Source organism: Pyrus communis, chromosome 9 (assembly GCF_041283825.1).
Source record: "Pyrus communis isolate YQ-2024b chromosome 9, ASM4128382v1, whole genome shotgun sequence".
Lineage (NCBI taxonomy): Eukaryota > Viridiplantae > Streptophyta > Magnoliopsida > Rosales > Rosaceae > Pyrus > Pyrus communis.
Window position 1 is genome coordinate 5,666,607 of NC_142573.1, and position 275,410 is coordinate 5,942,016.

Here is a 275,410-nt window from a genome sequence, read left to right on the forward strand (position 1 = left end):
CAATGAACAAAATATGTCCTAAATAGTGAATCCATGGACAATGGATCGATGGAAGAAGTAACCTAATGATGTTAGATTACAGAGACCTTCTTCTCATAACCATCATGTCCAAAAAGGTTCCTGGTCATAGGATTGTCGGAGGGATACTGACAATCCATAGACCGGTACATACTATGTCCGCTTCAATTGGAAGGATGGAAAGTCTCATCCCATTCGTGTAGTGACACTAAGACAAGTATGTAGGTGCTCATTAAGGGAATGAGTTCACTAAACACAATCGAACGAGAGTACTTGCATGGAGGTCTACTCACATGTCAAGCAAGTAACTCTAATGGTTGGAATAATGTAAGTAATCCTTTGACCTGAGGCATCGTCGTTGTCTTGTGGTTAAGTACTTAATCTTTGATTATGTTAAAGTCATTCCGTTCGCGAGTGTCCAAGGCATCGTTGGGGTTAAGCCACTTAGCCATGAAGGCAAGTGAATGCGCAACAAGGAATCTCTAATCCTCGATAAGAGAGGATGAATACTCTAAGATATGATTCGGGAATCTTCGGCCGAAGTATCGAGCGTAATAAAGGAAAGCGTTCCTATACGTCTCAAATGAATCATATAAGAAGGAATAATCACATTAGGGGTTTGACATTATAAATCCATACCCTAGTAATGTGATTAAGAGTATTGTTTTAGAGAAGGATCGAATTACATTGTAATTCCAACTGAATAGGTTCTCCGAATAACTTCTACATTAGCTTGGGTAGCCATGATATATGGTTAGATGTCACTCATGGCTTGTGAGTTCTTCTAGATGATTAAATGTAGTCATCAAAAGGAAGGTGAATTAAAAGTAAGTTTTAATTCACTAAGTGATTGGATAATCAATTGGATTGGTGCCAATCACCTCACTGCCTTGCTAATTAGAACCTAAAAGATTGTTCACCAATACACTCTTGTAGTGAGTAACTAATGGATGAAGGAAATAATTAATTGGATTAATTAAGTGTTTTGATTAATTTAGAAAGTCTAAAGAAATCATAAAAGCGATAAAGATCGTTTTGGGCTTAAAGAAACGTTCGGGTTTAATTAGGCCCATTGGGCCAAAACCCATTGGGCTTTTATTCAAGCATTGGATGACTTGAAATAATTAAAAGCCCAAAGCCCAAACCAAACACATATGGCCGGCCACCAAGGGAGAGATAGGTTAAAATGTTGACTTGTTTCTTTTGTCTATAAAAGGAACTTTATAACACAAAGTTCATAAGGGTTTTATGTGTTCTAAAAAACAACAAAAGAGAAAAGAAAAGCTCTCTCTCTTGAACACAAAGGGCCGGCCACCAAGGGGGTGATTTAACTAATCATCTATACACCCTTTTGGTTATTCATTCATCTTTCTCATTACAAAGTGGGTGAGGATCTTTAGAGGTTTTCATATCTTTGGAAACTTGAAGAGAACCTAGGAGCACTTACTTTACAAAGTGGAGGAAGCAAGGAGGGAGGCTAGGCTCAAGGAGTTTGAGGAGCAAAGATCTTGAAGGTGGTCCATCCTTGGTCTAAGATCTAGATCAAGAGGTATAAAACTAAACCTCTAGTTTGTTCTTCTTATAAATTTTGTTTTGATGCATCTTATATAAACCTATGCATCTTGAAGGGGATTTGCATGACTATAGCTTTGATAAAATGTATGACATGCTTCCGTTGCTTTCGTATATAAATTTTGAATTGTATATGCATGCTAGTCACTAGAAATCCCACATGAATCTCATAGATTTCCCTTCAGGCCCGACGTCCTCGTTGGCACACACGCGACCAGGGTTAGGCTCTGATACCAAATTGTCACATCCCGGCCCAGGCGGGACCATTTCCCGGGCCCACTCCACCGCCGTAGCACGATATTGTCCGCTTTGGGCTTACCATTCCCTCACGGTTTTGTTTTTGGGAACTCATGAGCAACTTCCCAGTGGGTCACCCATCATGAGATTGCTCTAGCCCCCTTCTCGCTTAACTTCAGAGTTCCTACGGAACCCGAAGCCAGTGAGCTCCCAAAAGGCCTCGTGCTAGGTAGGGATGGGAATATACATTTAAGGATCACTCCCCTGGGCGATGTGGGATGTTACAATGGTTACACGCGCGCACACATATATGTTATATATAACCTAACAGCATGCATAACAGTGCTACTCATTCTCCAAACAACTGCATAACTATTTGTTATTTAAGTCATACACATGCTCTAGAAGTTGGAACTGTTAGACGAAGTCAACAATCAGTTACTATCCATGTAACTTGAGGAGTTTTAATGTGTTTGGAAATCTTATTCCGTTGGTCTTCCATGTTTGTAGGACTTATTTTAAAATGTCTTTTGTAGTCAAACTGTTTGTAATCTGTTTGTAATCTTTTCATCTTTCTATTTGTAATTTTCAAATTCAAAATTCCATGTAATTTGGCTTTTCAAACCCACAATGTAATCTTGAAGTTATTATAAATACATGCAACCCATAGTTGTTTGGGTATGCAACTGAAGTGAAAAACCTGAGTTCCTAAGTTTTACATGGTTTCTAGAGCATTTTTTGTCTAACGACAATGATCCTAGACCTGTTCTTTTTCCATCACTGCTTCTATGGCTCAAAACAACGATACTGCTTCCCAAACTACCAACCCCACCCCCCACCCCCGCTCCCCAAAAAAACCCTTTCCATCATTAAGCTTGATAGGACCAACTACCCACTGTAGTGCACATTAAGCTTGATAGGACCAACTACCCACTGTGGTTGGCCCAGATTCTTCCCATCCTAAAGAGTAGGGATTTAATGGGATATGTTGATGATTCTCTGGTGTGTCCTCCTAAGCACCTACCTAGAGTTACGACTGTGAATTCTGCGTACACTTCTTGGGTGCAACAGGACCAAATGATCCTTAGTTGGATCAATGGATCTTTGACTGCTTCTATTTTGTTTGTGGTGGCAGGCAAACAGAATGTTCAAGCTATCGGGGAAGCTCTTGAGCAAAGGTATGCATCTTCTTCACAGAATCGCATTTTGTTTTTAAGAAATGAAAACATGCTGGTTTGAGGAGATGCTTACTTCAGCAGCTGCATTAGTTAAAATTAACATCCAAGCTAGGCAGCGAATTTGACATAATCTTCTCAAAGGAAGTGAACAAGCAACAAAGAAAAACGGTGAACTAACCTGAAGACAGCCGAAGAACCGAAGATGAAGGATTCAAGCTTGGGATGATGCTGAGAGAAGAGTGACCACATTATGAATAATCACATTGCTAGCTAACATTCTATATATACTAAAAGCCGGTGGATTGGCACTGTTCATTAACAGTGCCCATCCGGTTTTAACCCTCATTTTATTCATGGTTTTTGTACTTTGGTGGGATTGTGCAGTAAATGGTCTATTTTGCCCCTCTTTCATTTTTGTTTGCAGCTGTTGCTCCCGTTTGAAAGGTGCTTTTTGGGTTTTTGGTTGAGCTTTGGCCACGTTGCGTTTTATAGGAAAGATGCCAGAAGCATCTTCTACTTTTTCTTTTCCTCTTCGTTTTTCTCTCAGTCGTTCCGTTTCTCTTTAGTTTTCCCGTCTGTCTTTTGATTTCGGTTCCGATCGGATCTTCTCGAAGGTGTTTGCCGTTTTTTCCCCTGTTTTGCACAAACGAATTGCTCCCGTTCAGGTATGTTGATTCATGTGTTGGTTTATTTTTTGTTTGGTTAGGAAGAAAATTTTATGATTGATTGTTGTGAATATGGGCTATTCGGCTTTTTAGCCCAGCGTTTTCTTTGTTTTTTCGTGCTCTACGTCTGGTTGTTATCTCTGATTTTGCATTTCGGTTGCAGGAAACATTTTTCTTCAAGTTTTAGGGTTTTATTCTTCCTAGCTTTTTCTGGGTCAGGTATATAATTTATCTCTTTGGTGTTATTTTTTTTTGTTTGTGCTTTGATTTTTCCCTCAAACTTAAAAAAAAAAAAAAAAAAAAAAAAAAGAGGAATACTGATGATTAATTTTTGGGTTTTGCTTTGTATGTTTCGGTTTTGTACTGTGAGTGAGGAATTTTTTATTTTGGTGTTTTAATTAAGGGCTAAACATTTCCAGCTATACAAATGGATGATCATGATTAATTTTTGGGTTTAATTTAGCTGTTGATTATTGTGGATGAGTTGCGAAACTTCTTTTCGATTATGTGATCTGTGCCTGTTATGTTTTTTTTTAATTATTTTTGCGTTTTAACTAAAATTGAAAGATTGCCGACGAATGGATATGGCTACGGTTATATAATTTATGTTTAACCTTTTTTTCATTTTTTTTGTGTTTTAATTAAAATTTAAAAATTGTTGAGGAAGGATATGGCTGCGGTTTAAGGTTTAGACTAATTAATTTTATTGTTGTTCAGGTTTTTTTTGGGGAAATTTTTGGGTTTGGTTGTTCTAATTATCTGTGGTTTGATTTTTGTCCGGAATTTAAAAGAAGAAAAATGGCCATGATTAACTTTTGGGTTTTCTTTGTCTGTTCTGCATTTTAAAGTTTGAATTATGGATTTTTTTTGTATGTCAATCTTTAAATGATCACTGTATGGATTTTTTTTGTGTTTCGGCATATGCCCTTATTGGAATTTTGTGATTTGAGAATTGTAGAAGTTAGTAGCAATTCAAAACCCGTTAAATGGCATGAGAATTAGAGTGATTTGAAATCGGCAAGCAAGTATATACTAAAGCTCAGCGGATTGGCACTGTTCGTTAACAGTGCCAATCCGGTTTTGCTCCTGATCTAACGCACAGTTTTCAGCCCTTTAAAAGATGCTACATGAATTGGCGATTTTGCCCCTTGGTAGAGTGAGTCTACATATGGGAAGGTGTTCGAACCCTCTCTCATTTTCTTCCGTTGCTTTTGGCTTTCGCCTACTCTCTGTTTCTCTGCTTTTTTCCATGTTCGATCTTCGTGTTTCCTTGCTTCTCTGTTCATGTTGATCGTCTGCCGTCTGAAGAGGTGGGTTTTCTGGCTGATTGCGGTGTTTTAGGTGGTTTGTCTATTTTATTCTTTTTCTTTTTTCTTTGATTAGGAAGAAAATTTGTAGATCGATTGGTTGGTTGGTGTAATATTGAAGTTTTTTCATATTGCATTGACTGTTTCGTTGATTTTTTACTGTATTCAATGCCGTTGTCTAATGTGAATCGGTTTTTTCTTGCAGGAAATATTGGTGTTTGAAGAAATTAAGGCTTAGCAAAGTGTGACTACCTATGCTTGAATTAATGTTGAAGTTTTGAGCTCAATTAGATTAACGTGCATAGAACATCCATAGAAGTGGTAAAAGTTCTTCCCTCAATCAGCTTAATAGTAGTTAACATGTATGCTTACTTTTCAATTATTAAGAAACTGTACCTTCCAGTTGTATGAATCTCTAATGCATCAACATCATTTCTTCTGAGAAGTTCAGAGGTTGCATAAGCATCTCTTATGTACGAGCACACTCTGCTATTATGAATTGGAGTGGTTCTTATTGTCTTTAAGTGATTCTTATCACAACAATTAGGGAAGAAATCCCTTTCTTTTAAATTGGATTATCCCAACCTGCATAAAATTGAAAGTCATGTTGATAAAATCTTTATCTTTATTATGCTGTTATTAAAAGTAGCCTTGAAATATTTTAAATTCGTTTTATATTTATTTGAGAAGTAATTATTTCTTTGTTTGCAATCATCTGCAGATTAATTTTGGTTGAAAAAAAAAAAAAAAAAATCTTTGCTGCATCTCAGTTCCTATTCTAATTTTAACTGCCAAGTTAGCTTTCAGCTGTCAAGTTTACAGACAATTGATTGTGTTTGTAAGTGCTTTTCACTTTGTTAATATTGTGTTCAAGATTATATTTCTTCCTTTTGTTTGACAATTGTCTGATTGTAGTTAATACTGTGGCTCTAAATTGTATATCAAATCATTCTTTTCAAATATTTCTTTACTTAAGTTATAATGTTGAGCTACTTTATGTTATAATTTTATAACTAGATAGTACATTATCATAAAAATAGAATGTTTTGTTTTTTTTATCAATGTTATCTATGCAGTATAGTCTTTTTGTTTTTTTTTTTCCTTTACTCTGTATATTACCTTTTTATCTGAGAAGTTACTTTTAATTTTAGCTTATACATTTTAAACCCATCGGTTCCACGTTGTGTTAATCATGATTCTTGGAACCATAGATAGTTTTTATTTTTGTAGTTAACTGTGTTATCGTTTTTAGTAAAACTGTGAATATCATAGATAAATTATATGTAAAATGCTTTTTTATAGTCATATACTGTGTTATTAAAAAAGTTAGATGTTTGCAACAAACAATTTTCTATTGTGATAACAATTTTTGTTTTAGTTAACATATACATTTCTTTGAACATGTGTATTTGTTAATTCTGTGTCACCCATTGTTTAAAAAAGTTTTAGGGCTCCTATTTTCTGACGATATATTTGATAATCTAGCCATCAATTTATATAATTCATGTATTAGTAAAAATCAATTGGCTTTTTTTATTTTTTGTAATTTGTGTTTCATTGAGAATAAACATTGTTAATACTGTTGATCTTTGCAGTTTCCACTCAGCGTGGATAAGACAAGTAAGAAGTGATACTCCCATTGAAAACTTATCTGCAAAATAAATTTTGCTCTGTGGTTACATGGTGCATTAGTGCATAGTTTCACAACTGAACTATAAGAAGTAAGAATGTAGTTATCTTATTACTTTGTTAATTTTTAAATTTTTTTAAGTTCTATTTATTATTTGTTTTATATTTTGTGTCTTGCCATTTGTTGCTGAACTAAATTCTATTGTCCATTGTAATAATTGTTTGTTGTTTGCCTTTTTGAACAGATTGGCTATCGTATTTTCTAAAATTTCAATTGTTAAAGGTAAGCAATTTTAAATTTTAAATTATTTAGTTTTAAACTTTACTTTTTTTAATCTTCTTTTTTTTTTATAACTTTTTTTTTCCAGTCGCATTTTTAAATTTGGGTGATCTATTCTTTTTAATCATTATAGTATATATTTGTTTAATCTTTACATTATGTGTTTGTTGATACTTCTTTTTTTCATTTTTTTGTCTTTTTTTCAGCGTGGTTTGCACTAATTTGTTTTCAAATTTGTATTACAATTTGATTCCATCATGTCAAAAAGACTTGCAAATGCTTTAACAATTAATGATACAGAACACGAGAAAAAGTTTGTCAATAATCAATCCTATGCTTTATCTGACTATGACAGACAATTTAAAAGAGTGTGTAGAATAAGTTGTATACAAAACCATGTCGATGTTTTCTTATCTAAGAGTAGTCCAATTATTCAGGAAAACTCAGCCATTGACTACCAAGATGGTACTAGCACATCTTCTGTTCAACAAGATGTTGAAAACATAAGTTCTTCCAATATCAATGAATCACATTGCATGACTGTTGTTGAAAAAAATGTTCTCTTAAGAGATAAAAAGGGAAAAAAGGTTGTCAATGTATTAGACCAATCTACAAAAAATACTCAACAAACCCTTGATGATCAGAATAATAATCTTATGAACAAGGGTCAAGCATTTTTTCAAAAGAATAGAAAAGGTTAGTTCTTAATTTATGCATCTATTAATTTGATATATCATGAATTTCAATTTTCTAATTGCCTAAATAATATTACGCTCATTTTGTTTTGTTTTTGTATCTTTTTTTGTAGGAGTTGTTAAAGAATATGCGGACTTAGGAGATAAAAGTTATAAGTGTGTTCATTGTGGTGCTTATTTTTGGCTAAAAGAGTCTCTTAAACCGAAGTGTAAAAACGATCTACCTGTTTTCACTCTTTGTTGCCAACAAGGAAAAATTAAGTTTCCAAATCCAAAACCAGCACCACCATTTTTAGATTACTTGCTTGATCCAACTAAAGGGCAAAAAAATTTATCATTTCGACAAAATATTAGAACTTATAACTCAATGTTTGCATTCACTTCAATGGGAGCCAAAGTTGATAACTCAATTAACAATGGATCAAGCCCTTATATTTTCAAAATCAGTGGTCAAGTTTGTCATTTAATGGGATCTCTTTTGCCTGTTGATAATGAGTCTCCAAAATTTGCTCAACTGTATGTCTATGATACATATAATGAGGTGGAAAATCGACTTAAAGTTTTTAATTCCAATGGAAACAATCAAAGCCTAGATCCAACAATTGTAGAAGGGTTAATCAAAATGTTTGATGCATCAAATGAATTGGTTAAACTTTTTCGAATGGCAAGAGATAAATTTGAAAACGATGCTCTTTCTTCATTAAAAATGACTTTGCTAGGCAGGCAATTAAATGATAGCAAACAATATGAGCAACCTACAACTGATGAAATAGGTGGTTTGATAGTTGGAGATATAGGATTGTATGATTCCAATCGAGATATTATTATAGAGTCTAAAAGTCACGAATTAAAACGTGTAACAAAGTTGAATCCTAAATTTATGTCTCTGCAATATCCAATTCTTTTTCCATATGGTGAAGATGGTTATAGACCAGATTTAAAATGGAATGAAAATTATAAAGGTAAAAAAACTAAAAGACAAAGAATACCCATGAGAGCTTTCATTGCTTATCAAATTCAAGAACGAGAACCACCATTAAGTACATTGTTAAGAGGAGGAAGACTTTTTCAACAATATTTGGTCGATTCTTTTGCAACACTTGAAGAAGATAGATTAGATTATATTAGACAAAATCAAAAAAATTTGAGAAGTGAAGTTTATAAAGGAATATATGATGCATTCTCAAAAGGTGATAGTGATGCAAATAATTTGGGACAAAAAATTGTATTACCTGCTTCATATACTGGAAGTCCTAGATATGTGATAAATAATTATCAAGATGCTATGGCTATTTGTAGAGAATACGGACATCCTGATTTGTTTATAACATTTACATGTAATGTTAAATGGCCAGAAATCACAAGAGAGTTTGAGAATAAGCCAGGATTCAAACCTGAAGATAGACCTGATATAATTTCTAGAATCTTCAAAATGAAGCTTGATCATATGATTGATTTCATCAAGTCCGGGAAGCCTTTTGGAGAAATTCAAGCAAGTAAGTTACTAAAACTCATTCTAGCACTTATTTCAAGCTTTTTAGTTTTCTTATTTATTATAAAATTTACTTTTATTCTTTTCTTTGTTTTCATTTTTTCCTCATGAACAGATGTTTGCACAGTTGAGTTTCAAAAAAGAGGTTTACCTCATTCTCATATGTTAATATGGCTGAAACCAAATGTGAAATGTTTTTGCGCATCAGATATAGACTCAATTATTTCTGCTGAATTACCTGATAAAAATTTGCATCCACAACTTTATGAAACTGTTAATCAGTTTATGATTCATGGTCCATGTGGTTGTATTAATCCAAAATCACCTTGCATGCGAGAAAATAAATGTTCTAAAAACTTTCCTAAGCCATATAAAAGCGAAACAATTTTTGACACAAATGGTTTTGCTGTTTATAAACGTCGTGAAGATGAAGAAAAATTTGTGATTAAAAATGGCATAAAAGCTGATAATAGATTTGTTGTTCCTTACAATGCAGAGTTATTACTAAAATATAATGCACATATAAATGTTGAATCCTGTTGTCAATCAATGCTTATAAAATATTTATTCAAATATGTAAATAAATGTTCAGATAGAGCACGTTTAGTTTTTCAAGAAAATTTGAATGATGAGATTTTAGCATACCTCAATTGTAGATATATATCACCTTATGAGGCTGTTTGGAGACTATTTCAATATTTCATACATCATAGAGAGCCTTCTGTAGAGCGATTACCAGTTCATTTACCATTAGAACAAAATGTTGTTTTTACAGCTGATCAATCACTACAGTCAATCATTAATCAAAAAGCTTTTGAAAACACAATGTTAACAAGTTGGTTTGAATTGAACAAAAATTTTCCTAACGCACGTGAACTAACTTATGCACAAATTCCCACAAAATTTTTGTATGATGTAAAGAAAAAAACTTGGAAGCCAAGAAAATATAAAGCATCAATTGGCAGAATAGCATATGTACATCCTGCATCTGGCGAATTATATTATTTGAGAATGCTTTTGAATTTAAAAAAAGGCGCCATTAGTTTTGAGGATTTAAAAACAATTAATGGTGTTGTACATTCTTCCTACCATTCTGCATGCAAATCATTAGGACTATTAGGTGATGATAAAGAATGGATTGAGGCTTTATCAAGTGCTGCACATATTGCATCATCTGCTCAATTGAGACAATTGTTTGTCACAATAATTTTATTTTGTGATGTAGCAAATCCTCAAAATCTTTTTGATAGTCATTGGCAAAACATGTATGATGACATTTTATATAAATTGCGAAAAACTTTTGCAATTCCAGATATGATTGTGCCAGAACATGAATTAAAAAATTCAGTGCTATTTGAATTAGAATTACTTTTTAATAATGCATCTACCTCTTTGAAAAAATATCATCTTCCCATGCCTAATGCAGAAAAAATGTTAGAAATTCAAAATAGGCTTTTGAGAGAAGAATTAAATTATGATTGTGAAGAACTTTATAAGAAACATGCACTTTTGAAATCACAGCTTAACCAAGGTCAAAAACATGTTTATGATTGTGTTTTAAATGCTGTGAATGCAAAAAAAGGAGGTCTATTCTTTGTTTATGGTCATGGAGGCACTGGAAAAACATTTTTATGGGATACAATTACAAGTAAGCTTAGATCAGACGGTAAAATTGTTCTAGCTGTTGCATCATCAGGAATAGCATCATTATTATTACCAGGTGGTAGAACAGCCCATTCTAGATTTAAAATCCCTTTGATTATTACTGATTCTTCAATTTGTTCAATAAAGAAAAAAACTCATCTTGCAGGATTAATTGAAAAAACGGATTTAATTATATGGGATGAAGCACCTATGAATCATAAATATTGTTTTGAAGCATTGGATAAATCATTTTCGGATATTTTGTCAAATTCACAAGCTTTCGATAAAAATGTTCCATTTGGTGGAAAAACTCTTTTATTGGGTGGTGATTTTCGACAAATATTGCCTGTTATTCCTCAAGGAACTAAAGAGGATATAATAAATGCTTCATTGAATAGTTCTTATTTATGGCCATATTTTAAAATTTTTCATTTGAAAGAAAATATGAGATTGTCAAAAAATGGATTGAGTATTGAAGAAAAAAATAAAATTAGTTCTTTTGCAAATTGGATTCTACAAATTGGTGATGGACAAATTAATGATGCAAACAATGTGAATAATTCAATTGATAGGGATTCATCTTTGATTCAAATACCACAAGATTTGATAATTGATTGTTCTACAAATGCTATCCATTCAATTTTTTCTGCAACATACCCGAGTTTTGAAACTTTTTTTGACAATTTTGCTTATTTAAAGGAAAGAGCTATTATAACACCTCGAAATACAACTGTTACAGATGTGAATAATTATATAATTAATTTATTACCTGGACAACAACAAACATTTTTGAGTTATGATTCTTTATGTTCTTCAAATGCAAATGTTGAAAATCTTGAAATAATGTACCCCACAGAATTTTTAAACAAGCTTGAATTCAATGGTTTACCTGCACATAATTTGGTATTAAAAATAGGAATGCCTATTATGCTACTACGAAACTTAAATCAGTCTTCAGGTTTGTGTAATGGAACTAGATTAATTGTTACTCAATTATTTGATAGAATTATTGAAGCTAAAATTCTTACTGGTACTAATATTGGTCATAAAGTTTTTATACCAAGAATCACTCTTACAGCTACAGAAAATAAGTGGCCTTTCATCTTCAAAAGACGTCAATTTCCAATTAGAGCATGTTATGCAATGACAATCAATAAAAGTCAAGGACAATCTCTTAAACAAGTTGGTTTATATCTTCCAGAACCTGTTTTTACACATGGCCAATTATATGTAGCATTATCAAGAGTGACATCAAGAGAAGGTTTAAAAATTTTAATAGAAAATGTAGAGAGTAGTGTTAAAAACTGTACTTTGAATATTGTTTTTAAAGATGTGTTACAAAATTTACAAGAAAATTAACTCAGTTCAGAGACTCTGCATCTCTCACTTTCTCATCTCACAAATCACTTCTCTCTCTTCCATCTCTCCCAATGTCTTCGTCTCTCGGCTTTCTTGCTCAATCTCTGTCGACTGAAATTTCGAGGTGATTTTCCAACCCTAAATTAATATATTCCATACCTTGATTTCATCTTAATTTATTGGGAGTTGATCTACATATGTGTAGTATAGATAAATTTTTTCTTTAACTAATGTTATAGAATCCATGTCCTATTTAGAAATACTGAGATGGAAAAGGTTAAGGAAAAATTGCGAGGTAGAAATTCCATTATGAGTTCTCCGGCCGATTTGAGGTGAGTAGTACAAACTTTTATGTTAAATTGATTTGTTTTGGTTTTTCGGGATGCTTAATTTCATCTGCAAACAAGGTTGACCATCCAAAAGTTTCAGTTTTGTACCCATTATTCAATACTAGCTCAATAATCATAATGTTTCCTCTGACTTTGTTTATAAATTCTGATATATAATCATATTTTAGAGTTAGAGTTTTCTATTGGGGAAACTTTAGGAACCGATTGTCCTACATCGAAAAAATAGCAGCAGCTGATCCTATTTAAAATGAATCTAATTGAAGACATTAAGGATTGGGCACCTTCTACAAACTACAATAGTATTACTCTTGATGAGGTCTATTTCATTTCCTCTATGCTGTCTCAATCTTCATAACTCACGTTTATGTGCATTTTTTGTCTGGTTCTTATTTAAAATGTATCTAATTGAATATTTATAACCAAAAGAATTAATTTTTCTAATTGCCCAACTTTACAGGTTTTGCATCATTGGAACATCAGGCCTATGTCATTGCTTTACCTAAGGTAGTTGAAATGTACTTACAATATCTTAGCTTTTAGTTTTTTTCTTCTTTGGCTGCTTAGAGATTATGTGTCATGAGCCTGACCTTTAATAGTTTAGGAAAAATTTTGCATCTCTTTGAAAGCTACGAATTCAACTTTTGGGTTCCTTCAACTCAGAATTTATAGATGTAACATTTCAAGGCTCATGTTGGTATGAAATTGTAATTCCTCATCCGTCATTACATTCTTTTGACAGGGATTTCAGTTCATAAAACAATAAACTACATAAATTTGTAAAAGTCTACTTTTTTTAGATGGTAAAATCTTAGATTGCCAATTGAGGATATAATTGCAATTTGAATTCAATCTGCTTTCCGTGCACATGTGATATGTATGTGTGCACTAAAATCTCCAAAATATAAAATTCCAATTTCATTCTCTCCCTTAACAACGTTATTACTGAAGAAATTAAAGAATATTTTCAGTTCAGAGTATGAGTGCTATATGTGTTTGTTTCATTCCTAAAAATTATGGGACATAATTATGCAAAACTTAATTGATGATCATATGAAAGCTATAAAACATCTCTCTGTACAATTCTTTAAATCTGGTTCAGTTTTGTCTTAGGTATCCATACAATCATTATTTGTGAGATAATTAGTTCCATGGTTCGATTATGTTTTTTCCATGAGAATATTTCCATGTTGTAATAGAAGAATTGTCTAAAGTTCCTTAAACCTTTCATCTTTTATGTTTACCATAAAACAGATAACAATGCATGATAATGAATTACAAATTGTTTTTTATTTCTTACATTCAAATTTGGTTTTTATACTTTCTTCCTACGTATGACACCATTTTTCCATCGATGTCAACTAATTATTATATATTATAATTAATTGCCATAAAACTTTTTTTTTAACACTTTATTTTACAATTTTAGGAAGGAAAAAAAAATTGCTAATTCAGCAACGAGCTTACAGTGCTGACAAATACATTTTCAAACAATGAAGAGGCAAACATTCAAAGGTATGTAAAATTAATTAATACTTTATTAATTTTGTTTTGTTAATGCTTTACGTTTAATTACAATTTTTACTAAGCTTTCTCTTCAGAGGAATTAGCTATTACTAATATATATACAAACCATCTTCTTTTCACATGATCTAAATACATGACAAATTACTTGCTTGCATATTGAAGGGCTAAATTGAACATCCAAAAGTATAAAAGTAGACATTTTCACTAGAGATATACCATGTCCACATATTTTAATCTAATATGTTCTTTCACAGATTTACAAAATATGGACAGGATTTATCTTTAATGGAAGGATGTCTGTTTATACTTCCAAATGTTAGCCTTAAACCTTTTGCTAGACAAACAAATAATTAACCATGTATTCACAATAAGTTAGAAGAAGAAAGTATCTATATAAATTGGTAATAGTTAATTCCTCTGAAGAGAAAAGACGGAAATGATGATTCTTACTCCATATAATTAAACCTAAGTTTACCAATTTACGTAAATCTGATCCGTCTTAGATCGCCAACATTTAACTTTGTTTTAAAAATTATAATATTGCCAAATAAACTACTATTTAATCATAGCATGATTTGCAATACTTTTCTAAGTCTTATATAACACTATCACTAAATATATTTTATTGCAAAAGACATCAATTTTCATTTTTGTTGTACTAAATTGCAACAAACTTATATTTTCTGAAACATTATTCAAATTCTCATCCCAGGTATGCATCCAATTTCACTTACTCTTTATTTGTATAAATTAAAAAATTACCAAATGCAATGGATAGTCGGGGGGCTAAGAATTCACAGTGTTAGTCTTTTTTTTTTCATCTAAGGTTGTCTTTCAATTTTTATTTTAGATTTTTCCTAATTTGGATAAAACCCTAATGATTTCGTTTTGCTGTCAGTATATACATGCTTATTTAGAATCAAATGACACAACTTTATATTTACAATTATATTTTGTTTCTAATAGCTTATATAAGTTTTTCTTCGTTTTCCTATAACATCGTATCGTAACATGGTCTAATCATATTCAATATAATTGAACAAACTGTTATCGACCGGTTAATGCCAATTTAAACACTTCTAATAAGTTACAGCTACATTTATTATCTCGAATTTCAACATCAAATGTAAATTTTTTTACTTCAAATATTTCGTTAATTATTAATAATCGTTTTGACGTGTTATATACTCACACTCATAAAAGCAGTTATCCTCTTATACATAATTCTTCACCACAAATTTATATCACTATTAAAACACTTCTAACCTTAATTTATAGTTACTGCAGTATGTTCTATGTGCACATCATTTTCTTCTTCAGTTTCTGCTGTTTTTTGTTCTCTGAGTTGTACATGTTACCGGTGTTCACAACTAAAATCAATTACACAGACTTGACTACAGGTATGCCGCAACTTACATCACTTTCTGCCAACACTCTACTTCTTTTTCTTATTATATTTTCTGTGTTTAAATAGATGAACATACTAAAAACCTGTTAATTACAAACTATCCATTACAAGTTTGCATTGACTGTTTTCTTCTTTTATGTCCAATAGTTTTAAGACCCGCAGCAACGCGCGGGCACTATTACTAGTCTACTTCTAAATATATGTTACATGCTCTCAGTTTTGGGAAGCTCTGGATTGAGCACCCAAAGGATGTTAGATTGGGGGCGAAGATGTTGACCCCAACTTTTGTCGTCGTTGTGCTTTTCAAAACAATATTTGACTAGCAAATTCTCAAGTGTCGTTCCAGAGATGTACAAGTTAGTCCCATTCCAGAGATGTCCAAGTTATGTAAATCATAGTAATAACTTGTACATCTTTGGGTTTAGAACAACTAATTTTAAGATCCGTCATTCCTTTGCAAGTATTGATAGCCAAATTTTCGAGGAAGGGGAATGACGAATCTGAAAATAAATCCACAGCCCAATCACTATCCAAGTCTCCAAGATATCCACTTAAGTTAGAGACAAAGTGTGAAGCAAACGAAGACCAGTGGCCTTAACAAGAGAAGATGAAAAACAAAACCTAGATTTTGTATCTTCTGCTGGCTGAGGAGAAATTGGAATGTAACTGGCTTTACTTAATGTGAGAGTCCTCGAGGAATCACACTTAAATACACAATTAGGCAAATCAAACCTGTCACACTTCAACTCTATACTCCACCACTCGACAAATGCAATCATCTAAACAAGAAAAGCACAATGGACCCGAAATCAAAAAGCCTTTATGATAGAGTTTTCAGGGCGGCTAAACAATACTCGTTGAATGGATTCCAAAGATTTCATTAGCCGATCAAATACTTTCTTGATTTCATTTTCATCGACGTTCCACGGAATTGGAGAACGAACCCGGTTGAAGTCGAGAACATGAAATGTAGTTCATAAAGAACTTCATTTGAAGAACAAAGCACTTGTTTGTTCAATATATTTGGGGGTAGGAAGGAGAGTATATGGTGCAATATTTCATCTGGAAGATTGTTGATTGTCCTTTGCCTCATTAATTCTTTGCTTTTGGTCTTTATCCCGATCTATGAAGCTACAGCTCTCGGGATTAACCTCTACGGCAGCCAATTTTCTGAAATCTAGGGTTTCGGGTGATGGGCTAATTTACCTTGAACACGAACAAAGAGACGTGTGCAAATAGAAACTATATTTTGTGTGCCCTTTCCTTTAGTGGAAACTTCTATTTAATTTTTATTAATATTTTGTTTCTCACCAAACTGATGAAAAGAAAGAAAAATATCATTAGAAGAAATTAATTAAGAGAAATGATAACAAGACTCTCTTAAAAAGTAAGATTTTTCATGAACTTTCCGCCATCTCATTTTTGGCAGAATTTTCATGTCAACATTATAAAACAAAACTTATGAGGTGACGGAGAGTCTATTGAAAGTCTCACTTTGAGAGTCTCATTAATTAAACGGTAGCGTCTCGCCACTTAATACTATGGTCTGGACCATACTATTGTCAACTCATTATAAGACTAAGCCCACCCCTTCTACAGTGTTTGTTTGGATTTTTTTTTTTTTTTTTTTTTTTTTTGAACAAAAGATATTTTCTATACTAAAGAGAGGGAGTGAGTTTGGTCTCACAACAGGCTAGTAATTAATCTAGTAAAAACAAAGTAAATTGTTCTTCAGTGCAGTGGGGCAGGGTCATTTTGTTTTTCCATTTCAGAAATTAAATTTTACAAAATATGTGTAACTCAGACATACAATAAAAATCTATGAATTTTAGTTTATAGACATATATAAACACGTAATGAGATTCAAATACGGAATTTAAAGTTTTATGTGTACTGAAGGCATTTGTAAATGAGTGGCAGCCATGGGTTATGGTTGGGTGTGATGTAGGATAGAATTGGGCATCGGAATATAAAGTAGTTTAACGGAAGCAATAATACTGAAAATTAAACAAAAGAATATAATTGAGATCTCTCTATATAAACTCATATTGCACGAAATTTAACTCAGAATTGAAATAATCTGGTCCGGCCTCTATGAAATTAACTTAGAATTTAACTCATGGAATAGAGAGGTGCGTGCAGGGTAAAAAGAAATGTGTGGATAACACTACCATATTTTTATATTTTATTGAAATGTTAATATATAAGCCACCATCAATCAAAGTGACCGGAGGTAAAAAAAATTTGGCAAGGTGGTTGGATTCCGGCGAAAATTTCGGGCCTAAAAAAATTCCGGGGAATGGAAACATGTTCCGGCAATGTTCTGGCGACCAAAAAATTTCGGCAAACTTCCAGTGACCTTTCCGGCAAACGAGTCAGGTAGGCTTAGGCCTTGTGCAATAAGGCAAATGTGTAAATAAATGTACAATCCTTGTACTTGTATCGACCCACAAATTGTAGCTTAGTCCAAAGAAAACGGGTTGGGCTTGGTACTTTTTCTTAAGTACCTATTTTTCCTTAAAACCTGTATACAACTAGATTTCTTGTTGAGTATCAAACGGGTCGGGTTTGAAATAATGGATTGTCCTAGTGGATAGGACATTCCTCTTTAACTCGCTGGATTCAAAGTTCATAGTCTCCCCCTGCACATGTTTAGATGATTTTTTTTTTAAAAGATTGATGAATTCGTATAGATTATCCCATTGTATGTCGTAAAAAAATGACAATGTAAACAATACCAATTCTTGTGGAATCAAAAAATGAAAGAGGGAACATGATGGAAACGTTTTGCAACCCTAGCTACTATCTCCAATAAAAACATGCCATTTCTATGACGAAACAAAACGGAAGATAATCGTAATCAAACCCCAGATAAAATTTGATCTATGCAATTATCATCTAATCTAAGAAATAACACGGAAACTGGCTGAGCCGATGGATTCCCAATTTAAAGCTCAGAGTATATCTGGCGTTGCGGAGGAGAGAGTACTTCCAACTTTGTGAATCCTTTTTATACAGAACGATTGGGGGAACCTGCATCAGAACTATTCCGTTCTCGCCAACTTGGCCAGGAACAAGTACAATCTTTTCTAGGACAACTCCTTGCTCAGTCAAGATTTTCACAAAATTACCTTCATCTTCTGTTCCTGTATACGGTTTGATTGTAACTTGCTTGAGACTTGGGATGCTAAACTCAACTGATTTATCCGACAACTCTTCTGGTAAACTCTCCTGGAAATTAGAACATCAAGTTTTAATGTGCAGCAAGGAACATAAAAAAGAATGATAAGCAATAGTAACACTGAAACATCAAGCATTGCTATAGTTATGTTTGTAAAAATACTCACATCTTCCCCGGACTTGAAAGGGTATTCTAGAATCATTGTCTCCAGATTGGGACAATGTTTAAGCAGTGCAGCCATGCCAATGAGATCATGCTTGGTAAATCCTGTTTGTAGCTCTAAGAACTTCAGATTGTGGAGCATAAAACTTTCGGGGAAGGAGTCCGTTGATGTCAGAAACTGAGGGCATATGCAAAGAAAACGATTAGGAATATAAGAAGATGTTCAACAACATAGCCCATTACAAACCAGTTATCGTATGTAGGAGAAAAAAGGCAAAAGAGGCTAAGCAGTAAAAAATGAAACTTGAAAAATCCCCTGTTCATGGAGGTTAAAGCAAAGAGATTGACCATCTGAAAATTATCTAAGAATGTAATGTTGCACACAAGTGAGGTGGACAAAGTTAGAAAGTGACTAAAGATACATTCCGAATGAGAACTTCATACCCAAAGTGAAGAGAGGTTTAAATTATCTTAACAAAGTCGCATATCATGTAACTATCTCACACTCACACCGTTCTTAATGAGTGCTCCATACCTGTTATGAGTTTAAAAACCTATTGCACTACAGGTAATGAGGAACAATAAGCCGAGTGAAGTTTTACGTTTCTTAACAGACTCACCTATGGTGTCACAATGGCAGCAGCAGAAACCTAATGACCAATTGGTATCCACTTCCCTCAGTCTAGACCAAATGCTTACAAAACTAAGGAGAGTTTCAACAACTACTTACCTTTTCCATCTTTCAGTCGACTCTTAGATTCAGTGACAAGCTAAAGAGCCTCACTATCTATCATGTTGTTGTCTCTATCAATCTCATTCGAAAATACACGGCTAATTCACCAAATGCGAAAACACAAGAATTTAGCCTATCTATGACTATAAGAAGCTTTCTACATGATCAGAACACCAACCATACTGCTACATATTACTCAAATCTTTGACACAATTACCACAAAGAAAGAAAAAAACATGATCGAGATCGAAAGGCTTTGTTTGATCAGCACAGAGATGATAAATAAATAAAAGTTACCTTAAACCACCAATTTAGTGCATCGAGATGCTTAAGATTAGGCGCTTGCTCAATTAGCTTAACCGTCCTGCTCCACAAGTCATAGTAACGTTCCATTATGTTCACAATCTGGACACGAAAATAAACCAGGGACGCAGCATTCTTCAGGGAAAACCTGTAAAAGCTACAGCAATCAAAGCTAATCGAACAAAGATTTGGGCAATCAATCGAAACAGTCTCTCTGATTTCGGAATCATAGAAGAACCCAAATGCCAGCCTCTTGAGCCTTTTGCTACATATCTTCAAGTGATGATGTCCCCAACAGTTTTGAAGCTCCAAATCTTCCAAATTAGGGCAACCCAATATCAAATCATTCATCATCTGGTCCTCCAAACAAACCATATCGAGAAGCAAGGACCGAATCGTCCAAAATCGCATGGTGGACAATTTCGCCGGCAGAGTGAGAAAACACCGCGTGAGGCTCAATTTCTCAACACACCCATTTCTCAGAAAAGAGAAAGGGAAATCGTAATGGTAATTATGGGTTTCGTCGTTATGAAAATCTCTGTGGATGAAGAAGTCGAGGTGGAGCTCCCGGGCGCGGAGGTGGGTGACGGCGGATCGCACCCAGGAGTCGACGTGGGAGTGGTAGTGATCGTGGAAGATGAAAGTGAGGCAGAAAGTGTGGACGGGAGAATTGGGGCGGGAAATTAGAACGCGGTCGACGAACTCGGCGTAGAACTGGCAAGTGTCCAACGGCAGCTCGCGCGGCGGGAAGAGTTCGAATCTGAAATCGAGGGAGGGGACGAGGGACCAGAGAGGGCGCCATTTTTGGGAGATGATGGAGGTTTGGACGGATGCTAATGTGGGGAGGAAGGTGAGGATGCGGAGGAGGAGGTCCTCCGGCAGATCGTTTAGGCTTCGGTTTTGATCGTTTGCCTCTTCTTCTTCCATCTCCTCTCTCGTGTAAAATGTTTCTGCAATCGGAAAAGCATTTTTAATTGGTAATTTGCATTTTACTGTGACCCAAAAAAAATATTTTTTTTTTTTTAACAAACGATATTATCTATAATAAAAAAAATGATAAAGTGGGTTAAGCCTCATAATGAGCTAGTAATAGTGTGGTTCAAATTCGCCTTTGGCGAGAATCGAACCTAAAACCTCTCACTTACAAGTGAAGAAGAATATCACTAGATTGTAATACTAAATGGCTTTATTTTTCCTCTTTTAAAAGGAAGACAACTAGTGGCAAGCCACACTTATCCATCATTCCAGGCCCAGAGAGGCTATGGATAATTTCACCCTACCCATGATCACAATCACACAAACTCACCATTTTCAAACACCACGCGCCATATACTATGTGTTATAATATAGGTGTCATAATATAAATAGAGCAACACTAAAACTATATATTTTTCTCTATTTATATTATAACACGTTATGTATTAACTTGTGTTATGAGCATATGAAAATATATCTCCGTTGGCATGGCATAAACAAGTTGTGTGACAACCCGTCCCGTAATTTACGGAACGGAAGGGTATTTCTGTACTTTCACTTTGGTTAGGGTTTATTTGTTTAAAATATTGCTTTTTGGTGTTAAATGGTGTGCCCAAGGGGTCCCCTTTGCTTTGGTCCCCTAGTTCCCCTCTCTTCCTTGGCTGCCATGTGGCAAACCCTCGCTTACTTCTCCCTCCTTCCTCCCCTTGTCAACTTTCACTCTTTCACTCTCGGATCTCTCTTAACTCACTCTCCCTTTCCCCTTTCCAATCGACTTACACCCACACACTCAACGAAGCACCCCAGCGATGACAGCACCCCCCAACTCCGTCAACTGGACCCTCATTTCCTCTCATTCGTCTTTGTAAAGCTTGGCGAGACCAAGAACTCAGGCTCGACGAGCCCGTGACATTCATGCCCAAGTCCAAGTCCGTCCACCTCCAGCCGTTTCACGGCGAATCTTAGGTAACAAACACTCCCTCTCATCTCTACCTTTATTTTGGGTGTTAGATCGTAAGTTAGTTTGGCCGATCGTTGTTAATCGGAGCTCAGGAGGCTCTAGCCTTCGTTCCCGACGAGAAACGGGTCGTTCGACCAATACCTGGAGCCCAAGCCCTTTAGCCCAGAGCTTTGGCCCGGGCCTTCAAGCCCAACCTATGTTTAAACCCTTAACCTACCAAACCCTTACGAAACCAGACCCTTAGGGCCATACAGAATTGGGGCTTCGAGCAGTTGCATCCGAGCCCAAACCCAAACTAAGCCTTTGGGCTGTGTGAAACAGGCCTTCAGCCCAGTGAATCTTGTGGCCCAGTTCCTTGGAACCAAGGCCTTTAGGCCTTGGAACCCGGCCCGGTTGCGAAGCCCAAAACCCTTTGGACCCAAGCCCAAAGCTCAGACCCAACCCGGATCCAAACCCTAAGCTCAATCGCGCATCGCGTGTGCGGCGCATGGGTGCCTGTTGATGCCCACGCGTGGAGCATATGTGCCATCATCCACGGTGGTGCTAGTGAATTTTCCAACGACCCATGGCGGCGCATAGCGGAGGGTGCGACGGGTAAGGGTACCCGAGGCCCCCCCTTATGTTTTTCGACGTCCTGAATATGTTTATGACATCCGTTTTCCGAAATTCAATCGTTTGAGTGGAGTTTTACTAATTGGACCCTTTATGTGCTTAGGGACAATTATTTGTGGCACTTTCATCTTCGCTAGTTTGCATGGCTCTTCGGTGGCAAAGTATCTGTGAGTGGACTCCTTTCTAAAATGCATGTTTTAATAGTAGAAATGCATACATGAAAAGCATGATTTAATGGTTACGTTTTATGAGTAAATTAGTTTTACACTTTACGATTATCATGTTTTACTGAAAATATTTTGGATTACCATACTTTATTGAAATTATATTCTTTGTAGTATAGATGATGGATGACTATATACTATCTATGAACATGTTTTTACACTTCTTTGTAGTATATATGATAGATGACTATCTACTATGAAGATGTTTTGAGATATATACCTATGTTTGGAAAGACTATGTTCAATGATTTTGTGCATATCTAGTGGTCATTGTTCTGCCTACAGGCAAAGATATATGTAGATGGCTTTGGGCTGAGGGAGATATATGTAGATGGCTTCGGGGCGAGGGAGATATATGTACTAGCTTCGGGCCAAGATATATAGTGCCTACGGGCGATATGATACCACTTTTTAGCACACTTTATATGTTATATGTTTTGAAGGTTATATGGCAATGCTAGGGTTTTCGGAAAACCTATTACATATTATGCTATTAAGTTTTCATAAAACTTTGGGGGTTAGTATGTTGATAACTATTTTAGTATTATATATATACATCAACTTGGTCCACTCATGTTTGTTTTGCGCCCCCTCAGGATTTAGAATCGAGGCGTACAATCCCGGTGTCAGAGCACTTCCACATCGGCATCTACGAGTCCTCTTGGTGTAAGACCCATCCTCTTATTCATTCAATTTTATATTAATTTTTTTTAGTATTTTAGATTAGACAAGTTCCTAAGTTGCATATTCATTGTATTTTAATTCATAACTTTTATTTATATTCGTTGTTCTCATGCATCCTAATATGGCTTCGTCACCTTCAGGTGTCGGCCAGAACGTGCCTACCCTGATGTTCGAGGAATTTCAGGATCGGGCGTGTCAAGTTGTGTTAAATGATGGCATGACAGGTGAGTCAAAACTATGTCACATCGTTAGTTAACAAAGTACTTGAGAGAAAAACTAACATAAATCTAAAAATGGCATAAAATTTAAAATTAAAGTATGAAGGCGACGTTGAGAAGGAAAAAAATAAGGGTATTAAATTTAGAATTTTGAGAAACTTGAAGGTAGTTGAGTGAAATTTATCCTTAATTTATAAAGCATTTTTAGGTTTAGGCTTTTTTTTTCTTTTTTTTTCTTTTTTTTTTTTCTTCAAGCTTAGAAAATTTGTTAGAATGATCTTAATTTCTTTTTTATTGTTAAATGATGTAATCAAATTGCAAGTGATGGATTCTCATAGTGGCTGATGATTAGAATTTTTTTTTTTTAACCTACTACATTCCGAGTTCAAATCCTCCCCTTCGTCTTAGTGCACTTATAAGAATGATAGTACTATTCATAAACTCATTTTTACTTTCTACACACCATTAATTTTTTGTCATTGATCTTCTTCAATTCATTTGATCTGACGGTCGAAAATTCAGAGGGATGTGTACTAAATAAAAATAAGTGTATAGATAACACTATCCTATAAGAATATCGCTTATATTTTAAAACAAAATTAATCAAATTTGATTGAAATTCTTTGTTAGTTGAAATGTAATAGATAAGCATCGTGAGAGATTTTGTTGAGATTCTATGCATTGTGAGAGATTGCAGCTCAAGACTTCGACTTCCAGCGTTGCTTCCTGTAGCCCCTTCTTTGGGAGTTTACCACATGCCCAATCGATTCCATGTAAATTGCTTCGGCGATCATACTTGTAAACTCTGAGTAGACAAATGAATCGATCGAAGACTGCCATTCCATTTCCACCCTCAACTAAGAACTGGATTCGGGTTTAGATGGACGGTGAACTAGCTTTTATCCTTGTGTGAAGCTGTAACTGAACCCGAAAAGAGATTCACTGCAGGCCTTCCCCTTCACCAGTAATCTCCACAGGAACAACATCCATCCTTGAAATGATGAAAACGCTTTGCATCCCTAACAACTATCTCCCTGTTGACAAGCTTCGATATTAGCTTGGTTGCTGAATGACAATTCACACATGCTCGAAGATTTTTGGTTATCCGAAGTGTAGTTCCTGGAGCAGTGCTGATGAGGCCATAAGCAATTGCCAGCCTCTCGCTGTGATTACAAAGTGTCTCTTCTGTCTCTTCATGATTCAAATCATGCAGAACAGAATCTGTATGCGGGATGAATCCTGCCTCCTTCAACCTCCTCTCCAGACTTTCGAGCTCTTCATAAATTTCCTTAGACCTTGGATGAGACTTGTCTCCCACATGAAATGCCTGAAGCTTCCCATTGACCTCAATCAAACTATGTCCAAGGTCCTTGATCAGTCCTTTTTCCCTCATCAATACTCGTACCTTTGCAACATGATCCCATAAACGGGCTGAAGCATAAAGATTTGAGAGTTGAACATAATGCCCTGTATTATATGGATCTATAGAGAAAAGCTGTTCTGCAGCGTATTCTCCCAAAGTTACATGACGATAAATCTTGCATGAACTCAGAAGTGCTCCCCATACACTTATACCAGGTTCAATTGGCATCTTTCTGATAAAATCGTAAGCTTGATCCAAGCGGCCTGCACGTCCAAGAAGATCAACCACACAAGAATAATGTTGGTTTCCAGGCTCAATCCCGCAGTTTACCATGCGGTGGAACAGCTCCCATCCTTCCTCAACAAGGCCTGAATGGTTGCATGCAGTGAGGAGCCCTAGGAAGGTGACATCATTGGGCGGCACTCCTGCCTGCTGCATAGAATGGAAAAGATCGATGGCTTCTTGTGCTCGACCATGTAATCCGTAGCCCACGATCATTGCACTCCACACTACAACATCTTTATTAGGCGTTCTATCAAAAACCATTCGAGCAAAATTGGTACTTCCACATTTTGCATACATATCAATTAGGGCTGTGTTAACAAAGACATTATTTCTATACTCACTTTTATTGATATAATCGTCCATCCATTTTGCTAGGTCAAGGGAACCCACCTGGGCGCATGCAGAAATAGCAGACCTCATTGTTATTGAATCTGTTCTACAATTTTTTGTGATCATCTCCCGGAATAGCTCTACAGCCTCGTTAGCATAACCATTCTTCGCATAACCAGATATCATAGCATTCCACAGTATTACGTTCGGCGTTTGCATCTGATCAAAAAACGATCTGGCAGCCATCACCTGCCCACTTTTTGCATACATTGCCGTGAGTGCAATGAGCAAGTCAGGTTCAAATTCAAGACCCATTTTAATCAAACAACCATGAACAGATGTCCCCTGTCCCAAGTCTTCTACATCAGTATAAGCTTTTAGAACACTAACAAGAACGATCCAATCAGGTTTCACATTCAATTTTCTCATCAGACCAAAAATTCTCAAAGCTTCCAAAGGCTGGCCATTCTGGGCATGCCCCGAAATCATCGAAGTCCAGGAAACAACCGTCCTCTCAGCTAAACCATCAAACACAGCCCTAGCACGATCTATTCGACCACATTTAGCATACAACGCCACGAGACCATTCTGCACAAACACATCTGATTCAAACCCATGTCTAAACACCTGTCCATGAACCCGTCGACCCATTTCGAGGTCCGGCATGCCACTGCAAGCTTTAAGCACATGAGGAAAAGTAAACCCATCTGGACTGACACCCATTACTTGCATCCTAGAATACATTTCTATAGCCTGAGAAAACACATTGTGCCTAGAATAACACCTAATGATCGCGTTCCACTGAAACACATCTGGGTCAGTAAATTCATCAAACACTTGGCGGGCGTACCAAATATACCCGAGATTCGAGCTTGCATTGACCAATTTGGTGATCAAAAAGCCACTGTCTATCAAACCTAATACAACTAACTGGGCATGGATTTGACCCAACTGGCTCTTTCGGGTCGAACTATCGATCAGAGACGCGAAGAAGGAGTCCGGGTCGTGGCCGTGACGGAGGTGTTGGTCGTCGTAGCAGTATGGGTCTAGACGGAGAGGAGACGAACAGTAGTGACGGAGGAAGGTGAATGAAAACGACGCCGGAGTTTCAAAATCATGAGACGTCGCCGTTTTGGGAGCCAACGTCAGGAATTTGGCGGGAAGTGGAAAGAGAGAGACTCTCCTCGCGAGAGCCATCTCAGGGACGACGCTGATGTTAAGCTTAAAGGCGCAAAACGACATGGCCGCGTTTTTCCACTGGTATTATGAATTTAGGACCACTGTATGTTGGATCCATTGCAATTCTGGTCACTATAGTTCTATTTTTTTCCAATTTGGCCACCGTATTTAGTCTTGTTTGTGAATCAAGTCCAATTGATAACTTCTGTCAACTTTACAAGTAAAAATTACTTACATGATACAGGTTCACTTCCATCTAGCGTTCTAGTCCAATTTTGCTATATGAAGAGAAATTTACACATGGCATGACGTCATTCGAGTGCAACTCCACCAGTGGCGAAGTCAGGAATTTAAGACAATGAGGTCAAAAAATGGCTTTCAAAAATCTATCATACTTTCATTTATAAATGTCCACGACGTATTCTCATATTTTGGAAACGTCATATTACAACATCATTATCAATAGAGTCAAATACATTTTTCTCAATGTACACAACCAAACTATCATTCAACCATTGATCACCCACCCTATAACGATGTGGATTCTTCACAATTTTCATCACCAAAAAAGCTCTTTCAACTGAAATATGCACAACACGTAAAATCATACTAATTTCACTAGTAAGTACACCAACTTGGGTCACTGGGCTCACATGTTCCATGTTGGGTGACCTAACTTGGATCAATATTTGTTGGCCATTGTGGCCCACGCAACCAAGATTGCAATAGCAACTTTATGTTGCTGGTGATGTTGCAGTGCTGCTGCTGCAGTGCTATTATAATGGTAAAAAAAAAAAATTATATATATATATAAAGGGAAAAGTTCACAAAGTTATTGGGGTCAAGGGAGCCCAATGCCCCCGCATTGGCTCCGCTAGTGGACGCCACGGTTATAGAAAACTTTGTTCTATGTATAACCACTTTAGTCTCTTCCCACCGCATCAACATCTCACGAACCCCAACTGCTCTTAGCCATAACCCACCTCTAGGTATAACACTCAATCCACTCTCGCCACAACCCTAGAACTCACGCCTTCTTCAATTTTACCCTCTATTAGAGCGATGAGTACAAATAGATGATAAAAATAACATTTTTGTTTTTTAAAATGTAAATTAACTTATATGATTAAATAGCTATCGAACTTCAATAGCATTGCATGAATGCTCCACGTTTGTGAAAATAGTCAAAATTTAGCAATTCCACTTGAGAGAATTCCACTAGGTTCTAAAATACAATATGGATCGAAATAATGGAAGGCTGAATATGCGATAAAAAAATTCAATTTATACTATACATCAGTGTAAAGTAGAAAATACCTTGAGCATAATTCCAAAGGAATCAAAATACCGCAGCCACATTAACAAAAAATAAAATTGCAGTGACTAAATTAAAAATCAAGGCAAAAAGAACTGGCCAGAATTGCAATTTTATCAAAAACCGAGGTATTTTCTAAAAATTCAACTGTCGGAAATTACGACAAGTGTGGCGACTTCCAGCAACGAAGATCCGGTTTTCTACTCAGACCTCCATCGATACAAAGCTTTCTTCCGGTCTCCTCCGTTATGGAGAGGCACATCGAGATTTTCCTGAAGAGGCTCTCCTACGTCTCCATACTCATCGGCACCGTCGCCTTCGTTTTCCTCCTCCTCAAAACCCCCGACACCTGCGTCGCGCCGGACTCTCCGCCGAAGCCCCACCTCCGCTTCCCCAAATCCTCCTGCGACGCCTCGCCGCGCGTGGTCCTCACTCTCCACAAGAAGAACAAGCGCCTCTGGTCCACCAAGACCTGGCAGAACAAGGTCCACTCCTTCTCCAACTTCTTTCGCGCATTTTATCAAATGGGTCTCCTGCACAACGAGTCCAAGGTCCTCTGCGTCTCCGCCGGCGCCGGCCACGAGGTCATGGCACTGACCCAGTTGGGCGTCGCCGACGTCACCGGAATTGAGCTCCTCGAGTCGCCTCCGCTGGTGAGCCGGGCGGATCCCCATAACTTGCCTTACTTCGATAATGTGTTTAATTTGGGATTCAGTGCGCATTTCGCGGAGGCGTTGTTTCCGAACCGGTTCGCAGCGGAGATGGAGAGGACGGTGAAGGCCGGCGGGGTGTGTGTGGTGGTTGTGGACGAATGTGGGGATGAGGAGGTTAGGGAGATTGTGGATTTGTTCACGAATTCAAGGTTTGTTGGTGCTCTTAATGTTACATTGACTGGATTGAGAATGACAAGGATTATTATGAAAGTTAAGCATTCACCTTAATTTCCTTGTGGTAATTCTCTCTTTGCTTTACATGTTTATGTCATATGTTTCGAATTCGATTTCTTGTTTGTGTGTGAATTGGTATTTCTCTTTTAGGATTAGTGAGCTACTTATACTGTGAATTTGTGATTTGAAAGCGGATTAAGCAACCGCGTAAGAACTCGAACGGATCTAGGTTAAGTTTATAACCCTTGTGGAGAAGCATGGCATTGAGAGCGAATGGTTTCGCTGCGATGTACGCTTTGCTTTCCTCTCAAGTCTCGTCATTTCGGGCAAGTTTCTCTGCTTTAGTTGTGTTCGTTTGATCTCTTTCTTTGTCTGCTTGAGATCACAAATGCTAGGCACTCTTCGATTGTAAGGATCTTAATGATATATGCAATTTAGGATGTTCTTCTTGTTGGAAACAAGCATGTGTGCTGAATGTGAGTTGGCCTGAGAACATGTATGATAACATCTTCTTTGAGAATCTATGTCAACACCTGAATGTGAATTGACTCAAGAACATAGACGATAACATCTTCATTGGCGGGTTGGTGATAATTGATGCCCGAGGTTATCGTTCATATCGGCATCTGGTTTTCTTGAGTCCGACCTAGTTACAGATTCTTAGGTTCTGTCAGTCTTGAAGCACTGGCTTTGAGAATTTGGACACGAACATAGTTTCACAATTTGTCACAAATTAGAGTTGAAGTCGATGGTTCACAAAATGCTTCTTGAGTTGGTTTCTTTGATTCTTTCCCTGCCGATGATTTTCACCATAAGTTTTGAATGACAAGCCAAGGAATTTGGAAGCGAGCAAAACGCGAGTGGGTTGATTAATAAGTCCGGGAATGGATGTTAAAACAGAAACACACGAACTTCGTAACTTTTCCATGCGGATTCGTCGATTGTCAAGGACAATACCAGATTTTACATCCTAAACCTCGTGTTGATTCACCAAGAATGCCAAGAAGTTTACCACACGAACGTTGTTGATTCTATGAGCTATAACGAATCAACACAAGAATGCCAAGAAGTTTACCACACAAAAATTGTTGATTCTCTGAGCTATAACGGCCAATGATCGTCGGGATGTCTATACCTCATTAATTCCATGGAATATCGGAGTTAATAGAACAAGAACAAGAGTGAGAAAACTCTCTCAAACTGCACTCGGTTTTCAGTTCAGTTCATTATAATCTTCATCCTCATCTAGAATACAAAATACTTTTATTTAAAAATTTAATCTCCCTAACATTATTCAATTTGAAAAGCCAAATGCATGTTCTCGGAAATATTGTCCTACGTGCTTCACAACATGTGTATGCTTCTGCATCATTAACATTGTCACCAGTTCACATTGATGAATTAGTACTACTCGGCCTCACCACTTAAAAACATAAATTCGTTATTATTTGAAACCTAAACTTTGAAGTTATCATTTATATCACTTTAATGTGACACGTCTAGTTACTTTTATAGGTTTAATTGTATGTAAAGGGACTCTCAAAAGTGGGACTCTTCATGGACTTCTTGCCACCTTAATGTTGTGGCGTAATTATCGTACTAACGTTATAAAATAATGTGTTAAAAAAATAAAGTGGCTGAGAGTCCAAAAATAACCTCATTTTGAAAGTTTCCTTAGCATTTCTTTTCAAGTTTATTAAAAATTACAAAATACATATCATCGGTGAGTTAAAGTGCCATTGACGTTAAATCTTGGATATCATAGAATGTCTGAAATCTATTTGGTTATAGGTCTTTTCTGAGCTAACACTTTATGCAAGCTTGGTCTTACCTAAACCTCAATTTGGTAAAAGTTTCCCCTTTTAAATTAAATATTGGAGATGAATAATTGTAATTGTCAATAAATTAGTGACAAAGACAGACCTCCAAGCATTTTGAAGACACATGATTATTTCTTAACAACCACAAATACAGGATTAGTGGATATTAATGCCAATATTCAAAGGTTGTGTCCCTAGTTTCTTCACTAAATTAGCTGGACTTGGACTTGATTGCAAACCTGTATCTATTAGATTGTGGTCCAAATTCAATTCGTCACGCGTAAGGAGGCATGTAAATATCTCTCCAAAATCCGGTGAGGGGCCAAACCGTGCATTTTCCCATTAAAATCAACTTAGAAATCTAACACAAAACTCCAATCCAACTACTAAGTAACATGATTCGTCCAAAGTTTCAATCTCAAACTAATTAGAACAACTTTTTAACTCTTTAATAAGATATTTTCAGACGAATTTCAAACACTACAATCAGTTCTAACTCGCATTATCATACTCACATTACTATAACTCCTTAATAATATACTTTAAGAAGTATCATAAAATGTTGCTTAGCACAAGAACATCCGATTAAGCTACTATGACTACGTTAAGCAAACTAATAAAGTGAAAGAAATTAAAGCAGTGACTGAGAGAAAAAGTAGCAGGAAAGAGGAATATATGTAGTTCTACTTCCAAAACAAAGATTTTGGTCTTCTGCTTCACGTGTGAACACCTGGAGTATTTGTCTACTTCTTCTTTGACTTCCAACTTTTTTCAAAAGATTCAGTCTCCGTTAGGTTACCATCTCCAATCTCCATAGATTATTCTCATATATTTATTTATCTACCTGACTGGTTCCGCCTTCATTTCTGATACAACCTCCACAGGAAGAACAACTTCATGCACATAAAATATCATAAAAAATGTTTAACAAATTTAATATTTTCTCCCTTATTTTCTGGAACATAAACTAAATGCAGCACCGTCATCTTCACAAAACGCAGAGTTTTGAGTTTCGAACTTTGGCAAAGTGGAAAAACTTCCCGAAAATCTCGAACTGAACCGAAAAACTCCTAATCCTAAACCAAAAATTTCCCAAACCGAAATTCCCGAAATTTTCGAGATGCTATCCCAAACCGATCCCGAAATTTTGGTACGGGGTTCGGGATTGACTTTTTGATATTTCCGGAATCCCATACCGAACCGAATATATATATTATTAATTATTATATATATATAATTGATGCTAGTAGTTTCTAATTCATGCTCTGCAACCTGAAATGCCCTACACCTTGCATATTTTTCATGTTCTGTTTGATATTCATTTGGATCTTATTATCGCTACTGTCATGACTATGATGATTTCAGAAGGTTTGATTCTTTTATCTCTCAACAAATTGCCAACAAGGTTTAATTAATTTGAATTTTGACTCTGATAAAAACAGTCAGGCATGTTAGTGTTCGATTAAATGGTAGTGTGAATGAAATGGCATTCCAAGTTCTTGAATTATATATTTGAAGAATAATTCATAATTTCATATTTTAATTTGGGATTTCCGATTTGTCCCAAAATCTCAAAAATATTTTGGGATTCCCAAAATTTAGGATTTCCAAAAATTTGGTTTAAGATTGATCTTCAAATTTCTATCCTGAAAAATTTTGATTTTCGATTCAGGATACTAATTTTCGATTCGGTATCTCATACTGAACCACCCCAAGCATAACAAAGGCACCGACCCGACGACTCTTTAATTTTATATGCGAAATCATGTGGTTTGGCAAATATCCCACTGTCTTGGAGGACTCGAGTTTTTCGTGTCCGCGACGCAATGCAGACACTATAATTTTGCTCTTTGTTTTGGAACCCCATGAGCCATGACACAATCAGCTTTTGGCTCCTTTTTTCTGCGGACAGACCAAGTGAATTAAAAATTAAAATAATAGCTTTATATTTTGGGTGAAGATTTCCGAGCAGATTTCTGGGAATCTTTTTTTCTTTGCTTAGAGGGGAAGAAAACAAGTCCACCCTTCATACTTACACCGCACAAGTTCACTGCAACAGTGATATTATAAATACAAAGGCACGTGTAAGACATTTTTATATTAGAGATTAAAGATATTACGGTGGCAGTTAATTCATTTCATAAAAACTGGAGATACATTTCCCTCTCTATTTACGATTTCATATAAAAATTTAGCAATATTTTGATAAAATGGATTCTGTGACGAGAGAAATATAGAGAAACAAAAAATAGAGAAGGAAAATAAAAGAGAAAAGGGACAAGAAAACAATTAGAGAATTCAAATGCAGAAGCTAAAGAATACCGATATTTTCATAGAAATCACATTTGATAATATTCACATTCATAATTAAACCCACAAAATAAATTTAAACTAAACTAGATCACTAATTCTGATTATCATCATGTATTTGTGCGGATCAAAATCACCTCTTCACTGCTTTACACTAATCCTCATATAATCTCATCTAATCCATCAGGAAACCTTAATTAATCACACCCCTTTTTCTGGTGACCCTGATGTAGCAGAACACAGCTGCAAAAATGGTAGTGACAAGCCCGCCAATGATAATCCCTCCACCAGCCACCGACTTATCAGCTTTCTTTTCAGCAGGCCCCAAACGCCGAAAAGTAGGAGCTTCCGCCACCTCGCCTTCTTCCATGCTCTCAGTATCGGACGGCTCTGCCGCAATGGAAGTAGAGTGCTCTGTTTCTCTGCCCAAGTCATCAGATTTGTCGGCAGCCATTGCAGAAACCAGAAGGAACCCAGTAAGGAGGAGGCAAATCAGACCAAGTTTCGCCATTTGGGTTGAAATTTTGGGTATTGTTGGTTTTGGAATTTGATGATGTTGGGCGGTAAAAGATTGAATCTTTGGTTGGGGTTTGGGGAGTTTATATAGCGGAGAATGAATGTGTAGTCTTTGTTGTTAGGAAGTGGGTCCGATGTGTGATGTGCGAAGGTAACTATTTTGGGGTAGGGATCTGGGAAAGATTTGATACGCGGAAGAAATAAAATAGGAATAAAGTGGTTCTCTGTGTGCATGAAAAGTTTGGAAATGGATCTTTCCAAATCTCTTCCTCCTAATTTATAAAATCAGCACATTCGAACCATTAAAATTTAATTAAAATGTTACAAATAGTGGCTCATTTTAAAAGTTATAATAATTTTAGCTGTTTAATCAAATTTCAACTATCTGAATCTTCTGATTTTGTGAAATAAGAGGAATATGAATCTTGGGTAGGTGAAAGCTTTTTTTAGAGAGAGAGAGAGAGAGAGAGAGAGAGAGAGAGAGAGTAGTGAAGTGCAAAACGACATGCAACTACAGCTGGGTACACACTGTGAACTCGAGATTTGTAGTAGACTAGTAGTAGGAGTGCTTTGGTCTTTGGGAGGATAAAAGCTGGAAAGCAAAGAAATTAAAGAAAGTAAATTGCTGTGGCTGTGGATCGTGGGAAGGATTCGCTTTGGGAAAGAAAGAAAGTAAAATGTAGGAGGGTTGTTACATGTATCCAATCCGAATACACTATGTATCATAATTCATATAGTGTATGATTTCTCTTAAATTATAATATGTATGTATTCAATACGATATACAATTTACAATGATTCATGCAGTGTACAAATACATACATTCAAATTATAATGCGTATTCAATTACTTTTACAGTTTCCTTTAATTGGTTTTAGAAAACTGTACTCAGACTCATTCATGCAAATCTTACTAAACAGAAGTTTAGATAGACATTTAGGCTTGCAATTTTTGGTGTAGCCTCCTGAAAGTTATGACAGTAGCTTTCAATCGATAAAAAAAAAAAACTATAGTATTTTGCAACCGTTAATTCTTAGTTTTTGTGTTTTAGACTAAAAATCGATAAAACTTTGGAGTATCCTATAATCTAGAGTACTATAGAAAATCTCTTTATTGGATTGGTGCTCAGTTGCCTTAGGCTTTTTTTTTCACACTTTTGGCTTCATTTTCTCTTCTCTTTTTATTAATTCTTGTAAAAAAAGTAACCCTAGGTCTTATATTTGAGTTTGATTATTGTCTCCACCAACATCTCAACTATTTAAAAGGAAAGTATAATTTTACTTTTCTTACTTTTGTAATACCATAAGTATTAACCATAACCACAACTCATTAAGTCCAAAGCTCCAAAGTTTAATACTGGCCGAATCGAGAAATATTATTGGAAGGGTCAATGAGAATCGAGCGTGCAACGCACAAAATTTTTTGGTCAAAAGCATACAAATTGGCATTTCATTAAATTTTGGTAGGCCCAAGGTATTTTTCAAGTCATATTGCATGTTTGTCGATAGATGTTAACAACTTTCAAGCGAGCATATTGATTGATGATCGTAATTTTTGAGCGAACATGCCGATAAATGCTAACATATACGAAGCGAGTTTATCAAAAAATGTTCATAGTACCTCGTACAAAAGTATGAAGCTAACAGCTAACATGCTCTATGGCTATGCTTTGTGCCAGCTCTCCTGGAATGCTGAATTTGAATATAATTTGGAGTAGTTATATTATTTTCCCCTTTTAGTGTTGGATTAATTGCACACAGCTGGCCTCCCAGCTGGAAATATAGCAACCGCAAATTGGTCTCACATAACATTTTCCAGTTGGCCAGGGGTCTTTGGTCTCGAACACTTCACCAACTTACTTGGCAAACACTACGATATAGTATACACCACCGTCTTGTTTGGATATTAAGGACATGTTTTTTTTTAGTACATTGAATGGATATTAAGGACATGTTTTTTTTTAGTACATTGAATCGAATCGATATTTTTACATTAATGTGGTGAGAAGTCTAGCTAAGTTACATAATGGGCAGTCTAATTTGATATCGAATTCAACATCCATGAGATTCGAACCTAAGACCTCTCACTTCCAAATGAAAAGAAATACCACTAGATCATAATATTAAGTGTTATATATTAAGGGCATATTTACTTAACAAAAATGAATAAATAAAGAAAAAGGAGAACTTAAAATTAGGGTAAGGAAAATGAATCCGATCAAACAAAATTCTTGATTTTAAATATTTGATTGCGAATTTCAAGAGAAATATTACACCTTAATTTCATATATGTAACGCAGACGAGTAAGAGAAATTTAATGATACTCATACCCATGTCATATTAAACACAAGAAACTCAAGAATCAAAATGATTTCAATTCCTAATTCTTCTAAGAAAACTTACCTTAATTTCTTGATATGTACATTTTTTTTTGGCCATTCATCTAACTCTCTATTCATTCAATGCATGCCAACATACTACTATATAAAATTCTCAAAAATGCTATATGAAGTTATGAAGGCATACCCATTTTTTACCGCACATTCATCTATTCATTCAGTATATATTATACACTTAAATACAGTGGAATTCTAAAAAATATAACTATATTAAGTTATGAACGCAACGACTCTTTTCATTCGCATGCTTCATTTTCCTCAACATTCATGATTCATGTGAGTTTGGTTTAATTAGGTGAACTCACTGGCCAATGCTCCCTGTGATCAACCACTGTAATTAATTAAAGAACAAGGACAAATTAACATAAATTAGTGTTTCATAATTAAGCTTTAGATTTTAACTTTATGAAGGAATTGGTATTCACCAAGGGGATCCCATCATGGTAAATGATGCCAACTGTGAAGTGTGAACTTCGCACTCAAGACTGACCCCGAATCCTAAGAGTCTCAACTGCCTAAAGATACCTCACTGGCTTTGCCACATTTCTCGAATCCCATCATGACGATGTGGGTCAACCAGACTAGTCGACTGTGTCAAAGCCTCTCATATTAAACAGGCCGACTACTGGGACCATGCCACTTATCCGGCACACATATAAAAGAGCAAGAGCAATTGTAATTTGGATCATCTCTAGACTTTAGTATTCGGAGCTTCAGATTTAAGGAATCCGAGCTCTTGATTTGTTTGAAAGAGAAATTGGAGTCCTTAGTTTGTGTGAGGTGGGTCAATAGAATAAGTTAATGTGAATCGTCATATTCAATTTGAGCGGTCCGAATTGTTTGGTACTTGTCTTCCGGACGGTGAGATCCAGAGTGGATCTCTGTTCAGAACAATTGTATTTGGTCTTATTCAATTCCATGTTAGTTTTATACGTTTGAGTCATGATACCCTAAACAAATGAGTTGTCACCCGTACGTAACCTCTTCAACATATATCCACTAAAATTTTCAATGTGTGATCAAGATATATCTCGTTCAGGTACAGCTCTCTCACGACCACTCATTGCTTTTTGAAAACTTAAGAAGGATTACTTATTTGGATTTATTATCTTGAACTAGAGCGATACACGAGAACAATAATAGTGATATACGTATTATTTGATTGTAATGTCTATTGGGAGTTTGTGGTCCTATAGTGTTAGTGGCCATATATCGGACTAGTCAGTTGCAAGTCGTAGTTCCTTCTTCAGGCCAAGACTTAAGTGCTTAATTAGGTTGGTTGGGGATTTGTGGCCTTTGTTTTTCAGTTGAGGTATGCTATCGTGCCCTTAAATTCGAATCCCATGTTTGCCTGGCTTGATAGATGCAGCAGATTTGTCGGCATGTTTGTGTCCATAATATCAATAGAAAACCTTGTTTTTTTTTTTTCACAAAAAAAAGAAAAAAAGAAAAACCCTAAACCGTAAACCTTGTCTTTGGCTTAGTAGCATTGGCAACGACTATCTTATCCAAACTCTGAGAGCTTAAGATCTGTTCAAAAAGGGTTGGCGTTTGGGCAGCTTAATTATTCATCATTTCGGGCTATCCCAAACTTCAATTGCCATTTCAAGCTCAAGTAAGAACAACTTATATGACAAAAGAGTATACCGTCACCATAACGTCCTATGTCATGTAAGTCATTCCCTGAGTACAAGGTAGGTTTTGTTTTTAGATTGATCATGGAGTCCGACTTCAACTTCCGTTTCAACTTTCTAAAGTAGAATGGTTGTTCCTAAGCATGATCTTCCCAAACTCTATGAAACGAAATTGAAGTCCTTTCATGTTTTAAACTAAAGCTAAGAACTTTCAGAGACTGCAAAAGTAAAATATTGATAGAACGAAAACTCGGTTGGTAGAAAACGAAAGCCTGAATCATGAAGCAAAATCATATCACCGGGAAAAGTTATCCAGCATATCGCTACTTTCTCTACAATGTAGAGACGTTTAGAGAATCGAGCCTGTTTGGTATCCTATTTGAAATTTTTTATCATTTTTCAAAACATTTCTTGAAAATAATTTTCTTTAAAACTCAAAAACTTAATTGGTTTGCGATTTAAATTTTTAAATCTTACGATTTAAACTAAATAAAAAGATCTAAAAAGAGGGGGTCACAAGAGAGGAAGAAAGAAAGTAAGAGATGATTGAAGGAAAGAGAAAGAAGAGAGAGGATCGGACGACATAAAGAGGAAGAGGAGTGAGAGAAAGAACCGAGAGAATGAAGAGAGCGGATTGGAGGAGAGACAAAAAAGGTAAAAAAAAAAAGAAAAGGAGAGAGAGATAGATTTGGAGTGAGAATGGAGGAGGAAGGGAAAAGAAATGAGTGAGTTTAAGTTTAAAAACTCACTTTTTATGTTTTTAGAGAATAGACTGTATTATTGAGTTAGTCTTGAGTCCGGTTTTTTAAAATAGTTCTACCAAACAAGTTTTTAAGGCCCAAAACTTGAAAATTGTTTTTGAGTTTAAAAAGTTAGATTCAAGTAGAGTATCAAACGGCCCTAATCTCTCTAATTCATGTTGGAAAACCACAAAAGAATGGAGAAGGATTTACTCGAAGTGATCATCACAACCTCCCCCTACTGCGTCACCTTCCTCCATGTTGCAGAACTCCAGGAAATGGATCGGGCGGTGGTCCTGGTGATAGTACTCCCTCGGCATCCCAAGCTAGATGTCATACTTCATTCTCGCGGTATGCTTCACTCCCATGAAGTTGTAGTTCCAGGGATCATTATCAGGAATCATGAAGAAGCCAAGAAACTGGTCGCTGAGAATCATCTGAGCTTTCTCATAATGGATTGGAAGGTATCCATGCGGATTAACATTGCTTCCGCTGTCTCCTGTATTAACACGATGTCCCCACTCATAACCAGCTGGAGTAAGCTTATACGCAGCCAACGAGCATGAACCTGGAGTGAAGCTGCAGGTTAAAATGATGCACTTCTCCCCATTCCATTGCTCGGTGTTCTCCAGCATCTTAGCGTGAGATGCGACATCCTGGGGAGAGAGCTGAGGAAGCTCATTTGGCTGCATGTGCATCCATCCCCAATGGCTCCAAATCATTGAGGAAGTCATTCTCAGGACGAGCAGATGGGAGATGAACTTGCTGGTGAGTCCCCCATTGTGGTGGCATGACAATGCATCAAATTTCCTTAACCTGAGGGTTGTTGGGCGGGCTTATATCGTAAAGTAACCAGCAATTTGCGTCCTCAGATCGGCAATGGTGATAAACTTTTTCAAAATGTTCTTCGGAATAATATACGTGTATCCCGTTTCCTATCTATCTTCTGAATTCACAAATATATGATTGGCCCGAAAGTATAGATTTGCAGCAAAGATTGCTCTCCCACGCCAATCAGATTTGGACCAACGAACTTCTTGCTCATAACGACTCGTAGTGGTAACAATAAGTTGATCACCATGCGCATTTGTAGTCCTTGTCGTGACGGCAGTCAGCTGACTTGCTTCTTTAGCCTGCTTTTCAATCTCTGCAATCTGTTGCCTCTGTTGAGAAGGTGGGGTAATCTCCGCTCCAATTATGATATCACGAATCTCAGAGTGCGTAAGGGCCAATATATTCACATTATTCTTTTTTGCATAATCTGACAGTATGAGATCTTTCAGAGCAAACTCAACCGTCATCCACTGATCGTCAGAAAGAGAAGGCCAGACGTGGTGTGCCTCAGTAATTACCATTCTGTCGGGCTTCAATAACATATTTGCCTTTTCCTTGTTCACATGCAGTGCACGAAGAATCAGAATGAGTCTGCAGAATGCAGTGTATGATCGTATACTCTTCAACCAATCATCGTAAATGTTGAAAAGAAGCATCTGCAGCTCAGTCGCGTTTAATATAGGATCACCAAATTTCTCAACCTTCAAGCAAGCCTGGAAAGGAAGCTGCAGTACACTTCCTATTATGACTATGTTAGGGAAATCCAGCAAGTGAACCTCCAATGGGTCCAGCATTCCTTTACGAGTCACAATAATTTGCTTTGGCTGTTCTTCAATGGGTAGAGATCTCACAAGTGCAGCAACTTCTTCTGCGGTTTTCCACTTGGCCAACTGACCAAATCGTTTCTGCCCTGCCCACACACTTGTGTGAATGACCTTCAAGAATAGCTGCCCAGTCCTTCGATTGAGTATGAAAATAGCACCATTGATGGATTTTGTAACAAGATTCCCTTCATGTGTATTATGGACTGTAACACGATACACATTTGTGTCATCAACAAACCAAATAAGTTGATTGCCGAACAGCTCCCCATAGTTTTGGGAAGACAAATAAGGTTCGTTAGGCTCGGATGAATACAACTGCAACCCTTTCCTTATCCGCTCCCTCAAGACATACAGAGCTGGATTTGACTTCATGATCTTGTTCATTGCCCGTTGAAGTAGTGGCTTCGACCCAGGAAACCAGTTACCAAATGCAGAATATAAGTTATAAGCCAAATGAATCAATACCAATTACCACCCCTGTGGGAGAAGGATAGAGGGACATGTTGTCAGTTGTATAATCCATAAGCTTGGCTCTGGTGTATCGTTCAATATCATGAGAATCGTAGTCTCCCCAACGGAGTTGTACATCTATCCACTACTTATTGCTTGCTTTCTGATCAAACACATCCTTTGGCTCAGCCACAAGACTTGGTTTCGTCATTGGCCATTTATGGGCCGCAAAGAGAAGAATGGCAGCACAGGAGCTGTTCATTTTGTAACTCTTCCTTGGATGTATAGTTTCCTTCTGCACCGTTTCGATTTCCAAAGCATCCAAGTCCTGGTCTAGGACTTGACAGAGATCCATGACAACACTTCCATGAATCTTCCGCCACAAGTGTGCACGAAATATCTGAATCAATGATATCTTCAAGGTCGGTATCTTCCCATGCATAAGGATTCCTGTCAGATCCAACTTCACCTGGAAACGAGCGCTTGGTAGCAAAAGAGTGTTTTATAGGCAGCTTTCAAACGAGCGCTCGGTCATACATTCTTTACCATCATAAACCCTAAACCCTAAACCATTCACGCCCATGTACTTTGCACACCGCATGCATGGCCCTTGCCGCTTCATCATAAGCAAGAGCAGCTTCAATTAGGGGTGGGCAAACGGGTCCTGGACCCGGAGGTTGGGGCGGATCCTTGCGGTTCAGGGCGGGTACGGGACGGGTCCAAAAATTATAAATACAAAACAGGGTGGGCCGGGCTGGTTCCTGGTAAATAATGGGGCGGGGCGATTCTAAAAGTTAGAGAAAACGAGCCCCCTGCTGGACCGTTCATTCCTACTGACTATTGTTTATTACCCTTCTCAAACCTAATTTCACTCAAGCCTCACCCTCACCCTCTCTCTCGCTCCCGAGTCTTCTCCCTCATCTCTCGATCTCTCTCAATCTCCTCCAGATATCCTTCCTCTTGATCTCCTCTCTCTCGATCTCCTCCCTCTCGATCTCCTCCCTCTCTCTCTCTCTCTCTCTCTCTCTCTCTCTCCCCCCCCCCATCCTAAACCCAGCTCAACCCATTTCTTCCTCTCGTCTTCTCCAACCTTCACAAAGCATAACCAGGCATATATCCAGGAACTGGCTCAAGATCCATGACATTGAGATCCGCCTCCCGTGTCGTCCTCCATAGGTACAGTAAAATTACACACACACACACACGTATATGTGTATCTAAATATTTTAATTTAAAATGTTAGCTTTGAATTTATGAAATGATTGTTAGGTTTTATGCGACGGATGTGAGGGCGGAGAGCTTCGAGGTGCTCGACAAGTGCAAGAGGAAGGTTGTGGTGACGGCAAATCCGACGGTGATGGTGGAGCAGGTCTGGGTCTGGGCCGAGTTGGGCTTGGCTGAGACAATGAGAGAGTTGAAGATCGGGATGATGAGCAAGTCTGGGAGGTGATCAAAACCGGAAGAAATTAAAAAAAAAAAAGTAAAGAAGACCCGTGGCCCTGTCTTGAACCAGCCCGTTTCAAACAGGCCAGGTTAGGTCCGGTTCCAATGATCAGATTTGTACTACCCAGCTTGGCCTGGCCCGTTTCCTTTTTAAGCGGGTCCTGTCCGGTCCCTCTAAATTTGGGCCCAACCTGGCCCGTGCCCACCCCTGGCTTCAATGGCGGTTGGAAAAGTGTCAAGCTAGTGTAGGCCTAAGGGGCGGATGCCCCCACTCATTTTAAAAAAAATGTATGATTGCGTTCCAATTCTCAATAACCAGCCTTAATTAAACTACAGTTAAAAAATTTGGTAGGCAACTAAACTAGTCTACTGTTTTGGATCCCAAATGCCCTACATGATGACAATTTAATTAACAATTAATTTAATTGTGCCTTCCCATTTTTCTAACCCTAGGTCGTTAATCCACACAAAACTCATCCCACCACGTACGGCAAAACAATTCCAGTCCTCAACTTCTCCAGATTTTCCCTCCCCTTTCGTTCAACCAAAACACAATTGAATTTGGAGTGTTATAGACAGTTGGAGTTCAAGTAATAATTATCAAAATTCAACACAAGAATTTTACTCTGCAAGGTATTTTATACAAAGAGATATTTAATGGTATTGGTAATGATATTGTCATGCAACGCTTTCAAAATATAAAAACAATTTGAGGAATAATGTAATATGTTGAATGAAAAACTTTATGGATTAATATATTAGTGTTTTATTCAATAAATTCTTGAGATTTTTAATTGTGATTTTATTGTTTGAGGATGTCTCCGCTCATACAAATCTCTGGCTTCTTCCCTGCAGCCAGAGCCTACTTCCCCTGTTTGGTGTCCTGATCTCTGCAAGCCACTTGCTCCATATTCTCTGCCTAAGAGCATCTCCAGTGACACAGAGAAAGAATTCAGGGATGACGAGAAGAAGGCGAGGTGTCGACAGTGACAACTGAAACAGCGGAAAATTACAAGGGAAAAACCATAAGAGCCCGAACCGCCTCAATTCAATTTTGCCGCCAAATGGATTGTAAATTTTGGAACTTGGTGTTATCTTTCTTTTGAGGGATTTTTCTCATTATTTGAAATTTGAATATTGGACTCTAGTCCGGCCCAAATATTCTGAATATATGGGGATGAAGGAGAGCCCATAAACCTACCAAGACTTGGGTTGAAAAACCCAAGTTGTTCCGGAAATTTTTTTTTCTAGTACAAATAACTATCCAATTTTTATACGTGATTCTAAATTAATAAAAATCTTTTAAAACATTCCAAATAATTATTTAAAGCTAAAAAAAAGAAGACATTAGTTAGCTCATGAGTGTTAAGTGTTGGTGTCGCTGCTGTTAATTGATAATGTTGTTAATGTTTAAGTGATGATGAGGTCAAATACTGAAGTTGATATTCACTAACACCTCATTAGAGCTTTGTAGGTAACGTAGTGAAAACCCGCTTCAATACTTGTACATATATCATTTAACGCTACTGATTTTTCAGATGTCCAATCTATAAGATTTGAATCTAATGTCTCTCATTTACAAATTAAAAGAAATATCACTACACCGAAGTATTAAGTGATTCTAAATATTTTGATTTTGTCAATTAAGAAACTAAACTGTAAATATAAAAGCCACTAGGATAACCAGTACAGGGATAATTGAATTGCAATGCGTTCCTCGCAGTCAATGGAACTCAATGACTCATTATTAAAACCAAATACAATTTTTACATTTTAGGATAGTGGTTATTAACCTTTTTTACACTCTTTATTTTCTTTTACACTTGTCTTTTATTTATATCCTGTAATTCTTTCTCTCGATTTATTAAATTTAAAAATAAGAAAGAAAGAAGAAAGTGTAAAGTCACTTTCGTTGTGTAACTTTATACTTCAGCTTAAAATTTTCATCATGACTTTGACTCTCTGTATTTTCAAGACCTTCATTAGGTTTCAAGAATTTCAATTTTTTCAATATTTTGTATCATTTTTACCGATCATGGTTCTTTTAGTGGGAGGAGAATTCTCTACCCACCTAATCTCTCCAACCTTCTATTTTCTCCTATTTGAACGGTCATGGTTAAGCCACGTTAACATCTTATATTGATTTTTTTATAAAGATAATAAGATAAAAAATAATGTGTGAGAAGAAAAGATGGAAAGGGATGAGAATAGGAGGGTAGAGAATCCTCCTCCCTCTTAGTGCTGCATCTTTATTCCTTCTAGGGTGTGCATACGAACGTACAAATGACTCATCAAATAATGTATTTAGACCAATCTGGTCGTGAAGCAAATCTTTAAGTAGTGTTACACAATTCAATCAGCAAACATATCATTGTACGGCTTATTGAGTGACACATTTTAAAAATCAAGCGGTACATTTGGCATATAGATTGGTATAAATCACATGTAGCGTTACTAAGGGCTCGTTTAGAAGAACTTTTAAAATGATTGAAAGTGCTTTTAGAGAGTATTTTTGGATTCCAAAACCACTTGAAGTGCTTCATACAAGAAACACCAGTTATATATTTATTGCAGAAAGTCTCTTAAATGATTTTTCAGGATTTACTTACATTTTAACTAATTATTGGTTTCAAATACATTTTCACCAAAGTCCGTTCAGCTATTTTTAAAAAACTTTCAAACGAGTCTTAATTTTGTGTTTACAGCAGACTTTTTCTTATTTGCACTCTGTTGAAGCGTTGTAATTATAACTAGAATATATGTATTAAAGCATCTAATATGCTCCTTTACATATAATTTACAGTTCATTTTTCTGTTCAACAAGTGCATAAAATCGCTTTTGGCTTATTTTACATTTATCTTTGTCTCCCACTTTGATCACTTCACGTAGACTGAGCTTCAAATTCGATGCCATCATTGTCTTTCTGTGGATGTTTTTGATGCTTTCACTTGTATTTCTACTCAATGATCGATCAAACCTTTTTCCCAGCCTTTAAAAATCGGTGGGATGGGACCTTGCGTGTTTACCCGCACAATTAATTATTGCCTTTACTATTGATCATCCACCTCTTATACTCCTTAAATGAGTGGTAGCTCCATCTCTTTCATAGCACTGGGGCATTCTTTGTCACGAGCTTGTAATTCTTGGTGTATGACGTTCGTTCTTTGTAGAAAATAAATTTTGTTCGATAATGTGTTGAGAGCATTTTGATATATTATCTATGAACTTCATTGACGCCTTAAAGATAATTTGTCATTTTCGATCGTGTTCAGAGCTCTAATTTTAAATGATCTTGAGCATTACTTTATGTTGAAGAGGGACTTTAAGTGAGCCATTTGATTTATTATAGTAAAATGGCTTCATTTAGCTTTGAGCTTTTATTTTTGCAAAATAATGGCATTTTAGCAAAATGGTCTCTAAAGTTAGCATAATTTTTCATTTTGATATCTGAGATTTGAAATCGATAAAAGTTCCTGAGTTTGTCCACCGTCAATATTTTTGATCATTTTGTGCAAAATCTCGGTTAAATAAGGAATAAAATAACCAAAATACACTCAATTTAGTAAACTATGGTCCAAAATGACTTGACAAAAATTGAGAGTATTTTTGTTTTGGTCCTTATTTAACGAAGATTTTTCACAGAACGATCAAAATGATTGACGGTGGACAAACTCAGAGACTACTTCTATCGATTTTAATTCCGGTGCCCCAAAGTGAAGAGTTATGTCAATCTCCAGAATCATTTTGGCTAAAAACCCACAAGATAAAGAATCTCATTTCATTATATGAACTGGTTCATTGTTTATTGAATTGAATTTTTGGTGCCAAAGCTCGTGAAGAGCCGGTAAACCATCTAATTTATGAACACTAGTTTTCTTTTTCTGCACATTTATATTCATTTTTATCTTTTAATAAACCAAGACCAAGTGTGCATGAATACAAAAGATGCATAGTAACTTTCTCTTCCATTATTTAGATTAATTCAATGTGAGTGGGTAACCATCACCTCCTTCCACAACCATCCTCTTATCCTTTCTTATGCATGGGACCTCAGTCCTTTGGATTATGTCAAGGATTACCAAAAACCATTAGCACAGAAGCAGTATGGTTATCCCTAATTACACTACGTTTTGGACTGTAGCGAAACCTTGATGTTCCAAAAACATATGAAATTAACTAAACATTGTTGCTATTTAATTAACTCAATCATGCATCCTAGCCTTGGCCCAGCAGTATTAGCAAGAAGACGAAAGAACTGTTTATTTACAAGCGATAATCTACGTTAAATTAAAACGAGACCCCCGACGAAACTTCGAGAAAAGCTGAAGGAGAAGCTTTTAAGTTGTATTATTGTGATATTTCTTTGATTTCTTCCTCTTAAAGACTCAAAAACTGTTGTGTTGTCTTAAGACAATGTCGAGTAGCGTCATGTCAGGGTGATAAATCCAAGGTAACAACTACCAACAATGACTTTAGCTCCCACATTCCTCTTTTACAAGGAATGTGATGTGAAGTCCGTGACACAGAAATTTGAATCACACAAACACATATGGCCTATGACTTTTGGCTTCTTTTTAACTTCTCTTTAATCATAGACTCCAATTATTTATTACCAAATGGTCCAATTCTCCTTTATACTTGATGGAATATACAGATGAATTATAATTTGACATGTGCCTAACAATTTTATCGAACTTAATATTATTATTGTAAAAATGATGATTAAAAGATGGAGAATTAATTTTAGGATTTTTAAGTAAGAGTGAATGTTCTTAACAAACTGAATTATTCCATTACTTTTGTTTACACATTTAGTAAGTTATTTTTACTTAGTTCAACAACTCAAAATTCGAGTTTAAAGATTGAATCACTTCTCACTTACCCTAGAGATCTCATTGTCAAGGAGCAGGTAATCTAGACCACTCAAATTAAATCATGCAGTTCCTATTAACTCATTCCGCTAATTTACCTCATGCAACTCGGCTGCAGGTCTTGTGTCTCTAAATTTTGTGTCTCCTCAATGTCTCTTCTTTAATTGCATAACACGTATCTTTCAACTTAACAATGTTAACTTTATTATTTCTTTCATTAAAAGGAGAATTTCCAAAAATCCTCCAGGCACACCCACCGCAACCCCGCCGAGAAAACATCCCCTTCCTCCAATGTCACGGTCGGAAAAACATCCTATTCCTCCAATTTCATGACAGGGAAAACATCCTCCCCCTCCAGTCTCTCTGAGCACACGAATCGACTCGATTTCAACCATCATCCGCAGATCCGTCGGGGAAACATCCACTCGAATCCTCCGACTCTGAGCATCTGGCCTGATTAGAAACCAGACTATCCACCCCACAACAGCGGCTAGCTAGGCCACCACCAAGTCCCTCATTAGAATCCAACATCCTCCTCCTCCAGTCTCTCTCACTATCATTATCATGCAAAATCCCAGCCAAAACATCCTCCTCCTTTGATGGTTGAATCCATATGAAATCCTGGGGGTGAGAGAGAGAGAGAGAGAGAGAGAGAGAGAGAGACTTGGTCGGCGTCTATGAATATACGGAGTTGTCGTTGACGAGGAGGGCTGGTCGTGGGTTTGGGTGATTTGACGGCTATCGATAGAACTAAAGAATTTGGTGTTTACTCTACCTTGGTATTTTTGGGTTTTTGGTTTTAATTTCCAAATGCAAAATAATCAAAATAATGAAGTTAACGGTGTTAACATTTTAGTAAGTTGGAAGACACGTATCAAGTGATTAGAGAAGACACACTAAAAAGACACAAAATTTAGAGACACCGGACTTGTGACCATAGAACTCAAGAGTGTCAAGTGATTAGAGAAGACACACTAAAAAGACACAAAATTTAGAGATACCGGACCTGTGACCATACAACTCAAGAGTCCGGATCTCTTTTTCTCTCTTTTAAACAGTTCAAACTCCCGACTAGTTAAGACTTCAAACTGCAAGGTCCGAAAAAGATCCAAATTCATTTATCCCCACGCAAAAAGTCAAAATTCTGGGGTCCACTCTTTATTTCTTTCATTTTCCACCCCGACCTACCATTGAACACATGATTATTTTTCCCGTGACCTACATGTAACTATAGCCACAGTGAAAAGCATGCAACCTGGCACAATTGTACAAAATGTTTTGGTCGTAGTAGCGTGGCATGCAACCTAGCACAATTGCACAAAATGTATTGATGTTTTGGTCGTAGTAGCGTGGCATGCAACTTAGCACAATTGTACACAATGTTTTGGTCGTAGTAGTGTGGCATGCAATCTAGCACAACTGTACAAAATGCTTTGGTCGTAATAGCGTGGCATGCAAATTAGCACAATTGTCCAAAATGTTTTGGTCGTAGTAGCGTGGCATGCAACCTAGCACAACTGTACAAAACGTTACGATTGTACAAAATGCTTTGGTCGTAGTAGCGTGGCATGCAACTCAGCACAATTGTACAAAATGTTTTGGTCGTAGTAGTGGACAAAATCCCCCAAAGTGTTTGCTAAAAAGAACTTCATATTTCACATTAAAATTACCATGCCCTATCATACAAAGACCAACAGACACAACAACAAATAAATTGAACAAAACATGAAGCACATGTTTATTTAGTTTTTAAACCCCCGCCCCCACTCCTGGATTTCTTTTATACAATGTTTCTTTCTTCCCCCTCTCGTTCCCGACTGTTTTTGCACCCGACTGTTATTGCTCGCACCATCAACTAGTGGCGGTGATGCACGCACTCGAGTGGAGTCACCGGAAACCTAGCGGAATCGGTGCAGTAGTCGTAGACCATGTGGTGAGCCTTCACCCAAACGAGCTGGTGGTTCTGGTGGACACTTAGCTCTGACAAAGTAGGCTCATCCCACCAGTACTTCTGGCCACCATTGCTGATGCACTTCTTTGCCTTATCTGCAGCTGCAATGGAAACTGGGTACTCACAGGCATTGATTTCAAAGCCCTTGTAGGTTGCAATGAAGGGTGCATGGGACCAATCTGTCTTGACCCTGCCACCCTGTGTGGCCCAGTCATCTGCATTCCAAATTGAACTGTACACACCCATGGCTTGGTCCTTGGGAAAGGGCACCCCTTTGTTTTCCATGTTGGTGTGGACTCTAATGGGCGTCTCATCCACTAGGAACCTGACCAAAACAAGAACAAAAACGTCAACAATTTGTAAAGAAATATACAAGGCAATGTCTGATGTCAAAGAAGAGAACTTCGAGAAGAATATCATACTTCCCTTCTTATTTATATTGGGGTTAGCTAGAAACTTGATTTCACTGTGACAATATTCTAAACTAATAAAACGAGCAACGATGCCTGATTGAATATTGATATCTCAAACCGATCAAATATTATTGTCCGAAAACATTAAATCAGACAACAATATTTGACTGAATTGAAATCTCGTCTTACTTGACGTCCCGACTGGATGTAAATTCTGTCATGCACTACAGTCTAGAAGTATTGGCTAATGTCAACCACTCATGCATACCCCACTTACAATTTTAATTTAAAGAATCCACCAAACACACATTAAAGGGTTTTCTTTTGGGAACATCTAATTTCACTGTGACGATATACTAAACTAACAATGCTCGATTGAATACTAGTATCTCAAACCGATCAAATATTGTTATCTAAAACAATTAAAACAGACGACAATGCTTGATTAGTTTAGAATAGCGTCCTACTTACCATTCCGAATGTAAGTAAGTTCTGTCACGTACCTAGAGTGCTCTCTCTATTAACACGTGAGACATGATGCGGTAGGGCATAGCAAAATGCCAATGGCCCAAAAGCACAGCAGAAGAACACTTCTGTCCCTACATCCATCATGCAAGATTCTTTTCCTTTTTTCATGGGTTGCCTTATGTTTTTCTTTCCAACTTTTATATATTTATGCAGAGAGTGGCCCAATGTTTCGGATTAATGTCGCGTTTACTAATTTGTAGTTAAAATAATATCGTGTTTACTAATCCGTAGCTAAAATAATATTGCGTTTATTAATCCGTAATCGAAAATGCGAGAGTGCTTACACTACTTGGCGCTGATTCCAGAAGATGGAGTAGGAATGGAATTCCGTGGTGGGATCGAACCAAAGGTTCAATCTTTGTTCTCTGTTTCCCACGCCATTCACGTATAAATTGGTCTGCACCGAATAAGGTTCCCCTGTCGTGTTCCCCAGAAACTCAAAGTCGAACTCATTGTGTTGTGGACCGTCCGATGACATCTACAAGGATAAAAAAAAAATTAAACAAAAAAAAAAGATTATATTGTTTACCGGAAGTAATTAAATTTAGTTAAATCAATAGATGGAAACAAAATCATATTAAATATTTTACTTTAAATTAAATTAAGAATGAAGGGAAAGTGTTTACTTACATAGAAAGCAGTGACGGTTCCAGCAGAGTCGCCCTCGATGAGCTTAATCTGAAGGCTCACTTTTCCAAACAGGTACTTGTTCTTGGATTGAAACCCAGCTCCTGAAATTTCATACCCAGCAATATATTAGACCTAGCAAAGAACTAAGAAACACTGCATTTTTTTGGGTAAATAAATCAAAACACCCAAAAAGTTTTTAAATTGAAAACCCAGCACCTAAAATTTCAAGCCCGTCATTTAATTAGTTAAAAAAAAAAGACGGATTACATACATCCTAGTGACGGATGGTGTCTCGGACTAATAATACAATACTACGCGAGAAAATTAAAGCACTAAATATTGTATTATTGACACGAAATACCGCAGTCACGTTAGTCTTTCCGCAGCAAAGAGGCATAGAAACCATTTTAACAAGAAAATAACCAAAAAAAGGTGTGAGAAAAAATCAGAGCTTAATTGGTTGAAAACTGAAAAGAAAACATTTTATGGTATCGATTGGTATTTTTTTTGTGTGGGAGATTTTAATATACCGGAAAAGTTGTCGAGTTTCATGTGAATTTGCTCTCCCTCGTAGGTGAAATGATCGAAAGCCCAGGTTGGCTGGAAAAGCTCATCAAATTTTGCTGAGCTGACCAAACCCAGCAATGCAAGACTCAGAAAAGCACTCAGAGAAAAAGCCATTATTCCAAAAGCTGAACCAGCCATGGAAGCAGAAGAAGAGAGTTGAGTTGAGCAGAAGAAAGGTGAAGAGAAAGTGTGGAGCTTCTTCACTGAACTGCTCTGAGTCTGTGGAAACACAAACCAAAAACACTGGCTTTTATAGCCCAATTTTCATTCGGCTTTTCTCAGAAGCCACTTCTCACAACAGCCACTCACTGTCCACGTCATCAGGTCCATCACCACATCAGCCACCACGTAGGATTTCAAATTTCGATAATTGCGTGGACTGAACAGAGCCAAAAGGATTTAAAATGTAGCCGTTTGCTCCGCTCTGAGTGGGCTCCCCACTTAAGGTATAGGACATGTCCCTACCCAAAAGCAGGGTACAGACCTAACCCAATGAGCAGGCCAGCTGGTTCACTGAGCAGGCCAGCTGGTTCACTGTCCAGGCCAGCTGTGAGTGAAGCATCTATTTGGTGGTATTGGAAGAAAAGCAGGGGAATAGGGAATTGGGAAAATGGCTTTTACTTCTTTTTCTTTTAAAAGGAATGATCGATGTCGAACTAGATTACCTATTCCTTTCAGATTTACAGAAGATTAGTTAGGAATTACATCCTCTAAGTAGTCATATTAAGTAAATTCATAATTTATAAAATATCGAATTCAAAACCTTCCGCTATTTTCTTTAGCGAGCTGCAGTCAGTAGTTTTTTTTACTAGGGCACTTATCGTGGTTAGAAATTGGTTTTTCCTTCACTTTTATCTTGAATAATACTAGGAAGATCAAATTTTAAATTAAATAATATGTCATCAATAAAAAAATAAACACGTTAATTATATTTAAATAATAATATAATTATTTACAATCACATAATTTGATTCGGAAGTTTTGCTTAAAAAATATGATATTTCTATCATTACTTTGTATCTTTAATTTTTGTTTATGCTTTGTGTAATGACAGTGCCAGCTGCCAACTGCCAGCTCAGTACAATCGCACTATATTTTGCCATAATGGCAATAAAACCTTTGTTTTCTGAGTTATTGAGATGCGTCCCCTTTGTTTAAGAAATTTTCTTGCATTTTTTTTTTTAAATTTAGTAGGGAATTAGTGTGTACGGAATTTTTTAAGAATGCTACGGGACGATAATTTTATATGTAGCATGATCACATGGATCGAATTTGGTATGGACCGAGTTCGTTTAGATTGAACAAGATTAGATTGATCGATATTTGACTCAAATGTAAATGTAATACAAATTCTTTCAAATTTATGTGCATCAACGATTCAGTCTCGTACAAATTTATACATAAACTACTCAAGTTAGATACATAAGTAATGAGTTGAAATTGATTGCTACCTGAAAATTATATTGTGGATTAATTTTTTTAAGACTCATTTTGACGAAAGTTTGGCTTTAGAAGATTTGGGAATCCATAAAGAAATGCTGCAAGAAGGATTGTGACAATGATAGCCTTTGATATTTTTATAAAGCTTTGCCATCCCTCGTTGTTTTATTCTACAAAGAGATCAATATGATTTGGGGGAGCTGAGACTCCAGTCTAAACTGCTTTATTTTAAAACAAAAACAAAAGAAAACATGTGCAAGCAATGAAAAATTGGAAATAAAATCAGTATTTAAATTCCATATCATGAAAGAGCAATGTCCCATTTCATAATATTGGTAGTAGTTGACTCATTCAAAAACATTGCTGTACAAATTTTGCAAAGGTAAAAGCAAGGTTTTAAAATACGTTAGATGTTAGTCAGGCAGAGAGTTGGGACATAGCGCCTAAGTGGCTAAGCGGACTAAGTGAATTTAAGTAAATTTATTGTATTTAGTGTAAATAAATGTTTGTTTATACTTTAAATATATATAATTTTATCATAAGCTAAAAAATAGAATGACATATATATTATGAATTATTGAAACATAATGAAAACAAGGGGAATAAGGATATAATGTCTGTTCATTTAAGTATGCAACAAGTGTTTTACAATTTATGGAAAAAAATCAAATGCAAAATGAAAGTTATCTATTTTTTGTATAAATGAGTCGCAACTTAGGCAGGTGCTTAGACAAGTTTGGGTGGGCTAGGCAAGTTCCTAGGCGGTCTAGGTGGACGCCTTCGCAGGTTTAGGCGTCATTTCTTAATTTTCAAACAACTAGACATTAATTGGGACGGTGATCAACCGCCTAACGCCTAGGCGAGGGCTAAGTGGTGCTAGACGAGAATTTTTAGAATAATGGGTAAAAGTGTTTGTATCGTTCATTCATATTAGTAATACTACATAAACATTTAACAATTGCAATGAAAAACTTCTCCTTAGTCGAGGGAAGAAGTTGTCCACCACTTACGCATATAGAGAGGTGATTTGCACACTACTCTTTATTCTATTAATCGAATTGAATAAATTAATCGAAATCAACAGACTGGATTAAACATGAGTGTTTATAATGCTAAAAAATTCATTTATTATTGATGTGGAGTGATTTATGCTCTATAATTTTTTCTTAATTTATCTGATTGGATTGTTAAAAATAAAAAATTATCTATGAAACGTAAAAATGAATGGCATCATCCTAAATAGTTGTAGAAAAAGTAGAAGACAAGTAGCAATAAGTATACATGTGAGTGAGTATTAAATTATACAAAAATATCTTGTGTGAGTAAGTGAAATGGCATTGATGGTTTCTTGCATAGTAGGGGCATCCCTTCCAGGCTGATGAGGCCTATAACACATCATATCTGTAGGGTTATAGGCTGGTGAGGTAATAGGACTTATTATTTAACAAGATTTCGTTGCTGAAAAATCAACAGCTACTATCGAACAAGATTTTATCGCTAAAAGATTAGCAGTTGTTGCTAGTAGCAAATCACGCACGAACATGTGTTCAAATTTTAATTTTTTTAATCAAAACTTGTGTCCGCGTGTGATAGACCATCAGCAGCGAAGTTGTTTCCCTGATTATTGGCAAAACAGTTCTACGTACAATTTCACTTGCAACTTGAAAAACTTACCAATTTTAGTACACTTCAGCATTTATGCCCCCATTGAATCGCATCAGAGTTTCTTCAGATTGAAATGCTGATTCAAGATTCTATCCATGTATGGATTATGGTGTAGCTTTCCAGGCAAACTCTTGCTGGAACCCATTTGAAATTTATCACGAGGGGAATCCAAAGCAATTTCGAGGAATCAGTTGGTTTAGCAATATTCGATCTTTAATTGTACTTAAGGGTACGATTGAGATTTCATATGGAATTACTAAAATGTTTTATAACTACTAGAAACGTTTATGATTGTTTGGAAAAATAAGGTTAAAACACTTCTTACGTTTTTATATGAAAGCACTTAGAATTTTGAGGTATTTGCCGATTTTTTTCACCTTAAATTTGTGGAATTTGGCCAATTTTTCCGTTTAACTTTAATTTTAGCTAATTTTTCTCATGTACTCTTACAGATTGTATAGATATATAGATAGATATTTTTCTTTTCTAAAATCTAAATTTAGTCTCTCGCACACGGCTAGCCAATCAGCCATGAAGGATCCGGATTCCCAACAAACGACGAGGTCGGTGAAACCGGACCCCAGTGTCTGTGGCGGTGGGAGAAACGGTGACCAAGCTTGGGAAATGTGCTGCCATGGATTGAAGGCGAGTGGAGTAGGAGCCTTTGCTGACCAAACAGGTAGAGTAAAACAGCATGACAATAAATCTTTATTCTCCCATTATGTTCCATTATGTTAAGTGAGGTGTGGAAATATCGTAGTGTGATTTTCTTTTATTTTGTTAAACAAAAAATTTTGTTAGATTAAATGTTAAATTAGTAATCGATAATGTTTGAGCTTTTATTATTTTACAATGACTCAACTCGTTGAATAAAGTAGTGTGTTGGCCTCCGAGTACTCAAGTTCGAATCAGAAGAGGATTCTCTTCCTTCTTAATTTCTTTTCATTTTCTTTTCCTTCTACTTGAACGATCACGGTTAAACAACGTTAATATTTTATATTAATTTTTTATAAAAACAATAAGAGACAAATCGAAATGTGAGAGAAAAAAAGTGAAAAGAATGAGAATAAAATAAGAGAGAATTCCACTTCGTTCGAATCAGACGTGCTTGAATTAAAATAATTTAGGAAAGAGAATATGAAATATAAAAATCACGTGTCAGATTAAAAATAGAAATGAATTATGGGGAGGCAGAGGCAATAAGGTGAAGAGTGCACGCATGTTGACGTGCACATGTCTTTTCGATCATGCCGCCTTCAATCCTCACACACTCACCCTTTTTTCAAATCCCTATTAATTTTTAAATTCCAGTAAATTAAGAGGGTGCTGTACATATTTTATTTTATTTTTTTTTATTATTCAATTTTTTTCGATTTACTGGATTTGACTATTACAAAGTAATAAAAGTATGTGAGAGTTAAAAAAGTGTTTGTGAATAACACCATCTTAAAATTATTAATCCCTACTTACCATTTGAACCCTTACGTGGCTCTTCCTGATTGGTGGCAATGTGTTGCTTCAGTTAGTCCAATTTTCGCAAGATAACTTTCATGAAATGGTTTCATTATCTTTGCGACGCACTTAATCAATAATGTATTGTTATTTGCAGAGAAACTTATACATAAAAATATACCATTAGATTTAAACACCAAGTGACAATCAACTTCTCGTTGTCTAGTTTTCACGAGAACAACTTATATGAAACAAGTTCATTATTGTTATAGTTTTCCGATCTAAAAACTCAATTTTATTTACAAAACACTAACACATTATTCTTCGTTATTAAACTTAAACTCGTTTCATATAAGTTGTTTTCAATTTCGAGTACCAAAGAGGCACAGTGTGCACATGAAATGCGTTTGAAACAATTTGGTGGGTTTTTGATTGGATGGTGGTGACGGCTGTCTTGTCATCGGAAATCTCTAAAAAAAAAAAAAAAACGAAAGGAGCCAAAAGGATAAGCCAAATCCCACCTAGTAACACGTGATGTTTTTTATATTTGATGCCCAATATCTTGAACCTTGTCACGCAAGGATCACGTGCAAGACAAACATTTCAGCTCTCTTTTTTCTCTCATGTTTGTTTGGAAATTGCAAGTGGAAAAACACCCTGGATGCAATTAAAGAGATTTGGCTCTTGTTGTCTGCCGTTTCGTGACTCAAATGATGCCTGAAAAATTTTCAGTTTTGTGTACCGTACGATTCGGGCCGGGCACGATAAGTAGTAGGATTTTATTAGTTTAACCTCGTCTCAGTTTCGGTACTCGAAATGGACACGCAGCGGATAAAATATGACACTGGTATAGTATGTTCTACTACTCCGACCTTGTGACCCCGAACCCATGACTAGACTTGACATTTTGAACCCGACCCATTAATATTAGTATTTGGGTAGATGCTTAAAGGATCGGGTCGCTAACGGATCATTTTGGGTCAACCCGTTAGCACCCGTTAGTTGATGATGTTTTAGTAATTTTAGTCAAGTCTTTAACAACAAAAAATGAACTCTGCGCAAAATAATAATAATAATTGTTAACAGGTAACGGATGACCCGTTAGCTTAACGGGTTGGATTTGGATGACCCGTTAACTTAACGAGTCGGGTTGAACACGACCCAAACCCAATAAACCCGACCCGTTTACAGGTCTACCCATGACTTGGGACCCGAAAGACACCGACAACAATGAAAGTCTTGAAATATAGTTATCTTTCAGAATCAAATGATTCATTTCAATCTAGTCCAGTCCTATTAACCAAATATGCAAAACTTTGGTGAGCTTTGTAACATATTAGAGAAACAATGAGGTATCACATTGCAACAAGAACCTTCTACCTGTCCAATATAATCCTATTTACGACATCAACTGGCAAAGCGTATGCCGGATCGATAGCTTTCAACCCTGGATATTCAAGAAGGGAAAGTCCTGCATCAAAAAACATCAATCTGAGATGTAATGTCATGAATAAAATAGCAAACTGTTGAAGTTGGAAGTTATCTGCTTTCGTTTACACCCCCATTTCATTTTGCAACAAGATATTTTTCTCGAAAGACAATACGCGAGGAATACAAATCATCTTATAAAAACATTTGGCGTTATGTTCCATCATAAGTAGTTTTTCCTACTAGCAATCCTTGTGAAACTAGTTGGAAGCTCAGAAGCTCTAACTAACGTTGCCAAATTACTATGTAAAGAAACTGGCAAAAAAACAAAAGGTGGAACCAAAGCAATTACATACCAGCTACACCAAAGTAGGTATGGTAGACATCAACGGCATCATCTGGTCGGTCAGAAATTCCTCCATTTTCAATGTCCTGCAGTTTTGAACAAGGCATGGTTACAGTTTTCACTCTGAAAATACGAAAACAGGGAGAATGGCCATTTCTAAAGAATAATGCAAATGTACAAATAGCTCATTAGGTAAATGTAACCTGGCAGTTTAAAATGAACTTGATGAGTTTGTCCTTATTGATCCAATGAACTCTGTCAATCATGATCAAACTGGAAAGAGCCCACCATGAGTAGCAGACCTGAAGTGCACAAATGTCGTAAGGGAGATTCCAAGAATGTCAGTAGAAGCAAATTCAGTTTCAATCTTCAATTTCAAACAAAGATAAAACCCACGTCGGGAAGTTTCTCTGGCCGACCACTAAGACCTCCAGTTTTATTATCTTGCCGCTCACATAACCACCAACCGAGGAGGTCCTTGTCAATATGATGTAGTGACCCCGTAATGGCAAGGGCACCCACGCAACAGAAAACTGCAGTCACAATGGGCAGATCGAAGATGTATTTGAGTGTGTAATTTGGACACACAGAATCACAGACAATACAAAATAATTATGTCATCGCTGGACCCGACATGTGGAAAAGCAAGATTAAGGATACATCAATAGACTTGGGAGTTTAAATGATGTGATAAGGAAAATAGTATTAACAACCTTAGCTTAAAACTAACTAGGTTATGTGCAATGCAAAAATAACTGCTAACTTCCATTGAATTGACAAAAGGGAAACAGCTCCGGTTATCTATTAAGTTAACATGTTCAAGTAATACATTTGATGGATAATGACTGAATCTGAACTAAGCATGAATTTGCTGAGCACAACCCACATAAATTTCATTTAACAAGCAAAATACAGAAAATATGAAATGGCTATAAAACACAACTGATTTATTAAGCACTAGTCAGAAAGTAAAACTTTGTAGAGACATTATGTGAGTAAATAACTTACTTTGACCTGCATGAGACTCCGCACCGGGCGTAGATCCAAACCCTCCATCATGATTTTTACAACTTAAAATGTAGCTGACGGCCTTCTCCACATTGATTTTATCCAAACGATGTAGTAATGAGAGACAACAGATAGCAATATAAGAAAACCTAAAAGAAAAACGTGTGTTAGTGCTTTGTTAATTCCTTCTATGAGAAAAAGCGAAGAATTGTAACTAAATCATGTTCTATATAAAGAGATGACTTCAAAAATCATGAGTCTCCAGACTCAAAGGAAATCATAAAAGAGTACCGTGTATCAATTTCACCCCACATGTCACCTGAAAATGATCCATCTTCATTTTGCAACCCAGCAACATCTGAATTACACATTAAGTTGCACAAAACTGGCCATGCTCACTATCCTTTATACAGTTAGTATTCTAACTTTGTATAAGAAGCCATTTTCATCAATAGAAAATGCATACAAAGGTAGCAAGAGCTTTTTTCAATTTACAAATAGATGTGATAAAGGATACAACTTACAACCTTCTCAACATCCAGAACATCAAGCTTGTCAAACAAGGCCAAAACCTGCACAGCACTTAACGTATACAGTATGTGTGGGTCGTGCCCAATGCTACCTCCAAACCCGCCTGCACAAACACAACTATAACATCATTCTCTCTACAACCCCAAATAACCAAACAAACAAATGAAGATCAAAACAATAGTTCAGTGTTGTCGGACTAATGATATAAACAAAGTAAAAACCTGAATCATGTTGGCACTGGATGACCCAGGAAACAACCTCTTCAACATCCACAACGTGGAGCTTTCCCAAAAGATCAAGAGTAGTCAGACCCCAGTACGCCCCACTCATTCTTATATGCTCCATCGCAACCGCCTCAAAAGAGTCCTTTCTCTGAGTACAGCATCACCGTAATATTACTCTTAGCTTCAATGTACAAACCAAAAGCATTGAAAATTTTACTCCAACACAAAAATCAGACCTTTTCGACCGATACAATGAATTCAACATGTTTCCGAGTTGCAAGCTCCCCCATCAGTTTATACTTCAAAACAGGCAAAGCTGTGTTAACAATGTGTGCAAACAGAAACTGGTAAATGTGATGGTCAACGGTGATGTAACATGAAATAGTAACTCACAAACTCTACACATTTCCCCAGAGACAAATTCCAAGTATAAAAACCAATGAGTGGTAAATTTCACACTCCCATTTTCTCCTTCCAACACTCCTCCCCTCGGATTTGTCCCTCGATTCCCTTTGATTCATTCAATCCTACGCTAGAAAATGAGAGAGGAGTGCATGGCACAAAAAGGGGAGTGCAAAAATCACTTCCGAAGCTCAAATTGTCTCAAACATAGATGCACTAAACTCTAAACCAATCACACAAGCATATCAAATGAAAGCAATAATCTTGAACTATGTATTAAGACATGCTCTTACAGTTAATCACAAGTTCACAGCTTGACACAAAATTGTTCAATTAACACAAGTGAAATTCATACAATCCGTTATTGGCCACAACCCAATCGTGAACATAGAGCAACATTAAAGTATGAAAAATAAATAATAGTCCTTATAAGAAAGCGAAAAAATAAAAAATAAAAACTAGAGGGAAAAGAAAGACGACTTACTGCCCAGCAATATTTCTTTTAACTTTACAAGCCAAAATCAGTTTCATCCTACTAATACCAAAGCCCAATAGCTGAACAGCGTACGACAATACAAAGCCAACCAAACAACAACATGATATGCAAGGTTTCAGTTCGATGGAATAGACGAAAGGCATACATATTAAATCATCAAGAGCTAATTCTAATAAGTAGGGAAAAATTAATTCCAATCGAAATATGGATTGCCGGCCACTAATTCTGGGCTGGAAGAAGAATCAAAATAAACAGATTTGAAAATTGGTTTGGATAATCAAACCCCAGAAACCTCTTGCAGTACTAAATCAGTAGAAAAGGACCTAACCTGTAAAACCCAACAAATCAATACCGTTAGTTTAGACACCAGCAGGACCACTTCTCAGATCACAAATGAAATACAGAAAACTCATCAACCCAATTAAAATTACACTACTTAATCACTACCCAAATCGTAAATTTCCATTAGCCCTAACTAGAAACCCTTGCAAGCAAAATCACACTATTTAAGCAAATACCTTTTCGTTTTATTTGCTTGCCCTGAGAAACCAGAAGACGCAACAGAATAGAGGATGATGAGGCGTTGTCGCAGACGGATGAGGCGGCGTTATCGCGGAGGGCGAGGAGGCGGCGTTATCGCGGAGGGCGAGGAGGCGGCGGTATCGCGGACGGCGTGGAGGAGGCGTAGTTGCAGATTGAGCGGAGGAATAGTGAGGACTGAGGACGAACCAGAAAACCGGCAGGTGTTATTTCCCGGTAATTCTTGCGTGATGTAAGAAACGGGTTGGGCTTTTTACTGAGCGGGGTTATGGGCTGTTATTTTCTCTATTTTGTTTTGGGCCTGGACTTCTTGTCGATTAATCATTTATTTTTATTTTCTTTTCATGAATCTCCTACCATTTTTATTTTGTCTCCTATTATTTGTCAATGAGTAGCTATTGTGGCTAGTTCAACATCTGATTATGGTTAGCTTAGTGTATGACTTAGCTCAAATCGATTTCTTTAGAATGTGTTAAATAAATAAAAAACAAAACATTTTACACCCCTATTTTATCTTCATGCACTCTTGTTTTTTTGTCATTCAATTGAATAACTTATCCTTTTACCCTTCCGAGCTATGTAATTTCTTGCTTTGCTAAGGATTTACTGCATTCTAAACATCAATTAGCCAAAATCATGTTGTTCGACATAACCTAATAGCATTGTATCAAAATTTTAAGGTAATTTCATCACTGAAAATTGCCCCCACAAAACTGTTTGTGGCTCCGTCCATACCTAACGTTTCGTGTTGAATTAATATCTCTCCACTATTGCTTGTATCAAACAAAATCTTACCAGAATTTTGTTGTAGAATCAATGTTACACTATGTTTGGATAAGGGAAATAAACTTGGAATTTGGGTAAAAATCATAATTTATAAATTGATATGCACCAATTCCCTTGTTGGATTCATAAACATATAAATTTAGAATTTCCGCGCGGAAAAAAACTTGGAATTTGGGACCTCTAATTCCTAAGTTTAAATTTCATGTAAATATGTGTCATTTCCCAATTTCTATGAATGAGAGTTTAAAAATAACAAATTTCATATTCAATTTCATTGTTCTTTTAGGTTTACCAAACAAGAAAATTCGCAAATTGTAGAAAATAAAATCTCGTCGTTTCAATTTCTGTCATTTTAAAATTTCTTAGTAATTTTAAATTTCATCATCCAAACATAATGTTAGAGTTTATTAAATATATTGCTTCCATAAAAGGTATCGTAGGAATTAGCAGGAGAGGAAAAGTGGCGTCTAAGTAAAAGGCTTTTGTGGGATTTTGTCTCTTCGTTCATATGAGATCATCTTGGTTTCATCAAAATTTGAGGCTGACCCGGATAACTTACCTATAACACCATTGACCGTACAATTCATGTCCACGTGAATAGTAATCCTGCATGATACGTTACGTCTGATCATCAGCTACTAGGTTTTTTGTTTAGTAGTATTTTTCCGCTCGTAGACTTTTACGGGAAAAGAATGTTACGTACTATTAAACAAGTTAAAGTTTCATCTAAAAATCAATTTCATTATACGTTTGTGTGCAAAATTGTTTAACTTTCTGATAACGTTTTACGTTTTATGTTTGGTGACCCTCAAGTCAAACAAGCAGACAATACTTATCAAACGTACATGTGCCCATTGAGCTTCACATATAAGCTAGTTTGCTCTACTAGCCTAACTCCTTATACGTCCATACAATCTCAGGGACCACTTCTATTGATTTCAAATCTCTAGGACCAGAGTGATGTATTATGCAAATATCAGGGACTATTTTGGCTAAAAACCTTAACTCAATTGATTAAGAGCACTCACTCGTACACTCTAAATCTCAAATTTAACCCTCCTCCCAATACAATTGTATAGAAAAAACTGTACAACATCAGAACTTGAGAATGTAGAAGTAAGCACACATGGTCAAGTTGTTACCAAGGGATCAATTTAGTATTGTATTTGGTAAAATATTGACCTACATAGTAATCTGAATGTCTTAATTAAAATCTCATGAAATTAAGAGTTTGGCCATTGGTTAATTGGGTGAAGAATGTTGCGGAATCTCAGGAGAAAAGAATTGTTCATGTCAATAGCCAACAGTTGTCTTTCTTGGCATATACATGACTTGCAGTACATAAGTGGACCATGTGACAATTTGTATACTCATTCTTCCATTGATTTTAGGGCAAGTCAATAACAACTACACTTGACTTTTTATATATCTTACTATTAAGTTACTTTTGTTCTTTGTTTTATTGGTTGACATATAATTGAAACCATATGACAAAGAAAACTACTTTTTTTAATCTTTAGCAGAGATTAACGATGACGATGATGACGGCGATGGTGATAATAGTGATGGTGGTAGATACACGTTGATTAGGCAAAAGAGGGGTATTTCATCGACAAAAACTTTCAAGTGTTGTCATCTCTACGAGTCCATGTCTTGATGGAACTCAGTGGTCATGTGATGATGTGATGTATCAGGTGAAAAAAATTTAGGTCAACCTGTTTGATCACGTGACATGTCCGACCACTCAACACTAACAAACATATCGACACATTATCAACTATCGAGATGTTCATATTGTCTACATCTTGATTACATGTACTTTTCAGTAAAAAGACTGAAGTAACTGGTTATGTGCCATTATCTCTCCCCTCTCCTTGGTGGTATGAACAAACTACCCTAGTTCATGTGCAAAATACGGTGGCTTAAAACAGAAAAGTACGTATGTCATGAAATACGTTCGGCTTTCATTCGCTCCACCCTCATATGTTCATGCAGAATATATGCTTTCCAGCTTGCATTCCACAAGTGTGAGAGTGACTGGAAGAAAATGACTTAACCTTGCATTTATCCTTATCTACCCAGAGCACTACAAAAAATTAGTAGAGGGGCCATTCAAACAACAACAACTGAAGACTTATCCCATTAAGTAGGGTCAATTGTATGAATCCTTGAATGTCATTGCGCTCGGTTATGCGCCAAGTCTTCCGTTAGCTCTAAGTACTACGTATCTTTAAGAAAAAGAGGCGCCATTCGAATAAAAAATGAATCAACAGGTTCTCTTTCTGTAACTGTACAACCAAAGATTTTACAATCTAAGTGAAACAACTTTAGTTATGCAGCAAAGAAAGAAGAATCTGCTAAAAACGCATAAAAATAAATAAAAGAAAAACAATTTCCTTGAGCTATACACGAATGAGATAATGATTAAAACTAAAGGAATGAAATGCAAAACTTGTATCATGAACAAAGTTTGGGCAAAGATCTTGTATGGTAGTGGCTTGGTGCTTTCGATTTCGTAAACTTCGCCATTTGAGATTGCATTTTCTTGCAAAGTTTTTCCAATTCCATGACCCTGCACTGCATGCCTTGCAGATGTGTTCTGAGCTTCTCATTGTCATCTGAGAGATCGATTTTCCCGGCATAAAGCACAAGTTGTACATTGGCATCATCTTTCCTTAATCCCCTACTTTCGGCCTCAGAAATGGCGCTATAAGGGGAGTCAGTGTACGACTTGGGATTGTTGGTAGCGTGGAGTAAGCTTTTGAGCTTGGATTGCTGATAGACAAGAGCTTGGACTGCAGATTTTGATGAAAACTTTGTGTTCTGTGAAAGGTGTACGCAAGTCTCTGCTGAGAGCTTCTCATAGTTCAACACACAACATATCTTCATCTTTTCGTCTTCAGAAAGTCCTGGGTGTACCTATGTCAAAGCAGATCAAAACCAACTTCAAATGAATAATCTTCAAAATATGTTCGGTGTAATTAAATTTTCGAAATGTGCTATTTGAATTCTTGGATCATAAGTTATTAAAACAAAATTTACAAGAGCATAAATTATTTTGAGATAAATCTAATACCTGTAGATACATGTCTATGGCATGGTAAAGCTCATCATAAGAGTCTCTCGCAGAATCCGGCAGCGCGATGGCTAAAGCCAGAAACTTTGAAGGCTTCAAACAAGGATCTGGGGCTACTTCTGCTATATACAAATCAACCAAAGCAGCAACTTTCCTTAATAGCATTGGGGGCCTGTCAGCTTGACGGGTTCCTCTGTCATGCAGAAATGATTTCAAGAACCGTAGCACAAGATTGACATCATACAAATAATTCATTCCTTGTGGGGATGGAACAAGCAAATTGTCCAATGTTGCTTGATCTAGCTGTGAACCGATCATTTTCTCCAACTTATCTCTAATACTCTTGTTTAAGTTCAAATTCAGCATAACTCGAAGAATCCCAAATAAGCTCTTGCATGAAACACAGCTCTGATCAAGCATATACAGCATCTCAATGACCATTTCAGCCATGGTGCGCTTGGTATCAGATTTGACAGTGTAAAACTTCGATTTCTGGTAGTAAAAGAGGAACCTACTAATGATAACATGATCGAGTTTTCGCGAAACCATGGCCTTGACCAGCATTTCAACCAAATTTGGACCTAAAACTAGAAGATCCTCGAACCACCAGGTTGCTCGAGACAAGGTGGTTTTCAAACTCTCGGTGCTTCTAGTGTCGCACGAAAACCGAATTCCAGAGCTGTCAGGAGATGAAGTCGAAGGACAGGGACTCGCTTCGCTTGTCCAAGGCAATCTTGCAACAAGGGTATCCAAGCATTTCTCAACTAGACTCAAAGAATTTGCAACCGATAGCAAATCCTGGCACTGCTTCAAAGCCGTCAAAAGCTCAGACCATGACCAATACCTGATCTCTTCAAATGAATTCTCCGCTTTTTGTAACAAATTATGTCTGCCAGCGACAGAATTGTTCATTTCCATGAACTGCGCGGCACAGTAAAGGAGGGAAATGTTGGAAGGAGTTATGTAAATGCTGCCATTGTTGTAGCAGAACCTCGCAATCAGCTCGAAACTCTCTGCTCCTCCGGGAAAATCATGGAATACCACTTTAAGATTTCTTGAGGAAACTTTTGATTTACCAAGTAGTTTGCTCAATTTTCCACAGTAGGAGGCAATAGCTGTCTACAAAAATGTTCATGAAACCAGAATTACCACTCATTTGCTGAAAAATTCACTAAAAAGTAATAAAAAACAGTTGAGAGCTAGTAAATTACTCAGAACAATGTTCTAACTTGAAGTATTCAAGAAATTCAACAAGCACAAAAAAATCCCAACAAAAAATCCAATTTACAGCAAAACCCACCAAAAGGATGAACTCACTGAATAGAAAAATGAACTAAATAAATAAAAAAGTGGGAATCTACATTCTACACCAGAAAGCCAGAAGGTGCCAAAGAAATGAAAAGAGGTCGTTATATGTAATAAATTGTGGTGTGGCAATTGAGAAAAAGTTGTCTGCCAATCATCCAAGGTTCCCTGCAATGGAGGGCAGAAAAATGGCAATAAATACGGCCATGAAAGTAACACCCTCTCACTCTCAGAGTCCATATCAAAATAAGTGAAGATTTGAGCCTCCCAATTCCCATAACAGCAGCAATAAATGGGAGAGAATGAAGCAAAACGGAAAAGGCGTGCAATTTGTTGAATTAAAAAGACAGAACCAAAAGAACAAAAAGCTAAGGCAGCCATGAGTTCATGACCCACATCAATGCATTATAGGTGTGAAAATTAAATGGTTGGGGACAAAAGGATGAATCTTTGCAATCCATCAGCCATGGTGGATAAATTGGAAAGTCACCCGGATAAAATTTACCAGAGAATGTACGAAAAATGTTATGACAAAATTACATTTAACACAAGAAAAAGATAGGTTTTTGCTATTAAAAAAAGGGAAAATCTTTGCAATTCATCAGTCAAGATGGATAAAAATGGAAAGTAACCCAGATAAAAATTACCAGAGCATGCATGAAATTTACAGACTTTATGAATAAAACTTGACAAGTCAAGCACAAAAGTTTACTATAAAATTACATTTGGACAGATGAAAATGTATGGAACTTTTCTGTAAAAAAAAAAAAAAAAAAAAAAGGGGTTGAAACCATTTGCAAGCACAGAATTATTACCTTGTCCACCATGAAAGACTCTTCCCCATTGACATCCACTTCAAGATCACAATGAACTTCCATAACCCAAATGATTAAAAAAGCTTAAAAACAAAAACCCACTTCAGATCAAGAGTTATTTTTGGGGACTTGCAATCAGAAGAGCAAAAGAAGTTATTTTTTAAGGGTGCAGCAGAGACAGAGAGGCGAGGAGGACAAATGGGGAGGAGGAAGAGGACACAAAACCATATTCTGAATGGGGAAGAAGACAAAGGGAAAGAGGTTGCTTTGATTACTGGAAAAAAGAATTGGACGCTATTGGTTCAGGCAGAAGCAATGTGGTGGTGGCTCTCGACTGGGGTTTTAGAGAAGTGAGAATTAGCAAAGAGTGTAAAGGCAGATTATACATATACATATATATATATATATAGAGAGAGAGAGAGTGAGAGAGAGAGAGAGAGAGAGAGAGAGCAGCTGAAGTGTGTATTACTATATAGTAGACGACTAGCCATTTTGGACATTCCCAGAGAAAATGCATCTATAAGCTTAGGAAATCTATTAATTAATTGATTAGGTGAAAGTATAAATTATTAGTGCATAATTGTTAATGTTGGAAGTGGGATTATTCTTTTTGGGGGGAAGACCATTAAAGCTTGGAAGTGAAGCTTTGTTGCTGGCTCGCTTTCCCCTCCTCTCCCTCCCCCCCTTTGGTTTTTGGGTCACGTTCATCGCTGCAAGTCTCTCTGTAGGTGTGCAGTGCAGTGCACCCATTACATCTCTCCCCTCCACTACTTTATTAATTGGGTTGAATTTCCCCCTCTAGCAGGGATTTGTTATTTGTACATTGGGACCATTTCAGATTCTCCTTTCTAATTATTTATTTTGTTTTGGTGGGATTATATTTGGACGTTTGTTATTGGGGGTGGGTTTGGAGGATCCCATTTCTGCGTAGTTAAAGAGATTTTTTAATGTGCTAGGAATACCGAACGGTATGTCATATGTTAGTATACAAGTGGATTGAAGTCTTTTTTCAAGTGTTCATCAATTTGTATTATGATATATTACATATATGCCCTTATTCCAAGCACAGTGCAAAATCTCTCGTGTAGTTGGGCCTACCAAAATATCCTACTTGAATGAAGCAGAGTAGGATTTTCTCTCCTCCCATTCTCTCTCACTTTCCTCTTTTTCTTTCTTTCTCTATAAAAGTGTTAACACAAGATGTTAAAGTGGTCTAATCGTGACCGTTTAAATATGAAGAGACGGGAAGGAAGGGGAATTTGATTCGAAGAAAATACTCGTAAATCTATGCTCAAACTCAACTCAAATGAATTTTCAAGCTCAGCCTGGTTCGTTTGTGAACAAAGCTTGAGCTTTTGGATTAGCTTTGCTAAGCTCAATTGTGAAAATAATTCAAGTTTTAGTTTTGAGTCACCTTAAACTTTTTAGATTTTAACTATTCAATCATGTTTCTATTCAGTCAATTTGTTTCAGCATGTTTGCTCCACATGTCAATTTGGTTCTTCCCGTCCAAACCACCCCCATCCCCCCCTGCAGATTTCCCCGATCGTCCACCCCCACCCCCATCCCCCCATGCAGTTTGAGTCTCTCTCTGTATGTCATGTTACGCCTCAAATCCAAAATTAGCATGAGTTGCTGCAACAATGAGTTGGGTGAGTTCCTCCACAACCCAAACTGCAAGACCACCTCATTGGTCTCCATATATTATAACCCATGAACGAATGACTTGGTGTTTTTGCATTTTGTATTTTTATGTTTATTAATTAATTTAAGTATTTGAATCTATTGAGACACCATCTCATTGTTTCAGATTTTTTAGACTGAGGAGCATTGATCTGTTGAATGGGCGAGAATTTGGAAGGAGGGGAGAATAGATTTTTCAGTGTGTCCGAAATAGGAGTGGAACACCACATATTATAAAATAAGAGGAAAATGTTTTTTAAGTGTCCCTCTAATTATATCATGACATGTGGTGTTTCATTCGGTGTTCTGAACACACTGAATAATCTCTCGAGGGGAAGGGGGAGGAGGGCATGACGGCGGGGGACCTACGAAGATGGTTTTATTTTTATTATTTATTATTGTAAAATTTTAGATCGTAGTTTTTGAATAGCTGAATTTTGTTTGATCCACATGGCAATAAATAAGTAGACTTGTAAGTCCACACATGTGTCATATTAGCACACTAAAAGAGTTCTCAATGAATTTGGATGGCAATGACCAAATCGATGTGTGAGAGCAAACATGACAGACCAAATTGATTGAACTAGATTCCCAAAATGTAAAAGACCATTTGGTATAAAAACCCTAATTTTATGACATCTTTTATTTTAAATATAAAGATCCAAATGTTTAACCTTCATAAGTAAAACTTTGAGGAACAATCTGAATTTGAATTGAGTCATAAAACGATATGAGTTGCTCATTAGCTTTATGAGTCAAATGCAATAAAGTGCCATCCGGGAGATGCTACAATGTTATAATCATACAATCTTGGAAGTCAAATAATGATTATATTGAATACATAATTCACATAGATTATATCTAACTGTTAGATAATGATTGTTTTTAAATACATATAAATATGGAAGCCCAATGCATTACTGTTCATCACATAAAAGTTGTATATTCAAAGGGAAGTGTTATTGGCACTCCAATAGTCTCATTCTACACTCCTCATAAGTGTAATTTTATTTCCAAATATAGAAAATTTGATGTGTAAAATGAGACTTTTGAAGTACCACTAACAATTCCCTATTAAAAAATCACCTTTTTTTTGCTGTAATCTTTCACCAAGGTACAATTTAATAGGGCCCAAACATGATGTACGATTCATAAGGCCCAAAACTTAATCGTAGGATTCAACATGGAGGCCGAACATTTTATTAGGCATCAGAAGTTAATATATTTGCAACCCCTCCCTGGTCAATAGTCCGACCTTAGCTCAGTTGGTAGAGCGGAGGACTGTAGTGGGTGACATGCTCTCAGCCATCCTTAGGTCGCTGGTTCGAATCCGGCAGGTCGGATTTCTATTTTCAATTTTTATTTATTAATTTTTTTTTTCTATTAAAAAGAACAAACATATGCAGCTAATATTATACAACGCATGATCCAGAGAATCAAATCCTTTTTTCGGTTAATGACAATGAGAAAATCAAATTCCAAATTATTGCCCATATTTTGGTTTGAACAATGTCTAGTTGAGACACAAAATAGTTTCTAACCATAACAAATCATGGAGAAATGCTAGCAAACTTTACGCTAATCTTTGCATTTCAACATTCTCACTTTACCAAATGTCTTGTGTCATTCTTTTACACAAAAAACCAACACTTTAATTCCTAGGCTCCTAGCCAAAAGCATTAAAAATCTTGTTTTTTGTGTAAAAAAAAAAAAATGACACGTAACATATGATCGTATTTGGATTGCGGTAATATTAATTTTACGATTTGAGAAAAAGGTGAATAAAAAGGTAATGTGGTGGTCCTTTTTTTATTTCTCTTTTCATACTTATACACTTCCGTTCATATGTATGCTTATGTTCATAGATTTACTTTTTAAGTTTAAATTGTAAGAACTTATATGTGATTGTCATGAGTCTTAGTAGAGTTCACACTAATCAGCTACTGACAGCTACTCACACGTGCATGTTCATTGTCTCACACAAGCCGCAAATTAGATGCATAACCAATACTTCTAGGTTACACGATGTCGCCTTTAAAAAAAGTTGATCTTATTGAAGCATGCAAATTACCTAATGTAAGATGTATCCTGGTTACCAATTTGAGTAAGAAGAAGAACTAACCACCAAGTCATTCCTTTCACATTTTCCGCTAGAAGTGTGAGGTATTACCAGAAATAGCAAATCTTAAGGAAACAATTACAATTATGATTAAATAAAAGGGTAACAAAGTTAATTTCACAGTAGTCATATGGAACAAAAGCCTGCATAAAGTGCTAGATCTCGTCTCATACAATACAACAGACAATAACATGTCTCTCTTTTGCCTTTCATGTGACAGATCATAGCTAGCTAAAGCTTCAATACAAAGTACTCGTGAAAATTATTTTTCCACAAAATGCCTGCCGTTTTCCTTTTTGTCTTGTGCTCATTGCAGCTTTTTGACGAAGAAAAAGCAACCACAAAAGCCTTGTCATCTCATTGCCTCTCCTTTAATCTCCTGGACCTCTGTAGGAAAGCAAAACCCTAATCCCCACCTGGTAGGTCAAGGAAAGCGTAGAACAAGTAAACGAAAGTGCGGAAATCACTTAGGCCACACATGCCCGACTTAATCCTCAATTAGCAACGCATTTGGATTTGGGACCCAAGCTGTCGCAAAAACTGAGTTGTGTCCCTTCCATGTGAGCACCAACATATCTTCTTCACGTTTCATGCCCCAACCACTTGCATGTTCATCTAACAAGGCCTTCACTTCCTTAGCAGTCTCTTCACAAAATGGAGCACTTGAAAAACCAATGCTTCTCAATCTTTGTGACATTGTGACACCTGACTCCAACCTCTCTATTCTTTGTTGCCCTTCAAAACCAATAATGTTTTCAATTTTGTGACCAACATCAGATTCATAATTCATCCTTTGAGTACTATCTTTAGGCAAGAATGTTTCCAAGGAATCAAAGGGTATCCAAAGATAATTAAAACAAGTTGTTATTCTTGAGCTAAGACTTGGTGCAGTAAGATCAGAATCTTCATCTACCACAACTATGATTCTAGGGTTAAGGGATCTAATGGTGTTAAGGAAAGTGTTGCGCATCGAACCATCTTGATGGCCGGGGATACCACCAAGCGGCTCATCGGAAAGATAGTGTAACCAGTTTTGACAATTTACAACCAAAACCTCATCTTCCCGGAGCCCTAGTGAGGAAGGGTTTAATTGAGTGCCCAGAAGCAATTCCAAAGAGGATGAATTTTCAATCACATTGAACTCAAAAGGGACATTTCTAAACCTAGAGAAATTCCCCAAACGAAGACCAACTTCTTCGCTTGAAACATTGAGCAAAGGTGGGACTTGTGGCCCCCAATGGGGAACAGTGATTCTAAGCAAAGGAGGACCCTCAGGCCTTTTTTCCAATGCATCTATTAAAGTAGGCCATTGCATACAATGAGTGATGCTAAAATCTAAGATATGAACTTTTGGGCACCCTTCAATTGCCTTACAAATTGCACTATTTGATGCACAATATCCAAATCGGTGCCATGGGATTAGATCAACATACCCGGCTAGCTCAGTCACCGACATCAACCTACTCGGAATGGTACTAGTGCTACTGCTTCCATTAAAATTCATAGGTGTAGGGAAAACCTTGGAGGCTCTTGAAATCAATGCCCTCAAGATCCATGAGGTCAGCCTTTGGTTAGGGTCACCAACAGAAGAGGCAACATTGTTGAGCACCCACATCACCTGTTGAGCCAAGGTCACATCATTGCTCTCTAGGGCACTTGCACAGTGAAGTAGTAGCTTCTCAATACATGCCCCGTCGAGGCTTCCGAGACACCCTGTAAGCGCGCCGGTGAGAGACTTCCCCTGAGAGGTGGTGAAGAGAGCAGTACTTGGATTTTGGAGAGAAACGGAGGTAATGCTTCCTCTAACTTCAGTTTTCATGGCTGTTGATTACTGGAGGTATGTGACAAATTAGGAGTTTGAGGAAGGAAGGAGACGGTGGACGAAAGAGATATTTAGGTGTCAGACACCCGGCCGCGGCCGGTGAAGACTGCAATTGGTGGATTGGATTGAAGAGCTAGGGTTTTATCTTGTTGGTATGCGAGTTTCTAAGTTCAAGAGAAATATGGAAGGTGCTTAGCCAATGGAAATCTGTCCATGGCTTTTGTGTATTAGGTGCGTTTCTGTCTCTGAGACATGCACAGACGCAGAGGGTTGGGATCCATAGCTTATCTGCTACTCGCACCATATATATACTAAATAGAGTATGTATATATCCCTACATAAATAGAGTGACTATGCAAAAGGACTTTCAGATTCATTATAAAATGACAAGAGTGCATTGATAATTGGCTGCACGTATGATTGTAGATTGACATTTCTCTTGAATTCTCTGGACAAATTTAATAAGTTGTAGACGTGTGAAATTTAGTGGTATATTAACTGATGACAGAGAGTGAGCTATAAGGATCCGGAAAAGTCTATAAGAACATAATCATGTGATAGGTTAATTACATGAGTGTATAACCAACAATCTATGATCTACTGGCTATATTTCTCGCCACTTAAATGAAAGAGATTTCAATTTTGAATCATACTTAGTGTAGACATCTAAGTTTCTGTGAAATAAATATTCACTAACACATTAAATTTGGACATGTTAGGGTTTACGTAGCATGCACCATGTGTCTCACATTATACATATGACATGTGACTAATCAAAACCGAACGAGTCACTAAGAATGTCACCCATTGACATTTGGTGAAAATAGTTATAGAATTATCCTTATTAATTCTTTAATTAATTTTAATATATATCAAACAAATTTTGATTTAAATAAATTGATGGAGTGAAATAATGAACCAAGCCTCAAATCAAGTTCTGGTTCTTTCGTCAATGAATCAAGGCCAAATCCAGCTATAGGCAAGACTTGGCGAGCCTATAAATATGAGACTCCAAGACAAAGAAGGACGCTAGAAATTCATCCACACACCTAGACGCTCCAAACTCCCAAAACACACAAACACTCAGAAAACTCTCTGCGTTCTTCGTCAAATCTGTAAGGAATCATCAATTACCACTACACATGCTAGTTCTTCCATCTCCACAAGCCAAACCTTGCAGCATTCATTCATCCGAGATTAAGTCATTGCGACCCTTGGATCGACGACCACACACACATATATATCCTACAAACCCAGATATCGAATCAGAGGATTTCAACTTTGTAAAAAGATTGTAACCCAAAATTCATTAGTACAAATATTATTTTGTATACGATTTCTTGTGTTATTTGTCACATGAATTTCTCATTTACACAGATTAAAAAAAAATTAACATGGTGTCAAATGAGTTAGTGACTAAGTCAATTCATATAATCCAAATTATTATGTTGGTATTTTCTTATATCTTTCACTTGATTGCAAATTTACAACTAGTCACATTACAATTAGTCACACTACAATCGTAAGAATCTAATGAACTTGCATAGATGGAGCTCTGCTAGGGCTAACTCTCCAAGCAAATTGGCATATTGCTAATTGATTATTACTTCGCACCCTTCATTTTCTTAAGAGACTAGTTATTGTGGCCACTTTGTTGAAGAAAGTAAAGAGTAGGTTAAAGAAGCTGTCTTTGCCGGCCAGTCTTTTGTCAAATTAGTGTTCATGCATTATGATTTAAGACAAAATTACAACATTAATATAACATTAAAATTTAATTAGTATGGATTTGCTTTGAGTTTCATGATGGTTACCCATCCCTTCCACTTTTATACACGATGCATATGAGAGTTCAACTTGGTTTCTTGCGCCATGTGAAGCCAGGGGTAAAAACAAACCAGACCTCTTCCTACAAGGACAAAATTTGGTTATCTCACAAAGATGTCACTCCCATAAGGGTTAAAAACCATGGAATATTTGCATAAACTCTTAAATAATGTTGGTTTTTTATTTAAAAATGGCAAAGGCAAAAAGAAATAATTGTTCGTCAATCATGGTTTGATAGTAAAGGGAATGGAAGTCCACTACGGGAAGGTCGTGCCACAAACTAAACAGGCTTATTTAGGCTGAAAAATGTTTGTCCTTTGCAATGTTTGCACAGAGGGAAACCCTAGAAAATAGTAGTTTATATATATATATATATATATATATATGAAGAAATTAGGTTCCATCCTTCTTTTTGTTATTCCATTTATTAAAACCTTATTCCTTTTCAATTTTTGATCAAAGTTCTTAGGTATTAATAAACGTCATTAATTATTTCAATAATAAAATATTTTTTATTTTTAAATATATTCATTTAGTGTTAGAAATGTTGCATTTGGCATATTTATATTTATGACTAAATTTTTTATCATATATTTTTATTTTATTTTGTACCCATTTTTAATTTGCAACCCTTTTTTAATTTGTACCAATTTTCTTTTCACTTTTAATTTGTACCCATATATTAATTTCTTTTTGTGCCCATATTTTTTAAGTTTTATTTTTATTTGTACCCATTATTTTTAATTTATTTGTATCCATTTTTAATTTTACTAAATGTACCCATGCTAATTATATGTATTTATTTTATGTTTTAAAATATGTCAGTAGTTATTTTTTAAAATATATTAATAATTATGTGGGTACATTATTTTCTTTGCTATAACTTTGTGAAGAACAATATGATTCAAATATTTATTATATTTTAAAAATATTATTTGAATTTGTTTAAATTTCATAATTTGTGGGATATTAAATGCATAAATGCATGAGTTAAATCTCTTAAATAATGTTAGGACCTTGATCAAAATATTTAAACAAATAAGATTTTAGTCTAACAATTAAGTTGATTGGGGAATTAGGGACCGGAACTAAAATGACCATATATGTATATATAATGGCTGATCAACAAATCCTACTCGGGTCGTTCTTCATCTTTAATTATGTGTAGTATATATAATGTATATACATACACGTCAATTTTTTCGTAAGCTTGGTCACCTTAGTCACTTAGTCACCAAAAATACATGATCACTCTTAATCACCTTTGAATTTGACATGAAGAGTTAGATTTGATATATATGTGTAAACTGATGTATTAGCATATATATATTTTTGGGAAAATTAGGTTCAAATCCTTCTTTTTGTTACTCCATTGATTAAAATCCTATTCATTTTGAATTTTTGATTAAGGTCCTTGAGTATTAATAACATCATTAATTATTTGAATAATAAAATATTTTTATTTTTAAATATATTCCTTTAGTGTTAAAAATGTTACAATTAGTATATTTATATTTATGGCTAAATTTTTTATCATATATTTTTATTTTTAGTTTGTACTATTTTTAATTTGCAAATATTTTTTAATTTGTACCCATATATTAGTTTCTTTTTGTGCCCCTATTTTTTAAAGTTTTATTTGTGTTTGTACCCATGTTTATACCGTCATGTGACATTGTATATTTAATCAATGCTAGAAAAATTACATATGGTATATTTATGTTTTATGCCTAAACTTTGTATCATATATTTATATTTTTAGTTTGTACCCACTTTTAATTGGCAACATTTTTTTTTTAATTTGTAGTATTTTCTTTTTAGTTTTATTTTGTACCCATGTATTAGTTTCTTTTAGCGCCTATATTTTTAAAAATTCATTTGTACTCATAATTTTTAATCTTTTATATGTACCCTAATTTATGTAAAATGTACCAATTTTTTTTAATTTGCCATTTATTATTTCTTATTTTTACATAGTTTTTATGCATTTATTCAGTCAAAATGTTTGAATTTTTTTTTATTGTAACCGTTTCTAATAATATTATAATGAGGGATTTTAAATTTATAGGATTATAAATCTCATAAAATATCAAACAATTAATCTCAAAACTATAAAAATATAAATATTAATAGTAATATAACGAGGTGTACAAAGTCAAATGACCTTGATCAAACTTTGAATACTATTAAGGTTTTAAGCAAAAAATATTAAAGATTAGGGACTGTATCCAAAGTATCCCTATATTTTTTTTTGAAGGGGTGCTTTATTCATTAAACGCAGAAGAAGTTACATCAGTAGATATACATTCCACCTACGTACGTGCACATTACAAATGAACCCCAAACCATCAAGACACAATGCAAAGCTTTTTCATGGGTTTTTTTTTTTTGGTTGGTCAGCAATCATTTTCATGGGTAGAAGATGTGGAGGTTATCAAAATCACATATGAGCACAGAAGAGAAGAGTGATACATAATTACAGATAATTGCATGCATGCATGGTTAAAGCTGTGTAAGTAAATTGATTCACACACCCCCGTTATTTGTATTTGGCATTGGATTAATTGACTTAATTTGCATATTAGATTGATATCCACAACTCAGTTGCCAGCTGGTCGCGCGTGCTACCGATGCTAGGGCAACCAAAGAAATTCAGTCATAATCTATGTATTTGCTAGAATAGATTGACTCAACGACCTTAGTTTTAATTCATATTTTGCATAGATGATCTTTACAGTATAATTGATAATATGAACGGTTTTGATTATATGCACAAAACTTTGTGATTCAAATACTAAGAGTTTTGAGTAGAAGTTTCTACTCATCTTTAAGTAGCCAACTAATGTTCATATAGAACAATACTAATTATGATATAGTACATTCGTATTACTATTATTGGCTCTGAGACAATTATATATATTCTTCATGCATTTAGACGGTAAGAAAACTACAAAAATAAAACAATGCAGTTACTTCGATTCTGATTTGAACCATCGAGGATGATTCATAAAAATTAGATACATATTTTTGTCCGGAATAATTTGTTGCTGAAAGAGCTGTACAGCTGGGGCTTTGCCTGGACTGCAGGTTGCTGTACGGTTATAAGAGACAAGTCACTCTCACTTTACTTTGACAATCCGACGAAAATCTTGTGGTTTAGATTTTACATAATTCCCTTACAGGCTAGGGTAAAGGGAATTGTATTATGTGTAATGGACGCCTCGACTCTCCATGAGTCCATCATGCAGAATTTTTTTACTTTAATTGATATCATGCGGAAACTAATTAAAAGTTTAAACTGATTAAGGAATTAAAGACGATTATATTATCACCTAGTACGTTATCGACTCATTCATGTTATAACATGTATATATTGTTATATTATAATTTTTAAGTTCACGGAATATAGTTTAACTATATTGTCAAAAGTTTCTCCAAGATCAATATTCAACTCATAGATCACCTGTGGAGAACATAGTGCTTAGAGATCACAGTATTGTATATACGGAATTTGCAGGTTATCCAACCCCAAATCCAGACATGCATGTGATGAGAACCATGAAGAAAAACAATACCGAGAACTCTCGAACTCTGTTCTGTTTGTAGTGGAACGATTGAAGAAGATGGAAATGTATGTGCCCTCTAATCAGTAGGGTGAGACGACATTTATGCCACGTCAAAACAATTAGGCAATTCTGCTTACTTAATTTATGTGAAATATAAACTCATCTAAGCATAGTGATTTTCACCCTACCAACCAATCTAGCTTATATATAGTAGTCTCTTGAATAATAGGTTTTTCTTGTTTGAGGGCGTGAAATTATGAATCCCACGTAAAATAATAAGGGTACTTTTACGAGTGTTATAAGGAGTACATTAGCTTATATATTGCCAATTGGTTTTACAGTGTGCCTCAAATTTCTTCATGACATTAGAGCGGAACTCGACCCAAACTAACTCTAATTGTTCAAATTGTTCCAATGGACTAGATCCATACTGATAACTTATGTGATAACCCTACACATGTTGAGTTAGCCGGTAATATTTTAATTTTTTTAATTTAATTTATTTTTTGGGATAAACGATAAATTTTGTTAAATTATATGTTAAATTAGTCACTGACAGATCGAATCCACACTGTTATGCAAGTGCTCAACACCTAATTAAGTTGAGAACAATATGGTAGTGGACCGTTGAACCCCTATTACTCTATGAAATGATGACATTTCCATTGTAGTTACCATTTGAATTAATAGACATTTATTTTATGAATCTCTCTCTTTCACATGAAGCAGTTGTGCTTTGAAATTTTTTCTTAAAGGAGGGAATTTGATGCTCCTGATCCAAGCAATCATTGGGGATACAAAGTGGGGTAATCGAGCTATCTTTTCCCACTATATTCCACTGCTGATGATCATATGATCCTCAGGATTTTTAGTTCTTCCATTATTCTTTTGACAACTGCAATATTCTAATTTTCCATCCATTGACTAAAGAGTTTTTCAATAGGCGGAGGGTGAAAGTTTAGTCTCACAATAGACTAATAATAATGTGGTTCAAATTTATCTATTACGATAATCGAACTTAAAACCTTTCACTTACAAGTGAAGATGAATGTGATTCAAACTTGAATACAATAAAACATGCATACTACTTTAATCAGTTGGCCTAATTCCCATCTATTACGTTACTATATGAAGTCTTTGAATTGAACAGACAGGCGACATATTTAAGCGCACATGCACTCATCCTCATATTTAAGCTCGACAATTAAGCCAACACCATTACAGGCATCCCCATTAGTCAGGAGATTTGGAGGTTGGGAAGGACAATTTTTTCCTATTCGTTTTTCCCTGAGGCTCTGATTGTTGTTGGGAATAAAATATCTGGGAAAGGGCGCATGAACTGCCATTGTTGTGGTGGAGAAGTGTCGGTGCTTCCCTCGATAGTGCGGCATTTTACTCATTTATTTTTCATATGTACTTCTTTCTTCTTCTACCACTATGTTCGGCCTTAAATCTGTTAGGCCCATGCCAACTAATTGATAGACCAATAAGACTCCAATGTGCAGATAGGGGCCCAACACCAATTTTTCTCAATTTGGGTAGGTGGTCACCAATGAGACTAACTAATTAATAGCTTTAACATCATCTCTGATAGAGATATCAAAAGATAAATATCGATTATTAATTTGATAGCTAACTTGGTAAAGTCAGATTTTTTTTCTTCCTTCAATTTATATGTTTTTTTTTATAAACAATATTTGCAGGACCCATTTTTGAAAAGAAATCAATTAAAATAAAATTTCAAAATCTATAATTAGTGCATTAATAGGACTCACACAATCAAATAATTAAAAAACTATTTGACATCACATTTTCTCATATGTCTATTCACATAGAATTGACATATATCTTCAAATTTGATTACATGACATTCCACTTAGAGTCATAGAATTGACACAGCAGTCAAGAGAATATTCCTTGTAATGGAGGAAAATTGGAAATTAATCCAAATTTTATATAGTTTTCACTATAATCATGGAGGAAATATTGAAATAAAATGTTTTGAAGATATAAAAACCAAAATGAAAGTAATATATAATCAAGTTAAATTCCCACTGATCTCCATTCCCTCGAACAACTAATAATTTAGCCTACAAACGATATCATAGACTCTTCTTATTAAGTATTTTTTGTCGATGTTATGCTAGAGATTACACATCTTCAAGACTCCAAAATCTTGTCAAACTTTCATGAAGATTCGTACTAGACTACAATAATAAATAAAAAAGATTACCAAAATATTAAATTTGGAATTTAGTAAAAAATTAGAATTTAAATTAATATGCATCAATTTCTCTGGATTCATAAATATAGAAATTTAAAATTTTTGAATAAAAAAAAAGAAGAAAGAATCTAGGACCTCCAATTCTCAAGTTTAAATTCTATACAGGAATGAGAGTTTAAAAATAAAAAAATATAAAAAAAAACTTACCATGAATGACCACCACCACCAATGCACCACCATCCACCATCATCATCACTATCACAGCTGCCGCCACGACCGCATACCGTTGTGGGCCCCACAACTCATCGCTATCACTGACACCGCTACCACCCATAGCCGCCACCACTACTGACACATTTTTCTAACTACTATCTTCATTTATATGTTAATGACTCTATACAAACACTAATTTCGTATTCAAATTCCATTATTCTTTTAGATCAACCAAACAAAAAAATTTACAAATTCTAAAAAACAAAAATTCAGTTATTTTAGAATTTCTTAATAATATTAAATTTCCTTATCGTATAAAATTTTGTGAAAAACTGAAATTCGAACATATTCGGGCTCCATCCAATATCCTGGCCACATGTATATAACCTAACATAGTAATTATCCTAACTAAAAACCATACTACCATAGGTAATATAGTATGTTACGATAATTAACACACATCGTAATAAGTAGTAATCAAGAGGTGCACAGTACCTGTGCAAGGTGTAACAATTGGATTAGGCAAACCAAACGTATTAGACCCCTTCGGATTACGCAGATAAGATAAGGATAAATCAACACAGTAACATATCCATTTAGATTTCAAAAATAGAGACACTACACGTCAGCATAAAAAATCCTAACCCTATCTCTCTCTATAAATACTAGCTAGAGAAACAGATCAAATGTCACACCTTTACGAGTACCTCCATCCCACGCTAATTCTACAACACCTGACAAATTATACAAAACCATAAGCATAGGTTCTTGAGTTTTCTCGAAAAAAAAACTGATCCGAACCAAACCAGAATTATGAAGTTCCTCTTGGAGTTGGGTTCGTGTTACCGTTCATCGTCGACGCGAACCCAAAATCATGTGACGAGATCAACCCATGAGAGAAGCTCCAAATCTGGAAGAGGTCATCAATGGAGGCCAGCTCTTGTTGCAATCTCAGAGGATGGGGTTGTTTCTGGTCATGAGGGTAACGTTCAATCTAAGAAGATGACATCAGCCAAAGGTCGACGGCCAAGGGCCAAGGCTCCAAGTTTCAGTTATACTACTAGTGATGATTTTCAGTACTACTCGAGGTAATTATATTATCACGGGATTACTGTTTGATTATTTTAGGTTGTATGTGTGCGTATATATATATATACACACATATATATATTTCATTTATGGAATTTTAATTTGTTCATTTCTACCAATATTTTCAGGAGAAACGACGGGCCGACCATGGTACCTGCAGCGTTCTCAGCAACGCCGTTCATGTTTTGACGATGTGTTCTGTTTTTAAGTGCTTTTTGTTGATGTAACTATGTATTATCGGAGTTAGATATGTACTGTATCGGTACAGAAGAACGATGGATTTAATTTTCTTTAGAACCATCTGTATTTTCAATGCTTGCGATTACTTAACGATCTATATAGCCAAAGATTATATTATTGTCTAAACTTGACGAATCAGTAATTTTTTTAATTGATTGCTTTAAGATTTTACAGTTTTACTAGAAAAAGGGTCCAAATATGTCGGAATGCTGTTTTATATTTCATGGCAATAAGATTCAACAAAGATATAAGCTAGGCATCTAGCTAGGGTTTGCTTTTCCCTTGCTTGGGTGTTTTGTAAATCCCTCTTTCTAGGGTTTCTGTGTATTTGTGGTTTGGTTGAGTTTGTTTTCTGGGTTTGGTTTTTTCTTGTTTTGCGTAAATTCATCAATGCCTTGGTATCATAGACTGACCACTTTTGAAGTATTATACAGGTGGTTCATTTTTGAATCCATGATAAGTATTGAATCGATAATATATTTTTTGAACACGTGATAAGTATTTATCGAATGAATAACGTCGTCAAAATTATGTCATGATTGCAAGAGAGAGTTTTTTGCTTTTGAAACATTCTCCAATTTTTCTATAGTGCATTAAATTCAGCTCAAATTTCGATTATCCACAGCATAATGGATCATGGAGTAACTATGTGGTGTGTTATGGCTCAATGTCTCATCTCAGCTTAACAAACCCTAGTTACATTTGTGGATGAAAAGATGGCACCACTAAATCAATTGCCGCATAAGTTGGTTGACTACTACATACCAACCCATGTGAAAAATGAGGCCACTGATCGAATGCCACATGACTGGTTTTATTTTCTTTTCTCTTCTTGTTTTTTTGTGAGTTCAGATATACGCAGTACCTATTTATGCTATTTGCTCTAAATGACACAAAAATGTTGTGTCTTTTTGTGTCAAAGAGCACGTATGTGTGCCATTGAGGTCTAAAACAAATGGCTCTGATCCATTGATGAGGGAAGAGCAGTGCAGGTTGGATGTGAGATGAATCAATTACCCTTCCAAATTTACCCCGAATCAGATGAACGTGTTCTGTTTTTGCGTCCATGGACGTGTGGTGTTTGGTTTGCTAGTGCTCTTAACTAGCGGATTGACCACCAAATCATCACAAGTTTTGACACGCGGTTCCTAGCTCTCAAGGTTGTGGCTGGCCTCCTGTAGGGAAAACCAGAGAGGGTCTGTACTATTGCTTCGTTTGTTTGCTGGGAAATTTGGAAATCGCGATGCCATTGTAGTTTCAACGACCAGCGGCCTTGAGCGGAACACGGCTTCTCGAGCTACTAAAGCAGCTTTTGAGTTTTTGGATTCATCCCTTGTGGAAGCCTCTAGTAATAGTCCTAATGGTTTATCTTCGAGTGAGGATGACACGTCTTTTTGGTGTTCATGTCCAGTTAATATCATCAAAGTAAATTTTGATGGGGCATGGTCTAAGGAGGATGGTTCCATGGGAAAGAGATCCTTTCTGAATCCCTTCCATCAAATTCTACCAATCAACAAATCCAGATTTTTGAAATTTGATCAAATTTCAAAAGTCAAATTTGTTGATTGGTAAGATTTGATAGAAGGGATTAAGAGATGATCCCGTTCCGGTTCCATGGGCCTGGGGACTAATGGCTCGTGACTCCATTGGTTCTCTGGTGGCTGGTAGTGCAAAGAAGGGTACTGCTATTTCCCCCTTGGAATCCGAAGCCCATGCTGCCCATCTTGCGGTGGAGAGAGGCTGTGCTTCAAAGTTCAGCTTTGGGTCCATGAGACTTATTGGTAGAGTCAAATTGCACGAGTATGTGGGCCTTGTGAGTACCCAATAAAGAATCTGATCAAATATTCACTCATTGATCACCACGATCCAAGTAACCAATGATGTTTATTTTACATTTTACCAGGGACCAATAAAGCTCTATAAAATTTTTATAGGACGACAATAAGATTAGTAATATTTTGTAACACGTAATGTTGAGCGGTTAAACATCGATACGTGCAAAAAATAAATGCAGTAGAGATGAGGATTGCGGAAACTAGTAGACCAAAAAAAAAACATGTGCCAATAGTTAGATCTTCAAAAATTGGAATTGTGCTCTTCATCGCATTTAAAATCATCATGGTTAACAGTGGGTTTGTCATGATATGTTTTCGTTTGACATGACCGTGTGAGATAACTAATCTAGTGCGCTGTATGGTTAGTGCAAATCATCCTAGTTAACAGTGGGTTTGTCATGATGGGCTTAAATTGCTTTAGGCACTTGGGAAGTTCCAAATATTTTGGAAACGAGTCCTTCAAATTTGCCCTAATCTGCTTTTGGTCCAAGGAGTCCCAACACAGTACAACTCCAAAGCCTGAGAACCACAAACACAATCGCCTATGGAGTTGGGAGTTCCCTCCACATTTGCAATCTGCCTCCTAAAATTATTTTGCTCAACTTCAGTTGAGCGCCAAAACCACGTTTACCAAAATAACCTTGCCCTATTTTCTATGATTCCCTACCACACATGGACCCCACCATTCACCCACAATGACAATTACACCCTTCACACGTATTATTACCTAGGCTAAACCCCAGTTTATGCAGCATTGTCGTCCTTATTCAATACAAGTATATGTCCACATACAAAATGTGTGAAATTTTTTATTTTGGTTATTAAAATTGAAGGAGAGAGGAAGCAAGTGAGAGCGAAAGTGGAGGGAGGGAGGGAGAGAGGTTGTTTTTCATTTTTTATTTATTTTTGTTAAATTAGAGATGATAAACTTACATGCAAGTGAAGTTTTTTTTTTTTTAAAAAAAAAGCAAAATTTTGCTTTATAAAATTAAGTCACTGTTCTTAATTTTTTTGTTGGGATGGAAGACAAAGATTTATTTTCACCATCTTTTGGTTGACAAAGATAATTTCATTAATGTAGTTTTAGATGCTTAATCATGTGATTTACTTTTGGACCATCTTTCATTCTTCAAGGTGCAGAAGGGTAGTTCGGGACAAATCTATGCGTTACGACTCGAATGCTAATACAACTGACTTATTGGAAACTAATTTTCTTGCACACGTAAATATTATTAATCAATTGAGTTATAAGCTTATTTAAAAAAAAAATATATCGTAACGTTAATTTTGTTATACATCAGCAAAAAAATGATCTTACTCAAGTTACTTTTATAATGTTTTTTTTTTTTTTTTCTGTCGTGTGCTTCAGTGTCGAAGGTGCAAGAATTGATAAGTTTGATTTCCTTTTTCCTTGTTTCTTATGTGTTTAATTAGCATACTGAACCAAGTCAATTTATAACTTGCTTAAAGTGACTTTGTACATCTTAATATAAGAAAAATTAATGAAAATGACTTGAAAACTTTGAGTTTTAATGATAAGGACAAAATAAAGGGTAAAATAAATAGTAACATGATTGATTTTTTAGTGTAAAAAAGTAATTTTTTGTTAAAGTAAACATTACCGGAAGCTTTTCGTTAAAATTTCCATCAAAATATTTGTATTTTTACAATTTCTTTTTATATTTTTTTAATAAAAAATTGATAGCTTTTCATTGAACCAGTTACAAGAACTTTCAACAATAAATTTGAGAAGATGTCGGAGTCCATCAAATTAGCATAACACTTACCAAAAGAAACAGATGAAAACTAATGAAAATGACTTGAAAACTTTGAGTTTTAACGATAAAGACAAAATAAAAGGTAAAGTAAATAGTATCAGGTTTGACTTTTTAGTGTAAAAATATGGTTTTTCGTTAAAATGAATAGTATGGCGGATTTTTCGTTAAAACTCCTAAGAAAGATATAGCAAGCTAGGCTATGAGAGATTTCATTTGCTTAACGAAGCACGTGAATAGAATAAATTATAATAAATATATTTAGAATTAGAATGCAAATATTTAACAAGAAGTTAACATTGTATTTGCAATGATGTTTGGTTCATTTTGAAGTACTTTTAAAATGATTGAAAATTATTTAAAAAAAAATATTTTTGGTTTCAAAAGTACTTTCAAATCCTTTATCAAGATTCACTTGTATTTTAACTAAAAATTGATTTCAAAAATATTTTTATTAAAAAACACTTGTAGTTATTTAAAAGTTCAAACGAGCCATCTATCAAAACAAGAAAACATAGAGTTAATTTTCAAATGAGTCATTCAGTACTATAATCTGATGACATTCTACTTCACTTAGAAGTAAGAGGCTTATATTCGAATCTCGTGAATGGTTAGGTTATCCATTACGTGGACGAGTCACAGTTCAAGTGGACCTCTTGTGCTATTGAAACTACTAACTCGAGTCCGTTTCCACGTGGACCAAACTCCCCAAGGCTATTATGGTAATTTCAACACTTCTCTCGCAATGAAAGTACAAGCCCAAAGGGAAAAATAAATAAATACTACCACGAAGGTTTCGTCTTTCAGACCAAGAACAACAGCATACGGGAGAGAGAGGAACGAACAGAGAGACACAGACGCGGAGATACAGAGAGAGAGAGAGAGATTGGCCTTCGAGCTTTCGATTTCTCGCGGTTTATTGATCTGTATTCGTCAAGTCTCTTGCTTTCGCGCGCTCCTTCGCTTCGTCAAGCTATATTTTCTCGCCGATCTATTCACTCAGCTCGTCAATTTTCTCGGTATTTTCCCCCTTTCGATTTCGATTGTTTTGTAAGCATTCTGGGTTAGAGTTTTGAATTACAGAGGTTTTGGAATTCTGGGTCTTTCTTCATATTTTGTTTGTTTATGCATGCGTTGTATTCGACATTGAAACCCTACATTGGGTTTGTATTGATCTGTTTGTTGAATTTTTGGAAATAGGGTTTTCGATTGGAGCGCGGATTGAGGAGGGGAAGACCCAGTTGAACCGAATTGCAGTATGAGCATCCATAGCCCCGGGGAAGGGGACAGATAGGGTTTTCGGATTGGGTGCGGAGGGTTGGGATTTCCATGGGCGATGGAGGCGTCGCATGCATGCCTTTGCAGCATAATATCATGGACACCTTTCCAATTCAGGAGAAGACTACGCTTTGCGGAGGCAAGAACGGTAACAATGGCTTCAATTCCAAGACGGTTAAGAAGAAGAAGATAGTGAAGGTAATGAAGCCCAAGAAGAAAGTTGTTAAGAACCCCGGGTCTTCGAAGAACGAGGAGTCCGACAAAAGTGAACTGGGATTGGATAAAGGTGCTAACAGTGCTACTAAGGAAGCTGAGAATGGTGAAAATGCTGAGGAGAAGAAGGAGGAAGTGGAAGAGGGTGAATTGGGGACTTTGAAGTGGCCCAAAGTTGAAGAGGAGAATGGTGAATTCGTGCCAGAGAAGTCTAGAAGAAGTGAAATTGAGAAGGGAGAGATTGTTGGTGAGAAGTGGAGGAGAGGTGAGGTGGAGAAATCAGAGTCCTTTTCAGGGAAATGGCGAAGAGGGGACGTAGAGAAAGGAGAGATTGTTCCAGAGAGGAGCAGACGAGTCGAAGCTGAATTTGGGTCGTGGAGACCTCCCAAGGATGAAATTGAGAAAGGTGAGTTCATTCCAGATAGATGGCAGAAAGGGGAAGTGGGCAGAGATGACTACACTCCCGGTAAATTCCGCAGGTATGATATGGGTAAGGAAAAGAGCTGGAAATTTGATCGTGAGCGTACACCACCTCCCGGGAAGTATTCAAATGATGATCCTTTCAGAAGGAAAGACTTTAGTAGAAGTGGAAGCCAGCAGAGCAAGAGTAATGCCAGGTGGGAGAGTGGCCCTGACAGGAAGACGAGAATCAGTTCCAAAATCGTTGATGAGGACGGTGCTTACAGAAATGAGCACAGCAATGCTAAGTGCCACCCTGGAGAATACCCTTCTGTTAATCGGTTAAAAAGGTTTGGTACTGATACAAGTATCGGTGAGCGGAAGAACTATGGAGACTATGGCGATTATCCAGGTACAAAATTTCGTAGGGTTTCTGATGACACCAATCGCTCTGCCCACTCTGAGCATTATTCTCGCAGTTCTGTGGAGAGGTCTTATCGGAATTCTTCGTTGTCAAGAGTTGCATCAGATAAGTACTCCTCCAGGCCGTATGAATCTACTTTGTCTTCCAGAGTAGTTTATGACAGGCATGGGAGAAGTCCAGGACCTCCAGGTCATTCTGAGCGATCCCCACGTGATCGGGCCCGTTATTTTGATCACCGGGATAGAAGCCCAATGCGCCGTGAAAGATCTCCGTATGTCCATGAGAGGTCTCCATATGGTCATGAGAAATCACCATATGGTCGGGAGAAATCACCACATGGCCGTGAGAAATCTTCACTTGGCCGTGAGAAATCTCCACATGGCCGTGAGAGATCTCCACATGGCCGTGAGAGATCACCATTCGGGCGTGAGAGATCTCCATTCGGGCATGAGAGATCTCCATACGTCCGTGAGAGGTCACCATACGTCCGTGAGAGATCACCATATGGGCGTGAGAGATCACCATTTGGGCGTGAGAGATCACCATATGGACGTGAGAGATCTCCATATGGTCAGGAGAGATCTCCATATGATAGGAGCCGTCAATATGGTCACAGGAACCGGAGTCTGTCTCCACAAGATCGACCTCGATACCACGACCGCAGGAATCACACTCCAAATCATTTGGAGCGGTCCCCACATGATCGGATTAGACCTAATAATCATCGAGACACAAGTCGAAAAGGTGGAGCAAGTGAAAGGCGCAACTCCCATTACGGTAATAGGGGGCAAGAAGATAAGCTGACGCAGAAGGATCCCTGTGGAAAAGACTCACATTCAACTGCTAAAGAATCTCTAGATAGAAGCACTGTCCCTGATATTAATGTATCTGTGGAGACAAATACCACCAGTGAGTCTCACAAAGAAGAACCATCTCAAATTCCAAGTGTAAATTGCACCGAAAATTCTCATATGAGTCCTATCAGTGTAGCCCCTCCTGAAGAGCTGCTTTCGATGGAAGAAGATATGGATATATGTGACACACCACCACATGTCCCGGTTATTGCTGATTCATCCACCGGGAAATGGTTCTACCTCGATTATTATGGTGTAGAACGTGGACCTTCAAAATTGTGTGAGCTTAAATCACTTGTTGAAGAAGGGGCTCTCATGTCTGACCACATGGTCAAGCACTCAGATAGTGATAGGTGGGTAACTGTTGAAAATGCAGTTTCACCACTGGTGACCGTACATTTCCCATCCATTGTATCAGACTCTATAACTCGACTAGTAAGCCCTCCAGAAGCTCCCGGTAATCTTTTGGCAGATACTGGAGATACTGGGCAATATGATGCTCAGAGTGGGAAGGAGGCAGCGATCACTTTGCTACCACCAGGATTTGGCCCAGATGTTGGTGGAGCTGCTTCTGAGCCTTTAGAAGATCTCCGTATTGAAGAAAGGGTTGGAGCTCTGATGGAGGGTTTGACAGTTATTCCTGGCAGGGAGCTTGAAGCTATTGGAGGTATGTTTTATCTGATTTATTATTATTATTATTATTATTTTATTTTTTTGAAATTTGATTTTTGCTGTTGTGAAGTAACAAATTTTACCTCATTTTTTATTTATTTATTTATATGTTTGTGTGGAGATATCTCATTTTTTGTCCTCTTTTATATTTGTCATTTTGCAGAAGTTTTGCAGATGTCGTTTGAATATGCACAACGAGATGGATGGGAAAACACTGCAGGTAGTGGTTTACATTGGTTTTTCAGTTTTTTTAGGAGTTAAATAGGACGTCAAGTTGATGTTCAGACAACATAGAATGTGAAATTTAGAAAGGACGTGAAATTGTTGTTAAAAATTGTATTTTTATTTACAAGAAGTATTTTACTTACGCATCTATTGGCATGCACAGGTTTCAGTCAAGGCCACAATGCGGAACAGCATGATCAGAAAACCGAGGAACCTGGATACTCTGACATTAAAATAAAGGAAGCTGCAGAAATTAGGCTGACTGCACCTTCTGACAAGGACGCTGGGTTTGCTTGTGGTGATTCTGATGACTGGTTTTCTGGTCGGTGGTCATGCAAGGGTGGTGATTGGAAGAGGAATGATGAAGCATCACAAGAGAGGTCTTCTAGAAAGAAATTTGTTGTAAACGATGGTTTCCCATTATGCCAGATGCCAAAGTCTGGTTATGAAGACCCTCGATGGCATAAAAAAGATGAATTGTATTATCCTTCGCAAAGCAGAAGACTTGATCTACCTACTTGGGCTTTTTCATGTCCAGATGAGATAAGTGATTTTAGTGGCATGAGCAGAACAACTCAAATTAAGCCTACTGTCATAAAAGGAATAATAGGAACTATGCTTCCGGTAGTCAGGATAAATGCATGTGTGGTTAAAGACCATGGTTCATTTGTTTCTGAGCCTCGCATAAAAGCCCGTGGTATGGAGAGGTATACGTCAAGGTCTTCTCGGTCATATACTTCAGGTAGTGATGGGAAGAGATCATCGGGAGAAGGTGATACCCAGTTGAAACCAGTTTGTGAACGACAGTCACAGGGGTCTTCAAAATGCATTGCATCTATTAACACCAAAAAAGACCGTATTTGCACAGTCGATGAGCTGCAATTGCACTTGGGTGACTGGTACTACCTTGATGGTGCTGGGCACGAACGAGGACCTTCATCATTTTCTGAGCTACAGGTCTTGGTTGATCAAGGAGTGATCTTAAAACATACCAGTGTTTTCCGGAAATTTGATAAAGTCTGGGTTCCAGTGACATCTGCTGCAGAGATTTCGGAAGCTACTAATTTGAATCGGCAGGAGAAGAACACAAGATCTCGTGATACTTCAGGACTTGCTTCATCACAATCTAAAAGTGCTTTATTTGAAGAGTTGACCACAAGGTCGAGTTGGCTGCACAACCTGCACCCTCAATTCATTGGTTATACATGCGGAAAGCTTCATGAACTGGTGATGAAATCTTACAAAAGCCGGGAGTTTGCTGCGGCCATAAATGATGTTCTAGATCCATGGATTAATGCAAAGCAGCCAAAGAAAGAGGTGGAGAAGCATATGTACTGGAAAACAGGTATGATCTATTCAATTTAATGTCCATTTGCCTTCTATCTTCTCTTTTCCTTGACCTCAATCTTTTTTGTATGTACATTTTGGTTTGATTTCCTTTCAATTTGAACTTTGGTGTTCGTCATGAAGTTTCGTTTTATCCATGCATTAATCTATTTGGGGTTTGCTTCAGATGTTGATGCCCGTATTGCCAAGAGAGCCCGGTTGCTGGTTGATGAAAGTGAAGATGACTATGACATGGGAGATGATTTGCTAACAGTTGAAAAGGATGAATCCACATTTGAGGATCTATGTGGTGATGCTTCTTTCTACACAGAAGAGAGTAGGAGTTATGGCTCAGAGACGGGAAGCTGGGGTTTATTAGATGGGCAAGTGCTGGCGCGAATCTTTCATTTTCTGAGATTAGACATGAATTCCCTTACCTTTGCTTCTATGACCTGTAAGCACTGGAGAGCTGCTGTGAGGTTTTATAAGGATATTTCAAGACAGGTTGATTTTTCATCCTTGGGTCCCAACTGCACTGATTCCGTGATTGTGAACATTATGGTAGGTTTTGCTATTTTTTTGCATCACAGAACAGTAGGCATCTATGTACATCCTCATAAATCTAATGTAATTCTTTGGTTGCAGAGTGGTTACGGCAAAGAAAAGATTAACTCTATGGTTCTGATTGGTTGCACCAACATCACCCCGCACACTCTTGAAGAGATCCTTAGTTCACTTCCTTGTTTATCTACCATAGATATCAGAGGTTGCAACCAGTTTGGCGAGTTGGTAATTAAGTTTCAGAATCTGAACTGGATTAAGAGCCAAAGTTCATCTGGTACGAAGATATTTGAGGAATCCCATTCGAAAATTAGGAGTCTGAAACAGATCAGTGAGAAATCTTCATCTGTTTCTAGAAGTAAGGTTCTAGGCAATGATATGGATGATTTTAGTGAACTGAAAGTGTACTTCGATAGCGTGGATAAGAGAGAGACTGCAAATCTCTCATTCCGGGGAAGTTTATACAAACGTTCAAAACTATTTGATGCTAGACGGTCCTCATCCATTCTATCTAGGGATGCTCGCATGAGGCGGTTGTCCATTAAGAAATCTGAACATGGTTACAAGAAGATGGAAGAATTTGTTGCTTCAAGTCTGAAGGATATCATGAAGGAGAATACCTATGATTTCTTTGTGCCCAAGGTACTGGTAGTCATTTGCTTTGATTGTTTTCATGTTTGAGATGCTTTTTTATCGTATTTTATCTTTGTCTTGTTTTTAGATTTGGTTCCCTTTTTTTTGTCCTTTATGTTTACGTTCACTTTCATATAAATATGTTCTGAAACTTTGTTACTTCCTTTTCTTTACCAGGTTGCTGAAATTCAGGATAGAATGAGAAATGGTCATTACATACGCCGGGGATTGAGTTCTGTGAAGGAGGATATCAGTCGAATGTGCAGGGATGCAATAAAGTGAGTTCTATTTCACTTTTTGGTTGTTGTATGCGTTCATGATGTATTTTTCAGAACCTTTTTTAACTTAACAATGTGATAAAAGTTTTTCTTTCTCTCTCTCTCTCTCTCTCATTTTATTTTTCTGTGCTGCAGAGCAAAGAATCGGGGGGATGCTGGAGACATGAATCACATTATAACATTGTTTATTCAACTTGCCACACGTTTAGAAGCTGCTTCTAAGTCTTCTCATGAAAGAGATGAGTTGATTAAGTCATGGGAAGATGATACATTTGCAGGGTTCTCTTCATCCTCCAAGTGTAGAAAGAAGCTCAGTAAAGTAGCTACTGAAAGGAAGTACTCGAATAGGAGTAATGGCACTGTGAATGGTAGTATGGATTATGGAGAGTATGCATCTGATCGAGAAATCAGAAGGCGTTTATCCAGATTGAATAAAAAATCTATGGATTCAGAAAGTGAAACATCTGATGATATGGACAAGTCTTCTGAATATAGCAAGAGCAATAGTGATAGTACTTCTTCCGATACAGAAAGTGACACCGAATTGAAGTCACAAAGTCAAACGGGGCAGTCAAGAGCAGATGGAAGCTTTACACCTGATGAGGGTTTTGATTCTATGACTGATGATCGGGAGTGGGGTGCTCGCATGACAAAATCAAGCTTGGTTCCTCCTGTTACGAGGAAATATGAAGTTATTGAGGAATATGTTATTGTATCCAATGAGGAGGATGTGAAACGGAAAATGCAGGTATCTTTACCAGATGACTATGTTGAGAAACTTAATTCTCAGAAGAATGGAACTGAGGAGTCTGATATGGAGCTTCCTGAAGTAAAGGATTACAAGCCAAGGAAAATGCTTGGAGAAGAGGTTATAGAGCAAGAAGTTTACGGAATTGATCCATATAGCCACAATCTTTTACTTGACTCTATGCCAGAGGAGTTGGACTGGGATCTTGTGGAGAAGCATATGTTTGTTGAAGATGTGCTCCTTCGCACATTGAATAAGCAAGTCAGGCGGTACACTGGGAGTGGAAATACTCCTATGATCTATCCCTTGCATCCTGTTGTTGAAGAAATCCTAAAAGGTGCTGAAAAGGATGGTGATGTCCGAACTGTTAGGATGTGTCAGAGTATTTTGAAGGCCATAGAGAGCCGACGTGATGATAAGTATGTTGCTTATAGGAAGGTAAACTTTTTGCCTTATTCCCTGTTGATGCGTTACTTCGTGGATTTATGTCAAGCAATTAGGTGATGACTATTTAATCGTGTAATCGTTAATTTGTTATGATGACCAGGGGCTTGGTGTTGTTTGCAACAAAGAAGAAGGCTTTGGAGAAGAAGATTTTGTTGTTGAGTTTTTGGGGGAGGTATGGCTCCATTTTTTTTTTTGTGGAGTTGTTTTCTCAGTCATTTAATCATCCCATACTTTTATATGATGCTGCCTTATCTTATACTTTCGTCCAATTTTTAGTTAAACCCCATGGAAAAGTAGTGCATAACTTGTTCATGCAATCATATGATAAAATTTTGTTAAACTGATTTTTGATCTTGTGATTGGCTAATTTCTACACTTAATATAATATAGGTTTATCCTGTTTGGAAATGGTTCGAGAAGCAAGATGGGATTCGATCTTTGCAGAAAAATAACAAAGATCCAGCTCCAGAGTTTTACAACATTTATCTCGAAAGGCCCAAGGTGCTTTTCACTTGCATAAGTTCATACATAGTTATGTACATGCTTTATGGATTAGCATCTGATTGTTCATTATTGTTTGTCAGGGTGACGCTGATGGGTATGATTTAGTCGTTGTTGATGCCATGCATAAGGCAAACTACGCAAGTAGAATTTGTCACTCATGCCGACCTAATTGTGAAGCAAAGTAAGTTCTATTGTTTTAGTTTTGTTAGTCAGGACTTTCAATTCAACTTCCCGGTGTACATAACAGAGTCACCTTGCTAGTTATAAATTCACTCACATATTTTACATTTAAGCTATTATATCTCTGTAAACATTGTGCTTCATATAGATGTTTTTTTTTTTTTTTTTTTTTTTTGTAGTTTGTTTCTAATGGTGCACCACTGTTACCTTTGTTGCTAATGGTGTACTATTGTTACCCTTTGTGTCTTGGTTTGTATTATGATTTGAGGAGCATTTAATGTTTGGCTGCCAGAAGTCAGAACATGCCTTTTCAGATCTTTATTGCTGGAATTTTAATGGTTGTAACAATAATTCTTTTTTGCTTAGCACTGGAGTTCAATACATGAGTATTATCAGGATATGGCTTGATTCTGTGTGTTATGAAGGCTTATATGATGATAATGAGAAGGCTTTGTCTTATATTGGACAGAAGTACCTGTAGTAATCTAGTGTTGCTTTGTAATTGCAAGATTTGCTTGAACTTTTCCTGCTAGTTCTATAACATCTAGTGTTTGGTGAATACAGAGTTACTGCTGTAGATGGCCGTTACCAAATTGGAATCTACACTGTACGAAAGATTCAATATGGTGAGGAGGTGACATTCGATTACAACTCCGTTACAGAGGTGTGACTCTTTTTCCTCTTGGTCTCATGTACACTAAATTGCAATTTACATAACTACACAAGTACACATGTAACGATTGTGCTCATCTATTTTTATGACAGAGTAAGGAAGAATACGAAGCGTCAGTTTGTTTGTGTGGCAGCCAAGTTTGCCGGGGAAGCTACTTGAATTTAACAGGCGAAGGTGCTTTTCAAAAGGTAAGAGAAAAGTAATGGCTGCACTTAATACTTAGAGGATCAGATTCCTCTTGAGGGAACTAAGATATTTTCTTTCAACCTCAGTCTTGGTCCCCAAAGATAGGAATTCCTATGGGTATTCTTCTCCCTTATCCTTTAAAGTCATTTTAGTTTTATTAACTGGATTATTGTCCATTCATCAGGTGCTAAAAGAGTGGCATGGAACTCTTGATCGTCATCAGTTAATGCTGGAGGCTTGCGAGTTAAATTCAGTATCTGAGGAGGACTATCTTGAGTTGGGAAGGGCTGGTTTAGGCAGTTGCTTGCTGGGTGGGTTGCCAGATTGGGTGATTGCATATTCAGCTCGCTTGGTATGTTGTTTTTCTGCTGCCTTTGTTTTTACTTTTTAGTAATTATGGAAATCAACTGTCATTTTTTTTCATTCCCTTTCATTTTGATTGAAGGTGAGGTTTATAAATTTTGAAAGAACAAAGCTTCCTGAGGAGATTTTAAAGCACAATTTGGAAGAAAAGAGGAAGTACTTTTCAGATATTTGCCTTGAGGTTGAGAAAAGTGATGCTGAGGTTCAGGTGATTTTTTTTTTTTTTTTTACTTATCTATGTTTGTCCTTTTAAGATCGTGTCTTTTGTGGTTGCTCCTGGCTTACCATTTCTTTTTGCATGATAGGCCGAGGGTGTGTACAACCAAAGGCTTCAGAATTTGGCTGTAACTCTTGACAAGGTGATTACCCTTTTCCTATGTGTAAAGAGACTTATCATCCTTTTATTTCTTTTTGTCTTTGTTAAATATTTGATAAACATATTTAGTAAGATATCTGTAGTACTTAGAGGTTGTGGTCTAGCACATTATCATGACATAATGAATCTTACTGTGGTATAGGCTTATCGTGGGTGGGCCTCGTTATACTGGTTTCGCAATAGAATGTTGCATGATGTGAAGATTTTGAAATTAATGGTTTTGCTTAGCTTGCAATTTCTATCACTTTCGTTGCCAAACTTCTGCACAGATTTGACTGTTGTCTATATTTATGCGTGTCAATTGATTCTCAAATTTATCTAGACTGTTTTGTACGGAGAAACTACACCTAATGAGGCTTTAAATCCTTATTCTGATATTCTCTGCTATCAATAAGTGGTCGTTTTGTCGTATTCTATTCCACTGTATGAAGATCTGATCAATGATATCTACAGGTGAGGTATGTTATGAGATGCGCTTTTGGCAACCCCAAGGATGCTCCACCTCCGCTAGAAAGGTTAAGTCCTGAAGAAGCTGTTTCCTTTCTATGGAAGGGAGAAGGATCACTTGTACAGGAGCTTCTTCAGAGCATGGCTCCTCATGTGGAGGAACACTTACTAAATGATCTACGGACGAAGATCCTTGCTCGTGATCCATCAGGTTCAGATGACTTATGGAAGGAACTTAAAAGATCTTTATTATGGTGAGTAACATACACGAGTTAATTTTCTTATGCTAGTTTTTGACTCGGTAAATGATTCCAACTTTATGGGAATTTTTGGTTTGTTTTTGAAGGTTGAGAGACGAAGTCCGGAATCTTCCTTGTACATACAAGTCTAGAAACGATGCTGCTGCTGACTTGATCCATATTTATGCTTACACACGTTGTTTTGTTAGAATACGGGTACGTCCTTCTAATGAGAACCTCTAAAAAGTTTTCTAATTGATCTGCAATTCTGCTATTTGAATCTGAAGCGAGCTTCATTCTACTTTCAGGAATACAAAACTGTAACTTCGCCACCAGTATACATTAGTCCACTTGACCTAGGCCCCAAGTACACCGAGAAACTGGGATCAGGTTTTCAGGAGTATTGCAAGACGTATGGGGAAAACTATTGTTTAGGGCAGCTTATTTTTTGGTATAACCAGACTAGTGCAGAGCCGGATTGTAGCCTGGCAAGAGCGAGTAGGGGTTGCTTGTCATTACCGAACTTCAGTTCTTTCTACGCCAAGGTTCAGAAACCTTCAAGGCAGCGTGTTTATGGTCCAAGGACAGTGAAGTTTATGCTAGCAAGGATGGTGAGTTTCGGTCTCTCATATATCTATGCCTTTAAGTTCGTTTGATTCGAGATGTGGCTTTGCTCATATATTCGATTGCTTTTCAGGAGAAGCAGCCGCAGAGACCTTGGCCAAAGGATCGAATATGGTCGTTCGATAACTCTCCCAGAGTTATCGGCAGTCCAATGCTGGACGCTGTTGTGAATAAATCTCATTTGGACAGGGAGATGGTGCATTGGTTAAAGCACAGACCCGCGATATTTCAGGCTATGTGGGATCGGTGAAGTTTTGCAAGCGTCAGGAACTGACAGCCGGATTACTCGCCCTAACTCTTTTTTCCCATTTGTTTCGGAATGATTTTTCGATATAAAGTTTACTGCTGCCCCGTTCAATGTGGGGAGTTTGTAATCATTCCCAAACAGCGAGCTTTTCCAATTCTTGTGTACAGCTCTTCATCTTTGTAATTTGTAATTCATTACGTAGCAGTAGAACAGCTGTTTTTTTCTCACCTCCACTTCTAATTTTTGAGAGAAATGAAAAGTAGAGAAGTAGTCCAATGCATTAGCTCTTGTCTTTGCATTTTGTTTTCCTTCTCTCCAAAATTACTTGGAGCATTTTTATCCTAATCGTCACGCATATTGTGAAGCCGGGACTCTCTTTTTCCGATGTGAAAGAGCTTTTTCCGGTGACCCTTGGCGAAACTCCGTTGAGGCAAGGCTTGAATAATGCAGTTTCTAGACTTGAATGATGTTCTTCGGATTATGATTTTCACCCAAAATCCCCCACCTTACTCTGATTTCGCTCAAGTCACCCTCACCAATGTTAGCCCCGCCACCGTTGCAACGCCGCCGCCTCGGACTACTCCCAACTCCTGAGGTTCCCCAAACACGAACCCATTTCGGACTAGCAGGGATTACTTCCCAACCCCAACGTTTTACCATTCTCCGCCTCGTCTCAACTTGCTGCCCATCACCCATTTCTCTCCAACTCCGCCTGCTCCACCGCATCATCTCCAGCACGACGACTACAAATCCACTTTGTTCTGTTGCATTTTTTAGACTTTTCCAGTGAGTCAATTTGTTCTCTCTACATGAGAAGAACACATACCTATATGCATTGAAAGTTGTACGTATGTGAATCAGATGGTATTCGAAAACACTTTGTGTTTGGCTTGCTTAGCCTCCCGGGCAAAATAAAAGAGCAACAGTGAGTTCCATTCATTGAGCCCAACAATGGTTCTATGCGTAGCAACACAATACCTTGCTATTAAGTAGTCGAACAAACCTAATCACTTGACACCTCTACGGAATATTTTCTCATCAAATAATCATGTCCTATAAATATCCACAAAAAATTGGAGAGACCATAGAAGTGCAAGGCCCATCTCATCTGGGTCCGGATGAATATAAAAGTGGCCCAAGACCCAAAGAGTGTCTCTCCTGCAGCTCATGAACTTGCACGTTTGTGGATCACCAAAATATGTAACCCAAGAGACGTAAAGATCCATATACAAACCTGCAAAGCCCAACTATTCCTGATTCAAATTCAGTTACTTCTTCCTATCCTAAAGTGGAATAATCCCCAACCGACCCAAAAGGAAAGGAAATAGTCCCCTGCCGACCTAAAAAGAAAGGAATAGTCCCCCAATTTGAGAAAATTTAGAAATCACCATGGAGAACATAAATATCTCTGTCAATATACTTATGAGTATTTTTACTACCTTTCTAAAGAAAATGATTGAAATAACACTAAGCCATATTTATAAAAAATGATTTTCGCACTCATATATCTCATCGCACTTCTACATGTTATTCAGCTTTTGAATTTGAATAAATTCAAGAAAGATTAATGAAAAGAGAAATGATGAACACGCAATTTTCTCCTATTACAGTATTCCGTTTAATTTTGTTTGTTATTTGTGTTTGATTTATTCCATTTGATGGCTAGAAATAAAGTGAGATTTGTGAGAGGGTAAAAATGATGTTTGGAAATCAACTCTCTAATGGGAAAAAGAAATGAAGAGACGAGGGTAGACTGATAGTGTGAAAACCACTCACCCTTATCTTGGCAATATAGTGGAGTACCAACCGATTATTGGCATACAGCAGGGCATATTAATTCAAATTCTCGATGGTGCCAAAACATCCTGCTTTGTTAAAACTTAAAAGTCAAAAAAGGGTCCTGCAATTACTCAGAGATTGACCTTGGGGAATGTGTGGGGGTGGTGAAAGATGCTGAGGCACGCTGCTATATGAGCTGGTTTATGCCCTACCTTGCTTGCTTCCCATCAAAGGAATCCACGACACGACCCAAGAAAAAAGAAGAGAAAGAAGTCCCTAAAGCAAATAAAAGCTCGCACTGTGTAGACAAAAGAAGCTTTTTTACCCACTTATCCCACCTCCTTGTAATCCTTTCTTCCACACAGACTTTTCCCTGCGGTGTGGACTGTTTAGTCTATCCCCTTACATACAAACTCCCCTTCCTCCCACCCTCCTCATCATCTAAGAGAGATCTAGAGAGAGAGAGAGAATGGTTAAGATTGGAGGGTTCTTCGTCTGCCTCTTGATCGTGGCAATAGACATCGTAGCCGGGATTCTTGGCATCGAAGCAGAACTCGAACAAAACAAGGTACATACCTATCGCCTCGCTTATTTTTACACAAGCGATACTACAAGATCTTAGGTACATGAGTAAATGTTTTTAATCAGTTGAGCTACAAAAGCGTCTTGCCATAATACTGTTGCTTGCAACAGGTGAAACACTTGAGACTCTGGATCTTCGAGTGTAGAGAACCAAGCCATGCAGCATTCAAACTAGGGTTAGCTGCAGCCGGACTTCTGGTTCTTGCACATGTTATTGCAAACTTGCTAGGTGGATGCAACTGCATTTGTTCTCAGGATGAACTCCAAAAGGCCCCTCCTAATAAGCAACTCTCTGTCGCTTGCCTCGTCTTAACTTGGTACATGTTGATAATCGATGATTAGGTTAATCGTTTAGCGGTTGTATTTGATAACCATGATCGTTTTCAGTTTTCAGTTTTCTTTTCATGTTCTTAATTTGTTCGTCGTTGATGATCAGGATCATTTTGGCCGTTGGATTGTCAATGCTGGTGATAGGGACTTGGTCAAACCACAAGTCAAGATCTTCATGTGGTTTCACACACCATCATTTTCTGTCGATTGGAGGCATCGTGTGTTTTGTTCATGGGCTGTTTTGTGTAGCTTATTACATATCTGTCACTGCCTCTACTGGTTAATACTTTAGTTAGTTTCGTTAATTAAGCCGTGATTAAGGATTAATGTTACCTAGTTAGTTTCGTTAATTAAGCCGTGATTAAGGATTAATGTTACCTTGTTCATTTGCTGTTTTACTTTACTAATCCATCCCTTTCATGCAACGTCCTATCATCTAAATCGAACCCTTTACTCCCTCTTTCCAAGCGAGACAATAGTAGTGCAAATCTTTCTTTTACTACTTTGATTAATTTAATACAATGCGCTAATCTTTCTTTTCCACTGATTAGTTTAGGATACGGAATGGAGATTATAATAATAATAATAATATAATGATAATGTTGGATGTTTCTTTATTTTGTTTTGTCTTCCCTTCTCTTTTAAAGGATGCATATGAATTGCGTATGCGCTAACGTGTGTGGTATGTTCTAACCCTGAGATATAAATATAGAATTTACGGATCTCTTTAATACATTATTAATAATTTTTATATATAAAGCCATCATTCTAAAATGGTAAAACTTTCAATAATCCGTTAAACTTAATATTATAAAGTCGATTGAAATAAATATTAATAATCTCTATATATAAAGTTAGCATTCCAAAACGGTGAAGCTTTCAATATACTAAAAACGTGTAGAATGTGAAAAAAAAAAAAAAAAAAAGGTAATTTGTAGAGATAAAATAGTAAAATGACTAAATTTTGAATTAAAAGAAAATTAATTAAAAATTCTAAAAAATTAAAAGAATTCTACGTAAAAAGAAAATTGCCACACACGCTAGGGCGTTGCTAGATATCCATTAAACTTAAATTTCGGTTTAACATGAATTATTTAAATTGAAAGCTTAGTCTACCATAAGATTAATCTAAGGCTCATATGAAAGAGGTCTTCACAATGAGGACCTTACAATAGCAGTTATGGATCAAATGGCCCATAAATAGGTAATTAAGCTGATACAACACAAAAAATTTACCTTGGAAGTGCCCAAATCTTCGCTAAGTCGAGTAATTAGAGATGACCAATATATAATTTGAGAGCCATGCTAAAAGGAGTTTAGTGAGCTTTTTGTTGTGGCGTGACATCCTTGCAACAAATAAGCATGCAGAATTGCTCCAGGACCAGCCATTGAAGTCCATGCATTCTTTAGGTACTCTTCTAGGGTTGGTGTGTATTCACTATAAAATGATGTACAAAGATGGTAAGCGCAAGCACATACAAACGATATTAGAGGATAGAGAGTCGAACTTCAGAATTTTTTAGTGTAAAAGTAAATGTTTTTAACTAACTAAGCTACAAGTTTGTTGTTGGTTACCTCGTTCTTAATATAGGGGAGGATTACATGATAAGTGCCTTATTAAAGCACTTAAACCTCGTTTGGTACAGATGATTGAATTAGAATGGATAAACCACTAGACTGCTCAAGAGCAAAATGTACATCCTTTCCAATCCTCCCCAAAATAGTAGGATTAGAAGGGAGAAGATTTCTTCATGTTTAAGTCCCTTCTAATCTTCTCAGAATACCTTAAATATGGAGTGTTATCTCATTCCAATCCAATTCTGTATACCAAACGAGACCTTACGGTGTTCATTAAGTGATTATAAGGAAATTACCTCTCAAGTGCTTGGGAGTGTTCCTCTCAAGTGTTTCTTCCTAGAAGTGATTCTAGCATCAAGATAATTGCTTATTGTTTAGCGTATGGCAATTGCTTAGCAAAATTCACATTAATCTTTGGGAAATGTTACTGGCGAGAAACACTCCCTTCAGAGAGAAGGGGAAATGTTACTGGCGAGAACACTCCCTTCAGAGAGAAGGGAAGAGAGATTGGGATGGGAGGGGGAGAATTGCCCCCGCCCCGGGGGGGTGGTGGGGGGTATTGGTGGGAATTGAGTCCCGAGGACACATTCAATCATCTTTCACCAAGTGCATCATCAAAGAGCCATGCTACTCTATTTTCTGGATGTATCAAGAAACTACGATTTGTTTCTGCAGGAGTTGCCAGAACGTAGAACCGGAGCTAACTAAAGCACAGTGGATGTAGGAGAACAGTACAGGCAGAAAGAAACACACAGGAGGCTAACTCGCCTCTGTGTATGGGAGGAGCTCGCCTCGATACAGTGTTGTAAATCCATGTACATGGAGCAGCACAGGCAGAAAAAACCACTAAAGAGACTAAACAGTTCGTGTGAATCGAAAGTTCGAATCTGCATTAGCAAAACCTGCACCAAAAGATTGCCTAGGTCCAAATTCAACATCCTCCAAGTAGACCGGCGGGGCAAACACTGCCACTTAGATAGTGCGTCACTTTGGATCTAGGCACAAGTGGACAGAGTCTAAAGTTTCGTATCAACACAAATGCAGAAGGGATTAGTAGCCAGAATATTTGAAACCATAAACTTTACACAAATTCTTATCCAGATGCACAAGTTCTAATTGATGAATGTAAACATGCACAAATTACATATCCTAGCCACCGTCCACCATTTGAAACACTATCCAAGTAAAAGACCCCTACAATATGATAGTTCTATCGTGTTAATCATTAACTCTAATATCCCTTGAGAACATATAGCAACTAAAAAATTCGGATAGACAAGTCGCTGGTGTCCACAAAGCTTACTGATTGGTTAATGTTATCAGTTACCATCCTGATTCTTCAGACAACAAGGCAACTCTTCAAGATGGACTCTAATTACCAGTAAGAATGTGTATTAATTAGGAGCAGGATTGTGAAATGCATCAAAATTGTATTAAACTCTTGGACACAACTCCCTAGCAATCTAGTTTTACAGGGACAAGTTTATATCATTTGGTACCATAGCATCCATACGCAGGGTACACGGTACAACTCCATGGTGAAGTAACCCAACTTGGAAGGATGGGCCTCCAGGACAACAATTGTGGAACATGATTGAATGTTATGGGATGGCTTATGATTCTATATCTAAGATTGGGACTAGAGTGCATATGTGAAATACTCGACAGCATTCCCTTTTTACAGGGACAACTGTTCCCCTGAGTTCATATCAACTTGATAAATTGCCTACCTGATTCTTCAGACTACAGATACATAGAGTCCTACCAACATCCCCCACCACCAATAAAACAAATTGATACCGTGCAATTTTCTTTTCCGGTTACATGAAGGCAAAGCCAACGAACTAAACAACAATCATCCTAGACCGGACTTAACAGTCCTATCAGTTACCGTGCAATTTGTAATATTATATTTCCCAATCAACCAGACTATTCATCAGACGTCTCTTCCAGTACAACAAATCAAAAGGAATTCAATTCCAATGAAGGTAAACTGCAAAATATAGAGGCACAATGCCATACAGAAAACTACTTGAATTATACGAAAATGATCTCCATGTGACGCATCATGTATAGAGCAAAATTTGAGAACCTCCATGCATCAAACAAAACAGGTTCTATCATAAGAGAACCTATACCACTAAGTTTTCGACTCAAAATATTAACATAAAATCCTTGAAAAACCATGAACCACCTTCAAGATAACCTCTAATCCTTCAAAGACTTCATCGAATCCAATACAAGTTTAGTCTGTTCCTGCATCAAATCAAGCTTCTTGACAGACAAATCCATTTCAATGAGCTGCAATGCCCTCCAACTCTCCTCCAACTCTTTAGCCTTGGAACTCCCAACCAAAGAAGGCATCTTCTCAATCAAAAGTCTAGTTAAATCCGACCTCGGTGCACAATTGCCCGTCCTCAAAGAACCACTCAGACATGGATACTTAGACCAAAAGTCATCCGGGTCAGCCTTAACTCCTCTATTAGTCACATTATTCTGCACCTCTTTCTTCAGAGACACGTCTGAAACCGGCAAGGCCAGAACCGTATCAGTGTTAACCTTATTATTCTTCCTCGGCGGCTTCCTCTTACCGCCCTTCACATTGCTATCGAGTCCATTAGCCTCAGAACCCCAAATCTTTTTGCACAGCTCAAAGCATTTAAGCTCATGGGGCTTCGAAAACACCGGGTCCTCGCCATCCTCTCCAGCCTGGTACTTCTTCTTCAATCTCCTGATCTTATCAGTCAACTTCTCAACCAATTGGTCGATGCTCAAATCGACCTGCAAATCATTCTTGATGAACTCAAGGAATGGGGCCACATTCGAACTCGCCGCCACACCTTTCTTGCTTTCGAACTCTATAATGCCCTTCAGGATCGCTATCTCATCGTCCTCGCTCCAAAAACGCTGCCCCTTTTTAGCATCCTCATCGTCTCCGCCGACCTTCTTCTTCTTGGAGTTTTTCGGCTTGGGCTCGGTCTCCGCCGGTCGCTTCGACCCGGAACTGGGCGCGGCCGCCGGCTTCGCCGAAGCAGTCTTCTTGCTGGGCATAACAGCGTTGTTGGCGGGCTTGGAGACGATCGGCTTGACGGTGAAGTCGGAAGCTGACGGCGAGTGGTTATCGGACTCGGTCTCCGACCCGGATCCGGAATCGTCTTCGGAGGCAGAAACCGATTGGGGATTTGACTTCGTAACCGCCGCAGAGGGTTTTTCCTCCTCCTCTTCTTCTTCCTCCTCCTCCTCCTCCTCCTCCTCCTCCTCTTCTAAATCATCACCATTGAGATCCACAGATTTTGCTTTGCTGACTTCAACGGCGTCATCTTCTTCCTCTTCCTCTTCGTCGATGGTTTCATCGTCGGAGTCCTCCACCACGGCGGGCGGCGGGTCTTCTGCAAGCTTCTTCGGAGCCATCGGAGGAGAGAAAGTGAGGGTCTTGAATTGGGAAAGCTTTGATTCTGTAACAGAGCCGAGCAACAGTCAGAAGCGAGAGCCTTTACATAGAGGACAAAGGGCTTATATAGAGTTTCGTAGTAGGGTTTTCACCAGAAACTTTGTGACGTGTCGGTAATCTATTGGCCGAAGACGGTGGGACCGCGTCGTTTTGAGTTACCTTTCAAAGTTTATATTATTGTTAATTTGACTTGTGTGAAATTAAACGGGAATTTTTATAATAAAACAAAATTTGATTTGTGTGAAATTATATTATTGTTAATTTTTATTTATGTTCAATTTTAATTAGAATATTAAAATGGTACTATATGAAATTTTGATTGACAATTGGGATTTTATTAATATGTAATTTAAATTATAAATGGGAAATATGATAAAACGAGGAGTAATGTTACGTAGACTGGTTTTTTAGATTACATTTATAAATCATCAACAATCACGTTATACAGATTAAAAAAATATAATTTAAATGGATAATTTCTCTAATATTATCCTAAAACGAGAGAAATGTTGATATGGTAATATACAATCAAATTTCAGTGTTCAATCGGTATATTGTTTCATGATAGTTGCAAAATATGAGTGCATATTCGTATGTAATTATGACGACTGACGATTCACTCACATCGATGCATATTCGCCTGAGCACTCACATTAGTCATACTGCTTGTTCGCTTACAATGTTGCAATCGCTCGGAGATATACGATTCAAAGGAGTAATTTATGAGTCAAATTAAGCACGCTCCAAGTTCTTGAGTTACAGTAAACCTCACATGATAGAATCCAAATTATGTTTTGGTAATGAGAGTGTAAAATTATAAACGATGAAAAAAACAACAACGAAGTTTCTGATCTTTTAAACTTCACAAGTCTTTTTGTACATAAGAAATCCCATTTGCCTTTGGATCCATGGAGTCCCTCTGTGCAACCAACAAATTTCAAAAACAAAATTCTAGGGTTTCAGTCGTTCATTCATCTTTCACCATATGCAAAGTGCATCATCAAAGAGCCATTCAACTCGATTTGTTTATTCACTTTCTGGATGTATGCAGAAAAGAAATAAAATTTGTTTCTGCAGGAGTGGTCAGAACGCAGAACCAGAGCTAAGGCAGAGTGGATGTAGAAGAACAGGCAGAAAGGAACACACAGGAGGCTAACTCGCCTCTGCGTATGGGAGGAGCTCGCCTCGGAACATAATGCTCGAGCTCATAGTGTTGCAGATCCATGTAGACGGAGCAGCACAGGTGAAGAGAAAACTAAAGAGACTAGAACAGCATTTTTCGTGTCGATGGAGTTTGAATCTACGTTAGCAAAACCTGCACCAAAAGATTGCCTCGGTCCAAATTCAAACATCCTTCAAATAGATCAGCGGGGCAAACACTGCCACTTAGAAAGTGCATCACTTTGGATCCAGGCAACAGTGGACACAGTCAAAAGTTTCATATCAATGCAGATGCAGAAGGGATTTGTAGCCACCTTCCACCATTTGACACACTATCAAAGTAAAAGACCCCTACAGTATGATAGTTCTTTCACAATCATTAACTCTAATCTCCCTTGAGAATGTATAGCAAGTGAAAAATTCGGATAGATGGGTCTCTGGTATCCATAAAGAAGCTTACAGATTGGTTAATGTTATTCTTCAGAGAACAAGGAAACTCTTCAAGATGGACTCTAATTACCAGCAAGAATGTGTATTAATTAGGAGCAGGATTTTGAAATGCATCAAAATTGTATAAACTCTTGGACACAACTCCTTAGCAAGCTAATTTTACAGCGACAAGTTTATATCATTTGGTACCATAGCATCCATATGCAGGGTACACGGTACAACTCCATGGTGAAGTAACCTTAGGCAGGGTTGATATCTGCAGACAGAACAGAAGGATCGCCGAAGTCACCCAACATGGAAGGATGGGGCCTCCAGGACAACAATTGTGGAACATGATTGAATGTTATGGTACGGCTTATGATTCTATATCTAAGATTGGGACTAGAGTGCATATGTGAAATATTCGACAGCATTCCCTTTTTACAGGGACCAATCTTCCCCTGAGTTCATATCAACTTGATAAATTGCCTACCTGATTCTTCAGACCACAGATACACAGTCCTACCAACATCCCCACCACCAATAAAACAAATTCATACTATGCAATTTTCTTTTCCGGTTACATGAAGGCAAAGCCAACGAACTAAACAACAATCATCCTAGGCCGGACTTGCCAGTCTTATCAAATACCGAGCAATTTGTAATATTATATTGGGTTATTATACAAAATGTTCTCTGAGATTTGCATGATCAATAGAAATGGTCCCTGAGATTGTCCACCATCTATGATTTTGGTCATTCCGTTAAAAACTCTTTGCCAATTTTCAAAGCTTCGTAACTTAATCGATTCTTAACCAAATTTGACTCATAATATATCAAAATGAAGATAAGAAAGTGTAGAACAAGATTATACCTATTTGGAAGCCCAATGATTGCCGGAGATGGTCGGAAAATAACCTAAAAGATAACTGATCCGCGGGAAAACTGGAAAACTCGCCGGAAACTGGATAAACTTTAAACGTTCATAACTTCTTCAATACTTAACGAAATCGAGCGAAAATCATACTACTCGACGAGACGAAGAGAATGGTATCTTTCTTTACTGCTAACTCACGGTGGTTGGCCGGAAGACTGCTTGAAAGTGGCTAACTCGAAAATGGTTAGCCACTTTCGAGCCATTGTCCAACCAAATCACGGCAGGTTAGCCTTCGAAAAATGTATCATTCTCTTCGTGTCATCAAGAAGTATTATTTTTGTTTTTGAATCACTCGATTTGGTTGAGTATTGAAGAAGTTATGAACGTTTAAAGTTTACCCAGTTTCCAGCGAGTTTTTCAATTTTCCCGCGAACCAATCACGTTTCAAACTATTTTCCGGCCATCTCTGGCAACCATTGGACTTCCAAATAGGTATAATCTTATTCTACACTTTCTTATCTTCATTTTGATATATTATGAGTCGAATTTGATTAATAAACGATTGAGTTACAAAACTTTGAAAATTGCCTAAAATCGTTTTTAACGGAATGACCAAAATCATGGATGGTGGACAACTATTTCTATTGTAAATCTCAGCAATCATTTTATATAATAACCCTCCCAATCAACCACGCTATTCATCAGACATCATCCAGTACAACAAATCAAAAGGAATTCAATTCCAATGAAGGTAAAGCGCAAAACAAATAGAACCACAATGCCATGAAGAAAACTACTTGAATTGTACGAAAATGATCTCGACGTGACGCATCATGTATAGAGCAAAACATTGGTCTTTACCAAAATTTGAGAACCTCCATGGATCAAACAAAACAGGTTCTATCACAAGAAAACCTATACCACTCAGTTTTCGACTCAAAATATTAACATAAAATCCATGAAAAACCATGAACTACCTTCAAGACTTCAAAGACTTCATTGAATCCAATACAAGTTTAGTCTGTTCCTGCATCAAATCAAGCTTCTTGACAGACAAATCCATTTCAATGAGCTGCAATGCCCTCCACCTCTCCTCCAACTCTTTAGCCTTGGAACTCCCAACCAAAGAAGGCATCTTCTCAATCAAAAGTCGAGTTAAATCCGACCTCGGTGCACAATTGCCCGTCCTCAAAGAACCACTCAGACATGGATACTTAGACCAAAAATCATCCGGGTCAGCCTTAACTCCTCTATTAGTCACATTATCCTGCACCTCTTTCTTCACAGACGCATCTGAAACCGGCAAGGCCAGAACCGTATCAGTGTTAACCTTATTATTCTTCCTCGGCGGCTTCCTCTTACCGCCCTTCACATTGCTATCGAGTCCATTGGCCTCAGAACCCCAAATCTTTTTGCACAGCTCAAAGCACTTAAGCTCATGGGGCTTCGAAAACACCGGGTCCTCGCCATCCTCTCCAGCCTGGTACTTCTTCTTCAATCTCCTGATCTTATCAGTCAACTTCTCAACCAATTGGTCGATGCTCAAATCGACCTGCAAATCATTCTTGATGAACTCAAGGAATGGGGCCACATTCGAACTCGCCGCCACACCTTTCTTGCTTTCGAACTCTATAATGCCCTTCAGGATCGTTATCTCATCCTCCTCGCTCCAAAAACGCTGCCCCTTTTTAGCATCCTCATCGTCGCCGCCGACCTTCTTCTTCTTGGAGTTTTTCGGGTTGGCCTCGGTCTCCGCCGGTCGCTTCGACCCGGAACTGGGCGCGGCCGCCGGCTTCGCCGAAGCAGTCTTCTTGCTGGGCATAGCGGCGTTGTTCGCGGGCTTGGAGACGATCGGCTTGACGGTGAAGTCGGAAGCTGACGGCGAGTGGTTATCAGACTCGGTCTCCGACCCGGATCCGGAATCGTCTTCGGAGGCAAAACCCGATTGGGGATTTGACTTCGTGACCGCCGCAGAGGGCTTTTCTTCCTCCTCCTCCTCCTCCTCCTCTTCCTCTTCCTCCTCTTCCTCTTCTAAATCATCGTCATTGAGATCCACAGATTTTGCTTTGCTGACTTCAACGGGGTCGTCTTCTTCCTCTTCCTCTTCGTCGACGGTTTCATCGTCGGAGTCCTCCACCACGGCGGCCGGCGGGTCTTCTGCAAGTTTCTTCGGAGCCATCGGAGGAGAGAAAGTGAGGGTCTTGAATTGGGAAAGCTTTGATTCTGTAACACAGCCGAGCGACAGTCAGACGTGAGCCTTTACATAGTGGACAAAGGGATTATATAGAGTTTCGTAGTAGGGTTTTGACCAGAAACTTTGTGACGTGTCGGTAGTCTATTGGCTGAAGACTGTGGGACCACCTTGTTTTGAGTTACATTCCTAAGTTTATCCCACGTTAATTAAACGGTAATTTTTATAATAAAACAAAATTTGATTTGTGTGAAATTACATGATTGTTAATTTTTATTTATGTTTAGTTTTAATTAGAAAGTTAGAAAGGTTCTATATGAAATTTTGATTGATAATCAGGATTTTATTAATATGCAATTTAAATTATAAATAGGAAATATGATAAAACGAGAAGTAATGTTGCGTAGACTGATTTTTTATATTACATTTGGAAATCATCAACAACAACGTTATACAGATTAAAAACTATAATTTAAATAGATAGTCTCTCAACCATTATCCTAAAACGAGAGAAATGTTGATATGGTAATACATACAATCAATTTTCAATGTTCGATTGGTATATTGTTTCATGATGGCTGCAAAATATGAGTGCATGTTTGTACGCATTACAATGATTGACCAGTCACTCACATCAATGCATGTTGGCCTGAGCACTCACATTAGTCATACTGCTTGTTCGCTTACAATGTTGCAATCGATCAGAGAAATAAGATTCAGACAAGTAATTTTTGAGTCAAATTAAGCATGTTTCAAGTTCTCGAATTAGTACTGTAAACCTGACATTGTAGAATCCAAATTATGTTTTGGTATGAGAGTGTAAAATGATAGATCGGAATAACAACAAAGTTTCTGATCTTTTAAACTTAACAAGTCTTTCTGTACATTAGATATCCCATTTGCCCTTGGATCCATGGAGTCCCTTTTCAACAAGCACTCTTCCTGGAAATACACAACCTTTGAGCAACCAACAAATTTCAAAAACAAAATTCTAGGGCTCGAAAGAAATTAGATACCGATGATTTCGCGAAAGTACCGTCTCAAATCATCATGCCAAAGTGATTTCAATGGAGGTGGATTGTTTGCCCTCCCATTTCCATACTCTCCCCATACCCTCCTGTGATGTGTGGTTACGGTTAAGCCATGTCAACATTTTATATTAATTTTTTACAGAAATAATAAAACAAAAGGTAATAAGAATATAAAATGTTGACATGGCTTAACCGTGACCACACAAACAAGAGGCACAGGGAGGGTATGGAAATGGGAGGGCAGACAATCCACCTCCGATTTCAATGCCGTCTGAATTGTGGACTATACAGTCACAGAGAGAATGCCACAAAAACTTGAAGGCCAATTTCATACTGCACACATGGTTTTGGCACTACTGCATTACTTGAACTCCAAGCAACCGTTAATGTGCTTGCAAACGCAACCAAAGCATAAGTGATACGCGGGCGAAATTCTTCCAAATTAAAATACACCTATTCTAAATGAAAAGCTAGGTCTCATCATCTGAACTGAAACCCTCCTCCACCCGCCGTTCTGCAATTGCTGGAAATAGTCGTTGACGCATATCTGTAGGTGGTGTTTGACGATTTTCTGGAGTTGTTTCTGTCGCCGTTGGGGCCTGGACCTCTTTCTTGGCATTCTTCGCCGCCTTCATCGTTGAATTTCGGACCTCTGTGCATACCTTGTTTAGAATTACCAAGAAATCTCGTACAATCGCAAACAAGCGAATGCCTTCATCCCTCCCTGCGTTCCCGTGGAAGTAATCCGCTGTGCTCTTCACAAGAGCAGTTACCCTCTTTTCTTCTTCCAACAGCCATGTAATATCAGATTCCGCCCGCTCCACAAAACTGGCTAGTGTCCGTTGGAATTCACTATCTTCGTCCATATTCTTCATCTCAACATTTATAAAATCTCGATTTTTTACTAAGGACTGGCCAAGATTTGCAACTGTCGACGTTAGGCCATCAGCATCTACAAGTGCAGCCTTTTTCACATCTTCAAGTTCATCGCTTAAACCTGAGACAACCTGAAGACCGAGGTTACACAAGTGCTCCTCTGAGTCCTCATTGACATCCTCAGCTATGTCCTCTGTGCTCAAGTTGGACATGCTCCGGCTTTCTCTGGCTGTGCGAATAGCTCTTCGACCCTCAGAACGCATGATCTCTTGAACTACAAAGTGCAAGAGTGTGGTTTTGCCATCAGTGCCTTTTACATCAGCGAGTTTCAAAAGCGTATCAAGCCTAAATGCCTGCGCACCACCACGGTAGGTGCCATCATTCATACGGTTTCCAGTTTTGAGAACCGCTTCTAAAAGTTTTAGGAATAGCCTGCTCTTTCTGAGTTTGTTGCAAGCAACCTGACATTTACGGAGAGGAATAGTTAGATAACACAGAAACATTGAAGGTTGCTTTGACTAACTATAATTGTTCAATAGATAGATTGCGTTCGCAGATTAAGAGTCTCACCTCTAAAGTTATGAAGGACTCTTTAGTGGTAGAAACCTCCTCTGGCAGGGAACACATGAACAACAGTGACTCCATGCGCTTAAAAGCAAATGGTATGTCAACCATGGCTTTGAGGAACCGCTCTGCATGACCAAGTTGAGCAATATCCCCTGTGAATAACCTAAGCTTCAATTCTTCTTCCGCAGTTGGTGCCATCCTCAACAAGTTTTGGAGGAACTCCACAGGAAGCTCATTACCTGATTCAATCAACAAAGGATGAAGAGTTGAGCAATATCCCCTGTGAATCAAAATTGGAAAAACATAACATGGAACTTCAGAGAGACAAGTGGCCAATGATGAAGAGTTGTTCCCATGTAAACTACACAAGGTGAATATCTCCTAGAAAACTTTCTCACGATGAGAGAGAGATTCACCTTCTCGGAGGGCATCAGCAACTTCTTCCGCTGTCAAATTCAATGCTCGTAGAAGAATTGCAAGATTTTGTGCTTTCTTTCTGTCGATAATTTGAATATACTGGACTGCAGGTTCTAAGGCTGATGCTTCCTTCCTCCGATCATTTTTGGCTTTATCCGCAGCGTTATAACCAAATAGCGACTCTATCTGCTCCTCATTGAATCTGTAAATAAGTAGGAAGTTAAATTGGAGTATTTAAAGTTAATTGTTGATGAAAAATTAGATCCATCAAGAGAAAGTTAATGCCTTACTGGAATGATCCTGCACTGATCTCATGCCAGACCATTGACTGATCCGAATTGGTATTAACCTTATCCCAAAAGAATGGCTTTAGCTTCGTCTTTTGAGATCCCTCAGCATCCATATCACCACTACCTCCACTGTTTGCTTTGCGATGAGGTCCTATAGGCGGACGGTTGTTCTTGCCAGGCAATGGTTTCGGTGGAGGTGCAACTTTCGGAGGTGGTGGGGCCTTAGGACGAGGAGGAGGAGGTGGTGGTGGACCTGGTGGTTCAGGTGGTGGAGGAGCTTGTCTTCCAGGGGGAGGTTTTAGGGGAGGAACTGACCCTCCTGCCACGGCTTCTGATGTAGTTGCATCATCAGGTGCAGATTCATTTCCTTTTTTCAGGGCCATATTGTTTGCAAAATTTGCACTACTGCCAAACTCTTTGTTACTGGAATTTCCTAAACTAGTAGACTTCTGAGAAGAACCTGTGGCATTACAAAGATTGTGACAGGCCTTAGAATGCAAAGAAAATCATCATCAATTGGTGGAAGAGGCTAATAATTGTGTACATACCAGCGGATATTGTGAGAAGAGGCCTATCATCATTTGGTCCATTTCTTGGACCAATTTTTCGGCTTCTCCTTTTCTTAATACAGCAGAAACAGAGAAGTGCAACAATGATAAATATTACAACTGCAGCTCCAGCAATAGCAATTAGTTTAATCACATTGCTGTTATCCTTTTGTGGCGCCTTTTTTTTACCAAATGAGGGATCCTTTGCTGGTGGATTTTTCTTTTTTGGTGACAGCTTCGCATCCTTTGATGGTGGATTTTTCTTTTTCGACAAGGGATCCTTTGATGTGGGATTAGGACTAGCACGAAAAGTAGTATGAGTTTTCATAGAGGATGAAGGTGAAGGTGAAGGTGCTTGATATCTAGGCAACCTAGCTGCAGGGCCGGGAGCTAGAACTGGAGCATGCCCTGGTTGTGGAGAAGGAGAAGGGCTTGGCGTTGTTGGCTTACGTGAATTGCTGGCCAAATGTCTTCTAGGAGCATCCGGCGAGCCTAAAAGCCACTCTAAGCAGGTGAGGAACCAATTTTTCGAGGTAGCCTTTTCTTCAGAAGCATGAAGCAGAAGCCCTTTCTTTCTTAAGCAATCAAAAAGTGTTTGTTTCACATGATGAGGGAGAACTAAAATTGCATGGTGTATGTTGCTTTTCGTTAAGAACGTTGTTTCAGAGTCAGCGGCTGCTTCCTGTGGAATGTACAAGTTAAAATTTTCGATAGCATCTTTCTCATCTATCAGTTCTTTCCTGCAATGGATCCATGCCTGCTCTGCCTGCAGTAACAAGATCTAGTCAAATTTCGGTGATAAACGTGTAATCCTCTTGTACAGTAATGAAGTAGCTATCATGAGTTCAATTTTCAATACAACAATTACAAAAAATTTCAATCTTTTGCCTTAACGCAGTTGTCATTTCTCACACAGTCGAATGCAGTTTCACGGTATACAGTCTGCTATTGCTTTTGCTGGTGGAGTTTTCTATCTTTTCTACAAGCCATTTGCTCCTATCTGTCTTTAACTCAATGTAGAGTTACATGTTGGCATATATAGCTTGAGCATGAAGAACAAAGTGCACATAATTTGCAAATTCATCCCTCCATGTTTTAGCAAAACAAAAAATGGATTGTGTCACCTAAATAGGTTCTTAGCTTCTTCAGAACAGGAACCTGCTAGTGTTACATACAAACATGACAAGCGGAAATTGAAGATCAAATTCATTTTTCTCGAGCCATATTCTAATTAATCTAATCAACATCATGCAGAGGAGCGGAGGGGAAACACATTACTCTAGCCAACTTAGGTACGCTCAGGTCATCGCAAATTTGACTTTAATTTTCTCTTCCCATTAGCAACCAAGACTAGTTCTTTCTTGCTTTCAATACAACATCGCATTGCAGAAGCGAGAAAAAAACTTACTTCGAATAAAATTTTAATTAATTTCTAATTCAACGCAAAATTTGGCAACAACGTAGCTAACAATCACGAAGGAAGAAAATAGCCGGAAAAAGAATTAAGAGGGTAATTCAAATTATGTTCATACCATGTCTTCGTCTATCTCCTCCGAGAGCCAATCGCCGCCATTGCCGAAAAATGTTTCTCTCGTCCTCCTCACACCCTCCGACGCCCCTATCACCAACGCACAAAGCAGAATCACAAAAACAACCGCATAGCTGCCTCTTCTCATTTCCATCCCGTCCATATATATTCCTTCTCATTTCATCGAACTTGTCTTACAATCCTAAATTTTCTCTCCAGCCAAACAGAAACGAAACGTTTCCACAGGAGAAAAAACCAGCCTCGAAGCTCCACCTGCAAGGCAACAATGGCGGCGGCGCGCCCTTCTGCTCCGCGTTCTTATCCGCACGTGATTAAAATCTTCAATTTTGACGGCAACCCACGTGAAGTTTCTCAGCTATGCGAAGAACCCGCAATTTTTTTTACCATCTCGATCGGAAAAACACAGACTTTGAAGATTCAAACGTCGAGATACGAACATGCAAGAGCAGACCAAAAACAACAACGCATGCAAAACTTTATACTATTTTAAAGCGTCAAAGCATTGCTGTTTTCACGACCGCCATTGATAAACGCAAGAAAAAAGCTGAATCAAAACACAAATCCATGGGGTGGGGGCTCTAATCTAATTCAACCCAGAAGGATTTTAGCTAATATGGATATTTTTTGTGATAATATTTTTTTCTGTTTAGATTTTTGTTCGTCGGGATGTTTCTTGTTTTTCGGGGGTTTAGGAGGAGAGAGAAAGAGAATGACGCGTGATATAGACGTGAGGAGAACAATGTGGGACGTCCATGGTTGTCTTTAGACTTATTTTGGTCTTCTGTCTCTTGACCTCCCTTTGGCTTTTACAACACTTGCCTTCATCCAATTTTTTGTTTTTCTCATTTTGTTCTTATCTATTACTTTTCATATTTTTTATTATCCCAAATTTAGCATCTATGTTTTTTTTATTTGGAGTGGAGGGAAGATTGAACATCGCCTCTCGAGTTCAGTGATAAATGATGTTAACTAACTGAGTTACGAATTCTTTTGTTTTGTTGTTTAACGAATTCTTTTTATTATGCATTTATATTCGAATTTTTTCTCATAGTTCAGAAAATTTTAATTGCCAATTTTTTTTTCTTGCAGTGCGGTGAGACATTAGTTTTGAATAAATCTTTGTAGTGAAAAAACTGCTAATGTTAACCTATGGTAAAGTTCGTTATCAAATCGAAATTTTTGTCAAAATTTCATCCACATGCAGAAGTAAAAAGGTAATTTCATTACTAATCTTAATCACCCACCATCTTCCCCTCTCTCACATAACCCCAAACTCATTACCCAAGCCATCCCCACTCACCACACTGTTTATAAAATCAAACCAAATTTGATGTTTTCTTCATGAATTCTCCATATTTAATGTTGACTTAAATATAACTAGCATATAGGCACATACAAAGTGTGCGAGAAATTTTTTTGTTTTGTTTTTGAAATAGAAGGAGAGGAAGAGAGTGATAGAGAATGTGGGAGCGGGAAGGAATTTTTTTTTTTCCTGAATTAGAGATATATTAGGATTACATGTAGGTGAGACTTTGAAAAAAAAAAAAAAGAAAAAAAAAAGCAAAATTTGGTTGTGTAAAATTACATTTCTACCCCATATTTTTTATTCATGTTCTGTTTTAATTATAGGGTTAAAATGATAATTTCATATGATTTTGATTGATAATAAGTGTTTTATTAATTAGTAGAAATATGCAAGTTGACTTCCATATTTTTGTTCAATATTCATTGAATCTAGTACTAGCCGTATAGTTAAGTGCTCTAGCATTAGGCCTCATGGTCTCGGGTTAGAAGGCTAGTATCGTAGAGAATATAATTTGGCATGTGGTTCAATATCTTAATGGGTAGGATATTAAGTTTTCACCTATGCGTCTCGAACTCCTAAGTTTGAAATTTCCGTCTCCCTAAATTATTATATTAATTTCAAACCCTCCCCTCCCCTTCCCCTTTCCTTAACAATAATAATCTTTTAGTAGATTATCCAAGCCAAACCAATCATAAACGGGCACTTATTTCATGAGTCTTTGTCCTTATATGCATTTAAACAACTGAAACAGTTATAAATAATTCGTACATAAACTTGTCAACAGGGGATGTAGCTCAGATGGTAGAGCGCTCGCTTAGCATGCGAGAGGTATGGGGATCGATACCCCACTTCTCCATTCTTTTTCAACTTTTCGTTTTTTTATCCATTTTTTTCACTCCTTTAGTACTGCGAGTCTGCGGTCTGCATACCAACGGGAGATGGCGAAATTGAAATGCCCGCCACCTCCTTCTTCTCTACTATTTGAAAGCTCGTGAATACACACACACACACACATATATATATATATATATATATATATATATATATATATTTCACGTTTTGCAAACTTGTTTTCTGATGAACGGCAATGGCAGTCTCAATCTCAAACACCTCAAAAAATCTATCTGCTCCTCCACTCTCCATCTCAAACACCAATCTCTCAGCCCACCATTCACTTCCCTCCAATGCGGAACCATCTTCCAATCTCTCACCAAAACCAAATCCTTCCCAAAAGGCCAGCAGCTCCACGCCGTCTCTGTCACCGCCGGAAATCTCATCAACAACACCTATCTCAGCACCAAGCTCGCCGCTTTCTACGCAAACTGTGGTAAAATGCCCCAAGCGCAGCTGATTTTTGATGGGATTTTACTGAAAAACTCGTTCCTGTGGAATTTCATGATCAGGGGATATGCCTGCAACGGATGTCCGTTCAAGTCTCTGGTTTTGTACCGTGAAATGCTTAGTTTTGGACAGAAGGCGGACAATTTTACCTACCCTTTTGTTCTCAAGGCGTGCGGTGATCTGTTGGTTGTGGAAATTGGGAGGAGGGTTCATGGGGAGGTTGTGGTTAGTGGGTTGGAGTCGGATGTTTATGTGGGTAATGCTCTTCTGGCAATGTACTCCAAGTTCGGGGATATGAGGTTGGCAGGGATGGTGTTCGATAGAATGCCTGGGAGAGATCTAACTTCTTGGAACACAATGATTGCGGGTTGTGTGAGAAATGGTGACCCAACAGAGGGTTTAGCAGTTTTTGAGGAAATGGGGAAGGCGGGATTGAGAGCAGATGGGACAACTTTGCTTGGGATACTCTCTGGTTGTGCTGAGTTGATGGCCTTGAAGGAGGGGAAAGCAGTTCATGCATATGTGGTTCGAAACAGTGGTGAAATACATAACGAGTTTTTGACCAATTCTCTTATTGAGATGTATTGTAAGTGCAAGTCTGCGGCTTATTCGAGGCGATTATTTGATGGGGTGAAATTGAAAGATACTGTGTCATGGAACTCTATGATCAGTGGTTATGAGCAGAATGGAGATGCTTTTGAAAGCTTGAGACTTTTCTGCCAAATGGTTATGGAAGGTGCAGAGGTTGATGAAGTAACTGTCACAAGTGTGCTCGGAGCTTGTGACCAGATCAGCGCCTTGCAATTTGGCATGTCTGTTCATTCATGCATTGTCAAGAAAGGGTTTGGTGGAAATATCTTTGTGGGAACTGCCCTTGTAGACATGTATTCTAAATGTGGAAGTTTGTCTTGTTCCCGTTGTGTTTTTGATGAGATGCCTGTAAAAAACTTGGTTTCTTGGAGTGCTATGGTTTCAGGATATGGTGCTCATGGGAGGGGAGAAGAAGCAATCTCTTGTTATCACGAACTGGTAGCAAATAATTTCACTCCAGATGAAGGGGTTCTCACTTCTGTTTTGTCAGCATGTAGCCATGCCGGCCTAGTCAATGAAGGTAAAGATATTTTTAATAGAATGACGGTAGAATACAATGTGAAGCCTGGACCTGCTCACTATTCATGTTTGGTGGATCTTCTGGGAAGAGCAGGGCGCGTAGATGAAGCATATGAGCTCATTAAGACCATGCAAGTAGAACCTAGCTGTGATATATGGGCTGCACTTCTTTCTGCTTGCAGGTTACACAAGAATGTTGAGCTGGCGGAGATTGCTGCACAAAATGTTTTTGAAATGAACCCAAAAGGAGTGGGGAGCTACATTTGCCTTTCCAACATTTATGCTTCTGAGAAGAGATGGGATGATGTGGAAAGAGTGAGAGCTGTGGTGAGAAGGAAGGGACTGAAGAAAACACCCGGCTGCAGCTTTGTGGAGTTAGATAGGATGGTTCATAGGTTTTTCGTTGGAGATAAGTCACACCCACAGACACGAGATATTTATGCCAAGTTAGCAGACTTGAATCTGCAGCTCAAGGAGGCTGGATACAAGCCAGACACCGCTTCAGTGTTCTATGACGTTGAAGAGGAAGTAAAGGTGAAAATGCTTTGGGATCATAGCGAGAGACTGGCAATTGCTTTTGCCCTTATTAACACACAACCTGGGACAACAATCAGGATAACCAAGAATCTTCGTGTATGTAACGATTGCCACACAGTAACAAAAATGATCTCTATGCTTATGAATCGAGAGATTATAATGCGAGATATCCACAGGTTCCACCACTTTAGACATGGAGTATGCTCTTGTGGGGATTACTGGTGAATGATTGTGTCATGAGATTGTCTGTACATTCATTCTATGGGAAATACAGATTCTTTTATTCAAACAGAAAACATCTCAAATTGTTCACATTGCCAGTTTGCCATCCTATGACAATTTATAGGTTGCTTTTCTCCCAGCCTTGCTGTTGTATCACTTAAATAGAGCTAAGATTTTGCTTATCAACTTAGAAAGTAGGCCAACAAGTCCACCAGCTCCATCACTGACACTCATATCTGTTTCTTTATCCCATGGGAATGGCTCCTCTGCTTTGGTTGCTTCCAGAAGATCTTCAATCGAAATCTCTGGTTTCGACCTCTCCAAAGGACCTAGGTGGTGATTGTACTTCTCTGGGTCTGGACAGTAATCCTGCATAAATGAGGGATCCGATGACATATTTGACCATGAAAGAGCATATTCTTAAATCACATACATGAAGATTTGTTTACCTGATCAGCATGCATCTTCTTTACAAATATCTTGAATATATCAAGATTCGTCTTTTGCAGTAGTTCATCAGACAAACGAAGGTATGTCACCCCATACATCCTTAATTTTGGTTGGCCGTCTTTATTGATGCCATTTGGTCTAGCATTTAGAAGGATTTGGTCATAAGCCACACAGTCGTATCTAGAAAGTGCATTTTCTCCGGCAACTTCTATGTTTTCTCTCCAACCTCCACTCAAAACCTGCACATGTATTTTGCAAAACATGATTGTCAAGAATGCAGTTGTCCATTTTCAATCCATCCTTAGTTTAACTTGTTTGTTCCTTTTTAAATTTGTTATTGATGTGCTTTTTACTTTCCATATTTTTGTAATTGAATAGCATAAATTCGTTAAGAAACATGTTTTATTTAGAACCTGGGTTTTACTAGATACTGTATAATTGTCAAACTAAAGAAAGATTAGTTTTTGTATGGTTTTCCAAGACAATCATTTCGACATGTTTTATGGAGGGAATTGTACAAGAAAACAACAGTAAAACAGAATTTTTTTTCAATGAGAAACGAGACTGAAGTAGGAAAGCTGGTTTTAATAAATTTCAAGATGTTTACCTGCTGAACAAGTTCCTCAGGCGCACTTTTGGCATCAGCACTTTGTTCAGAGTTCCTCATCTCTAAACATGTGAAATTCAAAATGGCATCATGCCTTGACAGCATCCTGGCTATAGGTCGGTACCCATCTCTATCTTTCAAGTTGTAGTATCCTGCGGTAAGCTCCGCGGCGTGATTATCAACTTCATACCACCAGTGGATTCCAGATACCTGTAATCAAGCAGATTCTCGGATTAACATTGGGTGAAAGATCGTAGGTTCTGCTAATAAGAGTTTTTTTTTATGACATTAGAATATTTACTTTGGCTGCTAGCTTTAATTTACAGCCCACAAAAACTTTGTTGGCTTCATCCAGGATCTGATCACCATGGATCAGTAATTTGTTAGAGTACCAAGTCAAGAAGAACTTCCCTTTCTCAGTAACATATGTCCCATTTGATCTGAAGAACTCTGAGGATTCAGGAGCGTCATTATATTCTCCGGCATTATCTGGCAAAGCCCATTCAGGATGACCTGCAGCTGTTGCAGCCTCTTTGAACTCTGCTTGGAGATACTTGTCATAGCACTGCAATATGGAATAGGTAACGTGTTTAAAACTAAAACTTGCTCGAATATTTCCAGTAAGCCATGGGATCGTCATGCTAATAAATCAATCCCACCTGAAATTCTCCCATCCCTGGAAAAGCCCATCCTTGACTTTCCGGATAAGAGGGATACCTGAGCTCTCCTGCCGGTCCAAGCCCTACTTCAATGTCTATAATAAGTCCAGTTTGTAGAAAATCCGACATGTTCTCTCTGAAACTTTTCATGTAATCACTGTATATCTGTAACAGAACGATTAACATATAAGTAACCTTGATAAAAATGAAGGAAATTTTAACGAAAAACCATATTTTTACACCAAAAAGTCAATCCTGGTACTATTCACTGTATTATTTATTTCGTCCTTATCGTTAAAACTCAAAGTTTTCAAGTTTTTTTTCATTAGTTTTCCTAAATATGAATGCTAGTTGAGGGCATGAACATTTTACATATAGAAATCTTGTGAACCTTACCTGCACAGCAGTTCGTCCGTCAAAGAGATGCAGATTATCCACACCTAGAGTGAGGTATTCCGGGTTCCTATTACCTTTGAGATTGGTATAAAAGATATCGGGGTCTGATTCTCCGATCTCAAGTACCCATTTGGGAATGGGGATGGTTACAACATCTCCTACATTCCCACCACATTGGTGGAATGACATTATAGCTTGTAATTTCAGCCCACAATCTTGAACTGCTTGAAACACGCTCCTATAAGCACTCCAGTCATACTGCTTAGGCCCCTTTGATTCTATGATCCCCCACCACACATCTATCATGACCCCATCAACACCCGCTGCCCGTAACTCCTTCAGATCCTTAACGAGTTTGTCCCCGTCTTCCAAAACATTGTCAACCGTAACAACTCCCAACTGGTACGAAGAAAAACCCGAAAGGAAAAATTAGAACTTTTACTTTGTGATGATCATTATATTTCATACTATAATGCATACATAGTGTGAGTGAAGAGAAGAATCATGACTTACAGGGAGCATCACGAAGATCGGCACATAGTTTTTGAGCATTTTTTCTTGATAAGTGGGAGTGGTTGCAACCTGCGTTGTTGTGTAAGAGAAGATTTTTTAGGGTTTGATTTGTCTGAAAGGATGGAGTCGGTGCAACTTTACTGCTCCCAGCTGCCTTTTTATAGAAATATATCACTGTCCTTGGTAACCCAAAAAAGAAAGATAAGGACTTCTTCTGCTGCACCTTATCTTTGCACACACACACAGTATTGGCAGTCCCAATGGGGGGTCATCTATCAGCTGAATCCACATGCCTTTTTTGTTTGCATTCTTTAGGTGCTATTAAGATCGCCTCTGAGGTCTGATCCCATATATGCCCTCAAACAACTTTACAAAATTAGGTCATAGATGCCTTTTTACAAGCGGTATTAAGGTCATTTTATCCCTTGGGACACCTGCTGCTTCATTAATCTTAGAGTGAAAAGTAAAGTTGCCCTTCATGGCTTTTAAAGTTAGTTCAAACTTATGCTTTTTTGTTTGGTCAGTACTGCAACGTCATGCTTTTTTTTGTTTGTTTCAGTATCTCAACTCAATCATGTATTATTATGCATTTTAACTTTCTTACATTAATGATTGACTTGAGATACCGCTACAGTGACATTCCTATATTTTAGGGAAATTTTTATCTTGTTGCCATCCTTAAGATATTTATGGAAGAATTTGTACATGAGAAGATTTTGAGGCAGTCACTTACCTTTCGTTCTGTGGTGGAGATTTCAGATGCAATAGCTCGAGGACTTTGGATTGCACTGCGGGAGCAGAATGCCGGAGCTGAATTGACTCCTTGCCTCCATACTTTACTTGCTCCCTCTGTACTCTCGAGTACGTTTAAAAATGGAAAATGCGGGCAGAAGAAGCACCTACTGTGGTAAGCACTTATTTTCTCCCCCAAACCACCTAGAGCTGTTGTTCTTGTCAATGTTGTCATGGTGACTGTATGTATGGCCTAATTGTCACCAAAACGACACTTGTATAACATTATTGAGCAGAAAAGGAGTCCGTACGACATGAAACGTGATGTAGCATGAAAACTCTGGTTTCTTGTTGCCTGCAACGATATATAGGTTATGGTTATGGAAGATTTTCTAGAGAGTTTTGGTGGGAGAGGGAAAGAGAAGACAGAGCCACATTATTTTCTGGCCATGCTTATTTTGATGATTTATTGTTTCTTTCAAGTCATTTTCTTCTCCATTTTTTCTGTGGACTTGAGAGCATCTCTTCAAAAGATAGAAACAAAAAAATTGCATCCAAACAAAAAAAAGTTTGTATCCCTTTGAAAAGAGGCATGCCTTTTCTTTTTTTGACGAATGACAGGATATTTATTCATAACAAATCTTCGTCACTTTAGTAGGCTAGTCACGGCCACTGGCAGATCCACATAAACGATAAAGTGTATGCAATGTCCCCTTACTCGCTATGAAGGCAAGATGCTTGACAAAATGCTTCAGAGAGTTTAAAGGTAATGTAAGTAGCGAAGAGAAACGAACCGAAACGTAGTGCGAGCTTCATCTTGCCGTTGGGAGGGAATGTTCCTAGATTTTCCCTTGGCCATGGCTAGTTAACAAACTCTTCATAAATATGTTTCGTCCATACATTCAAGTGAATCGAATTGGAGACATCCTCAACGAAACGGAGACAACCACTACTAAATCAAATGCGTCTTACTTGTTAATTGTGATGTGAAGCAATGGTTTTGCCATATTGGGCTCAGGTAGCATCGATCCATTCATTATAGAGACTGAATTTAGTCTAGAAAAAGCCCACAACTAAAAGGCTTCAAAAGGATTGGAGCCCATTATAAAAGCTGTAAATAAGAGCGAAACCGAGGGTAATGTGTCACAATCAAGTGATCCAGCTCCATGCCAAAGAGAAATGACATGGCACTCTGGCAGGCAGACTCCCAATATATCATCTTCAACGGCTTTAATTTAGAGAGGAAGATTGTTTGCCCTCCTGTTACCGTACTCTTCACATTTTTTTTTATTTGTGCGGTCATGATTAAGTCACGTTAACATTTTATATTAATTTTTTAATAGAGATAATAAGACAAAAAGTAATAAGAATATAAAATGTTGATGTGGCTTAACCGTGACGGTACAAATAGAAGGAGATGGGAAGGGCACGGTAATAGGGGGCAAACAATCTACCTCCTTAATTTAGTCATACGTACTAACTTTCTACACCGCTCACCTCCTTTTAACGAAGAAAATTGTAATAATGGTTGTTTAATTTTAACTTAACTGGATTAATAATCTTTTAATTAAAAATTTATGACCATTAGTATCTTAACTCATCAAAACCAATGTTCTACAAAACGGCCTAGGCGATGGTGACCCGAGGTTTTTTCTTGCAAATCGGTTGGGGTTTAGGCAGCGCCTAGGTGGGTGAGGCGGTGCTAGGCGGCTAGGAGGCTAGGAGTTTTTTTTTTCTTTTAAATCCTATCTACATTACTATATTTCCTTATTTTCCTCCTATTTTGCATTTTGTGTGGTCTAAAATTGGGAAGTTATTGTACATATGTTATCCTACAATACTCCTCACTATGGTTCTATGACATATATGCTTAATATATTTTTAAATTTTGGACTTGTTGGATACTCTTTTTGCATTTTATTATTCTTTTACTATCTTATCCATGGATTTCATACAAGTTTAATTTTTTGTAAGTGCCAATAAGCACTTATTTACAAGATGTACAAGAAATTTACCTAAATCTTCCTAGGCCGCCTAGCCGCCTAGGCACTAGGCGCCAGCCTGCCGCCCGACTAGCATTTTTTAGAACCTTGATCAAAACATGCCTCTATAGTTTTTTTGTCAACTCCGTCAGAATTGTATCAAAATTAGTCATGTTGGAATGATCATTTCTACAATTATGTTAAAATTGAGGGACCACTACACCAAGTGTGTTAAAGTTGAGAGACCATTTCTTTAATTAGATTAAAGTTGGGAGACCATTAGCTACAATTTTTCTTATATTGTTTTCCATATTTGCCCCTTGATTTAGTCTCATGTGCGTGACACGTGACTCATTTTGACGGAAGTTTTAACGAATTTGACGAAAAGAACCATGGTTGCACGTTTTGATGAGTTAAAAAACAACGAATTTTTAGTTGAGAAACTTACTTCAATAGAGTTAAAGTTGAGAAATCATTATTATAATTTCCTTAATTTAAAGTAAAGTTAAACTAAATTCACTTTGCATTGAGATGGTTAATATTTTCCAAGCCGATTGAACCTGAATTACTGAATGGGAAGAAATATAGAGTTGGATCGGTTAATCATCCAATCTATCTAACCCGACCGAGTTGCATCCTTACTTATTGTCAAGAAGATGAAACGGCATTGTGGGAAATCATTCTGCAAAACTGCAGTTGAAACATGAGAGATTTTTTAGTGTGATTGGCACATGAGGTGGTACATCATGTGTCACCATACAAATAGTGAAATATATATGTTAAAAAGTTAATAACTTCCAAAATAAAAATTTCCACAACTTACATAAAAACACGTGATGTATCACTCGTATTCCCATTCCAATAAAAAATTTCTCCTGAAACATGTGCTTTTTGAGAAAACAGCCAATGCAGTTGGCCTTGGCAAATGGCCAAAACCGGGAGAAATCCACTTTCCCATTGAAAATTAGCCTTCACGTGCCTCACTTACCCTCTCTCTCTCTCCCTCTCTCTCTCTCTCTCAATTCTAGTAACTCCAAAAAAAAGGACGAAAAATGCACCGTCACTACCCTCACTCTCTTCCTCCGCCTTCTTCGCCATGAAAAGAAGACGACGAAAAACACCCAGCAAACCCCACCACCACCGCCATTCTCTCTGAACCCACACCCTGCAAAACCCAGCAGAAACCCAGCAAACCAAAATGTGCTATGTGGGAAAAGCAACAAAGATCTTCATTTTTTTGGTGACAGTGTTGGTAGTGTTCGGGCTGGTTTTCGGATTAGGGGTTCTCCGCCACGGCCTCCATAAATCCCACAAATGCTCCGCCGATTCGGATTCCTGCAGCCCTCTCCCCTTCCCACCTATTCAATTCCCTAACCCCAGTTCCGGTTCGAACCAGCCCAGCTCACCAAATCCCGATCCAACTCTGACCCAGCCCAGCCCACCTAACGCCAATTTCAACCCGCCTCCGCCGCCCAACCCAGATTTAACCCCGTCTCCGCCGACGTCAACTTCAAGCCCGCCTCCTCCAACTCCGCCGACAACAATTCTAAGCCCACCTCCGCCAACTACGCCGACATCAATTCTGAGGCCACCTCCGCCGACATCAATTCTAAGCCCACCTCCGCCAACTCCGCCGACATCAATTCTGAGGCCACCTCCGCCGTCATCAATTCTGAGTCCACCTCCGCCGACATCAATTCTGAGTCCACCTCCGCCGTCATCAATTCTGAGTCCACCTCCGCCTAACCCAACTTCCAATCCACCATCTTTTCAGCCGTCTCCGCCAGCTACAAAGGCGCCGCCGCCGTTCAATCCGCCAAGTGAAGCCCAGGTGACTCCAGGTCCTGCCCGTGTTTAGCTGCCATAGTACAAGTTAAAAATTTGGCCCAATTTATTTCGAATTTTGGAGAGCAGCTGTTTTTATTCTTTTGATTCATATTCTTGGATTGACCATCAATGGGTTGGGTACTTGGATTTGTATATAAAGGTGTTTGTGAATTTTTGTGTATTTGATTCGCGAAATCCGAACGAGATCGTTTTACAAATCTCAATCGGTGAGCGGATCAGAATCAAGCATCATTTATCACGCAATTCGACAACTTTTCGTGAATTTAGACTGTCTCAGTCAGTGTTCCAGTGTTTCTTGTTTTACCATGGTGATGCCTACTTTTTCTGTTTTCTTCTGTGGATTTCGATGTCTCCGTATGCCCTTGTCAATCAGGGATAAGAATTGTCTGCCATTCTATTTCTGATGTTTTTTTGTGCTTTTTTATTTTGTGTGATCTCGGTTAAATCATGTCAATATTTTTATTTTTATTTTTTATAGAAATAATAAGATAAAAATAAATAATAATATAAAATATTAACGTGAATTACACAAACAGAAAAACAGAGGAGAACACCGAAAGTAAAAAGGCTGACAATCCTGGCCAGTCAATCAGGTTTACTACGTTGTCTGTTGTCCTATTACTAGGAATACAATATTTGGTCTAATTTGAAGTTATTTTTTACGAAATTTTTTTTTAAGTACTTCTGGTATTCATAAATATTTTCGGTTACTTTAAAAATACACTTGCAAATGAGTATTTTGGTTGCAAAAGTACACTTGCAAACGAGTATTTTGTTTGCAATATTTGCATTTTCTTATCGCAAATTGCAATATTTGCTTTCGATACATATGCGAAATTGCATACAGGTTTTCACTCAAATACCCTAATAATTCAACTTGTTATAACAGAAAGTATCCATAGTCTGTAAATAACCATCATGCAATATGTCAATACTATTGATGTATAGTTTATAAAAGAAAATACTTTTCATTCACCTCTTATGAAAGATGCATCACCTTATCTATTAATTGTGACCAATTTATTTTGACTGTACAAATTTTATAATTGGAGCCGCTTATTTCATAATCTTCATTTAAGTATCACATCTATTAAATATCAATCAAATAAGAGATTATTTGGTCATTCATACATATTGAACAAATAGACGGCATTTTTACTAAGTAACAAATTCATGATAAAACTGTTCATCTATCTATTAAATATAGATGTTGAGTGGTTAGATCAACTGCTGGTGCAGTTGGGTCTGCTTCAACTAATCTGGTTGGAATGTTTCAAAATCTTTAAAATCATACAATCAATGGGGTATTTCTATATTCCAATAATCTTGGTTTTTTTTTTTCTTAATGTATATTAAAAAAAAAAGTGGAGGCAAGTTAATTAACCAACTTATGTAGTAGCTAGCTAGTAGACTTATAATTTCCAAGTAAAACTGGATTTTTAGTTATAGCTTGAACATTTTATAAATATTGTATAAAATTGGAATAAAATGCTGAGGAAATTTTGTCACACAGAACACAAAAATAAATACATTCTTCATGAACAATCACGTAAATATACCTTGCTTAAAACCCTAGTGGGCTAGCAACAACATGATCAAAACGCTGAACCCGACAGTGAGACTGATTGGGAGACCGCCTATGTAGTTTGGTGATGAAGCAGAAGGTTGCGGTGAAGACCCGGTTCGAGAAATGGAACTAGGAGCTTCAGTTGAAGGAATGTGATCAGTAGGGTCTGATGCAGGACTGATGGGTAATCCAGATGGCAGAGTAGGGGACAATGTGGGAGCAGATTGTGGTACAGGTTCTGCCGGCGAGGCAATAGAAGGTTCCGGAGCCAAACTAGGAGTTGCCGGCGAAGGAGTTGGAACTAAAGGAGATTCTAGTGGGGAAGGGCTTATAGGAGAAGCTGCTGGTGCGGCAGAAGTTGCAAGAGTGTGGACTTCAAGCTTCATTCCTTGGCTACAATGTCCACCTGTTCCACAAATGAAATACCTTTTGCCGGGAGAAGATAGTGGAATGGTAGTGCTTCCACCACTGTAAGACTGAATTGAGTTCCTTGCTTGACAAGAATCATAGTCTGCCTTTGGCACTTCAATCACTTCATGGTTTGGTGAGTACTGAAAATCTGCGTACATACAAAAAGTATTTGTTAATTTAAGTAAATATCGGATAAAATTATGGTAGTAGCACTTCAAAATCCTCATCATGCGGTCTTCCCTTTCTTCACTGGTTTTTTTTTTTTTTGTTTCACTAGAAGGGAATGTTGACTAGTTGAAGTGTGCGAATATCAACTCCTATATTATAAGATATTTCCAATCAATATCTTTGGGTTTGTAAATAACTTACTGAGATTATCTCCGACTAAGAATGAATGTGACGATGCCCAAGTTTTAAGATCAGTAGTTGAATCCCACCTGCCATTCGGACCTCCGACTGTGTAAGTGGCTGCCATGGCCGATTCTATGAGCATGGTCACAATAACCAGCAGGTTCATCAATGTGGTTCTTGGAGCTGCCATATTTTACTTAATTAGTAATGAAAGGGCGAATAAGTTGAAGAATAGAATTAAGTAGTAGAGAGAGCCAACCACATAGATATATAGAGGTTGAAGGAAAAAGAAGAGGCATTTGAAAGTGAAGATAATATTAATTTAGGGTTTAGTTGTTTTAGTTGGTCAAGTGTCATGATGATTAGACAAGGATAGGTTGTAGGCTCATGTTGGTAAAAATATACATTCTTCTTCTGCCGCAACAATGATATTTTTCGAATATTTTATTTTTACATTTATTTTTACTTTCTGCACATATTTATTAAATTTTTATCATTGATCTTTTTTAATTTATTCGATTCGACTGAAAATTATAAAAATTGTATGAGAAGTAAAAATGATTGTGTGTATAGTATTACCTATCTTTTTTTATGTAGATAACATAGTGAGTAAATAGTTCAATTTTTTCTTGTCACTATTTAATGTGAATTATTAATTCAAGCATTGTTTTGAATGTGGATTCATATATTAACTTCTTGACATAATTTAATGTTTTTTTTAATGAATACATAATTGAAATCTATGAACAATTAAAGTGGAGATAAATTTTAATATGTATCGTGGTGTAATTTTTTTTATAATATAAGTATATAAATGTTGATGTATTACATTTCTAGAGTACATTAAAACAAAAAAAACACAGTGTTATGATTTGAGTTGAATAACACTTTTACGTGGCGGTGTTAAACTGAATCTGATGTTTAAATATTGTTAACAAAAACAAAAAAGTAGACATGAAAAGCAAAAGAGCCAAGCCAAATTAACTTTTGCAAATGGAGTGGTTTATGGCTTCCACGTTAAACAGTTAATGAACAGGGCGGCTGACTTCATCTTCATGCATGTTTAGTAGGTATACATCGATTCACCTAATCTAATATTCCAAACCGGCAGAAGCTAAATAAGAAAAAAAAAATGAAGCTACCATGAAGTGGTTCAATGAAATACCGACACGTTTTATTTCCAAATGTCTGCACAACTAACCAAACCAAGCACCCATATATTCTGTTTCACTAAAAAAAAAAACCCACATATATTCATAAGAATTACGAGGATGCAGCTTCAACTAGACCCCATGCAATATTACGAAAAGAATGTACCAAATTTTCACATGTTATAATAATAATAAATGACATAGTCGATAAGTCTTATTTTAAAATATAGGAAATTATTATTGGCACTCTAAAAATCTTATTTTGCACTACTTTCTATAGTTAGAAAAAAAAATACACTTGTAAGGAGTGTAGAATGCTAATAACAGTTCCTAAAATATATTAACAAAATAAATTCATTTGTTATAATTTATGTAGAATATAACGTCACGTGGTCGTGTTTCAAATATACTGAAAATTTGCTTTGAAAAGAGAATATATAAGTTACTACTGAAAACAAAAAATGCTCACATATTCCAATGCAAACTTTCAGCAGCTGATGGAATCTGTATGTATGGAAGAACATGAAATTATAGCTTCACCAAATCTGGTTCGGTTTACCAAAAGCAAATGGTTCACCAAATTTTGGTTTGGTAAACAAGATTTCAGCGATGGGGACAGGAGAGAACTGTAAAAATCTCAGTAGATCACCACAAAAGAAAACATTCAGTGATGAATGCTAGTAGTTTGGTGTAAACAAATTGTGCCTTCCCTTGGCTTGCAGCGTGCATGTCAAGCAAAGAAAATTGTTCTTTAGTGGTCGTTTTTACGAGAACGTGAAGGTAAAAAAAAGTCTTACATTAGCGAAGTAAAATCTTGTAAGAGCTTATAAGCTGTTTATAAGAAATAATTTTGGTATTACTTGTTTGACAATTTGAGCAAGTTCACAACATCTACTGATCAATAAAAATCAAATCAAGGTATGTATACATCACTTTCTAAGAGTATTTCCAAAGAAGATGTCAAAATCATAGGTGGAATGTCATTGTGTATATTTGACATCAAAAGTCTCTCCAACCGAAATATTATTTGTTGACTGGATTTGAAGGCTTTGTGATTTGGAGTCAAATTTGACATCAATGTCAATTTATTTTTAATTCATTTTAATAGTGGGTCCCTTATTCAACTAACATTCTAACCAATAAAAATTTTGTTTCTGTTGTGACCTATATTTAACTGACTAGGGAAGGGGGCATGCGGCAAAGAGAGAGGTTGTAGAGAGAATGTATTTGTGGGGATGTGTAGAGGAATGCGTGTTATCCCCCAACGTAGTGCCTTTATTTATGGTAATAAGGGAGAGAAGAAATTCTTCATCTCCAAGGAATACAAGACCATATAGGAAAAGATAACTAGAATCAAATCTAATTTAGGATTTACACAATCACACTTAAATTAGAAGTTTATAACACTCCTCCTTAAGTGTGTAAATACTCAAGTAGATTCGGCATCATGTAGAAGTTGAGGAAGTTAACTCGTCGACACTGATTCTGGGAACACGTTATTCTCAAATAAGGTAGGAACTTGCATAAGGAAGTAAGTCTCACAAAAAAACCCTTAAGGCTATGGCAAAAACCCGAGTAGGGACAAAATCTATAGTCCAAGGAAAAATGCGTGAGTAATGCAAAGTCAAATGAAACGTCTACGGGACGTCCTCAGGGATATGATCAACCCAAGGTGGGTGCCTCGTTAAAACCTAGTTAGTTAGTAAAAACCCAGTAGGAAAAATGCCCCTAATCGTAGGGAAAAAAGTATATTAAGGTCAAGCAAGTATACTTTAGGATACTCCCTATGAGTTTGATACAATTCCAAAGAGAAATAGCAATATTACAACTCAGAAAGTTTACGCATACCAATTCGATGAACAAGCTTCTGAAATGTTGTCTTCGGTAGTGATTTGGTGAAGAGGTCGGCCAAATTGTCTTGTGAACGGATTTGCGTGACTTCAATCTTTTGATGCTTTTATTGTTGATGTGAGAAGAACTTCGACGTAATGTGCTTGGTGTTCTCTCTATGACATCCCACATCGCCCAGGGGAGTGATCCTTAAGTGTATATTCCCATCTCTACCTAGCACGAGGCCTTTTGGGAGCTCACTGGCTTCAGGTTCCGTAGGAAGTCCGAAGTTAAGCGAGAAGGGGGCTAGAGCAATCCCATGATGGGTGACCCACTGAGAAGTTGCTCGTGAGTTCCCAAAAACCGTGAGAGAATGGTAAGCCCAAAGCAAACAATATCGTGCTACGGTGGTAGAGCGGGCCAGGGAAGTGATCTGCCCCGGGTCGGGATGTGACAATTTGGTATCAGAGCTTAACCTTGGCCGTGGTGTGCCGACGAGGACGTCGGGCCCCTAAGGGGGGTTGGATTGTGACATCCCACATTGCCCAGGGGAGTGATCCTTAAGTGTATATTCCCATCTCTACCTAGCACGAGGCCTTTTGGGAGCTCACTGGCTTCGGGTTCCGTAGGAACTCCGAAGTTAAGCGAGAAAGAGGCTAGAGCAATCCCATGATGGGTGACCCACTGGGAAGTTGCTCGTGAGTTCCCAAAAACAAAATCGTGAGGGAATGGTAAGCCCAAAGCGGATAATATTGTGCTACGGTGGTAGAGCGGGCCCGGGAAGTGATCTGCCCCAGGGCGGGATGTGACACTCTCCTTTGATATAACCCTTCTTGAGTTGTTCGATGCATTGCGTTGTCTTCATAGATCGTCGTAGGGACATAAACGACGGGGTAAAGATCGCAGGAATTTCAAATATGGCCCACAACTGCTCTCAACCAAAAGCATTCCCAAGTTGCTTCATGTAAGGCAAGAATTTCTGCATGGTAGACGAAGTGGTAACTAAAGTCTGTTTAGTTGACCTCCAAGATATCGTGGTACCTCCAACGATAAAGACATAACCCATTTGAGAACACGCCTTTGTATGGATTAGATAAGTATCATGCGTCGGCATAACCAACTAGGTGAGAATCGACTCGAGAAGAGGGGGTGCGGCATCACTCGAGGATCCATAGGGATATAATAAGCCCAAATTTGTAGTACCCTTAAGGTAGCGGAAAATGTCTTTAACACCAATCCAGTGTCTGCGTGTTGGTGCATTACTGTATCTTGCCAAAAGATTAACAACGAATGAGATGTCAGGTCTAGTGCATTGAGCTAAGTACAATAAAACGCCTATCACACTTAGATAAGGAACTTCAGGCTCTAAAATCTCTTCATCATCCTCCTTCAGAAGAAAGGGATCTCATTTCGCATCTAGCGATTGAATGATTATAGGAGTACTTGAAGGTTTCGCTTTAGGAAGTTTACACATACCAATTCCATGAACAAGCTTATGAAATATCATCTTCGGCAATGATTTGGTGAAGAGGTCGGCCAAATTGTCTTGTAAACGGATTTGCATGACTTCAATCTTCTGATGCTTTTGTTGTTGATGTGAGAAGAAGAACTTCAACGTAATGTGCTTGGTGTTGTCTCCTTTGATGTAACCCTTCTTGAGCTATTCAATGCATGTTGCGTTGTCTTCATAGATTATCGTAGGGACATCAACGACGGGGTAAAGATCGCAGAAGCTTCGAATATGGCCCACAACTGCTCTCAACCAAAAGCATTCCCGAGTTGCTTCATGTAAGGCAAAAATTTCAGCATAGTTAGACGAAGTGGTAACTAAGGTCTGTTTAGTTCACCTCCAAGAGATTGCGGTGCCTCCAACGATAAAGAATAACCTGTTTGAGAACACGTCTTGTGCGGATCAGATAAGTATCATGCGTCGACATAACCAACAAGGTGAGAATCAACTCGAGAAGGGGGGGTGAGACATCACTCGAGGATCCATAGGGATAGAATAAGCCCAAATCCGTAGTACTCTTAAGGTAGCGGAAAATGTCCTTAACACCAGTCTAGTGTCTGCGTGTTGGTACATTACGGTATCTTGCCAAAAGATTAACAATGAAGAAGATGTCAGGTCTAGTGCATTGAGCTAAGTACAATAAAACAGAATTGCCTGATCTCAGTTGCTGCTATATATGCACAAGCTTGGCAATCGATTTTAGAGAGATCGCCGCGGCATCGAACAAGGCCATAAACGACATCGTTGTTCTGACCAATGCTTGTGATGTAATATCCTGTTTGAGATGCATTGGCAACAAGGGAAGTGAGGGTAAGATCTAGGTTTTGCTCATAGACACTCCCGGAAGTGTAATTGGCAGCGGTGTTACAGTTGAAAATATTTAATCTTTTGCGCTTTAGCGGGATAGTAAATTTGAAGAATGCATGAAATAAGGAGAAAATAAGAAGCGTATAATGCAAAAAAATTCATTTTAAAAGATGATAAAATGGATTAGAAGCAGAAAAAATTGCAGCAAATGAAACACCAAAGATTATGTGATGAATGCTGAACAAAACATGTTCCGGGACATTTCGTCATCGAAAATAACTTACACAGGGAAAAATAAAAAACTATAAAATGGTTTAAATTTAGAGCAAGTACTTAAATTTTAAAAATGGTGAAAGAAAGATATATATGCATATGTAGTTTTCAGAATCTGATTACGTGTAGTTCATCACGTCTACATAATTTTAGTATCATTGTTTCTATGAAGATTAAAGTAACACCAAACATAAAATCCAAATGTCGAATACCAAAAAGAGTCAAAGTAAACACGCCGTACACGACCATCGTCCCAGCAACCAAGTTAAGAAATAAATACAAAACTGAAACAAGTACTTCTAAGCAACGACTTGGAAAAACCAGTACTTCTTTTTTCTTTTCTTTTTTTGGTCAATCCTTCTTCTTTTTTAAATGCAATATTCACCCCTGGCCGGCTGGCGTATATAGGCCAAGAGAAATTTGGGAAATCATGAGAGAGACCTGTTGAGTTTTGTTCACAAGTGTTGCTGAGCGTTGTCGATGCGTGAGTGATGTCAACATGTATGTGCTAGGGCATTTCGTCAAACACGTGTATAGGACTATTTCAATTATATTGAACATGCCTTCGTCGAAGATACTAATAATTTTGTGTCTCTTATATATATATATATATATATATATATATATATATATATATATTTTTTTTTTTTTCCCTCCATACGTTTGGAGCTTCTTACGTGGGACATAAGGAACCAGCTTGAATAGGTTATTGATTTAAAGTACATTGTATATGGGCTAGGGCAATGCTCCTATTGACCTCTCAAACTGCAAAAATTGTTTACTTGAAGTAGATCGAGACCTTCGGAAGCGATGTCCTCCAAGTCAAGGTGCTATAATTTGGTACAAAAGTTGTTTTTGAAATACTGATCAGATGCACATACATATACCTAGTGACGGTGACTCGAACAATGCTCTTTACGTGACAAAGACACCAAATTCATTGATGCACCCCCATCGTCTGATGATAAAGTTCATGACTTGTTTATTCGATTATGTTCAAAATCTTCTGTTTAGTCACCTTCACGGTGCAGTTCAATGCACTGGTGATGTGTAAGACGTGTCTTGATGCCTCAATATTGAGGAACTTATAAATCAAAGACATGGAGTGAGAAACGGGTGCGCTCATTATCGAAGACTCGAACTTTACTCCCTTGCTAACGATGAACTTTAATTAGAGGAACTTCTAAAATTTCAAGATAACAATTCTAAGAAACATAAGAAAAAGATTGAATCTTTGCTTAGACAAACCACAATTTTTGTTCACATGGTGCATTATTTCTTGGGGTGTAATATCCACACACCACATTTTACTTCTCACACACCTTTTTAATTTTCGGCCGTCGGATCGGATGAATTGAAGAAGATCAAGGGACAAAAATTATCAAGGGGTGTGTGAGAAGTAAAATAGGGTGTGTGGATAGCACACCCCTATTTCTTAATCCAACTTTGCAAAAGTACAATAAAACTAACAAAGAAATTTGATGCCAGAACTTCATATTGTTGCATATGAAATGCTTCTTAAGCAATCTCTTGTGGCCTCCTTACTCAACATTGTATAAATTTCAAGTCAAATTTGCTTGAATTTAGGCTTTTCTAGATTTGTGGATCCTTGAAACCTCCATCCAAGAAATCAGTCGAATTCGAGACAACAGATTTCAATGTCGAATACAACGGCATTCATAATTTACATCGGATTAGACTATTAAGTAGTATTAATTTCCCTAACATCTACAATAATTCGTGATTTATGACATACATATTACATGATCTGTATGGTATAATATTGCTGTATAATTAATCCAGCTATATGCGAATACGAAACACCCCTATGGATGCATATGGATTAGTTCTTCTTCTTTGCATTCTCTGATTTCAATTTCCATCACCTTGCTGCCCGAAGAAGGTATAATACATCGCAACATTGCCTTGGCGGCGCCTGCAACTGATTAATTCACGAAAACATGGAATAATGATAGATGAGTTTTTATCTAGAAATAATGAATTGTAAGGGCCAAAATCTAAAGCACCCTATATTATAAGCAATACCTATTTCATATCAAAGTTCAGATTATGCGAGTACACTCTGACCTCCTCCAGCTTCCTCGGAGAAGCCATGTCGTAGAAGCAATTTTCGTAAGATTTCTTGTAGATGCTCTTGATTCTATCTGCACCAGAAGACACATTATCCAGAAAGAAAACAACCGGCCTTCGACACGGATCCTTGTGATGTTCTCTTGTGTTAAAAGTATAAACTCCTGTTTTGATGCAGGGATACCAAAGGTGTCACTGGATGCGAAGCCACCAGACCAAACATATCGCCGTGAAAGTCATTCTGTTTCAATTTTCCAACCCAAAACCAAAATATTGTTTCTTTGATATAGAAACAAACAAAAAGCCCACGGATATTTCAAATTAAAACTACTAAAATGTGAATGTCATATTTGATTTGATGAGCTAAGAAAAGGGTAAAGAAAGTTGAGGTTCCACTATAAAACAAATTAGTTGTACGGGGAGTAGCCCAAACTTGCAAGGTTTCTCCTTTCATGAGACTCTTTTATCTTCACATTCTCACACGCTCTCTCATGTATGGCGAATTTTCAAGCCAAATACGTGAACACACAAATTGGGTGATGTGGAGCACGTTTGGCTGTTGGGCTTCACATGTTAGCCAATCTGCTCTAATACCGAAAAAAAGTTGAGGTTCCACCGTAAAATCAATTGATAATAGAGATTAGTCCAACTTACTTAAAAGCCCTTGCAAGATCCCTCATTCTATCAATGTGAGATTTATTTTCAACAAATAGTACCTGATGGAAATCGGGTTTGCGTGTTAATCCAACGCCGAGCTCTGCCAAGCAAGAGGAAATCCTAGAGTTGCTTCCATAGAGATGCGGATATCGTTCTAAACACGAATCAAACACCTTCGCCAGTACTTTTTGTTGGAGAACAATTCAGAAATAAACAAATATAACATAAATAAACAGAACTTGAAATTCTAATATTTTATTTACCAAATATACTTGATGTGCAGAATGAAATTATACAATAAATACATAAACTAATATAATAATATCAATGATACTAACTTGATCACAGAAGGTAGAGGCTAGCGTAAAAGCTATGTCCTTCGAACAGTATTTTCGTCCCACTCTTGTGCTTGTGGTTCTACAACGTCTGCTCGACCAGGATACAACTACCAAATTCTACAACCCGCACCGGATTATAGAACTCTAGCGAATTGCTTTGTGTGTTTACTCTCTGGAAATTTTGTACGAAAGATAAGGAGGATGAAAAGATGATTCTCACTTGGATACTGTGATTACAAATATATAGGATGTTTCACACCCTTTCAAATACCTGTTCAGTGTATTTGAAAGCACACAACTCTTTCTAATAGCTGTATCTTTTAATCAAAAAGTACAACTCTTTCTAACAGCTGTGTCTTTTAATCAAAACGTTTTTTTAATTAATAAATTAATTAAAAAACTTAATCCGAAAATTAAAATTAATGAATCTGATTAATTTTAAATTCCAAGGCCCAAGGCCCTTGTCTTGATTAATTAATATTAATTGTATTTAGGCTATATTATATTCAAGCCTAATTCACACAACCATAAGGTCCAAGCCTTCAATCCATTTCCAAATGGTCCAAGTTCTAATTACTAAGAAAAGGGAATAAGCCTATATAAAGGCTTATGAAAAAATACTATTGACCAATGTGGGACAAGAGAGTCTCAAACTCCAACACTTTTGCCAACGGGGACTTGTAGCGAAACCTGCACCACCATAAGCCATTCCAATCTGAATACCCTATTTTGCTCGTAAACTTTGGAGTTTGACCCAATGTAGTATCACAGACCATGATCATACTTTGAAAGTATCTTCACCAAAATTCTCAGGGAAAAAAATCGTGTCATCATCTCCGAAGACATACCACCTCACATTCGTATGGTATATATGTCGTTCACCTAATCTAATATTCCAACCCAGGAGAATGTTAAATGAGAAAAAGTATGAAGCTACCGTGAAGTGGTCCAATGAAATAATGACCCCATGCAATATTACAAAAAGATTGAACCAAATTTTTACTTGTTATAATAAAAATGAAAGATAGAGTTAATATTGTACCAAATGCATTTGCTTGTTATAATTTATGTAGAATATAACGTCAATTGGTTATGTTTCAAGTATATTAGAAAATTACCATGAAGTGGTCCAATCAAACACTGACATGTTTTATTTCCACATGTTTGCACAACTAACCAAACCAACAAGCACCCATATATTCTGTTTCACGAAAAAAAAAAAAAAAACATAGATTCATAAGAATTACGAAGATGCAGCTTCAATGAGACCCCATGCAATATTACGAAAAGATGGTACCAAATTTTCACATGTTGAAATAAGAATGAATGATAGAGTCAATAAGTCTTATTTTACGGTATATTAACAAAATAAATTCGTTTGTTATAATTTATATAGAATATAACGTCATGTGATTGTGTTTCAAATATATTGAAAAATTGCTTTGAAAAGAGAATCTATAAGTTACTACTGAAAACAAAAAATGCTCACATATTCCACTCCAAACTTTCAGCAGCTAATGGAATCTGCATGATATGGAAGAACATGAAATTATAGCTTCACCAAATTATGGTTTGGTTTACCAAAAATACATAAGGTACACCAAATTTTGGTTTGGTAAACAAGATTTCAACAATGGGGACAGGAGAGCACTGTAAAAATCTCAGTAGATCACCGCAAAAGAAAACATTCAGTGATGAATGCTAATAGTTTGGGGTAAACAAATTCTGCCTTTCCCTTGGCCTGCAACGTCGACGTCAAGCAAAGAAAATTGTTCTTTAGTGGTTGTTTTTTTTTTTCAAGAATGTGAAGGTAAAAAGAGTTCTACATTAGCGAAAGAAAAATCTTACTAGGGCTTATAAGGAGTTCATCAAAAATAAGTTGGTATTAGTGGTTTGACAATTTGAGTAAGTTGACATCATCTACTGATCAATAAAAATCAAATCCAAGTATGTATACATAATTTTCTAAGTTTCTTCGAGGATCTACATTTTTGTATAACAAAAAATGAGACAACAAATTAAGAATCCATTTTTGCTCACCATCATCATGTGGTGAATAGACACTAATTTAAAAGTTTAAACTCATCAAACAGTGATATATAGGATGGTGAACATCACCATTACTTGAGTGTGATGAGCAAAAATATTCTCATAGACTAATAATTTGAGTGTTTAATCTACTTTGTGGCCAGGTAGCTAGCTAGAAGAGATATCTAATATCTTTCCAATTATTAGGACATTGCGCAATTGCTAGCTAACCTAGCGAGGATAGAGTTCAGAGACTGTAACATCATTTACTGACTGAGCTGCTTCTGCTAACATATCGAGCTCAGATGCAGTTAAGTTCTGTGAGCTGGCGGAGCTTTCCTGTCGGACATAAAATGCTGGCTGCGAAGGCACGGCGGAGGTAATAGTGTAGCTATTGAGCATCATAACAACCTCTGACATAGTAGGTCTTTCAGCCGCAGCTTCTTGAACGCATAACAACCCAATGTGGATGCACTTCAAAACTTCATATCTAGGCCACTGGTCTCCCAAACTCGGATCCAATAACTCCAATGATGTTCCATTTGCCCAATGTTGCCATGCCTACGTGACAATTTCAAGTGTTAACTTCAAGTCAATATAACTTTAAGAAATTTGTTCAGTCAAGTTAACGTGTTATATATGTTGTCATGTTGTGAAACTCAATCGTTAATCATGTCAATTATCTTTTACATACTTACATAACTTTGTAGATTTGAGAAAGTGCGGAAGCTGGAGTTCTTCCGACCTGTTATAATTTCAAGAACTAAAACCCCAAAGCTAAAGGCATCAGATTTGGTCGAAAATTTTCCATTTTTAGCATATTCTGGTGCCATGTATCCACTGCACATCGCGAATGTATGTGTTAGAGATCATGTATCAAGCAATAAACATTAAATATCTAACTAGGTATTAAGTTTGTGACATACAAAGTACCAGAAATCCGGTTCGTATTGCCATAAGTTTGGCTCTCGCCGAACAATTTGGCTAAACCAAAATCAGATATTTTGGGGTTCATGTCTTTGTCTAACAGGATATTGCTGGCTTTCAAATCTCGATGAATAATCCGAAGCTGAGAATCTTCATGCAGGTAAAGTAGCCCTCGAGCAATTCCGACAATGATTTTGAACCTTCTTTCCCATTCCAAACTAAATGTTCTCCCCTGACCTATATTCAGAGTTTAAGTTTAATAAGAACATAACATTATTGTGATCAAGAAAGAAAAATACTGAATCTCCATTAAAAGCAAACAACTAAGGGACTGATAATTCATACCAAATAAAATCTTGTCCAAGCTCCCGTTGGGTAGGTATTCGTAGACGAGTAGCTTCTCTTCATCTTCTAAGCAGAACCCTAACAGTCTTACAAGATTCCGATGCAGTAACTTAGCAACTAGAATTACTTCCGTTTTTAGTTCTGCTAGACCTTGGCCTGAACTACGTGACAGCCTTTTCACTGCTATGTCCTGTCCATCGGGCAGTTTTCCCTAGAGGTGTATATATGGACAGAGTCATTTACACAAATGTCATGAAATTGTAGACAATGCATTGATTACAACTGAACTGCAAGTACCTTGTAAACTGGACCAAATCCGCCTTCTCCGAGTTTATAGGCTGTTAAGAAATTGCTGGTTGCAACTCTAAGTGTATTTAATCCAATCAAAAGTGCATCCCTACTATTGTTACCATCTTCACGAACATCCGAAAGATAATCTGCATGAAAATATGCAAAGTTAATGTCTTCAGGGGCATATAAGTTAGTCTTCAGAAAGCTTGTAGCTCAAGTGAATGTATACGCCGGAGAAGTCCTAGGTTCGATTTGCCCTTCTCCAATATTGCAGGTAAAAAAATAAAAACTAAACTATAACATAAGTTAACGTCTGCGATTGAGGCATGTATGTTCTACTTACCAACTCCACTTCTCCTGGTCTTTTTCCGCAACAAGAAACAAGCGCAGCTTGTGGCTACCACAAGCAATCCCAAAAGTAGTGGGATAACTATGATGACGATGGTTTTTGAAATCTTCTCCTTTCCTGCATAAACTTGAAATTATCACTTCTCTATTCATATCTAATTCTCTAAAGGAGTACTCAATTCATAAAACTAAAAGTTTTGTATGCTGACAAAGTTAATTAACATGATGATTGATTTGATGCAATTGATTCTTATCAAGACTAACATACTAGTTAACTTCACGGAATAGGATAAAGGGAAATGATTTCCACTTTTTCCTGATGCACACCCTTGCTTATTTCTGGCATTGGAATCGAATAAAGCAAAGGAAAATCAAGGAACAAAAATAAACAGGGTGTACGTGCATAAGGAGAGAAGAATGTGCAGAAATCATTTCCCGTTGGAAAACCATCTTGCAGATATTACATGTGCATGACAGGAAGCTTTTGAATGCATCAAAAGAGCCCAAAAATTTACCAGTAGTCTTATTCGTGCCACCAGTAGTAGTTGAATTAGGAAATGGAGAGGGTGCCGCTAGAGGTGGTGGATGTTGAATTGGTGACAGGAAAAATGAATATATCTCATACCGGAGATAACAGCTCTCAGAAATTAGTGTATACCCAACAAATCCATCCTGTGGTACATAACTGGCAATCTGCTGCAGGCAAGTTAAGCAGCTGTTTTCTGCTAGGTCTTGGGTGCACTGAGTCATGCCATATAAATTTTTGGAATCCGTGTAACTGGTGACCCCGATAGCAAATTTTGAAGGATTGGAAGCGGCGTTTAATGATAGGTTATTAACCAAGTTGTCTACCTGACTTTTGAAAAGAACGGGGTCATTTGCTGTCTGATTGTAGTATAAGGCCAACCTCGGGAAACTGTCGAACGTAGAGAAGAAACGCCGGTCCGAATACTGCAACGCGCAATTTATGTAGCCAACCGAAGCCTCCTTCTGGCTAAAACAGAATTGCCTGATCTCAGTTGCCGCTATATTTGCACAAGCTTGGCAACCGATTTTAGAGAGATCGCCGCGGCATTGAACAAGGCCATAAACCACATCGTTGTTCTGACCAATGCTTGTGATGTAATATCCAGTTTGAGATGCATTGGCAACAAGGGAAGTGAGGGTAAGATTTAGGTTTTGCTCATAGACACTCCCGGAAGTGTAATTGGCAGCGGTGTTACAGTTCGAAAAAGAGTAAATCTTTTGCGCTTTAGCGGGATAGTAAATTTGAAGAATGCATGAAATAAGGAGAAAATAAGAAGCGTATAATGCAAGAAATTTCATTTTAAAAGATGATAAAAAGGATTAGAAGCAGAAAAAATTGCAGCAAATGAAACACCAAAGATTATGTGATGAATGCTGAATAAACTTGTCCCCTGCAACATTCTAAGTAGAACAAGATACTAGTACATGCATTGACATGTTCCGCGACGTTTCGTCATCGAAAATATAATTTATATATGGAGAAATAAAAAACAATAAAATGGTTTGAATATAAAGCATGTACTTATATTTAAAAATGGTGAAAGAAAGATTATACATGCATAATGTAGTTTTCGGAATCTGACTACGTGTACTTCATCAGGTCTGCATAAATTTAGGGGTGTGCGGCTCACACACCCCTTGATAGTTTCTGCCTGTTGATCTTCTTCAATTCATCCGATCCGACGACCGAAAATTAAAAAGTTGTGTGAGAAGTAAAATGGGGTGTGGATATCACACCCCTAAATTTAATATCATTGTTTCTACGAAGATGAAAGTAACACCAAACATAAAATCCAAATGTCGCATACCATGAAAGAGTCAAAGTAAACACGACGTACATGACCATCCTCTCAGCAACCAAGTTAAGAGAGAAATACAAAAGTGAAACAAGTACGTACTCGTTTCTAAGCAAGGACTTGGAAAAAGCAATGGCTTCTTTCTTCTTTTTTAAATGCGATGTTCACTCCTGGCCGGCCAATAGGCATATATAGGCCAATAGAAATTTGGGAAATCTGAGAGAGACCTGTTGAGTTTTGTTCACACGCCTTGCTGAGTGTCGTCAATGCGCGAGTGAAGACAACATGTTTGTGTTTAGGGCATTTGACATCAAACACGCGTTAGGATTAATTCAATTATATTCAACATAGTTTCGTCGAAAATACTAACCATTTCGAGTCTCTTATCTTTATTTTTCCCTTCATACGTTTGGAGCTTTTTACGCGGGACATGAGAAACCAACTTGAATAGGTTAATTTGAAATTAGATCGAGATCTTCGGAAGCGATGTCCTCCAAGTCAAGGTGCTATTATTTGGTACAAAGGTTTGTTTGTGAAATACCGACCAGATGCACATACATATACCTAGTGACGGTGACACGAACAATGCTCTTTGCGTGACAAAGACGCCAAATTCGTTGATGCACCCCCATTGTTCGATGAAAAAGTTTGTGACTTGTTACTCGATTATGTTCAAAATTTATTGTTTAATCACCTTCATATGCTCATGGGAAGCTACAACTCTAGAAACCTAACATCGAATCGATTTATGATACAGTTCAATGCACTGGTGACCTTTTAGTGTAAGAAGTGTCTTGATGTCGCACTATAGAGGAACTTTCAAATCAACCACGTGGAGTGAGAGACAGATGTACTTAATAATCGAAGATTCGAACGTTACTCCTTTACTGAGAATGAAATTTAATTAGAGGAACGTCTTAAACTTCAAGATAACATAAACAAAAGAAAAAGATTGAATATTTTGCTTAGTCAAACCACCATTTTTTTTTTTTTTTCACATGGTGCATTATTTCTCAATCCAACTATGCCAAAGTAAATAAATATAACAAAGATATTTGATGCCAAAACTTGATGTATTGGTACATATGAAATGCTTCTTAAGCAATCTCATGTGTCCTCCTTACTCAACATTGTATATATTCCAAGTCAAATTTGCTTGAATTTAGGCTTTCCTAGATTTGTGGATCCTTGAAACCTCCATCCAAGAAAGCAGTCGAATTCGAGACAACAGATTTCAAAGTCGAATACAATGACATTCTTAATTTACATTGGATTAGACAATTACGCAGTATTAATTTTGCTAACATCTACAATAATTCGTTATTTTTGACATACCTATTCCATCTGTATGATATAATATTGTTGTATAATTAATCCGGCTATATGCAAATACTAAACACCCCTACGGATGCATGTGGATTAGTTCTTCTTCTTTGCATTCTCTGATTTCGATTTCCATCACCTTGTTGCCCGAAGAAGGTAATACATCGCAACATTGCCTTCGCGGCGCCTGCAACTGATTAATTCACGAAAACATGGAATTAGTATTATATAAGTTTCATGAAGACGTATAACAATGCTCGAGTGATCGACTATGTATGTCCGAAATATTGTAAGCGATACCTGTTTCATATCAAAGTCCAGCTTATGCGAGTACACTTTGACCTCCTCCAGCCTCCTCGGAGAAGCTATGTCGTAGGTGCAATTTTCGTAAGACTTCTTGTAGGTGCTCTTGATTCTACCGGCACCAGAAGGCACATTATCCAGAAAGAAAACAACAGGCCTTCGACACGGATCCTTGTGATGTTCTCTTGTGTTTAAAAGATATGCTCCTGTCAAAACACTTCCCTTTTTCCACTGGCTGAATGTCTCTTGCACGGGAAGGGCATCCGGCAGAAGAATATGGTTTCCGTATACTTGAACAGCGTAACCCCATGACACCATGATAGTCCACGAAAACCATCTGTCATAGCAGACTGTTTTCTGTAACATTCTTTGAGAATCCACGTTGGCAGCTTTAAACAAATGTTGCAGAGCGTTGAGAGTTGTCATGTTGGGGAAGATGGGGTTTACGTGATCGATGTGATGCAGGGATACCAAAGGTGTCACTGGATGCGAAGCCAGCAGACCAAACATATCGCCGTGAATGTCATTCTGATTCAATTTTCCCAGCCCAAAACCAAAAATATTATTTCTATGATATATAAACAAACAAAAAAGCACACTGAAATTTCGATTTAAACTACTAAAATTGAATGTCATATATAATTTGATGAGCGAAGAAAAGGGTACCTGATGGAAACCGGGTTCGCGTGTTAATCCAATGCCGAGCTCTGCCAAGCAAGAGAAAATCCTAGAGTCGCTTCCATAGAGATGCGGATATCGTTCTAAACACGAATCAAACACCTTCGCCAGTACTTTTGCCAACGGGGCACTTATAGCGAAACCTGCACCACCATAAGCCATTCCAAATCCGAACACCCTATTTTGCTCGTAAACTTCGGAGGATGTCCCGATGTAGTACCACAGCCCATGATCATACTTCGATAGTGTCTTCACCAAATTCTCCCGGAAAAAAACGTGCCATCATCTCCGAAGACATACCACCTCACATTCGTATGGTTAAGCGCCACGATCTCAGAAACAACACGCGCAACTCGAATAGCAGACTTGAGACCGCCTCTGTAAGTGTAACGAAAACCGGCAGTGTCACCCGAGATACACACTGGAGGAAGAGAGGTATCATTGGCGTGACGGTGATGATCAGACGGAAGGCTATCCAGAAACACACATCCCCTCATGGATTGGTTCTTCCACCAGAGCCTGACGTATTCCTTCCTCTTAGCAGACCACGATTTCTGATTCGAAGCAATCCCGAACACAATGTGCTCGAGAGAGGTTGAGGGCGGGGAATACGCATCTTGAGACAAAGAACTAATATGTGCAAGCTTTGAGCTTATAAACACAAGGAAGAACGACACGAGAAGAAAGAGCGTGCAGACGGAAGACGAGATTATGAAGAGGTTTATCAACCGAGACGGATTTTGGGTTTTTGAAGGCGACTGAGGAAACAGCAGCATCTTAAGGAAAGGAAGAAGAACAAAGAAAGAAGACAGAAATGCAGAAAAATTGTATCTAGAGAATACAAGTGTGGGACAAAACCAAGATGTTGATTGTGAAGCGTAATCAGCGGCAAGAGAAAGATGCAAACTTTGACCTGTATTTCTGCACCAAAGTCTATTTAGTTAGCCAAATCTCCAAAAGAACATGGGGTTGGCGCGGAATTCACGCAAAAAGTCCTCCATTTTCTTGCCAACCCAAATAAAGAAAAACCGCAGACTTAAACTTAACCAAGTTGGCTAGAGCAGTGCGCCTATTTTTCTGCACCAAGATAGTGCGCTAGGTTAGATCAGAATCAAGGGTCAACTACTTGACAGCAATGGCATTGACTGGAGTGTGAGAGATTAAGAAGAGGGGTTACGTGTTAAAACGTAAAAGGACTTGGCAAAACAAAGATTTAAGTATGTACGTCTTTGTTAAATGCAGAACGTGAAGAAAGCAGCAACTTCAGACCCAAGATTTAGAAAGAAAATAACTTTAACGGGCTTGGCAAAAATAAAGTGTAAACGTGTTGCGGAATGCTTGTAAGTTCTCCTTTTCTTTTATTTTTTCTTGGATGAATAACCAAGATTATGTGTAATTTAAAAAAAAAAATCCAATGAAACGAATGCTCACATATTTGAGGTTTCTTGTGCAGCCCGAGTAATGTTACACTTACTACCTATTTGTACTATTATTTATATCATTTCTATTAGAGAAATAGTACAAATGATGGTACAAATATACGGTAAAAGTAGCATTTTCAGTGTAGCTTGCGATTATCCCGAGTGATCATGGCATGTAAAATATGTTTATATGCAAATTAAATGTTTTTTTATACAAACAATATTTGGAAGGTAAAAATCGACGGGACTTTAAGTGCAAGTATCTACTGTAAATCACTTGAGTGACAAGCCACTAGCTCGTAATTAAATGTTTTGCTTAGAAAAATCTCAAGCAATGTTCAGACACAAGATCCATGGATACAGCTAATTAAGACGTATAAACCTGATACATTAAGCTAATTAATCACAAAAACATGTTAAAGCAAGCAACCGAGTAGTACATCGTACCAGTTAGATTTGATTTCTAAGTTGTTTTATGACGACCAGATCCGAGAAGTCAGAAGCATGACACCATCCAATGCTGGAGCTTCATAAATAATTGAAAATCTCACAAACTAGGTTACTTGCAGATTCAAAGGATGCACATGCATTAGACTTAAATGGTTTGAAGAAGGGCTATCATCCTGAATAATTGAACGCGGAAGGACGAAGCAGATCATGGAATAGGTGTGAGTGCGAAGTATGGCATTCACCCCAGCACCAACATTACAAAACCAGACCCTATACTCTGCAATCTATCATGTACAGTTCATCAGCAAGATACTCTAACTGCAGCATGAAAACGCAGCAAGCATTTGAAGAATATTTCCCTCGCATGCTTATCCAACGAATTAATGTTTATCCTCGAAACTATTCCCCGTCATTTGATGTCTCAAAACGTAAGTTACTCTACGACATGAAAACATTACATACCTATCAGTTCACTAGTTACGGTTCAATCCTCTGGATTTCCACATTTATTGGGGTCGTCTCCACCAGCTGATGTGTGAATGGCGTTCTACTTCCTTTTTGTCTGTCCATCAAATTCCCAGAGATAATTAGCCACTGAAAAGTTTAACCAAGATTGAGCCTTAACAGACGTCGAAACCTTAACTGGCAGCAGATTTTCACCGTGACTTCCCCTTTTGGCAAATCTTTTTCTTTTGATTTAGTGTTTTCAAGGACATCATTCCAGAATAATTATTTTAGTCTTGATCAGAAGATAAATAGCCATCTCTTCCAAGTATATTCTCTTCTTCCTCCTCCTGTCAAGGAGAAAAGGGACTTAAGCTTTATGAAGTGCAGATCACATCACATAATATCACGTATAACAGACCGCTTCTAGGTCCATTTCACAAAAATAAAATTTAGGAATCTCAAGCATTCTTAACCAAGTGAACCAACCAATGTCCGATAGCTTAATAGCCCAATAATGAAGAGAGAACACGTGTAAAACTCAGATTTTCCATTATGTCAACTAATTGTGAGATATAAATCACATCAATGAATGGAATGCGAGGAGAGAGGAAGGGTTTCCTTAAGCACTTCTCAAACATAATTTAGGAACAAGACAAGACATTAGTGTTTACCTTGATAAGATGACGGTACACCAAAAGTGTGTGTGGTTCTCTGAATTCTGCATCTACATAAGTGTACTCAGAGCAACTATCCAACAGAAAACTCTAGAAATTTATGGAGATTAACTCATTGTCTCTGCACCGTCTGATGTTTATAGTCATGGAGTCATTAAACGACGGCAAAATTTCGCAGCACTGACGGCGTTGAGCCTTCATCTGGATTGTAACAAGTGGACAGTAGTTAATGGCGTTGACTAAAACTGAAAGATGAAAGAAAACTTATTGTTTACATCTATATTAATGAAACAATACCTCATCCGAATCAAGCCTTAGCTTCTGTGAGAACACTCTGATCTGTTCCAGATTCTTTATTGCATTTGCTTTGGAGCAGTTTTCCACATTGTGCCTCGAGTAGTTGCTCAAGATGCCACGGCTACTGGATACGACGCTTTCCAGGAAAAACACAGTTGGTCTTTTACACTTATCTCTAGGATAATCTCTCATTTTAAACATGTACTGACTTGCATCGATACTGCCACTCCTCCTCCATGGCATAAAAGTTTTCTGCATAGAAAGGAGATCTGGAAGGAGTTCATTGCCATCATACACCTGAATAGCATAACCCCACGCAACTGAAACAGTCAATGAATGCGACATTTCATAGCAAACAATTTGCTGCAATATCCTGGCAGGATCAACATTCACAGCTTCAAAGAGATGTTCCAAAGCTTGGGTGTTGTTCATGTTAGGGAAGATTGGATCTGTGGCATCTACATGATGAAGGGACACCAAAGGTGACAACGGGTGTGCAGATAGCATTCCAAACAAATTCCCCCGCATATCAACCTGGTTAGAAATATGAAGGTAATAAGTGCCCAAAAATGCAGCACATTACTTGAAATAAGTTCACAACAAGACACTTTGCTAACAAGCTCAAATGGGATTCAACGGATGATCAAAGGACCACCAATCAAAACTATATCATGATCTGAAAACTTCAGGTTATCATTAACGAAATCCAACATAACTCAATCAGCAATTCAACCTATCAACGACTGAATCGTTAACTTAGTTTGTACACGTGAAAATAAACTATAAACTAGAAAACCAGACCAGCAATGCGATTGCATCATATTCAAAATACAAACATAAAAAAGCAGAGGAGCAGAAATGTCGTATAAACTTGTTTCAAGTCATATAACTAATGTTCTAGTGTTCGGAAAGCCCTATGAGCCGAATGCCTTGTCCTCCCATTTCGTAGCTCTCTATAAATTTAAGGAACACCTACGAACGGACCTCTCCACCTAAAAGGCGAGTTATAGAAGAAAGCCGAAGCCATTCCTTAGCAAAGCTTTCATTAAACACAATCAGTTCATCCAACACCATCAAGCAATTACTTTCCTTTTCCTTCCTAAGAAAACCAATTTCGGCATTACATCATCGAAATCTTATAAAGTTAATTACTTTTTCTGATAATGCATGCTTAAATCATTAAAATCTTATCAAGCTAATTACTTTTTCTGATATTTCAGATAAAATTAGCTAAATTCACTACCTGATGAAACCCAGGCTCATGGGTCAACCCAACACCGAGCTCCGCCACACAGGAGAAAACCCGAGCATCGCTTCCGTACCAGTGGCCGTACCTCATCAAGCACGAGTCGAACACCCTCGCCAGAGCCGTAGCCAGAGAATGGCTAATGGCGAACCCTCCGCCGCCGAACGCCATATCGAACGAGTACTTGACATTCTGCTGGTAGCTCTCCGAGTTGCTCCCGACGTAAAACCACCGATCGTGATCGTACTTTGACAGCGTCATCACCAGATTCTCCACGAAGAACACCGTGTCGTCGTCGCCGAACACGAACCACCTCACATCCGGCTCGCCGCGATCGACGACCTCCTTGACCATGCGCGCCACGCGGATCGCGGAACGGAGACCTCCCTTGAAAGTGTACGGAAAGCGGGATGTATCCCCGGAGACGACGACCGGAGCGACGGACTTCTCGCCGGAGGAGTCGATTGGGGCGCGATCGAGAAACGCGAAGGCGCGGGTGGAGGCGGGGGAGCACCAAAGGCGGAGGTAGGGCTCGCGGCGGGACCAGGAGCGGGAGGAGGAGGCGATGGCGAAGACGAGGTGGCGGCGCGTGGTGGGGGAAGAAGTATAGCGGGAGAGAACGGCCGGCGGCGCGTGGAGTAAGAGGAAGTAGAGGTTGAGGAAAATGGAGAGGAACAACAGGAGGGCCTTGAAGCGGGCAAGGGTTAAGGTTCTGGGCATTACGGACGGGAGGGAGAGAGAGAGGTATCGGTATCGGATTGCTTTGCAGGCGGAGTTGGTTTTTCGTTTGATTTTCTGGTACATTTCAAAAGTTACAGCGAAGATGATGAACCAGTTGCAGTTGCAGTCGCGGTCGCTGGGAGAGTGACGACGATTGAAGAAGAAGGTGACGAGTTCATGTGTGTGTTTGATTAGAGCCACCTGAGCAATTGAGGCACTGACATAAACTGTTTGTTTGGATTCTTTCTGCGCTTTTGACTTTTGTTCGAGAGGCCGATATACCGTATTTCATGCGGGCTAAGGCCCAATTTATTTCAATCTTAGGTCTAGCTATAAATAGGGTATGTGTTTATATTAGAAGTGCTCTCGTAAATATTATGTCGTAGAAAAGCATTTGAAAGTACTTTTCGAAAAAGCACAAACTGTTTGTTTGGATTCTTTCTGCGCTTTTGACTTTTGTTTGAGAGGCCGATATACCGTATTTCATGCGGGCTAAGGCTCAATTTATTTCAATCTTAGGTCTGGCTATAAATAGGATATGTGTTTACGTTAGAAGTGCCCTCGTAAATATTATATCGTAGAAAACTAACCATTGAAATAGAAAGCTAAGCTAATATACCTGTGGGATTGTAGATTCTAAAATTTTACAATCTCATCTCTTTCTTCCCGCTTTCGCCTTAAACACTAACATTCTAAAGTCGAATTACAAATGCAAAGTATGAAACACAGTATGAGGTTTTAATGAAGAATCTCTTATAATGACAATAAAATTAACAATGAAGGGTCTTTTCAAGCTAAAGGTGAAAACGCCAATAGAACTTGTAAAGTACACGCATGAGTTTCAGATTTTCAATAATCAAAACAATGCTACACATGAGCAAAAGCGCAAGTAAAAGATGGAAGAATTCACATAAGTAATATTAGAGACAAGAATTGTTGTATATGGAGATGATTCAGAACCAAATAAATTTTTGTGCACAAGTTACCGAAGTGTTTTTCAAGAGACACTTTCAGGCTCGTCAATGTTTGTCTTTCCAGGATTGGGGACTCATGTCATTTCAAATTTGCCAAAGTAAAATGTTTAGTTGCGTATGGTCACATTAGAGTATTTTTGGAGAAGAATATTCATATTATGGATATTCTAACAAAGGGCTACGAACACAGTGGTGATATTGCTTTATCTTATGGTGCAATTTCAAAGGAATGCATTTGCTGTCAGAATATTGCAAAGTATGTCTTGAAATCAGACCACATGAAGAAATTTTTTATTACATTCAATCTCCAAATTTGACATATCGTTGAATGCTGCAGCTATTTTCAATGAGCTTATGACGAGGCACGTATCAACTTCTCTTGAATTCTTTTCTGAAAACTATGAGTGGCTTTTAGAAATTTGGGCAGTGAGGGATCTGATAATGTGATTATTGAAGTCAATGCAAATGGAAAACCTCATATAATTACTTAAAGCTCAAGCTATAGTAATTACTTCTTTTTTTTTTTTACCTTCTACATTTATTATGTTCTAGTAGAATGATCTTTATTAATTTATGAATTATTGATTATGTTCTTTTGTGCCTTTGGATCCAGATTTTCCAAGAGTACCACAATTGTTGGAGGCTCCAAATTATATCACCAAACGCCAGAATCGTACAAATTCCGATGTAATGATTCAATAAGTGTGGTCTCGGAATAACATAATAATCTTAATGAACCTTTTTAGGGATCCAAAGAAGAGAATCAAGTTAGAAACCTTTAACGTCTTCAAGCTATTTGTTGCAAACCAAAATAAGACTCATGATATTGTTAATGTTCTTGTCACAAATAGAAGCAAGCTTCTTCGTTTCCAATGAGAAAGTGGATGAGCACTTTGAAGCAAAGAAAGCTCAAGTTATTAATAAGATTTATGTTCTTGAATTCAAACCGGGCAGTTCCAGGATGTCATCAGTCTTCATCTTTAGAACCAGTCTTCAGCTTTAGAACCAACTGCAATTCTCATGTGTCTCTCGGCTGCCCTCCTCGCTTCTCTTTGAAAAAGCTCCAAAAGAAAACCCTTCTCAGCTGTCGGTCCTAGCCTTTGGCTTTTGGGTCGGTGGCAGTCCTCATTCTCTCTTCCTTTCTTCTGCTTTTCCTTCTTCTCTTCCTTTTCTTCTCTGTTTCTATGTTTTTTTTTATGAGCTATGTCTCATCTATCTGAGCTCTTGTCTTAGTTTTGTACCCGCTCCTCAACCAACTGCTGCTTATCGCCATCCCCCTCCTCCCTCCCCATCACACCCTTTTCTCCTACCTCCCTCTTTCGGCCCTTCATCTTTTCCAACTCTTAACCAGGAATTAGATCTAGGAGTGTTGGGTTCTATCTTGACACAAGGCCTAACCTTCAAAGCTCACTGTCAATCCGACTTACCGGAAAAATTGGGCGAAGTGTGGAACGATTCACGTCGGAACAAGGGTGTTTTACACACCCCCTTCGCCCTCCCCCTCCTCCTGTTACTTTTGGTGACTTTTCTTGCAGGTGTGGCTATGGAGGCTTTGGCTCTTGGTGGATTGATTGTGCGTAATACTCTCAGATCTAGTTTTTTGTTAGGGTGCATTTTTCTGTTTGGTGTGATGTCTTCCTTCACGGAGGTAGCAGTGGTGGCTGGTTTTTGGCGCATGGAGCTTAGGGTTTTACTGTTCATCGTTTCTTTTGTGGTAGGTGGGCCTAAATTTGTGTGGGCCTCCTTTGTGACTGGGGTTGTAGCTCTCTTTTTTGGGCTTGGTTTCTATTTTATGCTTGGTTTCTCTCTTTTGGCATTTCTTAACACAAATTGTATTTCTCTTTTGGCATTTCTTAACACAACTGTGTGAGGTTCAATGTTAAAATTGTACGGTTGAGTTGTAGTCCTCGTTTTAGAACTCATTTTGAAAAAAGAAATTGAATTACTATCAATTAAAGTTTTGTTGCCATATGAAAAAAAAAAAAAAAAAAAAAAGAAAAAAAGAAGCTAATATAACCCGTTCTTGTTTGACTGAAATGCTTATATTCCCTACCTAACTAGTTGAACCACTCACATTATTTCCAATTATGTGTGAACAGTTAATATATATATATATATATATATATATATGGGATAGGATCAAGAGACAAACATTTTAACAAATATTTTTACACTTTTTTTTAACCTTTAGATTACAAAACATCCAAAGGTCCATATTCATTCATTAAATGACATAGATGCTTATGTGGATTTTAACTAATATTAAAGATAAAATAAAATTAGAAAAAAAAACATAAAATCTGAAAAATTAAAAATATAATTAAAAAAGGAAGATAATTTAACTGAAATTAGTTCTCCTATTCCCATTTCGATTAAGACTTGGATTCAGACTTTGAACCCTAATAGAAAAATCATGAAACTTCTTCTTTGCCGATTGGGAAGCTTTATTATTTTGGATCTGGCCAGAGGCCCTGGCTACTCATCGGAAACCGGCGCATTACCAGAGCAGAAGGACAACTGGGATTTTAATGGGGAGATAGTGAGGGTTGGGTGGAGTCAAATTAGATTGAAGGGTTTTGAGTTGTTTCCCATAAACATGTGGTACAGAAGAGGAAGAGGACTATTCTTTTTTTTGTTTTTGCAAAACCTAATTTAATGACCCTAGCTACTCTCGATCCTTTTTTATTTTATTTTTTTTTAACGATTACAACTAAGATTTTCAAAGTAATTATTTGTTTTCAAAGTAATCATGGGAGTTGGAATCAAAGGGTCATCATCGACTACCATCCATGAATTTGAGCAACAAAAGAAAATGGCAGCGACCATGTCATGGAAGGAATAAAATGCCCATGATCCTAGGGTTTCTTCCCCTTTTAATTTTAGTTTTAATTTTCTTCCAAACTTTATGTTTTTTCAATTTTATTTTTATTTTTAATATTAGTTAAAATTCACATAAGTATCTAAGTCATTTAATGAATAAATAGGAACCTTTGGATGTTATAAAATCTAAAGGCTACAAAGAAGTGTAAGAATATTTGTAAAAATGTTTGTCCCTTAATCCTATCCCTCTATATATATATATATATAGATATATATATTGGTACTCTTCATGAAAATGTTTTTAACTCCATATGTTTTAAGCACCGAACCATTTTTTTTTCCAAACATTACCCATATTGGTGGCATCCATCACCTTCCTTTTTTAACACAATTAATTTGTGAATTAAAAGGTTTATCAAACAAGTGGACATAATATTTAACAAGAAAGTGCCTTTTGAGGAGGTTTCAATTCCAACCATACATGTGGATTAATGTGTCAACACCATAAACAATACATGAACAAAGACATTTTCTCCATGCATATATACAACCTCTATGACAATATTGGTCGAATTTAAAGAAGGCTTTAATTCTAGGCCATACAAATATAAACAAATGCTTTCTTCTTTGGTTATCAAATTGACTGGTTAACCACCCACCAAGAAAATTATGGCTCAAAACGTCGCACCAAGTCATCTCATAAAGCATCCGTATAGCTTAATCATGTTTATCTTTTGCTTTTCCTAAATTAGTGGTTTTTATTTTGACAAAACTAGTGGTATACTTGGTTAATCTAATAGCCCTATTTTACAAATAATTATAGACCAAGTTTTGTGTGGAAGTTAAGTAAAGGAATAACAATGATACATTTGTCATCTAGTCGCGCATGCTTGGTTGTCACTGGAGACTTGAAATTCCAGGACAGAATTCATCTTATAAATGGCTTTTTTTGGTTCCAACTTCTTGGCCATTGTCACATAAAATTATTTTTGTGCTTCTAAAATGTGCAAAGGAGTACACGAGAGTGGCTTATCCCTGTCACCAATTATCACTCCTTCAAGAAGGTTGGTCTGTTGTGAACTCTGCAACTCAAGGGCTTCATTGTATTGCCTAGCAGATGATGCATTTTTGTGCCGGAAATGTGACCGATGGGTTCATGGGGCTAATTTCTTAGCCCTAAGGCATGCCAGGTGTTTGTTGTGTAAAACATGCCAGAATCTTACTCGAAGATATGTTGTTGGGATTGCGGTGGAGGTGATGTTTCCAACCATTCTTTGTCGGGTACACAGAAACCAGTGCATGGTCAGCTAAACGGAAAAGGCCGGCCTTCAATTTTCTATGATATGCATTTTAATTCTTGAGTTATTCTTCTTTTTATATGATTTTATTCTATTGTGGGATTGTGTTTTTTGAATCGTTAATTGATAGAGAACCAATGTATATAGTCTGTGAGGTATTGAAGATGGAGTCCTGAGTTTATGGAACTGTGAAGTACCTTTTTTTTGTGCCAGCAACAGTTCAAAGGTATAAGAAAGGAGGAAACCCAAAGTTTTAGTCAGGTCATTAATTTTAAATTCTTATTAATGCATTTGTAATCTTCAATTTAATGACATGAGAACCAAGATTACTGAGATAATGCTTCTTAGTTATTGATTATCGTAAGCATCCTTTCAAATTCATCCTAATTAAATTAATCATCCAATTCTGCTAAAACTAGTAGTTGGAGCGGATTTTTATTAAGAAATGGTTATAAGAACAACCAGTTTCAGATGATTAACATACTTCACACAAAAGAGTTGTATCTCAATTTGATTGTTTTACTTGAAGCTATTCTCGTAAATTGCTACTGAAAAAGTTTAGAGCTATTGGAACGGTGTTACTTACAAGTTCATATTTGAGCAGTATTTTTCGTTGCAAACCTTGCTACCTTCTCATTATTCTTGAACATTATATATGATCATGCTCCACAATAAGTAGCCTGTTCTGGCAAGGCTGTGCTCAGTTATTTCAAAAGTGCAAAAGTTTACTTGGTAAGGTGCCTTGCATTTAAGAAAAACAACTGTAGATATATATGGCTTAGATGAGAGGTTTTTAGTATGCAATCCTGATATCCAATTACCAACACACAATTGATATAGTATACCACTGTCTCACAATAGTTTAGAAATTACAATCACAGAGACCATTGCAGCAAAATGTAAGTAGTAGTTAGGAATGTTTGTAGCAAAGGTACGTTTTAGGGACGTTGAATTTGTGGAGTTCTTCACTAAATTCTTTGGCTGAATATATAGTATATAGTCAGTTACCAATTTGATCCAATAAGTTGTCAGATGCTCCTAATTGTTGTGAACTTAAGGCTTCATTTAGAAACGCCAATGAATGATTTGTGCAACTTAAAGAAATGGTGACTCGGATAATCATTATTGAAAATATGATTGAGTTCAGAATATTTATGCAAAGCAAATTCATAGGAATAAAAGTGGGGTTTATTTTTCTATGATTATGGAATCACAGTCATCTCAGTACTAGGAACATGATGCGCGCACGGATGTAGGTGGATTATTTTATCCAATAAGCCCTTGCATAGAGTTTTTCTGCTGATGTATGCCTCAGAAGCTCGTTGTCACAAGGGGATCGTAATCATATTCTTCACCAGCTTTAACAAATCTTCCTTTGACGCGTTTTCTGGTATCAGCTCTGGCCTTCCTAGAGGCATATCTTATTTGTTTACCAAACCTAACACATCAAAAACACGAAAAACTCTTAAGTAAATGTAAAGCAAGTATGCCTTAAATAGTGCAAATGCCATTCTAATATACATAGGTTAGACACGTACGTGCGAGTTTTCTTTTTCTCCTTGTATCTCATCTTAGCTTTGTCCCTTGCTTGTGGACTGCTAGCCTCCAAAGTTGACTCCCAAGGCTCTCCGGTTAGAAAGACTGTTGACAATTCACAATCTTGGTAATCAGGATTGCTTTCCCTGCTGATGCTGGGCAGTGTAAGTGACATGCTCGGATGAACTTGTTGCACGGTAGGAAATCCAAGGTTGATGCTTCTGCTGCAAGTAGGATTCATGAGTAAGCAGTTTGCACTACCATTCATGCCTGGCATAACAGTATCTGATCCACAAGAGGATTGAAATGCTGCACGTTCTTGTTGTCCTGATGATGATGCCTAAGGAAAACAATAGTCATGCGCATTGTGAATAAATCTGGTCAAGTCAGAATGCAACCGGATTTGCAACGAAAGGAAAATAATTCTTCTTTTTCAGTCATTTTTTTCCTTCTTCTTTTCAGTCATTTTTATGAAATTGTTAGCTCATACTAGAATCACTCCTTGAACTTCAAAGCATAGAAAAATATTTATTTCTTGCCGTCTTATCCTAAAAAATATAAATTTTTTTGTTAATATGGTAACTAGCAGTTCCTAATAGTCACATGTTTTTAACCTACCAAATCAGAGCTGCACCAAGTAATGTGTAAAAATGGACCACGAAATGAACTATATATCCTGTGCCAACAGAATCATTTCATTCCTCAGATATCATTGATTACTGTAAAGTTGGCTATTAATATTTGGAATCAAATCTCAACTGTTGAACTGATCAAAATCAAATATTAACAACATATTGATCAAATATTGATAACATTGCTAGTGACGACTTTTATTGAGAATTGACCATTTCAGCAATTAAGGGTTCAAAAACGATCATCTTGACCAATTTCCGTTAACTAATCATTATCATTAATTTCATATCTCAAACCAGAGGCATCATATAATAAAAGAAAGATGATTTCATGAGAAAAGATGAAATTAAATTGGAATATACAAGCACCTGTGCAGCATTCTCATTAGGACCATTAGATTCAGTGACTGATAAGCTTTTCTCCATTAACAGGCAATCCATTTCTCTATCGAGTCTATCCTCAAACTGGTATCGAGAAGGAACTTGTGGACAGAATATCCCATCAGGATTTTCAAAGGTCAATGGAACATCATCAACGTTGAGGCCATCACATAGAACATTGCTATCCTGAATTGCAAGATCTTTAAAATTGGTACAACCCTGAAGCACATGAAGTGGTATAGCAATATGCATTAATCAAGCTTAAACAAGCAAAACCCAAACAAATCACTTATAAGGGGTTTATTAAATAGCACATAAAGATGAAGAAAACTATTTTAAAAGTGCCTCTATATGGTTTTTGCAGCTTTCATTATTGTCCTTTTGAGGCCCTCCTAAAGTTCTTACTGCCACCAAATTGACTTGCATTGTTACTCATTTCCCAAACCCTTGTGTATCTAATCCCTTCTTAAGAGGATCCCTTTTTATAAAAAAAATAAAATACATAAATAATCACATTGCACGGTTGAGGTCACACTGCAATGCGCTTCAATAATCAGAATCGTCCAATTTGAGATCCTCATATAAGAATCATCCTTGCAAAGAATCAATAAAAATCGAAATATCGCTTGACCATTTGATTATCAATATGAACATTTTTGTTTTTATTGGAAACACTATGTTCGTCAATTTATTTGGTCATAATTGGATGACTAAATGGTTTCTGATTTAATTGACTTCTTGTAAGAATGATCCTTGAACGGGGACTTAACAAATAGGTGATTCAGATTATTGAATCACATTCAATATGGGATTGTGAAACTGTCTAATTCTTAATACGATCCAATCATCCAAACCGTCTTAAGAAGGATACCAAAAATATGTTAATTTATAGTTGTATTAAAGATGTAGTTGCATTAAAATACCATAACTAGCTAGTACAGAAAATTACCTTTGGCAGGCTAGACTCCTGAGGCAAGAAAGGTGTTTGATCTTTACCGTGAGGAGTGCAATTCGGATTCGATGGAATCAAAGTTGAACTACTGGCTATCCAAGTATCAAACTTGCGGCCACAAGACTGATCTAATGATGATCCTCCATTCAACGTGCCAGCAGTGACAACCACCCCAAATGATCTGTCATTATTATCTCTACCTTCCAAACCATTATTACTAATGTAATTAGTCTGATCCTGGTTTGTTGCCACTACAGCTGATCCAAGTGACTGATCCCAGTTACTACTTTCAAAATTACCACCTGAAGAAGATCCTTCAAGAACCGACCAAATTCTCGAAAACTCAGACAAACTAGGGCAACCCGTGTAACAAGTCAATGCATGTGTCCTATGTCCCCCCATCCCACCTCCTGCTGAAGCAGTAGTAATTCCATTAATGCTAGTATTGTTATGACTCCAGTGATCACAGCTCTGACATAAGGACGTCTTCTCATCCATACATCGGATGATAGCAGGTTGAGCATTGCACTTGTCGCATAGAAGGAAACGAGGGTGCCGGCGTGACAAAGCGTTAGCTGAGTGCACGCATCCATCACAGTACAAGCAAAGGCGAGCCATATCTGATTTACAGTAGACAACTGCCATTGCCATCCCACAAAACTCACATAGAGGCTCCATTGTTTTGGTTTTGGTGGAGATAAATATATGTGAACTGAATATAAATGTGAAGATAAATAGCTTTCGTCTTCTCTAATTAACCTACTAATACTACCCTTCTTACTGTTATTGCTTATTCCTCCTAGCTACGATCTATGACTGGAAATCATAGATCATGGCGGGATTCCGTAGCGTTTATGGTTTTAGGCTCCAACCACAATAAGGCTTTCTCTTATCCTTCATCATTTTCAAACAACAAAAAACAAAAACATATCAGCAACACAACACTCACAGATCAAGAAATACAAATATCTAACCAGTGACCTAACTATGCTCCAAAACAACGGTAGTGGTTATAGTTATAATAAATTTTAATTTCACTTCGAAAAAATTATGTAAAACATATTAGTTTATGTTTTTTATTTTTTTAATTTCATAACTGGAACAAACTAATTAGATCCGATTGCAATAAGCGCTCACCGGCCGGAAATGGAGCGAATTCCTGCCGAAACCATCAAAACAAAATCAGCCAGGATCAAACATGCAGTCCATCGGTATGCGCATCAAAACCAAAATTTGTTGATTATGAAAATGAATTTTTTTATTGAAAACAAGAAGTGACGGTGAGAAGGTAGCAGTAGCAGTAGCAATAAGAACTCAAAACCTTGACATTGACGCAGCTTGTCTCTAGGGTTCTTTTAGGGTTTGTATATATTCAAGCTGGTCCTAGGGTTTCTGGGTGTTTGAGACGTGGCAATATGTGGGCCTGGCAAAGGGGATAAATAAGCGGAAAAAGGAGGTGTGGGTCAGTGTAGAAATTCAATCACAAGCTGATCTACAAGTGAGCGAAGCGCCGAATACAAAGATCACAGATGTGAAGTGGGGATTTAGGAGAGACCTTTTATGAGTTGAGAAGTTATTAACATGGAGAGTCCAATCTTAGGCAGGTTTATTCTCTCAATCTATCCATCTTTTTAACTTCAACCAAAAAAAAAAAATTTAAAGAAACAAATAAACAATTTTTGAAATACAAAATTGCGAATTCATCGGGCTAAAAACGAAAGCTGAAGTGTATATCAAGCAAATGATCATTCCTTAAAAAAACACCCCACCAAAGGCCATAGATTGGTTCGCCACAGTGTGAAAAATTCAGGTACTGTGCTAAAGGCCACAGGTTACTGATCAACCATGGGGCGAACATCCACAACCGTGGCTCCGTCCACCAGAAGGTTCTGATCGGAAAACACAAACAACCACCATAATCAAACAGACTCTGAAAGTATCTTCAATGAGATGGCAAATGTAAAATCTCGAAGTTTTATTTGATGGCCGCATGAAATCCGATCCAAAATTGATGTTTCTTCAAATCAATATGTTAATCATTATTTACTCCATAACTGAAAAGTACAAAATTCATAATCCTTGAAATAAACAAATTAAAGTGAGAAGCACAGTTAATAAGGAGAATGAACACCCACCCATTTATTTGGTTTCTGCCAATTAATCTCAACAATTGACCTTAGGACCCAAGAAGCTCTTGCTCCACTTTGGGTCGAACCTTTTGGCGAGTCCTCTGTAAACCTTAATGTTGACGACAGCTTGGTTGAAGCTTCGATCACTACTGCTCTCGATTTCGTTGTTCATAACTCTGCTGCTTTCTGTTGCTTCCAGGTGAGAGATTAAGTATCGAAGCCAAAAAGACCTTACTGTAAGGCCTATTCTTAGCTATTGGAAACACCAGTTGTGCTTTTGTGTATCCAGATTGAGGCCTAGGGTTACTCTAATTAGGTAAGTAGAGTAATTAATTAGTAAATCAAATTTTGCGATTGGGTTGGTTGGAACTTGTGAGGCTCCCCGCAGCTTTAGTTGTATTAATATTAGATAAAACAGAATACTCACTGAAAAAAAAAAAACATAATTATATTAAGAACAAATAACATTGATGAACAATTATGTGAAACTGGGACATTTAAGTTTATATGAATATTCTTGTTTCAAAAGAAAAACATTTTGAATATTCTAATGTATAAGGTTGTGGATATGGCAGTGACATGTGTTGGAGTCTCCTGGAATCAAACTCTCTTTGTGAAATCTTATATGTTAATTTCACTATTTGTGGTCTTGGCTCATTGAGATTTTAGGGGCATATCTTTAGGCGTTTTTGTGCATTTTATAGATCATTTTATTTTCACAAAAAAAGAAAAAATCATTGTTTATTTTTTTATTTTTGTTTTGGTAATCACTGAACATTTTATTTGGTATTTATCATCTCATACGTAGGAGAGATCCAGAGATGCAATGGAAATGCAATGGAAACTGTAAGATCCCACATTGCCCGAGGGAAAGGAGGTGATGTGCCTTATATATACATGCCCACCTTCCTAGGCATGTACATACATGTACATATAAGACACATCACCTCCTCTCCCCCGAACGATGTGGGATCTTACAATCCACCCTCCTTAGGGGCCCGACGTCCTAGTCGGCACACTTCCGGCGGGGGAGTGGCTCTGATACCAAATTGTCACATCTCAGGGCCCGACGTCCTAGTCGGCACACTTCCGGCCGGGAAGCGGCTCTGATACCAAATTGTCACATCTCAGTCTACATAGTAAGAATTGTCCGCTTTGAACCACACCCTCATGGATTTGTTCTTGTGCGAGATCTTACAATAACGATGAATTGTGTTTTGGGTATAGTTGTGAGGTTCCAAATCACCACTCTAATTCGCTTGGATCTCACATATACATGCACTTTTATTAGTAGATGGATTTACATGGTACGAATATATTATCACAGTGATGCTCTGTGCCAAAGAGATAAAGACGTTTGAAACTTTTGTCCAAATGTTCTTGTTTTATTGCATGAGACGCTATGTGGCAATTTACCAATATTATGTAAGTTGTTTTCCTCAATTAGAAAAATATGATAAACAAGGTGCTCCCTAAATAATCTATATAAAGAAGAGACCCCTATAAAGAACGTTATTCCTTTTGTAAATAACATGAAATTCGTATAAATATCAGTTTATAATGATAATATTACATATCACAAATAAAACCTTCCTACCATAGGCACCACCATACATGGAACTTTAACAAATTCATCTTCTTCTTTATTCGACCACATTCAACAAATTCATCTTCTTCTTTATTCATGACCACACTCACTATAAATTTAAGAAAAAAGTTAATCAAGACCTTGACCAAGAAAAAATGTAAGAAAATGAAAATGTATTTATGTTTTCAGAAGTTGTTGATCATAGGTAGGATGGTGGCTCTGATTCTGGAATATGATAATAAGTATCAACAAAATCATCATAACTGAGCTTGTCGGGGCTGGCTGCTGATTGATCGGAGTTAACCGTGCGTGCTGGAACACCGAAGTTATAATCCCTTCCTCCCCGCCTCCCCCATTGCTTCCTGTTGCATGGTGAGTCTCTGCCGATGACACAAGGCCCAAAGTGAGCCTCCTCAGCACGAGCTGCTACAGCAGCCAGAAGAACCACAACCAAAATTGTCAACAACTTCCACATTGTTGCTTGCTTGCTTATTGGGGTAGAGTGGTGGGAATCATGTGGACATGTGGAGTCAACTTATATAGCTACGTATACCATGGAAATTCGATCGGTAATCGCTTTTCGTATAAGTAATTAATCGAGTAATTCAATTCTGTCTCACGTTATGAAGTTGAACGGATGTAGGTTACTTGTTTGTTTATTGTTCAATATTTAGTGCTTTGCACTTTGTTACACTAATTAATTCTGTAACGCTTAGTGCATGTAATGCATGCAGTTTTGGGTTGCTGCACCCTGCATAGTCGTAAGCTGTGCTACTTGTATCAATGAAGCGATCTGAAAAACCTTAATAACACCTTACGTGCGTGATTGAAATTAGACTTAAAAACCTAAACCCTACCCAATCCTTGTCATTAATATCAAAGCACAACCAATCGAAGCAAATCTTCTTCACATATATTTTGCACCACACAGGACTGTAACGTCAAAGATTCATAAACCCTTAAATCCCTAAATTATAAAGAAACAGATTGAAAAATTATATTCAAAGAATAATTCCAGCGATGAAGAATTAAAAAGAAGAAAAATTCAAGCCAAAAAAAAAAAAAAAAAAAAAAATTAAAATGAAGAAAAAGTTTATGTTGTGAGCGTGAAGACTGGACTGGCTTAGGAATGATGCTTACATTGTTGGGATGACTTGACGATACATATAATTATAAACCTTGGTTTTCTCAAACTTCAGATGAGCTACAACACACTTGATCAAGGTTGAGTCTGTGCTTGATTACATATATCGAACTCATCACGATTCTCGGAAAGTTGAACTCCCATGCCAAAATCACTAGCTGATTATTAAAAAAAAAAACCATTACAACAGATGAATATGTGCAGTAGACGTTTTTTCAACTAAGTGTGAAACCATTAGACTAAGTACCAATTGGTGGTAAAATAATTCTCTCACAAAAAGAAATTTTCTCTCAAATTAATTGTGTGTCGTGCTTATGTTATACCACCCATTTAATCAATTGATCAATTGATCGTCTTGGGTTGTGTTGCCCGAAAAAAATAAAATACTTCGCTGTTTTGGCGTGTTGACTGCATCTAGTAGTCTCCAGTTTTCGGCATTTTTGGGCTTGTCTTGTTAATTGTTTGTAATCTGGTATATTTATTACGTTTACTTCTTCACCAAGGATTTTATGCCAACAAAGTGAGAGAAGGATTTTACTTTTTTGATGCTAGTCATAGGGTGGAGGGAAGGGGAACCAAAAATTAGGTCAATATTAATTGATATCAAAGTAATCACTTATGACAGTGGAGTCTAAAATCTACTTATTGCTTACAAATGAAATAAAGTAACACTAGATGAAGAATGTGGTGCCGATAAATAATGAAATAAATAAAACTAGAAGGCGATCGGTAAATACATATTTTTAAGAAGAATGAGGGTTAAATTTATTAAAATACATTAATCAATAATAAATGTCACAAAGAGACTACACGCAAAAATTTTGCAAGATATTTGATTTCAAGAAGAAGGTGACGAGGAAAGGCATCTCTTTCCAATTTGATGCTTCTTATTTTCTTCGTCTCAAATAAAATGGACCAATAAACACGTTTTTTATTGCGATACCAAATATGCCTTAAACAACAATTTAAATCCCTAAACTCCCCTTGAGTTATTAAAATTTCAAAATAGGTCCTCTTCTAATTTCTAATTGCCATTTTACGTCTTCCTCCTCCTGCTTGGTCCTCACTCAAACCCCATCAACCTTTTGTACCAGATCAGGTTCGAGATCCAGCGAACCCGTTAAAGGTTCGCATTGCAAGGTAACGTTTATTTATTCAAAGCCATTTTTTTCTCCCTCTCTAATCTCCGTTTGGATCTGATTCCTGTTCAACTGTTTCAATCCCACCTCTCTGCGTTTGCTCGTTCTGGCGTTTTCTGCGTGTTTTGCATTGCTTTCTCTTGAATTTTTGAAATTGGGTATCAATTGGTTCATCTGAGTTTTTTGAATTTTTGAGGGAATTTGGATTTGGGTTGTCAGAAGCTGTATTCATCAAGTGCTTTAGTTTTTTATAAGGTGGTTTGCGTAATTCTGATTGTTTAGTTGGTTAACGAAATGGGATTGGTATAAGTTTTTTTAGCATCTAATTAAATGGTGAATTTGGTGCTTGTTATTCATAAAGATAGGATTTTTAGTTGCCCATCAATGCTGGTCGTTTTTTTTTTCCAAAAGGGAACAACCGGTGACAACCCACGGTTATCCATCCATTTTTGGGGCCGGGAAGACTTACAGAGATATTTCAGTCTCCCTCTGGCCACAAGTTTGGCTTCCACACAGGCCTCGGGTTTACCGAGGCCTCTAGCTTTTAGTTTTAAGGAAGCCTCGTAATCCGTCCTTTACCACTCGGCCACCAGCTCGTGGTTATCAATGCATGGCTTTGAATTTTGATTTTTGTTCAGCTGAATTAGTTACTGTACATTTAGAGCTATGCAGTTTAGACTGCGTCCGGGATCTTAGAATGAAGTTATTGCATCTATGAATCATTAGTTAGAAAGATGTTATGCTTGATATCCCACCTTCCCAAACTCTAAGACAATGGTTTTCCGAATTCTTTTGGTCACTTTATAATGAAATTTTAAATTTCTCTGTGATTTCATTTGCTGCAGTTTCTTGGCTGGCTTAGCGGAGGAAAATTTCGTAGTTGCTAGTTTTATCTATGTTTGGAGGTGTTGCAACAGTGCCTTCCAATAGTCCTCACTTAAGAAAGTCGGGTAGCAGACCTGTTGTCTCTGATCTGGGTACAATTAAGTGTTTGAGTTATGACTTATGAGTTGTAATTGATACTGGGTAGATATATCTACCATGGGGGGCTTTTTGTTTTCTTCTCTTGTCACGGCTTTATAGTTATAGTAAAAAATCTTTCAGGTACAAGTGAGCTTGAAAATGGTGCAGAGGAGGGCTTCTTGCGTCTGATAGAGGGAAACGATATGAAGGGTGGAAGCATACCAAGGAGTACTGCTGCAATAATGCCATCTCCAGCTATGTTATGGAGATTTAAGGTTTCGTTATGATAATATTCTTAGTCTTTCTGAATTACGTTTCCAGTTATTTTCTGCGTAGTTTTGCTGAATAATTGTAAAATTCTCAACTTGGTAGAAGGAGGGAATTTCAATTTATTTTTCATTATTTATTGTATTGAAAAATTCTGAAATGGATGGCCTGGCTCACCAAAGTTGGATAGAAGTGGATCATTTCTTCTCTGCTTTACAATTGTGTTGGGTTTCAGTTCAATAGCATGTGACATATATCTTTACATCTTCTATTTCTTGGCTTTAGTTTCGTGGCTTCCTAAGTTGGTTTTATGTACAGGTCCTACTGTTCTTTGCTTGGGGTTTCATTTGTTGCAAGGTCAGTTCTTCACAATTCTATTTTTACTGCTGGTGATAGGGTTCTGATTTTATTACCAAAAAAATTATCAAGAACCAAAAATACGTTAGTTTTGTGCTGCAAGGATGTTGTTACCAAACTAACTGCAAATTTACAGGTTGGATGGGATTCTGTCATGAGGATGAGTGCGGATCTGAGAGATTTATTTCTATATGAGGCATTTTTGTATTATAATCCTCTACTTCTTGTGGTTAGTTTTCTTATCAGAATTGATTATCCTATCATACTTCAACATTCTTTATCCTTCTATTGAAACATTTTCGTCTGTTTTTGACATGTGCAGACTATGATGGTTTGGTTTTGGGGAGTCAATCTTTGGGTTTTTGCTCAGGGCAATGTAAACTATGCCAAAATTTTTGATCTTGATCAAAATCATTTGACCCACAGAGAAATATGGAAGGTACCAGTGCAACAACTCGGTCATCTTGAACTATTAGCCTAATTGTTACGGAGTTATTTTCTGTTTCTGTTTTCATGTGGAACTTTAAAGGTTGTGCTGCACTAACATAAACCTTGGAAATTGCAATGTATATTTTTTTTTCCTTATGGAAACAATATACAGAATTTTAATTTTCATCTGCTTTGACTGTTTAATGGCATTTTTTTAGAACTTTTCTTAATTTAAAAGTTTGAAGTCTATACTCTCTCTCTCTCTCTATATATATATTGGAGAAAAGTAATGGTGTGAGGGCCTATTTCATCTTAGCTGTTCCTGTTAATAGGAGGTAGCATGTTTTCTTTATGGAATGCTGTTGGTTAATTACTTTTGACATATCTGACATTGAATTTTTTTTAATTCTCTTTACTTTCCCGTTTCATTGATTCACTCTTACCATTCAGTATGCGTTTTGCAGTGTGCGACATGGATGACAATTGTTGTGCCGACAAGCATGACAGCTTATCTTTATCTCTATTCGCATGGAGAAGTGTCACTTGCTGCATCACAACCAGTGTAATAGATGCATCCATATAGATTTTGAAGTACCTATTTGAGATAGCGTTTGTCTGTGATAAAAAAAAAAAAACCATAGTTCACTAGTTTGAATGACCAAAGCTTCCAAGCCTAAGTGAAGTATTTCATTTTATAGAATAAACAGTGCAGATATATATTTATGATTGTTCAGATTATGGTCTACATACTATTATTTATCATACTGACAATGCTATTGTCCATTTTTTATCTTCCATCTGTTAGTATCTTGTAATTGGGCTAAGTTTTAATTGCATTCTTCTGCAGGTACTATTATATGCTGCTGTTGCAATGCTTTTGATATTCCCTTTTGACATTTTCTATTTGTCATCTCGCTTTTACTTGTTAAGGACTCTTTGGCGTATAGTTCTCCCATTACAGGCAAGTTTGTTTCTTTCAAACCTACCTGTGGACCTTCTCCCATCCGTTTGATTTTGTTTTCTACTTACTCGAAAGTATTGGGAGAACTATACACACTAGAAAGTACGGTTCTCCCATTTAGTTAATGCTCAGTTGCCTAGAAGTGATGTATATTCTGGTCTCATTTATTGATTTTTGTTGTTTGTCTATATTATGATTAATTACAGTTACGTTATTTATTTGGTGAAAACAGGCAATATCATTTTCTGACTTTTTCCTGGCTGATATTTTGACCTCCATGTCTAAGGTATGTATCCTGATGTTTACTTTTACAATTATACAAGTGATTTTGCATGTACTAGAGTGCAATTTTTGTGATTAAAAAGGGATATTAAACTTGTTGATTGTTGTGTAGTGTGTGTGCAAGTTTATTGTGGTTAACCTAATAGGAGTGTAGAATCAAGAAATAGTTTGGCATCTATGATATCTGATTGTCATCATGCCTTTTGATTCCGATTGTGTTTGTCATTCCTATGCAGGTGCTTTCAGATTTGGAGCGATCAGTATGTCGAATGGTCCATCGACAGGTTAGCGTTTCACCTTTTAATTGTGATTCTTCTTCTACGTCTTTTTCTCTTTTTGTTAATCACCCAAAAAATTGATTGTTATTCTAAAAGATTGTAAAATGCATTTCGGTGCATAAGAAAATTTGTTGCCTATGCTGAGCATCTTTAACTTTGGGTATAGTAAAATTTGAGATGGACTACGTTTTTGGATAGCTTGCACTCTCTTTTATTCGCCAATGAGCATCCATCTTTCATCTTCTGTCATTGCCATGAAGCTCTTAGTGACGACTGAGGACACCATAGTATAAGTTGCTAAAACAAATGGCAGTGATGGTGGAATTGCATCAACCAAACTGCTTACTTGTTTCTTCCTATGCTTTTGAGAAAACTATGGTGCCACGAAAAAATACATTCAAGTACAAATATGTAATTGAAGTTGCACAAAGTAATATGTCAAAAAACTGATGAGGAGATTCATGTGCTAATACACATAATTTGTTATGTATTTATTTTAAATTGTTATGTTGTATTGTTCAAGAGATCTTGTGGTGGACGCTCTGACTATGTCCCTAAAGTGTTGCTACTTCACCTATATTTTATTAAGAGGTTTATTTGAAAGCAGGTTGCCACTATTGCATGGTTTGAAGCTGACTCAGTTTGTGGAAGTCACTCTGTTGCAATCCCTGTGGTTCTTGTTTTGCCTTACCTTTTTCGTTTGTTCCAATGCCTTCGACAATATAAGGATACTGGGGAGAAAACAACCCTTCTAAATGGTACGCATACTAGGCCATCTTTCTTACACGTTTTTCCTTCAATGGTTCTCATTGGCCTCAAATTCTTTCCTTAATTTGTTTGGCCATATTTCTTCCTATTAGAGATGACCATCAAATAATGTAAAAATATCCGGCTATCTTGACTGTGTGGTGCATGCAAATTTTAGCATGTGATCTTGCAATTCTTATTCTGCGCCTGCTCTCTTAAGTGTGGTTGGCAAGATCTTTAATGGTCTCTGTAATATCTGTGTTGCTCTCTTTATAATCTCTATTTCTATGTTTCTGAATAGCTGCTGGTTTGTTATGAATTATTGATGGATTTATTGCTTCATTACACTACTAATTTTTATCTGCTTCTGGTTTCAGCTTTGAAGTATTCTACTGCAGTACCTGTGATTTTTCTTTCAGCCCTCAAATATCATGTCTTCCCTGAAAAGTGGTCGACTTTTTATCGGCCCCTCTGGCTTCTCTCAGGTGTTTTGAACTCTTTGTACTCGTTCTACTGGGACGTGACTAGAGATTGGGACTTAAGGTATGTGAAATGTTTTTGTTCATACAATTACCACAGATTCACTCCACACGCAACCAGATTTAGAATGAACTCATGATCATACCATACAATGGGAAACTTAATTTTCCATGCTGTTTGATGATTGTTTGCTGCATCCTGAATACTATTTTGTCATGCTCTTTAAATATCTTTTTCCCTTTTCTCAGTGGTTTCACTAGGATTTTCAAGTTCAGCAAGCAACAATTCTTGTCAAACCTCGTACATGGACGGAAATGGGTAACACTTAACTCGTCCTTAGAGCTAACGTGTCTAGAGCAATCCTCATTCATTGATTGCTCTTGAAATCATTATTTGAATTGGGTTGCAGGTTTACTTCTGGGTGATAGGTAGCAACCTGATTCTGCGTTGTACCTGGACTTACAAGCTCTCTTCCCATCTCCGCCACAATTACCTTACCGTATTCGCAATCACTGCCTTGGAGATTTTCCGCCGCTTCCAATGGGTTTTCTTCCGTGTAGAAAACGAGTTGAACAAGATGAGCTCTAAATCAAACATTCAGCTTTCCATGGCCGACAATCCAAATGAGGAAGACAGATTACTCGTCTCTAATGGCCACAGCGGGTAGACCATTAACCAACTATCGCCTTCCCCGAATCCTCGCCGTCCCTAGTTTTGTATAATTTTGTGCCCCTAGAGGGCCCTTTGTTTCTTCAATTGCAACTTACATGAACAAATGAAAAATGTTCCTTGTTTATAAATTGATTAGGCTGTTCAACACTGCAACATTAAGGAGAGAATATATACGGCACCTCATTTTGTGAAACGACATTCATATAATGCTTCCTCTTTGATATTTTTGTACAAGCGATTTTCTACTTTAAACTAACTCAGCTTAGGGATAAGGATTCGAACTTTTGGTGTACTGAGAAAGCACATCGGATCCAATCAATGTGGCTACGCTTTGCTCACGTCCTTTGACTCCTCGTCGATATCTGAATGTATGAAATTTTGAACCAACAGCAATGGTGCTGCTGTTGAAGAATTTCCACCACATATTTCATGCATTTGGTGCTGGCCAATCAAAGTTCATCTCCAGTGTTATGCACACGTGGCAAACACCCAATTCGTCATTCGTTTACCCCTCAAGGGCCTCAACCCAGATAATATGCACACATGCAAGACCAAACCCTCTTCAAGTATTAACCACCCACACACACTTCCCACCAGAGACCACCAACCGTCATGAGTTAATGTCCAAATGTTAGCCGCCGGCGATTTCACCGACCGCCATAGCCGGCCGGATCCAAGCATCCCGAGAGTGTTAACCCTACTCTCTTTTGTTCTTGAAAAACTGGTGGCTCGAAATAACACGCTCGCAGATGACCTGAGTCAACAAATCAATGGGCTGAGCTGTGGCTCGGCGGGGATTGGGAAGAGCTTCGATGTGTTTCACGGCATGAGGCGGCCGAGCATAAGCATACCCAATTACTTGGAGAGACTGTACAAGTACACAGATTGCAGTCCATCATGTTTTGTGGTTGGATATGTGTATATAGATAGGCTGCTTCATAAGCACCCTGACTCTCTTGTGTTGTCCTTGAACGTGCATAGGCTGCTGGTCACAAGCGTTATGGTTGCTTCTAAGATGCTCGATGATGTGTAAGTATTTATACCTGCATCTTCTTTAATTTTCATGAACTGGGGGATTTTGATTTGTGTCAAGGATTTGCTGGAATTTCCAATTTTTGATTCATTTGATTCAGATTGACACCAATTGTTGAAGTTCTAAGAAAAAGACGTGCGAATAAGAGGCTTGTAGCTCAACTGTTTATATATTAGCGAGCGTTCACCTCTGCTCCCGAGGTCTTATGTTCAGTTCTTCCCTCGCAACACATGCCCGAGGTTCTACGTTTGATTATGTTTGTGCTTCTGTTTACAAAATTTTGCACATGCAGGCACTACAACAATGCGTTTTACGCCCGCGTCGGAGGAGTGAGCAATGCCGAACTAAACAAACTAGAACTGGAGTTGCTTTTCCTGTTGGATTTCGGGGTCACGGTGAGCTCTAGGGATTTCGAGAGCTATTGCTTCCACTTGGAGAGAGAAAACTTGCAGAACGGGGCATGCCGAAGGATTGAAAGGCCATTGTTAGTCCTCAACGGTGTGGATGATGTGCCTGAAATACCAGAAAATGCAGAGAGTAATTCCTTACCACCTCGGATATCAGAAGCTACCCTGAGTTCCTCACTTCCTCAGATTGTGGACTGACCCTGATTGATTTTTCTTTTTCATGTCTCCTGGTTAACCTTTTTCCTTTATTTACCCTTTTTTTCCTTTACTTCCAAGCAATGTAGATGTCACTGTGACAATATTCAAAACTAATAAGACACTGCAGTGCGAGAAAGTTAATACAAACTGCAATACGTGATCGGCTTGAAATATTGCTAGTTGTATATTCAGTGCAAGTAAGATCTTATGAGGTCCAAGGCATTTTGACATCATTGATAGATTTAACACCTTCTAATTAAGGCATTTTGACATCCCTTCCAAATTTAGAAAATGTTGCTAACAATATATGAAGGACTAAATTCAATTCTCTTGAGTATAAGGCAACACTTATATTTTGTGCAGTCAATATCTTAGAAGTATCACCTTTCTGTGGTTTTTGACATATTAATTTTGAATGGAGAATAACTTACATAGCACAATGGGTACACCACTACGTGATATCTTGTGCCAATGAAACAAGAACATGGACAAAAATATATGCATGTTTTTATTTAATTGGCATAAAACGCCACTGTAACGAAACCCGTGTCATGTAAGTCTTTGTGGTGAAAATAAACAAAGTGATGTGCACCTTTCTCAATTTTCAGGGTGGTCAGTTGGTTATATACCTGTCTTTTGTATGTTTGTATATAAAAGGATAAACTCTTCTGTTAACGATCATGAGATTGATATGTAAGTATGCATTAGTTTAATATGAATCATCATTCGATCACCGCCTTCTCACATATATTAGATGACATTTGTGAATACATTAGTGAGAGGCCTTAGTTCGAATTTTGTGGATGAAGAATTCAATATCAAATTAGGTTTGTTTATTGTGTGATTTTACCAAACTCCCTCTGCTTCAGTGTGAAATATATGGTTGTACTAAAAAAAATACCATTGGTGAACAAATCAAATTTTAAGCTTACTATGGATAAATTCAAATATGTTGAGATACTAGAGAAAACTAAATGGGGAAATACAATGCTAAGCTAATTTAAATTTCTTTTTTGATTGAAATGCCAACATTCTCCTATTGTAGTTAAACCACCCTATACCATTGGTCACCTGGGATTCGAATTATGAATGGATCCCTTTTGGGACATAATTTAAAAGAACAAAACCCAAACAAAATTTTAGTATTATCAAAAATGTTTGGAGAATTTTGAAAAACAAAACCGAACCAAAATTTTAGTATTATCGAAAATGTTTGGTATTTCCATGTGGTTTGAGAGGGGAGGGAGAAGGTGAAGAAGAAGCAGATGAAGAAGCCCAATATTTATATGCTTCTGTTTTGATCCTGTAAAGAGAAAGAGATAAAATCATAATTCATTTGCAAATTGAGCCTGGAAATCCAAATCCAATTTCTTAGCAGTAAACGCCAGAAAAAACCCTAATTCAATGTCTCTGCAGAGATACGATATTAATTTGATAAAAATGGGTATAGATCAAAATTCATTATGCAATTTTGAGTTTTTGATTTATTGTGTCATTTGATAAATTGACGCCAATTCATATATTTTAACAATTCTATATTAATTAAATAACAAAAGAGTAGGGGTTTTTTTTTTTAAACAAACAATGTGAGATTAACGTCATAATGGGTTAACAATAATGAGTTCAAATTTTCTTTTAACGAGAATTGAATCTAAACAGGCAAGTTTCATTCATTCATGAGTTTTGACTTTTTATCATAGAGATAATATACTATGAATGAGTATGTAGGATTTAAGGTATGAAATCAATGTCATAAACGATATTAAAGAGAGAGACTTGTATTTCGAATCACTTAGTCCTTAAACAAAGTTTCTAATCGTTTGAAAAGTCAACTAAACAGTGACTATCATAAAAGACTAATGTATATCGTTTTATATTGGAACGGCACTTTAATATAATGATAAAAATTTCGTATTCAACCATCTTGTATTTTGATTAACCACTAAAGAGATTAAAGTTAACATTGTCTCGTGCTACGCATGCTAGCCACACGTTAAATCTACATGTGTTTGTCCATTAACAAGTTCACTAAATAATGACCGCCTAATAAACTTAAATTATAAATGTATGTCATATGTCGAACATTACAAAACCTATGTGATGCATTTCACATATCAAACTTTTTTGTGATTTAAGTAGTCATTTGCAAATCTCTCCATAAATTATATCTCATACCTTTCGTCTAACTTTTGTGATTCGTTGATAACTTTGCCTTTAAAACAAAGGAAGTTTTATTTTTTATTAACACATTAAAAACAAAAGCTTAAACACAAATGGAGAAGATAAATAAAATAAATAAATAAATCCACAGTTTCGCATCAACACCTCTCTCGTTTCTCACTTTCGTCTTTGACGAAAGACACAAGCTTTCGCTCTCTGTAAATTCCAGAGATACATGTTCGATGATGGGAAGGAGGACCTGAGGTCTTCAAGCTGATTCTTCACCAATACTTGCTTCTCAAAACGACGCCCTAAGCTTCTCAAAACGACGAATTCTCGTTGGTTAAAGCCATGGCCGAGTCTTCAAAGGAAGAGGTGCTTCAGCTCATCAAGCGCTTCGGGGCTTATCTCACTGTCAAGATGTCCAGTCTATTCCCGATCTCCCTCCACAATCTGGTTCGCACCTCAATTTTGTGCCTGTTTTTGTTGTCTTTTCGAAGTTTCTCACGGATCTCCCGTAAAAAATTGTTCCTTTCTGTCGATTATCTTCAATTGCTTCATGAGTTTTCAATTTGTGTTCCAAATTTTGTTTTTTCATTTGATTAGGGTCCATTTCGGTGCTTGTTTTGATGTGGATTGATTTGGGATGTAGGTTTTTTGAGAAAATTTGGTGTGTAAATGGTCCATAACAGGAAATTAGAGGAATTTGGGGATATAACCATATTGATATTTTGTAGCGTAGGGAAAAAAGATATGTACTTGCGAACATTTTGATGTTGTTATGAGTTGTGCCATTGGATTTTTCAGTTCAAATGACTTAGTGAAGCTTAATCACCATTACTTTATCTCCATTTTATGAATTGTGATGCATGCAGCTGCGTCCGTGTCTGTGTCTTTGTCTGCACCGTGTCTTGTAGTGTACTCAAGAACCGTGGTTCATGTATGTTAGTACTCAGGAACCTGTAGTTACCGCATTAGTGTACTTTTTGGACAATGACTGGCTTTGAACTGAATGTCAATGCTATGAGTATAATTGACTAAGGTGAAGAGATAGATACTCATGAGATAGGTGAAGCTAATGCGAACCCTGTCAAGTGATGGGTTGTCTAGAAGTATCAAAGTAGTGCTGGAATGGGAATGCAAAAGTTGAGTTGTCTAAAGAAATTTTATATGGTGTCAGAATTCACGTTCTATTGGGGCAATTGCGGGCTTTGCTGTCGCAATAGTTTTCACATGGAGGCTGCTGAGATCACCGAGTGGACCTCAAAGAAGGCAACCCAAGCGACAGGCACCTGCATCGAGTAGTTCTGGTGTCAGTTCAAATTCAAATGCAACATTGACAACTCCGGGAGTTTCATCTTCAGAGGACTCCAGAACCCAAAACGTTGTTGATGAATTTTTTCAGCCAGTAAAGGTATCGGTCAAGTTATGAGTCTGCCTTATGGGTTTGGTTACCACTTTGTATTAATATGGTTTATGCTGAAGCCGTTTCTTTTAATTACAGCCTACTTTGGGGCAAGTAGTTCAGCAGAAACTGAGTGAAGGAAGAAAGGTAAGTGTAGTGCTTTTCAGCGTCTCACTGCATGTTGTGAAAATTTCATGGTGAAGTTACAGAACCTAAGGTTTTACTTTTAGATGTTGCTGTACTTCACAACTAAAACCGCCAAGCTTCAAATGGTTCAATACTGGCTATTTAGCTGGTATTTGATACCCTGTGGAGTAATTTAATATACTGAGAATCTGTTTGATCTTTTTAGGCAAGAAAATTATTGATTTTGAATCAACAAATTGACCCTTTAAGCTTATCTGTAGGTAACTTGTCGTTTACTCGGAGTAATCCTTGAGGAAAGTACCCCGGAGGAACTTCAGGTGTTCTAATTTTCTTTCCAGCAACATTCTTTCCGTAAATTTGCTGCTAGAAATTGGTACCGAAAAAGGATTAACATTGCCTTTTTACGTTGTTCCTGGCAGAAACATGTTACTGTGAGGTACTCAGTGCTGGAAGTACTCTTGGAGATCACAAAATTTTGTGATCTGTATCTCATGGAAACAGTTCTCGATGATGAAAGTGAAGTGCGTGCAAGCCTCTGTCTCAATCATTTTACTTGTGCTCTGTAATTTTGTATGAGTTTAATAGGTTTCCTTGATTGTTGTTTTACTTCATTTTTGTGCTCATGGTATTTAACTGTTGTGGTCTATCCTCGCCTTTTTCTTTTCATTCTCATTGCCATTTATGAAACGATATTGCCTATTGCTTTCAGAAAAAGGTTCTAGTGGCTTTGGAAGATGCTGGGATTTTCACATCTGGAGGTCTGGCCAAAGACAAGGTAGGTATATGGATTGATAGCATTATAAGTTAACTTTTAAAAGTCCCACCAACTCTTTTGGTTATTCTACTTGCTTCTTGTTGGTTTATGTGTGCATGCAGTTGTTTTTGGCTTTCTCGTCATTTTTTTCATTCTAATGTCAACCATGAACAAACAAATTTTATTTGAGCCCATAAGAAATACAATGGAGCTTGTGGAATGAAACATGATCTTGGAAATTCACCAGTACTTGTAATCTTGGATTTCACTATTTCCATGTGGGTCGAATGAGATTAAGAGTTATAACGTACGGAGATTGTGGTTTGCAGAAGATTAGGGGTCAACCCTGGAAGGAAGGCCCAATAGTTGCTCAAATTTCAAATTGACTGTGGTTTGAGTTGTGTTCTTGAATGAATCAACCAAACATGAATATTTGGCCTGACACTCAAAAAGTGTTTTTGAGTTTTAAAAACTGGATTTGAGTTGAATAACAAACGGGCCCTAATATTTCCAATAGGCATATTTTTCGAGCATATTGAGATGTGCTTTCCTGATTGTCTTATTATATTCTAGTCAGATTTGGAAGTGTTTTTGTTATAATTGATAAATGAAGTTACTATCACTAGTCTTGCATGGCGCAGCGAACTGTGCAATATACTCTCACTACTAGGCTACTAGCTTGTCAATCTAGTTTTCGTTAAGAGGACATGACACAAATTATATATGCCCATCTGATATTTTCAATTTTTCAGTAGTTTCCGTACATTTCAACTTGCCAGGATGCTGCTATTTCATTCTGTTTCTTGCGTTATTTAGTCTTGTGATTTGATTGCAGGTTCTCTTCTGTAGCACAGAGAATGGACGGACTTCTTTTGTTCGGCAATTGGAACCAGATTGGCATATCGACACAAATCCTGACATCATATTCCAATTATCTGTATATTCTTATTACTTACCTAGTTTGTCCACACAACATTCTTCGATTTCATTCCCCATGTTCTGATGCATACGCTTCATTTCCATGGCCGTCATCTGAGTTGTTCCTTTATTTTTGTTGGTTACAGAGGTTTATCAAGTATCAGCTTCACATATCTCCTACCAGAACAGAACGGGCTGCATCTAATGCATTCAACTCCCCATCCTTGGAACAGTTCTTTGGACCTGTTTGACGCCCCGAGAAACGAAAGATAAGAATACAATGTTTAGGTTTCTATTAGGGTTTTCTTTTCCCCACATTCGGGTTTTGTGTCGATCGTACTTTTGAAGTTCCGGCTGCAGCTTAACAATGCTAAACGCCGGTCTTCGTGTCGGTGTATTTTTGTATCCTGTCGTTGGTAGTCAGATGATAGACTTGCTCTGTATCACCCCACTGTTTCAAGGGACAATCCCATTGTTTGAAATTTGTTGGATCAAATCGAAACTCCGACTTAAAATTTTCATGAAATGGTTAATGCTATTGTTTGCAACTTATTATCTGTGCGTAAGATGGAAGTTTGAAAGTATTTTTAAAATGATTGAAAGTTTTTTTGGTGAAAATATTTTTGGAACCAATTCTTAGTAAAACGCGAGTGAATTCTAGAAAAATATTTGAAGTGTTTTCTAGAAGAAGCATACACTTCAATCGTGCTATTAGAACCTCAAAATGTTTTCCCTTAAAAACAATTTCTTAAACCAAAGTAAAGTTTATCCAAATTACAAGGTCTACAATCGTAATTTGACTTTATAATAAAGTGAAGAAAATATCTTAATTTTGTCGGCAAAGCAAATGAAAGAAAGGTTTTTTTTTTTTTGTAAATTTGCAAATATATCCTTTTTTTTTTTTTTTTTTTTTCACATAAAATGAAACAATCATATCAACCCTCGCATTTTAGGGTGTGACAATGTTACAGATGTTAGAGGTTATATTTTATTTATAAAATTATTTAAATTTTCTATTTTTAATTCAACTATTAATTTTTTACTATTTAGTGCTATGTAGTATTACAGAAAAATTACATATCTTGATTAATTTTTTAGAATATTTTTAAAGTTTCTTCATCATCAATTATTTTTATTATTCTTTGAAAAATCTTCATTAAATAATAATAGAATGACCAAATACTTTTAATTTTTGTCAAATTATTTTAACCTTGTTTATTAAATTGAGAACATATTTGTTATTTTGATCATTACATAACATAATTTTACACGGAATGACCAAAATGATTGATAGAATGATCAAAATAATAATAGAATGACCAAAATACTTTTAATTTTTGTCAAATCATTTTGACCTATTGTTTATTAAATTGATGGCATATTTGTTATTTTGATCCTTATTTAACATAATTTTACACGAAATAACCAAAATGATTGATGATAGATATCACTTCTATTGATTTCAAATCTCAAAACTAAATAACTTGTTATGCAAATCTGAGAAAACAAATCTGTTTTTAATCAGTAGTCTTTATTACTTTTGCTTGGATAATTTGAGTTTGACTCCTTTGATCTGTAATATTTAGAATAAAAAACTGGGTTTTGTCAAATATAAAATTGGCCTTTAACTTACGAAAGGAAAAAAGGCGCAAGTCGTCCCTTTCTCCGCCATTAGCAATTTAGCATTCAGCGAGCAACTCACTTGTTTCTACCGTGTGTGTTTTGATGGAGATCGTTTGCCCGATCGATGCAGAGCTGGGTACTGAAATCTCTGCTCTTCTCACACCACCTTCACCCGCCGACGTCGAGGAGTACTTGAACGAGCTCATTCAATCCAGCAGCAGGCAATGCAATGGCATCACAGTTAAACAAAACGGAGAGCTCGGGAAAGGTAAAACCCCCATTTTATAAGTTTCCCATCACTCGTTTCGATCTGTAATATGCTTTTTGATCTTCAGGTGTGTACGCGGACTCGGACTTGAAAGAAGGAGAGCTTCTTCTCAAGGACCAAATGCTTGTGGGTCTTCAGCATTCTTCCAACAAGGTCTTGAGTTCTAACTTTCTCTGATCCAAAGTTTGAATTTTTGCTTCTCGGTCTTTTCAGTTTTCATTGTTTTTTTGTTTTTTTTTTTCGCAATTGGGTGTTTTTAGTGTGTAGCTTTTGTTTCCGTTTCATTGCTTCTGTTTAGCTTTGAAATTGGGACGAGACTTGATTTGCAAGAATTGGGAATTTCTTTGATGAAAGACTTTATCTTTTGCTTTTGGGTATTTAAATTTAGTTTTCAGTGTGTTTTTTCAATTGGGTTTTGCAGATTGATTGTTTGGTGTGCAGTTTCTGTTTCCGTTTCGTTGGCTCTGTTGAGCTTCAAATTGGGAGGAGACTCTATTTGCAAGAATTGGGAGTTTCTGCCGGCCGAGATTGCTGTGAAGCGGACTACTCAGCTGAAGATGAAGACTTGGATGACTCAGGGCCTAGCAGTTCTATTTACAAAGAGAAAGTTCCTCTTCCGAAAGGGATTGCGGAATCTGTAATGAATGGTGGTCTAAAGTTGCCTTACTCCGATAAGTTTTCACTGCCTCCGGCTGTTCCGTGTCCTGGTGGCTGTAAAGAAGCTTATTACTGCAGGTGGGTAAGCCAAATTTTTATGTTTGAAGCATGTTGGACTATGACAATGGCACTGGAATAATAAATGAACTTGCTTTCATTGGACTCTGGTCTATCTCTTTGTGAATCAAGTACCCAATAAATAACTTGTTATCTTGTGCCAATATCTTGTAGCAAACAATGTGCAGAGTCTGATTGGGATTTATCTCATTCCTTACTTTGCACCGGGGAGAGGTCCAAGGCAATCTCTAGGGAGGCACTTGTAAAATTTATACAGCATGCCAATGGTAGGATGAGCTGTACCTTGTAGGTTATATCTTCTCTACCTTCCTATTCATTTTCCCACTATCGTCTTCTAATTGTATCCTTCTTTTTTTGGCTTTTACCAGACACAAATGATATATTCCTCCTTGCTGCGAAGGTACCTTCTATGACAAACAGCAATTCTAATTCCAATCTCTTATTTTTATGGGTCTGAACTTGTAGCAAACTATCTGATCAATACTTTTAGACTGTTTGGTGTCAGTTTGTCATGATATGTTTTTGGGATGGTTCACCATGGGTGGTAGCATTACTTTTCTGTCGTACTATTTGAAATTTGAATAATATGAAAGCATGATGGAGTACGTGGTACCTTATGTGTTACATGTTGTTCTTGTCACGCTCCATAAGTCTTATACCATGTGATATGATATAAGTCCAATTAGTTGACCAAGTTCCTTGGTTTATTTTCAGGCAGTGTCTTCCACCATATTGAAGTACAGGAAGTTGAAAGTGGCTTATTCTGAAGACCGAGAGAATGCACCAAATATTGCAGGCAGCCCTTATCTATCTTTACTCTTAAAAGCATGGAAACCAATATCAGTGGGACACAAGAGAAGGTAGCTATATTATGTATATAGTGAATACTTGCTGTTGTGTGAATGATCTTAACTGCTCCTTATGTTATCCTTGAAAAGGAAGAAGTGTTTTCCGTGCATAGGGTAGAAGTATGGAATACTAGTACACTTCGTACGACATCACCTTAATGAGTTTTCCACTTTAGGTGGCATCAGTTGCATAATAAACGTGTGCAATAGTTTTGCAAATGTTTACATGACGGTTTCTTGTTTCCTCCTTTTCTCACATTTTATTTTCTCTTAGGTGGTGGGACTGCATTGCCTTGCCATTTGACGTTGAACCTTCTGATGAAGCTGCATTTAGGATGCAGATAAGAGAGTTGGCATTCACGGTAGTACTCTCTCTTTCCACTAGATAGGTTGTTTTAGAAATTCTAGTTGGAGCACTATATTCCGTTGTCATCTCTTGAAAATGTTGTATGTTCTTATTTGGGATTGTGAGCTTCCAAACAAGTCAAATTAATGTTTATTTCATATAATCGTCATGATCCAAAATATTACTAGCAGATTCTTTGATGCCTCTGGTATAATATTCTGTTATTTGAAGTTCTAACTGTATATTTGAATCTTTCAGTCACTTGAACTCCTGAAGGCAGCCATCTTTGATGAGGAATGTAAACCAAGTATCCTACCCACTTTAGAACTTGACTTATGTTTTCTTATTAGAATCATGCTTACTGTTTCTGACAGTTAAATTTGAACTCCTTGACTCTTCCCAGTATTCTCCCTCGAAATCTATGGGCATATAATTGCCATGTTTGAGTTGAATAATCTGTAAGTCAGAATTTGCCAAGGGTTTATCCCCTTTTCTGTCTCATCCATTGAATATGTAAACTGTGCATGCATCCAAAATGGTGCCAGCAATGGTGGTTGAAGTAATTCATGCGCTTTGTCAAATTGCTTTAATAATTTGCTTGAGTCATCAGGCTCTTACTTTCATTTCACTTTGTTTCAGTGATTTGGTTGTAGTATCTCCAGTGGAAGATTATTTTTTGTACATTGATGATCTTCCGAATCCTGAAAAGGTTAGAAGTCATACTTTTCTCCTAATTTATTCGAAAATTTGGATGTTCTGATACCATTTTCCTGCTATTCATAACAGAAAGAAGTTGAGGGTATTACACGACCATTTTTGGATGCTCTTGGTGATTACTATTCTGTTTGTTGCCAAGGTATCATGCTCTTTTGCAGTTTCTTCACCATTATACGTTATATGTTCGCCAATTTACTTTGTATTAATTTGTTAAGCTGTTCTTCTGTACTTTATTCTTCTTGGTGCTGGACGACCTCAATGCTTGTTTCTGCCTGTACACATATTTATTCTCGGTGCTGGACTACCTCCTTGGGGTTAATGGTGTTCAGTAAGCGTGAACTTGTTGTGGTGGAATTTAGTTCTCATTTTTCTTACTAGGAGATCATTGGTGCTTGTAGAGCATACATTCTTTGCATGTCGGATATATAAATTTTGTTGCTGTTATATTTGCCTTACAAACTATTTTAAAAGCTAATGGTCAACAAACGTGGAATTGTTTCTCTCAGTGTGGCGAGGAGAAATATTAACTTCCAATGTTTTGTCAATTTTGTTTTAGGCACAGCGTTCTATCCTTTGCAGAGTTGTATGAATCATTCTTGTAGTCCTAATGCGAAAGCATTCAAAAGAGAGGAGGTATGTAAACTTCCAAGTTCCATATAGTAATTGAGATCTTCATGCAAAACCACGGTTCAAAGCAAACATCATCTGCAACTTTTTAAAGCATTCCTAAATTAATTTTTGTGCGTCTGCATTCATGCTTGTTCTCCATTACCAGGACCGAGATGGCCAAGCAACCATAATTGCACTTAAGCCGATTTCCAAGGGGGAAGAGGTACGAAAGTGAATGTCCAACTCGGTCTAGTATGCCATTTATAAGGTCGCAATATCCTTTTATCGAACTTGTGTGCAAATGCTGATGATCACTTTGAATTTTTCCAGGTTACCATTTCTTATGTCGATGAAGACCTTCCTTACAAAGAGAGGCAGTCATTACTTGCAGATTATGGCTTTAAGTGCAGGTGCCCGAAATGCTTAGAAGAAGAGCCATAAACACTGCTAGATAGGTCCAAGAGGATTCAAAACGAAGATTGTTTTTTTTTATATTTTTCATCCCTTTGTAATAGTAAAAGAATAAATCTGTCAACCATTTAATTTTCTGGTGATGAAACCGCATGTTTGTCAACCATTTAATTTTCTGGTTTTACGTTGGTGCTTCCTCGTTTTCCCATTCATGTTTCAGCATCGTTCGATTCATGTTTCATACACCAAAGATGTTACTGAATTTGATCTTGGTTCAACTGATCTTGTTACTGCTTCTGTTAAGTGCACTGATCCTAGCAAAGCAAAAGAAAGACAACCGGAAATATATGGGAACGAGAGGGAAAGTGCAGCGTCACCTAATCAACTCCCTGCACATCTATAATCCCTTCATCCCCCTCCCCTTAAACTGCATTAGAAAACGAGACTCCGACGAACACTGAAAATAAAAGAAAATAATCTTCGAAAAGAATGAGTATATTCATATGTTACTACACTGAGCTATGCAATCAAGCTTGATCCATCAAGCCTTAAAAATATACATGTAGAGTTATAAACTCCATGTAACGCAACGAGGAAGATTGTACACCAAATACATTAACAGTGCTTCTGTTTATCCACCCGCGTTCATTCACTTCAACAACTTTGCAAAGCCGGCATCAGATGTAGGAGATACACGAGTCTCTAACAGCTAATACTTGAACTAATTTTATCTTCTCACTGCTAAATACTTGCACCATCTCCTACTCAACTCCCTGCACGTCTATAATCTCATCATCTCCCACATGCTGCATTAAAAAATGAGATGCCATTAGACACTGAAAAGAACATTTGACAAAAGAACGAAATATAATCATGGCATGATCTGAATACTTGACAGATGATATCCACTGCGTTGAAAGCCAGAATGTCACGCGAGAGGGTGCATGAACAATGAACTTCAATAAGCAATCATAAACAATGAAAAGCGCACGAAAAATACTGACCTGCGAATGGTTATTTCTAAGGATTGGAGGTGGTGGAGGAAGGTCAAATGAAAAGCGTCCTCTCTCATATGCAGCTCCTTCCTCAATTCTAGCAGAACCATTCTCAACCGTCTCACTTTTATCCTCCAGTTCAAATTCAACTTCTGTGTCAACTGCGTGGGCAGCCATACTGGTAGAGGGTACGACAGGTCCTGACTCCGAACTCTTTAACTACACATTTGTTGTCCAAAAGATTTCAGTGCAAGTATTAATATCAGCTGCACCTTTATTTAAGGCATACATGCATAGCTTTCGTTCAAGGTGGAAAAATGTTAGTTCAGGGTTGAAAAAGAGGACGAAGTTCAGAGGCAACTCATTCTGACACAAAAGACGTGAGATTAAATTAATTGAGAGCATGCAGCAATGTCAGTGGAGCTAAACTGAATCAGGAATTTCAAATTGCCTAAAATATATAGCTGCTGGCTTCAGCAAATATTATGCCCACTGTATCTGTATAGCAATTAAACAAATTTCCCATAGAAAGTACAAAGATGCACCTTATCTGCAGAGAGGATGCCTGAGGAAGCAGTCTTTCTCCTGTCATGTTTGCCTTGCTTTGCTAAAACCTTTGGACCACCAATTCCATTGTTCACTGGCTCCTCCTTGTCAAAATTTGATTGAGTAGGGTGTATGCTCCACCGAGAGAGCTTCTTTGGTCTGCTAGATGTTGTCAGATGTCCTCTTGTTGGATGAGCTGGTACACATCTCTAGAGTGTGAGCACCCATAATAAAAACCGCACATGGTATCCATTACGGAAACAACTTCAACAATATAGTCCAAAGTCCAAGTAATCAAATGATGCACATGAATTTTGAAGAAAAACTGATAAGCTAAAAATCATTAAATTAGCAAAATCTATTTGTTCTTTGAAAAGAAGCTAAACATGTCTAAGAATGGTGCACACAGAAAATAAACAAAACCACCCACAAATGATGAGACTCTAAACTCTAAAGGGCTTTTATTTATGCTTATTCTGCTTTCAACAAACAAAAAGGAGGTTGATATATAAAACTTCAAAGCTGAGAGAAGAACAAACTATATATTTCATCAAATCCACAAAACCCCATACATGGAAATGTAAATGCCTACCACTTTGTTTTGATTCTTTGGCGGTATCCCTAATAGCATCCAGCCTTTTCTTGCTTGGAGAAGCATCATGCAGCTGCTCATTATGGGGGTTGACTGGAAAACCAGTAGTCTCACCATCACTAACAATATTAATGCTTGAATCCTCTTCATTGGCATCAGTTACATAAATATCTAAGGCAAGCTGATCTCCCAACTTATTAAGTCGGACCTGTGATCTACAGATTTCAATACAATTATCAAATTCCAAGAGCTCTCTACAAACTCCAATAATGACTGAATGCCAAACCAACCAGAGGTATTTACAATATTAAAAAAAAATACTTGCCTCTTTAGTTGGTCTTGTATCTTTGAATGACGAGAATGTGCTTTTACAAACTTATTCACCTTGTAGGAAATCCTGAAATTTTGAAATCCCGGAGAAGAGGAAGAAAGATCAATCAGTGAGTAAGACTTCCGTAAACATGCTACCCTGTAGCAGGCAACACAAATTCCTTACACTCTATTCAGTACCTCTTACATTCCTCTTTCTCTTTGTATAATTGAGCCTCAAGCTCCTTAATTTTAGAAGTGAGACTATCCACTTCTTGAGACTTCTCTTCCACGTGAACCTGAAAAATAACAAACGCATTGCACGCAAAAAGTATAACTAAAGGACATTCAATAAATCATGGCAGAAATCCAAAATAAGCAAACAGTTTAATAACAATGAGAAAACAGAAAGAAAGACCAAAAGGCAGATTTTTCAAAAAAAAAAAAGTACTCAATAACTATCTGAAAAGCTTTAATACAACATTATATTCCCACCATATTAATGAAAGTAAAGTGATATCTACCGAATAATATATACCTAAAACAGCTTGCAAGAGACAACAGCATGACCAAAAATGCAAAATACATATTTTTTTTTTTTTACAGACTAGTGCTACAACAGCATGGTATCATTTTAACAAACTTTTTTTTTTTATCAATTATTTTCAGTAACAATGTCCACAAGAAGTTGCCCAAAAGACCATTGAAAATTAGATTGGCATATTCACATTTACATAAATGAAAATTAACTTGCAAAAATCACAATTTTGTTGACCAATAAAAAACATAAGTTTGGGTAATTGGAACTGACCCCTAATTGAGATTTATGGTTATCAAGCATGTTGATCTCTGACTGCAATTGCTTTAACTGCTCCAAGTTCCAAGGAAGAATATCAAAACAGAATCTCAACCAAGATTAGAAAGCATAGATGAACTCGTGATGAAAACTTTTGAACAGAATTTCAGACCTGCACCTCAAGAACACCCGTCGAACTAAGTTTAATATTGGCTTCTTTAGCTTCATCTTCAGCCTCATTTGAAATTCTCAAACTTCCAGAAAAATCGCTTTGGCCATCCAAGTGTTTCTTCCTTCTTTTGCTGTTCACCAATGAATTTAAAATGAAAAATTAAAGTGATCAGGAAAAATTAAAGTGAAAGAATTTGTTTTTTTTTTTTTTTTTTTTTGTGCTGTTTATAAAGAGTAGATCATTAGAAGGATAAATGCTCAACATGTGTGGCATTCACAGAGAAAGAATATATAGAAACGAATTCCCCACTATAATCAAAGAGCTGGAGGTTGAGAAAATAAAAGAGAAGAAAATTGCAAAGGGATCCATTTATTTAACTTACCTTTCTCTCTCAAGGGACCTGGATGGACTATATTCTGTAGTTTCATTTCCGCCAAGACAGTTATAGGGAAAAAAATACAGTAGTCAGACTTTATGAAAAGTGAATATAAGGGACTATAAACCAAAATACGTTCGATAACAGACTTAACAGTTACATGATGCTGCACCAAACTTTGCTCATACGTGTTACTGTTAGGCATAACTAAAGAAAGAAAAATATGGAAATCAATACAACAGAAGATTTAAGTAAGAGTGCTTCCTAACCACGAAGTATATGACGGCTTCTTATATGTCTCTCTGGTGAATAACTTCGCTGCGGAGAATGCCTTCTGTCAAGCCTATCCCTCAAGTCATCGCCTCCAGAGTCCCGCCCACCTACAGAGAGTGAAGAAAACTTTTCAGTAAAGAATATCTAATAACTAGCTACTAATTCGTCTGTCTAAAGAAGCAAGGAGACCAACCCATATGTGACAATGAGGCTAAGCTTACCATGTGGAATAACATGAGTAACATAATAATGAACAATAATGCTGAATCCTTGCCAGTTTCAAAGGGGCCATACACAGTAGAAACTACTGGTCTTATATAAGAAATTGATATAGTAAACCCATGTGTGAGCTTAAAGATAACCTTCATATATCAGAGAAACATTGGAAAGAGGAGAATTGGGATTCCCGTCATCTTGCTGAACAATAGTATAAAGCCGCAATCAGAAAGTTCAAGAGATTCTCCAAGGTTTCATATAAGGATACAGATAAATTATCAGAACAATAGTATAAAGCCGATATCAGAAAGGTCAAGAGATTCTCCAAGGTTTCATATAAGGATACAGACATAAATTATCTGAAGCACACATAATAATTTAGTTTCTTCTGACAGAACTCCCATAAAAATAGCATTCTTCTCCATCTCGGAAATATCTTGAAGATATAAGTCAAGACAACAAATAAAGAGAGTACCATAATCCCCTTGAAATTCATTAGCTGCAGAAGCAGCAAATAGAAAGTACGCATATTCACCAAACCATCTTGTGTCTTAACTCTATTGAAGAAGATATATTCCAGAACTATGTAACGCTGATGATCCATCATAGCATATCGAAGATGCAACATAATGACAAGGTTCCCCACAGAAACACCACAATTGGAATCTGCTACCACCAGGGACAATCCATACTGAATCAATTCGATAACCTTGCTAGTCGACATGAACCTGGGTTCCCCACAGAGATTTTGATAGCAGCTCTAACCACTGAATGACTAAATATGAAAGCAGCTCTAACCACTGAATGACTAAATATGCAATCTTTCTGGAATAGTACTTTAACTCCCGACTCCCGAGTCTGTAAACATACATACTCCCATTTGCTCCATCGCACGAAAATAATATATTATCCGAATTGCAGACACATCATGGTTTCCAACATGGGAAGGATTGCATTAGATGATCATAAAATAGAAGACAATTCCAACATACAGAGAGAGACAGAGAGAGACAGAGAGAGCAGTTAATCACTTGAATTCATTAAAATTACAGTAAATTATGTAGTTTCAAAGAAAAATATGCAAACATATGACTTAAAATCCACAAAAATTACTATAAATTATCAAAATTTGACAGTAAATTGTAATTCTGTGCAACCCCAATACAATTACAAGTTCATCTTCAACCCAAAAATAAAAAACCCACTTTCATAAGATAAGCAGAGCTTCTGAGTAGGTCACTGAAGAGAAAAAACCAACGTGAAGCAAATTTTAATATTACCGTGAAAGGATCCGCCCGAGAAGCGACGGAGCTCCGCCTCCCCGTGAGCAAACGAGCAGCTCTGCCGCGCGCACCGCCCTCTCTGATACAAAACGCACAGCTTCGTCTTGAACAGCTTCCTCTCCGCCATCTCCCCAATCAAAATATCGGAAGCGTAAGAGCTAAGTTGCAGAGAAAGGAAGAAAGGGAAGCCCTTTATATATGCTTACAATACTACTTCATCACTGACCGTACACGTGTCCCCATCAGATCATATATAGGCATTCACCAGTAGCGTACGGTCTAGTCCTTGACAGAAATGTTATGATTCGCTCGACCCGCCTGGTCGCCTCACTCTACTCGCCCGAGTCCCGCCGCGTCTTCCTCTCTCTCCGCCGTTCTCTTAACTCCCTCGCGCAATTCTCCACCGTCAGGAATCTCAGATTTGCGTCCTCTGCCATCGACGGCGGTCCGCGTCAGCGCGAACCGATACGCCCCCTGATGGACGCGGAATCACCTTTGCCCGACCCGGCGTCAGCCGAAAACTTTGTCCACGTCGAGAACCCTATGATTGAGGATTTGTCCGATAGCATCGTAGGCGTCGATGCGCCGAGGGATGAGTACGACGACGGCATTTCGATGACCGCCGTGGCTGAGAGTTTCGAACAGAGGAGGTTTCTTCCTGAGGAGCTGTCGAGGAGCGTGGTGGTGCTCACTTGTGAGTCCACGGCTGAGGGCGGCGTTTGCGACGTGCATCTGGTTGGAACGGCACACGTTTCGGTGGTAAGAGAATTCAATTCCTGTTTGGTTGGTGAGAAAATTTGAACTGAAAGCTTTGGTCTTTGGTTTTGTGTGTGGTTTGTAGGAGTCGTGCAGAGAAGTTGAAGCCGTGATCAGCTATTTGAAACCAGAGGTGCTTAATCCGTTTTGAAACTTGCTTAATAAGGTTTATATTAAGTTAATTCTGATAACAATGTCATGAAATTATGTTAAATTATAATAAAGTTTACGAATTTTCGTGTGATGAATGTAGGTTGTCTTCTTGGAGTTGTGTTCCAGTCGAGTGGCGGCACTCACCCCTCAGAATTTGAAGGTCTGAGTCTATGTTCTGGTTCGGCGTTAATTTTTGAATAACCAAACATGATTACCAATGCATTTAATTCATCAGGTACCGACGATGGGAGAAATGATTGAAATGTGGAAGAAAAAGCACAATGCCTTTGGCATTGTTTACAGCTGGTTCCTTGCAAAGGCATGTTTTCATCTTTGATCCAACTATACCAAGCATAATTTCCATATGTTCTCAGTGTATTCAAGCGGTGGAATTTTCGTGTTATTTTTCTGCTAGGTTTCAAGTAGGCTTGAGGTGTTTCCCGGTGCTGAGTTTCGTGTAGCATATGAAGAAGCAATGAAGTATGGTGGTAGGGTGATACTTGGTGATCGCCCAGTGCAGGTATAATACATTATACCTTATCATTTTGGTGTTCTGATATCTATCAATTGCAGCCTGCCCAATGCACCCCTGGCTACATTCCACCCTTTGACTGAAGAAACATTTATCAGCTACACAAGTAATTTTGATGTGTAATGAAAGTGCAATTTCATTTTAAAGGCTGATTATGATGAGATTTCTTCCAATCGAATGCCATAGCTTTGCTTTTTTTGTTGACAAGATGCACTCTAGATGAAACTGTAAACCAGACTTTTGGAATGTTTATTCCCGAAGTCCTCTTTCATGTCCGTTCCTTGCAAATTTGGTGGCAGTTTCAAAATTCTAATATCTATTGCATATTTGCATGTTAATTGTCTTACTTTTTTGTTTCTTTGTTCTTTTTTACACCATAACTCATCTTTTTCAAGCTGGCTTTCCATACTTATCTACCTGTATTTCAGACTGTGTATAATTTCCCTGGTGAAGAACTACTATGATATATGACTTTACACTGACTGAAACAGATTACCTTACGAAGGACATGGGCAAAGATGCCACTTTGGCATAAGATAAAACTGCTATATTCCTTACTTTTCCAAGCTGTCTTTCTACCAAGTCCCGATGCTCTTAATAGTATGGTAAACATCTACTTGATTTGTTGAAAGACAACCACTTCTCCTCCATGCTGCTAATGTTTAGTTTCTTGCGATTAATGATTTGTTCTTGCGTATGTTCAGCTTAAGGAAATGGACGATGTTGACATGCTGACTCTTGTGATTCAAGAGATGAGCAAGGAGTACCCCACTCTAATGGAAACACTCGTACATGAGCGAGATCAGTAAGTATTCTTCTGAGTTAACTATTCAATCAAACTAATGCTAAGATCAAAAGATGATGCCACATCTGTATAACTTTGTCCTATCACAGTAATCTGCTTCATTTCAGCCCTTATACCGTGAACATTTTCTTGATCACAGAGGTTTAGTTAGTAAACAAGTAAGTAATTCAGATGTAGACTAAGGAACGATGCTGATGATGTTATTGGTTTATATTAACTATTTCAAATGATCCAAATACGAGCTCCATGTATGCTTGTGGAGGTTGGGGTGTTTAGATAAACAAATTTCATTTTGATTTGTGGACCATAAATGATTTTTGTAAATTCTTATTGTTTTGTTGATCTGATTGCTTGATTTTAATGGTTGGATATTTAGGTACATGTCATCTACATTACTGAGAATTGCCAGCGAGCATCGTTCGGTAGTTGCAGTAGTGGGAAAGGGGCACCTCCAAGGAATTAAGAAGCATTGGCAGCAGCCTGTTGTGGTGGGTGAATCCTTCCTTTTGAATAATCTTTATAGTTCCGTTTCAAAAAGAACAATAATAATCTTTATAGTTTTTATCTTATCCCACTCGTCGGTAGTGGTTATACAGGAAAATCAGTTCCTTTCCCATTAATGCTCCTTAGATTTGCTTTCTGGATCTGATTTTTCGTTGATGGTTTCTTGAATAGAAAGTATGTGTTAGCATTTTTTGACAAGTATTTCCTACAATTTGTCTCTAAACTTCCGTGCTCTGTTTTTCCATGTATTGCAGGTGAAGGATCTTATGGTAATTCCATCACAAAAGTCCTTTTTTACCACCGCAAGGATCCTTAAATCTTTGGGTGTCGCGGTAACTGGGGTGGCCATAGTATCAGGCATCTATCTTGCATCCAAGAGGAAGTAAAGCTCAGAAAATGGATACTGAACAACTGAATGAGAGATTGAAGGTCAGCCAATATACACCATGTGATTCTTTGTTGTTGAGCAATACTACCGATTACCCGAGGGAAAATGTACTAGAAGTTAGAGTTTTTTTTTCCTCCCACCCAAATATCTGAATCCATTATACTGCCAACCAATTGGTGTGGATTTTCGCAGTTGCCCGTTGGAGGCGGCCAACTGCCTTTGTTATTTTCGTTTTATACAGTTTGTGTTGCTTTACCTGTACTTTTAAGCCGTTTTTGCCCTTTAATCAACAGAATGTTTCTCGGATTTTGTAAATACTAGTTCAAGTTACAAAGGCTCTTAAACTTCTGGTACAAAATTTTCAATAGTCCCACGGTCCGACCCTAAAACCGTGAGTTTAATCGACGGTGATGAGGCTTGGTAAGCAGATCTGTCGACAGAAAACTACGTCCGGACAGTAAACTTCTCGGTTATTTCCATCTGGCTACACCGTTTTGGCCAAAATGAAGATCAAGGACACTGAGTTTTGTTTTGAATCCTTCTCTCGGTACAAGTACAAAAGGAGAAAAGCCCCTCTCGGTTTACAATCTTTAAGACCATTAGTCAAAAGCACTTTTATTGGTTGATTTGTTTAGGATAATTTGTTCATCGTTCTTTTATAAGAATGCAAAAGCACTTTTGACTATTGGCATGTATGTGGAGTTTCCCGGATCCAATGGCATTGCGAATCCACTGATCAGAATGGCCACAATAATCAATTTGGCGTCCGAGCCATTACATCAGGAGGAACCAAATAATCCTCTCGAATTGGTAATGGACGCAAGTTTCAAATCTTTATTACAATTTCATCCAAAAATTAACAAAAATATTTTAACATAAATTAAAAAAAGTTACGGGGAGTGGGAGCTCAGTGGAAGGAGAAGTCGTTTTGTTAGATGAGCTCACGGCAAGAACCCCTAAAGAGGCCTCGTCCACTGCCCAAAACACGTCCAAGTGTTTAATCTCATCATTGCAACCACAATCCATAAATCAAAACATTCACAATTTCCAAAATTAATTAATCTAAAAAAAATGGTACATGAAAAAAGAAAAAATTTGAATTTGAGCCTCAGTGTGTGTAACAATCAGATCATTGACCAAGAGGGCTCACTGAAATCCGCTAAGATAATTGTATGTTATCATCATAAGCCCCAATTTCACCAAAAACCCTAACTTTGCAGGATCAGACCAAACAAATCATACCAAAAACCCTAATTTTTTGCAGGATTAGACAAAACAAATTTATGGGTTATTGATAAAAACCAAAAAGATGAGATGGGTAATCATTGAAAAGCAATTTCTTAAATTCGAAATTGGATTGGGAAAAGAAGAGAAGAGAAGGAGAAGGTGTGCTCAGACAGCCAAGGGTTTGTAATCAAACTTTTGGGAGAAGAACCCAGATCATAAACTCTAGTCCACAAAATTGCCTCATCACCGCACACTTCTCACTTGACAGAAACACAGAGGAATTGCACAAATTTGAATTCGATTCAAAACCCTAGATTTTGGTATCTAAGAAAACTTCGGCCAGTAAAGGCGGCAGAGGCGAAGGGATGGGAGGGTGCAGAGATGGGAGATGAAAGTTGATTGTATATATAGGCTTAGGGTTTACGCGAGTGATGGAAATTGGGGGTGGGGTTTAGGGTTTTGACGGCTATACCAAAAATGGGCCAAATGAAAGAGTTCAAGCCCATTTTAAGAACCAAACCCTAAAAGCCCAGTGTCAGTTCTAGCCTTCGTTTTTTTTTTTTTTTTTTTTTTTGTGAAATTATAGTATAATATTATTTCACTGTAATAATCAAATGGCTGTATAAATGATTTTCAATTTGGACGAATTTTTTTAACAATGATCTATAGATACAGATTGAAAAAAAAAAGTCATAAAATGGAAATTATTGTGGAAATGAGCCCAAATGTGTAATTAATTAACGTCGTATTAAGTTACTAACTAAAATTTCAGAAATCTGTAATAGATTAAGCATATAGAATGATGCATGGTCGTTTCACCAAAATTCTAAATTTATTATGGCTAAACAATACTAAGTGATTTTTTTTCATGATTAAACATTAAAGTAGTGAACAAATCACGTCGTTAAAGTAGTGATTAGTATAATTGTGGTTTGATTAAGATACAAAGACCTTATTCTCCCCAGTATCCCCTTTTTATAATGATTTGGTATTTACGTACACGAAGACAATGACAAGAGAAAGCAACACTCCAAATGGACCTCAACTTTATTAATACGAAACAATTCACGAACATTGCCATTTTTATCACACCGAATAAAAAATAAATAAAAAATAAAAACACTGAAAATTAACCAAAGATTTCCATTTTCTAGCTATTCACAACTGAACACTGCTTCCTAATCTCACCAGCCGATCCAGTCTTAACATTAATCCGACCCATTTTCTCCATGGACTTTCCAAACTCGTCGTAGAAGTTCTGCAGTGAACCTTTGAGCAGTCGGTTGATATAATTAAGAGTGGTTGAGCTGGTTGTCAAAGCAGCATCGGATTCAAACAGCCCTCGCCTTTTGAGCAAAAGTTTGTAGTAGCTTAGGTCAAAAGTACGGAAGCTTCCAGGGTCCATCTCAACAATTGTGGTGTTATCAGTTGGAGTTTTGCACTTGTTGGCCTTGAGATTAGCTGCATATTGGGTGTTCAAAGCCGGGTCCTGGTCACCCACTCCGGTGAAATTGTAAAGGCGGTTTGAAAATGATGGGCAATGAGAGACCCCAATTGTGTGAGCACCTGAAAAAAAAAAAAAAAAAAAAAAAAAAAAAGAAGCAAATTAACCCATGTGGTGTGATTAGGTGCATAAGCCCATTAGCCACTGATATGCCCTTAGCAACATATTAACTACTAAATGATTTTTTATCCATTTTATTCCGTGCAACTAATGCCACTAGTTATTGTATGTTATTCAGACTATAAAATTTGACTTATTGATCAAATTAACTATCGTATATAATGTGTGATCTTGATTTATAGTGTGATAACATAAGTCTGATAAGAGAACATTGTCCTGTATATTTCAAGAATTAGGTTTACCAGGTAGCAAGACCAAGTCCTTCAAATCAAGACCCACGTTGGCAAAAGTTCTTTGGAGAGTGCTCAAGTTGGAAAATGGGGTTGGGATGTTGGCCAAGGCTTCTGCCCTCCTTGCGATCACCCCATCTCTTCTACCTGTTGGAACCTTCCAAGTTGGACCTCCCTACACACCAAACAACGATGAAAATCTAATAAATTGGGACTACGTTTGATTATTTTGGTTTTTGAACTTTGATGGTAGGTTGGAGATCTTACTGTTGCAACAATGGAATCTCTTGCTGCCAAAGCAATAACATCTGCGCAGGAAACTACTGCAGGGCATTGAGCTTCAAGTCGGCTCTTTATTCTGTCAATGAAGACAAACCCTCTAAGGGTTAGATTTGGGGGAGCATCTTTTTCAGCTTGGTTACTTGAAGTCGAGTTCAGAAGAACGGATGCGTCACAACCCTAATAAGCAACAAGCATTCATTAGTTCCAAATTACACTTCCAACCCTAACAATACAGTTGCAGAGAATGTTGGTCTGTAAAAAGAAGAAGATGGTCACATACCCTGACAAAGCAATCATGGAAGTGCAACCTTATGAGAGCAGCTGCAAGTGAGGGTGCATTGTGGATATGCTCCTCGACGTAGTCTTTCACAATCTTCTCTGCTTTTGGGCAGTTCTTGGAATAAAATCCCAATTGCAACTGAGCTTCACTGAAGCCTATGATCACCAGAAGACATGAAACCAAAATCCCAGAAAATCGAATCGACCCCATTTTCATTGCAACTGAGCTTCAACTTGTAGTAATTTGGAGGAAGAAACTTGATTTGAATGTGGTGGCAATTACAAAACTGTGATTTGAAATTTATAGGCCTCCACCCCCAACTTCAACTTTGTGGACCTAGTGCAAGATAAGAAATTGCAAGGTGACGTCCAACTACCATGCTTGTAGGCGATTCTATATCCTTTCTTTAATATTGTAACTTACGAGCAGTTAAAGTTGTTCCTCGTAAGACAAGTAAAGAAAATCCCATATCTCGAATGTTTTTCTACTTTGGTGATGGATTATGTTTGAAGGTAGCCTGTGACAGCACATATTTTTTTGGTCTCGTTGCCACCAAATTTGCCTTAATTACGAATGAGTATCAATTTTTCGGTCTGATTGTCATACTATTACGAAATGTTACTAATATATTTTTGTTGCACATTGTATCATTTTAGTGTTAGAGATACTATACTTTAGATTCATAAAATTTTAGTTATGTCGTTTACCCATATTATACACGGTTTCACAACATCATCTAACAATATGATAATCGTATGGAAAAAAGAATGTGAGATTGGATTAACTTGGTACATACAAATTTTAATATTCAATGGTGACGGCTTATATATATCATATGCGCATGTACCGTGGATTTGGTGGAGTTTGATCTTATGTTTGCCAAATAACGCAGTATACTCACCTGCTCCTATATATATATATATATATATATATATATATATATATATATATATATACTGGCATTTTTAATTTCATCATTCTTCCCAACTATCCAATTTTCTTATCAATGATTGGGTATCTGCCCTTGTTAAAGAAATTAAAATATATATTAAGAAATGAATGACAAAATGGCAAAGAACAAATCAATCGAGTCGAGTTGATGAACATTAGGCCATCTCCAATCGAAGGGTCCAGAGGGTCAGAGGGCTAAAAATAGCCCAAAAATCGTCGCCAACCGAAGGCTAGGCCAAAGGGCTCGTGGGCCCCAATGGACAAAAAATGGCCAACCGACTGGCCCAAATGAGCCAGCCAGCCCCGGGCTGGACCAGAAATTTGAGTATTCCTTACGGTTATATCTAACAGGAATGGTAGGCCTCTTTTTTTGTTTTTTTTTACAATTTTTTTTTAATTCTATTTTTTCCTATAACTTTCTAAGTCATTATACAACATTAAATTAAATTAAGTAACATGAAACAACATTAAATAACATTAAATTTAAATAATAAATTATATTTGGCCCTCGGTTGGAGACGGTTTTTTATGACAAAGCTAAAATGTACCCTATGGCCCCTTGGCTATCGGTTGGAGATGGAGGCAAATATGATCATATACTGTTCATTAAAATATTAATATCTTGGATGGCAGAGGGCTAAAACGAACCCTCTGGCCCTCGTTCAGTTGGAGATGGTTTTATGCCTCCTTAGAGTCTCAATATCTCATTATGCACTCTTCACAAACATATTTTTCTTTTTTATTATAAAAAAAATTAGAATTTAAAACAAAAAATTTAAAGTGTCAATAACAATTCCTAAAAAATATTCCAAACTAAGCCGTTAGGTTTTGTTCCCCTTCATCAATTGTTGCTTTTGTGCATCTTCGTCGTGTTCATTCTTCACTAGTGTTCCGTCTCCTGTTTGTGGCTCACTGGAAATCGCTCATGGCTGAAAGAATCTTCAAATTCAATCAAGTAAGCATAGGTTTTTTCTTTTAATTAATCATGGCGCCTATTTTCCCACGTGTGTTTCGAATAGAAAGAGGGCCTTGATTATTTATTGGGAAGGAGGGCCTTACTGGTTCTCCAAATGTCATGTCACATCATGTGACAAAAGCAGAAATAAGAAGATCGTAGAGAGAAGGAGATGGAGGAGCTGGCCATTACAAGCAGATGCATAGTCTCCTTCCTCTCCAAAACATGCACGAAAACAATTTATGAATAAAGAAAACACAGGGGACTATGCATCCGGATAGAATTACATTTTTACTTGCAGTTGGATTAATCATGGGAAACTTTCTATTGAGCCACAATGAAGGGAGCGCATAAATTCACAGAAAGACAAAGTCGTAACGCAAGAAAAAGGATCCACAAACTGCAAATGATAAACGTCCTTGTGGAATAATTTTTTTTAAAAGAAAAACTAAACTCAATTGTAGGTTGACATGTCATGTTTTAAATGACAGATTGTTATAACGGTTTAGATGTAGCGAAATGCGAGTAAATACACGAAGTCTGGATTTCGTTATATATGCGGGTAAAAACAAAAGGGTAAATCTCAGTTTACTATCTTCAAGTTTCGTGGTTTTCAACATTAAATACATGAAGTTTTGTTCGTTCTAGAGTCATACCTAAAGTGTTAATTTAGAGACATTTTCATACATTCGTTAATCTGGCAGTTAAGTTTTCCGTTATCTGATGACATGGCGTTCATGTGAACAATAATTAGGCGCTACGTGTCATTAAGGGGTTCATATGAAAATTAAAAATTCAAAAAAAAGAATCCCGCCCAAATTTAAAATATTAAAATAATTCATTAAAAAAAAAAAAAAAAAAAAAAAAACCCATAACACACTTCGTCTTCCCCACCTGACATCCCTCCATCCCTTCCACCTCCTCCACGGTTTCTCAGTTGGGCTCTAGGCGTTGTAGAAGGTTGCCCAGCCCTTGATCAAATTCCAGCGGTTTAAGTCGTCCGATTTGATAAGCTTGATTCCGCTATTCCCATCCAAATTCTGATTATACGCGATCAGATCGCCGCTCAGAGAGAAGGTTGGGAATGAACCCTGAATCCTCAGCATCTGGAGTTGTTCAATAGGCGAAGACACTTGCTCGATATAAGGAATTGTGGAATCAGACTCGCCCAACTGAGTCGAATCACCCCAGAATCAGTGATACTTGAGGAGCTCTGAACCGAATGAAACAAACGGGTTGTAATGGTGGAAATTCGGGTTCATGATCTCTGTCATCGGCTCAAACGTCTTGGATTCGACATCAAAGAGCTCAATGTGTCGGAAATTCTTACCGGGCCGGCGAGTAGCATCGGGGATTTGTTTGCCGTCTTGGAGAGTTGCCGGAGTGAAGCAGTGGAGCCCCGATGGAGTGACTCGAGTGGGAGAGACTGGGAACCCAGATCTTTGAGAAAATGGAAATCGACCAGAAAAAATGCTCCACCAGTCGTCGTCATGTTGGCGGTGAAAATATATGGCGGAGTCGCCGGACCAGGTGGGCCAGCCACCGCACTCGCAGACAAGTACGCGCTTGCTGGGTTGCGATGCTTCGAATATCAGTGTTGAGCTCGTGAAACTCATCGCCCTATGGGTTACGGCGACAAATTTTCTGGAGAGAGAGAGAGAGAGAGCAGGACTGTAATCGACGGAGCCAGAGGGAGTCAATCGGGTTGTGATTTTATCATGGATGAGTGTGGAGGAGTAGAGAGCAGACCAGGATTTGAAGTATCGACTAGGATCCTGGTGAGCTGAAACGAAGTAGAGGGTGTGATTTTTTATGATGGGTCGATCGTGGAAGAGGGATCCGGGTTCGGAGTGCAAGAACTAGGGATAGGGGAGTCCAGGCCGGGTTAAGTAAATGGCGGGAAACCCGGTTCGCTCGGAGATGAAGACGAGGGAGTGGGGTTCGTGGTTGTTGTCGGCGAATTGGGCGTTGAAGTTGATGGAACGGCCGTCAGAGAGGCGGCGCTCAGGGTCGATATTGGTGGAGGAGGGGTGGAGGAGGATGGGGAGGGCGAAAATGTCAAAGGCATAATGGGGTCTGCCAACGGTGGAGAAAACGACAGTGCCTTTGGGGTCGATGTTCATCGTGGAAGCAAGGGTGGATAGGATGGAGGGGTGGAGGGGTGGAGGTTAGGAAGATGAAGGGGTTCTGGGTTTTTTTTTTAAATACTTTTATTTAATTAAATATTTTAATATTTTAAATTTGGGTGGGATTTTTTTTTTTTTTTTTGAAATTTTAATTTCTAGACGGATTCCTTAATGACACATGACGTCTAGTCATTATCCATATGGGCGTCACATCATCAATTAACAGGAGACTTAACAGCTAGACTAACGGATGTATGAGACTGTCCCAAAATTAACACGTATGACTCTGGAACGAAAAAAATTTCATGTACTAAATGTTGAAAACCATGAAACTTAAGGGTAGTAAACTAAGATTTACCCAAAACGAAATAATAAAACATTTACAGGATATGGTGTTGAAAGGCTCCCACCATGGCAGTCCAAAATCATCACACGACTTGTTAACCAATTTTGGTTGCAACCCTTTTTGGAACACACAACACATACATGCATTATCAATTATGCAAACATTCATACTCACAATTGCAAATTCAAATCACCAGCTGAATAAAAATGTGCACGGGAGGTGATTTCCGCAAACTATTTTTCTTTTTCTATTCACCCTTTCTTATTCTAGCTTTCGAATTGTAGAAATCAAAGGAGAATACAAATGAGAAAAATAAGTACGCAAAAATCATTTCCCAATGTATATAGAAGTTAATTGCCTTCAATTAAAAAAAGCACAATGCTTCCTTATTTCACCCTTGTTGCCTGCAAGGACTCCAATATTACCCATATTCACCATTGAGACACCAAAATCTGTTAGAAAGGTGGATCCACGAGTTGTGGCTTGCTTTGTCACATAGGCTTTTGTCTCAGTGTCATCAAGAAGAGCTGAGTCAGACTGGAAAAGTCCTCTTCTTTTAGCTACAAGAGTGTAGTAATCTTCATCAAAGGTTTTGAAGCTTCCAGGATCCATCTCAACCCGGCTAGTCGTGTCCCCTGGCTTGCATTTTGTCTTCAACTGAGCTATGTAATTTTTGTCCAATTTCGGGTCTGTGTCGCCTTTTCCGGTGAAGTTATACAAGCGATTTGTGAAGGACGGGCAGTGAGATGTGCCTATGGTGTGTCCTCCTAAGAACAATGAAGAAAAGTGAGATCAGATCATGTTGATTAGGGTTTCATGAACCAAAAACAAAAAGATAAATGAAACTTGCATGTTAACGTAATAATATTCACCTGACAGAACCGCTAGGTCTTTAGCACTTAAACCCTTGGCTGCAAATAATGCTTTGAGTTGAGTTATGTCAGCAAAAGGAGGAGGTAAGCCTCTATTGGCCTCTGAGGCTAATGACACTCTTCCATCTCTTCGTCCAGTCGGAACCTCCCAAAATGAGCCATGAACCTGGAAAAAAAAATATTCATTCATTTTAAGCCAAATATATGATTATTTAAGAGCTAAAAGTCTTATGTGCATGCATGAAGCATGATTGATGTTTGTTCTTTTTATATATAAAAATGATAGTAATGATAGCGAGAGATGGAGGAATCGAACCTAAGATCTGGAGTTTAGTAAAATATCCCTAATAATTAGCTCTTAAACTACAAGTCTCTTACACATGATGTCCGTTTCTTAATTAAAGAACGGACATCCATTCTTATCTAATAGTACATTTAATAACTATTCTTAATCTAATAATGCATTTAATAACTATTGATTTATGCGGATTGAGTTTAATTTATTACCATTCTAACTGCGTCACGAGTTACTAAGGCCAAGATATCAGCACACGAAACGACACCAGGACACTTCTTTTCTACTGCAGATTTTACTGCATCAATGACATCGAACCCTCTTAAGCTTTGGTTGGGGACTGCTTCTTTCTCAGCTTGACTGTTTGGTGTGGAATTCAATAGCACAGAACCATCACATCCCTGAAAATTAAAATTTAAGGGAATTAATTGCTTTGCAAAATTCGGTAATTAGCAATTGTTGTGCAAACAAAAAATAATTTAAAGGACAGTTTTCAACAGAAACTGTTGTGTCATTAGCAGGACTTGATGGATTACTTATGAGACAAGTAACACAACCAAACGACATATCACTTACCCTAACAAAACAATCATGAAAATGCATCCTTAGAATAGGAGCAGCAAGAGTTGGTGCCCTAGATATGTATTGATAAGTAGTCCTTGCCACAATAGCCTCTAAATCAGGGCATGTTTTGTAGTAGAACCCGACTTTCAGTTTCTGCGCATTGCTTGAGTCTAAGGCCAACAAAACAAGCAGAACTTGAAGAAGAAAGACTGAGATGATCTTTTGAAAAGCCATTGTCTTTAGAGAGATGGATGGATTGAAGCTAGGCATGTCTGGTTTTTATAGTTATGTTTAGGCCTTTGAACTTGTCATCGTAAAGTTATTTTATGAACTTTATATTATCTAAAACGTTAGTTAAGGCTGCAAACAATCGAGTTGACAACGTCCTCATAAAAAATAAATAAGAACCCAAAAAACGACTAGACAAATGATGGAAAGAAGTAATTAATACATTAAAGAAATAAAATAATAAAGCTCCAGCAAAAAAAAACCCTAGTTTCTCAACAAATGCCCCCTTTCGATTACTTACTATTTCCAACCCTAATTTCAGCTTTCTTGATAAACTCATAAAATATTTTATTTGCACCATCTAATACGTTTGTAGCTTTCATATTCCGTGAAGAAATTGCTCACTTAATAAATAAAAGTCAAAACTGTTAGGATACAGCTATATATATATATATATATATATATATATATATATATATATATAAGATAATGCAACATACAAAGACGTAGTCATGAATTTGACCTAGCAATATTCTCATTGTCTATTTGTCACAAGATCGTGCTCGTCCTACTGCGTTGTCAAGCTTATTAATGTCTCAAGTTGTATGGGAGTTCGGACACGGTCTCACAGAGGGCGACGAGTGGCGATCATGATCCAAAAAATACACACAAATATAATTTTCATTAAGGAACTACCAAAATGAACAAAGTTTCTGCTACCTCCAGCCAAGGTCCAGCTTCTTCGAATGAAACTGTAAACGGGACAATATGTATTTTCAAGTATTTGACGATGTCTACCAGCTAGATTTTCCTAGTTTTCTTGGATGGTGAGAGCCTCATAGGCTCATAGTATACACTACATGTACGTTCTGTTTCAACTGCTTAGTATTCTTTGAAATAATTTTTTCTATATGTATAAGGTAATATTGTAATCTATGTACCGGGAGATAGATTTGAACATGAGTGCAAGAGGATGGACACACTGCTATGGTCAATTGACATAACACAAGAGAGCGCGACACATTGCTAGGGTCAATTGACATAACCAAGTCTGCATATTTTAAAAATTATTTGAACATAAAGAATAAGTTCGGATTAAGTTAGGTCAAAAGTTTGATTTGGGTCATCGTAAAGGAGCATCATATTGAATAGAATAGAACAGAAACTGTGTGCGGGTGATGGCACACCGGCCCGTCAAAAGAATGTCAACTCTTTTGTCTGTGGAATCGAGTTGGAAAACGAATTTCGCAACTTGAGCAAGTACGGCATTTGTGAATTTTCCGAGATCCTTTTGTTCCTCAAGATCATGAATGGAATAAAGAGCAACCCTCCGTCGAGGAGATTGAGTCTTGTGGTACAAACTGCCTCGAGTTCGCTCGATGTGACGAGCATTATGGTGAAACTGAAGACTCGAGCACAGTCAATGAGCAGAGGCAATTGCTTCTGAGCAGGAAACTTCAGCTTCAAGCGGCATCTGTCGACAGTCTGTCGCAGTAAACATTGATATGCACAAGAACATTAATCCTATAGCCAAAAATCAATCGTAAACTAGTCATAGTACCGAATATCTACAGAGAAGCTTAAGTAATAAGCGTTCCAATGATTTGTTAAGTTGAATTAACCATCTAAAACATCATTAAATACAAGAAAAGCCTAATTAAATTTCCACGTTTCTGTTTCTGCGTGCATAGCTAAAGCAAAGCTACAAATTCGATCAGCTCTTTCATGCTCTAACTGAAGGGGGCAATACGGGTTCAGTTGATTTTGCGACCCATCTTGAACTCCGTTGTCAGTCATCTGATGTTACAATCATTCTTAAGAATGAAGATCGGACCATCTAAAGGGAGCTTGTGAGGTGTTTCGTTTTCCCATTTCAGATCATCAAGCGTTACAGCTATAAGCAGTTCTACACACATCTGTTATCCAACAGTCCTGGGGAGCTTCTACTAGGTTCAATATTCTACCTTCGAATCAACCGGCATTTACATTTGATCATTCGGGTGGAGCAACCTTTGATCTCCAAGTGTGGTACTTACACCCTGCAGTTTCATCATGCAGTGATACTTTGGAGGTGCAATGGCACTTGCCCGTGTGCATGGTTCTACTACTGCCGGAGCATGCCCATAATATCCCCTCCCTTCATTCAAAAGTACTTGAGGATCCTGAGGATGCCGGCGCTGTAGAGTCTTTGGAGGTACAAGATCATCTACATTTGCCTTCCTCCAAAAATGGGTTCCCTGCCAACTCTCATACTTAAAAATTCCGCAAAGCCTAGCCTTATGCCCAGATGGCCCAACATGAACTTCTGAACAATGTTTACAGACTTTCGCTGGATAAACCATCAGCAACTTCTCCACGCCATTTCTAAGTATTTCCCATGCCCTCAAAGTTCCACTGGCAACCAGAATCAGTTCATCAGATGACAAAGACTCAACTCCATCAACGCCAACACAATCACTTTCAGAGTTCCAATTTAAATGATTTCCATCATTTGCCCCTGCTTGCCAGCATAGCTCAACAACTGCAGGAACACATTCAAAGTCAAACCTCTGATGGTGTTTTATAACATCCTGGAACATGTGCTTGAGGTGAAATACCTTTACTGGAACAAGCACATCCTTCAAACCACCAATTATCCATTCATGAACTCGATTTTTGCCACGACGTTTGAAGCCACAACAAGTCTGAATTAAGTGGCCTTTCTCACCTATATATACTTATGGACAGAACCTGCAAAAAGTAGGCCTTTCGTTGAGTCACAGAAATTGTTCAAAAAGAGCTGTATGGAGAACGGAAGGTCAATTAGATAAATCTAGTTTGGAAAACATAGCTTGTGCTGATACTAAAAATAACATTTAGGGAGCTCAGGAGTCAGGAACATGCAGACAAGGTGGTCTAATTATTCCTAAACAAGAAATACAGAACATAAACTCTGGAGCTTCAAAGTTGGTATTATTCCAGGACATGTCAGTAACTATGCGATGGAACAATAAAGTGCCAAGTAGTTCAAAGCATAAAAAGAATTTATTTTACAAGTAAAAAAAATACTTGGCAGATGAGGAATTTACTTGCAGGCCAAAAGTGGTACCATTTTGAGGAGAGTAGAGACACCTTGCATAACAAGCCTCCCGGAATCAAGGACCTCCTGTGCAACTGGTACCATGGCCGGCACTGGGTAATCTTTAGCTCGGTTTTGGATTCTCTTTTGAATCATAGGCTTTAGCTTCCTTAAGCCCATCTTTGAGCTGTAATACCTTGCAAAGCAGTCCATAATTTTGCCATTGAAATTGGATCTCTCGCACAATTTCTTCCTCAGTGCCATAATTTCTTTTTGTTGCCAAAAATTTTACACAAATAAATCACATCTGCTCCACAAAAGGGTAGACAAAAAGCCAATGAGTCAATCCAAAAAACATAACAACTACAACATATTCAGAGATTCTTTTAGAACAAAACCAATATTTTTACATAAGAACAGAAAACAACTACATTAACAACCAAAGTAGAACTCTTTAATCAACCCAAAACCACTGCTTAAAAAAAAAAACTGCCTTCCAACGGTTCCGTCCCCTGCATGCACTCGAGTTCGAATCACTATCCACTTCAAATTTCCACTCATTATCATAAAAATGAAATCCCCCGGGGAACCAAATCCATAGACAACCCAGATTGCACAAAAGAACATAAAGCAACCACATTAACTGCTAGAGTTTGAATCCCTATTCCCCGTAAATCATAGTAGTTTAGAATATCGTTTGTATCAAGAAAAGTTCAATAGACAAAATGCACTATAATTTTCATCTCATCATCATAAAACGAAATCCACCGTCACCCAATTCCATAGACAACCCAACTTGCAAAAACTGACCATAACCTTCAAATACAAGTGTTAAAAGGAAAACCATATCCCTCAAATTTGATAGTAATTCGTATATACTGGACCATGCAAAAAATTCGATTTCCAATAAACAAATTGATCGAATCTGGAAGTGGAAGAATGCTCAATCCATGTCCGGTTGCTGAGAAAAAAGAAAAAAAATCAGAAAATCCTCCAGGTTTCGTAGAAATGGCGATTCTCAGCAGCCAAACACAAACAAAAATTCAAAAAAAAAAAAAAAAAAAAAAAAAACCTAGATGGAATGGTTGAAAGGTAAGATCGGAGATAGAGTAGTAAGGAGCATACCAGCGCAAAGCCAATGAAGGACCCTCTTCAACCAACACTAATCTTTCTTAACGAAGCCGAGATTCCACGGTTCCAGTTCGTTTGCAACTCCAGTGAGTCGCAAGGAAGAAAACCTTGAAATTCCTTTTCAGCGATACGATGTCGTTTCTCTTAGTGTTTGGTGACTTAAATTTATTTATTGGATGAATGCCTTTTATTTACTTATTTTTAATATATAATTTTTTGTTTTTTTAATTTTTACAAACAATAGTATTAATGAGCTAAATTATTAGTTGTTAAGAAAGAGAGAATTGAATCCGCAAGATGGTGCAAAAATCCTTGCTTTCCACTAAAGCGCTGTTTGCAAAAAGAGGAAATGCAACACGAAGACTTCCCTTCATGTTAAAATATGAATCCAAACGAAGCCTTGCAGTTTTGTTAATCAAACTCAAACGATATGAAAAAATTCAAGGGCCTGCGAGAGGGAAGCAATGAAAACCCTAGCTAGCACAAAAACTCCCAATCGAACCTGAACGATCTCCCGGAGGAGGTCCTCCTCCACATCCTCACTCCTCCCCACATTAGACTATGTCCAAACCTCTCTTAAGAATACGTTGGCAATGAAAACCCAACAAGAGTTCCCTTAAGAATATGTCAAGGAAATGATGATTTTGGATAACTTTTTAGTAATTTTGTTTTACCCATAAAAAAGATGTGTACTTTGGTAATTGTGGCCTATAATATGATGGAATTATCAAATTGTGCCTTTTTATTTTATAAAGCCTATGTGAATATGTGTGTGTAGGATTCGTGGCATCACTTTATATTTTTGTTCACTCTGTAATGTATTTCAACGAATCGAACTGCTTATCTTTTAGAATATCATTCATAGATCATCCTTACAAAAAATTAGACAAATACAAACTACTTCATGGGGCAAAGTCCGCTATTATCCCTTCACTTAGGGCTGTGAATCAGGGCCTAGCTGAAACCATTAATACATTTGTAGTAAAGAAAATGGATGAATACAATTCTACAAAGAAATCCTAAATCCTTAATCCAACAGTTATATGATTTCAAATTTGGGTGATTTTTGGTAGACATGATTTTTTATAGAAGATCTAAAAGATAGATGGTTCGAATCGTTGAAATACATTACGGAGTGGGCCTCACAAAAACGTGTGTCAAAAATTATGAAAAAAAAGAGTGTGTTATCCACATACCCCTTTTACTTCGTATACACCCTCTTAATTTGCGCGGTTGAATCGACTGAATTAGAGAAGATTCAAGGACAAAAATTAAAAAGGAGTGTGTAAGAAGTAAAAAGAGTGTGTGGATAGTACATTAAAAAAAAATGATGCCACCCTCCTCATATTTACATATATACTTATATATACGGCTGATTTGTTCCTATGTTTTTTATTGGATTTGGCTGATCGGATTTTTACCCTTTTGTGGAGCAGATTTTATATCGCGTTCAAAGAAAAATCCCCTTTGCTGGTTACTTGATCTTCTACCTCAAACAGTCAAGTTTCATGTCTGAATTCTTCACCCGGGTCCCATCTGCTTTTGGTAAATTTCTTTTCTTCTAAGCTAATTTCATTTAGATGGTATGATTTATTGGAAACATCGTACTTGCAAGGAATTTGAAAGGGGTGACTTATTGATGTTTTGTTGTGTCTTTGTGATTGGGAGGAGGATTCTCTCTTTATAATCTCTTTCATCTTCTATTTGAAGGCTCACGGTTAAATCACGTTAACATCTTATATTAATTTTTTTATAGAGACAATAAGACAAAAAACAATGTGTGAGAGGAGGAGAAGGAAAAATATGTTAATATGAGGGAAGAGAATCCTACTCCTTGTGATTGTGCGTATGTGTAGATCATTTGATGATGTAAATGCTGAGGACTCACAGGTGCAGGGACAAAAGAGTACGTGCATGTCCGTTTACAGCAACGCAACGAGAGGAAGAGCCTGACTACTGTGCAACAAGACTAAGAATGAGATGTTTTGTAATGATACTGCAATCTTGACAGATTGTGCAGGTGATAGCAATAATATCAGTGTTGTTAGAAGTTGACATTTGGTCCATCTCTCTGATAATTCGACATAGTATCAGAGCCATTGATTGGGTCCGTACTCCCACGTGATGGATGGGTCCCTTGGCCTTGCGTGTAGAGTGAGGAGAAATTTTTCAATGTGACCAGTACACGGGATGGTACACCACGTGTCACTATACAAATGGTGGGATATGTGTGTTAAAAAGCTAATAACTTAAAAAATAAAATTTTGTACCACTTATATAAAAACACATGGTATACCTTTCGCGTTCCTGTCGTAATGAAAATTTTCTCGTGAGTGAGCCCCTTTGGCTCCACTTGGTTGCAAACATGTGGATCTCTCACATGTGATCCACTAATTAGGACCCACGTGAGGGAGCATGTCGAATCTCACATCGGTCATAGAAATAGAGAAATAATAGTTTAAATATCTTAAGCCTACTTCAACAAATACCAAGATCTTTTGTAATAAAATCTCACACCTGACGGATTGTGTAGAAGATAATTACCAAATTAGGGACATTATCAATATTGTTAAAAGTGAGCGTTTGATCTGTCTCTCTGAAAATTGACAACATTTACCTTATAAAGGTCCGTGAAAGTTCTAAGATGGGTACTAGTTTAACCTTGAGGGGGATCAATAGGTTCCAATTTAAAAATCCAATTCAATGTTCAGTTATCAAATTAATTTCACACTCACATCACATATCAAACTATCCTATACATATGTTGTTAAAAAGATAAATAAAAAGTGCACACATGATGTAGGATTTAATGAGGCAAAACCCATCACTGGGAAAATCCTCGTGCTTTCAACCCAGAACAAACACTAGGAGAAATAAATACTGAAATACTTACAAAACTCATCAACTAAACACATATACTAGTAGGTAGTTTTGTCTCCGCACTTTGCTATTCAATCTCTCTTCAGCCTTTGAGTGGAAGTGGCATGACACTACCACAGCTGTCAATCACCTTCTCCTCGAATTTTGCAAGATACTAACACGATCATGCAGAATGAATGTATGATGAAATAGTTTTTTGAAACTTAACCAATTATGAAAATCACAAGGCACATTTTCATAATTGATTTCCAATTAAGGCACGGTGAAAAATCAATAATCAAAAACTAAAATTAAACTTTTGAAAACACACAACATCAAACTGATTTTTCTTCTCGGCAAAAAACCGCAAGGATTCTCTCTCTGCTCGCGGACAGTCAGACTTGGATTAATTTCTTTTAAACTCAAAACAGCAGCAGCATTTTTCTTTTTCAAAACGAAATGGCAGCAGCCACCAAAATCAAAGCCTATTCTAATGCATACAAGCGTGGTATGCGACAGCAGCCAAAAACTCTTTTGTTTGTCTTTCAAAACATGCAGCAATGTGGGAGTGCGGCGGCAACCCAAAACTCAAGAAAACTATTCTAATCTATGCAGCCCGCACAAAAACCTCACGTAAGACTTCAATATATATATATATGACTCTACTAGGGTTTATTTTGTGCAGATAAAAGAATATAAGGATAAGCATACACCTTATAAAATTAAATTGACAAACACGTGAATTTATTAACTTGATAAATATGCAAAACATATCAAAATAGCTGTTAACTTTCTAGAAAACACCGCAGCTAAAAGATATATTAGGCTCTCCAAAAACAAACCAACCAATTAACGGTAAGCCCAAAATTAAATCAAGTTAAATACCAAGTAAGACCTATCTACATGAATGTACATGCATGACACACTTACTTGAGTGGATATCTCTGAAACTCTTATTATTTTTCCGATTGAAAGCACAATAGACATACTTAGACTAATGCAATTACAATTGAGACATGCACTAGTCCAGGACATTACAGACTTAGTCGTTTTGTTTAGAAATAGCTAATTTTACCCTAACAATCGTGCTATGGGTTTTGCCTCGTTAAATCCTACATCATGTGTGCATTTTTTTATTTATCTTTTTAACTGCATATGTGTAAGATAGTTTGTTATGTGATGTGAATGTGGAATTAATTTAAGAACTGAAAACTAAATTGAAAATTGAATTGGATTTTTTAAATTGGAACCTATTCACCCCCTTTCTAGGTTAAACTAGTACCCATTTTAGAACCTTCAATTACGATACTTTGTTTTCGTTCTAGTTCCGCTGCTTTCTGTGTTATGTCAAAGGACGAGCAGCAACCTCTTGTGACTTTTACTTTCTGGGCAGTGGGCGCCTTTTTTCAACTTCTGATGGGCTCATATGACTACTCCAGTTTTATCCCTAGTCCGATGGGCTTGTGTCTGTTCTTTTTGAGTTTGTTAGGCTTAAAACCTCCAGTTGTCTTGAACTTGTGTTGAACCGTGTTGGTGGGTTCAATAAGAGCAACCTTTAGGGTTTTTATCACAAATGATATTTGAAATTTACCCTCATTATCAAGATGGTCCCTGAAATTAAAAATCAATCAATGTAGTCCCTAAAAATAGGTATCGCAAATTAATGTGGTCATTCCGTTACAATTATGTTAAAAATTATGTTAAGTGTTGATGTGGCACATAAATGGGCCCCACAAGATTTACGGATTTTTATCACAAATGGTCCCTGAAATCTACTCACACCATCAAGATGGTCCCTGAAATTGACCCACAACATCAACATGGTTAGTGAAATTGAAAATCAAAGAATGTAGTCCTTAAAAATAGGTGTTGCAAATTTATATAATCATTCCACCACAATTATGTAAAAAAAATTTGCTATGTGCTGATGTGGGTTTAATAATTAATTAAAAAAGTTGTCTAAATACCTTTTTGCATAATAGAATTTTTTTTTCTTATAGGACCTACTCCGTATAAAGATCCCTTTCATAAATTTTCAAAGGCACAAGGCTTAACCAAGGCCTAATAGGGGGTTTGGAAATAGTTTTCAAACAACAATAGACGTACATCGGTTATAACCTCATTATCTCATGGCAAACCTCACGTTCTTTGAGTCATCAGATCACCAAGAAAGCGTCAAACAATTTCTTCAAGATTAAGTTTGTGAGGATGTTGATCGCCTAAATGTTAGCAGTGATGTCCCAAAAGTCATTGCCAATCAGCCAAGCTATCACCAAAGGTGATCTCGATCCAGGTTCAATTCGGTGAAGGGTGTCGAAATATATAAAGATGGGTGTATTGAGATTTTTTTATAGAATAGACAGCGAATGAGGTAGATGAATGTGGACTGTGATTAGAGTTGATTGCAGGATTGGGTTTTTGGGTTTCACAACTTTTTATTAACTATTAAATTATTAAACCAATTGGTAATTTTTTAAATTTAATTAGACTTGTGTGATCTATTTATGTGTCACATCAGCACGTAACAAAAATTTTGACAGCATTGTGATGAAAGGACTACATTGATTGATTTTCAATTTCATGAACCATTTTGATGTCGCGTGTCAATTTTCAGGGACCATTTTGATGTCACAAGTCAATTTCAAGGATCATTTGTGAAAAAAAAAAAACTTATGGGACCCATTTATGTGCCACATCAGCACTTAACGGAATTTTTAACATAATTATGATGTAATGACCACACTGATTTGCGACATCTATTTTCAAAGATTACATTGATTTATTTTCAATTTCAGAAACCAATTTGATGGTGAGGGTCAATTTAAAAGACCATTTGTGATAAATTATCCAACCTTTATGACGATATTCAATTTTAATATTTATCTGAATGGTAGGAAAATGGATTTAAATTCGGATGTAAAGAATGAGCACATTTGCAATATGACTCGCTCATACCGGCAAGGGAATATCAATTTAAATTTAATATAAATTGCAAGTGCATTGAAATTATTTAGCTATATGTTTTAGTTCACAGTTTAAAACAAAGAGTTGAATAGATACAATGTTAATTTGATAACTAAATCTAAATTTTATCTTTGTTAGGCGTCTAAATGAAGGTTTTACTTCACTATGATTTGTATCCAATCTCAATATCAAGCGGATAACAAGTCAAGTAGTTTCAAAATACAACGTGATAGACTAATCAAGGGGGAAATAGTACAAAAATGTTTTCGCTCCTTAATAATGAATTAGACATGACAAGCAGCTCGCTAAGGATATTTCACCTATTTAACTTTTATGTGTTTTTGTATAAATGATACACCTGCATCAGGAATATCCATCTGAATACTCGAATCGAGATGTGATGACCGACACTTGAAAAGTGACGAAACAATAAAGTGTAATGATGTGGAATGCGAATAAATTAAAATATAAAGTGACTAATACAAGACTGCGCATGTAAGCGGAATTTAACCTATATCACACAAATGATGTTAGAGTATAAATAAAATAGAATAAGAGTAAAGTAATAATTATACCATTAGGAGTAATCTCCTAGATATCAGCTTTTGCTAGAGGTCCTTGTCATCACTAGAGTTCTGCCATTAAATATACTAGAGGGGTGAAAAACAAGAGTGGAAAAGTGAGAGGAAAATTGTGTGGAAGGTGAACATTGCATCTCAAGGACATTTTAGGAATTTCATTGCTATCGAAAATAAAATACAATAAATCTTGGGACTGAATGTCACAATAAAACTTGTAATTATTGTTTTACTAATCTACTAAAAATGCAATGATTACAATCTATACTCAAATGGGAACCACTTGTTATATGTTAATCAACTTAATTATATTTTCATCCCCTTTACTAATCTACTAAAAAAATCATCTACATGGAACTAGTAAACACTTGTTATATGTTAAATATCTTTAATGTTCCTTTTTTAATTTATTTTTAAAAGAGGTCTAATGACTTCGCCGTAACAGTTCGCTTTTTGAAAGTCAAAAAAATTTACAAAAGTATTTCAACTTTCTCTGACCATAATCGGGTTTTGCATTTCATCTCACTACGAATAAATAAGTTGAATTACTTGGCTAGTGTGACTGTGCCTCTCAATTAGTCAAATAATAATACTACTTTTTAATTCCTGCAAAATGACACTACCCCTCCCTAATCTCCTCTCATGAAATCCAATCAAAAGTAATTGCCTGTCGACTTCAGAGTATTGTATAAAAAGATGAAAATCGGATCAACTGTGGCCGTCCGATAAGTCTTTTCCTTTCTTGTTCGATATCCGCCGCACACCACCACCTTAACCACGTGCATTACAATGCAGTATGAAGTAATGCCAGCACATGATTCCTATCACTACACTATTATCAATCATGTTACTACATTATTAATTGAGAAATGTTTATAGGGTTAGTCAAGTACACGTGCACGCAGTGTCAGATTTACGTAACACTGAGTACTAATTACGCTGTTATTTATAATAACTTATAATGTTAAATAGATTTTTTTCGAGTATAGCGGCTTGAGCTGTTTAATAAAAGTCCTCAATAAGGGTTAAAAGGCGAAAAGTCAAGTAGTTATGTATAAATTGTTTGACAAACAGACATAGATGTTGTGGTTTGCTACATATATATACTATTGGAATTTTTTTTGAAGTAACCTTTGAGCGCATTTGGTTGATAATCGTTGGGTCGACTTAAGTTTATTGTTGGTAATTGATACACGTGTGGCAACTAATCGTAGTATTTGTAGATTAGGCTTTATATTTAATTTTCTAATAGATGGATCTAATTGTAGTGTGTTAACAACTTTTCCAAATGGCGCGTGGGTTTTGTACAAATTCTCCAGTGGACATCAGTATAAAAGTATTTGGCTGGCGACAAAAGAAGATTAGAAGCTGAGAGGGATGGTTCAGACATCGCAATTTTTAATTGGCCATATCATCGAACATGATGCCGTACTATATTGATATTTCTGTTTCCTAATTTGGCATTTTCTTAATTACTGCTAAACACAACCAAGCTTGTCCACTAGATAACAATTCTCACCGAACACTTAGCTCCAAAGGAATCACTAGAATATTGTTTCTCATACCAAAGTATTACCATACCTTGCATATTAAAAAACCATAAAACCAAGTGATTTTTGAGGGATTAAGTTTGATGGGCAATATTGTTATCTTTTCAAATTTATTATTTATTATTTTTTTTATTTTTTAGAAAACCTTGACGGTACAAAAACATTATCCCTCATAAAGCAAGAAAAACAAAATACTAGAAAAGAGGGAAGAAAACATACACCTTACCCCCCTTGAAGCACTTTAGTTATGAATCCATCATTGGTACAAATTCACAATTTTATGTTATCAACTCCATGTGAAAAAAATGGTTAACAATATTTATTTAATTTGTGCATTAATGGAGTCCGTTACCAATTTTAATAAAAAAAAATGAATTTTTTATTTAAACTATATACAAAGTTGCATGTAAGGTTCACATGCATGGCTAAAAATATCAATGAAATGACCTTCTCAAACCATAAAATGACATTCTGATAAAATATCATACTCGTGTGATGGAGTCTGTTAAGCGTACATGTGAGTGCCATGCACAGCCCTCGACAGAACATAACTAGATCCACCACATGATTATAAGAACACTCTTTGTACCACATGTGGATCACCTCAAACATCTCTATGATCACTGTGATGGTACATATGTGTACATTGTGCAGTTCCACCTTTAAATTTCCCAAACCTGGAAGAGTCAACATATAAAGACCTATGCTTAAAATCAAGGGACCTAGAGTGTTTTGATCATATAAATTTCAATCATTTTGGAATTGGACGGTTGGAGCCCCACACTCCATTGTTTTCTGCTTCACTGTGCACTGATTTAGACGTATGAGGACAAATACTCCAAGCTTTCTCAATCATAAAATATTGTATGCCAACAAACAGGTAAGTATTCAACTACCTGTCAAAGGTTGGACTTAAAAATACCACTCTCTCCAACTACCGTTCTTCCCTTTGTCTTCCTCTCTCACCTCACCTCCCATTCTTCACCTATCCTATCCATCATCATGCACAACATTGTCCTTCGAGGATTCTTCCTCCTATTTATACGACTTCGACAACTGCCTTCAATTTCAAACACAGTTTCCTGCACTGCTTGCTTTTTTTTCTATATTCTCGCCCATATATATAAACCCCTAGTTGTTGAAATTTTGGCGGCTCCAATTTTTTTCATATTTTCAACTCCGATGGCTGACTTGGATCACTCCCACTCCACTTCTGACGACAACTCTGTGGATTCTAGAGGTACCCTTTTCAGAATTTCATGTTATTTTTTCCAATCATATTCCATTTCTTCACTTTCCAATTCCAAATTATGTATTTCAATTAGTTGTCCAATTTTCTACTTGTTCTTGATACTTTTATGGGTGACCCTTTGAAATCTGTGTTTTTGGTTTTACATCTTATATTCTCTTTGAATTTTATATGTTATAAATAGTATATTTAGTTTTTCTCGACAAATTACTCACACATAGGCACCTTAATCATAGGGAATTGTTATTGGCACTTCAAATTTCTCATTCTATACTCCAAACTTTCTATATTTAGAAAGAAAAATACATTTGTGAGGTGTGTAGAATGAGATTTTTAGAGTGCCAATAACACTTTCCTAATTATATATCACAAATTTTTGCAGAGGAGAGTAGTCAAGACTCTAAGCTTGAATTTTCAGAAGATGAGGAAACTCTAATCACTAGGATGTTTAATCTGGTTGGTGAGAGGTGAGCCGTTATTTTCTTCATCAACTTTTTTATGTATAGTTTTTTCATAATTTCCTTTAGGCTAAATAGCCTAAATGGTTTTTAAGATTTGCATAACACATCACTTTGGTTTCTGAGATTGAAACTCAATAGAAATGGTTTCTGATATTGTTCATCATCCATCATTTTGGTCATTCACTTAAAAACTTCGTTAAGTGTCCCAGAGTTTTTGGCCGGAAGTTTGAGCAATTTTCAAAGCTTTGTAACTCAATCGTTTTTTAATCAAATTCAACTCATAATACATCAAAATGAAGATGGGAAAGTATAGAACAAGATTATATCTATTTGAAAGCCCAATGGTTGCCAGAAATGGCTGAAAAATAGCCTCAAAGTTGACTGGTCCGGAAAATAATCTTGTTCTACACTTTCCTATCTTCATTTTTGATATATTATGGGTTGAATTTGGTTAAAAAACAATTGAATTACAAAGTTTTAAAAATTGCCCAAACTTCCTGCCAAGAGCTCCGGGACATTTAACGAAGTTTATAACGGAATGACCAAAATGATGGAGGGTGGATAATCTCAGAAACCATTTCTACTGATTTTCAATCTCAGAACCAAAGTGATGTGTTATGCAAATCTCAAGAATCATTTTAGCTATTTAGCCTTTCCTTTAACCAACTTGGCTTGGCTAGAGCAGTTTGCTCCTCCTCGGCTCCCAATAAGATCAAATCCTCCTCTCCATAATCAGATGAATTTAGGTAGCATTTCGCTTGTATATATATAAAAAAATGTCCTGATTTTCCTTATCTTTTCTTTTCTTAGGTGGTCTCTGATTGCTGGCAGAATCCCTGGAAGATCAGCAGAGGAGATTGAAAAGTACTGGACTTCAAGATATTCGACAAGTGAATGAAGTGCCAAAAACAATGAATGGTTCAATGGTGTCTCTCTCTCTCTCTATTAGAGCAGAAAATTTTGGGGGTGTGGTTAACAATGTTTGGGGTGTACTTAATATGCATGGGTTGTTTTTTCCAGTTGCTTAAACAAGGAAGCTAATGGGGTCTGCAAGTGCCCATCTCTCTGTACAATAGTTATTGGTTTAATGATGTTTGGGTTTTCAGTTTTAACTTCTGTTTATGTAAATTTGGTTGGTTTAATATTAGAACTGAGTATTGACTTAGTTGAGGTTAAATATTGTCATTATCATGTGGAGGAAACTCATGATTCCTGCACACATTCTGAAAAAAATCCAACAGAATATTCCCTGTTCCTCACCAGTCAAAATCTTGGACCACAAGGAAGGCATGGTTTTTACAACTAGAGAATTTATCTGTATCTTTGATGTAATTGTGACGGTATTTTAAATAAATCACACTGTCATATATTTGCCGTTCCGAGTTCCGTCTGCTAGTTACTAGCTCGGAATAGTGGCATATATCGTGGTACGGTATCACAGGTGTAACTAATTAATTAATCCTTCTCATTTGCAGTAGAGGTCATGCCGAACCATATTAGCTTTTTGTGTCCTGATTCTTTCAATTTTAAGCTGTCTGCCAAGGCTCTAGTCATGGCAGTAGCATCTTTTTCCTTTATCAACGGTTCTACCAATTGATGTATTTCCACAAATTATTGAAATTCAATTTCTTGATTTGTATCTTCAAATTTTGGAAACTTATAAAGTTCCTCTGTTAAGCCCTGAACGTAGGAAAAAGAAGATGAAAATAACCTTAAAGTTTTCACCTTCAACTTTTTGCATTTTTAGGTAGTACGTAGGTCCAAATTTCCAATTTATGAATTTGGGTGGAGGACAATTTCATCTTCACCACATTTGCCAAGCATGAATAAGTATAATTAACCTTCATCATGCAAATTAATTTTCAATTTCAAGGTTGGTTCATTCTTGGCCAACGTTTGATTTTAATCCACGTAGCCGAAGTTCATGAAGTCTAAGCATAAACTACAAGGATCAAAATCATATAATTTGGCTGAGGAGTCCCTTCAGAGACATACAGTAAAATTTGGACGATATACTTTGGCTGAGAATGAATGCAGTAATTGAATTCTCCATGTTATAGACCCAAAATTAATCTTTTCTATTTAGAGCATCTCCAACAGCTTCTACAAATGTAACTCTTTAGACACAAGTTCGTTGACCTACGTACCAATTTGAAGAGTAAAATTTTCTACTTCAAATTTTGTTCTCCAACAGACTCTACAAATTTTAATATTATATACTATCTAATATGAAACAAGTTGGCCCCATTTTGTTGTTGTTATTGAATAATTAATAGAGATTCATTATCTATTATATATAAAGCTGGAAGGCTGATGAACAGTGGAGAGCAGGGTGATGAACATTGGAATTTGCCAGTTGGGGTCACGCATGAGACAAAAATTTTGGTGTCATCTATTTTGACAAAAATAATTGGACCAAACTGCCCCTTAGCCAAAAAATTTCAAAACCTACCCAAAATGATATATCAAATTATGTAATGGTAAGTTGGTAATTTGGTCATTATAAAATATAATATAAATATAAATGGGGAGAGAGAAAATAATAAAAAAAAGAAAGGGAAGAGAGAAAATAATAAATAAATGACAAGATTGATGATGCTCACGTGATGGGGAAGAAAAATATAATAAAAAATAAGAAAAAATATGAATGTTGTATTCAAAATATTTAAAAAGGCATGTAGTGTCACATCCCAGCCCGGGGCGGATCACTTTCCGGGCCCGCTCCACCACCGTAGCACGATATTGTCCGCTTTGGGTTTACCATTCCCTCACGGTTTTGTTTTTGGGAACTCACGAGCAACTTCCCAGTGGGTCACCCATCATAGGATTGCTCTAGCCCTCTTCTCGCTTAACTTCGGAGTTCCTATGGAACCCGAAGCCAGTGAGCTCCCAAAAGGCCTCGTGCTAGGTAGGGATGAGAATATACATTTAAGGATCACTCCCCTGGGCGATGACTCCCAAAAGGCCTCGTGCTAGGTAGGGATGGGAATATACATTTAAGAATCACTCCCCTAGGCGATGTGGGATGTCACAATCCACCCCCCTTAGGGGCCCGAAGTCCTCGTCGGCACACCACGGCCAAGGTTAGGCTTTGATACCAAATGTCACGTCCCGGCCCGGGGCCGATCACTTCCTGGGCCCGCTCCACCACCGTAGCACGATATTGTCCGCTTTGGGCTTACCATTCCCTCACGGTTTTGTTTTTGGGAACTCACGAGCAACTTCCCAGTGGGTCACCCATCATAGGATTGCTCTAGCCCTCTTCTCGCTTAACTTCGGAGTTCCTACGGAACCCGAAGCCAATGAGCTCCCAAAAGGCCTCGTGCTAGGTAGGGATAGGAATATACATTTAAGGATCACTCCCTTGGGCGATGTGGGATGTCACATGTAGCGCCGGTGATAAAAAAATAAAATAACAAAATCAAAAAATATTGAAGCAATTCACGCATATAAATACATTTAAAATGTCTAAGTTGCGCTTAGTGCGCTGTGATTCAAAAAATGTCTTTTGCACGCGATTATTTATTAAATATTATTTCTCAGTTTTTTAAACACTTAAGAGGTGGGTAATGCCAGTTATTAAAAAAAAAAAATCTCTTGCATGCGCATAATAATGTGATTCAATTAGTTGCCAAATAATCATTTTTTTTTTTACCAAACGATGTTATCTATACTAAGGGAAGGGAGTGGGCTTAGCCTCACAATGGGCTAGCAATTAGTTGTTTATTAAATATTATTTTTTCTAATCTTAATGTAAATTCAATAAAATGTAGATGGAAATTGAAAGACCGTTTTTATTAATATGGATTCAGTTGCTTTGATTAGTTAAAAGATCACTTTTATTAAATGTATTTATTATTCATTTCCATCTACATTAATAAATACATTTAAAACATGTAAATCGCACGTAACACATCATAATTTAAAAAATACATTTTGCACGCGCGTGAGCGCATGCATAAAGGCTAATTATAATAAAAAGAATGTTTGAAGACTTGGTTAGAAACTCTCTACAAGTAATAAATTTGAAGAATGAGTTCAGCAACTCTCTTGGATCAAAGAAATTCTGTCTAGCTCTGCATATTTAGTTAAAAAGTGAATTTAACAACTTTTTTGGAGATGCTATTAATTATTATATTTAGATTAGATCACTCTACTTTATGTGATATTGTCCACATGGTGACAGCCAGATGTTTAGGTTCCCACATGCCATGTTCAACTTAAAACTGGGGAAGAAAGTGCTAGAAAACTAAACATTTAGAGACACATTTTAGTGTTCGAAAACTCTTTACAACAATTAAATTAATTATGGAGGGCTTTAATGTATAGAAACACTGTATGGTTCCTCACAATAAGAAGTTATTCTATACGTATAAATTATAGTCTAATGCATATTTAAAAGTAATTTATTAAAAATTACAAAAATTACAGGTTTTACACACATATGAAAATATATTGTGATTTATATGCATAAAGACACGATTCGTTACGTGTAATTAGTCAAATATTTTTTTGTTTAGTACTGTTAGAAAAGATGCAGAAATCGAAGTGTGAAATTTCTTGTTAATCCCTCTCTTTGTTATTATTTTATAGGAGAAGTGGAACCTGAACCCAAGCTGTCGAGCATAATCATCATCCAAGAATAAAAATCAAGGAAAACTAATGAAAAAAGTTTGAGAACTTTGAATAAAAATCAAGGAAAATTAAAGAAAATAGTTTGAGAACTTTGAATAAAAATAAAGAAAAACTAATGAAAAAAGTTTGAAAACTTTGAGTTTTAACGATAAAGACAAAATAAAGGATAAAATGAATAGTACCAAGATTAATTTTTTAATGTAAAAATATGATTTTTCGTTAAAATAAACTCGAAAACTTTTCGTTAAATTTATCACCTTATGGTCAAACAAAGTGTTCCAAAGAGAAGAAAGACCAAGCAAAAGGCAATACACCTTTTATGCTCAGTGACTAAACGAAATTACACACTAATGCTAAATCATATACTTTTTGGCCTGATATATTACTGTATGGATTCCTTATTTTATATTCTCATCTCATCATATTTTATAGGAAATCTGAAACATTTTTGGACTATTCATTTTTAACATTAAAGATATTTTTACTTTGAAAAGTCACTCATGATACTATTTACTTACACCTTTATTTTTTCATTTTCATTAAAACTAAATTTTTAAGAATTTTTTATTAATTTTCCCTATTTTATATAATGCATGATCTGCATGGCCCGAAGACCGTTAGCTAGATTAAGATGAAGCAAATCGATAGGAAGAAAAAAGATAATTTTAACGAAAAATTTCCGGTATTATTTACTTTAATGAAAAATTATATTTTTACATTAAAAGGTCTGTATTATTTACTTTACCCTATTTTATCCTTATTATTAAAATTTAAAATTTTCAAACTTTTTTTTATTAATTTTCCTAAAAAAAAAAAAAAGCATGCGAGAAAGCATGGAAATCGTGGGAATCGATGGATGTATACTTTTGAAGAGATGGCCAACCTGCTTTGAAATTTGGATTGGATTGAGTTGATGGACTATATAAAATATATTAGATCCTACAGATTATAATAAATATGTATTGAATGTAGATTAGCGATCTTTTTCAAAATAAATTCGGTTATTTTTAGAGTAGTTCCATCATGTTTAAGGCTCCATAGGATTATTCACTATTTAATTTACCTAATGAACAATAATTGTTTTTAATGAACAGTAACTGCTTTTTGCATCTCTACCCCTCCACTGAATAACCCTGCAATTGGTAATAAAATATTAGTATTTTTTCCTCACTCAATCCATCAAACATCCCTATCAGCCTTTCATTTTTTTCTCCTCATTTGACACCCCTCTCTCCTCTCTCTCTCTCTCTCTCTCTCTCTCTCTCTCTCATTCCACCATCATCATCTCTCATCTTCTCTGTTTTCATTCCCTCCCTCCTGGGTTTCTCCTTCTTCCCCAATCTTCGTCTTTCTCTTCCACTTCCCTTCTCTCTACGTCTCTCTAGCAAAGATATCACGCATAGCGGCAATTGCTCGCTGGGACTAGAATTTCTTCCCAATTTCTCGCGACTCGTTCTAAGTCCCAACCATGAATCTTGAATAGTGAGTTCAATCCGACGATTCACTTTTTTTTTTTTTAATTTCTTGTTTGATTTATTTGATACCGATCGAATTTGATCCTATATATGGTGGTTTTAGAACTGCAGATTTATTGGAAAATTTAGCTCGCGCCTGGCCTTTCGCTCGAGCCTCCCTTGAGCCCCATTGCTCGCATGAGCTGGAGCCACTAGCTGGGGCAATTGGGTTGGAGCAACAGCCGGTCTACCGAGCTATTGAATACAGTGGAGCTGTTCTTATAGATCAAATATTCCGAGATCATTTTATTAAATAAACACTCCCAATTCACAATTAAAATCACAACAACAACATGTATAACTATCTAGGAGAGAAAACTAATCACTCCCAAATAACTAATCAGTAATCATGCATTATGGGCTGGTTTGATATTATTGGATTAGATATCATAATATTTATTATTATGATTAAGGTAGGTTAAATGAATATTTGGCATGCGGCTCTACTCTTGGCGACTTTCCCTTTTCTGCACAATGATGCTTTGGGTATCCCGTTTACAAGTTTGTCTCTCTTTCTTATCATCTTTTAGGTTTTATTTTAGAGGGATTAAGTTTCATGTTTGCCCGTCACTTAGTACTACAATCTAGTGATATTCCTTTTCACTTATAAGTCAGAGATCTTAAGTTCGATTCTCATCAAAGGCGAAGTTGAACCACATTATTATGACAAGCCCATTGTAAGACTTAGCTCACTCCCCCAACCCATTTAGTGTAGATTCTATCGTTTGTTCTAAAAATGAAATTCTCATGTTTGGCTTTCTTTTTTATTTATGTCCCCCATGCCCCCTCCTTTTTTTTTTTTTTTTTTTTTTTTAACAAACGATATTATCTACACTAAAGGGATGCAAGAATGGGCTAACTATAATGTGGTTCAAATTTTTTTTTTTGACGAGAATCGAACCTATGACCTCTCACTTACAAGTAAAGCGGAGCACTACTAGACTGTAGTACTAAGTAACATGTCCCCCCTCTTTTTATGCGTTTTTGTTGTTGCATTTCAAGGGGTAAAATTTAAGTTCCCTTTTTTTATGTACTTATTGTTTTTTTTAATACTGAGGGATAATATTTATATCATTTGTGACGGTGTAACTTTTTTTTTTTTGCCATATAAATAAAATTATTTCAGACACCAAAGTTTCTTTAAAAAAGAAAGATACTTTTAACAAAGAAATAAAGAAATTTTATTCAACTTAAAGGTTGAATATGAATTACTCATTCAAAAAACTTAAACCTTCCAATCCCCAATAACGATTAATACGATATATTTCTTTCATGTATGACTCTTCTAATCTTTTAAAATAGAATAAAATGTCATTCACCTTTATCTTCAATATATTTCGTAATTGAAATTCAATAAACATAAACGGACAATATCTTATTAAATGTTTAATTATTCCGGGCCTAACGTGATGGACTAGGGCTTGGCCCCTCAATAGAAGTGTTACATCTTTCTGAAGTTGATTGGGCTAACAAGCCAGGGCACACACGATGGCCATCATCATGATGTGACACTTTCATAATTGGCCCATATATCACCAACCATTGAATATAATTCTTCTTGCGACCCAATTGTAGCTCAAAGTCAAAGTCATAAGACTTGAAAGCATTTCCGATGAAAAGAAAATAACTATGATATATCAGTTGAATAATAAATTTGTTGTAAACTTCTTATTTAAGTGCAATTGTCTAAATCCTAGATTAGATTTGATTATAATTATTCTTTCCTATAAGTGTAATTATCCAAATTTTTCTAGGGTTTGGTTGTTGAAACGTTGAGATTAAACCATCTCTGTTCACCACCGTGGTAGTCAACGATCACCATGACTCGCCTCGAGTCCTAACAACCCAGACACGACCTCCAAAAGCGGTGGCATCGGGCATCTTCTCCGATGCGCACACCCAGCACGACTAGGATTTGTGTTCAGTCTGACCCACGACCTTTTGGGCCTGAACCCTTCTTGGCCTATCAGCCAAAAAAAAATATTTGGGCCTGCGAAACCAGCCCAATTGTTAATTCCCTTGACCTACTCGTGACACCAGCCCAATTGGGTTGGGCGTCCCTGTGTCCCTACTGCATTTGATGTGTGCCCTTCACGGAGACTTCGCCCAAAAAGTTGGGCCTGCTCCTACAGCCTAGAAAAGTATGCAGCCTCTTCTGATGACTCGGCCCATTTTATACCCAACCTAATTTTTGGGCCAAGGCTGCACAGTATCAACCTACTTAGCCCACCTGTGGCCTTTGGCCCCTTATTTTTTGCCCCGAATCTAATTGCCTAATTATTTTAGACCCCATAGGTTTTATAATTTTTCACCCACACTTTAAATGTGGCCCGAAGTCCAAATAATCAATTCAATTATTATAGACCTGAAGTTTTATTTGCATATTTTCTTGTTGCATATTCTTGTATATATTTGCATTTGCCTGGAAGAACATATGAACCTAAAGTTCATAATTATTTCGAAACTTGAAGTTTCTAGAATCATGCCTTGTTTGAAAACCTGAAGTTTTCCTTAAAAACATCACCCATGAAAACCCAAATTTTTTCATGCGAATTTAAACCAATACATGTTTATTAGAACATGAATGTTCTACTCCTATGTAAATGGATTGATTTTTTCTCCATTACACTAACCACATCTTGTCCATCTATTTTGTGATAAGAACATATCGAATTTGAACAAACTTGACGTCACTGCTTGGGAGGTCTCTTGAAGAAACCACCTTAAGTGGGTCCAAGATGTGAAGCTCTACCTCACTGCAAAGAATTTGCATCCCACCATTGAAGACGAGACGGACAACCCGGTTGGCGAAGCTGAGAAAGCCACTTTTATGATCTTCATTAGAAGACCTATTCATGACGCACTGCAAATTGAGTACCTTGCTGAGGAAGATTCATAAGCAATATGGGTCACTTTGGCTGATCTTTTTGATCACCAAAAGGACATCTTCTTCACTGAAGCAAGACATGACTGGCAGTATTTGCGCTTCCAAGACTTTAAGTCTATGAATGTATATAATTCTAAAGTTTGTCGAATCCGATCACTTCGTAAGTTTTGTAACGAAACTTTGATCGAATAAATCTCTTGGAGAAGACATATTCGGCCTTCTTTGCTACTAATATTGTCCTGCCACAATATAGAGCTCAGAAGTTCACTAAGTTTTCGGATTTGATCTCTGTTTTACTTCTCACTGAAAAGCAAAATCAGATGTTGATGAAAAATCATCAAGTTCAACCTATTGGGGCGACTGTTGCGCCTGAAGCACATTATAGCACAAACAAGCGCCCAAAATGCCATAATAAGAGTGGTAGGGGCGGCCAGAAGTCACCCCATCAAGGTCAACAAAGCCAATGCCCACCTAAGGGAGGAAACAAAGCCCATAAACGCCCTAACCTCGGTCCCAAGGCCCAAACTTCAAGAATAAGGGCAAAACATCTTAAACCATGGATGTGGATATGTGATATCACTGTGGTTTAAAGGACCATTGGTCCCATGTTTGTCGAGCTCCCCAGAAGGTTGTAGCTGAATATCATTTTCGTCGTAAGAAGTTTGAATCAAACTTTGTGCAAGTGTATAAACCATAGAGTACAAAAATGAAGGTTTCTAACTTTCAGGAGGATACCACACCTATGGAAGATTAGAATCTTAGACGTAAACTATTTTTCTAGTTGAAATTTAGACAATGGGGCCGAATTCCATCAGCCCCCCTTGTATTTTTGGTTAATTTTGAACAATTTTCCTTTATGTTTGGATTATTTGTTGGTGATTTTTTTTTGGATATTAAGTTTTTAATTAATTACTGTCCTTGAATACTTAAAATTATTTTGAATGGATATTTTTTTTAGAACTTTTATACATGTGATCGATTTAAATTAATTTTCATTCTAGGTATGACTAGTGGGGAAGCTAGTTGTCTGGCAGACTTGCAACCACACACATCGTTTTGCGTGAACGCATCTATTTCACTAACTTCATACCTAAAAATACATTTCTGACAAACCTCTCATGCCCATCCAACTTGATCGAAGGATACAGTAATGCACATATAATGTTGTCCAATGGTACCATTTTGACCATTGATGAGGCACTTCATTCTCCGCGTTCCGGAAGAACGTTGTTGAGAAGGACATTAGAGATAATAATTACCACGCTAAAACCTATGTAGAAAACGGAGTTGAATTTCTGTGCATAACTTCATACAAATATGGCTAGAAGCGTATTCTAGAGAAGATGAGGCGTATCTCGAGTGGTTTGTATGCTACGACCATACGCCCCATAGAAAACCATTATGTGGCAGGCCTACCTCTGGGACCACGCACGAAATTACAATTTGGCATGATCGTTTGGGACACCTTGGACGAATAGTGATGCGTCGTATCCTCAAATCATCACACATATACTAACCTAGAGTTTAGGTTCGATTCAAGGAATCACATGTCAAACCTGCTCCATGGGAAAGCTTATTATTAAGCCTTCTTATGACAAGATTCACTCAAATCCTCTTATTTTTCTACAAAGGATTTAGGGGGACATTTGTGAACCGATTCACCCTCTTTGCGGACCATTTAGATATTTTATGGTTTTGGTTGACGTCTCCACACATTGGTTACACGTGTGCTTGTTGTCCATAAGGAACGCTGCATTCTCCAAATTGTTGGCTCAAGTTATCAAGCTCAGGGCTTACCACCCTGATTATCCGATCAAATTTATTTGATGGGATAATGCTGGAGAATTCACATCTAAAACTTCTGATAACTATTGCATGTTGGTTGGTGTTGAAGTTGAACATCCAATACCTCATGTTCTCACCCAAAACGGCCTGGCAGAGGCATTTATTAAGCGTTTACAAATGATTGCTCGATCGTTGGTCATACGTACCAAGTTTTCGATCGCTGCTTGGGGCCATGCAATATTGCACGCAACCATGTTGGTCTGCTTGAGGCCTGTTGCGACCTAATCATATAGCGTCATTCAATTGGTTATCAGATACAAACCTGACATATCGTATCTGCGTGTTTTTGGTTGTGCAGTCTATGTGCCAATTTCACCGCCCTTACATAAAAAAATAGGGCCTCAACGAAGGATGGGAATCTATGTCAGATATGATTCTCTTTCGATCATTCGTTACTTAGAACCTTTGACAAATGATCTGTTTACCGCTCGTTTTGCGGGTTGTCACTTCTATGAAATAGTTTTCCCGTTGTTAAGGGAGATAAAAACATTAACGTTCCTAATGAACGACGCGAATTATTGTGGACGACTCCCACTTTGTCTCATTTAGATCCCTGCATCACTCAGTCTGAAACTGAAGTGCAGCGTATATTAGATCTTCAGAGCATAGCTCAGAGCATGCCAAATGTTTTCACCGATTTAGCGCGAGTAACAATATCACATATTTCAGCTGCGAATGTGCTTGCAAAGATGGATGTACCAAATGTACCACCTACTTCTCTCCTGGAAACCTGAGACACCAACTTTGGCGATCCATGTACATTAGCGGCTAACCAATCATTTGCCCCTACACATAAATGTGGCAGACCTCTTGATTCAAATGATTCACACTCCCGGAAGAGGAAACCCACGACACAGGCACCTGAATAGCCTAACATAAATCCGACCATCGCATACTCATTCTATCTAACTGTATGAGGAAATTTTAGATTATGGAAGCGTCCTTAAAGAGACAAATCCACCCCTTGAGAATCTTGAGATTTCGGTTTATTATGCTAGCTTAGATGATGTATGGTGTAGAAATGAGATGATTGTCGACGATGCATTAGCATATGCAGTAACTATTGAGATCATGTTGATCGATGACATGGAACCCTGTTCCGTTGATGAATGTCGACATAGAACTGATTGGTTAAACTGGAAATAAGCAATCCAAGTCGAACTCGATTCGCGAAATGTAAGGTGTTTCGACCGGTAGCTCCTACTCCTCCACATGTGAATCTCGTTGACTACAAGTGGGTTTTCATTCGGAAGCGTAATGAGAATAACAAAATTGTGCGTTACAAATCTCGTCTTGTTGCGTAAGGATTCTCACAACGTCCAGGATTCACTATGACAAAACTTATTCATCCGTTATGGATGTGATTACTTTTCGCTACTTTATCAGTTTGGTAGTTTCCCAAAAACTGAGTATGCAGATGATGGACGTAGTAATTGCGTATCTTTATGGGGATCTTGATACGAAAATTTATATGAAAGTCCCCGAAGGATTTACACTGATTGGATCAAATATTTCCAAACCCCGGAACACTCTCTCAATTTGGCTGAGGCGTTCACTTTACGGTTTGAAGCAATCTGGAAGAATGTGGTATAACCGTCTAAGAGAGTATTTGACTAGTCAGGGATATGTGAACAACGAACTATGCCCTTGTGTGTTCAGTAAGAAGTCACATTCCAGTTTTGCGATAGTTGTAGTATATGTCGATGACATGAACCTTATCGGAACTCCTGAAGAGCTCGCGAGAACTATCGCGCACCTAAAGTCAGAATTTGAGATGAAAGATCTAGGAAAGACTCAATACTGTCTCGATCTCAAGATAGAGCACCGTTCAGATGGAATCTTAGTACATCAATCGAACTACACCTAGAAAGTGTTGTGATGCTTTAACGAGGATAAAGCGAAGCCTTCAAGTACTCCTATGGTCGTTCGTTCGCTAAATGCAAAACAAGATCCCTTTCGTCCAAAGGAAAATGATGAAGAGATTTTGAAGCCTGAGGTTCCTTATCTAAGTGCGATAGACACTTTATTGTACTTAGCTTAATACTCTAGACCCGACATCCCCTTCGCTGTTAATCTTTTGGCAAGATACAGTAATGCACTAACATGTAGACACTGGACTGGTGTTAAAGACATATTCCGTTACCTTAAGGGTACTATGGATTTGGGCTTGTTTTATCCTTACGGATCCTTAAGTGATGCCGTACCCCCTCATCTCGAGTTGATTCTTGCCTTGTTGGTTATGCCAACGCATGATACTTATCTGATCCACACAAAGCGCGCTTTCAAATGGGTTAGGTCTTTACCGTTAGAGGCACCGCAATCTCTTGGAGGTCAACTAAACAGACGTTAGTTGCCACTTCGTCTAACCATGCTGAAATTCTCACCTTACATGAAGCAACTTAAGAATGCTTTTGGTTGAGAGCAGTTGTGGGCCATATTCGAAGCTCCTGCAATTTTTACCCTATCGTTGACGTCCCGATGATGATATATGAAGATAGTGCAACATGCATCGAACAACTCAAGAAGGGTTACATCAAAGGAGACAACACCAAGGACATTGTGCCAAAATTTTTCTTCTCACATTAACAACAAAAGCATCAGAAGATTGAAGTTACGCAAATCCATTCACAAGACAGTCTGGCCGATCTTTTCATCAAATCACTACCGAAAGCGTTGTTCAGAAGCTCGTTCAAGGAATTGGTATATGTAAACTTTTTGAGTTGTAACATTGCTAGTTCTCTTTGGAATTGTGTCAAACTCAGGGGGAGTATCTTGAAGTATACTTGCTTGATCTTAATGTACTATTTTTCCCTACGATTAGGAGCATTTTTCCCACTAGGTTTTTGCTACCTAACTAGGTTTTAACAAGGCACCCACCTTGGATTGTTCATATCCCTGATGACGTCCCGTAGACATTTCATTTGACTTTGCATTACTCATGCATTTTTCCTTAGACTATGAATTTTGTCCCTACTCGGGTTTTTACCATAGCCATAGGGTTTTTTGTGAGACTTACTTCTTTATGCAAGTTCCTACCTCATTGAGAAAAACCTGTTCCCATAATCAGTGCCGATGAGTCGACTTCCTCAACTACTACATGATGCCGAATCTACTTGAGTATTTACATACTCAAGGGGGAGTGTTGTAAACTTCTTGTTTAAGTGTGATTGTGTAAATCCTAGATTGGATTTTATTCTAGTTATTCTTTCCTATATGGACTTGTATTCATTGGAGGAGAATGATTTCTTCTCTTTCTTATTACTATAAACAAAGGCACTACTTCTCTTTCCCCTCCCAGTTAAATATAGGCTACAACAAAACTATATTTTTTGCAAGGCGTTTTACGTTAGTAACAAAAAAGAAAAATACTTATATTTAATGTACAGTTTGATCTCTACTGATCCTCCTCTTTCCTAACAACTAATAATTTAACCCATTAACGTTATCGTTAGTTAAAAAAAAAAAATAACCCTTTAAAAAAAAGTGTTCGTCTACGGTATCTTAATAAAAAAAAAATAAGGTATTGATACCATTTAATTTGAATTTTTTTTTTTTTTTTTTTTTGTTGATTAAACGACGACATTTTGTATTTCATTAAAGGCCAAAAGGTAACTTGTACAATAGAGACGGTACTCTTCCAAAAGGTCATACACAATGATTCGAGGGTGATCAAACCAAGTACACTTGCCACTCGTATGGATGGCAAAGAAAGCTAACCTATGAGCTATAGAATTGACTTGGCGGCAGATGTGGGAAGCAGTAACTCCAAAGGTCAAATGAAGCAGAGACTTTGCATTTTCAATGATTGGCCCGACATGAGACAAATCCAAAGAAGGCACATTCAAAGTTGAGATGATCTAGAGAACCACCAACTCAAGCCTAGCACGGGTAGCCAACGCCTCCACCTGGACGGGAGAGAACACATCAGCAAATTTCCTTGTTGCACAATCACAGCACTACCAGCCTCAGAATTCTTGTTCCACGTCCCACCCACATTGATTTTGAGGTAATCCAGTGGGGGCCTAGACCATCGAGAAATGATCAGCTGGTGATTGGAAACAGATGGCTTGGACATAATCTTCAGATATTCCTGCCACCAATTGAAAGCACGACAAGCTACAACGTTGGGTATAGGATTCACGATTCCCCCTCCCCCAGAACTTAGAGTTCCTTGCAGTCCATATAGCCCACTCATCATCAGGATACCATCAAAATTCGCTTGATTCAAACTTTATGACATCCGTAACGCCCATTACACGACAGATTCATTATTCTGAGGCGACTGGCAGGCACCCATTGGGATGAAATTCATACAGCTCTTGCAAAAGGACACTCCAACAGAAGACGGCGCGTAGACTCATTCTCCGCCCTACACAGAATACGATGAGGGTCCACGGGAATATGTTTACGATTTGAATTTGCTGTTGTAGGGACGATATTAGATATTAGTCTCCAGGCCATCATTTTTACTTTAGGTGGAATGCAGGCCTTCCAAAGTTTATCCCAAAGACCACCAAATGGACAACTCGATGACGAAGAGGAAGCGGCGAGAGAGGGCGGAAGAATCCAGTTTCGAGCAATGTGATAAACACGTTTGACGGTGAAATGCCCATTCTTATCATAGTGCCAAACTAATTTATCCTCCACTGGACGCTTGCTCAAGGGAATAGATTGAACGAGGTCCAGTTCCTCATTCGAGAGAACCGAATTTAGGAGGTCCACATTCCAACTGAAATCATCCATAATAAAGTTGCGGACACCAGAGATATCCGTATCATCCGGCGTCCGCTGTATAAACCTGGAAAGTGGATGGGGGTTGGCAGCCACCTATCACCCCAAACACGCATGGACCTGCCGTCCCCAATCTGCCATCTTGACCCTCGTTAAAATGTACTGCAAGAACATCCTAATTAGCAGGGTAATTTAGCGCCTACACCATAATGGTAAACCTTACTATAGACATTCCAACATAATTTGGTCGGATTAAATATAACGTTTGAATAATTGTGTAACTTTAGAGTGGAACTTGGACGATTATTGTGTAATATTATCTTAGACCTTGTACCTTCATATCATGTTATGATTCAATTACGAATTTATGATGTTATGTAAGTTTATAACATTGCCTAGTCATAACTTACGTCTACGCAGTAATAAAATGTAATTTGTATAATAAACATTCATTTGGTGATTCAATCACGTTGAAGTATGAAAACCTACTTTGACAATGTAATAGAACGTCCACAATGTAACTACCAACCTTGTTATAGTAATAATCACGTCATTCCTTGTTATTAACTTGAACCTTATCATTATGTAACTTCAGGGAAGAAAGCTAAGAGGTTTAAGATCATTGTGTTCAAATTTCATAATTTTCCATGAAGTCAAATGTTCCAGTTTTGCAAGTTAATCTCGCGGAAATTAATTATCATAAGAATTGTGCTACTCTGGAGTAGACCTGGCATTCGTGTCGTGTTTCTCGTGTTCGTGTCGTTTTCGTGTCATACCCGATAGCTTAACGGGTCGTGTCGTGTAATACCCGTTAAAGTAAACGGGTAATATGACCCGACCCGAAATCAACCCGTTAATATTTTCAGGTAATATGACCCGACTCGTTACCCGTTAAGAAAAATATATTTTAAATCAATAAAAATGAAAATGAAAAACATAATTTGACCCAAATAAATGTAAAACATAATACTAAATTAGTATATACATACTAAATTTCGAAGTTGACCCCTTAATGAAAGTTGTAAAGCTTTTCATTATGAGTGATTACATTTTTCACACTTCTACAATAATTATTATTAATTTTATTAATTTTTCACTCGAATAAATAACATTGTTCATGAGATTTGGAGGGTTTTAAAAATCTAAACGACCATGTAACTTTGCTAATGGAACTCAAAGCTTACATGTTATTCCATTTACAAAATCCTCAATTTTCATAGATCATCATGACATAATATTTTGTGGTATATATCCACTTCTGTAAATATTTTAAATTGACGATCAAATTAGTTCATTGTATTCATATAGGATCAAGGAGTGTAGTTGTAAAAAATCATTAAAATTAGAGTTAAAATAACCGTTCAATCGTGATTTTTCGTTTATAACCGTCGAAACGTTTTGTCTCGTTACTTGATCTCTGAATGTTTGTTTTTTGCAATTTTTGGCATATGCGATCTCAAAGCATATATAAACATGTTTGACGGTTGGATCATTGAAATTAGTTTCATATGATGCGTATCCCATCAAAATGATACATTAACTAACACTTAGAGTTTATTTAACTTTCATTAAGTATAATATAAGATTTTGTGGTATCCACTAGTGTAAATATTTTAAATTGAAGATCAAATTCATTCATGGTATTCATTTAGGGTCAAGGAGTGTAGCTATAAAAAATCATCAAAATCGGAGTTAAAATAACCGTTAAATTTGTGATTTTTTTTTTATAACCGTCGAAAAGTTTTGTCTCATTACTTGATCTCTAAATGTTTTTTTCTTTCAATTATTGGTGTATGCAATCTCCAAGCATATATAAACAAGTTTGACGGTTGGATTGTTGAAATTAGTTTCGTAGGATGCGTATCCCATCAAAACGATAGATTCACTAACACTTGAGAGTTTATTTATACTTTTATCAAGTATAACATAAGACTTTGTGGTATCCACTAGTGTAAATATTTTAAATTGAAGATCGAATTCATTCATGGTATTGATATAGGGTCAAGGAGTGTGGCTGTAAAAAATCATCAAAATCAGAGTTAAAATAACCGTTAAATCGTAATTTTTCGTTTATAACCGTCGAAATGTTTTGTCTCATTACTTGATCTCTAAATGTTTGTTTTTTGCAATTTTTGGCGTATGCGATCTCGAAGCATATATAAACAAGTTTGACGGTTGGATCGTTGAAATTAGTTTCGTAGGTTGCGTATCCCATCAAAACGATAGATTCACTAACTTTATTTATACTTTCATCAAGTATAACATAAGATTTTGTGGTATCCACTAGTGTAAATATTTTAAATTGAAGATCGAATTCATTCATTGTATTCATATAGGGTCAAGGAGTGTAGCTGTAAAAAATCATCAAAATCAGAGTTAAAATAACCGTTAAATCGTGATTTTTCGTTTATAACCGTTGAAAAGTTTTGTCTCGTTACTTGATCTCTAAATGTTTGTTTTTTGCAATTTTTGGCGTATGCGATCGCGAAGCATATATAAACAAGTTTGACGGTTGGATTGTTGAAATTAGTTTTGTAGGATGCGTATCCCATCAAAACGATAGATTCACTAACACTTAAGAGTTTATTTATACTTTCATCAAGTATAACATAAGATTTTGTGGTATCCACTAGTGTAAATATTTTAAATTGAAGATCAAATTCATTCATTGTATTCATATAGGATCAAGGAGAGTAGCTGTAAAAAATCATCAAAATCGGAGTTAAAATAACCGTTAAATAGTGATTTTTCGTTTATAACCGTCAAAAAGTTTTGTCTCGTTACTTGATCTCTGAATGTTTATTTTTTGCAATTTTTGGTGTATGCGATCTCGAAGCATATATAAACAAGTTTAACGGTTAGATCGTTGAAATTAGTTTCGTAGGATGCGTATCCCATCAAAATGATAGATTCACTAACACTTGAGAGTTTATTTATACTTTTATCAAGTATAACATAAGATTTTGTGGTGTAAATATTTTAAATTGAAGATCGAATTCATTCATTGTATTCATATAAGGTCAAGGAGTATAGCTGTAAAAAATCATCAAAATTAGAGTTAAAACAACCGTTAAATCGTGATTTTTCATTTATAACCGTCGAAAAGTTTTGTCTCGTTACTTAATCTCTGAATGTTTTTTTTTTTCGCAAATTTTGGCGTATGCGATCTCGAAGCATATATAAACAAGTTCGACGGTTGGATCATTGAAATTAGTTTCATAGGATACGTATCCCATCAAAACGATACATTAACTAACACTTAGAGTTTCTTTGGGTTAAATATTAGGCGGGAAATGGATGGATATAGGCTGCAAAATTTCCCAAACATTAGGCGGGAAATGGATGAAACTCTTAAAATATTAGGCGGGAAATTAATTATTATAATTTGTTTATGTGTTTGGTATTTTTAAATTACTTGATATTTTTATTTTTAATGTGTTTTATGATTTTTAATCTCAATCTTTGCCTATAATATACTATAAAAATAAATAAATAAATAAAACTTAAATTTTAAAATTTATATAGAATAATAATTAATAAAAAAATATATACATATTCATTATATTTATTGCATTTTATAGTAAGTTTTTTTTAGTAGTGTAAAAAATTAAAATCATCAAAATAGCATTTTTCTTATCGTGTCGAAACAGGTTACCTGCGTGTCACTCTCGTGTAAACCTGTTAAGGACCCGTTATTAACGGGTTATTATCGTGTGACCCGATTAGTTATCGTGTTGACCCGAAACCCGTTATTTTTGTGTCGTTTACGTGTCGTGTTAACGGGTCGTGTAAGAAATTGCCAGGTCTACTCTGGAGAATCAAGATTTGAAGTCCTTTTTTATTTTTTTTCTAGCAATGTGCATTTATGCTTGGAAAGCTAAGACATAGAGCTATGTTTCCCGTATATTTTTAGAACTTTCAAAAGGTGGAATGACCTCAAAATTGGAGTACAAGTCATATGACATGTTCTCCAGGCCAAGAAGGATTCTTTTCTAGAGTCCGTGTCATCAATTGTTTAGGAATTTGTTTTTCTTGTATTTGAATATATTTACTACGATTGAATCGTGTGCTTGCAAGTTGTTTAAATTAATCTATTATTTAGGTTAGTTTAAACACACATCCGTTAAGGCCTTTCTTCTTCAGCTCAATGTCTTGAGTTCAAACTTTCTCTTATTCTTTAGTGTAGATTGTGTAGAATATCACATGTAAATAAAATAAAATATTTTTACGTAGGTGTCCTCAATGAAAGTTGTATGGAAACCACATTAGTAATTAAGCACGTCAATTTTCAAGACGTTACATTATTAAAAGAAAGACATCTAATTTCTAGCGAGTGTATGTAACAGTAAATCATTGTCTCAAACAACTTTGGAGAAATATTTTATTCATCTTAATTTTTTTTTAATAAGTGCATATTTTTGGACTTATTGACAACTAATTATTACCATGCGGAGACTAAAGAAAGTTGAAGCTCTACCATAAAATCAATTGGCAATATACGTTCATAACACAAATTGGATGATGTGAAGCACGTGTACCGTTGGACTCACATGTGTACCAACCTACTTTGATACCGTGATAAAAGTTAAGATTCCACCGTAAAATAAAAAATAATGCTAAGGAGACTATCTATTTAAACCATATTTTTTAAAGGGTAAATTACACTTTACCACCTCATGTTTGGGATTGATTTCAATTCCTTACAACATCTTTAAAACATTTCACTTTCATACCTCAAGTACTATTTTATTTCAATATAATACATATGTTACATTTTTTATCCATTGATCTGTTAAGTGCTAACGTGACGGCCACATTTGTGCCACGTGGCAAATTTTTTTTTTTATTCATTTAAAATATTATAATAATTTACACTAAAATAAAAAGAAAAACACACACACACACACTGAAACCCACCTCCCCACAACCCCTTCACCCCCGCAAACAAACCCAAAAACCTTCCCCCCCAACCTCTTCGGAGAAGACGCATCAGCAACAGTGGCAGTGGGTCCCTCTCTGCCACGATCTCCTCTCTACCGAGCCCTCCCTCTTTGCCGCGATATCCTCTCCACCAATCCTTCCAGCTCCCACCTCCTCCTCCTCGTCGGCGACTGCCAAGGCCGCATCACCCTCCTTGACCTCCGCTTGAAATCATGATCCTTTGGTTGCTGGGTTTTAAAGCTTGAAGCTTGCAGATGTGGGTTTTTTTATTTATCTGATTTGTGCTCAAATTTTGGGGTTATGGTTGTTAAATTTGTTCTTTCGAGGGTTCTGTGAACTGGGTAGCAAACGTTGGATTTTGCCTGGAAATTTTGAATTAGGGTTTTCTGACATTTGATTTAGGATTGTATTTTTGCAATGTAATGGTAGCGGGGGAGGTGGGGGTGGGGTGGGATGGGATGGGAGGTGAAGAGAGTGGAGGAGAGGGAGGTGGGTCGGGGTGGGGGCTGCGGGAAGGTGGGTTTCTATTTGTTTTTATTTTTTTAGGGTAAATTATTATAATATTTTAAATGAATAAATTTTTTTTCTTACAACATGGCACAAATTTGGCAACCACGTGGCACACATGTGGCCGTCACATCAACACTTAACGGATCAATGGATGAAAAATGTAACGGATGTATTATATTAAAATAAAATAGTACTTGAGGTATGAAAGTGAAATGTTTTAAAGATGTTGTAAGGAATTGAAATTGATCCCAAACCTGAGGTGGTAAAGTGTAATTTACCCTTTTTTAAACCATATGACTTAGTTGTTGATGATTAGATTACTACTTAAGTGTTGATTAACATGTTGATTTCCTAACATTATTCACTTATAGGCCCTTGTAAAGTTTCTCTTTTCATTAATGTGGATATCCTTTAACCTTTACATCCTAGAAATAAATTTTTGATTCTAAAGAAATTATAACTTATTGTAATGTGAAATAAGGATCGAATTTGTATGATCACATAAAAATTATTCCTTTATGCAGTATCAGGATAAAACTATTTGCACCATTTTTTCACTATTCAAGTTGTAATTCGCATCGATCAATATCGAAACAAATATAACCTCTCAAAGAAAATATTATTGAATTGGTGCAACTATTGGAAAAGGAAGAGGGAATGAGGGATTCCAATGATATGTGAGTCTTGTGAGATAAGAAGGTTCTTTGTTTCATTCATCTCGAAGTGCTAAAAATCCAAAACATGGCGCCTGCAAGGATTAGCAGCAGCAGCTATCGAGGACCACTGGAAATACGTTGATGAGTTGAGTCCCATCTCGATCTCTATCTTACCTCATCGTGACAATTATAAATTTTTTTTTTTCTTTGCCAAATCCCAATTCCCAAAGGAGCCTTTCTTCCTCACAATACATGTTTATCTCAGTTCAATATCCTGATCTGGTGCTTCGTCACTCGGACGGTGCAAATATATCCCCTCCATATCCATGACGTATATGCATGCACATATGTTATCGTCCCAATCTTACTTTTCTATCGCACCTCACCAAACTAACCATCATATAATTGCCAACTTGCCACCCCATGGACCACTAGTAATGTTATATATTAGGACGTTGATTATGTTTTTATATAAGACCAACATGTGTAATAATGCATGTGTAGGGCATGACGAATGGAGAGTTAAAAAATTGGAACTTTAATGAAAAATTCCTGGTACTATTTGTTTTAACAAAAAATCATATTTTTATATTAAAAAGTCAATTCTGGTACTATTCACTTTATCTTTTATTTTGTCTTTATCTTTAAAACTCAAAGTTTTCAAGTTATTTTCATTAGTTTTTCTTTAAAAAATCTACTCCTTTCACATTTTTTATACTATATTTGACATATCTCTAATAAAATAGGACCTAAATATATTGATAGACTTACTTCTATTGTGGTATAAATATAGTATAAAAATTATGCCATGTGTAGCATTACTCAACAAAGTTTTCCAACTTGTTCATCAGTGATCGGGCTTTCCAATTTTGAGCAAATTATGCGGAGAAATGTTGTTTTACCAAATAGATAGTCAACATTGGATATTGACTTTCGTCGTTAATAAAATTTAAATAAAAAAGCTGACAATATAAGTTTGCCAAAAGAATATTGAGTTATATAACTACGTGTTTTTAGACATGTAACCTCATATATTTTGATGCCGTTTTATAACTATTTTATTTTCAGTTTTTATTTTTTTTTAATATTGCAAGATTTATTTGGTAACTATTTTCAATTTAAAAAAAAATGAACTCAAAATAAAAAATTGAAAGCCTAATTATGAAAATTCAAGAAATTAGTTTTCACATTCTAATTTTCGATTTTCAAAAAAATTAAATGCAAAAGCTGAAAACTAAAAACAAAATAGTTATCAAATATATAGACCTTGAGGTCATTAGCTATACTCCTTGTATATAGTTTTACATATGGCTTTATGTGAATTTCACTTTCATAACCTATTAGTGCAACATGGTAATAATGTAAAGGAAAATTTTATTTGAATCCACCATACTTTCTTTCTACCCTTAGCTTACTCTCTACACTTATTATGTTTAATAAACTATCAACCTCTCTTTAAACTCAAATTAACTACCTAAACTACCCACACAAGTACCCAATTCAACATTCGATTTTTTTTTTATACCCACCCAAAAAATAAAAAAGCATGTATATCATTGAACTTTTAAAGTTATTAGGTTGACAATATATAATTGTCAGCAAAGATTCATCTCCCCAATGGTTTAAAAGAACAAAATCAGAAACTATGAGAAATTTCACGTCAAGAGTGAACAATTTTATTAAAATTAAAAAAAGAAGAAGAGAGAGCTAATTATAGCCTTGGGTATAAATTCATAATGATTCAAGATTTGTAAGCTAAGCTATCATTCTCTTCTTGCAGAGAAAACATTATGAACATATTATTGATAATAAAAGAAGATACAACAGTAAACCAGCTCTTTTCTTCCTTCAATTATGCAAAGTTAAAGATGGAAAAACATATTTTCCAAAAACATATGCACATAGGAAATCATTTAACACAAGTTTACCATCTTTGTAGGAAATCTCCCATTTACAAGGCTCTTCTGAGTTTTTTAAAACATGCATCTGTAGAAACAAAAAGGAATAAAAAAGAATTTTGGATTCCCAATTATTCGTCATATAATTGAATATTCAGAACTCTTTGTTTACAAGGATATATTCTATAGTAAAATAGTTTGGGTTAAGCAGTTCTACTGCTACCAAATTGTTCGAAATTATCGATTTTATTTACCATGCATTGATAAACAAATTATCGTAAAACAAAAAAAATCGTCTTTGCAACAAAAATCAAAACTTTTACTCAAGAAAACAAAAGACATCGTGGAAGATCGCATGGCTTCCTTACAAAAAAGCACGCGTGCTCTTCATCTTCATGATAAATCGCATATAGCTGCAATCTTGGACTCCTAAACTCTAAAAAACTTGAAATCAAATGAAAGAAAAAAACGTGATTGGCATAAATCCCTTTCTCTTTTATTTTGTTTCGCATAAATACAATGGGCTAACAAAGTCTTTTTGTGCAGGCAGTACACTCTTAAACCCTAAAAATTGAAATCAAACGAAGAACAAGTCATATCTTAGTTGGAGGATTTAAAACTTCAAAATGACCATGCATCACAAAAACAAAAACAAAAAAAAATAATAATAAATAAATAAAAAAACTTATTTTTCTCTGTCAGAGCGTATTAAGACTTTAGCTAGAATGAAGGCATGATATAGATTGCGTTTTAGTTTTACAAAAATGCTACTCTTCGCACATTTTTGTACCATTATTTGTAATATTTATCTAATAGAGATGGACCCATATGCATTTGGGAGCCCTACTATATTAGAGAGATGGTACAAATAGGTGATAGTTGTATAGTTGTAGCATTACTCTGAGTTTTATTGTTATTGTATAGTGCATTTAACAAAAAATGTTACTCACACCATTTACTTGTACCACCATTTGTATCATCTTTCTAATAGAGATTGGACCCACATATTGGTGAGCTCTATCTCTATTAGAGAAATGATACAAATAATGGCACAACCAGGTGGCAAGTGTAACATTACTCTGCATTTAATTGTAATTATGCAATGGGCTGAAAAACACAATCTATATTTAAAGTTTAAATGAGTGTAGAGAAAGGTTATGAGTTCAAATATAATTTTTTTCAAGTGTAAAACGAAAGGAGAAGGTAAATAATAATATGATCCATGGAAGAAACAAGTTTGAATCTAAAAGTATCGTGGTGGCGCGTCCAATATGAATAAGAATAACCAGGATAAAATTGCCAACTAGTTAAGGAGATAGGGTTGTCCACTTTCACCTAGCTCCTTGGAAGTGGAAACCCTAAATCTTAAGTACCCTTCTTTTATAATCATCACCACCAATCTAACAAACACTTGCAACCCATTTTACCCAATCTTTTTATATGTAATTACTTAATCCCCAAGAACCCTTTTTAGCTAGTCAAAGAGGTAAGGTATTAAACATAATTATTGATTAATTCCAAAGAACTGAAGAATACAAGAGAAAGTTCAACCTAATATTACAGAAGACAAATAGTTCTCTCTTCTGACACATGTATGTAATGTTACAGGCGCCGTGTATATTTTTTCTACATCTGTCACTTCTTTGTGACTGTGTCACACGTTGGTTGACACTTGGAGAGAAAGACTCATTACCCAGAAAAAGAAAACCGTAGAACAAAGGCTTTCGAAGGACAAAACCGACAAACTAACTCTGGTAGCTAGCAGAATTCGTGATTTCATTTCTACCCTGATCGCATGCAACTAATTAAGAATAGCATTTAAGTAAATAAATCATGTATCTTATCAATTTCATGTTGTATAAATTACCAACAAAGAAGTGAAAAATGATTATCCAACTCTCTATTCCTTGAAAATTATGATACAATTTTAAACAATTACTTATTAAGAACAAGTTTCCAAACCAATAAAGAATAGCATTTAAGCAAATAAATCATGTATCTTATCAATTTCATGTTGTATAAATTACCAACAAAGAAGTGAAGAATGGTTATCCAACTCCCTTAAAAATTATGATACCATTTTAAACAATTACTTATTAAGAATAAGTTTACAAGCTAATAATTTATAACACGATAAACGATAAACAACAGTCATAATCATTGTGTGGTTTTGTTTATTTGGAAATTATGATTACCCCTAGTCCTAGCTTCTCAAGTTGTTTACCATAAATGGATAAATCCCATATTACCATATATAGTGGCTAGTGCCTGATGCCATAGTCTACATTGAGCATATTACACAACCAAACACACAGGATATTAGACAAACAATGACTAGCTAGCTAACAATATAGTTCATCTGTAGAAACCAGAAAGCAAACTGAAGATTAATTAAGAGTGGCCTAGGCACATCTGAGAGGCTGTTGAATAACAAAACAATAATAATATAATAACAGAAAAACAGAATCAGTTATTCCTAATTTTAAGTAATGAAAAATAGTGACATCATTTCCTAATTAGAAGAACAAGACAATTAAGCATGGTGACACCGGATAGTTAGAGAAGTGCATGCTATCACCCTACGTGCCTGCAAATGCAGCTCCCGTGGGACAAGTTTCGCTTTTTTTCTGCAAGATAACAAGGAAATATATTTATTACATTATAAAAATTAGAAATTAATTTTGAGAAAGCACAGTGGAAATTTCTTGATTTTTGTTTCTTTCTTATCCGCAAGGGTAGAGTTTTATCGATGTCACAAGAATTCTTACCTCCCCACTGGTGTTATAAATAGAGGGGACTTTGGAGGAGCTTCCTCAACTTCTCCTAGTTGTTTAACAAAGCTCATATACCAAAACAAGTTCTAGCCATGGCCGCATCTTACTCAGTGCCTTCAATGGTAGGCCATCAACAACCTTTATCCCATTTCATTTCCTCCAATTTTCTAGTAGTTGTCTTTGCTTGTGAGTCTCTACTAGGAATTTTCTAAGTTTGAGCTATTTCTATAGTACATTATAATGGTGTTAAAACACTTATTCGTGTTCATGTCCTTGGTTTTGCCTAGTTTTTATTTGTTGGTTCATAGTTTTAGACGTAGGTTATGTATCCCTCGTCACCTAAACAAACTTCTATGTTGACGAGCTCTCACAGTAGCAGAGTCTAGGTGTTAGACCTATTATTGTTCGTAGGTCTCACTCCCTTTCCACTGCGCCGAGAGCTGGACCTTTTAACCAGGGTCAATGTTATGTTTAAAAAGGAGAGAGACTTAAATTGAAACACTCGAGTTCACAAGGCATAGTTGCCATTTGAGTGAAAGATACAGGGGTTAAATTTGTTAAAGAGGAACTTAGCACTCTTAAAAGTTGATGAATTTGCTAATAAGTAAAAAGTATAGCCTTCTTTTATGGAAGATTATGTACCTAAATTTACATTTCTCTATATGATGATTATGTATGCAGTTGATGTTGTTTTGAAGAACCGCTGGATAAAATTTTGGTCGGCACTTTAAGTCTAGATATTGGAACACAAATGAATGAATTTACAATTAGAATGAGCTAAAAAGTTCGGAATGCAAATTGGTTTCCACATGTTTGTAACTGGTGAGACTTGTGTATACAGATAATGGAAGAAGAAGGAAGGTTTGAGGCAGAAGTCGCAGAGGTGCAGGCATGGTGGGGCTCAGAGAGGTTCAAGCTCACAAAACGACCATACTCAGCTAGAGACGTTGTGGCACTAAGGGGCACCCTAAGACAAAGCTATGGCTCAAATGAAATGGCCAAAAAGCTGTGGAGAACTCTCAAAAATCACCAAGCCAATGGCACATCCTCAAGAACTTTCGGTGCCCTAGACCCCGTCCAGGTCACCATGATGGCCAAGCACTTGGACACAATTTACGTCTCCGGTTGGCAATGCTCGTCCACACACACCAGCACCAATGAGCCTGGTCCCGACCTTGCTGACTACCCTTATGACACCGTCCCAAACAAGGTGGAGCATTTGTTTTTTGCTCAACAATACCACGACCGCAAGCAAAAGGAGGCGAGGATGAGCATGAGCCGGGAGGAGAGGGCTAGAACCCCTTATGTTGATTACTTGAAGCCAATCATTGCTGATGGTGACACCGGTTTTGGTGGCACCACGGCAACTGTTAAGCTTTGCAAGCTTTTCGTGGAGCGAGGCGCGGCTGGTGTTCACATTGAGGACCAGTCATCTGTGACAAAAAAATGTGGTCACATGGCTGGGAAAGTGCTTGTTGCTGTTAGTGAACATATTAACAGACTTGTGGCTGCAAGGCTACAATTTGATGTTATGGGAACTGAGACTGTATTGGTGGCTAGAACCGATGCAGTTGCAGCTACATTGATCCAGACCAATGTGGACACTAGGGATCATCAGTTCATATTGGGGGCTTCTAACCCGAATCTTAGAGGGAAGAGCTTGGCTACCCTTTTGGCTGAAGCAATGGCTGCTGGCAAAACAGGAGCTGAGCTGCAGGCCATTGAGGACAACTGGACTTCAATGGCACAGCTGAAGACATTTTCTGAATGTGTCACTGATGCAATCAAGGCCATGAACCTTGGCGAACACGAAAATAGGAGGAGATTGAGTGAATGGATGAGCTATTCTAGTCCTGAAAAGTGTTTGTCAAATGAGCAAGCGCGAGAAATTGCTGAGAAGTTGGGGCTTAAGAACCTTTTCTGGGACTGGGACTTGCCTCGAACAAGAGAAGGGTTCTACAGGTTCAAAGGGTCTCTGATGGCAGCGGTTGTGCGTGGCTGGGCTTTTGCTGATCACGCTGACATTATTTGGATGGAGACTTCGAGCCCTGATATGGTTGAGTGCACCCAATTTGCTGAGGGGGTGAAGAATAGGCAGCCTGAAGTCATGTTGGCTTATAATCTTTCACCATCTTTCAACTGGGATGCATCTGGGATGAATGATCAGCAAATGGTGGACTTTATTCCTAGGATCGCCAAGCTTGGCTACTGCTGGCAGTTTATCACGCTGGCAGGTTTCCACGCTGATGCGCTTGTGATCGACACTTTTGCGAGGGACTACGCGAGGAGGGGAATGCTGGCTTATGTTGAGAGGATCCAGAGGGAGGAGAGGAACAATGGAGTTGACACACTTGCTCATCAGAAATGGTCTGGTGCTAATTTCTATGATAGGTACCTCAAGACTGTCCAGGGAGGCATTTCTTCCACTGCTGCTATGGGCAAAGGCAAGTCATTATAATTTCTAGTTTTCTTTTTGACAAGTCGAATTTATATACTATCCTAAATCATGAGAAGAGGGATTCGAACTACAATGCATGGGATGTACACATGCCCTACCCGGAAATGCAAATTCAAATTCCACTGCGGTGAGACATACACATTTAATCTAGTCGGACATACTACCCTAACCAACTGGCCTAACCTAAATCTGTTCTATAATCGGATTCTCTTAGTACATTGAAAATGTTATTGGTAACTTATACTTGACCAAAATTGTTTCATTTTACATTTTCAGGAGTGACTGAAGAGCAATTCAAAGAATCATGGGCCAGGCCAGGAACAACTGATCTGAGTGAAGGCAATGTTGTGATTGCCAAGGCAAGACTGTAAGAGAGAGAGAGAGAGAGAGAGAGAGAGAGAGAGAGAGAGAGAGAGACTTAGAATAATGTGCTGCAATAACATATAATGCAGGTGATTGGCCTTTCTGGGTATATTTTTTGTTTTTGCTACCTAGTGCATTCTAGTGTATTTCTTTTATTGGTCTCAAATGTGAGGACCAAACTTGTTCTTGTGTAATGTATTATGGGATATTCTTCCCTGTGTTTGAAATATATCATTCCATTCCTATTAATCCTATGTTTCTTCATTTTCTTTGTCCAAGTTTTTGCATAAACCATAAACCCTAATTCCCCAAAAGAATCAGCTATGATCAATAAACGGCTTCTGAGATATACTGGGTAAAAGAAAAATGATGAATCTTATGTTCTTATTTCTCATAATTTACTTATAATTGTCTATCGTTCTTTATGTTGCATGGACACTTCAATTTTATAGGATATTAAGTGTTCAACACAGACATAGACACGATGCTTTTGGACACCGCCCAAAGCATGTTGGACACGTACATTTTAGAGAGTCCGTGAACTTTTTTCAACATTTGACTGCCTCATTGTCTTTATTAACCATTTTCCATTTCTTTTCTTTGCTGACAGAGATAAAATTCATTACTTACCACAAGAGTAAGCAGCTCATTATTGAACCGTAATTGTGCATTTGATAATCCTGCCTGAATTTCCTGAAATCGATTAATTAATGAAGTTGTTCTCCTGTTTTGAAGTACAAATAATTAAGAGAATTATGATGATGGGAAACAACATTGGAGGCAAAAATTTCATGCCAAATGCCAATATACCATATTGCATTGTTTCTGAATATTGTGCTTTATACATAAAATACAGGAAATCAATTCATCTTGCCCTCCCAAACAAAAAGTAAAAAGAATAAAAAATGGAAAATGTAATAACTTGCACCTTGTAATTATTAAGAATTTAAGATTAATGATAGAGTGATATACATGTGATGGAAGATAAGATTGTCAACCTTTGCACTGCTGATTACTTCTTCCATGGCTTGAGAATAGAGAGTACGATGATCAATGCAATAATCAAGAGCAAGATTATGGAAATCATCATGCATTTTCTTGACTTCTTCTGCAAGCTCTTTGCAGTTTGTAGGGCAACATTCCCTGATTGTACATGGTCCACTGCATTTGTCACCTGTGTACCAAATAGAGATAATACCAACTGATCAATGTGTTTTCCATTTTCCAACCAAAAAACACAAAAAACACAAAAAAAAAAAAAAAAAAAAGTGTTTTTCAATAGTCTATGCCAAGGGAATTATTCGATTGTATTTCTAGATCTCATTGACTACATTTTTTGTACTAACCAAAGCTGATGTGGTTTTTTCAGAGTACAAACACGTATTAAATATTAAATATGTATGTTTACAAATAAGCCATCATATAGTGTATTAAATCAATTAGATCTGTAATGTATAGGTCCTTAAAGTGGTGCTACACCACTCAATAGACCATGATGGTAATATTTCTAGGTATTCGTATTATACAACCAAATAGGTATTCGTATTGAATACGTATTCGTACTATACAACCGAATCACAATGATGATGAGTAAGTTGGACCTGTTTGATGAAAGGCAACTAATCCAAGGTCTAACAAGCCCTATTGGTGAATTATGAGCCCAAACCAACCCAACCCAAGTTACCAATACGTAACCACCAAAATTCAACTGATGTCATAAATGAACAAATAATGAAATATACATATAATCTACCTAAGTTGTATTTGATGCTAAGAGAACTTTAGGTTTTTCTTGTTACACAATCAATATAACAAATAATTAGGAAGATGAGCGCATGATAAACATTATGACAACATAGCACATTAGATTGTCGAGTAACAGAACATTAACATAGTGGTATATGCACATGTGTGCAACCAAGATGTACAAAAATTCTTCACTTTGTTAGTTCAACTCAAACGAGCATAAATAGAAATCAAATTATGACAAGTAATCATAGTTAGTTTAAAACCACCCTAAAAAACTTTAACCATCGTATATATGGACATAAACTATAGACTGGTTCTCTTTGAATGAGAGGAAAAACAAAAAGATTACAATAATGGTTGTGCTAAGGTATAATAGACAACGTTTAGGATAGAACTTAGAACAAAGGTGGTCAAATTCGTCGATTATATATAACTTCTCTCTCACAACCTGCCCGATTGAAAGTAAATCTCACTAATTCGCAATGAAACCTAAATGCACGCTATGAGAAAAACATTATATATAACCGGCTCATACAAAAACTCATTTGTTGAAAGATGTCACTTTGCATTAGGTTTAGGTTGCATGGATTTGATTGCAATTTTCGAAGTGGTGAAAACTAGGCTTGGACTCCATTGCCATTATCTTCATCCCACACCCCAAGAATAAGGAGGCCATTTTTGCAAAAGACTAGGAGACAAAAGGGTTACCAACAACCTTTTTGAAGAATAATCATATGGAATCAATTTTTGGTTTTGATTCACGAAAGGGATGAAGTAGAAAGTGGCAGACTGGCATATAAGATAAATACGTGCACAATTTAATATAAAAAATATATATATAAAAACAAGTTTTGAAAATTGCCTGTAAGAATAACTTAGATGAAGATAGATTATTAATATAAAAAACTTAGTTAAAGATAGATTAGATTAAACTAATATTAACATTTTTAAATAATATAACTATAGAAAATAAATTCAATTTTTTTATATGTTAAAGATAGATTAGATTAAACTAAAATTAACATTTTAAAATAATATAACTATAAAAAACAAATTCATTTTTTTATAAGTTACGTGAGGACAAAAAATTAATTGATTATATGTTTTTATTAAGCATCCTACTATTCGTCACATTTGAAAATGTAAAAGAAACAAAGGGTGAATCTTTTTAAAGCGTCAAATTGTCAATAAAATCAAGAGAAATTATAATGCTTTGCCGCAGGACAAGTTTACAATCGTTTTCAATTCGCAGTCTGAAATGCAGACACACCACCATCAATAAACCAAAGCTTCACAAGAATACACACACAAAGATAAAACATTTATAGCCAAAGAAGATGAGGAAAGCACACCGAAAAATCGCAACCAAAGAAGTAAAGACACTCTCCTCGGTCCTCCCAACCAACCCGTCAATATTACACGGTGAAGAGACAAGGGCAAACTCAAGCACCCTTAGCCACTTTTCCATGGTTTGAGGACGGTAGCGACTATAATAGCTACTATTATTAAGAGAATAATGATTGCAATGCACATCCATTTTCGGGAGTTCTTCTGGAGTTTCTTTGCTTTTTGAAGCGCAGTGTTCCCAGATTGAACATGATCGACTGCATTCGTAACCTGGATAAGAGTCCCATCAACACACAACACAAAGCAATACACAATTACACACGCAGCGAGCATATATGCATGACCGAACATATGTTCAAGGATGCAAAAGTAGAAAACCTGAGATTCGATATTGTCTAAAATCTCTCCTTGAGCATCGACCAAGACTGCCATATCGAGGTAGATCTGAAAATTTAAAACATATTAGAAGGTTTAGTTTCTCAAGTAGACGGACAAAACCTCATGTTACGGCACACATACCTGATGCAAGTCAAGTAGCTTTTTCTCAATTTCCTTAACGGTGTCATGCCTCTCTTGAATTTCTTCCAACGTATTTAGTACCTGTAATCAGAGGTTCAGAGTACCTGATATAATTCTCACAAATTTTTCCAAAGTGGAAGGAATCTGAAAATCAAATATGACAAAACCCAAGAGAAGTATACCTGTCCTCGTCCCTGTTCTTGAACTGCCTTTTGGAATATTTGCTCACTATTTCCAGTTTCTATCAGGTTGTCAATTGTCTAATACAGTCACCATATTAGGCGGATTAGGAACACATTCAAATTAATATAATTTTGAAGCTCAAATTCGGTAATTAGAAACCCGGCTCACCTCTTCATCTGGTCTGGTTCCTGTAACTGCAAGTGTAATGTGTAAAGATATGATCACTCAATAAGGAAAACGAAGATAGAACTATAACAAATTGTCTTAATATGTAGTTTGTAAGTTCTACTTGTTTGTGTTGAAAAGGCATGCTAACCTGTAATGACTCTTCTCTCCACAACCTCACGATATTCATCTTGGATTCGTTGTCTGAGGGTCTGAAACATAAAACATTGATGAGCGAAAAATGGGTTGGGATAAATGAGTCCAAGGGTAACAAGCAGAATTTATATACACATACCTGAAACTCGATCATTATCTCCCTAAACTTTTTTGTCAATGAACTGCCAAACAGAAAAGTAGCCTATATGTCAACTTGCTCGACCATCAATCCAACATACAAAATTAAATACTCTACACAAAATATAAGCACTCTACTAACTTTGTCATGTTCATCCGCGATCTGTCAACACCTGTTCCCTTCTCACATCCAGGTTTTTGTCGGTTGGCTAAGTTCTGGGGAAAGGATAAGGGAGTCATTAGCAAAACCAAAAACACCTAACTTATATTAGATGAAGTTGGCATATCAAAGAAAGAATTATTAAAATATTACATCTTTGCTAATTGCTTCTAGTTTCGCTTTGACACCACGTGCAATCTTTCCTACTTCATCAATATCTTTTTCCATCCGCTTTTTGATTGCTGAAAAAAGGATAACGTTCTTAACGTATAGCAGACAGAGCAGAGAATAACAAATCAGAAAGCATAATGCACCATGAAACAGTTAGCAAGGGATTTCTCCAAGTTCCAAGCAGTTGGCAAGTCTGCTTAAAACTTGTCACCTTTACAGTTTAACTTTTTGTACCTAGCAAATTAATCCATGCTGACTACAAGCTTATTTACTGTCAACTTTTTGTAACACAAAAATACTCACGAAATTTCACTTTTAGGCGCAAGCTTTTGAAACTATGACTGAGTTGGAAAATAGCTTATACCTTTCATGGCAGATGCTTTTGTAACAGACTTCGACTCCTCGTTTGCATCCTATAGGAAAATTTTCAACAGTAAGTTTCTAGTTAACTGTTAGAGAAAATCCTAGACCAGAAACATTCACCCAGTGCCAATCAAATTCAGATAAATGATAAATAGACCCCAATTCCAGGAAAATTAAAATGTAGAAGCACGTCTATACAAACTCAACATAGCAATGAATGACACGACACGTATGCATACCTTAAGTTTTTTAAGAAGCCCGGAGAGCTTATCCACCTGTTTCTCAATCTCTTGTATCTAAATTCAAAAAAACAAAAGAGATCAGGACAAAGCAACTGATTAAGCATTGACGAAAATGAAAAGAAAAGGTAAACAAAAAAGCAAATGCCATATAATCCAATAGCTAACGGTAAGAAGAAACATAACGAATGTGTCCGATAAGGGATTTCTTTCTTCTATATCTAAACAAAATAATTTGCACAAATCCCAAATAGATTAAATGGGTTGCATTTCCAATTTGCAAAGCAGTCTGCAATCAAATGGAACTTTGTGGATAGGAAAAGACCTGCTTATTGAAAGTGTCCATCCCTGCATCGGAATAGCTATGTGGAACTGGCCTTCCCATTTCAATATCATCTGTTCCAGAAGTCTGAGCTCGTGCTTCACCAACAAATGAATCCTAAAGCATAGCATAGTACACAATATAAGCACTGAATACAACTGGCTGAAATAAACATTAATTTTCTCCTAATCATTTGAAGGAAGAGGCAACGTAGTTACACATTAACCGACCACAAATTCAATTCAAAATACTTAGAAATTCAGGTGCAGATGGTTTTTATGTCAATGGTACTGTTTGACAAACGATCTGACATCAATGTTATTAGCATAGTTAACAAAAATGCAGTGAATATGCAGTCTTTGTGATAAAATTCAGCAAACTCTCTGTTCAGTTGCTAACTAAACTTCGGAACAACATATTCAAACATCAAAGACTTCCGAATTTTTGAGACCACTGGATTCAACGCAAGACAATCAGATTGAGGCTGAAAACTCAGACTATTTTCGTTTTTATCACAGAATTTCCCCTTTCAGTCAGCCAAACTCAAATCTGATGTGATATCTGATTCATCCATTTGAAAATTCCTCTCAAATTACAAGTGGGTATTCTCCAAAAAATCAGACTATTTTCGTTTTTATCACAGAATTTCCCCCCTTGAGTCAGTCAAACTCAAATCTGATGTGATATCTGATTCATCCATTTGAAAATTCGTCTCAAATTACAAGTGGGTATTCTCCAAAAACTTAAAATTCACATAAAAATCTCAGATAAAGATTGTCAGGTAGTCATTAGTCAATCACCAGTAAAAAGGGTACCAATCCAATCCAAAAAGCATCAACCTTGTTCTAGAGCAAATCACAAAAACCCCGAATTCACATACCAAATTCACAACATTTATCAAATCTACTAACTTGTGCAATTGAATTACAAATCCAAGAGACTGCAAACTAAACTGTCACTTCAAAAACAGCCACCAAACAATTTAATCAATAATTTACTGAAAACCCAATTACCGTAAGCAGGTCGTTCATCTTGTACAAAATCAGATGGCCGGACAGAGAGAGGGGGAGAGAGAGTAAAGTTGGGAGATGGTGGATGAGAGAGAAAGAGCTGTAGGAGGAGTGATGAAGTCGTTGGCTTTGATGGGTGGCCGGCGAAATATGAAAAAATAATAGAAGGAAAGAAAGGAAGATGTAAAACAAAAAGTGACAGACAGGCAAATAACAGCCCACTCGATTACACGAAAGGGGCGTTACATACAAATTCTAAACAACAGTTTTAGCAAATATTTTACGTTGTTTATTATTTATAATTTTGTTTAATATTACATTGTTTATGTTGGTGAGCTGCGTGATCCTTGAGGATTGGTCATCTCTTCCGACAACAGATGGGTTCCAGAAAATTAAGAAAACCAAAATACAGTAAAAGAAAGAGAAAGAACCTTTTCTTTCTAGCTTAATTAGTGAAGATTATTGCTCGCACATGAAAGATAGTTACCCTTAAATACCAATTTATTTGTACTTTAAATGTTCTTTTGACTAGGTTACCAAAAAAAATCTTTATTTTTTGAGAAATTGATTGAAAGGTTTTGATCCAAGAGAAAGAGACAACAGGTTCGTCGTTAATCACTAATGTTTATTTACTCAAACTTTATTAATTTTTATTTGTTATCAAGGTCTTTAATTTTTTTCACGTCAAACTTTTATAATAAATATTTTTACATGTCAACCATTTGTATTTGATATTTAGTATTTATTATTTTATAGTCTTGGCTGTAGGAGAATTGTTTATGGTAAGTTTTTTTTTTTTTTTTTAAACGCCTTATTCCTAACTAATCAACAAGATTATCTTCTTCTCTTTTAACAAGATTATTCATTGCTTATTTTATCGTTCATGGTACATGTATCAAATTCGTACCATGAATCACTATCACATAACTTATGTACCCATCTATTACTAGTGCTATTGGTATTATTTTTTTTTTAATAAACGATATTATTTACATTAGGGGAAGACGGTGGGGAAGACAGTGAGCTTAGTTTTATAATGAGATAGCAATAATATGGGTCAAATTCGCTCTTGACGATAATTGAATCTAAGACTTCTTACTTACAAGAGAAAAAGACTACAACTAATCGTAGTATTAAGTGACACTTTTTTTTTTTTGATGAGGGGGTTTCCTTAAGAGATGTTCTGTTTGTGTAAGAGCATGATTTGCAGATAAAGAAAGTAAATTACTCAATTTCGCAAGTAATACCCAACGATGCATTGGGGATCACGAACCCCTGATATGTTTCCTAATTATTATTAGAGGAGGATCATGTGATTATGTAACACACTAGTGCACGATACTATTTTTCTTCAATCGAGCTAAAAACTCCAACACAATGTCACAATAAATATACAGCCTACTCTTTATACGTATTTTTATTTTTCTAATGAATATCGTACTCTCTTTTAATTTTCATAGGAATTTGAATTACAAGTCGGATCAAACTCCCCAGAAAAATGGGAACCAAAACGGCCTAAATTAACATACAGGCTACCTCAAAATGCTTATGATTTGCAGTTACTAAATTACACCAGCTCGACTCCAAATCCCATGGGAACAAGAAGTATTATGACTTATGAGTTATCAATATTTTGGGTTTGGGCCTTGTTGGTTTCAACCATACTTCTTATTACATAAAGCCTGGCCCAAATCATACCAAATGCTTTTAGTTTAGTTTATAGGCCTCCTATACTGTCACAGTCCGAGAGAACCAGATTTGGCATTCATCTTTCATTTCCTACAAGGAAACAAAATCCAGCATTTGTACAAGAACTTTAACACAACCCTTCCCTATGCTTACCTCCTACATATGATTTTAATCAATATTATGATCTCCATTGCCTCTAATCATCATTTCCCAATAGAAATCGAAATTAAGCCGGTAATCTAAGCTTACTAAGCCTCCATTTTCTCACAAAACCAAGCATGACAGCTAAAAAAAAAAAAAAAAAAAAAAAAAAAACCAACTAGACTAACCTGGCAGATAAATCAAGAATACAGAAACAAAAAAACGTCGCAGAGGCCTCAAAATCTGCTGTGGTGTAACTGCAATCATAGTTTTTTTTTGTCCTCACAACAATTTCACTCACCCTCTTGAAGCCAAAAGAACCCGAAATCGATGCCTTGGTTTGGTTGGAATTTCTAAATAAATACTTTATAAGTGATAAAAAAGAATATGATTAGACCATAATAAATAAGATCATCTATAGATTGGTGTAGCAAAATTTGACCGTTTGGATAAAGGAGTACCTTAATTTGTCACTTAAATGAGTGGTATATAAATTCATCAATGATGATATTCGACAATTTATTTACCATATGTTTTAGCAATTACGTAATGTTGTTACAAACTCTTTACTATTTCACTTTGTGGATGTAATGAAGTGATGTATTTGCTGAAGACGCGCAAGTTTGATGGCATTCATCAAAATTAAATAAACAAAGTTGCTAGTTAATTTTAACAAGAAAAATGTTTGACCGACGAGATAAATTGCACCAAGCAAAGCCTGAGATTCCGTAATCTATGTGAATGTATTTAAGGTAGATGATAAAACATGCATGAACTTCACCTTCTTCCTTGAGATATCCAACAAAACCATCCCAACTTCAACTTTTATCATCACTTTTAAAGCTTAAAATATACCTATAGAACATGTGAGAATGTGAAGGTAAAAAAGTTTCACATCGGTGAAAGGAAAAACTTATTAAGAACTTATAAGAGGTTGAGCTACTCTTCATATTGCCTTGGTTTTTAGTGAAACCTCAACTTCTTCATAATCATTATTTTTTAGAGCCAGAGTAAGACTGATCGGAATGGGCGTACCTCAGAAGTTCGGTCATAAACTCAATATCTCTGATTGGATTAAGTTACTTAAACGAACTAGCGATGCCACCACATTCTGATGCTAAATGAACCAGCGATGCCACCACATGCTGCTGTACTTTGGGGAGGATTGAAATACATGTACCTTATATCATGAACTCAACATCTTTGATCAGATTAAGTTGTTCAAACAGACCAACAATAATACCACATCCTACTGTACTCTAAAAAAATAAGCAATTTCTACTAACTTTGCTGAGATTGATCATTATTGTTTGCTTTCTCGCAAGCAGCCAAACTTGCGTAACTCTTGTGTTCTCTATGGTATGCATATTTGGCTCCAACAATACCTTAAAAGTGTGGCACCTATGAATTGGATTTGTTGGAACTTCATATTCTATCGGATGATAAGTACCTTTCGAATCATAGATTTAGAAATTTCTAGCAAAACCACCAAAAGGTCTGAGGAGAGAAGTAACTACACGTGGACGCTAACGACAGACATCAAGAGATTCGTATCTTGTTAGAGTGTTTTTTTTTTTTTGTTCTTTTTTTGGGTGCTGGTTAACGACGAGGTTAAACGTCAACAAAGAAGAACTACAGTAAAGTCATCAGGACGCCGTTAGAAAGTGCCACCACCAAGAGTCTGAAGCTTAAACAAAATCTACTGGATCGACAGAACAACTTGACAAGTCAGAAGCTTAACAAAAATATATAATCTCACAAGCAGTGTCCAATTTTGTTCTAGGTCTGACGCAGGTTCTAATAACAAATACAACATTTTCTCTTGTCCTTTTTTAATTAACGCCGGCGTTCCGTAACATGAAGCTTTAAAATTCGTTGTACTACTAGATTTCTTGTTTTTAAATCAAGAAAATAACGGAAAACTTACATGTTATATAGCTTAGGTTGTTGACTAATGACATATATATTGAAATATATAATTGCTTATGAGGTGGAAGAACCTCACCTGCGATCTACATTGCTCTTATTCACGAATCATCACGTCATAAGTACAATTAATATTCTTTAATTACGGCTTAATTATTGAGTGGAAAATGAATGAATGTAGACTACAGTTTACACTTATTTATACAGAAACGCAAATATTAGTATTAGTTATATGGTTGCAAAGATACGAAATTAGGTAATCAGATTATATGCTCACAAATATTCTAGTTTAATATTAGCTTACAATAGAATGGTTGTTTTAGGCCCGACAAAGGGAAATTTTTCTAGCTATTCAATGTTTGGTTTGTGAGAAATGAAAAGTAGATCATTCGGACAATTTTTGAAATAAATATGATAATTTTATTGAAGAAAACTTAAGGAGCATACATATCATGGTTGAGAAGTGCCCTGATAGCATCAGGGGGTTCTTCAAACCAACTAACTGAAGCACCTCCTATCAAACTTAATTTAGCGAGGCAATGAGCCACACTATTACATTCACGAGGAATATACGAAATCATACACTCCAAAAAAATGAAGGTTGCATTTTTTTCATTCTCATGTTGAGAAAAAAAAAAATGCTTCGTTGGTGTTTAGGATCGGATTAAAATAGATAAATCATAATATTCAAGGTGTATTGAAGGTAAAAATGAATTATTTATTTGGAAGAATTAGAAGGGAATTAGACATGGAGGAAATTTCACCCTTCTAATCGTCTCATTTTGGAAGTAAACTGAATATGATAAGTTTCATTTATAAGTTAGGGCTTGCTTGAGAATTGCTTTTAAATGACTGAAAACTCTTTTAGAGCAAATATTTTTAGGTTCCAAAAGCACTTGAAGTGCTTCATTCAAGAAGCACCAGTTTTGCAGGAAGCACTTCAAGTACTTTTTCAAGATTAACTTACATTTTTACTAAGGATCAAATTTTTTTGCTTTCTAAAAGTGTTTTCAGTTATTTAAAAACACTTCTCAACGAACTCTTATTCTACCTTCAAGTTGAACTTATTTTTTTTCATTTCTTTCTTCAACGTATCTTGATTTCTCTTTATATTTTGTCACGGGACCTAAATGGCCATCATTATTTTCTCATCACGGGTAATGTATTTACCATATTAGGTTTTGGAATCATATATATGTTTTCTAATGCAAAGACCAAATTACAAGTCACACTTAGGTGAAATGATCAATTGAATATATGGACGAAAAATTTGACAAGGCATGGTAGCACATGGCTAATTGCCTCTTTAATTCAATGAATGATAAACTTCAGCACGGGGTGGGTCCTGCTTGTTTTTTGAAATAGAATTGTTCTTCTTCTTTTAATAGTCTTTGACCATACATACATCAAAAGACAATAGACAATTAGACATGCCCTAAAATCACGCGGTACAGAAAAGGAATAACCATCTTATATGTTGGTCTTTGTCATACAACATCTCGTTCTTCCATAGAATAAATTGTTGCTTTTGTAAAGGGGTAATGTTTTTTTAAGGGAGGCCAAATTTAAAAAAAAAAGAAATTATAAATCAAATGATGTAGTTGTTGATGATTGAATTATTATTTAAGTGTGTTGATTAACATGCTTATTTCTTATTGATGACATATCATTTAGTTTATAATTTGGTTTAAAATTTTGATTTACCTAGCATTAATGTTGTAAAGTATTTTCATCGTTATTAAATAAGATTGTTCTTCTAATATTTGCATTCCTTCTTTAGTCACACAGTTACATTGCTCTGATATGGGATAATCTAATTAAATTGCTGACCCAAAAGAAGGAAGGGAAGAAAGGAAGAAAGAGTTAACCTACGCATGTCAATACATAACACTTCATGCATTAAACATTTCGGCAATTTAACAAGTGGTGAATTATCCTAATAGTTATAATTTTTCTTTTTTTAACTCATCACATTCTTAGTTTAAACCCTTCCTCTCTCCTTAGTGTAGTTTAGACAAGAATATTGCTGGTATTTTGACATATCTACTTCAGTAAATCATACATATTTTTAATGTGAGATTTTAAATATGGAACCTTTTATCAAAATATAGTGGGAGCTGCACCAAGTCATTCTAACGCTAGGAAGATATATTGTAAATATCTATATTATTAGAAGATGTTCAAAAGTGGAATCTCCTCCTTCAAATACTAAACAAACAAAAAATCATGAAAAATATGACAGAAAGAAAAAGAATGAGAAGATTGAGGAAGTGTTTATATTTAGGGAATTGTTTTAGCATTCCAAAAATCTCATTATACACTTCAAACTTTTTATATTAGAAAAGAAAAATACATTTATGAGGAGTGTAGAATAAGATTTTTGGAATGACAATAATACTTCCCTATATTTATATATATTCGCTTTTTATGCTTTACCCTTCATCCGTCTCTTCCCATTTTTCTTTTTCTAATCGTAGCATATATTACATGAAATTCGAATTTAACAAATAGAGAAAATTTCACATATATAATTGGAAGAGCATGCATTTGAATCTTCTCCAATAATGTGCATCCAAAAGCACCTGCATGAATAAAAACGTCACAACTAACTAACGCACCAGAAATAAATAAGGAACCCTTGACGCTCAAAGAACAAAAATAATAATATTAACCCAAAAGAGTCAAGGCAAAAAGCTTTAAGCACATGAATTCAAAAACATCAACAGCCATGAAGACGAGACTTTACGAGCATGACCCTATACTAGCTAAGGGATTTGCATATGCATGAGTTGAAAAAGAAACCTACTTGAACAACACTTTGCAATTAATGGATAACTACGTCTATGTGCAGGCAAACTCTGAAAACCATCCTTCTAGATAAAAGAGTGAAAATGGCAATCCAAAGTGGTGAAAGAATAAGTCTTTTAGAAGGCATATATGCATGCAAGTCATCCTCTTAAGCCGACAGTGATTGATAAACTGAATTAGACCTTTAATCTACCACTCCACAAGTTGAAATCACATTATTAGTGGTCGTTAAGTACTATGTGATTGATTACCTAACTTTGATTTGCATGCTAATCAATTCAATTAAACCCAGAATGGTTCGCCAAAAAGTGTTGATACACAAAATGAAGATAAATTGTCTTTTGGATTGGACGCTTAGCCCATTCCCTACTGTAAATCTGTGATGATTTGGCTGCAATTAAATGTAAACAAATGAAAATATTAGAGGGTTCCCAAAATCCATAATTATTTGTCTAATCCAATTATCCACCAATTTATAGCAAATCACTATGCTTTGATCTTTCGTGTCTTTGAGAGATTGGAGAACAAGATCGTAAAGTAGCACCTAGGCACTCGGCAGCATATTCATAATTATGACTTGGTAAACTTTATACACACATAGCTAAATTAATCACATGTGATTGAAAACTGGGTGTTAGCCAAGTTTGCTCAAATAGCATGCACTCACTTATGCATTTAAATTTGAATCTATTTTTCTGTAATTTAGATGAACTTAGTTTAAATTATTTTATTTTATTTTTGTAACAAAAAATCACAAGTGTGAAGTCCGTAATTAATTATATGGTGGATTTGTATGAGAATGTGAGGTAAAAGAGTCTCACATTGGTGAAATGAAAAACCTTGCAAAGGCTTAAGAGGTTGGGCTATTCTCTATATTGCCAATTAGTTTTTGGTGGAACCTCAATTTTCTTCAATTTGAATATATTAGAGGTGAATATGCCAAGGGCATGGCCACACATGCGCACAAATTAAATTATAGGTAGTTGTATATAAATTACGTATATAATTTTATACATTGGTAGGCCATATGGTGTGAAGGAGAGCATTGCACATCATCCACAATATTCCTCCTATATGTGGCCTATAAACTTCTTCAACTATGGATGACGAATTAAAGTATATTTCCCTGATTAGGGTTTTTTGTTGCCACTTCGTTTTGTAATATTTTTTTTTTCGCGTTTTAATATTCATGTAGTATATATGGTGTAGCATTGCCATCATGCGTGGTAGAACTATCGAAAGAGCTAGAAGTTTTATTTTTTTTTATTTTATTTTTTTATTATTGAAATTCTAATTAAGAAAAGAATACCTACCTTACCCAATTTTTTAAAATATAATTTTGCTAATCTCTAAAACCATCAAATTGTTTAATTGAATTATTATCATGTCTTACAATGCACCTAGCTAGTCATTCAAAATATTACATTATATCTGAAGTGAATTTAAATACATTGTATATCTAGTTTATTTATACATGCATGGTTCTTCCAATTCATGTAGCCTTACTAGTTATTTTTTGAAAAAGTTAAGGTTTCACCGTAAAACTAATTAGCAATATGGGGAGTAGCTTAACTTAATAATAAGCCCATGTAAGGTTCCTCCTCCCATCAATGTTGCATTCATTCTCAACACGTCCCCTCACTTATGGTGAACACGTGGACAACACAACCGGTAACGTGGAGCACGTGTGGCCGTTTCACTTCACATGCAGGACAACCTGCTTTGATACCATGAAGAAAGTTGAGGTTCCCCCATAAAACCAATTGGAAATATGGGAAGTAGCCCAACTCTTATAATAAGTCATTGCATGGTTTGGTCCCTCACCAATGTGGAACTTTATCCTCACATTCTCACAAGTTTTCGTCCAATGACTCTTACAATTATCTAAACATAAATATATATATATATATATATATATATATATATATATCAACTTTATATGCGTGAATACTTTTTGTGTTATGACCAAGAAAAACTAGTTTAATTAAATAACAGTGATCCAGGTGTGTACATAGTCAGTAGAGAAAGTATTATGCATTATGATTAAGTTGACAAACGCATCAAGAACCTTATTATCCTATGCTAAAGCACTTATAACAAGTTGACGTATATGCTTCGCCAACAAAAAAAGTTGACGTATATGCACCACGAACCTTTTCCTAGACTAGAGTGACAAGCATTCCTATAGTCTATATCTAAATGTGTCGCTTAATACCCACTTATGGCATTCTTGTTGATAAAGAAAGCTATCGATATTCAATAATGCGTCGTTTGGTTGATGAGAAAACAAAAAGAAATACTTTCCATCATATCCACCATATATTTTCTTATCTAATACAAATAGCATTACGTAATTCATTTGTGACCCCGAATTTTAAGCTGTCAGAGAATGAGATGATTATATGCATAAAGTTACATCCATACTAAACTTAGGATCTCTCGCCAAAAAAAAAAAAAAAAAAAAAAAAAATCCCCAACGCCATATTAGACAATCACTAATTTTTAGACATTCAAAGAATAAATCCACAATGCGTACGTATATCAATGAGGTTTCATTCAGATACCCCTTTGCGAAAAACACAAAGGAAGCAGATAGGTAGCTGTTGTGAATATTGTTTCTAAACAAAACTACGCAAGCTAGATCTTATATACGAATGCCTTCTCACCTGCTTTTAGTGCTCGTGCACATGGAGGGGTCTTGTATTGCAGCCGTTTCTGAGTATTTTTTATACATGAATTGGCCTGAAAGAGGTTGGAGATGAATTAATATATAACCCTATCAATCTACTTTTCCTCTTTTTATTTAATTATTTTTAGCTATTTTTAATGCTTTTTCGAGCGTACTAGGAACTAACATCCTTTAGGGTTTAGTTGCGATATTCTTATGCTCTTTGCATGTATATATTCTTATGCCCTTTCTTCATATTTTATTTGCAAGTGGTGTAGTGTTTTGTTTGGTTGATAGGGCACTTTTCTTTAATCTACTGGTCCCGAGTTTTAACCTTCTATTTTTCTCAATATGACTTTTAGAATAGTAATGTCTTTTGTACCAATGAACGAAAAAAATATCATATTTTATTTTTGTAACTATATCTATATATGGGAGTGGATTAGTCGATGAGAAGCAATTTAGCAAAGGGGGCTCAAAAGGCCGGCCTTTTTGGATGACTGTTTTAATAAACCACAATCGCTTTCCTGTACTACTTTTATTACTTTGATAATTAAACGGCTGAATTTGGGGTTTACTTTTGAGGGCAACTTCCAAAGGATAAATACGTTTTACGTCATATATATAAATTTGGTTGCTGGATATTAAGATGCATCAAGTGAAAACCTCCAGTCTGAGACATATTTTTCAAGTTAATTAATAAAACTGTTTACCAGCCTTAGCTACTAGATTTATTCAAGCAACATAAGACTAGCCAAAAAGTATTTTACAGTTATTTACTATGGTAAGATTTATCTATGCATAAATTCTAGTGTAGTACTATATATTGTCAATGAGATAACCATATATAGTTCATGTGAGTGTATATACATCATGGAAGATTGATCTGGGAAACATTTGGACTACAGAAGAAAGTACACACACACACACACACACACACACACACACACACAGATATATAAATATATATATATATATATATATATATATAGAGAGAGAGAGAGAGAGAGAGAGAGAGAGAGAATGATCACATATCTTACAAGAACTATATACACACTACACACACACTAATGGACAGATATTTCCTTTATACAGGAAGTTACGGAAGAAGCATCAACTAGCAGAGAGGTAAAGGTGAGATTCTTCATTGCAAAACGTGAAATTAACCAATATAGTTCACCAACCAGGACATGGGAACCAAGCAGAACCCTTTGTTCTTTAAGTCCGTACAATCACTACTTTTTTCATCATGTGCCTGTTCTATCTCTGCAAAATGTTCTACAGTAGTCCCCTCATTACCCTACAAAACCATCAGAACCAAACCAAAATGATTATAATTAATCTCCTTTCAAGAGAGAATTAATAGAAGAAATATTAAGGGAAAGAAAAAGAATTGTACCAAAGAATTCATATTCATATGACGATCGTCTATCTTTCTGGGATTTATATCAACTGGTCTCAAATCACCAATCTAATATAAAAAACAATAAGACCACAAAAGAACAGTCAATTCCCAAGAACTAACAAAAATTGGAAAAAGAAAAGAAAAAGGGAACAATTAATTTATATGCGTGGCTCTAAATAAAAAAGGGACCTTGGGACTATTAACAGGAGAACTAGCAGTGTCCTCCAAATCATCACCAGAAATCTTTTTGGTTCTGGTTTTCTTGAAGCTTAATTTCCTGGGAAAATTATTGGGTGGTACCCCAATAGAGCCTGCATTGCTTTGATTGTTGTGGGAAGCTAATTTCCATGCAGCACCAGAAGCAGCATCAGAAACCAAAGAAGAGGTGTAGCCAAAACTTTGCGCTCCTCCTCCTTCTTGTTCTTCTTGTTCTTGTTCTTCTTTTCTTTTATTATTGTTGTTCGAGAAGTCTTCAAAGTAAGCAGTCCAACCACTCTCCTCCTCTGTGCATGAGTATGTGGTTTCTTTTGAAGGAATAGCTTTGATCAACGATGAATTGCAAGACTTCTCCATGACAGAGAGGGCAGCTGCTAGGTTTATGCTGCCTGATGAGGGCCTTTTGATTCTAAAAAGAGAGATTTATATATAACTGAAAGAGATGATTAAAAAAAATGAGGAAAAAGTAGAAACTATAATACAGAATCTTAGTGTGGGGCGGGGTTGGGTTGTTGGTGGGGTGGGGTGGTGTGTGTGGGGAGAGAGAGAGTTGAGAAAGTTAAAAAAACCAGAAGTTGCAACATAAAACCAAGGGTGAGAAACGGGGATAGAAATAGGGAGAGATGAAGAGAGACATAAAAGAGAGAACGTGCAGAGAGAAGTACAAACTATATGAGAGGGGGGAGGAGTTGACCTTTCTGGTTGTGATCAAATTGGATTTTCACATTTCTCACCAGTATATGGTAACCAACTTTTTCTTTGTATGACTTCTTGTGGCATCATGGGTTTCAACTAATCCCAATTAATGAATCACTGGCCAACTAACATCTCAAAACTTGGACTGCAGGCTACATTGGCTGAATCAACATTTTATAAGTATATGCTTTATTTTAGTTACGATACTTTCATGCTCCTTGATAATATGAAAGTCTTGCTTGCCCTATAATGTGATATTATTTTATCATACAAAAGTCATAACCTGAATTGTTTATTTTCTTTATCATCATCTGAATATAAGGTTCTAAAAGATGTTAGGCGCTAGTCGGGCGACAGATTGGAGCCTAACACCTAGGCGGGCACCTAGGCAAGCTAGGCGGATTTAAGTAAATCTATTGTATTTCGTGTAAATAAACGTCTGTTTATACTTAAAATATATATAATTTCATCATAAACTAGAAAATAGAATGACATATATATTATAAAGTATTGGAACATAATGAAAATATGGGGAGCAAACATATAATGTGAGTTTATTGGAAACAATAAAATGCAAAAGGAAAGTTATCTACTTTCTATCTAAGTGAGTTGCAACCTAGACAGATGTCTAGGTGGATGCTTAGGCGGTCTAGGCGCCCTTTCTTAATTTTCAAACACCTAGGAAATAATTAGGACGGTGGCTAGCAGCCTAGCGCCTAAGCAGGGCCTAGGCGGTGATTTTTAGAATAGTGATAATCTCTAAGATAAACTATCTCATTCCAATTATAACGCTTGTACGGTAAAATGATGCTACTTTAGGGGTCAAGGAGAGGAAATTTCTCTTAGTGGGAACAGAAGCCTTAATTCAGGGTATGAGAGATTGAGCTTCAAACCCTATTTCAAATCCCAGGTTGGAATTTTGAGTCAAGCTTACAATCCAAATAAAGTTATCCTAGACAAACACCAGTGATTGGTCATTTGACTCATTTCACACAAACTCATCAAATTCTGAGCCAGTGTGTGATTGGAAAATACCAATTCTGTTCAACACCGGTGACCATACGATAACCAATTTGTATATACTTTTCAATTCACCAGCTGGTTATAGGTTAGGAAAGTTTTTTAACTTGGCCAGTGTTTTCCTGGTCAGCGATTATTGAATAAAAGACTTGAATTCCATCAAACATATATGACATACCTATAATGATATATGACTCTGTCAAAGTTGTGATCACCTTTAAACTTGATTATTTAAAACCCAACCCAAAAATAAAATAAAATAAAATAGTGAAATGCCATTTTGATTAGGACAAAAAATAATTTTGGTTCAACTGGTATATGTTCACATAAGAGGATCACTTTCAATTGCATATGTGATATAATATGTTTCAATCTTCCTCCATCATGTATGGATAATACGGACAAAATCAAAATTCTTCATGACAAACATGTAACAATCTGGATTGGGTGCGGGCCTATTCCGTCGTTATGAATAATTGGACACAAACATTCGGAGGCTCCTCCAAAAGCTACGAATCCAAATGTCTCTCTAAACCCAATTTAGCTAAAGCATCATTTACAACATTTTTCCCACATCCAGTACGGTTATGCATGAATGTTTGATTATTTAGTGACAAACAAAAAAATGGAATGGGATTTGTGTCATTAGAGACTTAAAGACTAACATCCATACTAGTCATCCGCACAACGACGACTATACATCATATTTAGGGTTGGCACATAAGTGTAGGCATTTATGTTCAATTCTAGTTTTGATTCTTGTTGCAGGGTTGCACCGACCTCAGATTACCAGGTGCACCCAATTATTTTGGTCCACCAAAATTTTATACCAACACCCATGGCTCAAGGCATAGGCCCAGGCCCAATCTCAAATTCAAAGGTTTTATTTCGGGTTATGGAAGCTGTTCAAGTAGGGTTAGGAATAATTAATATTTGCCCATCTTCAAAGGCAAAAAGATAATTACACCTTTTTTTTTTTTTTTCTTATACATTCACGTTTAATTATATTCATTGTTTTCGTTTAATTAATTCAATCCGTTAATCATAAATAAAAAGAGGTGCGTAGAAAACAAAAAATTAATAATGTGTGGTTATCATTGTGCAAATATATTCTAGGCCTGCATTTGCTTTTACGAATTGTGCAAAGATCAATCTGATGGAAAAAAAAAAATTTGCACGAATACCTTTCTCGACTAAAGTTAAAGTGTCTTTTTCTTTTGGGTTGGAAAAGTTGAAAGTGTTGGGATTGAAATGTCCTTCTCTCGACCTACAACCTGAGGACATAAAAGTGTGATGTCAATGTAATATTATCCACCCAGAATGCCATATTTCAATGAAAAAAAACATTCAAACATTAAAGGTCAATATAATTTAATGTTAGTAAGACAATACTTCCCAAGCCCTAATGATTAACCTTCGCAACTTCAGCATATTCTATTTCTTTTTGAAGTACTGAGGTGCATGCCATGCACATGCATTGCTAGAGATATCAGGAACATCGAAACTGATCTTGGTTCAGTTTTTTAATATTCACGAAATTTAAAAATGTGTGTTACTAGAAGAATAAACAAAGTATATTAGTGAATATGTTTAAGTAGATATATAGGGTTTCACACATTCATATTGGTTTGTTGAGTGTTGACGCCCATATCTTGATCAATAATTTTTTTTTTTTCTCTCCAAGCTTTCATTACAACTGTACGAGTTAAACAACATTAAATCTCTGCAAGACTGCATGACATGCATGGAAACAAAGAAAATGCAAACATTTAGCTAGCTTCTCTTGTACGTTTTTCAAGAAGCTAATTTTGTTGTGGATTTTCTCGCCTTTATTACTCATCGGAAATCCATTCACCAATGCGATAAAACTATTTCAAGCGATAAAACTATTTCAAATAATTTAGAAAACCCTAAACCTTAGTCCACGTCACCAATTCAAATTGAATCTTCCTGCTGCAATCTAAAACAGAAGAATTTGGCTTCATCTCAAACATCGTCTGTGATATCTAACAACACAGTACCCATCACCCTCACAACTCTCTTATCTGGTCAAAGAAATAGTTTCAAATAGTTCTGTGTATATTTTCAAATGTTTGTATTTATCTTTCAAGTGTAACAACCTTATCAATTGTAATTCTATATAAATGAATGAACACTCACTCATCATCGAGTTGAGTTTACATAATTCGAACTACTATTCTTCAGTTTTACATCTCTTTTGCAATGTATATCATAGCATGATTTATGCCTTTATGGGTACCTGTCACGCCTAAGGTGTATATATGAGAAAATGATGTCAAAATGAATAGGTATGGGAAATCAGTCTGAACACAAGAAAGCTCTATACATCTACGTAGGTACGATCTTATTTTCTTGGCTTGCTAGCTCAATGTCCTTTATTATACTGATCGATCGAGAGGGGTGGTGGGATATATATCGCTCCATGGGCACATAAATGTAAAAGCCCCATGAAAAAATAACATAATATTTATAACATGGGATTCCCAGCATAGTTAATGCTAATCATACATATGCAAAGAAGAGCATCCAAATATTCGTCTTCATCAAATACTTGGTTATTTTCACTTGGTCCACCTTATAGTACGTAACACTAAATTAATGAAGCAAAATATATAATATGTAAACTCGAGTTTGTGAGAAACTCTTGCCGCCACTCTAGCTCTTTAATTCACAAGACCTTGAGATCAATGTCAATAACTGTAAGACTCTGAAATATTGCTAAAGGGACCCAATTACATAATACATCTAATCCTTTATTAGGTTTGAACTTTGAACCAACAAGAAAAAATGGCTAAAAACTAAGTTTGGCTTTTCTTATTCATGGTGATCGATAGGTTCTGCAAATTATGAAAGTATATATATCTAGGTTTGACTTGATCAACTAATTAATTAGGCGGCTTATTTGATGCTATAGACTTGAAACTTTCAATTGCGCTAGTGGACTGCTATAGACTCTTAAGTATTAAAGGGGCCAAAGACCATGGCAGAAGGAAGGGAGTGTGCTGAAGCTTTCTCACTTTGACCTCATCAATTCAATAAGAAACTTGGAAAGAGAGCAACTTACATGGCATATTTACATAGTCTTTGAAATGTGTCAACGATACAACGTTATGTGAAGAGAATTTTCCACATATGTATTATTAACACATGACATTATGGTGATAGTATACTCATACCATATAAGTCCTTCTCACTTGTCTTTGCCATGAAAGGCAGTGTTCTTGTTTGGTTTTTACTCCACTATAATGATCATCATCTTTTGGGGTCGAACGATCACTAAAGAGAGAAAAGCCAACTACTTGCCTTTGCCCCCAGGTGCATGACAGCTACAGAAGACGCCATCAAAGGGCCAAGACAGATATGAATGGGGTATGGCTCTGAGATCAGCATGGCCTACAAGTAATGGACGTAGTTTCTTTGCAGGACTTTGCCATGTGGTGACTGGGTTGAATATTGTGGTACATATATCATGATAGGCACAACACAAATTTATGAATCAAGCTTTCCTATTTGCTTCATAGCATGCAACTTGTTTTCCTTTTTTGTTATGGATGAGGAATAATGTTGTTTTAGTGTCTATGAATCAAGCATTCCTATTTGCTTCATAGCATGCAACCTGTTTTCACTTTTTGTTATGGATGAGGAATAATGTTGTTTTAGTTATTTGTAAAAATAAAAAAAAATAAAAAAAAGGTTTAATATTTTGATATAATGTATACATTAAGGGGTTCAAGATTTAGTTTAAGTCACACAATATGATAACTATAGTAAATTAGTATGAAACTCGTCATTCACGAAAATCAAACCTAATACCTTTTATTTTTAAATAGAGAGAATACCATTCGACCATATATAATACATTTAATTTGAATCGAACAGAATAACATATATCACATTTATATAATCCAAATTCTGAAAAAACAAATATAACATATTTATTTTCCGGTTCCATTTCTCGTTTAGTGGCGTTCCAACATAAAGTGAACCAATATCGAAATGTAAAGTTACAATATAATTAATCGTCAAAGTTCACATCTAATGTTACATAATAATAGCATGACCAAGGACCATAGTTAATAACACATAATGACTGTTATTAGTGTACAAAAAGTTGATTCGTAAAATTATCAAACTGAATGAAAACAAATATATGTCACTAGAACTACAATCTTGGAGCATCCAAATATGTAGAGGAACCCGTGGATTTGGTCCTTGAATTAATACTCAAATGAAAATTAAGTTCTTAAACTTATTATGGACTATAAATATCATCCTTACTATTATATTCGATGCTAATTTATCCAATTTTTCATCAATATAAGTTACGTGACACACATTAGCAGGTAACACCGCCATTTTCTTGCTTATATGTCCCTTAATAATGCATATAGGTTGTGAAACTACCAATTTATCTTCCAAAGTTAACTCTATACATAAGGTTGTGAAACTACCAATTTACTTTTCAAAATTAACTCTATACACTATTTGTTTTTGAAAAAAAAATAAATCTTTTAACTCATTAATTAAAACTGACAATCTACCATTTAAAGTGTATCACATACAAGTCATGTGAGTTAATTTGACAAGAAATGAATATAAAAACTTCAAATCTTATAGTATTGGAAACTAATAAAAAAAAAAGTTTTAATAAGCTGACTTGTATTAAAAAAAAAAATCTAAAAATTTAATTTTCAGTAAAGTAATATTCAGGACCTAAATCACACATTACTCAATTTTATATGAGCTTGTTTTTAGTGATATAAAGCACTTTCATCTAAACTCGATCAATACCTAAGCTGATTTCCTCTCTTTAATATTCTATTGCTGGTGTTTATGTGTCCATATTTGATCATTAATAAATCAGTTTATCTCTCGAGAAAAAAGAATTCCTCATTCCTATTTAGTTGTATTAACATTAACAAATATTTGATAAACAAATTTGATGATTCTAGTATTATTGATTATTAATTAATCTTATTATTAAGTTTATTTATCTTTTATCCAAAATGAAATTATTATTGACACTTCAAAAATCTTATTTGCACTCCTAACTTTTTATAATTAAAAAGAAAATACACGGAGTTTAAAATAAATTTTTTGGAGTGAATCCAAAATTCATTTGATTAATTTATCACAAATCCATTAGACCAAGATACATAATTACGCACAATAGAATGTCTTTTTGCCTGGGAATAAATACATTGGAATTTGTTGTCATCTTAGATAAACAGATGTTTGAGACTTCAATTGGGCCACCAAATTAAGCATCACGAGATCATATAATCATATCTTGTCGATGGCCACGAAAAATAAACTAGTTTTAATGGATTGGAAAGACACTGCCTAATTAAATAAGAGAAGAACCACATGAAATTATTGATTACAAGATAGGCTGCAAAAGAGGAGAGTTAAAAGAAGTTCCAAAACATGAAAGTTCATATAATATTTTCGCGTAGACTGGCACCACGCAACATCTTGCATGGGCAGGACTTGGTATGACTGCATCACAGTTTTTAATTTGTTTCTTCTTATCGCCATAAAGGTATTGTAAATGGGCACAATCATGTGATACATAAATTAGTTAGTTATCTAAAATCCCATCTGTGTTCTGTATGGCAGTGGTCCTTATGGATTATGCAAAATTATTAAAATCAAACAATTTCAAAGAATTAAGTGGCCTTACAGATGTAGACTACTAAAATATGTCCAATTATTTTCGTCTCTATTTAGTTAGTTTCCTTTTGTGTTTTGTTTTTAAAGGTGCAATAGTATTGAACACAATCCGATGCCATAATATATGGTAGTTTGGGAGCTGTATCAGCTTCAAGAAAGTTGAAAATAACGTTTGTGGTAGATGAATACATATAATCTAATTATATAATTTATCTGTAGAAACGAAATTTCTTATATGAAGAAATTTTGAATGATTAAATAAGATCAAATTATTGAAACGACAATATGTGGATACTAATCTTTGTATACGCGTATGACAATGATGTACGATTTATTAACTTGGTATATAATATTACCTTTAATAATTAGAATGGCATGTACGAGTTATCTTTAGATCCTAAACACCATGTTGGATATTATTCTGTCCACTATGTGTTTGGGTTGTTATACTGGAATTGGAGAATTTCAAATTTTAGATATAACCTGCTCCTGCTGAGCAACTTAATTTATATACGTAATTTAATAGTTTCTATGCAATCAAATTATTCTTTCTTTGGAATTTTTTTTAAATGTCATATAAACTTATACATATTTTTCAGTTTGTCATATACGTTAAAATTTTAAGTGATTTGTCATCTCACCTTCATCCAAAATAAGTCACATGCATTGCACATAACTTGTGTGCAAGGTTATTGCGGACTTTTGACCTCATTTTCACAAATTTTTTTTTTTTAAATTTGTACAAAGGATATAGTTACACTAGGAGGTGTAGGAATAAATTGGTTTTTTTATATTTGACCTCCTTTTCACAAGTTACTTCTCTTTGGTACGACCTCAAAAATTTTGGCTAGTAAAAAAACATGTAGTGATCATTTCAAAAACTTATGGTGGACTACTAAAAAGTGTATTAGGCTCACTAACATGAAGTTTAACTAATTGCGAGCTTTGAGAATTCAACGCAGTCCACCCGTTCTTAAAAAAAAGGAGTTGAAAATGTCCGGAATCATCTTGAAAGGGTGTGGGGAGTTAAAAAGTCTGAAATAACCATGAAACCAAGTCCTATGCAAGGGACGTGGCTTATTTTGGATGGAAAACTTAATGGAGTTAGGATGATTTGACAAATTAATGATAAATTTAGAAACTTGATATGACAAATCCCTTAAAATTTTAATTTATATGACAATTTAAAAAAGGTGTATAAGTTCATATGACATTTAAAAAAATTTGATTTTATTTTTTTTCATATCACATTCTACAAAATTGTTGTTTCCATAATAAAAAGTCCCAAGGAGACCACATTAATGCCATCTCTCTAATAGAAATGGACCTACTTGTGTTATGGACTCTACCTCTATTGAGAAGTGATTTATATGTGGTCTACAAAATATGGTTTCCCTAACATGTATCCTCAACTCATGAGTTTCTTTGCATTCTTGGAATGTTGTTGTTGATTTCTAAGAGTTAAGAAAAGAAAAGGAGGGGTGAAAGAGATGCTTGAGCTATTATTTCCTCTATGGCTACGTTTACACTAAACCACCATATTGTTTATGAGGTTTAAAGGAAGCTTTAAAATGGAATTTCTCAAGAACCAAGGAAAAATTATGATTGATCTGAGAGAGAGGGGGGGCGGGGCGGGGGGGGCAGATGAGGAGAGAACAACGTGGACCAATTTCCTTGTGAAAAAACAAGATGTCACCATTCCATGATAAGGTTGCCTTGATGTAGATTGGTTCGGTTGGTCAAAAACCAAAGAGAATGATAATGTAATTAGTTATATCCTTAATCTCTAGTCTAATACGGTAGTATAATACTGTCACTGCGAAATAGAGTGATCGTGGCAGTAGTAATAGAAGAAGAAATGGTACGAAATTACAAATTTTAGTATTGTAAACTTTTACTTCCAAAATCAAAAAGAGGAAAAAAAAGCCAACTTTTCAACTAGAAAATAACACGAAGGAAATGTTCATAATTGTAAGAGTCAAATACACTTTATTCCACACAATTTGGGGCAAATCACTCTTTGGGATGTCTAATTTAATCCACTTGAATATTGCACTAAGGCCTCCGTATAGAAGTTTGGATTAGAAGAAATGAAAATTTTGTATGTAAGAGATGAATTGTTCAAAAAAAAAAAAAAACGATTATCCAGTTCAATCCTCCCACAAACGGAGGATCATAAGCTAGAAATTATTCTTCATGTCTAATCTCTCTCAAAGAAAAATATGACTGATCATCTACCTACAATTACAAAATACCTTTTATTTGGTATTTTGTAGACTTATTTAATCCTCTCCCACAATTGTAGGATTAGATGACTTATCATTTTCAATCCAATCCAATCCTCTATACCAAACGAACCAAAAGAGATTGATTAATTGGTGAATTTGTAGAAGTAGTTTGATTCGATTTTTTTTACCACATCGTATTAGTTCAACTTGGTTGTAGTTTTGACCCTCCATAAATTGTCTACCAAATTGAAATTGGATAAAACTTAGGTACTCACTAGTGAGTACTCACTATACTCGCTTTAATTTTCTTTTGAGGTAATAACGACTTTTAGGATGTTATATAGAAATTATAAAATGATGTTTTTTGTCAAGCTATAGAATTCGGATAACTAACAAGAAAAATTGCAAAATAAAAAGGTATTGGGATTAATTAGGTCCCAATCAGCTAAACCAAACCGCCCAACAATAGTTTGGTTTGGTTTGATTTTAATTTTTTTTTTTTTTTTTGACAAAAACATACATATTAACTGACTTAATAAACATATTCATTTTCTTTAAATATAAAAACTGGAGATCTCAGGTTTGAAACCCACTGTTGGTGTGGAAACCAGATTTGTCACCAAGGGGAGGCTGAAATGCCTCTGTGAGTCTTCCGACCCCTAGAAGAGATAGATAACCGTAACTTGCCACCAGTTGTTCTCCTTTAAAAAAAAAAATTCATTTATTATATGTAAAAAAAAAAAAAAAACGAAGTAGTTATATTCTACGTAGTAACTGGTTTGGTATCATTTTGAGTGTGAAACCGATTCAAATCGGCTCGTGATTACCCCGATTAATCATGGACGGCATAAATATTAATCATATGCAAGGAACCGTGATTGCATGCTTAAATCAAAATTTATTTCTACAAGCTATACATATATGACAAATCATTTTCAAGTAGCAGGATAGTCATTTGTCACATTAATTTTTTTCCCTATAAAACTAATATTTTACAACCACCATTTAGCAAATTTCATACCACAAGAAAAATAAAGTGTATTTTAAATCAGTTCATGTATACCAAAAATTAAAGAGGAAAAGGAAAACAATGCTAGGTCTGGTTCAGTCCACATGAGAGATGATCTATATTAAGAGAAAGAGTCTATTTTTTCGAATTCCAATCACTGGCATTTGACTTGCAGTTCTGTGAAATATGAACACACTCAACCGCGGGACCTGCTAACCTCCCCACCAGCCCCAGTATGGTGGTTGTTGCGACTGGCTGATGACACTCTGTTTCTAATTTTGTATTGAATGGAACGCAGCGTTTGACTTTGGTTCAAACTTCGAGGGCCACTGTTTCGAGGCCACCGAAACACACAGGTAAACCCTAATGATGTTGGATGGGAAACGTTGCCATCAATGTTTTACAGATCTACACAACTATGGAGAAGTTGAAAATTTGGATAAATTACCGGTACTTCATTCATAACAATAGCAAGTTGAGTGTTATTGTTAATTATGAATTCATTTTCCAAATAATAGAAATTTTTTTAATGAGGATGATGGAAGATTTGGCAAGTTTAACTACTCATAAGGTTTAGTCATCGAACTAAAAAAATAGCCTAGCTCTCTAACACACACAAAGTATTTAGAAAGAACAAAGACCTGAGATTTAGTCATCAGCTACAAAAGTAGGCTACTTCTTTCGTACTCAAAGCAATTAGAAATGACTAACTTTCCGATAAAATGACCCTCCTATCCTCCATATCTCCGAAATTTTATTTAAATAAAAAACAAAGAGACACGAGCAGGGACAAGGATTGTCTACCCTCCCACTTCCGGTACCTCTTGTGCCCTCCTGTTTTGTGTGATTATGGTTAAGCCACGTCAACATTTTATATCATTTTTTTTATAAAGATAATAAGACAAAAATAAATAGTAATATAAAATGTTGACGTGGCTTAACCGTAACCACACAAACAGGAGGGCACAGGAGGGCACAGGAGGGCAAACAATCCTTGTCCTACGAGCGGGGTCTTGGTTTGCAACTAGAACCAAATATAAATTTTTTTAATGATAATGAAAAACAAGACGAAAAGAAATGTCACGGCTTGAGGGGTAGAAGCAAAATATGAAACTGTAGGCCACCAATAATAGGCATTGCGAGCAGCACCAAAAAGAAGCTTTTTATTTACGGGTGTATATTGACTTAATTTTTTGTTACATGTATACATGTGGTAAATTGTTATGATAATTTGCTATGGTAAATGGTTAAAAAATGCTAATTTTATTTTAAAGGGATTGGGATTGGGATGGGATACAACATATGGATAAGGTGGAGAGATAAATGGTTGGTATATTATGTGAAATCGAAGGGGATATGCAAGATAGGCATGAACGTAGTAAATGCTAATTGTCATGCAGGCCCTGCGTGGTTCAGTTTCTAATTTAATGCGAAAGACGAGTTTGCAGAGGCAGAGAGAAAGTGTTTGTGTTTGTGTTTGTTTGAGGGAGGGGGTACTCTGTATAAATTCGATGGAAATCACCAGCTAGCTAGTAAAACTCCTTCTGCTCTACCCACATATGTAAGAGTTTTACACTGCCATGCGCCAACCTTCACTTTAAAGGATGTTCTCACATGTCACATATATATGCAATGCAGTCAAACTCTAGCTAGTTAATTCATGAGATTACATCAAGTTGATGATAACATGCTGCTACAGGCATCTATTGTTTTCCTTGTTTTCTAATTAGTGAGTAACTCGAATTTAGGATCTATTTCATTATTGAGATCAAATATACTTTTAAATTAAGAACTTAACGGCACCAATTTAAAATACAAAATTAAACATAGTACTACTTTATACATATTAAGAATGATTTGTTTTTTTCGTTTTGCCAGAAGTACTTGATAACATAGGACGTAGTGTGGAAAATTCATATATAGAATATGTGGGCATATGATGAGTTGGCTCTAGTTTGTACTTAGTTCCTATATACAGGGACAACTGTTGTTGAATGAAAGAAATATATGAACTACCTAAGAATGTGATAAGTGCGCTCATTATTATTCATTGGTTTATGAGCAAGACTGTATCATGTTAAGCCGGTTTATATGTTCGAGTCATTTTTTAGGTTTAATTACACCTATACACCCTCAAATTCAACTCAGGTCTGTTAAGAAAGCAATATGAGATGCAGAAAGTAGGAAAGCAACAGAGGGATTCTAGAGAGAATAAGAAACTGATTTCATTCAAAAGAGAGAAGGAGTGATTACAATCGAATGTCTTAGTAACAGATATGCCAAAACTAATATCAACCAACACTAGTACTAACATCTCATAATTAGCTAGTTACAAACGAATCCTCTAATCTAATTAATGCTGTTTGGCACATTTACAATCATTGGATACTCTTAACAGGGTCTCACTTAAACTCTGATCGAATTGATTTTCAGAGAGTTGAATGAATTATTGGAATTTGAAAGGATTAAGTGAGACCGTGTTTGAATTCAGAAAGCAAGCTGTTAATGAGCATTTTTTTAATGTTTTTCTAATGAATTTGTAAAACTGAAAGGGTCGATTAATATGACATGGTCAAACCAGAAATTACCAATTTGTCTGATGAAGTTTGTCAAATGAACCAAATTTCATCGGGCAAAGTAACTTTACTCTACGAAAAAAATGGTTGGGTAAAATGGGTCAACGTTTAGGTTTTTTTTCAAAGGCTTTAGGCGATGAAACAATTTCAAAGGGCAAAGTTTTGGTCCCAAGGAAAAATTGGCATGTATTGTGCCCTCTCTTGCCCAACGAAAATTCCATTCGTTGGTTTATGTGACCTTTCCAGACGTACCATTTCGTCGGTAAAACTATAAGGATCGTCGGGCAAAGTGTAACTA

General features: G+C 36.6%; 35 protein-coding genes, 1 long non-coding RNA gene, 7 other non-coding genes and 4 pseudogenes across 88 annotated transcripts; 18 read left to right on the plus strand and 29 right to left on the minus strand.

Annotated features, from left to right (window-relative positions):
* The first annotated feature begins 3,485 nt into the window (after positions 1 to 3,485).
* LOC137733304 (uncharacterized) lies at positions 3,486 to 16,693 on the plus strand. 26 transcript variants are annotated; one of them, XM_088700203.1, is made up of 11 exons: positions 3,486 to 3,670; positions 3,834 to 3,889; positions 5,183 to 5,298; positions 5,699 to 5,815; positions 6,573 to 6,698; positions 6,852 to 6,889; positions 7,093 to 7,582; positions 7,695 to 9,077; positions 12,334 to 12,408; positions 12,594 to 12,742; positions 12,884 to 12,930. In XM_088700203.1, exons 7-9 carry the CDS (start codon positions 7,144 to 7,146, stop codon positions 12,387 to 12,389), a joined length of 1,878 nt encoding a protein of 625 aa, XP_088556329.1. In that variant the 5' UTR covers positions 3,486 to 3,670; positions 3,834 to 3,889; positions 5,183 to 5,298; positions 5,699 to 5,815; positions 6,573 to 6,698; positions 6,852 to 6,889; positions 7,093 to 7,143; the 3' UTR covers positions 12,390 to 12,408; positions 12,594 to 12,742; positions 12,884 to 12,930. The 26 variants fall into 26 exon arrangements, with proteins under 26 accessions (XP_088556329.1, XP_088556328.1, XP_088556327.1 ...); XM_088700198.1 differs by lacking the exons at positions 12,334 to 12,408; positions 12,594 to 12,742 and adding exons at positions 13,853 to 13,938; positions 15,229 to 16,693 and having other exon boundaries at positions 3,487 to 3,670; XM_088700199.1 differs by lacking the exons at positions 12,334 to 12,408; positions 12,594 to 12,742 and adding exons at positions 13,853 to 13,938; positions 15,238 to 16,693 and having other exon boundaries at positions 3,487 to 3,670.
* A 1,235-nt stretch (positions 16,694 to 17,928) lies between these two features.
* LOC137740363 (F-box/LRR-repeat protein At3g58900) lies at positions 17,929 to 20,702 on the minus strand. Its single transcript, XM_068480233.2, has 3 exons — positions 19,732 to 20,702; positions 18,706 to 18,879; positions 17,929 to 18,589 (listed from the first exon to the last, which is right to left on the minus strand). The coding sequence occupies exons 1-3, from the start codon at positions 20,662 to 20,664 to the stop codon at positions 18,257 to 18,259; spliced, it is 1,440 nt and encodes a 479-aa protein (XP_068336334.2). The 5' UTR covers positions 20,665 to 20,702; the 3' UTR covers positions 17,929 to 18,256.
* Positions 20,703 to 23,992: 3,290 nt separating this feature from the next.
* Positions 23,993 to 26,687, minus strand: MEF22 (mitochondrial editing factor 22). The gene has a single exon (XM_068480712.2). It carries the CDS (start codon positions 26,629 to 26,631, stop codon positions 24,370 to 24,372), a length of 2,262 nt encoding a protein of 753 aa, XP_068336813.2. The 5' UTR covers positions 26,632 to 26,687; the 3' UTR covers positions 23,993 to 24,369.
* A 1,338-nt stretch (positions 26,688 to 28,025) lies between these two features.
* Positions 28,026 to 29,231, plus strand: LOC137740820 (uncharacterized). The gene is made up of 2 exons (XM_068480626.2): positions 28,026 to 28,834; positions 28,962 to 29,231. The coding sequence occupies exon 1, from the start codon at positions 28,132 to 28,134 to the stop codon at positions 28,822 to 28,824; it is 693 nt and encodes a 230-aa protein (XP_068336727.2). The 5' UTR covers positions 28,026 to 28,131; the 3' UTR covers positions 28,825 to 28,834; positions 28,962 to 29,231.
* Positions 29,232 to 32,893: 3,662 nt separating this feature from the next.
* LOC137740411 (uncharacterized) lies at positions 32,894 to 33,517 on the minus strand. Its single transcript, XM_068480288.2, has one exon. It carries the CDS (start codon positions 33,409 to 33,411, stop codon positions 33,094 to 33,096), a length of 318 nt encoding a protein of 105 aa, XP_068336389.2. The 5' UTR covers positions 33,412 to 33,517; the 3' UTR covers positions 32,894 to 33,093.
* A 4,881-nt stretch (positions 33,518 to 38,398) lies between these two features.
* On the minus strand, positions 38,399 to 40,898 carry LOC148694111 (pre-mRNA-processing-splicing factor 8A-like; annotated as a pseudogene).
* Positions 40,899 to 48,244: 7,346 nt separating this feature from the next.
* On the minus strand, positions 48,245 to 51,073 carry LOC137738871 (xyloglucan endotransglucosylase protein 6). The gene is made up of 4 exons (XM_068478343.2): positions 50,665 to 51,073; positions 50,135 to 50,235; positions 49,789 to 49,982; positions 48,245 to 48,888 (listed from the first exon to the last, which is right to left on the minus strand). The coding sequence occupies exons 1-4, from the start codon at positions 50,837 to 50,839 to the stop codon at positions 48,468 to 48,470; spliced, it is 891 nt and encodes a 296-aa protein (XP_068334444.2). The 5' UTR covers positions 50,840 to 51,073; the 3' UTR covers positions 48,245 to 48,467.
* Positions 51,074 to 56,494: 5,421 nt separating this feature from the next.
* On the minus strand, positions 56,495 to 60,447 carry LOC137740100 (geranylgeranyl transferase type-2 subunit beta 1). 2 transcript variants are annotated; one of them, XM_068479909.2, is made up of 10 exons: positions 60,212 to 60,447; positions 59,032 to 59,094; positions 58,793 to 58,943; positions 58,558 to 58,674; positions 58,332 to 58,398; positions 58,041 to 58,189; positions 57,429 to 57,565; positions 57,236 to 57,334; positions 57,043 to 57,118; positions 56,495 to 56,729 (listed from the first exon to the last, which is right to left on the minus strand). In XM_068479909.2, exons 2-10 carry the CDS (start codon positions 59,083 to 59,085, stop codon positions 56,635 to 56,637), a joined length of 945 nt encoding a protein of 314 aa, XP_068336010.2. In that variant the 5' UTR covers positions 59,086 to 59,094; positions 60,212 to 60,447; the 3' UTR covers positions 56,495 to 56,634. The 2 variants fall into 2 exon arrangements, with proteins under 2 accessions (XP_068336010.2, XP_068336009.2); XM_068479908.2 differs by having other exon boundaries at positions 59,032 to 59,111.
* A 2,801-nt stretch (positions 60,448 to 63,248) lies between these two features.
* Positions 63,249 to 66,964, minus strand: LOC137740987 (BTB/POZ domain-containing protein At3g22104). 5 transcript variants are annotated; one of them, XM_068480796.2, is made up of 3 exons: positions 66,216 to 66,964; positions 64,096 to 65,214; positions 63,249 to 63,938 (listed from the first exon to the last, which is right to left on the minus strand). In XM_068480796.2, exons 1-3 carry the CDS (start codon positions 66,276 to 66,278, stop codon positions 63,477 to 63,479), a joined length of 1,644 nt encoding a protein of 547 aa, XP_068336897.2. In that variant the 5' UTR covers positions 66,279 to 66,964; the 3' UTR covers positions 63,249 to 63,476. The 5 variants fall into 5 exon arrangements, with proteins under 5 accessions (XP_068336897.2, XP_088556870.1, XP_088556873.1 ...); XM_088700744.1 differs by lacking the exon at positions 66,216 to 66,964 and adding an exon at positions 65,413 to 65,838; XM_088700747.1 differs by lacking the exon at positions 66,216 to 66,964 and adding an exon at positions 65,457 to 65,671.
* A 2,184-nt stretch (positions 66,965 to 69,148) lies between these two features.
* Positions 69,149 to 69,241, plus strand: TRNAY-GUA (transfer RNA tyrosine (anticodon GUA)). Its single transcript has 2 exons — positions 69,149 to 69,185; positions 69,206 to 69,241. It is a non-coding gene; the product is annotated as a tRNA-Tyr (tRNA).
* Positions 69,242 to 70,074: 833 nt separating this feature from the next.
* On the minus strand, positions 70,075 to 72,169 carry LOC137738852 (scarecrow-like protein 32 pseudogene; annotated as a pseudogene). The gene has a single exon (XR_015966326.1). The product of XR_015966326.1 is annotated as a scarecrow-like protein 32 pseudogene (transcript).
* An 8,173-nt stretch (positions 72,170 to 80,342) lies between these two features.
* Positions 80,343 to 81,121, plus strand: LOC137740254 (uncharacterized). Its single transcript, XM_088699580.1, has 2 exons — positions 80,343 to 80,754; positions 80,884 to 81,121. Exons 1-2 carry the CDS (start codon positions 80,480 to 80,482, stop codon positions 80,942 to 80,944), a joined length of 336 nt encoding a protein of 111 aa, XP_088555706.1. The 5' UTR covers positions 80,343 to 80,479; the 3' UTR covers positions 80,945 to 81,121.
* Positions 81,122 to 85,410: 4,289 nt separating this feature from the next.
* LOC137738844 (histone-lysine N-methyltransferase ATXR3) lies at positions 85,411 to 96,782 on the plus strand. The gene is made up of 20 exons (XM_068478317.2): positions 85,411 to 85,624; positions 85,806 to 88,440; positions 88,609 to 88,665; positions 88,834 to 90,015; positions 90,184 to 90,557; positions 90,642 to 91,199; positions 91,368 to 91,468; positions 91,604 to 92,654; positions 92,764 to 92,835; positions 93,054 to 93,164; positions 93,248 to 93,348; positions 93,912 to 94,011; positions 94,113 to 94,208; positions 94,391 to 94,558; positions 94,652 to 94,777; positions 94,875 to 94,928; positions 95,399 to 95,646; positions 95,739 to 95,847; positions 95,940 to 96,242; positions 96,329 to 96,782. Exons 2-20 carry the CDS (start codon positions 85,935 to 85,937, stop codon positions 96,503 to 96,505), a joined length of 7,494 nt encoding a protein of 2,497 aa, XP_068334418.2. The 5' UTR covers positions 85,411 to 85,624; positions 85,806 to 85,934; the 3' UTR covers positions 96,506 to 96,782.
* A 1,718-nt stretch (positions 96,783 to 98,500) lies between these two features.
* Positions 98,501 to 99,591, plus strand: LOC137741061 (protein VASCULATURE COMPLEXITY AND CONNECTIVITY). The gene is made up of 3 exons (XM_068480866.2): positions 98,501 to 98,849; positions 98,975 to 99,180; positions 99,300 to 99,591. Exons 1-3 carry the CDS (start codon positions 98,751 to 98,753, stop codon positions 99,475 to 99,477), a joined length of 483 nt encoding a protein of 160 aa, XP_068336967.2. The 5' UTR covers positions 98,501 to 98,750; the 3' UTR covers positions 99,478 to 99,591.
* Positions 99,592 to 102,658: 3,067 nt separating this feature from the next.
* On the minus strand, positions 102,659 to 104,269 carry LOC137739649 (STOREKEEPER protein). The gene has a single exon (XM_068479295.2). It carries the CDS (start codon positions 104,180 to 104,182, stop codon positions 102,980 to 102,982), a length of 1,203 nt encoding a protein of 400 aa, XP_068335396.2. The 5' UTR covers positions 104,183 to 104,269; the 3' UTR covers positions 102,659 to 102,979.
* A 3,136-nt stretch (positions 104,270 to 107,405) lies between these two features.
* On the minus strand, positions 107,406 to 108,947 carry LOC137740081 (STOREKEEPER protein-like). Its single transcript, XM_068479881.2, has one exon. It carries the CDS (start codon positions 108,866 to 108,868, stop codon positions 107,669 to 107,671), a length of 1,200 nt encoding a protein of 399 aa, XP_068335982.2. The 5' UTR covers positions 108,869 to 108,947; the 3' UTR covers positions 107,406 to 107,668.
* A 661-nt stretch (positions 108,948 to 109,608) lies between these two features.
* On the minus strand, positions 109,609 to 114,821 carry LOC137738726 (formin-like protein 3). Its single transcript, XM_068478201.2, has 7 exons — positions 114,142 to 114,821; positions 112,610 to 113,375; positions 112,062 to 112,521; positions 111,771 to 111,973; positions 111,358 to 111,593; positions 110,180 to 111,248; positions 109,609 to 109,967 (listed from the first exon to the last, which is right to left on the minus strand). The coding sequence occupies exons 1-6, from the start codon at positions 114,298 to 114,300 to the stop codon at positions 110,382 to 110,384; spliced, it is 2,691 nt and encodes an 896-aa protein (XP_068334302.2). The 5' UTR covers positions 114,301 to 114,821; the 3' UTR covers positions 109,609 to 109,967; positions 110,180 to 110,381.
* Positions 114,822 to 116,247: 1,426 nt separating this feature from the next.
* On the plus strand, positions 116,248 to 116,320 carry TRNAA-AGC (transfer RNA alanine (anticodon AGC)). Its single transcript has one exon. It is a non-coding gene; the product is annotated as a tRNA-Ala (tRNA).
* A 92-nt stretch (positions 116,321 to 116,412) lies between these two features.
* Positions 116,413 to 119,422, plus strand: LOC137739666 (putative pentatricopeptide repeat-containing protein At3g11460, mitochondrial). 2 transcript variants are annotated; one of them, XM_088700112.1, is made up of 2 exons: positions 116,484 to 117,916; positions 118,010 to 118,856. In XM_088700112.1, exons 1-2 carry the CDS (start codon positions 116,542 to 116,544, stop codon positions 118,675 to 118,677), a joined length of 2,043 nt encoding a protein of 680 aa, XP_088556238.1. In that variant the 5' UTR covers positions 116,484 to 116,541; the 3' UTR covers positions 118,678 to 118,856. The 2 variants fall into 2 exon arrangements, with proteins under 2 accessions (XP_068335428.2, XP_088556238.1); XM_068479327.2 differs by having other exon boundaries at positions 116,413 to 119,422.
* On the minus strand, positions 118,710 to 122,266 carry LOC137739667 (beta-amylase). The gene is made up of 8 exons (XM_068479329.2): positions 122,033 to 122,266; positions 121,300 to 121,368; positions 120,787 to 121,185; positions 120,391 to 120,555; positions 120,033 to 120,296; positions 119,732 to 119,941; positions 119,124 to 119,363; positions 118,710 to 119,043 (listed from the first exon to the last, which is right to left on the minus strand). The coding sequence occupies exons 1-8, from the start codon at positions 122,264 to 122,266 to the stop codon at positions 118,828 to 118,830; spliced, it is 1,797 nt and encodes a 598-aa protein (XP_068335430.2). The 3' UTR covers positions 118,710 to 118,827.
* LOC148694112 (uncharacterized) lies at positions 120,171 to 122,517 on the plus strand. The gene is made up of 2 exons (XR_015966679.1): positions 120,171 to 120,312; positions 122,059 to 122,517. It is a non-coding gene; the product is annotated as an uncharacterized LOC148694112 (long non-coding RNA).
* A 2,481-nt stretch (positions 122,518 to 124,998) lies between these two features.
* Positions 124,999 to 126,164, plus strand: LOC137740413 (uncharacterized). Its single transcript, XM_088699627.1, has 2 exons — positions 124,999 to 125,578; positions 125,633 to 126,164. Exons 1-2 carry the CDS (start codon positions 125,212 to 125,214, stop codon positions 125,869 to 125,871), a joined length of 606 nt encoding a protein of 201 aa, XP_088555753.1. The 5' UTR covers positions 124,999 to 125,211; the 3' UTR covers positions 125,872 to 126,164.
* Positions 126,165 to 127,297: 1,133 nt separating this feature from the next.
* LOC137738775 (uclacyanin 1) lies at positions 127,298 to 128,426 on the minus strand. The gene is made up of 2 exons (XM_068478247.2): positions 128,209 to 128,426; positions 127,298 to 127,987 (listed from the first exon to the last, which is right to left on the minus strand). Exons 1-2 carry the CDS (start codon positions 128,378 to 128,380, stop codon positions 127,434 to 127,436), a joined length of 726 nt encoding a protein of 241 aa, XP_068334348.2. The 5' UTR covers positions 128,381 to 128,426; the 3' UTR covers positions 127,298 to 127,433.
* A 10,450-nt stretch (positions 128,427 to 138,876) lies between these two features.
* Positions 138,877 to 142,206, minus strand: LOC137738933 (cysteine-rich receptor-like protein kinase 10). Its single transcript, XM_068478397.2, has 7 exons — positions 141,302 to 142,206; positions 140,782 to 140,904; positions 140,445 to 140,584; positions 140,148 to 140,358; positions 139,802 to 140,039; positions 139,574 to 139,715; positions 138,877 to 139,436 (listed from the first exon to the last, which is right to left on the minus strand). The coding sequence occupies exons 1-7, from the start codon at positions 142,110 to 142,112 to the stop codon at positions 139,107 to 139,109; spliced, it is 1,995 nt and encodes a 664-aa protein (XP_068334498.2). The 5' UTR covers positions 142,113 to 142,206; the 3' UTR covers positions 138,877 to 139,106.
* Positions 142,207 to 143,760: 1,554 nt separating this feature from the next.
* LOC137741047 (uncharacterized) lies at positions 143,761 to 145,828 on the minus strand. The gene is made up of 3 exons (XR_015966853.1): positions 144,902 to 145,828; positions 144,233 to 144,763; positions 143,761 to 144,125 (listed from the first exon to the last, which is right to left on the minus strand). It is a non-coding gene; the product is annotated as an uncharacterized LOC137741047 (transcript).
* A 773-nt stretch (positions 145,829 to 146,601) lies between these two features.
* LOC137740175 (glycosyltransferase (DUF604)) lies at positions 146,602 to 150,490 on the minus strand. Its single transcript, XM_068479993.2, has 4 exons — positions 149,446 to 150,490; positions 148,203 to 148,736; positions 147,903 to 148,106; positions 146,602 to 147,578 (listed from the first exon to the last, which is right to left on the minus strand). Exons 1-3 carry the CDS (start codon positions 150,250 to 150,252, stop codon positions 147,996 to 147,998), a joined length of 1,452 nt encoding a protein of 483 aa, XP_068336094.2. The 5' UTR covers positions 150,253 to 150,490; the 3' UTR covers positions 146,602 to 147,578; positions 147,903 to 147,995.
* Positions 150,491 to 150,926: 436 nt separating this feature from the next.
* Positions 150,927 to 151,589, plus strand: LOC148694113 (putative MO25-like protein At5g47540 pseudogene; annotated as a pseudogene).
* A 3,338-nt stretch (positions 151,590 to 154,927) lies between these two features.
* BBX10 (B-box type zinc finger protein with CCT domain-containing protein) lies at positions 154,928 to 161,157 on the minus strand. Of its 4 annotated transcripts, XM_088699559.1 has the most exons (6): positions 160,897 to 161,157; positions 159,899 to 159,920; positions 158,759 to 159,655; positions 157,798 to 158,028; positions 156,799 to 157,136; positions 154,928 to 156,698 (listed from the first exon to the last, which is right to left on the minus strand). In XM_088699559.1, the coding sequence occupies exons 3-6, from the start codon at positions 159,437 to 159,439 to the stop codon at positions 156,572 to 156,574; spliced, it is 1,377 nt and encodes a 458-aa protein (XP_088555685.1). In that variant the 5' UTR covers positions 159,440 to 159,655; positions 159,899 to 159,920; positions 160,897 to 161,157; the 3' UTR covers positions 154,928 to 156,571. The 4 variants fall into 4 exon arrangements, with proteins under 4 accessions (XP_088555685.1, XP_088555684.1, XP_088555686.1 ...); XM_088699558.1 differs by lacking the exon at positions 159,899 to 159,920 and having other exon boundaries at positions 160,897 to 161,145; XM_088699560.1 differs by lacking the exon at positions 160,897 to 161,157 and having other exon boundaries at positions 157,798 to 157,995; positions 159,899 to 160,249.
* Positions 161,158 to 164,435: 3,278 nt separating this feature from the next.
* LOC137740848 (uncharacterized) lies at positions 164,436 to 170,390 on the plus strand. 3 transcript variants are annotated; one of them, XM_068480653.2, is made up of 14 exons: positions 164,436 to 164,762; positions 165,607 to 165,738; positions 165,866 to 165,999; positions 166,310 to 166,348; positions 166,485 to 166,577; positions 166,671 to 166,787; positions 167,242 to 167,337; positions 167,625 to 167,738; positions 167,971 to 168,024; positions 168,257 to 168,304; positions 168,906 to 169,056; positions 169,423 to 169,588; positions 169,774 to 169,843; positions 169,935 to 170,390. In XM_068480653.2, exons 2-14 carry the CDS (start codon positions 165,657 to 165,659, stop codon positions 170,190 to 170,192), a joined length of 1,422 nt encoding a protein of 473 aa, XP_068336754.2. In that variant the 5' UTR covers positions 164,436 to 164,762; positions 165,607 to 165,656; the 3' UTR covers positions 170,193 to 170,390. The 3 variants fall into 3 exon arrangements, with proteins under 3 accessions (XP_068336754.2, XP_068336755.2, XP_068336756.2); XM_068480654.2 differs by having other exon boundaries at positions 164,559 to 164,762; positions 165,607 to 165,711; XM_068480655.2 differs by lacking the exon at positions 165,607 to 165,738 and having other exon boundaries at positions 164,559 to 164,762.
* Positions 170,391 to 170,706: 316 nt separating this feature from the next.
* On the plus strand, positions 170,707 to 172,032 carry CYCP2;1 (cyclin p2;1). The gene is made up of 2 exons (XM_068480656.2): positions 170,707 to 171,226; positions 171,523 to 172,032. The coding sequence occupies exons 1-2, from the start codon at positions 170,826 to 170,828 to the stop codon at positions 171,833 to 171,835; spliced, it is 714 nt and encodes a 237-aa protein (XP_068336757.2). The 5' UTR covers positions 170,707 to 170,825; the 3' UTR covers positions 171,836 to 172,032.
* A 2,036-nt stretch (positions 172,033 to 174,068) lies between these two features.
* LOC137739191 (ubiquitin-conjugating enzyme E2 enzyme activator PEX22) lies at positions 174,069 to 177,771 on the plus strand. Its single transcript, XM_068478738.2, has 8 exons — positions 174,069 to 174,451; positions 175,176 to 175,409; positions 175,500 to 175,547; positions 175,808 to 175,864; positions 175,967 to 176,068; positions 176,257 to 176,322; positions 177,137 to 177,238; positions 177,366 to 177,771. The coding sequence occupies exons 1-8, from the start codon at positions 174,347 to 174,349 to the stop codon at positions 177,468 to 177,470; spliced, it is 819 nt and encodes a 272-aa protein (XP_068334839.1). The 5' UTR covers positions 174,069 to 174,346; the 3' UTR covers positions 177,471 to 177,771.
* Positions 177,772 to 178,668: 897 nt separating this feature from the next.
* ATXR2 (histone-lysine N-methyltransferase ATXR2) lies at positions 178,669 to 182,942 on the plus strand. Its single transcript, XM_068478207.2, has 14 exons — positions 178,669 to 179,110; positions 179,178 to 179,263; positions 179,532 to 179,845; positions 179,999 to 180,111; positions 180,214 to 180,245; positions 180,560 to 180,705; positions 180,968 to 181,055; positions 181,298 to 181,346; positions 181,443 to 181,497; positions 181,679 to 181,748; positions 181,826 to 181,895; positions 182,313 to 182,389; positions 182,532 to 182,588; positions 182,696 to 182,942. Exons 1-14 carry the CDS (start codon positions 178,945 to 178,947, stop codon positions 182,804 to 182,806), a joined length of 1,434 nt encoding a protein of 477 aa, XP_068334308.2. The 5' UTR covers positions 178,669 to 178,944; the 3' UTR covers positions 182,807 to 182,942.
* Positions 182,943 to 183,240: 298 nt separating this feature from the next.
* Positions 183,241 to 188,465, minus strand: LOC137738733 (Zinc finger C-x8-C-x5-C-x3-H type family protein). Of its 2 annotated transcripts, none has more exons than XM_068478209.2 (11): positions 188,332 to 188,465; positions 186,832 to 186,942; positions 186,569 to 186,602; positions 186,193 to 186,316; positions 186,030 to 186,086; positions 185,420 to 185,517; positions 185,235 to 185,306; positions 184,910 to 185,124; positions 184,317 to 184,513; positions 183,781 to 183,990; positions 183,241 to 183,582 (listed from the first exon to the last, which is right to left on the minus strand). In XM_068478209.2, exons 1-11 carry the CDS (start codon positions 188,459 to 188,461, stop codon positions 183,538 to 183,540), a joined length of 1,293 nt encoding a protein of 430 aa, XP_068334310.2. In that variant the 5' UTR covers positions 188,462 to 188,465; the 3' UTR covers positions 183,241 to 183,537. The 2 variants fall into 2 exon arrangements, with proteins under 2 accessions (XP_068334310.2, XP_068334309.2); XM_068478208.2 differs by having other exon boundaries at positions 186,187 to 186,316.
* A 136-nt stretch (positions 188,466 to 188,601) lies between these two features.
* On the plus strand, positions 188,602 to 191,787 carry LOC137738735 (uncharacterized). The gene is made up of 9 exons (XM_068478210.2): positions 188,602 to 189,093; positions 189,176 to 189,223; positions 189,344 to 189,403; positions 189,479 to 189,562; positions 189,659 to 189,763; positions 190,267 to 190,380; positions 190,480 to 190,580; positions 190,957 to 191,068; positions 191,339 to 191,787. Exons 1-9 carry the CDS (start codon positions 188,635 to 188,637, stop codon positions 191,468 to 191,470), a joined length of 1,215 nt encoding a protein of 404 aa, XP_068334311.2. The 5' UTR covers positions 188,602 to 188,634; the 3' UTR covers positions 191,471 to 191,787.
* Positions 191,788 to 192,160: 373 nt separating this feature from the next.
* On the minus strand, positions 192,161 to 192,284 carry LOC137741243 (small nucleolar RNA snoR80). The gene has a single exon (XR_011069270.1). It is a non-coding gene; the product is annotated as a small nucleolar RNA snoR80 (small nucleolar RNA).
* Positions 192,285 to 192,374: 90 nt separating this feature from the next.
* LOC137741235 (small nucleolar RNA Z152/R70/R12) lies at positions 192,375 to 192,488 on the minus strand. Its single transcript, XR_011069263.1, has one exon. It is a non-coding gene; the product is annotated as a small nucleolar RNA Z152/R70/R12 (small nucleolar RNA).
* An 87-nt stretch (positions 192,489 to 192,575) lies between these two features.
* LOC137741234 (small nucleolar RNA R11/Z151) lies at positions 192,576 to 192,663 on the minus strand. The gene has a single exon (XR_011069262.1). It is a non-coding gene; the product is annotated as a small nucleolar RNA R11/Z151 (small nucleolar RNA).
* Positions 192,664 to 192,856: 193 nt separating this feature from the next.
* Positions 192,857 to 192,955, minus strand: LOC137741232 (small nucleolar RNA Z157/R69/R10). Its single transcript, XR_011069260.1, has one exon. It is a non-coding gene; the product is annotated as a small nucleolar RNA Z157/R69/R10 (small nucleolar RNA).
* Positions 192,956 to 193,714: 759 nt separating this feature from the next.
* LOC137738828 (Peroxidase superfamily protein) lies at positions 193,715 to 195,463 on the minus strand. The gene is made up of 4 exons (XM_068478300.2): positions 195,116 to 195,463; positions 194,821 to 195,012; positions 194,566 to 194,728; positions 193,715 to 194,265 (listed from the first exon to the last, which is right to left on the minus strand). The coding sequence occupies exons 1-4, from the start codon at positions 195,329 to 195,331 to the stop codon at positions 193,850 to 193,852; spliced, it is 987 nt and encodes a 328-aa protein (XP_068334401.2). The 5' UTR covers positions 195,332 to 195,463; the 3' UTR covers positions 193,715 to 193,849.
* A 2,031-nt stretch (positions 195,464 to 197,494) lies between these two features.
* LOC148694114 (uncharacterized) lies at positions 197,495 to 199,144 on the minus strand (annotated as a pseudogene).
* A 320-nt stretch (positions 199,145 to 199,464) lies between these two features.
* On the minus strand, positions 199,465 to 201,484 carry LOC137738791 (peroxidase 27-like). The gene is made up of 4 exons (XM_068478264.2): positions 201,237 to 201,484; positions 200,873 to 201,061; positions 200,366 to 200,531; positions 199,465 to 200,260 (listed from the first exon to the last, which is right to left on the minus strand). Exons 1-4 carry the CDS (start codon positions 201,456 to 201,458, stop codon positions 199,854 to 199,856), a joined length of 984 nt encoding a protein of 327 aa, XP_068334365.2. The 5' UTR covers positions 201,459 to 201,484; the 3' UTR covers positions 199,465 to 199,853.
* Positions 201,485 to 202,958: 1,474 nt separating this feature from the next.
* APO4 (APO RNA-binding protein (DUF794)) lies at positions 202,959 to 205,802 on the minus strand. 4 transcript variants are annotated; one of them, XM_088700480.1, is made up of 4 exons: positions 205,636 to 205,802; positions 204,541 to 205,471; positions 204,050 to 204,182; positions 202,959 to 203,973 (listed from the first exon to the last, which is right to left on the minus strand). In XM_088700480.1, the coding sequence occupies exons 3-4, from the start codon at positions 204,090 to 204,092 to the stop codon at positions 203,435 to 203,437; spliced, it is 582 nt and encodes a 193-aa protein (XP_088556606.1). In that variant the 5' UTR covers positions 204,093 to 204,182; positions 204,541 to 205,471; positions 205,636 to 205,802; the 3' UTR covers positions 202,959 to 203,434. The 4 variants fall into 4 exon arrangements, with proteins under 4 accessions (XP_088556606.1, XP_088556605.1, XP_088556608.1 ...); XM_088700479.1 differs by having other exon boundaries at positions 204,521 to 205,471; XM_088700482.1 differs by having other exon boundaries at positions 204,541 to 204,817; positions 205,636 to 205,762.
* An 8,716-nt stretch (positions 205,803 to 214,518) lies between these two features.
* On the plus strand, positions 214,519 to 216,414 carry LOC137739413 (uncharacterized). Its single transcript, XM_068478981.2, has 3 exons — positions 214,519 to 214,832; positions 215,224 to 215,308; positions 216,113 to 216,414. The coding sequence occupies exons 1-3, from the start codon at positions 214,595 to 214,597 to the stop codon at positions 216,198 to 216,200; spliced, it is 411 nt and encodes a 136-aa protein (XP_068335082.2). The 5' UTR covers positions 214,519 to 214,594; the 3' UTR covers positions 216,201 to 216,414.
* Positions 216,415 to 230,024: 13,610 nt separating this feature from the next.
* LOC148694115 (uncharacterized) lies at positions 230,025 to 231,055 on the minus strand. Its single transcript, XM_088700154.1, has 3 exons — positions 231,039 to 231,055; positions 230,498 to 230,912; positions 230,025 to 230,273 (listed from the first exon to the last, which is right to left on the minus strand). Exons 1-3 carry the CDS (start codon positions 231,053 to 231,055, stop codon positions 230,025 to 230,027), a joined length of 681 nt encoding a protein of 226 aa, XP_088556280.1.
* A 10,230-nt stretch (positions 231,056 to 241,285) lies between these two features.
* On the minus strand, positions 241,286 to 251,497 carry LOC137739942 (syntaxin-132). Of its 5 annotated transcripts, none has more exons than XM_088700139.1 (14): positions 251,040 to 251,444; positions 250,030 to 250,143; positions 249,705 to 249,761; positions 249,467 to 249,515; positions 249,085 to 249,173; positions 248,914 to 248,987; positions 248,773 to 248,815; positions 248,629 to 248,689; positions 248,481 to 248,506; positions 248,312 to 248,389; positions 248,130 to 248,210; positions 247,989 to 248,054; positions 245,513 to 245,688; positions 241,286 to 241,546 (listed from the first exon to the last, which is right to left on the minus strand). In XM_088700139.1, the coding sequence occupies exons 1-13, from the start codon at positions 251,055 to 251,057 to the stop codon at positions 245,527 to 245,529; spliced, it is 918 nt and encodes a 305-aa protein (XP_088556265.1). In that variant the 5' UTR covers positions 251,058 to 251,444; the 3' UTR covers positions 241,286 to 241,546; positions 245,513 to 245,526. The 5 variants fall into 5 exon arrangements, with proteins under 5 accessions (XP_088556265.1, XP_088556264.1, XP_088556263.1 ...); XM_088700138.1 differs by lacking the exon at positions 241,286 to 241,546 and adding an exon at positions 245,145 to 245,198; XM_088700137.1 differs by lacking the exon at positions 241,286 to 241,546 and adding an exon at positions 245,145 to 245,207.
* Positions 241,693 to 244,526, plus strand: ICL (isocitrate lyase). Its single transcript, XM_068478272.2, has 3 exons — positions 241,693 to 241,815; positions 242,535 to 244,137; positions 244,428 to 244,526. Exons 1-3 carry the CDS (start codon positions 241,786 to 241,788, stop codon positions 244,520 to 244,522), a joined length of 1,728 nt encoding a protein of 575 aa, XP_068334373.2. The 5' UTR covers positions 241,693 to 241,785; the 3' UTR covers positions 244,523 to 244,526.
* Positions 251,498 to 261,283: 9,786 nt separating the features above from the next.
* Positions 261,284 to 262,527, minus strand: LOC137738677 (vascular-related unknown protein 1). Its single transcript, XM_068478150.2, has 3 exons — positions 261,863 to 262,527; positions 261,668 to 261,739; positions 261,284 to 261,568 (listed from the first exon to the last, which is right to left on the minus strand). Exons 1-3 carry the CDS (start codon positions 262,244 to 262,246, stop codon positions 261,431 to 261,433), a joined length of 594 nt encoding a protein of 197 aa, XP_068334251.2. The 5' UTR covers positions 262,247 to 262,527; the 3' UTR covers positions 261,284 to 261,430.
* Positions 262,528 to 275,410: the final 12,883 nt, after the last annotated feature.

Bases quoted from the DNA above. Each gene is read 5' to 3' on its own strand.
- LOC137733304 (XM_088700180.1), top strand. From the start codon at position 7,144: ATGTCAAAAAGACTTGCAAATGCTTTAACAATTAATGATACAGAACAC. The intron at 7,583-7,694 runs GTTAGTTCTTAA...CTTTTTTTGTAG, and splicing joins TTTTCAAAAGAATAGAAAAG to GAGTTGTTAAAGAATATGCG. The intron at 9,078-9,188 runs GTAAGTTACTAA...CCTCATGAACAG, and splicing joins TTTTGGAGAAATTCAAGCAA to ATGTTTGCACAGTTGAGTTT.
- LOC137740363 (XM_068480233.2), bottom strand. From the start codon at position 20,664: ATGGAAGAAGAAGAGGCAAACGATCAAAACCGAAGCCTAAACGATCTG. The intron at 18,880-19,731 runs GTAACTTTTATT...ATATGCCCTCAG, and splicing joins CACTAAATTGGTGGTTTAAG to TTTCTGACATCAACGGACTC. The intron at 18,590-18,705 runs GTGAGTATTTTT...TCTAATTTCCAG, and splicing joins CTTTCAAGTCCGGGGAAGAT to GAGAGTTTACCAGAAGAGTT.
- MEF22 (XM_068480712.2), bottom strand. From the start codon at position 26,631: ATGTCGTTTTGCGCCTTTAAGCTTAACATCAGCGTCGTCCCTGAGATG.
- LOC137740820 (XM_068480626.2), top strand. From the start codon at position 28,132: ATGGAGAGGCACATCGAGATTTTCCTGAAGAGGCTCTCCTACGTCTCC.
- LOC137740411 (XM_068480288.2), bottom strand. From the start codon at position 33,411: ATGGCGAAACTTGGTCTGATTTGCCTCCTCCTTACTGGGTTCCTTCTG.
- LOC137738871 (XM_068478343.2), bottom strand. From the start codon at position 50,839: ATGGCTGGTTCAGCTTTTGGAATAATGGCTTTTTCTCTGAGTGCTTTT. The intron at 49,983-50,134 runs GTAAGTAAACAC...TTATCCTTGTAG, and splicing joins GAACCGTCACTGCTTTCTAT to ATGTCATCGGACGGTCCACA. The intron at 48,889-49,788 runs GTAAGCACTCTC...TGTTTTGGTCAG, and splicing joins TGGAATCAGCGCCAAGTAGT to GTTCCTAGTGGATGAGACGC.
- LOC137740100 (XM_068479909.2), bottom strand. From the start codon at position 59,085: ATGGGGGAGCTTGCAACTCGGAAACATGTTGAATTCATTGTATCGGTC. The intron at 58,944-59,031 runs GTCTGATTTTTG...TGCTGTACTCAG, and splicing joins TCATTGTATCGGTCGAAAAG to AGAAAGGACTCTTTTGAGGC. The intron at 58,399-58,557 runs GTATCCTTTATC...TGTGTAATTCAG, and splicing joins TGTTGAGAAGGTTGTAAGTT to ATGTTGCTGGGTTGCAAAAT.
- LOC137740987 (XM_088700744.1), bottom strand. From the start codon at position 65,781: ATGGCTGCCTTAGCTTTTTGTTCTTTTGGTTCTGTCTTTTTAATTCAA. The intron at 65,215-65,412 runs GTGAGTTCATCC...ACATTTTTGTAG, and splicing joins TTAGTTCATTTTTCTATTCA to ACAGCTATTGCCTCCTACTG. The intron at 63,939-64,095 runs GTATTAGATTTA...GCTTTGACATAG, and splicing joins CCATAGACATGTATCTACAG to GTACACCCAGGACTTTCTGA.
- LOC137740254 (XM_088699580.1), top strand. From the start codon at position 80,480: ATGAAGTTCCTCTTGGAGTTGGGTTCGTGTTACCGTTCATCGTCGACG. The intron at 80,755-80,883 runs GTAATTATATTA...CAATATTTTCAG, and splicing joins GATTTTCAGTACTACTCGAG to GAGAAACGACGGGCCGACCA.
- LOC137738844 (XM_068478317.2), top strand. From the start codon at position 85,935: ATGGGCGATGGAGGCGTCGCATGCATGCCTTTGCAGCATAATATCATG. The intron at 88,441-88,608 runs GTATGTTTTATC...GTCATTTTGCAG, and splicing joins GGAGCTTGAAGCTATTGGAG to AAGTTTTGCAGATGTCGTTT. The intron at 94,209-94,390 runs GTAAGAGAAAAG...TCCATTCATCAG, and splicing joins GCGAAGGTGCTTTTCAAAAG to GTGCTAAAAGAGTGGCATGG.
- LOC137741061 (XM_068480866.2), top strand. From the start codon at position 98,751: ATGGTTAAGATTGGAGGGTTCTTCGTCTGCCTCTTGATCGTGGCAATA. The intron at 98,850-98,974 runs GTACATACCTAT...TGCTTGCAACAG, and splicing joins CAGAACTCGAACAAAACAAG to GTGAAACACTTGAGACTCTG. The intron at 99,181-99,299 runs GTACATGTTGAT...GTTGATGATCAG, and splicing joins GCTTGCCTCGTCTTAACTTG to GATCATTTTGGCCGTTGGAT.
- LOC137739649 (XM_068479295.2), bottom strand. From the start codon at position 104,182: ATGGCTCCGAAGAAGCTTGCAGAAGACCCGCCGCCCGCCGTGGTGGAG.
- LOC137740081 (XM_068479881.2), bottom strand. From the start codon at position 108,868: ATGGCTCCGAAGAAACTTGCAGAAGACCCGCCGGCCGCCGTGGTGGAG.
- LOC137738726 (XM_068478201.2), bottom strand. From the start codon at position 114,300: ATGGACGGGATGGAAATGAGAAGAGGCAGCTATGCGGTTGTTTTTGTG. The intron at 113,376-114,141 runs GTATGAACATAA...TTGTTACTGCAG, and splicing joins AGGAGATAGACGAAGACATG to GCAGAGCAGGCATGGATCCA. The intron at 112,522-112,609 runs GTATGTACACAA...GTAATGCCACAG, and splicing joins TCTTCTCACAATATCCGCTG to GTTCTTCTCAGAAGTCTACT.
- LOC137739666 (XM_068479327.2), top strand. From the start codon at position 116,542: ATGAACGGCAATGGCAGTCTCAATCTCAAACACCTCAAAAAATCTATC.
- LOC137739667 (XM_068479329.2), bottom strand. From the start codon at position 122,266: ATGACAACATTGACAAGAACAACAGCTCTAGGTGGTTTGGGGGAGAAA. The intron at 120,556-120,786 runs GTAAGGTTCACA...GTTCTGTTACAG, and splicing joins ACGGACGAACTGCTGTGCAG to ATATACAGTGATTACATGAA. The intron at 119,044-119,123 runs GTAAACAAATCT...TCATTTATGCAG, and splicing joins AGAAGATGCATGCTGATCAG to GATTACTGTCCAGACCCAGA.
- LOC137740413 (XM_088699627.1), top strand. From the start codon at position 125,212: ATGTGCTATGTGGGAAAAGCAACAAAGATCTTCATTTTTTTGGTGACA. The intron at 125,579-125,632 runs CTACGCCGACAT...TTCTAAGCCCAC, and splicing joins TCTAAGCCCACCTCCGCCAA to CTCCGCCAACTCCGCCGACA.
- LOC137738775 (XM_068478247.2), bottom strand. From the start codon at position 128,380: ATGGCAGCTCCAAGAACCACATTGATGAACCTGCTGGTTATTGTGACC. The intron at 127,988-128,208 runs GTAAGTTATTTA...GTATGTACGCAG, and splicing joins CTTAGTCGGAGATAATCTCA to ATTTTCAGTACTCACCAAAC.
- LOC137738933 (XM_068478397.2), bottom strand. From the start codon at position 142,112: ATGAAATTTCTTGCATTATACGCTTCTTATTTTCTCCTTATTTCATGC. The intron at 140,905-141,301 runs GTAAATTTTTGG...AAGTTTATGCAG, and splicing joins TGGCACGAATAAGACTACTG to GAAAGGAGAAGATTTCAAAA. The intron at 140,585-140,781 runs GTAAGTAGAACA...ATTTTCATGCAG, and splicing joins GACCAGGAGAAGTGGAGTTG to ATTATCTTTCGGATGTTCGT.
- LOC137740175 (XM_068479993.2), bottom strand. From the start codon at position 150,252: ATGTACCAGAAAATCAAACGAAAAACCAACTCCGCCTGCAAAGCAATC. The intron at 148,737-149,445 runs GTAGTGAATTTA...ATTTCTAACCAG, and splicing joins ATGAGCCTGGGTTTCATCAG to GTTGATATGCGGGGGAATTT. The intron at 148,107-148,202 runs GTATTGTTTCAT...GTTACAATCCAG, and splicing joins TAAGGCTTGATTCGGATGAG to ATGAAGGCTCAACGCCGTCA.
- BBX10 (XM_088699559.1), bottom strand. From the start codon at position 159,439: ATGGAGCCTCTATGTGAGTTTTGTGGGATGGCAATGGCAGTTGTCTAC. The intron at 158,029-158,758 runs GTAATTTTCTGT...CATGTGCTTCAG, and splicing joins AGGAGTCTAGCCTGCCAAAG to GGTTGTACCAATTTTAAAGA. The intron at 157,137-157,797 runs GTGCTTGTATAT...TGTTTTCCTTAG, and splicing joins CTAATGAGAATGCTGCACAG to GCATCATCATCAGGACAACA.
- LOC137740848 (XM_068480653.2), top strand. From the start codon at position 165,657: ATGTTTGGAGGTGTTGCAACAGTGCCTTCCAATAGTCCTCACTTAAGA. The intron at 166,788-167,241 runs GTACCAGTGCAA...TGCGTTTTGCAG, and splicing joins CCCACAGAGAAATATGGAAG to TGTGCGACATGGATGACAAT. The intron at 169,589-169,773 runs GTATGTGAAATG...CCCTTTTCTCAG, and splicing joins ACTAGAGATTGGGACTTAAG to TGGTTTCACTAGGATTTTCA.
- LOC137739191 (XM_068478738.2), top strand. From the start codon at position 174,347: ATGGCCGAGTCTTCAAAGGAAGAGGTGCTTCAGCTCATCAAGCGCTTC. The intron at 175,865-175,966 runs GTGTTCTAATTT...TGTTCCTGGCAG, and splicing joins GTACCCCGGAGGAACTTCAG to AAACATGTTACTGTGAGGTA. The intron at 177,239-177,365 runs GTATATTCTTAT...TGTTGGTTACAG, and splicing joins ACATCATATTCCAATTATCT to AGGTTTATCAAGTATCAGCT.
- ATXR2 (XM_068478207.2), top strand. From the start codon at position 178,945: ATGGAGATCGTTTGCCCGATCGATGCAGAGCTGGGTACTGAAATCTCT. The intron at 179,264-179,531 runs GTCTTGAGTTCT...TGGGTTTTGCAG, and splicing joins TTCAGCATTCTTCCAACAAG to ATTGATTGTTTGGTGTGCAG. The intron at 181,056-181,297 runs GTAGTACTCTCT...TGAATCTTTCAG, and splicing joins TAAGAGAGTTGGCATTCACG to TCACTTGAACTCCTGAAGGC.
- LOC137738733 (XM_068478208.2), bottom strand. From the start codon at position 188,461: ATGGCGGAGAGGAAGCTGTTCAAGACGAAGCTGTGCGTTTTGTATCAG. The intron at 184,514-184,909 runs GTAGGCATTTAC...GATGTGTACCAG, and splicing joins CAAAGAATCAAAACAAAGTG to CTCATCCAACAAGAGGACAT. The intron at 183,991-184,316 runs GTGCATCTTTGT...ACAAATGTGTAG, and splicing joins GCATCCTCTCTGCAGATAAG to TTAAAGAGTTCGGAGTCAGG.
- LOC137738735 (XM_068478210.2), top strand. From the start codon at position 188,635: ATGATTCGCTCGACCCGCCTGGTCGCCTCACTCTACTCGCCCGAGTCC. The intron at 189,563-189,658 runs GCATGTTTTCAT...TTTTTCTGCTAG, and splicing joins ACAGCTGGTTCCTTGCAAAG to GTTTCAAGTAGGCTTGAGGT. The intron at 190,581-190,956 runs GTAAGTATTCTT...TTGGATATTTAG, and splicing joins CTCGTACATGAGCGAGATCA to GTACATGTCATCTACATTAC.
- LOC137738828 (XM_068478300.2), bottom strand. From the start codon at position 195,331: ATGAAAATGGGGTCGATTCGATTTTCTGGGATTTTGGTTTCATGTCTT. The intron at 194,729-194,820 runs GTAAGATCTCCA...TTTGGTGTGTAG, and splicing joins GAGATTCCATTGTTGCAACA to GGAGGTCCAACTTGGAAGGT. The intron at 194,266-194,565 runs GTAAACCTAATT...TTTTTTTTTCAG, and splicing joins GGACTTGGTCTTGCTACCTG to GTGCTCACACAATTGGGGTC.
- LOC137738791 (XM_068478264.2), bottom strand. From the start codon at position 201,458: ATGGCTTTTCAAAAGATCATCTCAGTCTTTCTTCTTCAAGTTCTGCTT. The intron at 200,532-200,872 runs GTAATAAATTAA...TTTTTTTTCCAG, and splicing joins CTCGTGACGCAGTTAGAATG to GTTCATGGCTCATTTTGGGA. The intron at 200,261-200,365 runs GTGAATATTATT...CATTGTTCTTAG, and splicing joins AGACCTAGCGGTTCTGTCAG to GAGGACACACCATAGGCACA.
- APO4 (XM_088700480.1), bottom strand. From the start codon at position 204,092: ATGGATAATTGGTGGTTTGAAGGATGTGCTTGTTCCAGTAAAG. The intron at 203,974-204,049 runs GTATTTCACCTC...GTGTTCCTGCAG, and splicing joins ATGTGCTTGTTCCAGTAAAG to TTGTTGAGCTATGCTGGCAA.
- LOC137739413 (XM_068478981.2), top strand. From the start codon at position 214,595: ATGCACAACATTGTCCTTCGAGGATTCTTCCTCCTATTTATACGACTT. The intron at 214,833-215,223 runs GTACCCTTTTCA...AAATTTTTGCAG, and splicing joins CAACTCTGTGGATTCTAGAG to AGGAGAGTAGTCAAGACTCT. The intron at 215,309-216,112 runs GTGAGCCGTTAT...TTCTTTTCTTAG, and splicing joins TTTAATCTGGTTGGTGAGAG to GTGGTCTCTGATTGCTGGCA.
- LOC148694115 (XM_088700154.1), bottom strand. The intron at 230,274-230,497 runs GTATGAATTTCA...AATTGGTGGCAG, and splicing joins AGTGTCCTTTTGCAAGAGCT to GAATATCTGAAGATTATGTC.
- ICL (XM_068478272.2), top strand. From the start codon at position 241,786: ATGGCCGCATCTTACTCAGTGCCTTCAATG. The intron at 241,816-242,534 runs GTAGGCCATCAA...TTGTGTATACAG, and splicing joins CTTACTCAGTGCCTTCAATG to ATAATGGAAGAAGAAGGAAG. The intron at 244,138-244,427 runs GCAAGTCATTAT...TTACATTTTCAG, and splicing joins CACTGCTGCTATGGGCAAAG to GAGTGACTGAAGAGCAATTC.
- LOC137739942 (XM_068479698.2), bottom strand. The intron at 248,055-248,129 runs GTATGTGTGCCG...TTAAATTTTCAG, and splicing joins AGCTACTTGACTTGCATCAG to ATCTACCTCGATATGGCAGT. The intron at 247,881-247,988 runs GTTTTCTACTTT...ACTCTTATCCAG, and splicing joins TAGACAATATCGAATCTCAG to GTTACGAATGCAGTCGATCA.
- LOC137738677 (XM_068478150.2), bottom strand. From the start codon at position 262,246: ATGGAGAAGTCTTGCAATTCATCGTTGATCAAAGCTATTCCTTCAAAA. The intron at 261,740-261,862 runs GTCCCTTTTTTA...TTTTTATATTAG, and splicing joins CTCCTGTTAATAGTCCCAAG to ATTGGTGATTTGAGACCAGT. The intron at 261,569-261,667 runs GTACAATTCTTT...ATGGTTTTGTAG, and splicing joins ATATGAATATGAATTCTTTG to GGTAATGAGGGGACTACTGT.